Source organism: Culicoides brevitarsis, chromosome 3, assembly GCF_036172545.1.
Source record: "Culicoides brevitarsis isolate CSIRO-B50_1 chromosome 3, AGI_CSIRO_Cbre_v1, whole genome shotgun sequence".
In the NCBI taxonomy this organism is placed as follows: domain Eukaryota; kingdom Metazoa; phylum Arthropoda; class Insecta; order Diptera; family Ceratopogonidae; genus Culicoides; species Culicoides brevitarsis.
Window position 1 is genome coordinate 1558692 of NC_087087.1, and position 262342 is coordinate 1821033.

At 27.0% G+C, this 262342-nt stretch overlaps 25 protein-coding genes across 31 annotated transcripts; 8 read left to right on the plus strand and 17 right to left on the minus strand.

The window, feature by feature from the left end:
• The first annotated feature begins 8845 nt into the window (after positions 1-8845).
• Positions 8846-33502, plus strand: LOC134834745 (progestin and adipoQ receptor family member 4). Of its 3 annotated transcripts, none has more exons than XM_063849501.1 (8): positions 8846-9105; positions 18220-18687; positions 19582-19716; positions 24724-24939; positions 25074-25177; positions 26656-26793; positions 33024-33164; positions 33220-33502. In XM_063849501.1, the coding sequence occupies exons 2-8, from the start codon at positions 18429-18431 to the stop codon at positions 33307-33309; spliced, it is 1083 nt and encodes a 360-aa protein (XP_063705571.1). In that variant the 5' UTR covers positions 8846-9105; positions 18220-18428; the 3' UTR covers positions 33310-33502. The 3 variants fall into 3 exon arrangements, with proteins under 3 accessions (XP_063705571.1, XP_063705573.1, XP_063705572.1); XM_063849503.1 differs by having other exon boundaries at positions 8846-9068; XM_063849502.1 differs by lacking the exon at positions 8846-9105 and adding an exon at positions 9134-9272.
• Positions 33503-39103: 5601 nt separating this feature from the next.
• On the minus strand, positions 39104-40527 carry LOC134834220 (alpha-2-macroglobulin receptor-associated protein). Its single transcript, XM_063848805.1, has 2 exons — positions 40287-40527; positions 39104-40230 (listed from the first exon to the last, which is right to left on the minus strand). Exons 1-2 carry the CDS (start codon positions 40503-40505, stop codon positions 39301-39303), a joined length of 1149 nt encoding a protein of 382 aa, XP_063704875.1. The 5' UTR covers positions 40506-40527; the 3' UTR covers positions 39104-39300.
• Positions 40528-41145: 618 nt separating this feature from the next.
• On the plus strand, positions 41146-43365 carry LOC134834255 (uncharacterized). The gene is made up of 2 exons (XM_063848845.1): positions 41146-41573; positions 41631-43365. Exons 1-2 carry the CDS (start codon positions 41283-41285, stop codon positions 43257-43259), a joined length of 1920 nt encoding a protein of 639 aa, XP_063704915.1. The 5' UTR covers positions 41146-41282; the 3' UTR covers positions 43260-43365.
• Positions 43366-44217: 852 nt separating this feature from the next.
• Positions 44218-45183, minus strand: LOC134833321 (proteasome subunit beta type-4). Its single transcript, XM_063847606.1, has one exon. The coding sequence runs from the start codon at positions 45106-45108 to the stop codon at positions 44332-44334; it is 777 nt and encodes a 258-aa protein (XP_063703676.1). The 5' UTR covers positions 45109-45183; the 3' UTR covers positions 44218-44331.
• A 600-nt stretch (positions 45184-45783) lies between these two features.
• On the plus strand, positions 45784-48043 carry LOC134834323 (phenylalanine--tRNA ligase beta subunit). Its single transcript, XM_063848946.1, has 3 exons — positions 45784-45949; positions 46018-47109; positions 47408-48043. Exons 1-3 carry the CDS (start codon positions 45892-45894, stop codon positions 48028-48030), a joined length of 1773 nt encoding a protein of 590 aa, XP_063705016.1. The 5' UTR covers positions 45784-45891; the 3' UTR covers positions 48031-48043.
• Positions 48044-48980: 937 nt separating this feature from the next.
• On the minus strand, positions 48981-49957 carry LOC134833131 (nucleoplasmin-like protein). Its single transcript, XM_063847353.1, has 2 exons — positions 49807-49957; positions 48981-49699 (listed from the first exon to the last, which is right to left on the minus strand). Exons 1-2 carry the CDS (start codon positions 49826-49828, stop codon positions 49221-49223), a joined length of 501 nt encoding a protein of 166 aa, XP_063703423.1. The 5' UTR covers positions 49829-49957; the 3' UTR covers positions 48981-49220.
• Positions 49958-54664: 4707 nt separating this feature from the next.
• Positions 54665-66786, plus strand: LOC134833950 (DNA-binding protein RFX2). Its single transcript, XM_063848459.1, has 6 exons — positions 54665-55006; positions 55786-56005; positions 63488-63584; positions 63647-64946; positions 65824-66213; positions 66476-66786. Exons 1-6 carry the CDS (start codon positions 54665-54667, stop codon positions 66614-66616), a joined length of 2490 nt encoding a protein of 829 aa, XP_063704529.1. The 3' UTR covers positions 66617-66786.
• Positions 66787-68327: 1541 nt separating this feature from the next.
• LOC134834679 (uncharacterized) lies at positions 68328-69646 on the minus strand. 2 transcript variants are annotated; one of them, XM_063849426.1, is made up of 2 exons: positions 68612-69646; positions 68328-68376 (listed from the first exon to the last, which is right to left on the minus strand). In XM_063849426.1, exon 1 carries the CDS (start codon positions 69581-69583, stop codon positions 68618-68620), a length of 966 nt encoding a protein of 321 aa, XP_063705496.1. In that variant the 5' UTR covers positions 69584-69646; the 3' UTR covers positions 68328-68376; positions 68612-68617. The 2 variants fall into 2 exon arrangements, with proteins under 2 accessions (XP_063705496.1, XP_063705495.1); XM_063849425.1 differs by having other exon boundaries at positions 68328-68403.
• A 643-nt stretch (positions 69647-70289) lies between these two features.
• On the plus strand, positions 70290-72268 carry LOC134834395 (uncharacterized protein C18orf19 homolog A). Its single transcript, XM_063849043.1, has 3 exons — positions 70290-70831; positions 70906-71051; positions 71805-72268. The coding sequence occupies exons 1-3, from the start codon at positions 70431-70433 to the stop codon at positions 72200-72202; spliced, it is 945 nt and encodes a 314-aa protein (XP_063705113.1). The 5' UTR covers positions 70290-70430; the 3' UTR covers positions 72203-72268.
• A 2504-nt stretch (positions 72269-74772) lies between these two features.
• LOC134834396 (peptide deformylase, mitochondrial-like) lies at positions 74773-75637 on the plus strand. Its single transcript, XM_063849044.1, has 2 exons — positions 74773-74938; positions 74996-75637. Exons 1-2 carry the CDS (start codon positions 74851-74853, stop codon positions 75550-75552), a joined length of 645 nt encoding a protein of 214 aa, XP_063705114.1. The 5' UTR covers positions 74773-74850; the 3' UTR covers positions 75553-75637.
• Positions 75638-80380: 4743 nt separating this feature from the next.
• Positions 80381-133628, minus strand: LOC134833530 (tachykinin-like peptides receptor 99D). Its single transcript, XM_063847868.1, has 10 exons — positions 133330-133628; positions 132961-133121; positions 131347-131521; positions 101034-101249; positions 99299-99449; positions 95125-95171; positions 94879-95028; positions 90773-90909; positions 90592-90657; positions 80381-80643 (listed from the first exon to the last, which is right to left on the minus strand). Exons 1-10 carry the CDS (start codon positions 133554-133556, stop codon positions 80381-80383), a joined length of 1593 nt encoding a protein of 530 aa, XP_063703938.1. The 5' UTR covers positions 133557-133628.
• Positions 88618-220013, minus strand: LOC134835870 (general transcriptional corepressor trfA-like). 2 transcript variants are annotated; one of them, XM_063850859.1, is made up of 3 exons: positions 219848-220013; positions 218189-219787; positions 88618-88633 (listed from the first exon to the last, which is right to left on the minus strand). In XM_063850859.1, exons 1-2 carry the CDS (start codon positions 219881-219883, stop codon positions 218216-218218), a joined length of 1608 nt encoding a protein of 535 aa, XP_063706929.1. In that variant the 5' UTR covers positions 219884-220013; the 3' UTR covers positions 88618-88633; positions 218189-218215. The 2 variants fall into 2 exon arrangements, with proteins under 2 accessions (XP_063706929.1, XP_063706928.1); XM_063850858.1 differs by lacking the exon at positions 88618-88633 and having other exon boundaries at positions 218141-219787.
• On the minus strand, positions 113031-114080 carry LOC134833244 (uncharacterized). The gene has a single exon (XM_063847504.1). It carries the CDS (start codon positions 114078-114080, stop codon positions 113031-113033), a length of 1050 nt encoding a protein of 349 aa, XP_063703574.1.
• LOC134833245 (crustapain-like) lies at positions 115996-117075 on the minus strand. Its single transcript, XM_063847505.1, has one exon. It carries the CDS (start codon positions 117073-117075, stop codon positions 115996-115998), a length of 1080 nt encoding a protein of 359 aa, XP_063703575.1.
• Positions 118108-119145, minus strand: LOC134833251 (uncharacterized). Its single transcript, XM_063847512.1, has one exon. The coding sequence runs from the start codon at positions 119143-119145 to the stop codon at positions 118108-118110; it is 1038 nt and encodes a 345-aa protein (XP_063703582.1).
• Positions 170066-172400, minus strand: LOC134833487 (cell cycle control protein 50A). Its single transcript, XM_063847807.1, has 3 exons — positions 172248-172400; positions 171303-172115; positions 170066-170658 (listed from the first exon to the last, which is right to left on the minus strand). The coding sequence occupies exons 1-3, from the start codon at positions 172309-172311 to the stop codon at positions 170447-170449; spliced, it is 1089 nt and encodes a 362-aa protein (XP_063703877.1). The 5' UTR covers positions 172312-172400; the 3' UTR covers positions 170066-170446.
• Positions 173381-178764, minus strand: LOC134834025 (sodium/potassium/calcium exchanger 4-like). Of its 2 annotated transcripts, XM_063848539.1 has the most exons (9): positions 178368-178764; positions 175981-176184; positions 175782-175918; positions 174570-175146; positions 174429-174511; positions 174228-174362; positions 174043-174169; positions 173704-173979; positions 173382-173513 (listed from the first exon to the last, which is right to left on the minus strand). In XM_063848539.1, the coding sequence occupies exons 1-9, from the start codon at positions 178477-178479 to the stop codon at positions 173458-173460; spliced, it is 1707 nt and encodes a 568-aa protein (XP_063704609.1). In that variant the 5' UTR covers positions 178480-178764; the 3' UTR covers positions 173382-173457. The 2 variants fall into 2 exon arrangements, with proteins under 2 accessions (XP_063704608.1, XP_063704609.1); XM_063848538.1 differs by having other exon boundaries at positions 173381-173979.
• Positions 180087-192671, minus strand: LOC134834537 (3-hydroxy-3-methylglutaryl-coenzyme A reductase). Its single transcript, XM_063849255.1, has 5 exons — positions 192277-192671; positions 188092-188474; positions 184189-184276; positions 180982-183141; positions 180087-180623 (listed from the first exon to the last, which is right to left on the minus strand). Exons 2-5 carry the CDS (start codon positions 188387-188389, stop codon positions 180431-180433), a joined length of 2739 nt encoding a protein of 912 aa, XP_063705325.1. The 5' UTR covers positions 188390-188474; positions 192277-192671; the 3' UTR covers positions 180087-180430.
• On the minus strand, positions 193476-196670 carry LOC134833225 (uncharacterized). The gene is made up of 3 exons (XM_063847473.1): positions 196528-196670; positions 194750-196276; positions 193476-193946 (listed from the first exon to the last, which is right to left on the minus strand). Exons 1-3 carry the CDS (start codon positions 196568-196570, stop codon positions 193675-193677), a joined length of 1842 nt encoding a protein of 613 aa, XP_063703543.1. The 5' UTR covers positions 196571-196670; the 3' UTR covers positions 193476-193674.
• Positions 198214-198603, minus strand: LOC134833532 (uncharacterized). The gene has a single exon (XM_063847871.1). It carries the CDS (start codon positions 198601-198603, stop codon positions 198214-198216), a length of 390 nt encoding a protein of 129 aa, XP_063703941.1.
• Positions 198687-206432, minus strand: LOC134835869 (sex determination protein fruitless-like). Of its 2 annotated transcripts, XR_010162234.1 has the most exons (4): positions 206050-206432; positions 203278-204042; positions 199666-200688; positions 198687-199020 (listed from the first exon to the last, which is right to left on the minus strand). XR_010162234.1 is itself a non-coding variant. In XM_063850857.1 (3 exons), the coding sequence occupies exons 1-3, from the start codon at positions 206249-206251 to the stop codon at positions 199775-199777; spliced, it is 1881 nt and encodes a 626-aa protein (XP_063706927.1). In that variant the 5' UTR covers positions 206252-206432; the 3' UTR covers positions 199600-199774. The 2 variants fall into 2 exon arrangements, 1 of the variants encoding a protein (XP_063706927.1); XM_063850857.1 differs by lacking the exon at positions 198687-199020 and having other exon boundaries at positions 199600-200688.
• Positions 206520-207335, plus strand: LOC134834228 (probable prefoldin subunit 5). Its single transcript, XM_063848813.1, has 2 exons — positions 206520-206711; positions 206773-207335. Exons 1-2 carry the CDS (start codon positions 206610-206612, stop codon positions 207175-207177), a joined length of 507 nt encoding a protein of 168 aa, XP_063704883.1. The 5' UTR covers positions 206520-206609; the 3' UTR covers positions 207178-207335.
• On the minus strand, positions 208021-209014 carry LOC134833949 (glutaredoxin 3). Its single transcript, XM_063848458.1, has 2 exons — positions 208834-209014; positions 208021-208770 (listed from the first exon to the last, which is right to left on the minus strand). The coding sequence occupies exons 1-2, from the start codon at positions 208881-208883 to the stop codon at positions 208185-208187; spliced, it is 636 nt and encodes a 211-aa protein (XP_063704528.1). The 5' UTR covers positions 208884-209014; the 3' UTR covers positions 208021-208184.
• Positions 211545-215645, plus strand: LOC134835866 (alanine--tRNA ligase, mitochondrial). Its single transcript, XM_063850855.1, has 3 exons — positions 211545-211822; positions 211881-214442; positions 215436-215645. Exons 1-3 carry the CDS (start codon positions 211649-211651, stop codon positions 215643-215645), a joined length of 2946 nt encoding a protein of 981 aa, XP_063706925.1. The 5' UTR covers positions 211545-211648.
• Positions 215675-216678, minus strand: LOC134835873 (sepiapterin reductase-like). Its single transcript, XM_063850863.1, has 2 exons — positions 216543-216678; positions 215675-216485 (listed from the first exon to the last, which is right to left on the minus strand). The coding sequence occupies exons 1-2, from the start codon at positions 216601-216603 to the stop codon at positions 215746-215748; spliced, it is 801 nt and encodes a 266-aa protein (XP_063706933.1). The 5' UTR covers positions 216604-216678; the 3' UTR covers positions 215675-215745.
• Positions 220014-262342: the final 42329 nt, after the last annotated feature.

Sequence of the window (262342 nt, forward strand, 5' to 3'; positions counted from 1 at the left end):
AACAAGAAATGCATAAAAATCAATTTATATCGACTTTCGAAGAAAAAAAAGAGGTTCGTTGTCTTCACAATTAATTTATTGCCTTCTACAATTCCTTCGAGAGCAACTATCTTCGTCTATCTCGAATTGAATACAAAACAAAAATTTTTTTGCGGAGGAGTTTCTTGAGGACGTATGATATGCTTTTAAAGCCTCTACAGAAAAAAAAATAAATTCAATAAGAAGTGTTAATAATAATAAATGTAGCAAGTTGTTCAAAATCATGGTCTGTTTATGTTTTTTTTTTGTATTCGGTACACAATGATAAATCAGTTTCTTCTCCGCTTTTAAAGTTGAGTGCATTGTCTGTGAAAATAGATACAATGAATTCTTATTGAAGACGTCGGTTTCCGTATTCGCATTTTTGAAAGAGAAAATAAATTGCGAAATAAGAAAATAAACATTGTCAAGGTCGAGTTCGACGATTCAGATGGAAATGAACTGTTAAAGATAGCGGAATTCTTGCGTGAAGATTAAATTTCAATGGAAAAGTACAGAACGGGTATTTATGGATAATGTCATTAAATAAAGGTAACGGTTGTAAGATTAGAAGGAGTTAAGATGATATAAAATTATTTGATATGGGAATTAATTTAATGAACAAATTTTAAATTTTTTTAAATGTTCAATTTATTGTTTTTTATCAAAATTTTGACACAAAAAAAATTATTTAAAAATTAAAGAAAAATAATAATTTAAAAAAAATAAAAAATTAAAAAAAAAAAAAAAAAAAAAAAAAAAAAAAAAAAAAAAAAAAAAAAAAAAAAAAAAAAAAAAAAAAAAAAAAAAAAAAAAAAAAAAAAAAAAAAAAAAAAAAAAAAAAAAAAAAAAAAAAAAAAAAAAAAAAAAAAAAAATTAAAAAAAAAAAAAAAAAAAATTTTAAAAAAAAAATAAATTAAAAAATTAATTTAAATATTTAAAAGCAGTTCAGTATGTCATTTTTGAATACATGCAAATTTTGAAACGCAATAACTCAAATTCTGTTTTATGAAATAAAATAGTTTTTTTTATAAAGTGTCTTAAATATCTATCGGAAGGTTTTTATTCTGAAAAAAATTGAAAAAGTATGTGAAAACACGTAAAAAATCGAAAAATTTACATGTAATGTTCATTGCATACTTTCGTATATTTCACTTTATGAACTAAATTTGAAAAAAAAATATTTTTTTTTATCAAAAAGTAATTTTAGTATTTTGTGAATGAAAGTATTGTTCTTTTTAAAGTGTTTTAATTAAATAAAAGTGAAAAAAGTACTTTAAAACTTAAAGAAAATCGAAAAATTGATATGTAATATTCATTGCATACCTTCGTAAATTCAGAAATTGTAAAAAATGAAAACTTTTTATAAAAAGTAATTTTAAGGAAAAAATTAATTTGAAATGTGAAGAAATCAATTAAACTTTTAAGTTTACTTGAAATTTATCTATTGAAGGATTTTTAAAAAAAAAATCTTAAAATAACTTTTAATAGACAAATTTCAACTTAAATCAAAAGTGAGAGTAATTTTTACAAGTAGGCAGCGAGACATTTAATTGCGAAACAAGAAAACTTTTCAACAAGAATATTTTGTAACAATATTTTATAATAACAATTCTCGTGGGAGTTTCATTGTAAGTAATCGCGCTTGATAACGACACTCGATGCTCATTAACTCATAAAATCGAACTTTCTTTCGTTTCAATTGTTTCTCGCTAAAGTCTGTCTGTGGGTAACGCGAGTGGGCATCAATCGATCTCTTCGATTGATTTTCTGGGCTCAATTGCATCAATTTCTCATGCATCACGACTACTCGATCAAATAAATAAATAAATTTCGTTTAAGTGAAAAAAAAGGTGTGAGATATTGCTCGCAGACATCAGATAATCTCGCACGTACGAGCCTCATATGAGACTGCGCGCCGGAGAAAAATAGAAAAACAAAATAAAGATATAAGTTGATCTCGTCGTAATAATCGTAAAAATCTTGCACAGGAAGCGATTTCTATTAAAAAACTGCCTATTTAATGATTCGCAGCAGCAAACCACGAATTCTGTAAAGATATTTTTATTAACCATGCGTTGTTAGAGACACGACATGCTGCTGTGAAAGTAATATCTATCGGATCATTACCGCTGCAAGTTCCCTATGGGCGAAAAAAGGGTGAAATTGACCCCTTAAGAGGATAATTTGATCTCTTAAGGTGTCAAATTAACTCTTAAGGGGTTAATTTACCTCTTAAGGGGTTAATTTCACCTCTTTTTCGCCCATAGGGTACATCTGCGTATTTACGGGAAAATTTGCATTTTTGCTCGATGATTATCGAATACGCGCTAAAAGAGATATTACAAGCGGAATGCAATTTGATCATCATCATTATTATTATCGTTATTATGTTGGCTTTACAGCAAAACGGCATATTAACACATTCAGTTGCATAAAGCCAAAAAGGTGAAAGATCAAACAATTTCGATAAATAAACATCAATTGCGCAGATTTTTCGGTCATTTATCACTTTTCGTGTCAATTCTTCGCTAAAATTTCATTTTCAGAGTCAGATTTTAGCAGGAAGTCTCGAATAAATCTCCCGCTTGTCATCCATTCGCAATAAATAATTAAAATATTCGAACAAACAGCAAACATGTGTTCAGATAGCGTCTAAAATAGTAAATTTCCAGGTCACGTTTTACTTTTTCGACAAAAATGGACATGCATTCTCAGACGGTGTTTGTTGTATTCACGACATAAATTATCAATTTTGCTGTTTAGAATTCATGTTTGCTCGTTTTGATGAATTAATAAATAAAATAATTTAATAAGGAAGAATGTTGCAAAAATTCAATCAAGAACGTAATTAAAGTTGTTAACATTCAATTTAAAGCACATTAGAAGCAGAGATTAATGGGTTAAGATGACAGCAGAAAAAATAGTGATAAATAAATTTTAATTAAGGAAGGAAGGGGATATGCAACATAATAATGGCAAGATAATCGATTTAATTCTTAAATTTTTAGCGCACACGTAAAATATTGCAAATGCAAATCAAAGCATGAAGGTTTCTTGCACAAAAAAGTTAAATAAAATTTTGTAATTAACGGTTAAATTGCAGTTAGAGAATTAAGTTTACGGTAAATTAGTGAATAAAGTTGCTTAAAAATTTTTATTTTTCTTTTTAATAAATAATTTAAAAAAAAATTTAAATAATTTTTTTTTTTATTTTTTAAAATTTAAAAAAAATTAAATAATTATTTTTTTTTATTAATATTAAAAAAATAAAAAAATTAATTAATAATTTAATTAATAATTTTTTTTTTAATTTTCGAAAAAGAAATTTTTTTAAAAATTTGTTTTCATTAAAAATTAAAAAAATTTAAATACTTTTTTTTTAAAAATTTTAAAAAAAAATTTAAATTTATTTTTTTTTTTAAAATAAATTGAATAATTTAAATAATTTTTTTTCATTATTTCAACATTTTAAAAAATTTTAAATTTCTTTGAAGAATTAATTTTTTTATTTTTTTTTTAAAATTTTTTAAATTTTTTTTTTTTTATTAAAAATTATCAAAAACTATAAAATTAAAAAAATTCAATAAATTTTTTTTTTTAGTTAAACATTTAAAAAAAATTAAATTTTTTTGAAAAATCGAATTTTTTTTTAAATTTTTTTTTCATTAATTTTTTTTTTTTCATTAAAAATTATCAATTTAGATTTAAAATTTGTAAATGTCAAAAAATGACAGTACTGAAATTTGTAAATCGCTATTTCGCTAATTCAATTAATATACTTTAAAACACTTTTCCTTATTATTTAATCCCCAAATCTCATAAAATCCATAATTTTTCTTTTTAAGGAAAGATTTGAACCAACTTTGAACAATATGGAACGATGTCGATTAACGCTGCAACCCGAAAGAAAGACAAAAAAGCGACATAAAAATGCTTTAACGAAGCATGATTGTGCAAATCATCGAGGTATTGTTAAATTTTTGTCGCTTTTTATGGCATATTTTTTTTAAATATGATCTTTTCTTCTTTCTTGCTTGTTATTTTTGCGTTTTTATTGCAGGTTATGTGACATCTACGCTGTCTAGAAGGATGTCACTTACCCTTTCAAACAACCACGGAACGAAATTCGCGACTTTTTAGAAGAAAAAAATCTGAAAGGGTCAAAAAATCGCAAGATGCAATAAAAAAAGTACAATACCGTCATAAAATTCAACCATAATAGGTCCTTTCAGCGACATCAACACTCGTTTTTGTCTTCAAACATGCTGAAAGTGATAGTAGTTGCATTGTCTTCGTCGCAGAGAACATTTAATGACATAAAATTTGTATGTGACTCAACATTGTTCGCTGTTAACCGCAAGAAAAAAAAAATTATCGGGCATGGTCACGCATGAAAAGTGAGAAAAATAACGGAGTTTGCATTAAAATTCATAAAAAGTGCATAAAATTGCGTGTGTTAAAACTCTCAAAATCGATTAAGCTTGAAACGAACAACGAAAAATAATCAATTTCTGGCAGAATTTTGATTTGATCAACGAAAACCACGCTCGGTTGTAAATAAAATTTATGTTCGATGCATGAAGAATACCGAAATAATGCAAATTCTTGCGTTTCGTACACGAAAATGTTCAAATTAACACAAAAGATGCATTCAATGTGTGCCAAAAATTTGTTATTTATGTTAGAAATGAACAAAAACGTCATAAATCATGAGATTTTTCATGTTTTTCAAGTTCAATTTTCTAAATTTTCCCTTTTTTCTTTGTAGAAAGACGAAAAACTTTGATGCTAAATGGAAATCAGTGCAATTGAACGATAATTTCATTCAAAAGCAACCCAATAAAGTACAAACAAGCAAAATCGATTGCATATTTTTCGTTTGTTTATGGATTGCCGACTTCCATGTGGTTGGAAACAGCTGAAGAAACTGGAAATTTACACAAAATTTCGTAAGCAGAATAATAATGAATGGCAAAAATTGTGCTCTTGTCTCTCTTTTTGTCTCATTTTCGTCTAAAAGCAAAATTTTGATCGAATTTGGCAAGTTGGAGTGTTAGAGAGTGAGAGACAAAGAAAGGATTTGACTTGAAAATTTTACAGGAAATGCTTTTTAAGGAAAAATCCTTATACGGATTAAAGCAAAATACGACAAACGATCGAATTGAAGTCAAATTTGGACAAAATTCATGTGAAAACGGAAATTTCTTGATAAGCGTGATAAGGAATGATTGTCAAGGTCGTTATAAAATACCCGTTTTGCATCAAAAATTATGTTTTCTCACTAAAATCTCGAGTTTCAACCTTTTTTGATTGAAATCTTTAAGAAATTTGAGCTCAAAAAATTTTTTTCTGACACAAAATTGCGTGAAACGACAACTTTTGATGAAAAATTGCACAATTTCGTATTTTAGGCTCATCAGATACAAGCGCATGTTACTCCAACGTTCCTCGGATGTCGCATTCTCGATGCTTTTCTAACGGATTGCGATGCGGAAGTGATCAAAAAGTCGACTAACCTGCTAAAAGTTGTGTGACTGCCTTCTTCGGATTCCAGACGACGTCTCTTCTCGCGATATGAGTCTCGGGAACGAGATCTTGTTTGATGGCGACGTTTCGTGCGCGGCATATTGCTCTAAAAAAATACAAAAAAATTATTATTCAAGTCTCGGACAAACAAAAAATATAAAAACACAAACTCCGATGGGATTCTCGTGACGAAAATTCGTTCAAAAAGCATTTTTTGAGGTAAATTTCCTGATTTTTCGTTAAATTTCGTGGTTTTTTATCGATTTGACTTGAAAGCTGTCGATATTTTTATGAAAATTTGCGTAAAAATTCTCACGAAACATTCCAGCATTGCAAAACAGCATTTTGTTACAGACTTACAAGCCAAAGCAGCGAGTGAGGAGACACAAACAAAGCACTTTTTCGAACGTTTTTGGGCACGAGAGCTCGAGGAGGGCTTCGTTACTTACTTCTATGGCCTGGAACGGGTAAACACGACACCAGATATTACTAAAAATGTTGACAAATCGCTTCAAATATCCAACACTTATATTGTTGTCTTCCAACATCGGGGCACTAAAAATGTACGAGACCTCTATCGATGCTCCGTACGTCGTTCCCAACTGAAAATCTAAATTTTTCCGTAATGCACAATTTTGGCGGTGTCACACATCCCAATTCACAATCAAAAACTTCAAAAATTGTTGAATGAAATGTGCTTTCGGATCAGCGGTAACTACAAAAAATCACTTTTTTCGTGAATTTCCTCTTGAAATTCTTAAAAATTTAACGATTTGTCTTCAAAACTTCAAAAAACTTTGAATTTCCGTCAAATTGTTTTTGAATTCAGCTCCAATCAGATGCAATATTGAAGCGAAGGATTTCACAACAACAAAATTTTTGATTGGCGTCTTGTTTTTCTCACTTTTATCTATGAAATAAAGTGTTCCGGGAGGCGTTTTTGCGTTATTTTGATGGAAAATTCAGTAAAAAATAGATTTATGCGATTTGAAAGGTTGTTCAACGCGTTTTCTTTGTGAAAAATTGAAGAAAAATATCCGAGCGATACGAAATTTAGTCAACGGTTTGAAGCACTGACAGAAGGCGAGACGAATGAAATTGATAACTGTCAAGTATTTGGTATTTGAGTAATTTTTCGAGGATTTTCGATAAGATTTTATGAAATTTGAAGGATATGAATTTTAAAAAGGCTCAAAATTTATTCAGAAAGCATTTTAGGTAATTTTTATAAATTTTTTTTAAATTTTTAATTTTTTTAAAACTTAAATTTTTTCATTTTAGACAAATACTGTAACGGAAAAAGATGAAATTTGAGGCTTTTTTCGACAATTTTAATGAAAAATAGCAAAAAAAATTTAATTGGCAGTAATTGAAAAGAATAAAATTCGCCTAAAATGTTTGTTTGAAGTTGATTTGCGAAAGTTTGAGTCGAATTTTCATCGAAAAATTCTTACAAAAATAAAAAATCGATTATTCGTGATAAAATTTGAGATTTTTTTTGAACAATTTTTAAGAAAATTTAACAATACTAAATATGTCAAAATTTTTAAAAAATCAAAATTCTTTAAAAATTATCTTAAAAAGCAATTCAAGTAAGATTTTAGAAAAATTTTCTTCCTTTTTTAACTAATTTTTTTATTTAAAAACTTTTTATTTTATAAAAAAGCTTTTCAAACATTGAATTTGTGGGATTTAAAAAAAAATATGAAAAATTAATGAATTTTTTTAAATTTAAACATGTTGAAGGCATAACAAAAATTTTTAAAAATTACTTCGTTGGGTAAGCTTTTGAAATTTTCTCTAAAAAATTGAACTAAAAATTTTTGAAAAATTATTAAAAAATAAAGATAGATTTAAAATATTATTGTAGGTTCCAATTTAAAAAAAAAAAAATAATAAAAAAAATTTTTTTTTCATGAAAAACTAAAATTTTCTCTTTGGTCAAAAATAAAATGTTCAAATAATTTAATTTTAATTAAAAACTTTTATTGAGAAAAAAAAAAATGAAACTGAAAATTAAAAAAGGATTTCAATAAGTTCAAAATCAAAAATTTTTTGAAAAATTAAAAAATGAAAAAAAAAATTTCTCGAACAGAAAGTTTTCAAATAAATTTTTATTTTCAAAAAGTTTCAATATAAAAATATGAGAAAAAATTTTTTTATAACAAAATTTCCTCTTTTTGAACAAATTTTAAAAATTAAATTAGATTTCATATAAAATTGAACGATCACATTTATAAAATTTTCGATTTTTTATTAATTTTTTTAAATTTTACAAATAATTTGAGTAAAATAATTTAAATAAATTATTTTTTCAAAAATTAAATTTTTTTACGTTTGAATTTATTTAATTTTACGTTTGAATTTATTTAATTTTAATTAAAAAAAAAATTAAAAAATTTATAAAAAAAAATTATTTTCTTCAAAATTTTATCTTTAATTTTTTTTTTATAATAAATCTTCACTTCTTCCTTCTTAAATCCATTTTACTAATTCAAATCCGCAACATTAATTATATCATTAAGTTTCTTTTTTTGTAACTTTCACATGCAATTACTTTCATTACCATTAAGCTATTTTTTTCGCATTTTTCAGAGAAAAAAAAAATTCCCCGTGTTCCCAACGATGACCTATTTCCATGAAGGCATTTTTCCTCCTTCTCCGGTTGTTCTTGATTGCATTTGAAAATTACCCACTTGTAAAAATGTAATATATGCGGCATTGGCGGCAAAAAAGGAATTGACAACAATGTACTACACAGCAGCAAAAAAAAAGTCGCTCGTGCTCCAAATATTACGAGAAAACCGACGACAACGAACAAGAGGGAAGAGAAAAATTCTAACATAACATCGGAAAAGTCGGATATTGCATTTACGATGTGAGTTACCCAAATGCGAGGCAAGGGAAGGAAGCAAAAAAAAAACCGATTTTGGTTGTGCGACGCAATGCGCATGTCTCATGGTTCGCGTTGAAGGCCGTTTATAGGCAACACATGTGTTTCTGTTTAACACGAATGAAGGCTACACGTTGAAAGGACACGATTTTTCCGGAAAATTCGGTAAGTTTTTGAGATTTTTTAAAAATTTTCAACAGAAATTTATTAAAAACATTTTTTTTTTAGATAAAAATTTCAATTTTGATGAAAAAAAAATTTTTTTTTCATGAAACCGGAGTTAAAGGCGAAAAAAATGAAATGTCACCCTGTAACCTTCCCCTTCCATACATCTGCAATCAATGAAAAGTCTCCGAATGAGTGGTTGTGTGAAAAATTTTCCCTCAGTTTCACCGTATCGTTAAAGGAGTGTGGACTCCAAAAACCTAAAACTCTCTTAACTTGTGATACCGTGTCACTGAAAACACAAATTTTTTGTGGGAAAATTATTATTTGGACTGCAAAAATTGAAAAACCCCGCGATTCAGAGGCTCTCGTGCGTTCAGAGTCTCGCGAAAGAAAAAAAAATAAAAAAAATACCAAAAGTGAAACAAAATAGTGACATAATTGAAGGCAAAAGGCATTTCAAGTGCGATACTTTGCACACGAGTGTTTCTGTGTGATCGGTATTTAATAATAAATTTCCAACTTTTTGCAACTTTTGCAATTTTCATCATTTTCATCATCATCGTCATCATCAAAGCGCAAAAATAAACTGAAACTCCTCGAACAACGAGTGTTTATTTTTATTTGAATTAAGCACATTTTGACATTTTCATTACATCGCTCGCACGTAGGCAGAGAGGTGAAGGAAGAAAATTTCAAACAATAATTTTTACCAAGTATTTTGTTGTTTTTGTGCGACGACGACGGCATAGTTATGTAAATAAAGTCGCTTTTTTCGGCAGATTTTTATGATGTTTGCTCAAGCAACTAAATAGCGAGTAGTTGGAGGATTTTCGACAAAACGAGGGTTTTACAATATTTATAAGTATGATAAATAGGTTCGCTGACTCAAGGATTACTTTTCGTGATTTTATTGCCAAATCACTTTAGAAGCAAAAAAAATTATTTGGAAATAAATCACGACAAGTTGAATGTCCTTTTTTGGAAATTGTGAAGGTAAAGCGGAAGTTCAGTAGATTTTAGATAATTTTTGGATAAATTAACGGATAATTTGAAGCTCATTTGGGACATTGAGTAATAATTTGAGTAATTTGGTAAGGAAATGATAAAATCAATTATTTGCTCGAAAATTTGTTTTTTCTGAAAGAAAAAATTTTCAAATAATTTTTTTTATTGAGGAAAATTTTTTTTATATCGGAATTTTCTATGAAAAATTGAACTGAAAATTTTTAGAAAAAATTTCTTAAAAATATATGAAAAATTGTTAAAAAATTAAAATACATTTCAAATTACGTTTCAATTTAAAAATTAAAAAAAATTAAAAAAAGTATTTTATGAAAAAACGAAAATTTTTTCTTTTGCCGAGTAAGAAAATGTTCAAATAATTTAATTTTATTTTTTAAAAAAACTTCAATTAAGAAAAAAAATATAAACTTGAAAATTTATTGAAAAATGAAAGTAGATTTCAAATATAATTCTAAGTTTAATTTCGGGATTTTTTTAAAAAATAAAAATGAAAAAAATTTATTTTCTCGAACAGAAAATGTTCAAATAAATTCCAAATTTCAAAAAAATTCAATTGAGGAAAACACTTTAACAAATTTTTTTTTTTTTTTGAAAAAATTGAGAAATATGAGAAATTGTTAAAAAAATTAAGATAAATTTTTATATTTTAATAATATTTAGAAAAATATTCAAATAGCTTAAATTATTTTGTCAAGCTGAACTGTAAAAACTTGAAAAATTTAATTGAAGTTAAAAATCAAGAATTTTTTAAAAAATTAAAAAAAAAATAATAAATAAGACCAAAAAAATTATTTTCTCCAACAGAAAATTTTCAAATAAATTTTAATTTTCAAAAAGCATCAATATGAAAATAATAAGAAAAAAAATTTTATATCGAAATTTTTTCAATTTTTAATTTTTTAAAAATCTTCTTAAACAAAAATAATCAAATATTAAAAATTTAAATTGCTTTCAAATAAAACTAAAAGTTTAAATTCATAAAATTTCAATTTTTCATTGAATTTTTTAAATTCAATTTTTAATTTTTAAATTTTACAAATATTTAAAAATTATTTTTTTTTAAATTTTTTTTTAATTTTCAATTTTTATTTATATTTTTTAAAAATTATTTTAGTTTATAATTATTAAAATTTTATAAAAAAATCAAAAATTTTATTAACTTTAAATTTTTCATTTCATTTAAAATTTATTTTAATTTTTTGAGCAATTTGTCACTTTATATAAAAATTTTCGCTATAAAACTTTCATCACATTGCAATTCCAGAACTTTCATGAGCCATAAAATATTTATCGACAGAAGCTTCGGTTTCGTTCTCGCACCATTAAACTTGTTAACAACTTAATTACTTTGCCACATTTCAAAACGTGCAATCAAGGCGAAACTTTTCCCACAGATTTTTATCGAGAAGTCTCATGAGAAAAGCCATTTGCAGCTTGTTGAAGCCTCGATTACTGTAATCTTGCCCGCCGCTCCAAAGAAAAAATAAATAAATTTCCGATGCAATGCGAAGCCACGCCACGTTCCATCAGTTAATCATCATTTATTCATCCAACTACACAATCCTGCTTATTTATTTAGCGAGATTAAAACATATCGACGTCGAAGGCATTGTTTTAATATTTTAAAGTTTTCTTTCGCCTCTGAATTGCTACTTTTAGTTTGAAATTGATGTAGATATGCATCGTAGATATAAATACGCCCATTAGACTCGTTCATGTCGATATGCGATGAAATGTCGAGCGATGGATGTGGTTCGTAAAGTTTTGCGGCGGCGGCACAAAGTTGCTGTTTTGCGTCGAACCCCGTTTTAAATATTTGATGGAAAGTGTTGTGTCAATATATAATAATAATATGCGAGAATAAACTTGCCCATCATCTTCATCAGGGATGGATTCCATTTTTTGGGGCTCAAAACCCTTTTAAAAGTTGAAAAATTAAAATTTATGCTTGGTTTGAATTAATTGAAATAATTTGAAAATTTTTTCAGAACCCATTTTGACGAATTTTTCTTCAAATGCCCTGAAAATCATCATCGACGCACGTTTTCATCGTGAAATAGTGATTTGTGGTCCAAATGTTGCTTCTTGTTGAATGCCTTGCTTCGTCTGAAAAGAAAACAGAAGATGGATGATTAATGATTTCCCGAAAATTGTTCTGTTCATTGTTCATGATTTTCTCTAATTTACCGCAAAATAGACAAAAACTCGTCTATAAATCTCGTACGCGGAAATTGCGTCGCTCAACGAATGCGAAACACGTGTAAAGTGTCTTAGGTGTTCTCACGTTCATAAATGGACACTTTTTTTTATTGTTACACCGAAACATGTGTCGTCGTTGTTGTTTTTTTTACGCTCGTGGCTCGTTTATCTCGCAGCTTATTATTATGTACAAAATAATCCCGCTAAAACACTTTGTTCGAACCAGAGAGAGAGATTTGGAAGGGAAAGCCGCTTTTCACATTGCAAAGCAAGGCGAGCGATGAATTATTCAATCGTTTTTAAAAACTCGACGTAAATGTGAAAAAGTTTTAAGCTTTTTTATCGCTTTTTGCTTTTATGCGGTTTTAAGGAAATATATTCTTTTATGTTAGTTTTTTTTTAACTTCAAATCGATTTTCATTGAACTTGAAACTTGGAAATTTGAATTTTTCACTTCGAGTTTTTAATTTTTATCTTTCTCTAATGATATTTTTTATTTAAATTTATTCATTTTATGAAAGAAAAAATAGTTTTGTTAAAAATTAATTTTTTGAAAATTTTATGTCAGCTTTTCATTCAAGCTTTTCTAAATTTTGAAAAAAAAATTTTCGAACAAATTTTTTTTTTTAATTTTTCATAAATATTTTCACTCAAAAGTTAATTTTCTTTTTGACATTTGATTTCAATTTTTCACTTGATTTTTTTTTTAATTTTTAATGAAAATTTTTTTCTGAAAAACTTTAACTTTTTTATTTGATTTCACATTTTTCATTGAAGTTTTATAGACTTTGATTTTAATAATTATTTTAAATTTTTATTTATTTTTTCTGAAATTTGATAAAAAAAAATTTTTTGATTAATTTTTTCACATTTTTTTTATTATTATTTTTGAAAATTTTTTAAACTTTTCGTTTGAATTTTAATTAAAACAAAATTTCTTGAATAATTTTTTAAAATTTTTTATGTCAATTTTCCATGAAGTTCTCAATTTTTTAACAGTTTATTTCAATTTTTTTTATTTTTTTTTTTAATTTTCGATTAATTCTTTTTAATTATTTATTAAATTTCTCACTTAATTTTTTTTTTCAAATTCAAATTAATTGATTTGAATAATTTTTTTTTTTTGAGGAACTTTTTAACATTTTTTTGAAAATTTTCACACAAAAAGTTAGTTTTTTGGCTTTTTCTGAAAATTTTTATTTTTTTCAATGAATTAAATATTTAATTTAAATTTTTAAATAAAATTTTCCTCTAAATATTTTTTTTTGAGTAATTTTTTCACATTTTTTTCATGTAAAATTTCACTTTTTAACTTCAATTTTTTCATTTTAATTTTCACTTTAAAATTTCTCCGAAAAATCTTTCGTCTCGTCATTTTAATACCTTTCCAAATGATATCCTTTCGTGTTAGATAAAGTCAAGTGTTTTTACAAGCCTTATCGCTGAAGAAAATTGCCCATATCTAACCCTTTTTTGAAAGCCGAAAGAAAACAAATAAATATCTTATCATCAATCGCCTCTCGACTTTTCATCAAAAAATAAACAAACTTGTTCGACAATGACGAATCTTCTCGATTTCATCCGTCTGTGTTGTTATATTTTTAGTATGTCATAAATTTCCGAATGCTCCCATCTACTTTACTTACAATTTTATGTTTATTTAGGCGACTAGGCGACACACAATTCCGAATGCGAGAGACTCTCATCCTTGCTAATCTCGTTATTATTTATTATTGTGCAAAATATTCATGTTGAACATCGTGCCGAACAAAAGAAGTGACAAATTTTTATTATTTATCGATCGTGTGTGTGCAAGTTTTAAGCCATTGTTGAGATTTTCCTCCTTCCAATATTTTTTTTTTCTTCCAAAAAAATCTTTTCTTTCTTTTTCAATAAAACCCACAAAAAGCGTGCCGTAATCGATTGTGATAAATGAGGGCTTTCCATAACACAAACAAACAAACAAAAAAAGCATTCATGGTCTCATACTCCAAAACTTTGTTGTCATCGATTGTTTGACCATGATGCAAAAAAAAATCCTGATATTGCATTTTTTTGTGTTCGAACAATGCAAAATTTCATTTTAAAAATAAAAGAGAGAGAAAAAAAAAGTTTTATGTCTTCACCTAGATTGATATTTCATTGTCGGGTACGTGTGTTGGTGCTACGTGTTTGTGTCTGCTTTGCCAAGGTTATTGGGTCTGGGGTATTTTTTTAGCGTTATTTTATCGTCTTTATTGGATTATTTTTGATTCTTTTGTGCGGTAAATCTGTGTCGTGTTGAAGAAGACATCTACCAAATTGATCTGAACTTGGCTTAAATTTTAATTAGATTATCGTTCAAAGGAAGAGCTCAGCATGAATTTAGGTTACAAGTTGATGGATTTTTCATGAAAAAGAAATTTTACGATGATATCCTGAAAAAATAAAAAAAAAATGAAAAAATTAATAAATTTGTTAAAATTAAATAAAAATAAAAAAATCCATCAAAAAATTAAAAGGAAAATTAATTTAAAATTTTAATTATTCAATTAATAAAAAAATAATTTTTATTTTTTTTAATTTAATTTAATTTTTTTATTTATTATTTTAATAGTAATAAAAATTATTTTTAATAAACGCAAGAAAAAGATGAATTTTATTTTTTATTAATTTTTATTTTCTTTTTTTTTTATAAAAAATAAAATAAAAATTATTTATTTCATTAAAATTTAAAGAATTAAATTAAATTAATTAAAATAATTATATTATTTAAATAAATAAAATTAAAATCCGATAAAATAAAAATTTTTTGTAAAAAGGAAATTTTACGATGATATCCTGAAAAAAATTATAAAAAAAAATTTAAAAATTAACAAATTTCTTAAAATTGAACAATATTAAAAAATTTATTCAAATAAAAAAAAATAATTAAATTAAAAAAATTAACTTAATTTAATTTGATTAATTTTTTTATAATTTTTCATTTTTATTTTAAAAATGAAATTAAATTAAAAATTAATTAAAAAAAATTAAAATTATTCTAAAAATTTAAAAATTATTTATTTCAATTTTAATTAAAATAATTAATTAAATTATTTAAATAAATTAAATTAAAAACCGATAAACATAAATTTCATTTAAAAAAAAATGTTTCGACATTGAACTTGAAATCCGACACAAAAACAAACATTTAATTAAAATTTCTTGTTTGCACATCTGAGCCGACGTTCAAATTTCAAACTTTATGAATTTTTGTCATCTTGTTTTGCTAAAAGCCGAGTAGAAAAAATCCCCAAAATTAAAATTTATGCAGAAAAAGTTGTCCTTTTCCGGTCATTTATCATCGAGAGAGAAAACTTTTATTGCGAATTCCATAAAATATTTCTGACAGACAATATCTACATCTTAATTTCCCTGTCTATCCTTTTACTCTGCCTCGTGTCTTTTTTTTAAAAGCTTTCATGCAGTCAGAAATGAAATAAAGCGACATAAGCTAATATTGATTCGATTTAATTTGATTCAATGAAATTTTTTCTTTTCTTCTTGGAAGTTTCGTTTTTTTTTTCATGTTTTGACGTAAAATCTGTGCCTCTAAATTATTCACGTGGTAATGAACTGTCGTCCCTAATTAAAGCATTGGACAGTTATTTGCATTTTTCATCCCGTGATGGATTAGCTGATGACGCAAATTCGTCGTTTTTTTTCCTACTTTTAATCTGTGGGATGAAATTTTCATGATTTTTTGACATTTATTTGACGTTGGCTCGTTCCGAATGGATTTCCAACGAAAAACGAGATTCAAGTGTCACAAATGCTCGAAGCATCCACACAAAAAAAAGAGAGAAACACACGACAAGTGAAATCCGCCGACTTTTCTTTCATTGCTCGAAGCTCAGTGAAGCGTGCGTGGGAGTCGGCACGAAATAAATGGAATTGTCGCAAGTTGTGTGGCTTATGTTTGACAAACAGCTTTTATCTCTTTTATGGCATTGCACGATGATGGTAGATTGATGTCTCACTTTTTTTGTTGTGTTTGTTCATGGCGCTGCGATAAGAGACGAAAAAAAGAAAATGAAAATAAATGAAAAGCTTTTTTATTAAAGTAATTAAAATTCGTTGAAAATGATAAAAAGTGAATAAAAAAGTAATTTTTTAGGAAAATGAAATTTCAGACAAATCATTTCTCATTAATCATGCTTATATAGATCTTCAGACGAGGATGAAAAAAAAAACAAGACAAAAAATTTTATGGAGTGAATTTTAAACGAAAAATTCTCATCAAAACCACTTATCAAAACAATCATTCATGGGAATGTTTTCCGCTTCCGTAATTTCTTTTTATCTTGGATTTTAATGATTTTTTTTAATATTTAATGTTTCAATTCAACATTCAATGAGAGTTTAATGTCTTTCAATTTTAATTTTTTTTTCAATTTCAAAAGCTAAAAATCCTTCAGTTTTTAAATTTTTCAGTTTTAAGAGCTGAAAGTCTTTCAGTTTTTAAAATTTTTAGTTTTAAGAGCTGAAAGTCTTTCAGTTTTTAAAATTTTCAGTTTTGAGAGTTTTTAAAATTTTCAGTTCTGAGAGATAAAAATCCTTCAGTTTTAAAATCTTTCAGTTTTAAGAGTTCAAAAATTTTCAGTTTTATTTTTTTTTTAAATTTTGAGACTTAAAAACTTTTAGTTTTAAGAATTAAAAACCTCAAAGTTTCAAAGAGAGTTCAAAATTGAGAAAATTAATTTTTCACTTTTTAATAATACAAAAAGATAAATTGACAATTTATGACAAACTAAAATATTTTCACTAAAATTGTTACAAAATGGAATTTGTTCAATAAGTCCCAAAATATCATTCCTTATCATCTTGTTCACAAAGAAGATTATTATTATTTATTATTATTATTCTACTTTCAAGTCCCAAATACCGACAATACTTAAATACCAGTTGAGCAAAACGAAGAGACCACGACAAATTTTCCGCATATTTTGCATAATTGAAGAGAAAGAATACCTGCTCATCCTCCTCTCACACAGCTTGTTCCCTCTTTTAACAACAAACAAGAACATTAAAAAACGACAAAATTTTCCTATTTTATTATTACAAGATATTGAAGGTACTCAGCCAACAAAGAATTTATCGTTCCTTTTTTTTTCTTCTCTTCTTGTGAAAAAATGTTATCATTAACAAACAAAAATATTTAAGGGAAGTGCGAGTCAAATCAATATAAACAGCAAAAGTTGATGTTTATCTTGGAAAATCATGTTATTCGAGTTCAGTGAGTTAGAAATTCGTGTAAGACACGTAAAAAAAGCTGTTGGGAGATGGAAAAAAAGGGAAAAATAAGAAGGAAATTGAATCAAGATTTACATGTCGAGCAACTTTTATTAGCTGGAAGTTGAATTTCTTTGGACTGAAGTTTATCGGAAGATTTTTTTTTATTTAAAAGTTCAAAAGTTTGTTCAAGATCAGAACTTTTGACATTAAATTTTTAATAAAAAATTTCATAAAAAATCCAAAAAAGTTGATTTTTTATGAAAATTTCTTCTTCAAAAAATATTTAAAGGCAAAAATTTTAATTTTTTGGATCAGTAAACCACTTTTTCGGGTCAAAAATTTCCCTTTGATCATTTTTTGCTCCCAATTTAAAATGAAATTGAACTTTTTGAACTCACTCCATGCCTTCTTGAACTCAATTTCATCTCACGTACCCTTGTTTGACTCAAAATCCTTCATTTTTGCGATAAAAATGATAAAAATTGTCTCCGACAAGTTCATTCCCCATTACTCCGACAACAATGACTCAATAGAAGAAGCGACAAAAGAGAACGAAAACACGAAGAAGATGATGATAAGACACCATAATTAACATATTGACCGTTATATGACGATGTCTCCTTATTTTTTTTTTCTAAAAAAAATCATCTTCTACTCTACTTTTTTCTATTAGCTAAATATTACGTCACTTTCTCTTTTATGATTTTATTATTTCTCAATTCTCTTCGCTTCTCGCGCGCGCCAGAAAATCGACAAACACGTAAAAAAAATTAGTTTATGGGTCAACATCTGACTTTTGCCACACATTGAACAATAATAATAGAAAGAATGAAAACAAGTTTTCGTGAATCACAAATTGATTCTCTCTTTCTCGTCTCGTGCGCTAGTTTATCACATGTGTCTCTCTACACGTCCGTCTCTCACACGTTAAAATATAAAAAAAAATGTTACCCACGTCAGTAACTTATGAGAAACGGAATGCATCACATTCCCGCAAAAATATAAAATATTTTCGGTGTTCGCGAAAAATTTATTGAAAAAATAAATATTATGTAAATTTCTCGAAGAAACGATGATGATGAAGTACAATTTTTCCTAAAAAGAGAAAAAAAATTATTTTTTGTGAAATTTAGGTAGAAGCAAAGTGATACTAAAAATAAGAAAACCAAAAAAAAAATAGACTAGACAAATAAAATAAAATAAATAAATAATAATTGTATATGTTAAACAGTTAAAAATAGTTCACGATTTCCGTCTATAAAGCATACAAGTGAAAAAAAAGTAAAAAAAAAAAATTGTTCACGAAAAAAATCAAATAAAATCGTCATTTTCGGGGAAGACAATGTTAAATAACCCGACAAACGATCACAAAATGACTGAAACGATTCTCAGTGAGTCTGGCGTGGAGAATTCTACGAGTGAACGCAAAAATAGCAGCAACGGGAGCAGCAGCTGCAACAGCATAAACGGCGACGCAGCGCAACACGATTATCCATCGGCGACGAGTGAGACGACGAAAAAAACATGCGGGATCACGGGAAAGCCGATTTTGAATCAATTAAACAAATATTTGACACCTCCGCCGGGAGTTCATCTGAAAGGTAATAAATAAATTTTCGTTAATTAATTAAAAAATAAATAAAGCCGTTCCAATTTTTTTTTGTTTTTGTCCCATGCCTCAAAAAAGAAAAAAAAAAGTCGAAAATTTTCAAATTTCAAGAAAAAAAATTAATTCTTAAATAATGAATTAAATAAATATTCAATAAAAAAAATAAAAATTAAAAAAAATAATTTTTATTAATTTTTCGTTTCAAGCAAAATCGAAAGATTTAAATTTTTAAAAATAATTAAAAATAAAAATAATTAATTAATTAAAATTAATAAATTAAATAAAATATTTAATAAAATAATCTAAATTAATTTTTTTTCAAGCAAAAACGAAAAAAAAAAATTTTTTCATAATTTTTTTGCACAAAAAATTTTATTAATTAAATAAATTAAATTTTTATTAATAATTATTGCTTCCGAAAAAAAATTAAAAAATTAAAATAATTAAAATTAAAAAATTTTTATATTTAATGGTTTTTTTTGAAAAACGATAAAAATTTTAAAAATTAAAATTATATAAGATATTTAACTTTTTTTTTTCAAAAATTTATGAAAAAATAATTAATAAAATAATTAATTTATTAAATATTAAATAAAAAATTAAATTAAAATTTATTTTAATAAAATAATTTAAATTAATTTTTTTCAAGCAAAAACGAAAAAAAATTAATTTTTTTCATATTTTTTTTCGCACAAAATAATTTATCATTTAAATAAAAATAAATCATTATTTTTTAAAATTTAAAATAAATAAAATTAATTAATTTTATTAAAAATAATTAATTTTAATTTTAAAGTCTTGAGATAAAAAGTTCGAAAAAAAAAAATTTGTAGCGGCTTAATTAAAAAAAATAAATAAATTAATAAATATTTTTTTTTTTTTGTAGATTGGCATGACATGCCCCGCCATTTGCAATTCAATCCGTATGTTTTGAAGGGTTACAGGCCGCTCCAAGATATCCGAGGATGTTTTAACAGCCTATTTTATATGCATAACGAAACGGTTAACATTTTAACGCATGGTAAGTTATTCCAAACATTTTCATCGTGGTCATTTTATTACGCAACGAATTTCATTTCGACACAGAACAAACACACCTGAGCACTAAATAATACATTTTTAATTAAAAAGTAGCTCGACTCGGCAAAAAAGAAAAAAAAAGAGTACGAGTCACGTACGAATTCCTCGAGGTATCATATGTTCCGTCGAATTTATTAAATGAAGAAACAAAACAAAACACAAAATGAACAGTTGGCGAAAGAAAATTCACCTGAAATCCAAAGTTAAGGCGCTTATGACGCTTGATGTGAGAAAATCTCCTTTAAATGGAATCTTTCTGCGGAAAAAATATTTATAAAGTTTCTTGTTTGAAATAAGTTTCTTTTTATGAAGAAATGTAACTTTTTTTTATCGCAATAAGAGCAAGAAAAAAAGTTAAATTTTATCAGCAAGAACTTACGTAAACACAGCATGTGAGAAAGATGCATTTTTGGCTTTAAGGCATTTCATTTTGTGTTTGCAAAGGAAGTTTTTGATCACAGCTTGAACTATTTGGAATGACTTCCTTGAAATATTAATATTTCTCTAAATGTTCAAGTACTGAAATTGTTTTCTTGACATGTTATTCTGTGACAATCCTTTCCAAACTATGCCAAAGTTGAATTTAAAACAGATGCTTAAAAAAAAATATTTTTTTTTGAATTAGCGAAAAGCGATTTTCAAATTTTTAACGGTCAAATTTTGAATTGACATTTATGAATTTTTTAAAGAAATTAATTTTAAAAAAATTAAAAATTTTTAAGGTTAAAGAATTTTATGAAATTCTTATATTCAAAATTTGACGTTCAAAAAAATTTAAAAATTAAATTGAAAATTTTTTTTTTTAAAAATAAAGAAAAAAAAATGAGAAATTAAAAAAAAATAAATAAAAATAATTCAAGAAGAATTTTTAAATTAAGAAAACAATAAAAATTTTTAAAATTAAAGAGGCAAAAGTTCTTCAAAAATTTGACGTCAAAAAATTTTAAAAATAAAATTGAAAATTTTTTAAAAGAAAATTAAGAAAAAAAATAAAAAAATTATTTAAAAAAACAAAAAATTAAAAATAAAAAAAATTAAATAATAATAATTCATGAAGAATTTTAAAATTTTTTAAATTTTTGAAAAAAAAAACAAAAATATGAAGAAATTTGAATATATTTCAACAAAAAAATAAAAAATTTCTTCAAAAATTTTATTTTCATAATTTAACAAAAAAAAAAAAATCATTAAATGTCAATTCAAAATTCGATCGTAAAAGTTTCAAAATAATTTTGTTATAAAACTGAACTTAAAAAAAAAGATTATGAAGTCATAAAAAGTCACCTGATAATTTTGTCACATTTTACTCTTCCCCAATATTTAAATCCCGCAACAACAAAGTCTCGTGTGCGAACGACATAACCTAAAAATGTAAAAAAAAACTTTTTATTTGATTAAAACATGGCTCCGGAACGAGAGAAAGAAAGAGACTTTGACCAACGAAAAAAAAAAATTACGTCAGTGCAAAATTTTCTGTTGTGTAGGCGAAAAAATATATATTCAAATATTTGAACAAAGCACAATGATGTGCCTTCAGCGTGTTTTTTGTACCCATATGAGGTGGTTTTCCTGCCTCGAACATACGAGCATCTCGCATGCGGTACATCATTCCATAATTATTTACATACTGACACCATTGTGTGTATGGGATTAATTAAACGTGAGTGTCCTTGTGTGCTGTTGTTATTATTATTGTAGTAATTAAATCGTTGTTTTTATTGCGTTATCACATCTGGCACAGAAACATCTCTCGTCCCGCGTGTATCTTGCTCTCTTGCTCCGTGTTAAAAGAAAACACAGATTATGTCATAATGAGGATGAAAACTTCTCTTCTGACGAGCAATGGAGACGTCTGGTTTTTAACTTTTTTTATGAATTTGAAAAGAAATGCAGCGAGATGAGGATATTTGTGAAGAAATTTTTGCTTGGTTTGGATTAAATAGAATTTTTATGGAAAATTACCTGAAATACAGAAATATTTTTAAATTTTTCATCATATTGAACTTCTCATTGAACTTTGTTAAATTTTCATTGAACTTTAAAATTTTTTTTTTTATTTTTAATTTTTTTTAAATTTTTGAAGGAAATAATAAAAAAAAATTAAATTTAAAAAAAATTGAGAAAAAAAATTAAAATAAATATTTAAATAAATAAAATTAAAATTTTAATAATTAAAAATTGTTAAATTTTTTTTGAGCTTTGAACAAAAAAAAAATTATTTTTAATTTTTTTTAAATATATTTTTTTAAAATTTTTGAAGGGAATAATGAAAAAAAAAATAAAACTTTTAAAAAAGTTTGACAAAAATAATTTTAAAAAATATAATAATAATTAAATTAAATAAAAAATAAATTTAAAATATTTTTCTAAAAAAAATTTAAAAATTTTTTTTTTTAAAAAAAATTAAAAATTAAAAAAAAAATGAAATTTCAATTAAAATTAAATTAATTATTTTTTTTTCTTTATAAAAAAAAAAAATAATTAAAATAAAAAAAATCTTACCCATATTTGCCTCTAATTCAAAAATATTCATCTAACATTTTTTCATTTTGGTTGATTTACGAGAACACTCGAGTCGAGTCCTTTTGTCAAAAACTTTCAATGCCGCACAATTTCTTTTGTGTCGCTAAAATCACGACAACACTCTCGGCGCTCTTTGTTTATTCTCTCTCCTTTTGTCGAATGAAGTGCGGCGGCGGCAGCGGGAAAGCAAAAAGCAGCAAAAGCGCAATGAATTACGGTTTCTGCCTCATAAATTCCGTATTTGTTCAATTTTCGCTGGATGAACGATCAAAAGAGAGACGATGACGGTCCCCGGATTTTCCATCATTTTCATCAAAATATAATCAACGGAATGTAAATAGAGTCAATTACAGCCAACAATAAAAACTGAAATGTTTTAAATCCACACAGTCGAAGGAATTTCATTATAATTCACGAAATTCCTCTCGAAATAATATTCAATTTTATTTCAATCCTTCCGACTGTTTCTCTTGATGTCGACATAAGACACGAATATTTATGCAAAATTTACTCCGCTTCGAGAATAATATTTATTTTTACTTTTTACGACATAAAAATAAGCTGCGAGACGAAGAGAAAGAGATAGATCACCTGCTTGCCTGCCTGCAATGCTCTCGATAAAAGTGTTTTGTCGTAATAATGTAAATTGATTTTTTTTGTTCCGCAAACGCCTTGACGTTGTTCAAACACTCCTTTTGAATTTTTCGGAAGGCATTTATTGATTGGATGACGATGATGTTGTTACATCATGATTCTTGGCAATTTTAAACAATTTTTCAGCAGTTTTGTGTCTTGTCATGAAGTATTTTTGTTTGTTTTTTCGTCAAATTGGCCCGAAATTAGCGGAAACAGGAAACATCGATCTACTGTGTGTTTGGGTGTTTCGTCCTTTTTTGCATTTATTACAGCTGAAAATAGCGTCGCGTGTTTGAATAAATTGATAATGTGCCTGAAATAGAGTGAAAATGATGTTATTAGAGGAAATGTCAGTGATAAAAAAGGATTTGAGTTCTTACTGAAGAGATTTGAAGAAGGTATGAGCTCCGAAAATGAGCTGAAAAATGAACTTCAGAAGTCTTTTAATTTCAAAATTTTTGTGGAAAAAATATATTAAGAAGTCGTAAAACGTATTATTTAGTGCTCTTCATGTCTTAAAAATTAACTTCGAAAGTCAAAAAGTTTCTAAAATTGAAGTTTCGTGATAGATTTTGAAAAATTTAAAAAAAAATAATTAAAAAAAAAATTTAAGTTAAAAACATTTAAAAAAAAAGATCTTTTTCAAATTTTTAATAAAATGAAATTTTTTCAGAATTACAATTTCAGAAAATAAAAAAAAATATTTTTTGAAAGATCGTGATTTTTAAAAAAAAATTTTTTTGAATTTCTTAAACATTTTATTTTATTCTTTTTAAAATCAATTAAAATTTTTTAAATAAATTTAATTTTAAATTTTTAAATAAAAATTAAAAAAATTAGTTTAAAAATTTTAAATTAAATTATTTTAAAAATTAAAAAAAATTTAATTAAAAATTTTTTAAAATTAAAAAAAAAAAAAATTTAAAAAAAAATTAAATTAAGAAGTCGCAAAAAGTGATATATAGTGCTCTAAATATCTAAAATATTTTAAAAATTTTAAATTTAAATTTAAAATTAAAAAAAAATAATTTTAAAACTAAAAAAATAAAATTTTGCGATGAATTTTAAGAAAATTATTTACTTTACATTTCACAAAAAATAAAAAAATCTCAAAAGTCAAAAATTATTCTTCAAAGACTTAAAATTAAATTTTTATTTTAGAAATTTTAATTGTATTTATAGTCATCAATTTACTAAAATTGAACTTTTATGAAAAATCTTGAGAAAAAAAATAATTCAGATATTGCTGAAGTCAAAATTTGAGTTTCAGAGCTCGTTTAATTTCTTAAATTAATTTTTTTTGAGAAAAATTTCAACTTTAAAAGTTTTTAAAAAGATAAATTTGGGCTTCAGAGTCAAAACTTGAATTTTGGATCTCTTCAAGAAGCAAAAATTGAATTTTTACAAATGTTAAAAAATTTTTTATTCAACTTCACCGAATCGAAAATGTTCTTTAAATTCAAAAAAATTTTCAATATCTGTCACAAAACATCAAATTTTCTTTTGAAAAAGCACAAAAATGACCTTTTCCATTGAAATGAACGAAAATAAATCGGATGTCCTTAATTCCGGATATCTTTAGCATTAATATTAATCACGATAATACTCACCCGATTGTTCAAATGTTCAAACTGAATGAATGTCATCGCCGTTCGCAAAATGATTATTCATATTTTTTTTTTGCACTCCTCTTTTGTGCGAAAAAGTAATTCGTTTCCGTCATTAAAAGAAATTACTTTTGACCATTTTTTTTTTTCATTTTTCTCCATTTTCTTTATCTGTTTTGCAGGCATACCCATTGTCTATATCCTCGCTACGGTGCCGGCTATATTGCCATGGGAAAATGAATATCGCTTTTTGTCATGGTGTCATTTAGTCGGTTCTGTGGCACCTTGGTGCGGCAGCTTCGTCTATCACTTGTTCATGAATTTGGAGCACGGCGAATACACGTATTACCGCTTACTGCAATTAGACATGCTCGGCATTTGGATCAGTCAGAGTTTCGGTAGGTATCTAATAATTTGCTCGATATTAATATCGAAACGATAAAAAATTTATGTTTTTGTAATAAAATCTGTTTTTCTCCTTTTTTTCATGCCATACACTCAAAATCCAATTTTGTGACAAAAAAACTTGTAGGTGCCCTGCCAATGGTTACAGCAACGGTTTTTTGTCTGAACGGGCTGCTAAAGTGGTTCATAATAACAGCATATTGTCTCCTTTGCGTGTGGGGATTGTATAAGGTACGTATCTGAAAACATCATTTGAATGAACCCTGAACTTTGCGAAACTGTAAATCATCTCGTTTTTATGTTTGGCATGGAAACCTGATCTCTCGTTGTCATCAAAACTTTTCTTTTTTCACATATGATTTTATTGTTTGCGATGCATTATGACGCTCGCATGAACATGAAACCTGATGCCTATTAAATATGTAATGGAGTTTGTTGCAAAGTTTCCTCCTTTGTTCCTTTGTGCGTTTTTTTCAAATAAATGAATCCTGAAAAAAAATGAGAAAAAATATTTAAAAAAAAATATTATTTAAAAAAATTATTAAAAAAAATATTAAAAAATATTAATAAATAATTAAATTGAATAATTTAAATTTTTAATTTTCAAAAAAAAATTTTTTTTTTTAATTTTCAAAAATAATTTTTAAAAAAAATTTTTTTTTTATTTGGCGAAAAAAAAAAATTTTTAATTTTTTGAAAAAAAATTTTTTAATGTTTTTTTTAAATCTTCAAAAAATAAGAAAAAAAAAATTTTTAAACTTTTTTTAATAAATAAAATATTAAAAGAATTTAAAGAATTTAAAAAAAAATATTTTCAAATAAAATAATTTAAAAAAAAATTTTTATAAAAAAAAAAATTAAAAAAAATTTTTCAATTTAATTTTTTATTTTTAATTAAATTTTTCAAAAAATTTTGCTTCAAATTAAGAAAAATATTTTTTAAAAAATAATTTTTTAAAAAAATATTTCAAAAACAAAAAAAAAATTAAAAAAAAAAAAATTAAAAATTATTTACATCTAAAAAATCTTAAAAATTTTCAAAAAAAAAAATAAAAAAAAAATTAAAAATTTAAATTAAAAAAAAAAATTTTTTAATTTTTAAAAATTTGAAATTAAAAAAAAAAAAAAATTTTTCAATTTCTTTTTCAAAAAAAAAAAAATTAAAAAAAAAATTTAATTTTCTAAAAATTTCAAAAAAATTATTAAAATAAAAACAATATAAATCAAATTTTTTAAAAAAAAATTTATTTAAAATTTTTCAATATAAATTTTAAAAAAATTAGCTTAAAAACTTTCAATAAAATTATTTTAAATTTGAATAAAAAAATAATTTCAAATTCTCGAATGAAATTGAAATTTTTAAAAATTTAAATTCAAACAAACGTAATTTCATTAAAAATCACACAAAATAAAAAGTAGAAAATAAATAAAATTGTTCATCATCCCACACACACCTGCAGAAAAGCAAAGCAAAAAAAACCTGTGATAAACTTTGCGTTTAATTACTCCTTCTCTCTGTGCCATAAACGTTCACAATCGTTGTTGGCGGCAGCGGCATCATGTCATCATATCTCATTTCCCATCATCCCATAGAATCATTATAATAATTAAAAAGTTTATTTTCTGGTATTTTGTTCGCTCGTTTTCTTGTTTCCTTCCTTCTTCAAGCAAATTTTTTTTGACGTTCTTTTTGTTTCGTTTCGTTTCAGGCTCTTACTGCTGGCTCGCCATGGCAACGAAGACTTTGTTTCGCATTACCATTTACTATGAGGATATTTTTAGCGCTGCTACGTGTCACGCGACTCGGCGGAGGAAGTCCAACGTCATTTACTCACGTTGTCTTGCAGGTAATGTGCTCGATTTATTGAAAAAACGAACAAAAAAATGTACATTTATTGACTAAATATTGAGCATGAAATGCGATTTGAAAATACTTACGGAACAGTGATAACGGAAATTGATGTTTTTTATTGACATTTGGAGTGATGCTCGATTTTATTCAATTTTTTTCGAGAAATTTTGAAAAAAAAAAAAATGTTTAAAAGTGATTTTGTCAGTTTTCATTGAATTTTAAGTTGAATTTAAAGCTTTCAGTTCAAAGAGTTGAAGAAAATAAATTTTTATGAGAAAAAAAAATCAATTTTAATTAATTAAAAAAAATAATTTTAATTAGAAAAATTAGATTCGAAACATTAATTTTTAAAAAATTTTATAAGAAAAAAAATTAATTTTTTAAAAAAGTAAAAAAATCAATCTTAATATGAAAAAATATTTTTTTTTTTTGAAAAAATTTTTTAAAAAATTTTTTAAAGAATTTTTAGTAAAATTAATTTTTAAAAAATTTTATAAGAAAAAAAAATTAATTTTTAAAAAAATAAAAAAATCAATTTTAATATGAAAAAAAAATTTTTTTAAATTTTTTTTTTAATTTTTAAGAAAAAAAAAATTATTTTAATTAAAAAAAATTTTTAAAAAATTTTATAAAAAAAAAATTAATTTTTATAAAAATATTTTATTTAATTTAAAAAAAATAATTAATTAAATTGTTGAAATTAATTTTTTAAAAATTTTATAAATTTTAAAAAAATAAATTTTTTATAAAAATATGAAAATTAAATTCAAATTTAATGTTTTGAACTCGATTTTAGCTTCTTCTTTAAGAAAATTATTAAAAATTCATCAAAAAATCGAAAGCAATTTATCTCCTTTGTCACGAAAAACCTCACTTGATTGATTGTCATTTCATTGTTTTATGACACAAAACACCTTTATCCCCTCTCAAGTCATCATAAAAGCATTAATTGCTCCAATCTCTGTTATCCAGACAACTTTTCGTCAAAAACCGCAGCACTTACATTGTTATCCCTCGACATGGGGCGAGAATGACGCGCAATGACACACGAACAGCGAGAAGATAATATAATTCAATGTTTTGAAAATATTCCGTGTTTGTGTCTGCATAAACCATGAATCTTTTATAATCCCCCTCCTTTTATCCGCTGTTCGTCGTGCAAGCTGCCAAACACACACACACAGACAGCCTTTAATAGGATAACAATTTAATTGAGTTCATAAAGTAATATAATTTAATAATATAATGAAACTACTCTGCCGTTATTATTATTTCAAAAAGCGAAACGGATTATACACAAATTATAAATCAGTCAAGGATTCGTCGAGAAAACGATATTTCGGAACAATTTTTGTTTGTCAAATTCATTAAAGGTCAAATTTCTTCTTTTTTTTTCGAGTAATTGAAAAAGTCATCAATTATTTTTTTACTTTTTCGTAAAAAAAAAATCACCCTCGGGCTCAATTTCACCTTTTTTTGGTTTCACCTCTCTTAATTACACTTTAGTCAATGGATGCGATGGAAAGAAGGACGACACGGTCTTTTATTGGTAAACAAAGTTGTTTGTCTTGTCTTTGTAAATATATTCACTTTCTGTGTCAATCGAGCAGTTATGGATGGTAACAGTGATCGTTTTGCTGAAATTTTAATAAAACAAGAAATTGAATGACAGATGGGCAGTAAAAGATCAGAGATGTAGCTCAATTGAAATTTTAAAGAAGGAAATTTTCAAATTTTGATTTTTTATTCTAATTTCGATAATTTTTAAAAAATAAAAAAAAATAATTTTAAAAATTTAAAAAAAAATAAATGAACTCCTCAAGAAAATTTTTAAATTTTTTTAAATCTTTTGAAGAAATTTAAAAAAAAATTGAAAAATGTTAAAAAAATTAAGAGAATATTTAAAAAAAACCTTAAAATTCCTCAAACAAGTTTTTGAAGAAATTTTTAAAATTCATGAAAAATTTTTTTTGGAAAAAAATCAAGAAAAAAAAAATTTTTTTAAAATTTAAAGAAAATTTAAAAAAATGTAAAAAAAATTATAAAAATTTTTTAAAAATTTACTTAAAAAAATCTTTTTGAAAAATTTAAAGAGAAGAAAATTTTGAAAAAAAAAAAATTTTTTAAATGTTTTTTTTTTAAATTTTTGAAATTGCGAAAAAAATTGGAAAATTATATTTAAAAAAATTAAGAAAATTTTTCAAATTCAAATTAAAAAAAACTTGAAGAAAATTAAAAAAATTATGTTTTAAATTTTTTTTAAGGTTTTAAAGAAAATTTTAAAATAAATTGAAAAAAGCTTTTGAAGAAATTCGTAAAAAAATTTTAAAAAAATCAAAATATAAAAAAATTATGAAACTCTTGAAGAAAATTGAAAATATTTTAAAAATTTTCCTTATTTTTACACGTCTCTGAAAATTCGACCCTTTTTTCCTTTTAAAACACGCCAAATAAAAAATATGAACAATTGAACGACACGAAGAAAGCACGAGAAAAACGTAGAAAAAAAACGAAGTGTAAATATTTGATGATATTAATGAAGCCTCGTTTGCTCAAAGTATAAGAAAGGACAACAAACAAGTCATTGTGTGTGCACGAAATAATTGCTCATGTTCACGTAATACTTTTTGACACCACATTTTTCTGCGAATGCTAATTTCGTACCTGCCTGCCAACATGCAAAAAGGCAGTAAATCCGATTTTATTCCTTTTTTTCTTTGTGCATTGCTGCTGACGTCTTTCTGCCATCCCACACAGAAAAGCAAAAAATCGTATCTGCAGAAAAAATCTCAAGAGAAAAAAACTCGTGCAAGGCATCCATGCATGCAAAAAGGGACTCCATTCCAAAGATTGTCAACAACAACGACGACAAAAGACGCATTTCAGACCCTTTTCAATTAGTGCGAGATTTGTTCCTCGGAGAAATCAACAATAAAAGGGAAAAAAGGCGAATCAATTACCTCCGGTCCGTTTTGAATCCATTTCCACAGAAGAGCGACGAACAATTGAAATAAATATTTATTATTGATTTTTCGTTTTGCAATCGGTTCCATTAATAACCAATGAGCGGTAACAACTTACGATTTTTCCGTCGTAACCATGCTGCTGTTGCTGCTCTATTATTATATCGTTGGCGCAAACTTTTTTTTTTTTGATGGACAACCATCAAAAACTTTTTCTCGGGGAAGAGACAAAAAAAAAAGTTTTTCGTGTCAATAAAAGGCGTCTCATTAAAAATTAATAAAAATTTCACTTTTTAACGTGTCTGTTGCTGCAAGACAAGGAAAAAGTTTTAATATCGCTATCGATTACGGGAGATGGGAAGAAAAAAGGTAATCACGTTACACAACCCCGAATCAAATGATTATTATTATTACGAGCGACAGTGACAGTTTAAAGGACATGCAAAGCAAATTTGATACTTTAAGTGAACTGTGTGTTGCCTCGTAATTGATGTCTACATGAAAACAGTAATTTATTGGTAAATTGACGCCGATGAGTGTATGACGTGATAACGACTTGACTTCATGTAGCAACAAAAAAAGCAATTAAAATTGAGGTTGAATTGGCGAAGGAGGGAATTTTTTGATGTTTTTTTTCAACTTTTCAACTTTTTTCTTAATTTTTTTTTATTTAATTTAATTTTTTTAATTTATATTAATAAATTTTTTTTTAAATTTAACAAAAAAAATTTTTTTTTTGTAAATTTATAAAAAAAAATTAAAAATGTATTAAAATATACCTACATACAAAATATTTTTTTTCATATGCCTTATAATTAATTTTTCATTAATATTTTTTTTTATATTAATTAATTAATAATTTTAAAAAAAATATCTAAAATTATTATTTTTTTAATTTAATTTTTTTTACTCTTGAAAGCCAAAAAAGAGTAAAAGAATTAAAATTAAAGTTAAAAAAATTCATTTTAAAAAAATTAAAGGAAAAATTTAAAAACAAATAAATTTTAAAAAAATAAAATTAAATAAAGTAAAATAAAAATATTTAATCAGGGTCGAAAAAACTTTCGACTTTTACTTTTGACTTTTTACTTTTCAAGGCTTAATCTTGGACTTGAGCATAAGAAGTTTAAAAAAGTTGGCTTTTTCTTTTGTAAAAGTCACTAAGTCAATTTACTTTTGACTTGTTCTTTGTATTAAGTAAACTTTTTCAAAAAAAAACTTTTTTTTTTAAAAGTAAAAGTTTAATTTAACTTTTGTTTTGAAAATATTGCGTTTTCGATGTACAGGAGCAAAAAATTGATCAAAAAAAAATTTAAGTCAAAATCCTCTTATTATGAGGGCTCACGTATCGATTTTTGAAAATTGAGCTACATCGCCGTTCTCCGTCTCAAATTGAAGGTTTTGTCTTTAGAAACAACTTTTGTTTTGGACTTTTTCCAAATTTTGCGTTTTCGATGTACAGGAGCCTTTTAAAGATGTTAGCAAAAAAAAATTGATCAAAAAAAATTTCAGCCAAAATCCTCTTATTATGAGGGCTCACGTATCGATTTTTGAAAATTGAGCTACATCGCCGTTCTCCGTCTCAAATTGAAGGTTTTGTCTTTAGAAACAACTTTTGTTTTGGACTTTTTCCAAATTTTGCGTTTCCGATGTACAGGAGCCTTTTAAAGATGTTAGCAAAAAAAAAAAATTAAGAAAAAAAAATTTAAGTCAAAATCCTCTTATTATGAGGGCTCACGTATCGATTTTTGAAAATTGAGCTACATCGCCGTTCTCCGTCTCAAATTGAAGGTTTTGTCTTTAGAAACAACTTTTGTTTTGGACTTTTTCCAAATTTTGCGTTTTCGATGTACAGGAGCCTTTTAAAGATGTTAGCAAAAAAAAAATTGATCAAAAAAAATTTAAGTCAAAATCCTCTTATTATGAGGGCTCACGTATCGATTTTTGAAAATTGAGCTACATCGCCGTTCTCCGTCTCAAATTGAAGGTTTTGTCTTTAGAAACAACTTTTGTTTTGGACTTTTTCCAAATTTTGCGTTTTCGATGTACAGGAGCCTTTTAAAGATGTTAGCAAAAAAAAAATTGATCAAAAAAAATTTCAGCCAAAATCCTCTTATTATGAGGGCTCACGTATCGATTTTTGAAAATTGAGCTACATCGCCGTTCTCCGTCTCAAATTGAAGGTTTTGTCTTTAGAAACAACTTTTGTTTTGGACTTTTTCCAAATTTTGCGTTTTCGATGTACAGGAGCCTTTTAAAGATGTTAGCAAAAAAATTGATCAAAAAAAAATTTCAGCCAAAATCCTCTTATTATGAGGGCTCACGTATCGATTTTTGAAAATTGAGCTACATCGCCGTTCTCCGTCTCAAATTGAAGGTTTTGTCTTTAGAAACAACTTTTGTTTTGGACTTTTTCCAAATTTTGCGTTTTCGATGTACAGGAGCCTTTTAAAGATGTTAGCAAAAAAAAAATTGATCAAAAAAAATTTCAGCCAAAATCCTCTTATTATGAGGGCTCACGTATCGATTTTTGAAAATTGAGCTACATCGCCGTTCTCCGTCTCAAATTGAAGGTTTTGTCTTTAGAAACAACTTTTGTTTTGGACTTTTTCCAAATTTTGCGTTTTCGAGGTACAGGAGCCTTTTAAAGATGTTAGCAAAAAAAAATTTAAGTCAAAATCCTCTTATTATGAAGGAAATTAATTTTCACTTCCAGCTATAAATTTTATCAAATTTAGGTTGAAAATTAATTTTGGATGGTTCATAACGATATTTTATATTCATTAGAAAAAGCGTTATAGGCCTCATAATCCTAAAATTAAAAATTTTCATTACAAAAAATTAAAAAAATTGAAACATTTCAAGCTCATTCAAAGTAAATGATGACTCTGCGTCATTGATTGCCCACACACAACACAAAAAGTTGATATGTTCATTAAAAATTGATGAGATTTTCCCTCAGCTACGAACTTTTCCACAATAATAATTGAACACACGACATATCAATGCAACGATGTTATATAATCCGCTTCTCGCTACAAAGTGCAAATGATTAGATTGCATGCATTTAATAGCGATACGACTCCTTCTCGATCCGAATCTGTTTAATTATCAGCAATTTTCCACATTTTTTTTCCGTGATTCTGACGATAAATGATGAGCCAACAACTCGAGTAGAAAAAAATCACGATAACAACTTTCGAGTAATTAACACGAAGAATTACTAATGGAGACGCCTTGCTTTTTTTTTTTAATTTTTCAGGACTCTGTGTCGTTAGTTGGAGGCGTGATCGGCGCAATGCATATTCCTGAAAAATGGTTTCCGGGCGCCGTCGACATGTGGCTTAACTCTCACAATATCATGCATATCCTCGTTGTGATGGCTGTCTATTCGATGCATCAGGTAAGCAATTTTTTTAATTCCGAAAATTGGCTTGACAATTTTTTTTTAATAAAAGGCAACAGTTTTGGATATCGAATGGATGGTAAATGGCAAATGCGGCGATACTATAGCAATGAATGTCACGGATACGCATACCGAGCTATGACTACTTTCCGGATCAGTTAACGAGTTAATCGACAGTACATGGCGTTATTTGCTTTCGGCATAAAAAGCTCTTTTGTTGCAATATTTATCCAGAAAAAAAAAATATAAAAAAATACAAAAATATATATTTGAGTAGCGACTTCTCTATAATTATTAATTAATATTGTATTGATAACAAATAAACAAAAAAAAATATTAATTAATACAAACGGACGAGAAAACAAAAAAACATTTGAGTGTGACTTTCTTTTTTATACGTTTTCGTTCAACGTAATGTGTCGAAAATATATAAATAAAGTAAATATTTAACCAATATACATAAAAAACAAACATAAATAAATAAAAATACGAAAAAAAGACGAACGTGTCATGAATGATGGATGTGAAAAATTCGTGGATGTGAAAAAAGTGCGTGAAAGTGATTAAAAAAAATGCGAAAAAAAATCATGGCAGCAGATAATCTCGTCTCACAGATTTGATTTTGGCCTATAGACATTTTTGCGAGTAATTCGACGAGTGAAAAAAATGGAAACTGCCTCGTAATCGTCATTCATTGTGTAAGTAAGAAGTAAACTATTAATAATAATTTAAAAAAAAATAAAAATATCATCAATGTCGGATAATTATTTACTATTAAAAAGTTAAATATTAAACAAAGGAATGTGATTGAACAATTAATAATATTTATTATTAAATATATATATTAAATTATTATTATGATAATATTGAAAATATAAAAAATATTAGCAACTTATTAGAAAGTTACCGAAAAAAAATAATAAATAAATTAGAAAAGTTAATAAAAAAAAATAAATAATAAAAATTTTTGACACAAAAAATTAAAATGTGTCAATTAACAAGTAAATGTTACAAATTAAAGTGAACGTGAAAATATATAAAATTTTATAAAATATTTTTTGATAAAATTTTAATATTTAAAAAAAATAAAATTTATCTTATTTTTTAATTTAAATTAATTTATTTTATATTTTTTTAAATAAATTTATAAAATAAAATATAAATAAATTAAAATAAAATAAATTTATTAAATTTAATTTATTTTTTAAATTTAATTTATTTTTTTTTGTTTTTTGATAAATTTATAAAATGAAATATAAATAAATTAAAATAAAATAAATTTATTAAATTGAAATTCTTTTTTTTAATTTATTTTATTATATTTTTTAGTTTTTTAAAATTAAAAAATAAATTTATTAAATTGAAATTATTTTTTAAATTTATTTTATTTTTTTTAAATAAATTTACCTTAAAATAAAATAAAAATAAAATAAGTTTTTTTAAATTAAAGCTATTAATTAAATTTATTTTTTTAAATTAATTATTTTTTTAATTTATTATAAAATAAAATAAAAAAATAAATTTTTTAAATTGAAATTTTTTTTAAATTAATTTTTTTATGAATTTATAAAGTAAAATATAAATAAATTTTTAAAAAAATATTTGTTTTTTATTAATATTAATTTTTAGTTAATTTATATTTTTTATACATTTTCACGCTCACTTAATTTTTTTTTATAATTTTCTGAACGAGAACAAAAAACTATGTGCTTTATAGAGAAAACAACCTTCTCTTTCATTCTTCCTTTAAATGTCTCCCTTTTTGTTTTTTTGTAAAGCTGTAACGCACAGCTCTAAAATGCGTCTAAAAAGTTTTACTTGTTTGCACCTTTTTGAATGTCTCTAACAAAGAAAAAAAACAATAAAAGTAATAAATCAGGGACAACGCTTTTTACTTTAAAAACAAAAAACAAGAAAAATATAAAGCACGTGGGGACCAAAAATAGCAAAAAACAAAAAAAATAATAAAAAAAAGCAGAGAGGCACTAAAAAAACTTTCCCCTGAAAATTAAAACTTTTTTCATCTTTTTAATTGACTTCTCAACTATGACATGTGCTTTATGTGTAAAAAAAAAATAAGAAAGGCACCAAAGAGTGCCAATTTGTTTGTTTTTCTACTTGGAGAAAAAAGTACAATGACACGAAATGACGAAAAGTTCAAAGAGAAACAAGAGTTGTTCCAATGTTATTGTGATAAAATACACAAAAAAATATGCTAAAAGCATTTTGATAATGATAAATTACGGAAAAATTCAGTATTTGGCAACCCGGTTAAAAAGTGAGGTTATGTAAATCACGCGGTTTGGATCACGTTGATCGATCGGTCCATTGTTTTTTTCTTTCTTGTTTTATTTATTGATATCATATATGATATATAATGTAATAAATGATTGATTGATTAAAAAAAAAAGAAATTTCTAAGCAATATGTGGGTTTAAAAAACTTTTTTAAAAAAATATAGCTTTTTCTCTTCAACTTTGTAATGTAGCAAAAAATAAATAATTTAAATAGCGAACGAATCGAATAATAATTAACATACAAAAAAACAGTAGGAAACTGAATAAATTCTATATTTTTGTTAAGAATGACGAATTAGCTCGAAAAGTTATATTTTTACAAAATAACTTAAAACATAAAAAAAATCTATAACTATTTTCTTCTACTTCTACTACTACTACTACTACAAAACTATCTATTCTACATAAAAAAACTACGGAATGAAAGTAAGGTTATAAAAAAAAATAATAAACTTTAGCACACAATATTTATTTAAATAAAAAAAATAATAATCATTAATTAATTATGATAGAAATAATAAAAAATATACTTTGTGATACTTAGAATTTCAAAATAAAAAAAATTATGAGTAGACTTTAAATAAATAAAAATAATACAAAAAGTAGATTTAACATTATGTAGAAAGAAAATTGTAAAAAAAATCATAAATTACTTAAAAATGATGAGAAAATGTATTTTGAGTGCATTTTTTCCAAGCATGGAAAAAAATTCAAAGTGAAACGAAGGCAATCTGTACCTATACTACATATTTTAAACTACAAAGAAAGTAAACATTTTAAAACTTTAGATACCTTAAATACAACTCACAGTCTTCTCTCTAAAAAAAATATTTAAAAAAATGTGAAAAAAGAGATTTCCAATAAAAATAATTAAAACTAAACTTTTAGTCTTCAGGATTTCCTCAAATATTTTAACATTATTAAAAATGTATAAAAAAAGTTCAATTAAAATACACGAGGAATTCTTTTAAAAAATATATAAAAAAAAAGTTATATTAAATATTATAAATTGCTGATCCTTGAAAAAAAAATTAAAAATTATTTAAAAATATATATTATCAAAAAATATATATAATCCTATATGAAAAAAAAAATATTTTAAAATTTTTGAAATTAGAAGTGAATACGTTGAACGAAACTCATCCCCGAAAATGCTTGCAAACATAACTTAACACACCGACCGATTTATCACCTGAAATATTTTAAAAATATACATTAAAAAATAAATAAATAAAAATTAAAAAAAAAATAAGAAAAGGCGTCCGAAGAAAGAAAAGATACTTAACAATAAAAACTATTTAAAACAAAAATAATCAACATTATTATAAAATTTTTGTTTTTACAAGAAAAGAACAATTAATAGCTTAATTAAATAAAAAATATTATTATCATTAAATACAAAACAAAAAACACAAAAAAATAATAAATAAAATATTGATCATTAAAATAATAAATTGTGATGCAAATAAAGGATAAGTTAAAAGATAATAAAAAGTTTTTTTTTTGGAATTTATTTATATTAAGTCGAAAAATGGTAAGTTTTTAGTTTAAATTTACTTTTCTTTCTCAATTTTAATTTTTTTTACTGCATTTCCAAATCTTGCTACAAATGAATAAAAATTTGTCAGAGGGCTCTAATTTATCATTTTTAATCATTTTATAACTCAAAACTGCCAAAAAATAGAAACTGAAAAAAAAAATTTTCTTTGACATAGTTTTGTTTTGAAAACTAAATCAAGAGAAAAAAAACTGTGTAATTTTTGTCAAATCTTGCTCCAAATGGATAAAAATTTGTCAGAGGGCTCTAATATCATTTTTTCATTTTATAACTGCCAAAAAATTGAAACTGAAAAAAAAAATTTTCTTTGACATAGTTTTGTTATCAAGAGAAAAACTGTGTCAAAAACTATGTCAAAAACTGTGTCAAGGCAATTTTTGTCAAATCTTGCTCCAAATGGATAAAAATTTGTCAGAGGGCTCTAATTTATCATTTTTAATCATTTTATAACTCAAAACTGCAAAAAAATTGAAACTGAAAAAAAAATTTGAAAACTAAATCAAGAGAAACATTTTATAACTCAAAACTGCAAAAAAATTGAAACTGAAAAAAAAAAAATTTTCTTTGAAAGTTTTGATTTGAAACTAAATCAAGAGAAAAACTATCTTGCTCCAAATGGATAAAAATTTGTCAGAGGGCTCTAATTTATCATTTTTAATCATTTTATAACTCAAAACTGCAAAAAAATTGAAACTGAAAAAAAAAAACTAGCTTTGTCAAAAACTGTGTCAAAGCAATTTTTGTCAAATCTTGCTCCAAATGGATAAAAATTTGTCAGAGGGCTCTAATTTATCATTTTTAATCATTTTATAACTCAAAACTGCAAAAAAATTGAAACTGAAAAAAAAATTTTCTTTGACATAGTTTTGATTTGAAAACTAAATCAAGAGCAAAACTGTGTCAAAAACTGTGTCAAAAACTGTGTCAAATCTTGCTCCAAATGGATAAAAATTTGTCAGAGGGCTCTAATTTATCATTTTTAATCATTTTATAACTCAAAACTGCAAAAAAATTGAAACTGAAAAAAAAAATTTTCTTTGACATAGTTTTGTTTTAAAAACTAAATCAAGAGCAAAAAAACTGTGTCAAAAACTGTGTCAAGGCAATTTTTGTCAAATCTTGCTCCAAATGGATAAAAATTTGTCAGAGGGCTCTAATTTATCATTTTTAATCATTTTATAACTCAAAACTGCAAAAAAATTGAAACTGAAAAAAAAATTTTTCTTTGACATAGTTTTGATTTGAAAACTAAATCAAGAGAAAAACTGTGTCAAAAACTGTGTCAAAAACTGTGTCAAGGCAATTTTTGTCAAATCTTGCTCCAAATGGATAAAAATTTGTCAGAGGGCTCTAATTTATCATTTTTTAATCATTTTATAACTCAAAACTGCAAAAAAATTGAAACTGAAAAAAAAAAATTTTCTTTGACATAGTTTTGATTTGAAAACTAAATCAAGAGAAAAACTATGTCAAAAACTGTGTCAAAAACTGTGTCAAGGCAATTTTTGTCAAATCTTGCTCCAAATGGATAAAAATTTGTCAGAGGGCTCTAATTTATCATTTTTAATCATTTTATAACTCAAAACTGCAAAAAAATTGAAACTGAAAAAAAAAATTTTCTTTGACATAGTTTTGATTTGAAAACTAAATCAAGAGAAAACTATGTCAAAAACTGTGTCAAAGCAATTTTTGTCAAATCTTGCTCCAAATGGATAAAAATTTATCAGAGGGCTCTAATTTATCATTTTTAAACATTTTATAACTCAAAACTGCCAAAAAATTGAAACTGAAAAAAAAATTTTCTTTTGACATAGTTTTGATTTGAAAACTAAATCAAGAGAAAAACTATGTCAAAAACTGTGTCAAAAACTGTGTCAAGGCAATTTTTGTCAAATCTTGCTCCAAATGGATAAAAATTTGTCAGAGGGCTCTAATTTATCATTTTTAATCATTTTATAACTCAAATCTGCCAAAAAATTGAAACTGAAAAAAAAAATTTTATTCAAAACTGTAAAAATTTGGTTAAAATTATATAATTTTTTTTTTTATGGAAATATAAAATTTATTTAATTTTTATTCTTTATGTTAGTACGCTTGAGACTCTAATTATTGCCATAAATGCTTAAAAAAATTGTTAACAATTATAAAAATCTAGTTTTATCTATTAAATTTATCTACAAACGACGACGAATTAATTAATACGACACTTTAGGAATATCATTAGTTGCCTTTTTCAGGAAGACTTTTAAATTTTTTTTTAAATTTTTTTAAATTTTTTCTACAATTCCGTATGTTGAAACACTTTTTTCTCTACCTCAGCTGCAATTTTCTCGACTTTGCGTGTTTGTTTCTTGATAGTTTCCTCCAAATGGTTCAGCTGATCTACTTTATCGCCGGATTTGGCAACTTTTTGTTTTTCTTGTACGAGTGCATGTTCAGCGTGCATATGTCTCAATTTCAAAAGTCTCGATTCGTAATGCAACAATTCAATTTTCAACGATGCGAGTTCGTCAGCAGTAAAATTACTTGCCAATGCCACGCGCCATAATCCTTGAATTTTGGGTTCGACGAAATCTTCGCTGTTGGGTCCTTTGCTGGCGACACGTTCTAAACGATCGTAACCGTCCTTTAATTCGCGATGTTTCTCCCGTAATTGGTTGACTTTGTGCGAATGATCTTTCTTCGGGGTTTTTTCAATTTCATTTGTTTCGAGATTAAAGTTGATTTCGTTGAATGTTTCGTGCTCGTCGTCGTTCACCATGTTTTCGGGATGCGGGTCTGAAGCTGCTGGCGGATGTCCGTCGCCAACTTTATCCAAAAGTTCGTAATATAAATCGATTTTTTGCTGATGATGTTCGAATTCTTCCTTCAAAGCGGCCAATTCTTGCGGCGAAAATCCCGAAACTTCCGCTTTTTCCCATAATTTGTTCAGTTTTTTGTCTTTGAACAAACTTTTGTTCTTGTATTTGTCGTCAACGGGTCCCGAAAAGGCTTTGTGATGCTTTACCTTTTCGGGATCTTGCGTTTCGTCGAAATGTTCGAGCAAATCGTAAGTCGACATGATGCCAACTAACTTTTTCCTTAATTCTGCTTCCTTTAATCCGTCTTTGTCTTTGTGTTGCGAGTTTAATTGTTTCCAAGCGAGCTCTTCTTTGTCCTGAATCTTTAATTCGGTGAAGAGAGATCGCAATTTTGGCTCCGTTAAACGCTAGAAATTGAAGAAATTAACAATTTTTGAGACAATTCGAGAAATTAAAGACTTACATGTTGCGCTTTTGACCAAACAAGATTCAATTTTGCCATTCGGAAGGGAGTTCGAAGAGTTCTGAAGTTTGGTTCTTCAATATCTCGCACGAATTTGTCGTCTCTCTCCTCAGAAGAGTCCCGTTTATTGGCATCTTTGGAATATTTCTTGTGCGGTTTGTCCCCGATTGTGCTCGAGATGCAAAAAAGCATCAAAATTACGAATAAAAAGGGCTTCATTTTCGGCAAAATCAGCAAATTTTTGATTCGAGAAATAAAAAACAAAATAAATGTCAAATTTAGGAAGATACAACTATCAAAAATGTTTTCGATTTCAATTTTTATAAATAAATATATTTTTTTTTTTTTAATTTTTAATGTTAATGTTAATGTTAATGTTAATTTTTATTTTTCTTTTTATTTTTATTTTTATTTTTATTTTTATTTTTATTTTTATTTTTATTTTTATTTTTATTTTTATTTTTATTTTTATTTTTATTTTTATTTCAATTTTTATTTTTATTTTTATTTTTAATTTTATTTTTATTTTTATTTTTATTTTTATTTTTATTTTTACTTTTATTTTTATTTTCATTTTTATTTATTTTTATTTTAATTTTAATTTTAAAATTTAAAAAAATAATTACTTAAATTTAAATTAAATTTTCAATTTTTTTTTAAATTACTTGAAAAATTATAAAAATAGACCAAAAGCTGTCATTTTTTATGAAAAAAAGTTAAAAAAAAAATTTGGAGCGGCCTAAAAGCAAAAGTAAAAATTCAATGCTTTCAGTCACAAAAAAAGTTTTTCAACCCTGATTTTTTGGGATGAGAAACTTGTGTCTATCGAACGAAGCTACTCATTCGACGGTTAATGGAGAAAAAAGCAACAAAGAAAAATCTCATCAAAATCTCATTAAAAACTAACAAAAAAGTACAAATTCACCTAAAAATTGCTCAAAACTTGTTACAAAAATCCGTCCTTTGTTAAGTTTTAATTTTATTTTCTTTGTTACGATGAGTGATTTGCTCAATTTCAACGATTCCTCGCCCTCGGAGTCAATAATTCAACAAAATATCAATTCCTCGCCCCGCAAAAGTCTCGATAACAACCCATTTGATCGTGTTTGCAAGCAAGTCGAGAACTTTTCCGCCGATCCCTTCGAATTTGTGGCAGCTCAAAGCAAGAATTTCAAACCTGTGATTTCGTGCATTCGTACGGGAAACCTTTTGGGACTCGGCGACGAGAGTTTCGACAAGGAGAATAACAATAATGAGGGAAATATTTCGCCCGCAAAGAGTGCCGAGGTAATTTTTGATGATTTTTTAACAAAATTTTAGATTTTTAATAATATTTTTTTTTAGAAGAAAATTTCTCGTCGCTCAACTACAGATTCGGGCAAAAAACGCGACAGTTTGTTGAAATTGAGCATCGTAAATGCATCAAAGTCGGCTTTGACACACAACGATGTCGTCGCGGAGAATCAAATTGGCGAAAAGTGGATGAACATGGATATGCCGGATGACTCCTTCAACGATCTGATGAAGCAAGAATGTGTTCTCGTGGATGCTGTCGACTCGGATATGTCCCTGAATGACTTTGAAAGTGAACTTAACATTCCAATGTTGAAGGAATTGGCGTCGAAAAAGGACGAAGAGACATCCGAAACGTCAAAAAGTGACGAAAAATCGCCCGTAAATGAGACTCACACGAGTATCATTGATCGAGCGATCGCCAAATTGAACGAAATTAAGCTCGCAAAGTCCCGTCAAACGAATTTGGATGACACAATGACAAAATTAAAGGAGATGGTATCAAAAGTTGACACAAATGGCAATGGAGAGGCGTCTCAATTGGTCGAACAGTTGTGTGCGGCCCTCAACAAATCAGGAAATAGCAATAAAAATACTCTTGAACCGCCTCCCGTGATGGTTCGACAAGGCACATTCGACATTGACAAGGAAGAAAATGACGAATCGACTGAAATGCCTCTCGCGGGAAGTGATTCGCCGCAGCTACAAAGCGTAATTGACAAATTGAGTGAAGTTTTGGGCAACGTGAATGTCATTCAGAGTCCCGACAATCCTCAAGCGGCAAATCCTGTCGTTGTTGTTGTCGTAAATAATCCCGATGTCGGATACGGAGGCATGTCAGATACAGTAACTCTCGCTCAGCATCACAATTTTAACACGCCACAGCCTAAAATGCGCACGAGACGAAGTCAAAGCTTCAGTAGCGCTTGTCGCCCGAATACCGTCGCTCCGAGTGCAATGCGACGAGAGTCAATTGCTGTCGCGACGCCTCAGAGAAACAACATTAACGTCACAAGACGAAGTTTTTCCTTCAATTCTCCAGCTGCGGCGAAACCAGTTGTTGCGAAACGAACGTCAATTGTTCCCTCGACTACTTTTAATCAAAAAAGTGCCTTAACTACGATGAAAAAACCCGCCGTTCCCCCATCTACGGCTCCAAATCGCATGAGTTTCATGGATAAATTGAAGCCCAAAATTGGAATTCAACAAAAAAAGCCGACAACGATCACAACGAGAAACGGTCCGATGAAAGTCGTGTACAATCCGCGTGATAAATCGCCCAATTCTTCGGTTAATTCGACAATCAAATCCTTATCGAGTACGTTAAATCGCTCCGTTCAACCTCCGATTGCGCAATCGACGCCCATGTCTCGTTTCGCGACACCGCAAAAACCTTCGCGATTGTCCATCGTTACGCCAAATCGCCCAACGACAGCAGCTTCGACCTTAACTGTCCCCAAAAACCCGGCGGGAACGAATATTCGACGTCGCAGTTCATTCAACGACAAGGAAAAGCCCGTTTTGAATGCGAAACCGAAATTAACTGTAACTCGCCCAAGTACGGGAGGGCTTTTAACACAGCGAAAGTTTCCTTCGGGAGTGTCAACAGCCTCTTCGGCGACAGGAACGACGAGAACAAGCACATCACGGGCTCCAATGACACTGAAAATGAGAAAATAAACGAAGAAAATGATGACAAGTACTTATTAGCTTTTGACGAAATGGAGTTTGACTGCCATATTTTTACAGGATGCCGCTTCTAGCCATAAAAAATAAATGTTTTTAATTAAAATTATTAAAATTTGTGTCTTGATTTGCATTTTTTGTTATACAAGTTGAAGAAATTTTGAAAATTTTTGGAAGAAAAGTCATTCGAATAGTTACAAACGAACTAAAAAGCATAAAATAAGCCTTTTTTATAAGGAAATTTTTTAAAATAATATTTAAAGTTTGATTAAAATTTTAATTTTCAACTTAAATTTAAAAAAAAATGTGAAAATGAAAATTTTTATAAAATCATAATTTTTTAAAAAATTTCTTTCATTAAGCCTTTTTGATTTTTTATTGATTTTCGTTATAATTCTTCATTTTCGATTCGAAACTTTAGCAATGTAAATTTTTACAAATTAAAAAATATTTTATAAGATCAGAAATAATTTTAAATTTGACATAAAAACGAACTAAAAAGTATAAAATAAGCCTTTTTTGAAGGAAATTTTTAAAAATATTATTTAAAAAAATTGTAAAAATGAATTTTTTTTTACAAAAATCACAATTTAAAAAAAATCCATTAAAGTCTTGTTTTATACATTTTAGTTCGTTTTTGTGTCAAATTTAAATTTTTTTCTGATCTTATGAAATATTTTTTAATTTGCAAAAATTTGCATTGTTAAAATTTCGAAACCAAATGAAGAATTATCACGAAAATCAATGAAAAACGAACTAAAAAGTGTATAACAAGTCCTTTAAAGAAAAATTTTATAAAAAAAAAACATTTGAAATTCCAAAATAATTTAAAATTTCATTAAAAATTCAAGATTTTTAAACTAATTTTGTAAAAAAAATAATTTTTAGAATTTTAATTCACATTTTATATCCTTAAAATATTAATTTTTTAAGAAAATTCTTTAAAAAAAAATTTTTTATACTTTTTAGTTCGATTTTTTTTGTAAACTTAATTTTCAATAACAACTTTTACATTTTTCTTAAGTTTTTTTTTATTTTAATATTCAAAGTTACAAAAAAAATATTTTTAGAATCCACGAATCATGTGAGCAACTTGCCAATTTTGATCGACAGCCATCTCAGTGTTCACATTTACGCCTTCCGCAGTGCAAATAGCCTGTGAGAATTTCGGAAAAGCGACACAATCCCGATAATAAAGGACTTCCATGCACTTTTTAACAACTTCCTCTGCTTTTGCTTGCGTTATATTCGCATTTGGTTGCTCGACAACTTCACGGAACAACGGAATAGAAAGATGATTGCCGAATCCTGTCCCAATGCAGTTGCTCGTGTACGCTTTTCCGCGAACATTTACGTGTCCCAAAAAGGGTTCGTTACTTTCCATGCCGCCGACAATGACATCAAGCCACAATGGTTGCATTTTGCAACGACGATTGTAAAAAACGCGAGTTAAATACGTGAAAAGTGACTTCGGCTTCAGTTTGTTGTTGTCCCCGTAACTCTCGTCATTGATGATGAGTTGATCGATGTGTCGTTTAATGAATTGGAAGTCAGCGTAATCGCCTCCGACTCCGATGATGCATTGATCGTTGATTTTGAAGACACGATCGACATTTTGGAAACGAGCCATTTTTCCGTAGGAGACTAAACGATCTGCCGCGATGATGACTCCGTTGTTGTATTTGATGCCGATTACCGAAGTTCCCGTTGTAATCATTCCGCCGTCATGTTTGCGTTCAGGTTCTGCGTGCGGCGTAACAGTTTGACCCGGAAATTGATAAAATTGCCCCGGCGCAGGCCCGTTAGACCAAAATGGACCTCCAACTGATTGAAAATTTGCCATAATTGCAGAGATTTTTAGCGAAAAAGTCTTGAATGATTCGGTTTTAAAAACTGCTGGCTCATCTGACGTTTGACGTTTAATGACATTTCATTAGGCCGATACAACTAATGTTTTTAATTTCATTCTTTTTAACAAATTTTGAAAAAAATAAAATTTACGAATTTTCACATTTTTCAATTTTTGATCAATTTCAAGCTTAAAAATTATCAAATGGGCTTTCAAAATAAAAATTACGTATTTTTACGTATTTTTTACGTAATTTTTACGTATTTTTTATTTTTCAAATTTTAAGCTTATGAACCTTCAGAAAGGCATCCAAAGCACTTTTGTATGATTTTTGATCAATTTCAAGCTTAAGAATCATCAAATGGGCTTTCAAAATGAAAATTACGTATTTTTTACGTATTTTTTATTTTTCAAATTTTAAGCTTATGAACCTTCAGAAAGACATTCAAAGCACTTTTGTATGATTTTTGATCAATTTCAAGCTTAAAAATTATCAAATGGGCTTTCAAAATGAAAATTACGTATTTTTTACGTATTTTTTATTTTTCAATTTTTAAGCTTATGAACCTTCAGAAAGACTTTCAAAGCAAATTTCTGTAAAAAGTAAAAGTCGAAATTTTTTTTAACCCTGCACTTGACACTTGACAGCTCCGTTCGATTGTCAAACGTGTTCGAATCAAAAATCGGTCTTTTGACACGACTCGCCGTAAAATCATCGAACTTTTCCCATTTTTCAAATTTTTTATAGGAAAAAATCCTTGACTTGAGTGAAAAAAGATGCCGGTCATTGGCGTAAAACGAGACGAGCTCTTCAAGGCACTCGGCAAGACTTACAGTAAGTAAAAATCGATTTAATTTCTTATCTCCATGGTTTTGCTGACGCAATTTTTCTTCAATTTCCAGCTGAACAAGAGTTTGAAAAGTTCTGTTTTGACTTTGGCATCGAATTGGATGATGTGACATCGGAACGACAAATGTTGAGTAAAGAACAAGGAGATTCAGCTGCTTTGAAAGATGCTTCCGACGAGGTTATTTACAGAATTGAGCTGCCAGCGAATCGTTCGGATCTTTTAAGTTTAGAGGGACTCGCATCTGCCTTGCTTGTCTTTCAAGGAAAAGAACAACCGCCAACTTTCAAAGCGATTCCTGCCAAAAATGGAAAAAATGAAAAACTCACAGTCAAAGCAGCTACATCGCAAATTCGTCCCTTTGTTGTTGCGGCAATTTTACGCGATATTACCTTCACGAAGGAATCGTACGAGCGCTTTATCGACTTGCAAGACAAATTACATCAAAATATTTGTCGAAAACGGGCTTTGGTAGCGATTGGAACGCATGATCTTGACACAATTAAAGGTCCTTTTGTCTATGACGCGAAACCTCCGACGGAAATAAAGTTCAAACCGTTGAATCAAGAGAAAGAATACACCGCAGCGGAGTTAATGGAGCTCTATAGCACTCATGCACAGCTAAAAGCTTACTTACCCATCATCAAAGATTCGCCCGTTTATCCCGTAATTTACGACGCAAACGGAGTTGTGCTCTCGTTGCCTCCAATTATCAACGGAGATCATTCAAAAATCACGCTGAACACGAAAAATGTCTTTATTGAGTGCACAGCGACGGATTTGACACGCGCGAAATGCGTTTTAGACACAGTTGTTGCTCTTTTTTCGTCGCATTGCAAGGAAAAATTTGTCGCGGAGATTGTCGAAGTTGTTTCTGCCGATGGAAAAGTGACAAAATATCCCGAACTCGCGTACAGAACGGAAACAATAACAGCAAAACAAGCAAATGAGTACATTGGTATCGATGAAAAACCCGAAAAAATCGTCGAATACTTGAACAAACTCTATTTGAAGTCGAAATTGAAGCCAAATGGCGTCATTGATGTCGAAGTTGGACCCACACGACACGATATCTTGCATGCTTGCGATATTTTTGAAGATATTGCCATTGCTTACGGGTATAATAACATCCCAAAACGACCTCCAGGTAAAAAAAAAAATTTTTTTTATTTTTTTAAAATTTGAAAATTTTTCAAAAAAATTAAAAAAATTCCAATAAATTAAAAATTTCAATATCAAAAAATTAAAAATTCTTCAAAAAATTAAAAATTTTTGAAAAAATTAAAAATTGTTCAAAAAATTAAAAAATTTTCCATTAAATTAAAAATTCAATTTTTAATTAAAATTAAAAATTCTTCAAAAAATTAAAAATTAAAAATTCTTCAAAAAATTAAAAATTTTTAAAAAAATTAAAAATTTTTTTTTTTTTAAATTTCAATTTTTAGGCATTTTTCAAGTAGCTCGTCAATATCCAATCAACAAACTTACCGACCAATTACGAGAAAACGTTGCTCAAGCAGGTTTCACCGAAGCTCTGACCTTCACATTGTGCTCTCGTGACGACATCGGTGCCAAATTGAATCACAAAATTGAGGAAATCGCAGCTGTTCACATTTCCAACCCAAAAACGCTCGAATTTCAAGTTTGTCGTACGACGTTGCTTCCGGGGCTGCTAAAAACGCTCGCAGCAAACAAAAATATCCCCTTGCCCGTGAAACTTTTCGAAATTTCCGATATTGTAGCGGCTGATGAGGAAAGAGAAACAGGCGCTTATAACGAACGGCGATTGTGTGCCGTGAATTGCGCGAAATCAGCAGGTTTTGAAGTCGTTCATGGATTGTTGGATCGTGTCATGCAATTGTTGCAAGTGCCTTGGACAAAAGATGGAACGGGATATTATTTGAAGGCGTTTGATGACCCGACGTATTTTCCCGGAAGATGTGCGAAAATCATGTTCAAGGGAGATTGTATCGGGGTAATTGGCGTTTTGCATCCCACAGTTTTGCATGCTTTTGAGCTGAAGACTCCGTGTGCTGCGATGGAAATTAATCTCGAACCGTTTGTGTAAAAAAAAAGTTTAAGGGAAAAAAATAAATTCTTACATGATTTCTTGATACACATTTAAAAAAAAAGTTTTCATCAATTTTAGTTCTAAAAATTTGAAAATTTAAAAAAAAAATTAGATTTTTCATTAAAAAATTTGATTTTGTTTTTTCAATTATTTTAGGTTTGCTGAATAATTTTTTTTTATTTGAAAAAAAATTAAAAAAATTGAAAATTTAAAAAAATTAATTAATATTCATCATTTCAAAAAAGTTTTCAATTTTTAGAACAAAATTTAAAACAATTTTAATTTTCGAACGAAAATTTAAGTTCAAAAGACTTATGACTTAAGTTTTTGTTAAAAATAAACTCTTTTTTTATAATTTTTAAAAAATTTTGTTTTTGAGATAAATTTTAGTGTAAAATGAATCTCAAGATTAAATCATTTCCTTTCAGTTATACATTTCTTTTTTTGTCTAAAAATATATTTTAAATTTTTTTCTAAAATGGAAAAAAATATTTTTTTTATTTTTTATTTATTTTTTTATTTTTTTTTTTTTTTTTTTTTTAAATTTTTAAAAAATTATTTTCTTTCTGAATATTTAAATTTTTAAGGTTTTCATTAAAAATAAGGTTTTTAAAATTTTTCAAAAAATTTTCGAACATGAGACTTTTTTTTTCTTCAACGTAAAATTTTCGTAAAAGTTTTGAAGGTTTTTATTGAAAATTCATTTTTTATAATATTCCATATAATTTTAGATCATACTTCTACTCACAGTTTGCAAAGATATTTTTTCAAAAATTTTTAATTTTTAATTTATTTTTTTTTTTAATTTTTTCGAGTTAAATTTTGTTCTATAAAGTAAAATTTTTGACTCGAAACTTGAATTTAAAAAATTTTTGAAATTAAAAAAAAATTTTGAAATAAAAAAAAAATTTTTTCATGAAAAATTGAAATTTTTTTAAAATTTGGAGGAAAAAAACTTTTTTTTTTTGCTTCAATTTAATTTAATTTTATTATTTGTCTTGTCAATAAATGTTAGATTCAAAAATCTATCTCTCTTAACTTAAGGAACCTGACCTATTGTATTAAATTTTTGTTTAAGTAAACATTTTTTGTTTTGTTTTGTGGTAATTTACAAGTTTGGTAAAAATTATTTCTCATTTTCATACAAAACTTAACCTAATTGGGGGAGGGCGGCGTGCAAGAAGAATTTACTTTTTGTCTCCTTTGCCCTTCTTCTTCGACAACTTCATTTTCTTCTTGGGATTCTCGTCGCCATTGTCTTCCGCATGAATCTCGTTCTCACTGTCTTCCTCGTCGTCGTCGGCAAATTCTTCCATATCGACCATTTGCTCTTCCTCGTCTTGTTGCAAATGTTGTCCCAAAATGTGCACGGGACCCTTGCCGTGTGTCAAGCGGAATGTCACGGGAGCATCGAAAAACTCCAGCTCGCCCAAATTCACTTGACGCTCTTCGCCAACTTTCAAAACGCAAACCGGAACTTTTACCATTTCCGACATCGACATCGTTTCAACTTCGACAACGCATTGCTCCGTGCCGGCATCGGGTCCCAAAAGAGCCCGTTTCAAGATGAGTTTGGAGGAAACTTCGCCCGCATGCTCGTCTTCGTCATCGGCAGTTTTGTGTCCGGTCCATTGATGTTCGGCTTTTTCGCCTTTCAATGTGAAACCTAAACCCGGGAGGGAAAAAAAGCAACATGTGAGACATGTGGATTTCATGTTTTCGGATTTTCGCAAAAATTCAAGGTAATTTGAGGAAATTTCATGAGATACGTACCATAGAAGAATTCATCGACCATTTTTGATGAGATTTTTGGGGGATTTCAAGGTAATTAATGCGGAAAATTAAGAAAAATAGCCGGAGCAAATAGTGTCACGCTGGTTTAAATTGAAGTTATCAATTTCATTCGTCTCAAAAGAAAATGATAAATTGCCTCATGCTAATTCTCATTTCCGGCGCTGAACCGGAAGTTGAACGCCCTCAACGGAAATCGACGACGAAGACGAGAACTAAAATTTTTATTGAATTAACGTGAAGGCGATTTACATTATGGCGTCATCCATTAATGGCATCCCTATATTCACGATTTAAAAAATTTTCCTTTTGAATTATTTAAAATATTTTTTGATGTATTTCAGACTTTTTTTTTCAAATTTTTTATAAAATTGAGTTTTTTTTTTCAAATTTTTCACGAGCTTTCATTGAAATTTGAACTGATACTAAAAATTTCCTTTTCAGTGAGGGGGGAGGGGTCAAAAAATGCCCTTTTTTGCCGACGCCATTAATGGATGACGCCTTATTTCGATCGATAACACTGTTTACATTTTTCAAATCTCCCGAAAATTGCTTCAAATCCTCTGTAATTCTATCAGGAGCTGCAATTTTCGTGTGACAGGACCAAAATTCAGCACAACTCACGAGCTGGAGCGGCAAAAATGGCTTAAATATTGCGGAGATTTGGCGAAATTGTGTGCGCATGACATCGGTTCGCATATACATTAGTTGCAAAAGAGTGTCGCGAGACGAAAGAGAAACAATGGAAGTTACCTTAGCAACAAACACCTAACAATACAAATACAAATCGACAAAAAAATCGGGAAAATTTTTGTAAAACAAACGCTCGCGCGAGTCATGAAGTCAGTGTTCAGTCTGAAATTTAAGACAATTGTTACGATAGTTTTATTTTATTTGATTCTTACGTGGTAGCGCGTTTCAGTTTTCGGTGTCCTGTCACTTCATTTCCTCAATTTTCGTCCCGTGTCCGTGTCTCTCTGTGTGTTTGTTGTAAATTACTCGTCGTAATAAATCCGAATCCGTGCAATTTTCGAAGGAAGCGACAACAAAGGAAAGCAGTAGGCGTGCAATTTGACATCAAAACTCGACAAAAGCGGAGAGAAAATGACAAAACCGTCAAAGTAACACAAAAAAAAAACAAGGTAAGGACCTTTTTAGCATTTGAAAAACCGAGTGATGGATGGTTCAGGTTCAGTGAACGCGAACGTTGCCATGACCAGATGATGCAGGGAGCGATAAATTATGAATAGAAAACTGACCAGGTGTATTCTGTTCTCGCTTGTCGTCATGCTTCACTGACATTTTTCAACTGTTGAAGGATTTTTTCTTCAAATTTCCTTCTTTCAACAAGTTTTTCAAGGAAATTTCGAGAAAAAATGACCTTTGAGAAAGAAATACGGAAGAAAAGTGATTGAAAATTAAGAATTTTAAAGAAATTATTGACAAAATTTGAACTTTTGAACAACCTGCAACCCTCTTGTCTATTTCTGGGTCCATTAACAAACGTTTTTTTTTTGTTTTTTTTATGGGCAATAACGTTTGTTTCCCATTCATGTAAATTATGGAAAGAGTGAGGTATGGAATTAAGAAGGATAATGCCGTTTTGTTCAGTTTTGGACTTGAAAGTGAATTTTTAATGAAATTTTTGAGTTTTTGAGCATTTATAAAGATTTTTTTTCTAAAACATGAGCTCTCAATGATTTTTTTTTAAATTTTTTAAAAGAAGAAGAGACAAAAAATTCATAATTTTTGAATTTGAAGTTACAAAAGTCTCAAAAAAAATGAATTTTAAGATTTTTTGATAAAATAATATTTTAAGAGTCTTTTTTGAACCTATTTTAGGTAATAAAAGACTTCAAATATTCAAAAACTTTTAAAATTATGATTTTTACGAATTTTCTGTATTCAATGTAATTAAGTCTTCATATAAAATTACAAAAAAAAATAAAATTTATTCATAAAAATGAAATTTATTTTCAAAAATTAAAAAAAAAAATTTATCGATTTTTTAGAGTTTCAATCTAATTAATTTTTTTTATTAATTTTAATTTTTTTTAATTTATTTTTTTTTATTTATTTTTAATTTTTATTTTTAACTTATTTAAATTTTAAATTAATTTTTTTTTTATTTATTTAAATTCTTTTTTAATTTATTTTTAATTATTTTTTTAAATTTATTTAATTTATTTAAATTTTAAATTAATTTTTTTTTTTACTTATTTTATTTTTTTTTAAATTTATTAAAATTTTTAATTTATTTATTTTTTAATTTTCAATATTTTTTTTTTCGAGCTCAGTTTTAAATTCTTTTGTTTTTTAAACTGAAAAAAAAAATATTTTTAATTAAATTTTCATTCAAATTCTTTATAATTTATTATTCAAAAAATTAAAAATTTAAGACAAAAAATTCAAATTTTTAATTTTTTCAAACCAAAAACCTTCGAAAAAATTTTTAAAATCCTTCAAAATGATCAAAAACTCTAAAATTTCATCAAAAACCTTCACAAACAGGATATTCGTACCCTTTCGACTACACCGTTCATGCATTATAATAACTCACCATATTCTTTCCTCCTTTTTTACATGCATTTAAAATGTTAATTTTAACAAAATATTGGAAAGCATGTTGCATAACCAAACAATACGGTGCACCGTTAGTTGTAAGCTGTCCTCATTTCCTGCTTTTTTTTGCTTTCAGTCTACCGCGTAAAGTCCTTTAACGAACATCCATCCGTGTCTCTCGATATCTCCCTGTTGCTGAAAAAGTTTGGAAAAAGTTTTAAATTTCAAAGTTCTGACGCAAAAAGAACACCAAAAGTAAAGAAAATCTTGTTATTCGTCATTTGTTACAAACAAAAAAGGCAAAAAAAAAACAAAAATAATAATAATGAAGAGAATCCTCGACGTCGTCGTCGCGTTTCATCGACGCACAGCAAGTTGTGTCTGTTCATAGAGTTTGATCAATAAAATATCAAAGAACATAAAAAAATGAAAAAAAAAAACGTAAATATGAAAAGTTCATACGAGTAATAATATTATAATGATGCCGCATTTTCATAACGTGAAGTTGAACGAATTAACGGGATTTACTTAAATTTTTTGATTTTTATGAAGTTTGTGGTTTATTATTTTATTAAAAGTGAAAATTTATCAACAAATATATTTTTTAAAGTTCTTATAGTAAATTTTCAATTAAAAAGTTCAAGAAATTAAATGTAAAAAAATCTTTTCAAGAAAATTTTCAAGAAGATCAATGTCAATAAAGTATCAAAAGCGTTAAAAAATAATTTAATAAAATTTATTTTTTTTAATCTTTTTTTATTTTTTTTTTAATTTTAATTTTAATTAAATTCAATTTTTAATTTAAATTTAACTTTTATTAAAAAAAAAGACATTTTGTAAAAAAAATTTTAAAGTTCAAGTCAAGTTTTAAGAAAAAAGATTAAAGTTATCAATAAAATTTTACTTTGAGAATCAACTTATGGCAAAATTTAAAATTTTGTGAGAAATTTTTTACAAAAAAAGTACTTGAAATTAAATTAAATTAAATTATGAAATTAAAAAAAAAATTGAAGAAATTACAAAAATTTTGGTTTTCATTCAGTGTATTATTTCTGATCATTTTTTGACTAAAAGTAGCATAAAAAGTGAATTAAATGCTAAATAAAATTAACTTCAATGAAAAAACTGAAAAAAGACTGTATCAAAAAAAAATTGTAAAAAAAAAAAAAAAACAATTTTCAATACAAAAATATTGCTTTTCTTAATAAATTTTCTCATAAATAATAAAAAATCAAACAAATTTCACACAAAACTGATCTTCAGTTAAAGAAAAGTGACAAATTATTCCCTCTCCAATTGTTACATTCAAATCGCTCAAGCAGGTTGAAAAACATTTGGGGCTAATTTGATCAACGAAAATATTTTCCGCATCAATGGTTTTCCATATTTTTCTATTTTATTATTATTATTTTCCTAAAGTTCTTATTGTCACATGAAAGAACTTTTTACGAACACACACGAAACAAAAATGTCGACAACCGGCAATCTCTTCATTGTTACCAAGCAGCCAATTTTACCTATCAAAGGCAAAAAAGGATTACTTGGGCCCCTAATTTTATTTATTTTATTATTATTTTCGCGTCATGACAACGCTCCATCACTCCGATCTTCTTGGGCTTCGATGCTAATAAATTTTTTGTTTATTAATATTTCCCCTTTAATTTTTTTTCTTCAATTTGTATTATTTTTATTGTAATTTTATTTTAATTTTTACATTAAAAATTTGTTTTTTTGTCAATATTTTTATTTTTAAAATAAAATTTAATTAATTTTGTTTTTTGGATATTTTTTTATTTTTTTTTAATTTTTCTTCAAATATTTTTTGCATTAAATATTTTTTATAAAATTTTTAAATTAAAATTTTATTTTTAATTTTTTTTTTCTATTTTTTAAAGTAAATTTTAAACAATTAAATTCTTTTTTAATTTTTTTGATTTTTTATAAAATTTTATTTTTTCAATCAATTTTTTAAAATAATTTTCTTTAATTTTTTTCCTTTATTAATTTTTTAAATTAAAACTTTTTAAAAAAATTCATTTTTTTTTTAAGAATTTTAAAATAATTTAATTGTTTTCTCTTTTTAGGATTTATGAACTAACCACCAAATAAAAAAAATGTTCCAATTAATAATGTGTGTCTTATATTAATTATTTACTCAACTATCACAAAAGATGAAATATTTACCGAAGAAAAAAAAATTAGTGTAAAAAAATCTGTGTCTATCTAACTTTTTATCCTGTCGAACAAAGAGAGACTTTCTTACGATTTTTTTTCTTGGATGATTCAAAACAAAATAACGACGACGAAAATTGCAACAAAGCTCCAGATGGCAACGCGCCTTGCAACACAAAGGACAAATTTTGTCACAGTAACGCCCGTGTCGGCAGCTACGGCGAACGAAAACAATCATCAGCAGCAGCAACAACAGCAAACGACAACAACAACGACAACGACCTTGATTCCAGCGTCGCAGTCTACCGGCATCTCTGACACAATAATTAGTAGTCCGGGCAATAGTACTGCTGGGGCAACAGTTGCTACGACAAAAAATTCAGTCGACATTGATACAGCCACAGGTGCTCTTACGTTGCAGCAAGTGATACGACAAGTGTGTACCAAGGTAAAAATTTTCATCAATTTTTATCCAAAAAGTTAAATTTTCAATTTTTTCCATTAAAAAAAATTAATTTTCCCTAAAAATTTAATTTTAATTTTTTTTTTCATAAAATTTTTTCCCTAAAATTTTTTTTTCTAAAAATAATTAAAATTCTTTTATAACAAAATATTTCTTCATTTTCAACATTTATAAAAAACATTTTTATTTATAATTTCTTTTCAAAAAAATATAAATTGATAACATTCAAATTTTTTATTAATTCATTTTTTTTAATTTGTAAGAAAAATTATTTTTATATAATTATTTAAAAAAATAATTTTTTTTTCTCAAAATATTGTTTAAAAGAAAATAATATTTTATTTTGAATAAAAAAAAAATTGTAATGTTTTTTTTCATTATTTCATTATTTTTTATTATTTTTTTTTTTTATTTTAAAATTGTATTTAAAAAAAAAATTAAAAAATTTTTAAATTTTAATATTTTTTCTACAAAATTTAATTTTTCGTAATTTTATTCAAACTAAAATTAAAAATATTTTTATCAAAAAAAAAAAAAAAATTTATTAAATTTTTCAAAAAAAAATTCTTCTTCAAAAAAAATTTTTTTTACTAATTAACTAAATTGTTTTAAAATGTTTGTCAATTTTTTTATATTTTTATCCAAAAAAAATTTTATTACATTTAAAAAAAAATTATTCTTCTTCAAAAAATACTTTAAAAAAAAAATTATAATTTTTTATGAAATAATTTTTAAATAAAATTTTTCATTTTCTTTTTTTTTAGAAAAAAGTCCTTTTACAAGCAGGAAACGACGGACAAATTTCCGTTATCGACGTCGTGCCCATCGAAAATTCCGACTCTAACGATGCAACTCCAATTACGGTTTCATTGGCGACAGCTCCCGATCACGCATCAGAATCGTCGCAACAAGTAACAGCGCAAGTAGCTGTCGTTCAAGCTGATAGTCCAACAGATACGGGCCCTCATTACATCACAGTTACAGGTAAGTTTCAACCGAAAAATTGAAGATTCTTGCATGCATCAACCCGAAATTTTCATTTTTTATTTTTCTGTCTCTCTTTGTGTTACTCACACATCATCATCATCATTATTAATTTTTTTCATTTCTAACCACTTTTCACTAAATTATTCACGAAAATTGAAATTAAAACAGCAGAAGGCGCTGTTCGTTCATACGCTCCCTTAACCAATGTTGGTGAGTTTCCTTTTTTTCATTTATGGTTTTGCGTTTGCTGTGAATTTCTTTAGTTAATTTGAGTTTTTATTTAAAATTATTTTTTTTTAATTTTATTTTGTGTGTTCTGAGAGTAAATTTTTCTCGTTAATGGTTCAATTATGAGCTTTTATGAATTATTTTCGTAAATTTTTAATGGAATTCATGAAAAAAGTTAAATTTTTAGTTGAAAAAGTTTCAAATTAGAACTGAGTCTAATTAGAATTCAATTTTTCTTATAAGATTCGTTCAGATATTTATCTTTTAAGATAAAAATTTTACCAAAATGTGGCTTTTTGAGTTTTTAAACTTCCATTTTTGAACAAAAATTTGCTTCAAAAGTTCAAAGAATTTAATATTTGATGAAAAATGTCACAAGATTTTCATTTTTTCTTAAAATTTCGCAATATTTTATCATTGTCAATAGTTTAACTATTATTTAGATGAAAAATTAAAGAAAAAATTTTTGAAAATTATTAAATTAAATTTAAATTTTATGAAAATTATTAAATATAATTAAATAAAAAATTTAAATAAAATCATTTTCTTTTAAATTTAAATTAAATTAATTTTTTTTTTAAATTTAAATTAAATTGATTTATTTAAAAAATTAAATTTAAAACTAAAATTAAATAAAATTTTTAAAAAAATTATTTTGCTGTATAAAATTTTAAATTTTAAAAAAAATAAAAAAAAAATAATTTTATCTTTAATTTTTGATAAAATAAACAAAATTTCCAATTCTTCATTAAAAATTTGCCTCAAATATCAATAAAAATCATCAATTTTGTCCTTTAAACATCACATTAACTCATAATTACACCCTCACTTTTCCTTTGAAGTCTATTTTTCGCATTCAAACGATCAAAAATAGAACTTTTTCTTGTAATTATCAAACTTTAATGACTTTCTCCAATTTTTCATTACCAAACTTTACGCGAAAAAAAATCTAATCAAAAGTTTATATCGCGCGCTACTTGATTTTTTGATGTTCTCATTAAAATGATACCAGCGGATTAGTATTTTTCCCGTAAACATGCACTCGAACTAATCATCATCATTATTATTATGTTTGATATTATTAATATTGTGTAAGAAAAATTATTCGAGCGGAAAAATTACGCACGTCGTTCACGAACCCCTTTTAATTCCCGTTCTCTATCATTCGATAATTATATCGAGAGTCTCTTCTCGTAATGCGAACAATAAGGTGAAACTTAAAATTTCATGCATCAGCGTGTGATCTGTAATTTATCTATTAACAATGGATGATGCGATGCGAATTTTTTAGGGAGATAGTTTTAAAATTGATACATGATGACGAGAGCTCTTCAGTCTATTTAGATCAAAACACTGATTTTTTTTTGTTTCGATGAGTTTTGATTAGGGGTTGAAAGAATATGTTTCATTCTTTGTTGAAAAATACGAAAAAATCCTTTTACAGAAAGTTTTTATCTTTTACGAAAAGGATTTTATGAGAATTTGTCGATTTAAGACCTCATTAGAGGTCATTTAGAGGTCAAAAGATAAAAGCGTAAAAAATTCAAATTTAACAAACCAAATTTGATGAAAAAAGGTTCGTTGAAAAGATTTTGAAGTAAACTTTCAGAAAAAAAAATTTTTAGAAAGACTTTGGATGTAAAATTTTGATTTTGAGGTCTTAAAATTTGAAATTTTGTCAAATTTTGGACCTCAATATCGAAATTTTCCATCCAAAAATGTATAAAAGTTATATTTTTCTGAAAATTTACTTCAAAATCTTTCCAACGAACCTTTTTTCATCAAATTTTGTTAACAAAATTTCGATTTTTGATGATTTTTGTATCTTACGACCTCTAAATGACCCCTAATGAGGTCTTAAATCGACAAATTATCATAAAATCGTTCATATAAAAGATAAAAACTTTCTGTAAAAGACTTTTTTTCATATTTTTCAACAAAAAAAAAATCATCATCCCTAACATAGATAGACCGCACGTGCAAACAGGTATGAATAACATAGTAGAAGATTAAAATGTAACAATGGTAAGGGCTTGACGGCACACAACAAACAACTCGAGAGGGTAAATTTCCGTTGAATCCCTTGAATGAACGTCGTTTGATCCTGCGCCACATATTTGCTTCGGGAAACCTCAAAAGATGCCTTATCATGACTTGCGATCTCCTTCACGAAAAAAAAATCTCTGAATGGGAAACCGAACATCTTTCCATCCAAATCACAACAAACAAACGTTTAAATGCGAGAAAAACATCGGAAAAACAAGTGTTTTTTTTTTCTAAACGGGAAATAATCTGATATTTTTGTACGATTTCATCTCTCGTATTTATTTGATCTCGCGCCTGCCAATTTCAATTTGTTGAACGGGGATGCTCTTCATTACTTTGTTGTTATTATTATTTATTACGAGCATTCAACTCTCGAACGCAAGGTAGAAAAAATTGTTTATTTACGCACCGATAATTGCCCGGATTTTGTGTGAGGGAGAAACGAGTGAACCTGTCGATTTGAGGCACGATACACGAAAGCGACAACGGAAAAAACAGAGTCACCCTATGCCAGTAAACAACCTTATTAAAAATCGTTGAAAATCTAAACAATGGAGATCTTGTTATTATGACAACTATTCGGATGAATTGAATTGATAACAACAGGAAAATATAATGTTGTGAAAAGTTCGAGTTTCGCATCCTGAGAATTCGTAAAAAAATTTTTTTTTTCATTTTAATACATTTTTGAAATATTTTTAATGAATTTTGTTCATGAAACGTCAAATTTCATAAGAAAAATTTATAATTTTTTGATGATTTTTTAAACAAATATTTTTAACTTTTGATACTCAAAAATTGCTTCTGAAACATTTTCTTGTAAAAAATTTATATAATTTTATTATTTTATATTATATTTAATTTTTTTTACAAAATTTTTCATTTTTTTACATTTAAAAATTATTTTAAACAAAAAAAAACTTTAAATTTAAAAAAAAAATAAATTTAAAAAAATTTAAATTAAAAAAAAAATAAATTAAAAAAAAATAAATTTAAAAAAAATAAATTTAAAAAAAAATAAATTTAAAAAAAATAATTAAAAAAAATAAATTTAAAAAAAATTAAATTAAAAAAAAATTAAATTAAAAAAAAAAATTAAATTTAAAAGAAAATTGAAAATGTTGTTAATTTTTTATTTGATATTCATTCAAGTTAAAAATATTCTTAAAAAAAAAAAATATTAAAAAATTAATAAAATAAAATTTGACGTTAAATGAATCGAATTCAATCAAAAATGCCTAAAATTGAAAAAAAAAATTTTGCAAAATTACTCTCCTTTGCGAAACATAAATTTTCTACAAAAACATATTTTTTTGTCTCATCAGATACAGTCAGGAGACAATGAATGATAAGAAGAGTAGGCAGAACGAAATTAAGTTGATACCTTATTGTTAATGTCAATTTGATTAAATTACAGATGTAAACATGAAACACCCCTAATTTGCACGGAAGAAAACTAAATATGATAGTAGTTGAAGGTTTTCGCTCGGGGTTGTTTTTGCCGTCAGGCAGTTTGTCTCATTTCAATTATGATTTGTGCAAACGTAACTTTAATTAATTAGATAATTAACTTTTTTTCTGCAATTTTTTTGTGATAGAAATTTTTATGTAATTACTTTTTTCTGCTTTTTGAGCTAATTTGTGACGGAAAAAAGAGCAATTTTATGCTTTTTTGCATGTCTCGTTTGTTGAAAAAAATTTTCCTTTTGAGACAAAAAAAGGTTCAAATTAAAATGAAAAATTTTAAAGATAATTTTTTTCTTTGAAAAAATTATTTTTTTTTAGTTGTTTGAGGTATTCAAAGCGAATTCAAAGAAAGTAAATAACAATTTTTTGTGAAATTTTCGAGAAAAAATAATTTCTGCTTATCAAAATTTTACCAAAAAATTATTTAAATAATAAAAAAAAATTTGATTTTTTTATACAAAAATTGCTTTTATGGGCCATAATAGATAAAAAAATTTTTTCTTCATAAAATATAATTTTTTTTCTATTTTATGTTCTAAACTTGACTTTTTGTTGTCAAATTTAATCAATAATGATAAATTATGAGGTCTTAAAGTTCATCTTCTTTAATTGAAAATTTTTTTCTAAATAAATTTTGAAGATTTATAATTCAATTTTTTAAAATTATTTTATTAAGAAAAAAAAAATTTATACTTTTTTAGCTCATAAGAGCAATTTTTGTATAAAAAAAATCAAAAATTTTTTTATTATTTAATTAAAAAAAAAAATTTGAAAGTCAAAAATTTTTTTTCTCAAAAAATTTACTTTAAACTTTAAAAATCTTTAATTTTTGTAAAATTTTGGTCGTTTTAGAAAAAAAAAATTATAAAATATTCATTTTTAATGAAAGTTAAAAATCAAAAGTTACTTAAATATTTTAAAATTTTAATTTTTACGGGTTTCTCGTCTATTTTTTCATCAAAACTAATTTTTTTCATTTCATTGATTCATTTTTTAAAAATAAAATTCAATGGAAATTCGAATCAATTCTCATGAAATTTCAACTTTAATCAACATTTTTCATCCCATTCAATCCAAACAGTAAATGTTCAGTACTCACATTTCATTTTTCCGTTTTATCCTTCTTTCTCATATTTCTCCTGACACAATTCTTGCTTTTTTTTTTGGTGTAACTTCATTTCCTCCGAAATAAACCCAATTTTCACAAATTTTTTTTAAAGTAACCGTTTTCCCGTTAAAACCAAAAACGCAATAATTGCCTCCATAACTGCTCTTTAACACATCCGACGTCGTCCTGCGTGTTCCGTAGCGAGAGTATTAAATTCATCGGAGCCAATCAAAAGTTACCGTTACTTGTCTGTAGATTCGTTGAAGTCTTCATTACATCTCTCGCACATGGAACGGAGCGCAAACGGAGGAAAAGTTATGAAAAACGATACCCTTGTTCCGTTCGCACACACGAGCGACGTTACTACAGTAAATAATTGAAGCGAGATATGATCTCATAAATCATAAAATATTTGTTAGAGGCGTGGTCGAGTGTCGTTGTGCATGAGACGGGGATGTTTTTCCTCTCGTTTCGACGCGTTGCTTGTTGATCTTCTTCAATTTCTAAAAATAAAATGAATTTTTGTGTAATTTGATAAACAGTCGGAATCGGTATCAGGTGTAATGTTTCTGTCCTTTTTGCTCTCGTTTCGTGCAGCGTTCTAAAAAAACAACAAAAAAAAATGTGATGTTAGAAATTTAGGTAATGTGGTCCATATCTCTCAACTTACACACGACACGACACACAGAATTGTATTCCTCCCACATCTATTAGTTTTTCCCTGTAAAGTTACTGCCAACTGCATGTGTGTGTGTCCGTCAGCATCTACGTATCGCTAAGATAATTTTTGATATCCGATTCAGTTGAATTTAAAACGTCGCGTCGCCCGCGTTGCCAAGAAATCACGTAACAACACAAAATTTCACTTTTCATTGCCATATGTCCTCCTCTTCTGTGTGTACGAGCCTTTTTTTGTCAAGAGATCTCCAAGAAACGCATATACTTGAAATCACCTTGAGTAACAGTGAAAGTTGATTCCGTCTTACTGCGAAGTCGTACAAATTGTAAAATTCAATAAAATATCTCTCGAGAAACGGAAGAAGATCAATTTTCACTTAATTCTTTCTTTGGATTTTTATGCATCTTCAGGAATTAATTTTCTGAAACAAAAAAAAATAAATAATAAATTTAAGAGTGTTTGAAAAAATTTAAAAATAAAAAAAATATTCTGTGAAAAAAAAAATAAAATTTTATTAAAAAAATTAAAAAATTACAAAAAATCAGTACAAATGAATATGATGTATAGAAGAATGAATAATCATAGCAGTAACATGTATTGCGGGGGTAATTATTATATTTAATGAATTTTATATCCGATTATTCATTAATTTGAGAGATTCGTATCGGAAATCGTATTAAAGTGAATTACAACAGAAAAAAGTGAAATAAAAATTATTTAGAATAATATTCGTCGCAAAAAAAATTGAATTTTCTATTAAATTTTTTATTTGACTTCAAAAAAAATAATAATAATGAAAAATTGCTTTTTAATGAAAAAAGTTTTTATTAAAAAATTAATATTAATTTTAAATATTTTCTGTTTTTTTATTACTTTAATTTTTATGCAAATTTTCAATAAATTCATATTTAATGAAAAAAAAAAAATAGTGCAATAACTTGAATAACTTAAATTGCAAAAATCTTTAATTTTCAATAAAAATTAATTTTTTACATGCAAAAAAAAAAAATGAAAAATTAATAAAAATTACTTTTTGATAAAAAAAAATTATGATGAAATAATAATAAAATATTTAATTTTTCATGTTATTTAAAATAATTATTTTTTTTTTAATTTTTTTTTTATTTCTTTAATTTTTTTTATTATTACTTGAATTTTTATTGAATTGTTTAATAAAGTATATTTTTACATTTTCAATTTTTTTTATTAATTATTAATGTTTTTAATTGTAAATTTAAAAATTTTTTTTTCAAAAAAAAAAAAAAAAATTTCATTGTTTATTAAAAAAGTAATATGTATTTCAGAATATTTTTTTTTGTCTAAACTTTAATTTTTTCTTTAATGAATTGAACAAAACAACAAAAAATATAAACTGAATTTTTTTGATTTCAATTAAAAAATATTTTTTAAATTTAAACAAATTTTTATTAAAATTTTATTTTTTTTAATGAATTTCTATTAAAAAATATTATTTTTATATTTCAACTATATAAATATAAAAATGGAGTGAAAATATGAAGAAAATTTGAAACCGTCGGAAATGGATATTGAATGATTAAAAGTTTAATTAGAAATAGAATAAAATAATGAATGAATTCAAAAAATAAATTTAAATTAAATGATAAATAAAATTTCAGACAAAAAAAATATTTATATCATAAAAAAAAAACTTTTACACAAAAAAAAAAGAAAATTTTTCAAATAATATTAAAATTTAATGAAGTAATTTAATTTAACGAGCATGGTTTGATTTTTATTATTTTTTTTTCTATTTTATTTCTTGCTATAATTTTTTTTATTTTTATTTAAAGCGATTTTAATTTTTTTTCTCACATTTTTATAATTTTTTTCATACAATTTTTTTTTTAAATGATCAAAAAAAAAGCATGCAAAAATGAATTTCTCTCAATAGAACAAACAAATTAATGAAAATTTTCTTACCTCTTTTCAGTATCATCTCCGCAAGACACCGTCGGCAGTCAAGGCACATATCATCTTCAATATGTCGACTCTGAGCTTTATACCTCAAGTCAAGGGCAAACTCAAATGTAATTTTTTTTTTCAAGTTTTAACATTTTTCTTCAATTTAATTTTTTAAAAATATTTTTAGGGCATATCCCGTTTACGTAAGCGACTATTCATCATCTGGTCAGCAATATTACACGACAACAGCAAATACGGGAAATTATTCAACAGGAAATGTCGCTGCCAACAATGGCTCTTCAACGGGGGGCGCCAATCAACAATATATCGTTCCTGTCGACGAAACGCTTCTCACATCGAGTTCTCGTGATTCGCCGCAAACCATTTCGTCGGATGTGCATTCGTACAACATTCAAACGGGCCAGCATCAGAGTCATGCGAGCACAAGTGAAACTGAATCTCCGCCGAATTTGTCGCATGCAACGAGAGTTTCGCCCGCAACTGTCTCCTGGCTGATGGAAAATTACGAAACAGCCGAAGGAGTGAGTCTCCCGCGATCGACACTCTACAATCATTACATGCGACATTGCAACGAACACAAATTAGATGCCGTCAATGCTGCGAGTTTCGGGAAATTGATTCGTTCGGTGTTCACGGGATTGCGAACTCGTCGTTTGGGAACGCGGGGCAACAGCAAATATCATTATTACGGAATTCGCATCAAACCGGGCAGCGCTTTGGTGAATGTTTTGGAAGATAAACCGTCGACGACGCCGAATCACGTGCAGCATCAGCAACAACAACAATCGCATCCCCGCGGAACGAAACGAGGCATCAAACTCGAGAGTTACGAGGCTTGTTCGCAATTTTTGGGAGATGGTGCAGGCGCTATTCCTCCCTTTCCGACGATAAATGTCTCGCTTGCGCAGTTACCGGACGACATTGGGCTCGAAGATGTCGAAACACTGAAACAATGTTATCGCGAGCATTGCGAAGCGTTCCTTGACGCCGTCTTAAATTTGGAATTCGGGACTGTTGAACAACTTTGGCGCGAATTTTGGAGACTGCAAGACAACAATAACGGCGACGAATGCGAAGAAGAAAAATATTTGAGTCGCGCGAAACTTTACACACTTTGTCAGATGAAAGGCGTGCAAGATTTCATTAAACACATTGACTTACATTTTTACCAAAATATGGTTGACGTGCTCATTCCGGATGTTTTGAGGGCAATTCCTGCCCCGCTTACTCAAGCAATTCGTAATTTTGCGAAAAATTTGGAGTTGTGGTTGTCTTCGGCGATGAGCGGATGTCCTGATGAGATTTATAAGATAAAGTTACACAGCGTTTCGGTATTTAGTCAAACTTTGAGACGATATACGTCGTTAAATCATCTTGCACAAGCAGCAAGAGCCGTTTTACAGAACAATGCGCAACTTGCTCAGATGCTGAATGACTTGAATCGTGTGGATTTTCACAATATTCAGGTAAGAAATTTGATTTTTGATGAAAAGTTTGAAGAAATTTAGACAAATTAATTTGTTATTTGACAAATTTTTATTTGAATTCAACAAATTACTTTGATGAATTGACAAATTTATTTAAAAAAATTACAAGAAATTTGAAAAAAAAAGATAAATTTGTTTAAAAATTGAAAAAATTATATAAAATGTTGACAAAATTCTTTAAAAATTTGATAAATTTCTTTGAAATATTGACAAATTTCTTTGAACATTTGAAAAATTTCTTTGAACATTTGAAAAATTTCTTTGAAATTTTTATCAAATTATTCTAAAAGTTATCAATCAATTTTTATTAAAAATTAACAAACATCTTTAAAAGTTTGACAAATTTTTATAAATTGAAGAAATTTTAACAAATTCATTTGAAATTTGACAAATTTTTTATATAAATTCAACAAATTACTTTAAAGTTTTAACAAATTTATTTAAAAATTTTTCAAAATGTTTGAAGAATTTGACAAATTTGTTTTAAAATTGATAAACTTGAAATAGTGACAAATTTCTTTGAACTTTTGAAAAATTTCTTTGAACATTCAACAAATTGACAAATTTCTTTGAATATTTGTCAAATTTCTTTGTCATTTGATAAATGTAAACAAATTTATTAAAAAAATTTTGAACTTCTTGAAAATTATCAAAATTTTCAAATTTCAAGTTTCATTCAAAATTTTTTTAATCTTTAAAACATTCTTCTGAAAATTATCAAATTTCTTTAAAAAATTAAAAAATATGACAAATTTTTTTCAAAATTTATAATTTTTTTTTAAATGTTTGTCAAACTTCTTCAAATTAAAAAAATTTCTTTCAAAATATTATTCAATACCTTTCAAAATCTCAACAGGAACAAGCTTCATGGGTTTGTCAATGCGATACTGCCATCGTTCAACAATTGGAAAATGACTTCAAGACAGCCCTCCAGCAGCAAAATACGCTCGAACAATGGGCTGCATGGTTGCGTTACGTCGTCGATACTGCACTCGAAGATCATCGCGGCAAACCCTCTTTTCCAAAAGCTGCCCGTCAATTTTTGCTCAAATGGAGTTTTTACAGCTCGATGGTGATTCGTGACTTGACATTACGTTCCGCTGCGACTTTCGGAAGTTTTCATCTCATTCGGTTGTTGTACGATGAATACATGTTCTTCATTGTCGAACATAAAGTAGCTGAAGCGACGCATACGACACCGATTTCTGTCATGGGATGTGCGAATGGCGGAGGACCCAATGGATTGGTAAGAAATTTTGAAACTTTGAATTTGGTAAGATTGGAAAGATTTTTCATTTAAACTTTAAAAAATTAAAAATTTCAACTTTTCTTATGAAAAATTTGTTAAAAAATAACTTTTTCAACATTTTTTGACAAATTTCAATTCGAAATTTGTAAATGTCAATTCAAATTTTGACCGTTAAAAATTTGAAATTCGCTTTTTTGCTAATTCAAACTTCGAAAAACTCAAAATTTACATAAAAAAATTAATATTTTTGTCATTTCAGAGCAACAATCATTTGAATAACGATCACGATGTGACGAGTCAAAGTGACTCTTTCGACGCTACGCCTTATCACACAAATGCAGGTTTTGAGATCAAGATGGAGCCGTGTGCTAATAACGTCAAACGAAACCGTAATAGTTAGGAATTTCGTACTGAATTCTTCATTTTTTAGCTGAAAAACACTCACAACTAGTCCCGTACTCATAAATGTCTTAGATATAAAAAATATTATATATATATGAATATATATTTAAAAACAGAGGAGAAACTTTTAACATATAAGAATATTTATTATAATTATTAATATTTACCTAAAACTAAAACTTAACTGTCCATGATTCATATCCTAAGTACTTTAAAAATTTTAAAATAATTTTTAACTTTAATTTCCTGCGATGTTGAATTGAATTTGACAACTTGAATTGAACGAAAAAACGAATCAAATCAAAAAAATCATAATTTTTAGACATAAAACGTAAAATTATACAAATTGAATATGAAAAACAAAGAAAGCTGATTCGTGGATCAATACTAAGTTAGATGTTAGAATAATAAATAAATTAAGTTTTAAGGATATTCATTAAAAATTTGAATAAATTTAAAGAAATATTAATGCAGGAATGACACAGAAGCACTTAAAAAACATAAGAATTAATTATTTTTATTACCAAAAAATGAGAGAGAAATAGAGCAAAGAACAGAACAGAATTTGCACAAAAAGCTAAAAATATTTATTTTTGTCTAAGAATATTAGTTTGTAAGAATTTTGTGAGAAATTCGCGAGAAAAACGAGAGCAACAAGCTCGCAATCAATGAGCTTTCATATGAAAAAAAAAATTAATTAAAAAAAAGAGATTTTAATTGTGTGTGAAAAAAATGTTAGTAATAAATTAAAACAAAGAAAACAAGTGTAATATTAAAAAAAAAAAAGAAAAAATAGGTTTTATGAAAGAAAATTACGAAATTCATTCCTTCAGATGTAAAAGTTGTTACGGAAGGGATTGTCATTTTATTTAATTTTTTTACAATTTAAAAAAAATATTTAAAAATTTTGAATTATTTAAAAATTATTATTAAAATTATTTATTTAAAAAATTATTTAAAAATTAATTTAAAAATTTTTTAAATATAAAATTTTTTTATTTAATAAAATTTTTAAATTTTACAATTTTTTATTTAAAAATAATTTTTTTTAATTAAATTTTTAAATTAAATTTTATTATTTTTTATGAATTTGAGAATTTTTTTAAAAAATATATATTAAAGATCAAAGTCAAAATTTTCGAAAGAAAAAATGTCAATTTTAAAAAATATTTTAGTCAACAATTTCGAAAATATTTTGACATCTTACAATATTCCATCCATTAAAATAATTTTTTTATTAAAAATTTTCTTAAAAATTTTTTTTAATAAATTTCAAGCAATCTCTTCATCGTAACAACTAAAAATCTAAGTCCAACCTCTTTTTAAGTACTTTAATTTTAAGCAGAGAGTCCCTAAACTAATCAAAAAAGTATATTTATATTTATTTACGTAAGGCATAGACTAAAGAAACATATTTTTATTAAACATTTAACATTAATTCTAGTCAACGGAAGACTAAATAAACAAAAAAATAAATATTTATATTCTTACCTATTTAACTTGCTATACTAAAATAACATATTTATTATATATATTTATTAAGTTAAGTGCGTTTTTAGCTTACCTTGCACAAGAATTCGTGAAAACTTTTCCTATTTTTTTTTTCTAACGCACGAAACGTAATTTTTGTATTAAAAAAAATAAAGAATTTATAAAAACGAAGATGAAAAAGACAACAAAAAATGTTTGAGAAATAAAAAATAAGTAAATTGAATGGAAAATTAACGAATTTTAATTTAATTTAATTAATTTTAAGAACTAATTTGATTCGTAAAGTAATGTTAACTTTAAAAAAGGCGACAAATTTAATTATTTTTGATAAAATTTATTTTTTTTAAAGAACTTTTAAACAAAAATTAACATTTTATCAATAAAATTTTAGATAAAATATAAATTTTTGTTGAAAATTTCTTTAAAAAAAATTTTAAAATTTGAGATTTTATCAAAATTTAAACATTTGTCGCCTTTTGAAAGCTAAAATTACTTTACGAACCCAAAATCACGACGAAACAAATTTAATTTTCGTCACTCCGCAGTAAACTTTCACGTCGTTGTCGATGTCATAAGGCTCAAAATCCGCACAAAAGACTAATTTCGCTCCAACTTTTAATTTGCTCACGATTTTATGCGATGGCTCGAGAAAAATTGCGGATTTTTGATTGTCTAACATGAAAAAAATCATCATTGTGCCGAGAACCATCTCGAAATGCGACACTGTGAAGTATTTTGCGTTATTTGCGGGATCCTCGTAATTCCATTGGAGATTTTCTTGTTGTGCATCGGAAAGAGCTTTCAATAAAAGTTCGACATATCCCCCGGATTTGACAGCAACATCGACAGGAGGTTTGATATTAAAGCGATGAACTTGCGAACTTGCCTCGGAAGACACTTGGGAGAGTTTCGGCGAAGAAGAAATCTCTTCGTCGTCGAATTTGGGCCTTTTTGCTGTAATTTTCTCGACAAAAGTGAACAAATCTTCGTCTGAACTGCAATCTTCGATAACATTTTCCGTCTCTTTGGATGTTGAAGGCGTCTCATCGAACAATTTTCGCTTCTTGAGCAGATTTTCAGATGATTTTGCTTCAGATTTCTTGAATTGCAACGCACTTTTGCTCCCGCCCGAGGTAAGATAATCCGATTTTGACTTTGTTCGTGGGAGAGTTTTGTTGAATTTTGTCATTTCAGTCTCCGATTCTTCCGAATCTGATGAAATTTGATCGTTTTTGGGCTTAATATTTGAGAAATCCGTGACATGTTTGACTGACAAGGCTTTTCTTGCGGAAATTGTTGGTCTTGGAGTTTTGCGGATTGTTGTTTGGTTGATTTTAGGCACTGTTGTGTTGAAATCCTTCAAAGAATCATCAGAATCTGTGCTAAAATCTTCTATTTCGGGCTTGTCTTTGACATTTGACAACGATTTCAGCTTTTCTTCCAACTTGTTTTGCTTATTTCGTGATGTGTTCATATTTTTTAAGACAATTTTCACAGAAAATTAACGAAAAATATGAATTTTGTGTGATTTACGCGCCGCATGAATAATGAGACGAATGAAATTGATAACTTTTGTTATTAGGTCGTTACAAAAATTGAAACAAAAAATAATTTTTCATGTTAAGTATAAAAATTTAAATTTTTGAAAAATTTTTATAAAAATAATTTTGAAAATATCGATTTTTTCCTTAAAATTATTTTTAATAATTTTTTTCTTAAAAATTTAATTACTTTTATTTTAATTTTAATTCCTTGATAGAAATTTTTAAATTGAGAAAGAAAAATTAATTAAAAAAAATTTTTTAAATTTAATTTTTTTGAATTTTTTTTTTTGAAAATAATTTTTTTGAGAGAAATTTTCAAATTGAGTAAAAAAATTAATTTAAAAAAAAAATTCAAATTTAATTTTTTTGAAATTCAAATTGAGTAACAAAATTCAAAATTTAAATTTTTATAAAAAATTTTTCAAAAAATTTAATTTTGATTTGAAAAATTTTTTTATTATTAAATTTATAATTTTTTATTAGATTTGCTTTAAATAAAAATTAAATTAATTTAGTTTTTCAAAATGTTCAAAATCTTAACAAAATTGACTTTTTTTCAAAATTTATGAAATTTTAAACATTTTTGGCAATTGTATCGTCCTAAATGAATATTTTGAATGTCATCCGCACAGCTGATACGTGTTTGTCATATAACATGAGTCCCAAAAATTGCATAATTTTTATTTATTAGTGCTGCAAATCAAATACAAAGTAACCAAAAGTGCTTCGCTACGCGTGTTAGTAGTAATAATCGCACATTTCACACAAACAAACATTATGAATTTAAGCTCAAAATGTCGTCAAATGTTAAAGTTAGTCAGTAATGCCTCCAAATTTCGACACAATCATCTTCCTCAGCGATTTTGCGGCACACTTTCGACGAGATTACGATTTTATGATGCCCTGAAGCCAAACAAATGCTTGTCAAGCGTGCCGGAGACGCATTTCCGGCAACTTTTGTGCTTATCATCAAGTAGGTCAGCATCTTCGAACTCATCATCCAATACTCCAACTTCACAGAAAGATGAGGAAAAAGTCAAGCCGGGAGATGAATTCGAGAATTTGGGATTAATTGCGCGATTTAAAAAGATGTACAAGGAGTATTGGTATGTTTTGGTGCCTGTTCATCTCGCGACATCCGCAGTTTGGCTCGGAACCTTCTATTACGTATCGAAAAGGTAAAAACTTTCTCTTTTGCTGCGTTTTTTGTGTACGTGGGATGTACTGAAGGTGCGTTTTGTTTACTTTTTAGCGGGATGGATATCGTCGCTATCATGCAAAGTTGGAATTTCAGTGACACGCTCATTAAGCCGTTTCGAGATTCGAGTATGGGACATGTTGCTGTTGCTTATTTGTTGTACAAAATTGCTACTCCAGCCAGATATACCGTTACTTTAGGTAAAGATTTTTAAAGGAATTTTCATTTTTGATTGAAAAGAAATTAAAAAAAAATTAAAATTTTCAAAAAATTTTTAATTCTTATCGCATTTCATGAAATTTTCAATTTTTATCATTTTTCAAAAAAAAAAAAAATTCTTACCGTATTTCATGAAATTTTTAATTCTTACCGCATTTTTCAAAAAAAAAAAAAATTCTTACCGCATTTCAAAAAATTTTTAATTCTTACCGCATTTCATGAAATTTTCAATTTTAATCATTTAAAAAAAAATTCTTACCGTATTTCATGAAATTTTGAATTTTTAAAAAAAATTATTTTTCAAAAAAAATTTTTTTTTTCAATTTTTAAATAATTTATTTTATTCATACCGCATTTTAAAAATTTTTTCATTTTTTATCATTTTTAATTCTTATCGCATTTCAAGAAATTTTTCATTTTTTATCATTTTTTAAGAAATTTTTAATTTTAACCGCATTTAAAAAAAAATTTCAAAATTTTTTCTTTCAAAATTAATTTTTTTTTTTTAATTTTTAAAGAATTTTTTCTATCATATCGCGTTTGAAAAATTTAAAAATTTCTTGAAAAATCATAAAAATTCAAAAATTCACGAAAAATTAATAAAAAAAAAATATTTTTTGTAATTATTAATTTAAATTTTTTTAATTTTTAAAATTTTTTTTTTTTAGAAAATTAAAAAAAAATAAAATTTAAAAAAAAACAATTTTTTCATAAATTTTTTCTTCCATTTTTAGGAGCAACAACAGTCGCTATCAAGCATCTCGTACGTCTCGGATACATCAAACCTGTCCCATCACGCGCCGAAATGTACCAAATTTATCAGGACAAGAAGGAAAGTGTTCAAACGCGCGTTGCCGAAAAACAACAAGAACTCATCGAGAAACGAGACGCATTAAAAGAAGAGTTAATCGAAAAACGTGACGCAATGAAGGAAGAACTCATGGTAAAACGCGATGCTATGAAAGAAGAACTCGAAACATTCAAAGAAGACTTTCGAGACAGCATGAAAACTGTCGGCACAGTTTCAAATCCGCAACCTCCGACAATTCCCGAAGGAGAAACAGAAACCTCAGACGCGACGAAAAAATCAGAAACAACCAAAAAATCTGACAAGGAGACAAAAAAACTTTGAAAGGGGCAATTTATCGATTTGTGAATCGATTCGAACGAAAATGTTTAATATATAAAAAGAGATGAATTTATTAACGTTCGGTTTTTACTCGTTTTGGACTTTCGAGACTAATTTTTGGAGCTTCTCTCTTAACGCTCGACAAATTTCGTTTTTTGATCTTGATTGATCCGAGAGTTTCGAATTGTCGTAACTTTCCATTTCCAGTTGCGAGAGAAATTTTTCGCTTTTTTGGGTATTCCTGAGCTACACAATCAATATTTTCGTCTTCAACTTTGAAACTTGTCTTACAATAACTGCCGAGTTTGATTTTACTTCCAACTAAATCCCGTAAATCGACACTTTTGGGACATTGAACGATCCAAACTTCCTCATTGTCGTCAATTTGAATGTTACAACGCTTCAGTTTAGCTTTTTCCAAGTTGAGATCTTCCATTTTTATGATGATTTCAGGCACAATTCGAGTTAACAACGTCTGTAATGATATGAAAGAACTATTTTTTAGGTATAAAAATTTTTTAAAAAAATTAAAATTTAATTTTTTGATATTTTTTATACCCGAACAGGGATCAACGCATGGATTTTGACATGTTTCGACGGAAATGCAAGATGTCGTTTGCGGGATACATGGAGATGGGGGACATGAAGACTCGTAACGGGCAATATCAGCAGGCGCAATTGATGGTAAAGGGCGTCTTTTGGATTTTATCGGATGAATTTGGGATCCACGAATGCCCAATTGGGATGTTTCTGATGATTTTTGATCTTTTGAGCTGCAATTTGCGCCTTTTTTGAGTTTTTCTGATGATTTTTGACTTTTGCATGGGTCGGATTTCATGCTGCGAGAGGAATTATCTCCTTTGGAAGGCTTTGAACGGAGTTTTTCGGAGGATTTTTTGCTTTTCATTGCACATGGGTCCATTTTTGGGATGCGAGAACGTGGTTGTTTCTCACAAGAAGGCATATTTCGAGGTTTTTTCGATGAATCTTCGTACTTCATGGGGTATAAATCGTCTCTTGACTTTGAAATTTTGGGTTTTCGTGAACGAAGATCGTCAGAAATTTCTTTCTTTGGCTTTCTTCCGCAAGGATCTTCATTAAAATCATCTTTTGACTTCTTAGTTTTCATTTTTCTTCCGCATGGGTCTTCAAAAGGTTCATTTTTTGACTTTCTTCCGCATGGATCTTCATAAAAATCATCTTTTGACTTTTTATTTCTTAATTTTCTTCCACACGGGTCCTCTGAAGGTTCATTTTTTGGCTTTTTTCCGCAAGGATCGTCATAAAAATCATCTTTTGACTTCTTGGTTTTCATTTTTCTTCCGCATGGGTCTTCAAAAGCTTCCTTTTTCACATTTCTCGAACATGGATCTTCATAATTTTTAATTTTTTTCATCTTTCTTCCACACGGATCTTCGTAACTTTCATTTTTATCTCTTCTTCCGCATGGATTTTCGTACATTTCATCTCTCGACTTCATATTTTTCGCATTTTTTCCACACGAATCTTCAAAATCATCATTTCTTGATCTCATAACTTTCGGTTTTCTTCGACAAGGATCCTCAAAACTCTCGTTTTTTACTTGCACGAACTTCCTGCACACGGATCACGTGGTTTCTTCTCCAAAAACGGATATTTTTTCAACCAATCTGCTTTAAAAGTCCCCGAATCTTCGTACATTTCACGTGATTTGTCTCGATTTGACTTTGGGCATTCACATCGTTCGTCGTATCGCGTTCCCTTTGACATATTTGACTTATTTTGTTGTCTCATGCTCATTTCCGTGCATGGATACATGTCTTTTGGTCCCGATTTTTTCGTTTTTTGTGGCTTTTCTCGCGATCCAAACATCGAATTATCCATGCACGACTCCATGCGACGCGTTTTTCGATGTTTTTTCGAGAAATCGAGACTTGCTTCTGACACGGATTCAGATAAGGGACAGGAACTTGCCGCTTTTTTCACAACTGTACAAACTTTGCTCTTGTTTTTCTCGAGGGACACGAGAATTTCGGTAACGCTATCGACGTTGATGACAACTTCATTCGATTTTCCGAGCATTTCTTGCAGATTAATTCTTTGCTGCGCACCGCAACGAACGGAATTCTTCGCATTTTGGGGCATTATTACGATGATGACTTCAGAATTTGATTCAAATACGAGAATTTTGAAATTTGGCATGAGAAAATTTGTTGAAATGATGAAAATTTGACATGGATTACTTCGATTGGTGAAATTTTCTTAACAAAATTTGATGAAAATGATGAATTTTTGCAGATTGAAGTCTTTTAAAGAAGAAACAGGAACAAAATTGATGAAAATCGTGCCTCGAGGAGTCTTGTAGAAGCATTGAAGGTCGAAACATGTCAAAAATCTACAAAAAAAAGTAAATTATTAAATTTAATTTAAAATTCTTACCTAATTTTGATGAATTTTCAGGTTTTCAAGTCGAATTTCAACCAAAAGTCCTCGAATTTGATGAAAATCTTTGAAATTTAGTCTCCGATCGAAGCATGAGAAGATGAAAACAACAATTTATCACTTTCAACCAACTCAATAATTGAATTAGCGTGAAGGAAAATTGCTTTAACAGCTGTCTCTGTTTACATCATCAACATTTTCGCCGGAAAATTTTAATTTTTCTTCCAAAAATGCCTTTTCGTGGCTTGACAAACAAAATAAAGCAAGCATTTCAGCCACGAACGATCCTCCCTCCGTATTCACATGCAGTACAAATTGGTAAATTTTTATTTTTCAACGTGATTTTTTTTTATTTCGCAATTTTTTTCATTGTAGGAGATCCAATTGTTCGCACAAAATGTGAAAAAATCCCTCCCGAAACGATAAAAACGCCCGAAGTTCAAACACTTATCAAGCACATGATTTCCGTAATGCGTCAATTTAACGCCGTTGGTCTCGCCTGCAATCAAATCGGGATGCCATACCAAATTTTCACGATGGAATTCACAGAAGCCCATGCGAAAAAATTCAAACCCGAAGTCTTCAAGAGACGCGAAATGAAAATTTTGCCTCTTACGGTAATCGTCAATCCCGTTCTTAATGTCACGAATTACGACAAAATCAAAGATGTCGAGTCTTGTTTGTCCGTTCGAGGATATTCAGCTGAAGTTGTGAGACATAAAGCAGTTTCCGTCGAAGGTTATGATGAACATGGCGATGCAAAAAAATGGGATTTTGAGGGATGGAATGCGAGAATTGCGCAACACGAGATCGATCATTTGAATGGAATTCCATTTACAGATCGGATGGACCCGAAAACTTTCAGTTGTACGTTATGGCAAACGGTGAACGAGAAACGGGGGAGGATTGAAATGCCTTTTTATGCGAAATGAGAATAAAAGTTTATGAGAAATTTATTGAAAAGTTGAAGTTTTGAGTCTAAATTTTTGAAAATTTTCTTTAAAATTGAATTTTTAACACAAAAATTTTGAATTTTTTTCTTAAAAATTTAAAAAAAGTATGAAAATTAAAGATTTTCGATGGAAAAAATTCTATAAGTTAAAAATTTTTGATAAATTTGTTAAAATTTCACTTTTAAATTTTGAAAATATTTTAAAATATTCTTCAAAAGTATGAAAATTTTCTTTGAAAATTTAATTTTTAAACAGAAATGTTAATACATAATTTTCTCTAAAAAGATTTAACTTTAGAATTTAACAAAAAAAAAAAAAAAAAAAAAAAAAAAAAATTTCAAAATTTTCACTTTTGGACAAAAAAATTACAAAAAATGAACTTTTAAGTTTAAAATTTTTAAAAATTTCTTTAAAAATTGAAGATTGAATTTTTTGACAAAAATGTAAAAAAATTTGATGAACTTTGTTGGTTTTCATTGAAAAATATTTTGAAAATTTTCTTGAAGTTTTTTTTTTGTAAAAATTTTTTAAAATTACAAAAAAAAATTTTTTGTTAAAATGGCAAAATGTGAAAAAAATTCTTAAAAATTGAATTTTTGAGTTAAAAAATAAAAAAAAATCTTTAAAAAATTTTTTTAAACAAAAATATGAAAAATTACAATTAAATTGCCTAAAATCGATTGAATATCGCGTGAAATGTGTTTGAACTTGACACATCGACCATAATTTATTACCATGAATTGCACAAATTGCATCGTGCACTCAGAATAAAATGCTTTCAAATTTATCTTTCGGTTTTTATGACACCATTTATATCAAAATTAGTCATAATTTTTCTTTAATAGCCTTTAATGGGCATTATTTGGTTCATAATTTTCGAAAAAATTATATTTCAAAGTACGCAGAATACATTTTTTTACTGAAAAACGTGGGAAAAATAAAACCAAAGAAAATAATTTCCGCATTTCTTGAACAATCCATCAAAAATGCAACCGAGACTTCGCGTAAAAGAACATTTTAAAAGAAGAAATATGGAAAAAGTTTGAAATTTCTCTTCATGAATGGCATATTTTTCAATTAAAAATCGTTTTTTGCTCCTACATGGTTGATGGGATGATACCTTCGATCCTTGTTTAAATTTTTTTATCGACTTGAGCGTCTTTGTTTCTTTTTTTTTCTCTAAAAAAAGCTTTTTCTCTTGCAAAAAAAAACGTTTTTATGAACTTATGATCATCATCATCATTGTAATAATAATAAAAAGTTCCGAGTAACTTGGTAATAAATAGCAGTAAAAATGCAATATGAGGAAACGGAAGATAAAAGAAGTTAGTTAGCAAAGTAGAAAATAAACTTTGATTAGAAAATAAAATGAAAAATTCAATTTAAAGGTGCTTCTCTTGTGCTTGGGGACGTTACACACACACACGGCTGCTATCTATCAAGCTATCAAAGAATAGGCGAGCAAACAAACATTATTAATGATAAAGTTGCTCCTCGTGCTGAATTTTATTTACTCACAGATGTTTTTTTTTCGTTGTTGCATCGTTGCTTCAAAGGCAGCAAAAATTATTTTCACGTTAAACAGGAAATTTAATTTAGAATAAAACTATTTTGATTACACGCTTTAGTTGCTTCGATGATGCAGAATATGTTTCCACGAAAGCGGAGGAGGAGTTGCTTTGAGTTTGAAATGCAGCGAGAGAAATTCGACGATGAGACAAACCGATATTAATTAATATTTGACAAGCGCCCAACTATTTATTTATTTAAATGACGTGCGCAATTGCAATAAATTGTCATGTCTTTTGAGTCATGTTTCACCCGCAGATACGAAAAAACGAAATGTGAAAGTCATCTTTGATGAAAAAATTTTTTTTTGCTTCATCGCATTTTAATAAAAATTTTAATTTTTTCCAAAAATTTATTTTTATTTTTGAAAAATTTTAATTTTTTAAAAAATAATTTAAATAAACTTTAAATTTTACTTTTTTTTTAATTTTTTTGAATCAATTTTAGTTATAATTTTTTTTCTTCTAAATTTTATTTTTTAAAAATTATTTTATATTTCATTATTAAAAATTTTTAATTTTTTTATTTAAAAAGATATTCTTTATAAATTTTTATTTTAGGTACTCAATTTTTTTTAAATTAGTTTTTTAAACTTTATTTTTAATTTTTCAAACTTTAAATTCATATTTTGCTATTTTGAAATTAAAATTTTTTTAAATTATAATTTTTAAATTTTTTTAAAATTAAAATTTCTTTAAAATTTTGTTTAAGTTCATGGACAAAAATTATTTTTTTAATTTTTTTAAAATGATTTTTTTTAAATTTTAAAAAAATTTTAATTTATTTTTAATATTTTTTTAAAATTATGTTTAATTAATTTTATTTTTTTTTAAATTCACAGATAGACATCAAAACGGATAAAAATTCATTTTCTTCAAAATCTTTCGAAATGCACTAAAAAAAGAGAATGGAATGAATAATGATGCGTTGTTGCTGTGCATTTTAATTAAAATCCGAACATGATAATATCTCGCATCTTCATCATCTTCGATGTACTTTTTCCAACTCACAAGGAAAGCATTTCCTACCTTAGCAAAATGCCTTCTCGTTCTCGTAAAATGCCATTACACGATTCAATGCGCAACTATGGGGGGATATTTTACAACAAAATTCCACAAAATTAACAGCTTTTCTCGCAATTTCTCTCTGCCCGACTTGAGAAATGATGAAATACTTACAAGTTCATGTTTTAAATTTTTTTTCAAGCATTTATGGAAAAATGTACAACACTTTAGAATGAAATGCATTTCGCATTTCTAATTAAATTATAATGACGTTTTTGCACATTTTCACAGGAACACAGGAGGTTTGATGAAGAGCAAAATGTCACGCCTCCGAGAAAAAATTTTCACACGTATTCGGCGGTTTGAGGAAAGTGAATGGCAGCTAAATGAATGTGTTTGTCCTTTAATTAGTCAGTTGAGAGATTTTCAAGTTACAATGTTAGTGTCGCTCTTTTGTGCTTTCATGAGAAGGAGACTCATTTGCAGTTCTTGAAAAAAAAAATCTTAATTAAAAAGCAGATTTCATGAAATTCCGTTTTGAGACATATAGAAATTATAACAAGAGCTCTTCTGAATTCGAGTTTCATAAAAAAAATTTCATGTTTGAAAAAAATGAGCTATGCAAATGTATTTTAAATCCTTCAACTTCTCAAAGCAGACAACATTTTCACATCAAGTGGCTCGTTTGTTGCTTGAAGCCTTTTTGACCTACAAAAAAAACATGAAATTATGGAAAATATTCACAAACTTTACCTGATAATTAATTTAAAAATGTCGAAAGAACTGAAAAATTAAATAAAATGAAATGTAAATTAAATAAAAGCAAAAATATTAAAAAATAAAAAAAAATATAAAAATAAAAAAAATAATATAAAAAAAAAAAATAAAAAATAATATAAAAAATTTTAAAAAAATAAAAAAAATTAAAAAATATAATAAAAATATAATAAAAAGAATTAATATAAAAAAAAAAAAATAGAAAAAAAAATTAAAAAATAATATAAAATGTAAAAAAATATGAAAAATATTAAAATAAAAAAATTAAAAATATTAAAAAAAATAAAAAAATATAAAAAATTATACCTAAAAAAAATAGAAAAAAATATGTCAAATGATTAAAAATATAAAAATTATGTAAAAATTCTGAAATATAAAAAAATTAAAAATAAAAAACATAAAAAAAAATTAAAAAACAAATTTCATGAAATTTTCTTATTCTATAAAAATTATATTTAGCAAAGAAAATAAAATAATAAAATAAATAAATTCTAATCCAATTAACTCAAACCAAGTATTTAAACATTAATTTAAAGAAAAAAAATTAATTGAAAAAAAAAGAAAAAAATCACTTACCTTCAAAAAAGAGACACTTTTCGTTAAAACAAATGAAATTCCATCAATTTTGCACAAAAATATTTCTGATATATTTTATTTTACTTCTTCTTATCGCTTAAATAAATCATTAAAAGTCATCATTTATCTTACGTGACTATTTTTCTTCTTAATTTTTTTTTCTCCTTATTTTTATTTAATTTTTTTTCTATGCTTAGAATTAACTTCTTTTTAAATTCTTCTCTTCTTTATTTACAGAAATTTTCTTTATTTTTATTTTTTTTAGGTAACAGAAGGATGGAATGACATAAAAATGTTGTTTTTTGGTTATTTGAAAACTTTAAAGGAGAGAAAATAGTTTTTTTTTTCTAAACAACTCATACTTGGCACAAAGTACAAGAAAAGTTTATCTTTCTCTATTAGATGCAAGTACTTGCGAATAAAAGTTTTGAACAAGATGAAAACATATTTCTTCATGCCTCGAAATCTCGATAGCAAAACAAGAGATCAACACTGCTTGATGAATGTACGAACGGAATTGACTTCAAAATCTGTGGTAGAAAGCGATTTTCTTGCTCGCCCAGCAAGAAAGGCGCCTTCTATCGTCACAAAATTCAAAAATTTTCAACTTAAAGCCACGTTCTCAGAAATTTTTTTGTGTCTCCATCGGAGCCGAGAAACGTCTCAGCATCATTTGTCGCGTCGTTGCCGTTATTTAGCGATGCCGAGAGGAATTTCCGGTCATCCGTGAAGTGATTTGATCCCGTCGATGACTTATAACTATGACTTTTGTTCATGTGCGAAAGTTGCGAATTTTTCGTTCCGGCGGCGGCATTTAAGCTGCTGTAACGTCGTGCCTTCTTCGCGCAATCACAATACGTTGGTGCTTCGGTGTTCCCATGTCAGGAGAGAGCACGCGGCGCCTGTTGTCGCGATGTCGTTGTCCATCGTTGTGTCACGTTCCCGCTTCGACTGTCAATTATCTCGTTGCCCGCACCCACATTGGCGACATTTGCGCCGACATTCGTCGCATTTCTGTCACTATTGAAGGAATTCAGCGAATGCATGTTTTGTTGCGACGACAAATACGAGGAATTTGTCGCGGGACTATGTTGCGCCGTATGACATGCTGACGTCGTTAAATGCATCGGGATTCGCACAGAACCTGAAATGAGAGAAAAATAAATGAAAAATTGAAAAACAATTTGTTTAAATGGTCGAGAAATTGATTTTCACAACGCGAAATATCAGTTTCATCTGCTGCTCACTCCATTAACAACACAAAAAAAAAATATTAAAAAAAATATTTAAAAAAATATTAAAAAAAAAATTAAAAAAAAAAAATATTTAAAAAAATATTAAAAAAAAATAGGTAAAAAAAATATTAAAAAAACTAAAAAAAAAATATTAAAAAAATATGAAAAAAAAAAATTTAAAAAATATTTAAAATAAAAAATAATAAAAATATTTAAAAAAATTATTTAAAATTATTTAAATTTAAAAATTATTTAAAAAATTATTATAAAAAATGTAAAAAAAAATGAATAAAAAAAAATCAAAAATACATGTTTAAAAATATTAAAAAAAAATTTACAAAAATAAAAAAAAATAAAAAATGTTAAAAAAATAAAAAAAAATAAAATTTAAAAAAATAAAAAAAAAAAAATAAAAAAAAAAAAAAAAAAATAAAAAAAAATTAAAAAAAATATTAAAAAAATTAAAAAAAAAATTTTAAAAAAAAATTTAAAAAAAAATATTTTAAGATAATTTTTCTCCATGAAACATATGCCCGGAGACGCATCGTTCTCGAGTTATAAAGTCACAACAGATCTTGTACAGCAAACTCAATATAAATTTTGTAAAAATGCGTAATTTCATTTATATTCATTTCGATCGACATTTATCGATGCTCGTGTGCACTCCGCAAAAATAAAATAAATGAACTGTAGGATTATGAGTTTAATAAGTGCAAATATAAAATCACGAGCAGAATCGTGTTTGCCATCGAATTATTTTCGCCCCAAAATCCGCCGGTTTTTACATTATTTACGGAGTTTATTGCAAAAAAAAAGTGACGGCAAAGGAGGAGTGAACTTGAGTAATAATAATGGAAGAACGAAGCACGATGCATGAGACCGCATTTGTGGCAAAACCTTTTAAAAAGTTGAAAATGTGAGAAAAATGGTGTCGTTATCGTACGAAAAGCAAAAACAAAAAAAAAGTTGAAAGAATGGAAAAAGACGTGATATGGAGTTCGGTTGAGGCAAAGAACAAAAGGAGCAATGAACGAAGGGAATTGAAACCGCGAGCGACGCGTCGTACGTGGCTTGGAAAAGAAACCATTAAGAAGATTTTTGGAATTAAAGTCACTTAAAGAGACCTGAATTGAAGGAAAAGAGTAAGAAATATGTTGAAATTTTCAAAATTTTTGATTTTTATGAAATTTTTTTATTCGATCTCGAAAAAAAATTTTTATGTCAATTTTTAAATTTTTTTAGCAGAAAATTTTAAAATTTAATTTTAATGAAGTTGAAGTTAATTTTCTTAAAATTTTGATATTGAAAATTTTAAGATTTTAGCCTTAATGAAGACTTTTTCAATTTTCTTAAAAATTTCGATCTCGAAAAAAATTTTTTTTAACAATTTCCTTAAAAAGTTCAGTTAAAGTTGATTTTCTTAAAACTTTGAAGAGAAAAATAATTTTAGGGTTAATGAAGCTTTTTAAATGAAGCTTAAAAATTTATTTATTTTTTAAAAAAAACTTCGATCTTAAATAATTTTTTTTGTTTTTTTTTTTTAAATTCGATCTTTTTTTAAATTTCTGCTGTAATTAAGGCTTTTGACAATTATCTCAAAAAATTTCGATCTCGATGAAAAATTTTTAAATTTTATTTTTGACAAAAATTTTAATTTCAAAGAAATTTTTGATTGTAAAAAAGACTTTAATTAATTTTTAACTCGATCTCAAAGGAATTTTTTAATCAAAAATAAAATTTTGTTATTTTTTCATTAATTTCGATCTCGAAAAATTTTCGAATTCAATTAAGAGTATCTGTTTCATCAAAATTTCAATGAGAAATCAATTTAAATTTGTTTTAACAAGTACAAATCTTCACAAATCCTCTTCAAAAGTCCTCCAAACAAAAAGCTACCACGAAGAAAAAAACATCTTTCAATAATAAATTGCAATCAATTGTGGCTTTATCAATAAATTTGTCGTCTGTTGAGAAACTTTTTAACACGCCACACAATAAATTCCCTGTTTTTCCCTTTCTCTCCTCCATCTCCAAACATAAATTAATTTCGTGCAATGAATGAGACAAATTGAGTTGATGATAGTTTGATAATTGAGTTAAAAAGTTTCCAGGTGAAATATCTACTGATATTTGTAAATTTCATTATTATTTTGTGTTTTTTGTCTCCCACAGGTCGAAATTTTTAGCAGAAGTTGGCAATGACGAACGTGTCTAATTTATTTGTTTATCAATAGAAAAATGGAAATCTCGGAGAGAGAAGAAAACTTTTAAATTACATTCGATTTTTGTATTCGGGACGACTAACAAAAGTTTATGAGTCGTGCCTTATCTGCGCCGCATATTCAACCTTTTGACGAGTCAGCGAAAAAAAATTATATTGTTTTATTTTTCTTTTGTTTCAGACAAAAAAAAAATAATAATAATAACACGAGAGCAGCAACAAAAACAACGTGAGATGCAGAAAGAGAAAAAGAGAGAGTCACGACTTTTTGTCTTGCGTCGAAACTCGAAATTATGATGGAAAAACGTATAAAACGGGCAATAAGGTGAGCTTTGATGTTCTTTAGATGATAAAAATGCCATTGTGCAATTTTTCACTCGTTCTCTCGTTTTAGGGAGAAGCATTTGCAAAAGACGACAGAGAAAAATGTCGAAGAAGCTGAGTGCATTTTTGTCATTTTTACAACGAGAATCGTTCTTGCTCATTATTTAAAACGTGTACTTGTAAGAGATGGAATTGAAAGAAATCCGAGCAATTTATGTAAATAAAAAAATGAATCTTGGGTAAGAAATTTTTCATTTTTATGATACTTGAGCGCATTTTTTGTCAAAATTAAATTAAAATTATTAAAATAATTAAAATAATTAAAATTATTAAAATTTTTTAAAATTATTAAAATTAAATTTTTTTAAAATTAATAAAATTAAGAAAATTATTAAAATTATTAAAGTTTTTTAAAATTATTAAAATTTTAAAATTAAAAAAATTATTAAAAATTAAAATTAAAATTATTAAAAATTAAAAAAAGTTTTTTAAAATTATAAAATTATTTAAATTATTTAAAATTTAAAATTTAAAATTACAAAAATTTAAAAATTATTATTAAAATTATTAAAATTATTAAAATTAAAATTTAATAAAAAAAATTATTAAAATTATTAAAATTAAAATTTAAAATTAAAATTAAAATTTAAAATTATTAAAATTAAATTTAAAAATTATAAAAAAATTAAAATTACAAAAATTATAAAAATTATTAAAATTATTAAAATTATTAAAATTATTAAAATTAAAATTAATATTAATATTAAGACATAAATTCCTCTCAAAATCGCTTCATTTTCCAAATTTTTTTCTATAAAATATATGAAAAGTAATTCACATTTTTTCTACATTTATTCATTTCTCTTTCCAATTTGTCATAAAAATTGCCAAGTTGGCTGATCCTTGGGATAAAATTTCCACAGAAATGAACTTTAATCTGTTTATTTTCATTCAAAAAGAAATATTAATTAAGTTTGCGCCTCACACAAACACATTTCTTGTCTTTTATTCTACATATATGAAAATGATTAAAATCATAATTCTGACAAAGATAAATTTTAATTTTTTTTCTCTTTTTTTACAGCGAAAAATTCTCTTTAAAAATTGTGGAAACGGAAACAGCTCGGAAACAGAAAAAAAATTAAATCGTAATTTATGTGTCAACATGTGTGACTTTGAATAATGAACCCCAAGCGACTCAGGCAACCCCATCTCGAGACGAAGCAAAATAATGGGAGGATTAGATGTTTTTTCCTCAAATCATTCACTTGCTTGCACTCGAAAATGACATTGAGACGCATTGTCGTTGCGTAATCCGATTTATTTAATAAGATTTTTTTTTATGTTTATTTTAGAATTTTTCATCAAGAAACGTGTGAAGGAGGAAATTTAAAGCAAAAAATGGATCCCAAAACAGCTGTTTAAGCTTAAAAATTATTCCAATTAATTCAAACCAAGCATTTTAAAAGAATCGATTTTTTTCTTCAAAAAGGGAAAAAAATTAAAATCGACACTGAACAAACAGACAAAGAGAGGAAAATAATACGGAAAGTTTGTCTAACATGCCAAGGAACATCCGACAAAATTTATCCTAAATAAATAAATAAAATGGTCGATTCGAATGTCAAAAAGTAGCGAGAAAACGACCGACAAGTTAATGAGAGACACACACCAATTTTTGTCTCGTAATCATAGTTAAACTCCCTTAATTTTCATGAATTAAATTAAAGTGTGTTGGCACAAAAAGCCACCCCGTGATGTTTATTACAATGGAAAAGTTTTCGGGTGTTTATTGTTTATGTTTAGGTCAAATGCAGAAATTATATTATTATTTTGTGCTTTTTTTGTTTTGAGGGTTGTTGCCGTTTGCCTTTTCAACTCTCGCTCTGTGTACTTTTTCAACTAGTTTCCACACACTTTCCCCGACAAACTGCTCGGAAAATAATTTCTAAATTATGTGTGTGTGGGCTTGCATGCTTCTGTGTGTGCTTTGTGTCAATGAGACATAAAACCAAATTTATTAGGCGAATGCGAACATAACTTTTGTGGTATGCTGTGAACTACATAAAATTTATTTCACGCATTTAAAGTGATAATTTGACCAAATTAAAGGATTTACAGGAGAAAATTACGGAAATGAATTTTAACTTTGCTACTAAATAAGGGGTTTATTGACCAAAAAGTTAAAATTTTCAATCTAAATTAGAGTTATTTGAAAAACTATGAAAATTCAAGGGTTTTGAATAAAAAAAACTAAAGTACCGTAAAGTAGATAATTTTAAAAGGAAAAAATTTAAATTCAAATGGAACAGAAAATAATTTTTTATTTTTCAAAAATTTTTAAAAAGATAAATTAAATTTTTAATATTATTTTTTTACAATTTTTATAAAATTTTTAATTTTTTTCAATACTCGAATGATAATTTTAACATAAAAATTCAGAATTTATTTATAAATTTTTTATTGAAATTTTTTTAAATCGTTTTTTTTAATATTTTACTTTATTAAACGTTTAAGACAAAAAAAAAATATTTTTTTTCATTTTTTTTTTTATTACCAAATTTATTTTTATTTTATTTTATTTTCCTTTTTTAATAATTTTATTTTGTTTAAGAAAAAAAAAATATAAGAAAATGTTTAAATAATGTTCAATAAAATTTTTAGTTAAAAATTTTCAAAATTAAAATTTTTAAAAAAAAATGTTAACAAAACAAGTTTTAACTTCTATTTTCGTAAGGATAAAAAATTTTAAAATTCTCTCAAAATCATATAAATTACGGTAATTTAAATATTATATTACAATAAAACGTCAGAATTCACAAACAATTTTCATTAATTATCAAATTACAAAAAGAAACCATTAAAATATAATTTTATAATAATAAATTTTTGTGTATTTACATCAAAATTGAAACCTTGCATTACTGCCAACAGCAAACATGTGCAGCAGTAATTACAACAAATGAAAAAATGTAAGCTTTTGCAATCCGCTAAATAATTTCCGAAACAATTGTCTCGAGCATGATAAAATTGCGAGCTCGAATGCATTTTTCATGTTTTTCGCATTAAAACATGAATTTATGCAAAAATTTGTCTCGTCGTATTTATTCAGCAAAAACTAAATTTCAAGAGAATGCAACATTTTTGGGGAAAAACGCAACGTAACGAACTTAAGCAGCTCTTTTCATGTGGTAAAATGTTGTTTTGTTTAGGAATTAATTTTCAGTCAGTCTTGTTTGCCGTAGAAGAGCAACTTTCGGAGTAAGTACACATAAATTTACGATCAAACGACGTTTTTGTTTTTCTTTTGTGTGTCGAAACAGGTGAGAATTCGGGCGAAAAGTTGAACAAAGGACGAATTTTAGCTGCATTTATGCAAATCAGAAATGAATTTAATTTCTCGTGAATTGAATTAAAATAATTGAATTTCTGTAAAGCTTGCTGTGAGCATTAAATATTATTTAGTAAGAGAAAGAAAGTCTTAGGGGACTTTCGAAATTTGATTGAAAAACTTTTGAGTCATATTTTTTGCAAACAACTCTTTCACTGCCTATCATAACATAACGAGATATCGATCCATTCCGTTTCAATCCATAAAGATAAAGAAAACAAAGGAAAATAAACTTTTTTTCCTTTTTGATGACATTTCATCATCATTTGGTTCGTTATGGCAAAGGAAAAAAAAATTTTTTTCATATCAATGTCAATTTCACATCGATTTTGCTTGCAATCGATGCGAAAAATGACGTCATAACAACAGCATGAAATCCATTTGTGAGACATGCTTCCAACTAATATTCAGAAAAAATGCATGCATAAGAGATTAGACGACGATGATGAGCAAAATGTTTTATCACCTGCTCATAAAACTTGAAAAATTTCATGGCAAAATAAATGAAACATGATGCAGAACAGATGCAGGAGCAAAGCTATGTTGAAAATGCGGTCGAAAAAAACATTAATCATTCAATGACGAGAGTATTGTGATGGAAAAGGGGGATTTGAAGTTTAAAAAAAATGACACAGTGGGCGAAAAATACATTTTTCAGGTAAGTTTTTGAATTTTTAAATTTTTCTCAATTTTTTTTTTTTGAACTTGAAATTTTAAACATTTTTTGAAAAACCTAAAAAAATTGTAAAATTTTTCATTTTATAAAAACAAAATTTTATTTTTTGGTCGAAAAAATGAAACTTTGCCCATTGTGCGCAACAATTGCTTTACCGAACGACAAAAAAAAAATTTTTTATTTTTCTCAAATTTTTTTTTGACTTGAAATTTAAAAAATTTTTGAAAAAGCTAAAAAATTTTAAAATTTTTTAATTAATAAAAAAAAAATTCAATTTTTTGATCAAAAAAGAAAATTTTCGCCCATTGTGCGTAACAATTATTTTATCGAATGACAAAAGAAAAAAAAATTTTGAAATTTTTTTCAAATTTTTTTTGAACTTGAAATTTTAAACATTTTTTGAAAAACCTAAAAAAATTGTAAAATTTTTCATTTTATAAAAACAAAATTTTATTTTTTGGTCGAAAAAATGAAATTTTCGCCCATTGTGCGCAACAATTGCTTTATCGAACGACAAAAGACAACCAATTAATGTCCGATAATGAATCGAAATCTGTTTGCTTTTGTGTCTCCAAATCCAGACAATCGTTAAATTTTATAAATTTAAAGATAAATACAGACACAAAAAAAAACTTTTCAATGTCCCTTGAAACAAAATGAGAGAAAATCTGTCCTTTGTTTCGTTTATTCTTTGCTTCCCACGTATTTCATTTATTTTCCAAGCTTTTTAAGATAAAACAAATCGCTATAGCTATACGTGATATTGATAAGTCGACACAGATAAAGTTATTTGATATACTGTTTATTTGAAAATAAACGTCCAAAGCAAATCCAATTACATTTAGTCCGATCTCATTAATATCAGATATCCCTTTTTTGTAGCTGTTGCACGAACAAGACTTTAAAACGAAAAACGAGAGAAGATAAATTTTATGATGTCATTTACAATTGATGTCATAGCTCGGGTAATCTAATACTTTTTGCGCAAAGTTCAAGTTCAGCCATGATTGATGGCAATCGTCAAGGAGTTGAGTGACCAAAAAATCCGAGGGATTTCGAAAACCTTGAGCAAAAATTCCCTCGATGAAAAAAAAATCTTGTTTTTACAAATTTTTTTGGCGACAAGGCAACAAAAGTTATTTTTCTTTTTGCTGCGAAACCAAAGAAATTTGCAAACAAGATTTTTTTCAATTTATTCCATTGTCATTTTTTTTTGCAGTTCCCAATGGAGTTCTATTTATTTATTTTTTTTTTCGGTAAAACTTTTAAATCTCTTTTTCATACACACTCACATGAGTTGTTATTGTCACAAGTTGATGACAAACAGGCTTCGTTCGATTTGTTGCATAAATAATTGTCATTGTGCGGTACATGAAGAAAAAGAATATGAAGAAGAGAGGGTTAGAAAACAACAACAACGAAAAAAAAAACACACAAAAAAGTTTGCTTTTTCAATCAATTGTTCGTAATCATTTGTTAAAAGTTTTGTTTGTTTTGACACGTGCTTATAAAGTTTATCATTTTGCTCGGCGATAAGTGATGCTTTTATTGATTTTTGATCCCAATCAAAATTAATCACGTATCATTTGAATATTTCACAGAAACAAAAAGCAAGAGATACAGTTGATTGTTGATACATTAGAACATCAACAAAGCACGTAGATGCCAAAAAGTTTTTTGATATTTGTTGATTTTAGGCGTAAAAAAGTATCGTTTTTATTCGTATTTAGGAGAATTTAGTCAAGAGTGCTTCAAAATTGTGTGGGTAGCAAAATTTTGCATTTATATGTGGTTATGTTAAAATATCAGGTAAGAGTTTAAAATTTTTTTTTAATATATTTTTTTTTTCTTTTTTTTTTAGGAATTCATGAATAGGAAAATTCAGGTAAGTTTTCAACTCTAATATCTAATTTATTTTTTATAGGTAAGTTTTATTGAGCCCATGATGAGAATATTGAGAAAATCCGAATTTCAAGTGAAAATTTTGGTTTATTGGCTTTGTCTCGCTTCAAATTGCAAGTAAGTATCGTTCAAATGCTATTATCTTCAGTATTTTTATTATTTTTTTTTCTTTTCTTTTCTTTTCAGAATTTCTTTTTTAAATTTTTCTACCTTGTTCATGCTTTATTAAAAATTCCTGCTGTTCCTGCTTTCGGAACTAAATACCGTCACAGAACATCTTCTAAACTAAATTATCAACACAAAAATGACAAAAAAAAAATTCAGTGTTATGATAAATTTTTACATGACATTTACTTCTAATTCAACATGTTTCTTTAAATGGAAACATTTCACAAAGTCAAACATGTTTTCCCAAAAAGAAGACATTTTCCATCTAATTATCATAATTTTTGAAAAATATGTCACAAATTTTGTTGTTTGGTATCGTTCCAACATTCTATTTTAAAAACAACACTTCTATTTTTCATACAAACACATTTTCCTGTTACATTTTTATCCTTAAATTTTTCCGTTTATTTACATTTTTTTAAAATATTTTGTTTAAAGGGAAGTCAAATGCAATTCCGAATGCAATTTGAATACTACAGTTCCCAAGGAGATACTTCCGCTCACTAACTTTAATTTAACTCGGTTAACATTTTTAACTAAAAAAATACATGAAAAATTTTAATTACTTCATTTTTTTTACAACTGCCTGAAAAAAGTTCATTATTTTAAAGCATTCATTTGTCAGTTTTTTTTTTGCATTTAAAGACGAAGTAAAGATAATGACATAAAAGGGACATGATGATGACTTGTTCTCGTATAAATAATTTATCATGCATGTCGAAGACGAGACGTTTATTTGGACAAACATGGAGACGTCTGGTTTGTGTTTAAAAATGGAATGCATGTGATAACATCTCCGTTTCAACACATTTATTTTATTATTATTTGAGCAGAGACAACAACTATTAACTTTATTATTTATTAATGTTTGTAAACTCTGTCTGTTCCTCCCTCCGGCTCGAGCGTTGCTTATGTAACGGGAAAAGTGTAACTGAGTCAGCATGTTAATTCAATGTAAACTGAGCTACATTAGTAATTAAACATCGTATCTGACGCTTCTTCGTCATAATCATAAAATATTATTTTACATAAAATATTGTGTTACTTTTTCATTAAATTACCGGAGGAAGAAGTCTCACAGAGTTGTTTTCGCAACTTTTTCTCAACACAAAAAAAAAACTTTTTGAAATCTGATAAAATTAAGAAAAAAAAAAAACAAAAAAAGTTTGACTTACCATGAGACTTTCTCGCCGAGCCCTTCGGTGAGCCTGAACAAGTATACAAAAAGGAACGTTCTGTATCTGCGTGTGATGACAAATTGTATTTTTATTTTCTTTTGTCATATTTTTTTTTGTCGTCACGTCAAAAAATAAAAATACTCTACCAAAACACGACAAAAAAAAAGATAAATCTTACCGTTTCGTATGATCCGATGATCCGGCGAACCGCTGCACGAGTATCTCGATGTGACAACTTCGCGTCGCGTCAATGTCTCGTGCGGGATATGTATGAAGGGACACCAAAAGAAAAACTGCTTGAATCCACGTCGAAATCTGTTGTCAAGTTGAAATGAGAAGAAATAAAACTCGTGTTAATTCCATTGGGCATTTTAGTGAAAAGAAACAGCTTCTTTTTTGTCGTAGATTTCCTCTAAAGACAAACATTCGTTTTTTATTGTGCCGAGATTTTGACGAAAACATTTCTTTAAAATTAATGTTGTTCGGTCACAATTGACAGAACGATTCATTTTATAAAATAAAAAATCTTGTCTGACGATAATCCTTTCTTGTCCTTGGTTATTTATCTCGAAAAAAAACTTCCCTCATGATTTATTATCATTATAAAGCTAAGCTGAGCTGCTTTTTTTTCGACTTTCTCATTCATTTAAAACAAAATATATATTTTTATAATGAAAAATGTAGTGCAGTGCATTGCGGATATAAATATTTTAAAATCCTCACTCATTTCCTCTTTCTTTTATTTTTTTTTTACTATTATTCTCTTAACATAAAACAAACAAGGAAACGTCACTTTTTATTTTACATTAAATCTTGTTTTTATTTCATAGAATTCTCTATGGTTTTAAAGTTTGATGAATTTCAACTCTTGAAATGAACATTTTAATTTTTGAAATACATTTTTTTTACTTTTTAAATTAAACATTTAGGCTCTTGAAATAAATTTAAATTAAAAAATTTTAAAAATTATTTAAAAAATTTATTTATTTTTTATTCATTAAAATTAAATAATTTTTTTTTTAATAATTTTTTTTAAATAATAATTAAAAATAAAATTAAAATAAATAATTAAAAAATTATAAAAAAAAATATTTTTAAAATTCATTAAACAATTTTTTCAAATTTACATATTACAAAAAAATTAAAAACATATTTAAAAAAAATTAAAACTTATTAAAAAAATTTTCAGTTTATTGAAAATTTATTAAAATATTTTTAAAATTTTATAAAAAACTTATTTTAAAAAATTTATAAATTAGGTAAAAAAAAAATTAAAAATTATTAAAATTTTTTTTTAAAATTTTAAGTATCATTTTAAGCATTTTATCCTTCACATAAAATTCAAGCTCATTCCATTTCGATGCATTGATAGTTTTGTGAAATCATTACATCGATAACGATCGCCAAACTAACGAAAAATGGAGCAATTACCATCATTATATTTAGTTATTGGTTCGTGAAAAATGCTGAAATACGATTCCCTTCTATTTACGAGAAGTACAATATACTATTTTTTTTTAATAATAAAATCGACGAAGCTCTCGGGAATTTGTTACAAGTAGGCACTACGTTACAGCTTTCATTGAAATGGAAAATTAAACTTTGATAATGAAAAATTTTTACTGATGGACCATTTATTGGTCGACTCGTGCTCGCGAAATATTTTATTATTAATTTGTATTAAATGTCAAGGGAAAAATTGATTGGTTTTTTTTTCGAGTTTTTGGCTTGATATAATTTCGAGTGTTTTTGGACAAAGCCTTATTAATCCCGCTTTTGAGACGATTTTAATTAGTTTTTAAGAGTTGCCGTCGTAACGGAAACGCGCGTCAAGGAGGGAGAAAAGTGTGATCAGTTACATAGGGAGAGAAAACATAAACAAAGGAGTCAGAATTTAATAAAATAAATTGTTTTCCTTGTCTATTTCAGTTAAATTGCGGTAAACACGAGCTCGAGTTGTTTGTCTTATACTCTTGTGCTTGTTTGTTTTTTTAAACAAAGCCGAGTTTATGGCAAAAAAAAGAAAGATAAATGGCGTTGTTGCATGAGCTATGGTATTCACAAGGCGAAGGGAAAATCAAATACCATGCACATTTTATTTATTAAAAGGCAAACAATAACACCCTTTCAACCCGATGATGCTTTGTACAACATTTTCCTTGACGCTCGCAACCTTTTGCTAAAACTTCCAGATATCGAGTCGATTTTTATTATTATTGAGGATATTATTTGTTTGCTGTCTACTAATGTTTCTGAGGTACTTTTGCTCGGTTTGTGGATTTGTTCGAACAACTATCCGTGTTTTGCTCAAGCAAAATTTATTACGATAGTTTAGTCTTTATTTGTTCTTTTGCCACATGCAACACAATAGATATGGCTTTGTATCTGGAGGGAAAATCAGGAAAATGTTTATTTTTAATAAATAACAAAATAGGATACAATTATTTACTTCCAGAGTAGGCAGCAAGTTGGGCATGTAATTTATAACTCTTACTTCTTCATTCGTTGAAGGAATGAATGAAACGAAATATTAGAAAAAGTTTATCTTGAAAATACTTTTTTTAGCGTGTGAAAATTTATTTTTTCTTGTAAATGATTTATTATTTTCAGGACTCGAATGCAGTTTTTTAAAAATATTTGATCAATATTGGGCGTTTCAAAATTGATTTATTTGAAAATTTTTTATAGTTTGCTCATCTTTTGGTCTGTAAAAATTAATTTTTGATTTTAAGTTTTTTTTAAATTTAATTTATTTTTTAAATTTAATTTTTTTTTTAAATTTAATTTTTTTTTTAAATTTATTTTTTTTTTAAATTTAATTTTTTTTAAATTTATTTATTAAATTTACTTTAATTTATTTATTTTTTTAAATTTATTATTTTTTTAATTTTTATTTTTTTTTTAAATATTATTTTTTTGTATTTTTTTTTAATTTTATATTTTTTAAAATTAATTTTTATCATTTATTTTTTATTATTTTTTCTTCACAGAATTAAAGGATAACCCCCAAAAACTTCCATGACTGAAATTCCGTAAATAAATCTGCTAATTGTTATTTAACGCTAATTTCCTGAAATAAGCATCATTTCTATTGAATCATTTACGAGTGAATGTCTTGGTAAATAACTTATCTCATCGCAAAATCAACAAAATCCATTTACATAGCTAAATTCACAGAAATATCTCTTCTGGTTATTAACTGATTACACAAATGAGAACATAAACAATTATTTCCTGCTAACATTCTCATAGAAGTGCAATTTTCGTAGAAGAAGAAGAAACAATGGCATTAATTTAATTATCAGTCAATGCTAATAATATCATTGGATGGAAGTTGAACTTTGTGAAGGACCGGCAAACTTTCGTTTATTGGAAGGTAAGATATTGAATTTTGAGGAAAACTTAAATATTTTAGATATTTGTCGAGAAATTAAATTTTAATTTATTTTAATAATTTTAATGAAAATTTTCACTTTTAAAAATTAAATAAATAATTTAATTTAATTAATTTAAAAATAATTTTAAAAAATTTCCTATTTAAAATTTTTCTATTTTTTTTAGTTTTTATATTTTTTTAATTCTTTTTTATTTGTTTTTATTTTTTTTTATTTTATTTTTAATTATTTTTTTTTAGATTTTTAAAAATTAAAAAATTAATTTAATTTAATTATTTAATTAATATAAAAATTATTTTAAAATTGTATTTTTATAAATGTTAAAAATAAATGTATTTTTATTTTTTTTAATTCTTTTTTATTTATTTTTATTTTATTTTTAATTATTTTATTTTATTTTTTTTTATAAATGTTAAATTAATACGACAAAATTTTAACTGATTAGAAAAGTTCATTAAATTAAAACTTTTCGTTACAAACTAAAACTTTGTGAGAAAATCATTCAAAAAGACACCCATTCAAAGTTAAATTAATGAATAAATACGACCTTAACACAATTTGCAATTACTTAACTCAAAAAGACAATTGAAATCGAGCGAGAAACTTTGTCTAATTAATTTAAATCTTATTAAACATAAGAGATTGATACGTTCCTCGAATACGCAAAACAAATATTTGACGAATGAGAAAGACAGATATGTCAATATATGTGAATGGAGACGCCTTGTTACCAATTGACAAAAGGACCTTTTATGTTGTTTTCACTCAATCATCGACACACAAGTCAAACAAACACGCAGCAATTAAGCTAATAATGCCACTTACTGAAATTTATTTGTCCAAATGTCACGAGAGAGAAAGCGGATGGAGATATTTCGAAAGAACTCACCTTGAATTCATCCAACAATAAATAATGGGATTGTACATCGAATTGCTCATCGCAAGCCAATAAATCGCTAAGTAAATTTCCTGTATGTAGTCGGAATTCGTGATATCCGGATAGTATGAAGTCACAATGAAGTAAATTTGGAACGGTAACCTACAAAAAAAATGATTGTTTAGTCATTTGATGATTTTTTTTTCATTAATTTGATTAATGAAATTAGAGTAGTTATCAATCAAGCAAAGTACTTACCAACAAACCCCGAAAATAGCGACGACAACCATCATCATTTTGACGACCTGCAAGCAGAAAATCATTAAAGTGCTAATTAACGTTTTGATTCTGCTCGAAAAACATCCGAGATTGCACCGCAAAAGGCACAACTTTCGCTCATTTCATTTAACGAGATACCTAATTATTAGGAGAAACTTTTACATCTCACACACACAAAAACTTTATGATGGAATTTTATTATAGATTATTATACCATTTTATGTTGTTTTTAGTTACATGGCACTCTTAAGCCATTACCGAACTATTAGAGGTGTTTACGAGAGTGTCTACAACGAAAACATTCCAAAAAGTGGAAACTTTTTTTTTTTTTTTGAAAAAAAATTTCTCATATGCTAAAGTCGATGTATGGGGTGCAATGTGACGGTATTTAATTATTTTAAGTGTGTTCAACTTTTGTCGTCATGTGAAAACAAGCGGCACAAGAGACGACACACGAACAGCAACAAAAAAAAGGGAGAGAGAACGAAAAAACAAAGGATAAAAATTAAATTGTTTATTTTTCAGGCCGCAACAAACGAAACGAGAAAGGTGTGTCGCATTGTATGGATTTAATTATTATGATTATATATTTAGCGACTTTGTAAAAGTGGGAAATTTTTTGACATGATGAAAAATCTGCACATAGGAGGTAAGATTTTTTTTCGTAAAATTTAATTTAATTAGAGTTTTGACATAATTTTTATTTAATTTCGTAGAAAAATTACTTTAATTAAATTTTTTTCATTCAAAATAAATTTTATCTATTTAAATTTTAATTTAAATAATTTTTCTATATTTTAATTTTTTTTTTGTATAAAATTTTAATATAGGCAATTTTTATAGTTTGATTTGAAGAAATTGTCAATAGATGGCGCTGTATGATTAAATATTGATATTTTCAACGATAGATGTCACTTTAAAGGTAAGTTTTTATGTCAAATATGTTAAAATTAATCATAAAATTTCATAAATGTTTATTTCATACTTTCTAAAGTTATTGAATTTTATAGAAAAATGACTAAAATTATTTTTTTTTTTCATTTAAATATAATTTTAATAATTTAATTTAATTTTTCAATATTTTCATTTTTATTTAAAAAAAATTTGGTTAAAGAAATGGTCGAAAGATGGCGCTTTATGTCAAATATTGATATTTGCATCGATAGATGTCACTCTTCAATTAATTTTCTTTTAATTTGTAAAAATTAATAATTGAATTTTAATTAAAGATTTAATTTGAGAAAATTTACTTTGCTTTCTGTGAAATTATTTACTTAAAAAATAGCTTTAAATTATTTTTTTTACAAATATAAAAAATTATAAAAAAAAAAATTAAATTTAACTTTATTTAAATTTTAAAAAGTTTGATTTTTAAAAAATTATCAATAGATGGCGCTTTATAATCAAATATTGATATTTTCAACGATAGATGTCACTTTTCAAGTAAGTTTATTTTCATATTCGTAAAAAATAATCATAAAATTTCATTTAAAGAATTATTTAAGAAAATTTAAAAAAAAAATTAAATCTTAAATTTTTACATCTGAAGTTCCCTTTAAAAGTTTATGAAATTCTAAATATGCCTCATTAAATTTTTGTTTCATTTTTTGCTGCCAATTCAATTGTAATATTTTAATGTGATGTACTTTATATTTTAATTTTCTCCCATTTTTCATATTTTCCTTGTCTCTCTCGAAATAATTAAAAAACAAAAATATTCTCCAGCATCATGAAATAACAATAAAAACAAAAAGAATAGTAAAAATGTAATAATAAAAACAAATAACAACGAAAAAAACAAACAAAAATACCAACAACACGACACGCGATAAGACGAGCTACGCGCTTCCCATTCATTAAAAGGAAAAAATGTGGAAATATGGATTTACTGTAAATTATGTTGTTGTTTCCATTTTTTTTGTCTGCCTGTCGACAGGCAACAAATGATACACACATACACAAATAATAATAATTTCTGTCTTGAACAAATATTTGGATGGGAATTTCAGGCATCATATGCAACAACGCTCGACGAAAAAAAAAGAACGTGAATAATTATTTAAAATAAATTTCATGGATCTTTGTGAGTTTTCGTATGCACTTGAATGTTTTTCTGGTTTCACATCATCTGTCAGAACAACAAATAACTTTTCGAGTCACATTTAAAAGTTTTATTGCATAAATGCACGATTAACGTCGCTTTTGGCGAATCTGTCTATGAAATAATTGACTTAATTAAGATAGTTTAAAATTTTCATGGAAAAAGCGACTTATTGTGATGCAATTAAATGTTAAAAAACGAAATAACGAAGTTTGTGCCAACAAAACGAAACAACAAATTTAAATGGGATGAAACAATTAGGAAAAATGTTTAAAGCTTTAATTTTACCGAAAAAATGATTTTAAATGATTTTTTTAACTTTTAAGGTATTTTAGAGTCATATTTAGAAATTTTCGTTAAATTTAAATTTAAAAAATATTTGAATTAGCAAAAAGGCGATTCTCAAATTTTTATATTTTTTTCAATTTTGGGCTAAAAATAAAAATTTTAAAATTATGAAAAAAATTAGATTCAAAAATTAAAACTTTTCGTTAAATTTTCTTAAAAAAAAATTGAATTAGCAAAAAGGCGATTCTCAAATTTTTATATTTTGTTTCAATTTCGGGCTTAAAATAAAATTTAAAATTATGAAAAATTAGATTAAAAAAAAAAAAATTTTTAAACATTTTCAATCTTTTTGAAAAAATTCATAAATTCATGACATTCATAAAATTTTCATAACTTAGCTAAAAATAAAAAAAAACATATTTTTTTTTTATATAGAAAAAAAAAATTTTTCGACATTGCACATTCCTTACTTGACACAATTTTTTTTTTGTGACAAATTGTTTATCCTCTTTGTTTGTAAATTTTACGAGTTGACTCGAGTTATGAAAACAATCAAAACTTTTCCTTCTCTGTCTCCTCATCTCCGTGTTTATTCTTCAACTTAATTAAAAAAGTAGAAAAAAATCTGAATGTCAAAGCAGTTGCAACTCCCGTTTGCTAATCGTTTTCTCCCCGGGTCATGCTTTGACATGACTTTAAATTTCATTAAGAGAAACTTTTTTTTTCTACCAAAATAAGCCGAAAACAAAACTTTTTTGACATGTTGCTGATATGGAGCCATGCCCGAAATTATTCCGAAAAAAAAAATATCACGTAGAAAAGTTTCCTGATTTCGTCCTTTGTCTGAACAAAAGTCTGTGATAATGACGACGACGACAGAAACCGTCGTCACGTATGACACCAACAACGCAAGAAAGATGAACAAACACAATAAATTGTGACATAAGCAAGGCGCGCGCGATGAAGGACAAAAAGTCAATCGTGTTTGGATGACAATGGATATCTATTAAAAGTCGATAAGTCAAGCGGAAAAGTTGTCAGAAATAATTTGGAGGCAACTTTGTGCTCACGAGTGACTTTTTTAAGCCTTTGTTTGGAATGACAATGAGAATGACGTGTTGAAGCTTGGTTAAGCACAAACAAAAGTTAATTTAAAACTATCGCAGCAACGACGAACAATGGTTTCTTTCATATTTTTTTGCAAACAACAAAGAGTACAACATGCACTTCCTTTAATTACTATCCGCCATATATATGAAAAATTCATATTTTTTTCCAACTCTGGGGAAATTGAGGCAATTCAGGATGTCAACGGATCATGGTGAGTAAATTTTTGAATTTTTTATACATTTTTTTTTTTTAGTTTTTATTACTTTTCAGTTCAAAACTGCGGAATTAAGCTTCAAATCTATTCTAATTAATTCAAACCAAGCATAAAAAATTTAAATAACGAGGTTTCAAAATTTTAAATTTTTCAATTTTTTTTTTCTTTTGAGGTTTGCTTTTATTTTTTTATCCATTTCATACAAATTCAAATTTTTTTTCAAAAAAAAAAAATTTTAAATTCAATTTTTTTTTTCATAATTTTAAAATTTTATTTTAAAAGTCCAAAATTGAAAAAATATAAAAATTTGAGAATCGCCTTTTTGCTAATTCAAATAACTTTTTTCAATTTTATCGAAAAAAAAATTATTGTAAAAAATTTTTTTTTCATCCAATTCACACAAATTTAAGTTTAAAAAATATTTTTTTCAAGATACTCACACGTCGCTTACTCTTGATATTCTCCAATTGCCGTTGCGTGCACTCGCCGATACTCTGAGAGCCCCAAAGCTCGATGCCAACACGCGCATATGTGAATGTCATCGATCCGATTGGCAGGAAATACGTAAGAAACATAAAGACGACGTTGTATCTGTAACAAAAAATGAGAAAAAAATTAGAGTTAATGCAAACATTTTCGCTCCAAACGATCAAAAAACAATCAAAAGTAATTGCATTTTTGCGATTCAAACCAACATTTATCCCCTTCGTGTACTTTTTTTCCCATTGTTTTTAGCGCAATTTCTCGCGTTAACTAAAGAACGTGAATAAATGTTACCTCAAGAGAAGATAAAAAGTATGAACGGAGGCGGATAGATGGTAATATACATCAACTTTTTTTTCTCTCCTTTCATTTTGATCGCCTCATAAAAGTAATCATTATTATTATTTTTATTCAACTCACTTTTTTTCCTCTTATTCAAGACAGAAAATGCGCCTCAAGCCATAACAACGTTGTTCAATATTGCCGAAAAAATCGCTACTTTCTATTTAAATATAGGCAAAAAAAAAATGAAGCTCGAAAAAAATAAAAAAAAATATTTAAAAAAAATATAAAAAAATAAATAAAAAAAAAAAAAATAAAAAAAAAAAAAAAAATAGTTTTAAAAAATTAAAAAAAATAATTAAATAAAATTTTGGGTCGAAAATTTTAAAAAAATTTAAAAATAAAAGCTCGAAAAAATTAATTTTTTTAAATAAAAAAAAAAAGAAGAAAAATATACAAAAAAAAATATTTAAAAAAAACAAATAAAAAAATTAATTAAATTTTTTTTTAATTTTAGAGCAAATACAATATAAATTTTGTAATAAGAGGATTTGAGCGAGAATTTTTGAAAATTTTTTTTTTCGCCTATAACATCGGGGACGTCAAAACTAACATATTTCTCCATGAAACATATGCTCGGAAACGTATATTTTCGCCAAAAAAGCGATGGCGTCAAAATTTTGAGGCGAACACAATAAAAAACTTTTAATAAAAATATGAACTCTTGTAAAATTGTGAATTTCATGCCATATTTTTGTGATGTTATTAACTCCTAATGTCATTCCATAATCTTTTTTAACAAGCCTTTTATATTCTATCAATATTTTAATAATAATTTTGTATCAAAATTTATTTATATTTTTTCTCTCTTGCAGGAAACCTTTTTACACTTTCACGTCATCATCGGCTTATTCGGGAGAAATTTTCATATTTTCTCGACATTTTAAGACAAGCAGAAGGAGAAACATGAACGAACAAGATAAGACATGGGTTGGAAATGCTCGAAATGTTGTTTGACTGGACATGTGTTAAAAATTGAGTGACGTTTCGAAAAAAAATTTCCTTCATGGAAAACACAAACGAAGCTTATGTGAGAGAAAATTGGTATCGAATTACGACGAAATTTGAGTTTTTGTTATCATTTGGATCACCTTTCACATCAACAACAATCAGCTTGACGATAACGCGTCTCAACATCATCACGTTTTTCTGCGAAGTTGAAACACGATAAGGCAATTTTCCTGTCGGTAAGTACTTTTTTCGCAAAAATTCTTAAATGAAATTCAGAAATTTATTGAGCGTTTAGTCTGTGCGATGCGATAAACTAACGAATTTTATGATTTTTAGGAATTTTCGTCGTAAGAAGCAAATTTTTGCCTGTAAAAGCAGAAAATGGAGAAAAATACTCACGCATATTCCATCATCGAGTGATTCGTTGGTCCATCAGGCCATTCGGCGTAACAAATGACACGCACTTCGCCGTCATCCAGCATGTGATCGTACGTCGTGAAGAACAGCAACATCGGGCACGACAAAATAATGCCAACAATCCAAATTCCTGCTGCGATGCACAACGTCGTACGTTTCCCCATGCGAGGTCGCAAAGGATTTATTATCGCAATATACCTGAAAGCAAAAAAAAATTGGCATGAAAGCATAAAATAACTATTAAGAACCTGTGCAGGCAGTTTGTATGTTAATTGACCCATAATGAAGGTCATTTGTCGTTCTTTGGCGGATAGAAATGCGAAGAAATTCAAACCATGAGGTGTCAAAAAAATATTTTTCCCGTAAATTGAAAAGTTTAAACACAAAAAGTGACATATTTCATACGCAAATTTTTGGTTGACAGAATTTTTACAAGTGAATGTGACAAGAATTCAACAACAGAATTTCCTTGAAAATGAAGAGAAAAGAAATTTTTGTTTAAGAGTAAGTGAGTGAATGAATAAGAGTAAACTACTTTTTCCTCACAATTTCTCCTTTTTATATTAGTGTTTTACATGAAACTTGACATACTGTTCATAAAATTTTAAAGTTTAGTTTTTCGAAGAATTTTGAAAAAGTAAAAGTCTGTCTGTAATAATTTTTATTTTAATCAAAAATATTTATTTTTATTTAAAAAAATAATTATTTTTATTAATTAAAGATTTTTATTTTTATTTAAATAATATTAATTATAAATTAAATTAAAATTTACAAGTTAATAAAAAAAATTATTTTCATTTTAAAAATTTATTAATTAAAAAACACTATTAATTACAAATTTTAATTTTTAATAAAAAATAATTATTTATTTATTTTTTTTAATAGAATAAAAATTATTTTTATTAATTAAAAAAATATTTTTAATAAAAAAAAATTTATTAATTAAAATAATTATTTTTAGAAAAAAATTTCATTAAAAAAAAAATTTATTTTTATGAAAAAAATATTAATTCTAATTAATTAATATTTTTAAATTTTTATTTATTATTTTTTTATTTTTATCAAAAATATGTTTTTTAAATAATAAATTATTTTAATTAAAAAAAAAATTATTAATCAAAAATTAAATTAAAATTTACAAATTAATTAAGTTTTTATTTTCATTAAGAAATTTCATTAATTAAAAATTTATGTTTTTATTAAAAATTATTTTTTTTATTTAAAAATTAATTATATTTATTAACAAAAATTTTTTTATAAATTTTTATTTTATTTTATTAATTAGGTACACATAAAAATAAAAATTAAAGAAATATTTAAACTTTTTTCTTTAAAAAGTAAATTTACGATTTAAAAAAAATCTAAAATGTTTTTTTTATTTTTTTTTTTATTAATTTTTAACTTTTCTGTTTCTTTTTAGATAAAAATCTCAACCAAATCTGAGTTGGTCTCGTTAATATTTTACGTGAAAATTCATTTTAAGACGAAAATCACACAAATTCTGTGTTAAATGAGGCAAAAAGCACTGTAAATCTTCATGAATTCGTAAATTATGCGCTCAAAGGTCTCCCATTCCCATCGACGCCAAGTCCCACACTTCTTTTATGAAGTTTTCAAATTAACATATCATAAGTGTAAAAGTAATATCTTATAAAATTCTTAGTTTCTTGTGTGTTTTGTTCGCATTTCAAAGCATAATAGACGAAAGGAGAGATGTAAAAGTTTATGAATACACATTCATTCGTTGTCGTCGTCGACATTCATTCAAATGGGAAAATGCTGCGAGACACATGATCAAGAAATGTTTTTTGAAAAACTTTGCAGCAAAAAAAAAAAAAAAGAGAAAACTTTCTGCCAAAAAGTGTGTTCTTATGTAAATTGAATAAATGTGTTTTTAACGGATTAAGCTCAGCTCTTTATTTGTGCTTGATGTTACTTAACACGAGAGACGTCATTTTGAAAGAAAAACACGGAATCGAAATTTAATCGACACCATACGTTTTCTCTCGAATTCCAAATGATAAAGTTTTTTCGTGAATTATCACACATCGCGCGAGGCGACGAATGACGAAAAATGGCACATTAACCATCATCATCATCATCATGGCACGCAGCACTAAATGAGTAATTTGCTTGTTCTTGAAACGACAAGCAGACGAGAACGAAGCGCGCGCGACAACACACATCAACTGTCACAACTCAATTATGTGCGAGAATGCTAAGTGCGATTTACGATGCAATTGGGAGTTTTTTGAATAGCGCGGCGATGACAACAACAACAACAACACGCAATGATGACGAGTAATGTATGTTAGCGGTAATAAAATAAAGGAGATTCTTGTCGGTGCAAAAGCTTCGGGAAATAGAATGAGGATTTCAAGAGTTGTCGTGAAATGAACAATTTTTTGTATTTTATATATTTTGTGAGTAGTTTTCATTTTTTTTAAATATTTCGAGTTATTTTTTTTTACAAAATTTTTAACTTTTTCTTTAAATTTTAATTTTTCTATGGATTTTTTTTTTTTTTTTATTTTTTCATGCAAATTTAATTTATTTTCTTTTAAATTTTGATAATTTAAAAAAAAAAATTAAAAAATTATATAAAAAGTAGACAACTTCTCTTAAATATTTGAAAATTTTTTATAAATAATTTAATTTTTATTTTTTTTATTAAAAAAATCTTTTTAGTTTAATTTAATTTTTTTTAATTTAATTTTTTTATGTTTTTGCAAAAAAAAAATAAATTTAATTATTATCTTCCAATATAATTTTTTTTAGGTATAAAAAAAATTTCTTAAAAGAAATCTAAAACTGCTAAAAAATTGAAACTGAAAAAAAAAATTTTCTTTGACATAGTTTTGGTTTTGAAAACTAAATCAAGAGAAAAACTATGTCAAAAACTGTGTCAAAGCAATTTTTGTCAAATCTTGCTCCAAATGGATAAAAATTTATCAGAGGGCTCTAATTTATCATTTTTAATCATTTTCTAACTCAAAACTGCCAAAAAATTGAAACTGAAAAAAAAATTTTCTTTGACATAGTTTTGTTTTGAAAACTAAATCAAGAGAAAAACTATGTCAAAAACTGTGTCAAGAGCAATTTTTGTCAAATCTTGCTCCAAATGGATAAAAATTTGTCAGAGGGCTCTAATTTATCATTTTTAATCATTTTCTAACTCAAAACTGCCAAAAAATTGAAACTGAAAAAAAAAAATTTTCTTTGACATAATTTTGTTTTGAAAACTAAATCAAGAGCAAAAAAACTATGTCAAAAAATGTGTCAAAAACTGTGTCAAAGCAATTTTTGTCAAATCTTGCTCCAAATGGATAAAAATTTGTCAGAGGGCTCTAATTTATCATTTTTAATCATTTTTTAACTTAAAACTGCCAAAAAATTGAAACTAAAAAATTTTTTTTTCTTTGACATAGTTTTGTTTTGAAAACTAAATCAAGAGAAAAACTATGTCAAAAACTGTGTCAAAGCAATTTTTGTCAAATCTTGCTCCAAATGGATAAAAATTTGTCAGAGGGCTCTAATTTATCATTTTTAATCATTTTATAACTCAAAACTGCCAAAAAATTGAAACTGAAAAAAAATTTTTTTTCTTTGACATAGTTTTGTTTTGAAAACTAAATCAAGAGAAAAACTATGTCAAAAACTGTGTCAACTGTGTCAAAGCAATTTTTGTCAAATCTTGCTCCAAATGGATAAAAATTTGTCAGAGGGCTCTAATTTATCATTTTTAATCATTTTATAACTCAAAACTGCAAAAAAATTGAAACTGAAAAAATTTTTTTTCTTTGACATAGTTTTGATTTGAAAACTAAATCAAGAGAAAAACTTTCAAAAACTGTGTCAAAAACTGTGTCAAAGCCATTTTTGTCAAATCTTGCTCCAAATGGATAAAAATTTGTCAGAGGGCTCTAATTTATCATTTTTAATCATTTTGCAACTCAAAACTGCCAAAAAATTGAAACTGAAAAAAAAATTCTAATTTTTTTTTAAATTTTTCTTTCGTTTTTTCAATTTTTTTTTAACTTTATTTATTACCATTTTTTATTTTTTTTTTTGATTTTATTTTCAGTTTGATTTTTTATAAATTTTTATTTTTTTTTTTAAATAATATTGAACTCGAAAAAAGTTTTTTTTTATTTTAGATTTTTTTTAATGATTTTTAATTTTATTTTTTGATAATTTTTTAAAATGTTTTTTAAATTATTTTTTTATAATTATTGTTTTTATTTTTTTTTAATTTTTTGTTTCATTTTCAGATTTCAACTGTTATCTCATGAAGGACAAACAGCAAAAAAGGTAAATTTTAGCTTATTTTTCAAAAACTCTTTTGTTGAATGAAAAAAAAAAAATTGAAAATTTAAACAATTTATAAAATTTTTGTTTGCCCACACATTTTTTTCTCTTTTTGATGGGCGTAAATTAAAAACTTTTCAATAAAAATATGTCAAAATGACACTTCATTTCCTTTTTTTTAGAGAGAAACACAATCGAGTTTGTAACAATTTTTGGACCAGATTGAGGTTGACATGCAGGCTTTTTTTTTTATTTCACTCACTTTTGTTAGCAAACTGTCAGCAAAAAAAAAATACAGTGAAAAACCTGCCCATCAACAATTTCAATCATCGTCTCGCATTTTTTTTCTCCATTAAAATTTTGCATTCATGTAGCATCCGCGAAACAAGAATGCGAGAGAGAACGACTACTCGACACATGTATTTATTAAAATAAAAGTAATTGAATTAAAGCCTAAGGTCGTAAATTTCATTTTCCATTCAAGTCATGCCGCGCTCTCTCTCACTTGACCTGCATTGCGTTTCTGTGTGCATTTCAAGTGAATTAAGAGTTGAGTGCTGAAAAAAATCTACCTGCCGAGCATTTTTTGCCATTATGTCTCGATATTCGAAAAAATTAGCGGAATTCGCGCTCAGTTCGTGAAAAAAATACAGAAAAAATAAACTAAAGAGTTGCAATGACGAAATTTACGTTCACTTCGCTGCTCGTAATAATAATTAGCGGATTATTTGTGGGCGAAACAAAGTTGGAGGTAGTTGAATTTCTTTTTATCAATTACAAGTAATTAAGATTTTTTTATTTTAATTTGTTGCAAATTGCAATTCCCGAAGAAGGAAAATCGAATTAAGAGTTCATTAAAACATTTTCCGCACTAATTTAATTTTTTTTTCTTTTTTTCTTCAAGTCTTGCAGCAACGAGGATTGGCGAACATCAGCAAAACGTTACAAAATATCCGACGAGTGTGGAAACGATTTTTTCTGTACTTTTTCGTGTGAAGCTCTTAATTTTACTTTTTCGGATGCCAATTTTCGTGAGTGTTTTTTTTTTAAGTTTTAAATCACGAAGAAAAAAATTTTAATTGGATTTTCAGCCAATAAATCGAATGACCCAATTAATTATAGCACAGAAGTGCCAAATTCGACGGAACAATCCAATTTGCGGAAGATGAACCAACAATCGACGACAAAAGCTCCGTGTCCCTGTTTGAAAGCGAAGAAAAAATCCACAACTTCAACGACGACATCGACAACTTCGACGACAACGACGGAGAAACCTTGTCCATGCAAAAAGGCGCGGAAGAAAACAACAACGACGACAACTCCCAAGCCAACAACTACGACAACCTCATCGACGATGCCAACAACGCAGGAATTGACAATTCGTCGAAGCTCGATTTATGAAACGGATTTGGAGACGACGACGGAGGAAGAGGAATATAATTGTACAACAACTGATGAAACGACAACGGAAGTAATGACGACGACAATTTCGTGATTTTTTTAATGATGAAATTAATAAAAGAGATATGAGAAATGTCGTAAAATGAAGAAATTTATCGTATTTTAACTGGCTTTCGATTTTTGTGATTTTTTGATTTTTTTTCTCAATTTTTGCTCTTTGAAATTTCATTTTGATTTTTTTTTTTTGAAAATATTCTAAAAATTTTTAAGACTAATTTCCAAGATTTTTTATTATTTTATATAATTTTTAGTTTTGTTTCAAAATTTTTTTATTAAAAAATTATTATTTTTTTTTTTAAATTTTAAATAAATTTAATTTAATTTTTTTCTATTTTTTTTTAATTTTTTTTATTTTTTAAATAATTTTTTATATTTAAAAAAAATTACAAAATATCTTCGATTTTTTGATTAAAAAACTTAAAAAATTATTAAAATCGAAAAATTAAATTATTTTTTTAACTAAAATTTTATACTTATTGTCATAAAATGAAGAAATTATCGTTTTTAAGCTTTTTTCGATTTTTATTTTTTTTTTCATTTTTTTTCAAATTTTACTCCTAAAAAATTAATTTTTTGAAAATATTTATATTTTAAAAAATATTTATCTTAATTGTACGTATTTAAAATTTACTTTAATTTAATTTTTAAAAAAGTACTTTTTCTGTAAAATTTTTTTTTAAATATAAAAAATTAAAAAAAAATAATTAAATTTTTAATACTTTTTTAATTTTATTTTTTTTCTATTTTTTTTATAAAATTTAAAAAAAAAAATTTCATAAGTGAACTTTAAATTTATTTTTTTCAAAAATATTTTTTTTTAAATTTTTTGAAAACTTTTTGATTTGATGTAATGAAAATTAAAAAAAAATCATTGAAATCGAAAAAAAAATTTATATTATTTTTTTTTTGCGTAAGTTTTATAATTTTTTAAAAATTTACATACCTCACAATCCTCTTAAAATTCATAAACTTGAGACATTTTAATTTTTTGTTTGCCCATAAACTTCTCTTAATTTGCCACTCGTAACTTTTCTTTCCTTCACTTTATCACGAATTTTCCAAACAAAAAAAAAGTAAATGAAGGACAAGTTTAATTGATTTCGACACAATGACACTTCTATCAATTGAATCTTGTTTTCCGTCTTTTTTTTTGTTTGCTTTTGCACGATTGATGGAACAGCAGAAAAAAAATAAAAGTACATTTATCTTCAACTAACTATCAATTAAAAGTTTTTTTTTCTTCGTTTTTTCTCGCGTATTTTGATGGGAAGGAGGATTAAATTAATATTATAGAAAATATTGACACAATCACACTTTTTCACTCGAGACCGATAAAAAAACTGTTATGACTATAATTCAGAGTCTCTCTCTCACTTATTTTATTTATTATTTATTTGTTGCTCGTTCGTGCCTGCTTATTTTTTTATTCGACATCGATTTAAATGCAATCAAGAAGAAATGATTGTTCTTTAAAGTGAGGCGAAGTTTTTTTGTTCCTTTAAAATAATTTTTTTTTTTGTTATTTTTTTGAAAATAAATATTTTTTTTTCTTTCAAAAGGAGAAAAAAAATAAAAAGATAAAATGATGAAAAATTAACGAGGCGTCTCCATGTTGATCGGCTTACATATAAAAACATAAGCGAATTGTTTACACAGTTATTCGTTTATAAATAATGTGATTGACAAGCCTACGTAATGTTGTTCGCTACACGCCGCAATAAATTTTTAAGCTTCCCACGAGTGGCGAATTTCTTTACATAATTTATTGAGATGTAATTTTTCGTGTAATAAAATGCAAAACAATAAAATCTCGTGTCGTCTTGAGTGTCGTTGAGCGTTGTTAACGAACAACTTAACGTTTTATCGAAAATATTTACTTTAATTTTTGAATAATATTTTTTTAGAACATTTAACACTTGTTCAAATATTTTTTTTTATCAAAACAAAATGATGCAATGAAATTAAAAATTTTCATCAAAATTAAAAGTTCAAAGAACTTATTTTAAAAAAATTTAAAATTAAAAAAAAAAATTAAAATTTCAGAAAATTTTAAAATTAAAGAAAAAATTAAAATTTCAAAAAATGTTAAAATAAAAAAAAAATAAAATAATTAAATGAGAAATTTCAAAATGAAAAAAAAAAAAATAAAATAAATTATTTTTTTGATAAAAAAAGAACTTATTTGCAAAAATTTTAAAATTAAAAAAAATTAAATAAATTATTTTTTTGATGAATAATTAATTAATATTTATTAAATATCATTTTTTTAATATTTAATGAATATTAAAAAATTATTAAATTTATTTTTGGAAACAATTATTCAAGATCAGGTCTGATAACCATGTTTGTGAAGAAACCTCCCATGTTCTTGTTGGTTCGTGGATCACGTCTCATATCAAGTTTGATATGACCTTGATCGCCAAACCACGTATTCCATGAGTTACGAACGAGCCAATAGGGAATCCATTGTCTGCGATTCTCTTCGTATTGCATTCCATAACCGATCAAGTTAACAGCGTGCGTACATTTAGCATTGTTTGGATTCGAGACTGTCAAAACTCCCTTGAATCCATTCAAACCGTGCCATTCTCCGGCATCAACGCAGATCGCAAGAACGCCATAAACGTTCAAAGCATTCTTAATTGACTCATCATCGTCGGCAATGTAATGATTGCACTTGCCCTTGTTTCCGCGTCCCTTCATCTTGATTTGTCTGTGATGTGACTTGCGAGGATATCTGTTGTTGCATCTTCCATACTTCTTGTTGTACGGATATTCATCTTCGCTGGCAACATCATTGTCTCGAATCCAATCCATGGCAGTTGCCATCCATCCTCCTTGACAACCATCGCGATCGTATACGCAATCGACCAAATGTTGCTCCGACAAATCGTAAACAGTTCTTTGGGGAGACTTCATACAATCTGCGTATTCAACGGCAGCAAGAGTCGAGAAAGCCCAACACGATCCGCATGGATTTTGATCTTTAATGGGTCCAATGCATCCGCTTGTACGAAGATCGAGAGATTGGGGAGCACGTTGACGCAAAGTTACACGCTCTTCATCCTTGACCTTCTTCGCATCCTCGGGAACGATGATACCGGTGAAACGTTCCATGAACTTCTCTTTGGTCAAATCCGAAAATGGACCAATTTCCTTTCTGTAATGAACATCTCCGCGTTCGTAAGCTTTGTTGTGCTCTTCGAATTCGTGCAAATTCGTTACGAAGGCTTCCTTGCGTTTCTTTTCTTTGCCGGGCGACAAGAAAAGTTTGCCATGCTGAAGCTTGAAGTTGACCCATGCTTCTTCATCGTGTTCCGAGAATTCGGCTGCGCAGCAGCTGATTGCCAAAAGCAAGATGATGAACTTCATTTTTAGGCGAAGTTGAGACTGAAGTGAAGAGTTGTCGAAAAAGTAAGCTATTTATACTTCAATTTTTGGATAATAGTTTTTGCGCAAAACAAGAACATTTGTCTAAATATGTCAGGTTTTCATCAAAGCTTAAGTAAATACACGTTTTGAAGATGTTGTTTTTTTCATTGACGCAAATCGAAATTTGTTTTTATTGCATAATTTAAGGCGTTTTTTTACTTTTAGAAAATTTTTTGATTCATTTTTCGAAAAATTTAATTTAAAAAAATTATATTAAATTAAGAAAAACAAATAAAAATAAATTAATGAATTTTTTAGAGGATTTTCAAATTATAAAACTATTTTAGATTTTCGCAAAATTTTTCTATTGGGTTTTAGAATTTTTAAGATTTTTCTTATAATTTATAAAAAATTAAAAATTAATTTTAACTTAATTAAGTTGACTTTTGACTTTAAAGTCGAAAGTAAAAGCCAATTAAGCTAATTTACTTTTTCTTAAGTAAAAGTTTAAGTCAACATGTAAAACTTTATTATTCAAAAAGTTTCAATTTTTGAATAAAAAAATGTTTGAAATTCAAAAAAATTTGGATTTATTGGAAAAATAAAGTTTTTAATGTTGACTTAAACTTTTACTTAAGTAAAAGTAAATAAACTTAAGAAGCTGATTTTATTACGATCCCAATGCACATTCACTTACAAATTAACCCAATGAGAAAATTTTAAATAAACGTCATACTGTTTCCCTCCAATTCATAAAATATAATTCAACTTCAACAAGTTCTTATTAAAAAAATATATAAAAAAAAAACTTTTGTGTTTCTTATCAATTTAGTTGAAAAGTCAGAAAAAAGTCTTAAAACAATAAAAAAAATTTGTTTCGTTTTTCGTATCTTGTATTTTTGCAAGTTTAACCAACTGAACAAAAAATTATTCAAGATCGGGTCTCAAAACATGGTTTGTGAAGAGTCCTCCCAAATTTCTATGGGTATTCGGATCACGTCTCATATCGATTTTAATGTATCCCAAATCGCCAAACCATGTATCCCATGAGTTACGAACGAGCCAATATGGAATCCATTCTCTGCGATTTTCTTCATATTGCATGCCATAGCCAACCAAGTTAACAGCGTGATTTGGGATTGCGTGATTTGGATATTGGATTGTCAAAACTCCCTTGAAACCATACAAACCACTCCATTCGCTTGCATCAACAGCAACAGCAAGAACTCCGTAAATGTTCAAAGCATTCTTAATTGATTCGTCATCGTTAGCGATGTAATGATTGCATGGACCTTTGTTGTCACGCCCTTTCATCTTGATAAGTTTGTGATTATGCTTGCGTGGATAATGGTTATTGCATCCTCCGTATCTTCCTGTGTATGGATATTCTTCTTCAGTAGCAACATCATTATCACGAATCCAATTCATGGCAATTTCAGCTGTTCCTCCATTACAACCACTGCGTTTGTATACACAATCGACTAAATGTTGCTCCGATAAGTCGACTTGTTTTCCGTATCTATGCCATTCAGCCCATTCGACAGCAGCAATAGCAGCGAAAGCCCAACACGATCCGCATGGGTTTTGATCTCTGATGGGACCAACGCCATCGTATACTGTCAAATTGAGACTTTGAGGGGGAGTTTGACGCAAAGTAATGCGATCTTCATCCTTGATCTTCTTAACATCATCCGAAACAACCAAACCCGTGAAACGTTCCATGAACTTTTCTTTAGTCAAATCCGAGAATGGACCAATTTCCTTTCTGTAATGAACATCTCCTCGTTCATAAGCTTTGTTATGCTCTTCGAATTCGTTGAAATTCTGCACAAATGCTTCCTTGCGTTTCTTTTCTTTGCCGGGTGACAAGAAAAGTTTGCCATGATCGAGCTTAAATTTGACCCATGCTTCTTCTTCACGTTCAGAGAATGCCGCAGCAGTGCTGACAATTGCCACAAATAAGATGATGAACTTCATATTTAGGCGAAGTTGAGACTAAAGTGAACGTTTGTTGGAAAAGTAAGCTATTTATATCTCATTTTTCATGAAGTTTTATTGAAAAAATAAGAAACATTTGTCTAAATATGTCAATTTTGCATCAAACACACTTTCGAATATGATGTTCGTTTCATTGACGTCAATTCAAAAAGAGTTTTCAATGCATAATATAGGGCTTTTTAATTTTTGAATTTTTTTTTTAATTTTTTAAATTTTGATATAAAATCTAATTGAAACCTTGAAACACAGAATTGAAACTTTTTACAATAAATAAGTATACATTTTTTAATATTTTCTTAAGACTTCTTCAGAATGCTAAAAAAAAAAATATTTCAGCAATCAAAGTTTTTTTTGAAATTTAAAAAAAAAATTTCATATTTCAATTTTTTTGTTATTTTACATACGATATCTTACATTCAAATGATTTTTTTGACTTTTTTAAGAAATTTCATTTTTTGAAACTTTTTGATAAAATTTTATAAAGCTCAAGTTCAAATTTATCATATTTCTTTCCTTAACTCATTTTTTCTTAAAAATATTCATGAAAGTTAAAATTTATCTTCTAAACGATCCAAAGTCACATTTACTTTCCAATAATAACTTTATTGAAAAATTTTAAAAATTTTGCCTTAAATTAAAAAATAAAGGCAAATTATTTTAAAGTTTTTTTTTTAAATAACTATAAAAATCTAATTGAAAGCAAAACTTATTTATCATATAAATCATTACAGTTGTAATAAAGTTGTTTAAAGTTAAAATGAAAATTCGAGTCAAAATTTATTTATTAGCTTTTGCTAATATATCGTTTATTTTTGAAAGTTCATGCAACTTCACAAGAAATTATTCAAGATCTGGGCGAATAACCCTGTTAGTGAAGAAACCTCCCATATTCTTCTTGGTATGAGGATCACGACGGGCATCGATCTTGATGTAACCTTTTTCGCCAAACCATGTATCCCATGAGTTACGGACGATCCAATAAGGCTTCGAGGGATCAGAGAAGTTGTAACCAACCAAGTTGACAGCGTGTGTGCATTCGGCGTTATTGTAATTGTTCTTTGTCAAGATTCCTGTGAAACCTTGAAGACCATCCCAATCTCCGGCATCAACGCAAATAGCGAGAACTCCATAAGTGTTCACGGCGGCTCTGATATCATCGTCATGATCCGAGATATAGACTGCGCAACGTCCCTTCTTATCTTTATGTCCCTTCATCTTGATGTGCTTGTGCTTGGGCTTCTTAACGTAGTTCTTATTGCATTTACCATACTTCTTGTTGTACGGATATTCTTCTTCAATAGCAACTTCATTATCACGAATCCATTCCATGGCAGTTGACATCCATCCTCCTTCGCATCCATCACGATCGTATACGCAATCGACCAAATGTTGTTCAGACAAATCGGTCAAAACGTTGCCAGATTTTTTACAATCTGTGTACTCAACAGCAGCGAGTGTAGAGAAAGCCCAGCATGATCCGCAAGGATTTTGATTCTTGATGGGTCCAACGCAAATGTCTGTACGAAGATCAACAACGGCAGGAGTGTGGGTACGCATAGCGACGTGTTCGCGTTTATGATGATGATGTTCCTTGACGTCATCAAAACGTACACCTGTGAAGCGTTTCATGAACTCTTGAGGTCTCAAATCCGAATATGGGCCAATTTGCTTGGGGTATGCAATCTCTCCGCGTTCAAAAGCCGCGTTGTGAACCTTGTAGCTCTTGTAGTTGTCAGCAAAAGCTTCCTTGCGCTTCTTTTCTTTGCCGGGTGACAAGAAGAGTTTTCCATGTTGAACCTTGAAGTCAACCCATGCGTCTTCGATTTCCGGATCTACTTCAGAAGCGGCGGCGAGAGCAGCGAAGGCAAAAAATAAGATGATGAACTTCATTGTTAGGCGAAGTTGAGACCTGATGTGAAGAATTCTCGGAAAAGTAAGTTATTTATACCTCATTTTTTGATGAAATTTTGCGAAAAACAGAAACAATTGTTCAAATATGTCAACTTGTCATTAAAACTAACATAAAACAAACACACGTTTCGAATTTGTTGTTGTTCTTTTTTTAGGTTAACTAATTTTTATTGCATAATATAGGGCTTTTTGATTTTTAGATAACTCTACAAAATCTTGTAATTTTTGACTTTTGAACAATCTTAATGCACTTTCAAAAACATTTGTCCAAATAGTATTTTAAATCAAACGTCATCTTTTTTCCCTCCAATTTAAGGAAAATTTAAACAATTTATAATTTACAATGAAAACAACTAAATCTTTTTATTAGTTTTTGCTGTTGTTTTGTTTTTACAAACAACTTTACAAGAAATTATTCAAGATCTGGGCGGATAACTTTGTCAGTGAAGAAACCTCCCATATTCTTCTTGGTTCTAGAATCACGGCGGGCATCGATCTTGATGTAACCTTTTTCAGCGAACCATGTATCCCATGAGTTTCTGACGATCCAATAAGGCTTAGCGGGATCTGACCAATTGTAACCAACCAAGTTAACAGCGTGAGTGCATTTAGCGTTATTGTAATCTCTCATTGTGAAGATTCCTGAGAAACCTTGAAGACCATCCCAATCTCCGGCATCAACGCAAATAGCGAGAACTCCATAAGTGTTCACGGCGTTCTTGATAGATTCATCATCATCAGCAATGTAGATAGCGCAACGTCCCTTGTTTCCACGCCCCTTCATCTTGATGTGCTTGTGCTTGGGCTTCTTGACGTAATTGTTATTGCAACGCCCATACTTCTTGTTGTATGGATATTCTTCTTCAGTAGCAACTTCATTATCACGAATCCATTCCATGGCAGTTGACATCCATCCTCCTTCGCATCCATCACGATCGTATACGCAATCGACCAAATGTTGTTCAGACAAATCAGTCAAGACTTGATTAGATTTGACACAATCTGTGTATTCAACAGCAGCAAGAGTAGAGAAAGCCCAACATGATCCGCATGGATTTTGATTCTTGATAGGTCCAACGCATTTGTGTGTGCGAAGATCAACTGAAACAGGAGCACGTTGACGCATTGTGACACGTTCATGATCATGCACAGCTTTGACATTGTCAAAACGAACACCTGTGAAGCGTTTTTGGAATTCTTGAGGCTTCAAATCAGAATATGGACCAATTTGTTTTTTGTAACTGATCTCTCCACGTTCGAAGGCTTCGTTGTGCTTCTTGTAGCTTTTGAAGTTGTGAGCAAAAGCTTCCTTGCGTTCCTTTTCCTTGCCGGGCGACAAGAAAAGTTTTCCATGCTCTACTTTGAAGTCAACCCATGCATCTTCGATTTCATCATCTACCTCAGATGCAGCGGCGAGAGCAGCGAGTGTCAAAAAGACGATAAAGAACTTCATGTTTTATTGTCAATTACTTCGACAACAACTTATGAGTGAAGATTGATGTAAAAATCGTCGCTTTTATACAAAAATATTCACGGAAGTAGAAGAAAATTCGATGTAATATGTTTACACAATTGTATTGACATGTAAGTTCAAATTTACAAATATTTTTAGAAAAAAGGGTATTTTTTTTAATTGACGTCAATACCAAAGTTTGTCAATATTGAAAAGTTTTAGCGCGTGTATTCGAAATATGTTTTAAAATTAAGGTTTCATGAAATCGTTGAACCGCATGAAATTCAATTATAAAAAAAAGGAAAAAATTAATTTTAAAGATTTCAAAGAGAAAGATGTTAAAATATTATTAAAAGATTCAAACTCACTAAATATGTTGATAACAAAAAAAAATTTTTTTTTCGTGAAATGATGAAATCAAAACTTTATTTTCAAACAAGTTTACCAATGATTTCCATGTTTTTTGGGATGTTTTCCTCTTCCGCCATTGCGTTTAACACGTGCTCTAATGACGGTATCAGTAAAAAGTCCTCCGCGGTTCTTTCCGCGCGAATCACGTCTTCCATCAAGGTAAATGTATCCGTTATGCCCGAAGTTTGTGCCCCATTGATTCTTGACAATCCAATAAGGAACTTCGTTACCCGAAGGATCTCTACCAATGTCATATCCAACCAAGTTGACAGCATGTTCACATTTCAAATTGTATGTATCGCGTTTCGTCAAAATTTGACTGAATCCATCTTCGAGGAAGTTCCAATCTTGAACATCAACGCAAACTGCGAGAATACCATAAGTAGCAAGAGCTTTCTTGATCTCTTCGTCATCATCTGCGATGTATTCGTGCGCTTTTCCATAAACATTTGCATCCATTTGCACGGGACTATTTGTACGTATGGGATCATATGGGCATCCTCTGAATTTCCTTGTATACGGATACTCTCCTTCAAGTGCAACGTTCACTTGTGCCATCCAATCCATAACTTCTGACATCCATCCGCCTGCACAACCATCTCGCCCGTATGCGCAGTCAACTAAATGTTGTTCCGACAAATCGACAGTATCTCCATTCAATTGCCAATAAGCGTATTCAACAGCAGCGAGAGTCGAGAAAGCCCAACATGAACCGCATGGATTCTGATCTTTAATTGGAGCATTGCCTTTATTTGGGCGCAAATCGAGTGTTCTTGGAGGAAATCCACGCAATGTTACACGAGGCGTGTTTTCGTTCACTTCAGGACGCATAACTCCCGTGAAACGTTTCTTGAACGAATCAAATGTCAAATCAGCATGACGAGTTATGGAAAGTTTGTATTTAGCTTCTCCTCGTTCAAATGCCTTGTTATGTTCGTGAATCCGATCATAGTTGTTGACAAATGCTTCTTTACGCTTCTTTTCCTTGCCCGGAGACAAAAACATCTTTCCATGTTCAACTTTGAAGTCGATCCATGCTTGTTCATGCTCCTTCGTGAATTCAGCAGCAGCAAAAGCAGCCAATAACAAAAGAGCGACAAAGACCTTCATCGTTTCTTCTTCTTCTTCTTACGCTGAAGAGAGAATTGAAAATGATGAAATAACAAAACTGATTTCTGCTCTTATTGAAAATCTTGCATAACAATTTTGCAAAAATATTGACCAAAAGATCAAAAAACTTGATTGACATTACACTTGAACTAACATTCGCTAAATCGTCTATTTGAAAAAACATGTCAAAGGTGATTTTTTCGCAACAACCTTCGAGAGAACAGAGGTAAAAACAAGTTGATGTTTAAACAATTGGCGATCGTTTATGTCAAAAATTGTTGTTGTCATGAAGATTTTGACGAAAATATTTGCTTAAGTTGAGTCGATGATCAATATTTTTCATCCATTGACACACTTGAGTCAATATTCTTCGAACGTTCAAAACAAATGAAAGCTTCTCGAAACTTCTTCAGAAAAATAATGTTGATATGACATGAAAAAGTAAATTTTTTGAAAAAACTCATAAAATATGAAAATCATACAAAATCCAAAATTTCGCTCGATTCAGTTGTAATTTTGGTTGCGAATGTCAAAACTTAGCAAATGAAGGCTTAAATTAATGCTGAGGGTGAAAATGCTTTCAAAATTTCTACTCTGAACTGAAACATTGAAAATTAATGAACTGATGATTTAAAAAAAAAATTGCCCTATGATCAATTTGACTTAGATTTTTACGCTAAACGTCACAAAAATTAAGAAAAACCTCACTCTGAAAGAATAAGCGAACGAAGAAACATGTAATTTTATTCTTCTAGGTAAAATTTAAGAAAGAGAATCATTTGTGACTTTGAGAATCATCAATTAAAACATTAATTTTTGTTATCAGGCCATCTTGGATCCAGTGTGGCATCCATATCATCCCCCATTTTGTTTTGTCCAATTAAAAAAAAATTGTTAAAAGATAGATTTTTATTCATTGTTGGATTAAAAAAAAGTATTTTTTGTAACTAAAACACTTAAGTCAATATTATCCAAGCAAATTTGCGAAAAAAGTAAGTAAATATTTAAATATTTCTCACTTTTTTTTACATTTTATTCAATGTTAGCTGCCCAAATGTAGTCAGTTTTGAATCCTGCCTTATTTTTCTTCGTTACAGGATCACGATCCATCAACATGCGAATGTAACCTTTTTCGCCGAACCACGTATTCCATGAATTTCTGACAATCCAATAAGGAATCCAACGTTGTTGTCTTTGATCGTATTCCATGTCATAACCTACCAAGTTGACCGCATGTGTGCATTTCGCGCTATTGTAATTATTCATCGTGTAAATTCCCTGTTTATAACCTGACCAACCTCCAGCATCGACGCAAATCGCAAGAACGCCATAAGTGTTCAAAGCATTTTTAATCGCAATATCATCATCGGCAATCTTAAAGTTACTTTTGTCTTTTTTCATGGCAACGGGACGTTTACGAGCGCATTGTCTATTACATTGTCCGAAACGTTTTTGATAAGGATACTCATCTTCCGTCGCAATTGAGTTGGTTTGAACGAAATTCATCGCATCTGCCATCCATCCGCCTTGACATCCATCACGTTTGTACACGCAATCGACGAGATGTTGTTCCGACAAGTCGACAACTTTTCCCGTCTTTCGCCAATAAGCGTATTCTAAAGAAGCGCAAGTCGAAAATGCCCAACATGAACCGCATGGATTTTGATCTTTGATGGGACCAACGCCGGCATGTGTTCGCAAATCCATTTTCTGAGGCGGAGTTTGACGTAAAGACACTTCATGTTCGCGATCTTTGCCTTTTCCTTTGTTGTGTTCGGGCACAACGACGCCTGTGAAGCGCTTCATAAACGTCTCTTTTGACAGATCTGTGTATTGGTTGACATCCATTTCGTACAGCGATTCTCCTTTTTCGTACGCCTCATTGTGCGCTTTGATTTCGTCGTAATTCTTTAAGAAGTTGTCTTTGCGTTGCTTTTCTTTGCCGGGCGACAAAAAGAGTTTGCCGTAGTCGAGTTTGAAGTTTAACCAAACTTCTTCTTGCTCTTTGGTATAGTCGGCGACAGCAGCGGCGATTCCCGTAAGAGCTAATAAAGTAACGAATAGCTTCATTTTTGTTGATTTCTCGTTCTATGAGGAAGAACTTGAGACTTGAAGTGACAATTGTTCCCATTTCGTCTTGTTTTTATACAAATAAAATTACACGCGAACACGGAAATTGACAAAAATATTTACAAAACAGCCGAAAATATTACAAAGCATCTGTTTCAACAATGTAAATAGGAGAGAAACAAGTCTTATGTAAGTAATAATAATTAAAATTAATAATGACAATTTTTCTTAATTTTGAAATTTTCATTTCATAAGAAAATTTTTAATTAATTTTCGTATAAAAAATCATTCAAAAATCAAAATTTTGATGGAAAATTTATAAAAAAATCATAAAAAATCGAGTTAAAACAAAAAATTGTTGCCACGCAAAAACATTTCATCACGTTTTTGACGTTTTAGATGAAAAAATTAAGCAAATGTTTACAAAGGTGAAAAAAATTAGAACGTCAATTAATCTTCACGCGCAATTTTTTTTATTGACGCAACTCATAAAACTGGCACAAAGCTCAATATTTTAAATATGAAGATATCAAAAATTGAATAATTTTTAATTTTTTTTTGTGAAACTTCTATTCAAAAGTTAAAAAAAAAAATTAAAAATTGAAAAATAAAAAATACGTAATTTTTATTTTGAGAGCCCATTTGATGATTTTTAAGCTTGAAAGTAATCAAAAGTCATACAAAAGTGCTTTGGATGCCTTTCTGAAGGTTCATAAGCTTAAAAATTGAAAAATAAAAAATACGTAATTTTCATCTAGAGAGCCCATTTGATAATTTTTAGGCTTGATATTAATAAAAAATCATACAAAAGTGCTTTGGATGCCTTTCTGATGGTACTCAAACTTAAAAATTGAAAAATAAAAAATACGTATACGTAAAAAACGTAAAAATTTTTATTTTGAAAGCCCATGATTTTTTTGTCATACAAAATTTTTGGATGCTCTGAAATTGAAAAATAAAAAAACGTAATTCTTGAAAGTAATCAAAAGTCATACAAAAGTGCTTTGGATGCCTTTCTGAAGGTTCATAAGCTTAAAAATTGAAAAATAAAAAATACGTAAAAAATACGTAAATTTTATTTTGAGAGCCCATTTGATGATTTTTAAGCTTGAAAGTAATCAAAAGTCATACAAAAGTGCTTTGGATGCCTTTCTGAAGGTTCATAAGCTTAAAAATTGAAAAATAAAAACGTAATTTTTATTTTGAGAAAATGATTTTTAAGCTTGAAAGTAATCAAAAGTCATACAAAAATGAAAAATAAAAAATACGTAAAAAATACGTAAATTTTATTTTGAGAGCCCATTTTATTATTTTTAAGCTTTAAAGTAATCAAAAGTCATACAAAAGTGCTTTGGATGCCTTTCTGAAGTCATCAAAAAAATTTGAGAGCCCATTTGTGTGTGTTTCAAATGCAAGCAAAAGTCATAATGTGAGAATTTTTATTTTGAAGCCCATTTGATGATTTTTAAGCTTGAAAGTAATCAAAAGTCATTTCATTAAAAATTGAAAAATAAAAAATTTTACGTAAAAAAATTTTATTTTGAAAGCCCATTTGAAATTTTTAAGCTTGAAAGTAATCAAAAGCAAAAAGTCATTTGGATTTCATGAATTAAAGCTTATTTCGTAAAAAAAAAAGAAAAAAAATTCTATGAAATCGCAAAAATCATATTTACAGTTAATTAAAACTTCATTATTCCGCTCTCGGTTAGTTTTTTCTCATTAGACGAATAATTCAATTTTACAGTAGAAAGCAAAAAAATTCAAACCAATTAAACTTTTTTTTTGGTTTGTTCTTTTTTTTTATTTTACTTTAATTATTAAACATTTACATCAATTCAAAAAAAATGCATTTCTAATCTTTTTTGTGGAAATTTTCTGGCAAACGAACTCCCGTAAATCGTTTCATGAACTCCTTGTTCGACAAATCCGAATACGGGCCAATGGATTTTCTGAAATGGTTTTCGCCGCGTTCATAAGCCTTGTTGTGCTCCTTGATATTGCGAACATTTTCCATAAAGTTGGCTTTACGTTTCTCCTCTTTGCCGGGAGACAAGAAGAGCTTGTTGTGTTTCAGTTTGAAATTCAACCATTCTTCCTCTTCCTCATCGGTGTAGCACGAAGCGACAGCTACGAGAGTCAAGAAAATGATGAGAAATTTCATCTTGATCTTGTTTTTTGTTAAAAACAAAAAAAAAATAACGTTTTCTTCTTCTTCTTTTGTGTGTGTTTCAAATGTTACTGCTGATGAGAGGAGCAATTTGCGCGTCTTTTATACGAATTGAAGTCGACGATATTTTTTTCGAGTTTTTTCTCATTAAAGACAACGACAATTGTGTCAACAATAAATGAAGTCAGCGAAGGAAAAACCCATTTTTGGTGAGAAGTTTTTGGGAATTCCTTGAAAAAAACATCTAGATGTAATTTTTTAAAACAAAAATAAGAAAAAAAAAATTTAAAAATGTAAAAATTTTGAGTGAAAAATTTGTTAATTTTGAAAAAAAGGAAACTTGAGAAATTTTTGGAAGAAAAAAAAACATGGAACGAAGCATCTCATCTGTCGTTTCATTCGATACTAACATACGATCGAATATTCTAGAATATTTTAGACAAGAACACGTCAACGTTAAACTCGCAAAAAACTGAACACTTGAGTCAATATGAAGTTTCGAGACTTTTGATATTTTTTTTAGAGGTAAGTGAAAAAGTAGAACAAATTGAAAGAAAGCGAAAAATTTTTAATTCAAAGAAAATGAAAAAAAAAATTATTTATTTAATTTTTCAAGCTTAAAACATAAAAACAAAATGAATTAAAAATTATTTCATTTTTTACAAAAATATTTTTTTTAAATTAAATTTTAAAAAACATAAAAACAAAATTTTTTAAAAGTTTTAAAAGCAAAATTTTTTTTTAATTAATTTTTATTATTTTTATTTAATTATTTTTTTTTGTTAAAATCTAAATATTTAAATTTAATAAAAAAAAAAATCAAAAAGTAAATTAAAAATTGAAAAAAAAATAATTTTTAAATTTTATTGTATTTTTTTATTAAAGCAAATTTAAAATTAAAAACGTTTAATTTTTGAATTGATTAAATTTAAAAAAAATTTTTTTTATTTATTTTTAATTTTTTTATTGAAAATATTTAATTTTTTATATTTTTTATTTTATTTTATTTTTTATTTTATTTTTTTTTATCGACAAAATTTTATCAATAATTAAAGTTCATTTTCATTTTCGGGCATTTTCACGCCCGTAAATTGCTTCATGAACTCCTCTCGTGTCAAATCTGAGTACGGAGACAGACTTTTTTGATACGAAAATTCGCCTTTTTCGTATTTTGCATTGTGTTCCTGAATTTCTCGATAATTCTCCAAGAAATTTTGTTTGCGTTGCTTCTCTTCTTCCGGAGACTCGTAAACTTTGTCATATTTTGCCTTCCAATTGTTCCAAATTTCGTTTTGCTCTTCCGTAAACTCGCTCATTGCAACAGTGACGCAGATCAAAAATACACAAATGATAATTTTCATTTGGATAAAAAATGCTTTTTTGTTTAAAACTCAATTGTTACTGACAATAAATCGAGGTATTGAACGAAATTTATACGATTTGTAGGCAAATAAACGAACTTTTGTCAGCAGATGTGAGAATTTCGATCTAAATGAGACTTTTTAAAGTGAATCATTGGATTTTCTGGATATGTTTGCATTTTAATGCAAAAAGAATTCGATCGTCGATGACTCATGAACACTTGGATCAACATTTTAAATAACGCGTTTTTCCCCATGCGTCAATTAATTTTTTAAAAAATAATTTTTTGTGACACAGTTGAATGACATTTTAAGAATGTTGATGTAAAATGTTCATTTTGAAGCTCTAAATGTGCATTTTTTTATTAAAAAAATTCAATTTTGTTAAAAATTTATTTTTTTTTATAGAATTCGAGGCTTAATGAGGAAGCGCGTGTAAAATATTGACAAATTAAATTCCGAAAAAAATCCATATTAGTCAAATATTGATCGCCTCGTTACAATAACACGACAAACCAAACAGAAAAATATTGTCTCCAGGTGATCAACCGAATTTTTTTTTTTTCGTTATTTGTTTTGTCGATTGAAAAAAGTCTTCCGCATCGCAAGATCATGAAAAGCAATAACAGCCAATGTCCATCATACCATAAATCAATTTGTTGGTTGGATGCACAGCAAAATGTTTTTAATATAAAATTGAAAAATATAGAAAAATAAAGCTGGCAACAGGCAATTGTTGATACGATAAAAACAAAAATAAAATTTTCTTCCCTTTTCTCGGAATTTTTGATTGTCATTTTGTGTTAGTTGGCGCCTTGTTAAAAAGATAAAACAAAAAAATAAGAAAAATTGTCGTCCCTTTTTTAGATGCTTTTTGTTAAAGTTCGAATTTTATCTTCAATTTATGCATTCATTCAATTTTTTTCGATTTCGAAAAAAAAATTGATTTCGAAAAAAAAAATTAATTTCGAAAAAAAAATTATAATTTCGAAAAAACAATTCTTCAAATTTTCGAATATAACTTCGAAAAATTTCAAACTTCGAAAAAAAGTTTTTCAAATCTTTCGAAAATTTGAAAAAAGTAAAAAAAAATTTTATTTAAATTTTTTTCGTTTTAAAAATTTAAAAATTTTTTAAAAAATAAATTCTTTTCTGAAAATATTAAATTAAAAAAGAAAAATTTTTAATTTTCAAAAAAACAAAAATTTAAAGAATTTTTTTACATTTTAAAATTTTTAAATTTTCGAAAACAATTTTTTTTAAATTAATTTTTTTCTTTTCTATTTTTATAGATAATTCCGTCAAAAAAGGACCATAATTGAGTAATAAAAAGCCCGGAATGACAAATCACTGAAGGTCACAATAAAATAACAACATTGCCGTTAATCATTCCCAAATTTGACGCACTTTATCACAAATGAACACTTTTTGACGTTAATATTGCATAACATTCCTCGCCTCTTTGTGTGGATCGACTGTAGAATTATTAGAATAATATTCCGCACGTTTCGCAGACGACTACGATGACGACGCGTTCACGGAAAATTTAATTTATTACCTGTATCATAACACCCAACTAAGCATGATTAATTTGTGCAGTCGTAAAAATTCGTGTAGAAGCTATATAAGTGGCAACACGATGAAAAATCTGCTTTTAGTTTTCCTTTATTTACCATTTGTCGTGCATCGTAACACGAGCGAAGAAAGAAAATAAACGCTTTTCGTGATAACAAGAAAACCTGCGTTTTTGCTAAATGGTGCGATGATAAAGATTGCGGAATATTTAGTGCTTTTATTGGTAGTTTTTGCCGCACAATCAAAGGTTGTTCCTTTTATTATTTCTTTTTCTGCGAAATTTCTTCGTATTTTTCGTTAATTACCATTGTTTTGCAAACACAAAACGAAAAAAAACAACAAAGCGAAAGGAAAACTTTGAAAATCTGACTAAATATTGTGTTTTTCATAGTTTGCCGTATAGTTCGGCAATTAAATCAAATATTTCATGAGGAAAAGTTTTAATTTTTTGTGAAATTTAAGGAAATTATCGTTTCACGGAAAAACATAGACCGAGTGAATAAAGTTTAAAAGTACAAAAACTTTTGTAATTAAGCATAACTTTTGAAAAAAAATGCATTTCGTGATGAAAATACTCTTCGAGCGTTAATTTTCGAAGAATTTATTTAAATTTTTTATAATAAAAAAATAATTAATTTTTTTTATAATAAAAAAATTAATTAATTTTTTAAAATTTATCTAAAAAATTAAAATTTTTAAGTTATAACTTTTATAAAAAATTATTTTTTTCTTTTAAAAAATTTAAAATTTAAAAAAAATTAAATATTTAAGATTTTTGTAATTTTTTTTTTATTTTTTAAATTAAATTTTAATTTTTTTATTTTAAATTTTTATTTGTAATTTTTTTAAAATTTAAATTTTTTAGTTAAAACTTTTATAAAAATTAATTTTTTCTTTCAAAAAATTTAATTTTTTTTCAAAATTTTAAAAATTGAGGATTTTTGTAATTTTTTTTCAAAAAATGCGCTTAAAAGACAATTTTTTTACTTCTTTAAAAAAATTTACATTTTTTATGAACCATTTTACACGAAAAAAATCCATTTCAATCCATTCAAGTGTCATTTTTACAATTTTTATGCGGGCAACAAAGAAAACGTCTCTCGTCGTCAGTATCAAAGTTAAACAAAACTACAAAAAAAAAAGTGTCATTATCTCCATTAATGTCTCTCCGGAACGAAATTTCATGTCGACACACAAACTTCTTTAAGATGATTACCAGATATTATCTCTGAAGGTGAAGCGAAAAAAAAAAATAGTACGAAGAGAGATTATCACTGCAAGTCATTAATTTGTATTTATATGAGGATGAATATTAAGAATTTGTACCTTCGGGGCAGTGCAAAATAGCGAAAAATTCAGAAAAAAGACAAACAAAAGTCGAAAAATGTTTAATGATAATCGGAATTTTTCGCGTGGAAAGATTTTTTTTGTTGATTCCCAGTTGGATCGTGAAATTAATTAAAATAATTTTTCTTTATTTTCACGGTTGAGTAAAAATTAATTTTTTTATCTGAATGATTTTGCGTTTTCATTATAAAAATATTTTTTTTTTCAATTTTTTATTAATTTTTCTATTTCAGAAAATTTTTTTAAATAATTTTTTATCTATTTTTTAATTTTAAAAAAAATAATTTTAATTTAAATTAATTTAATTTTAAAAAAAAAATAAAATTATTTATTTTTCAATTTTTTAAATTAAAATTCAATTTAAAAATGATTTTAATTAAAAAAAAAAAAAAAAAATTTAAATAAAATTATTAAAAAAAATTAAAAAATATATTTAAAAAAAAATTATTTTAAATTTTTTTAATTATTAAAAAAATAATTAAAAACAAATGATTTTTTTTTTAATTTAATAAATAAATTTTTAACTCAACTAATTATTAAATTTTTTTTTTTCAGTTAAGCAATGGACAAACGAATTTGTATCAAAAGGAACCTGCGATAATTCAAGCTGGATCACGCCCTATCGAGAGATTGCTTTATTTGGAAGACGACGGCGTTCATTATCAATGTGTGCAAAAATGTTATCCAATTGCCAAACCTCCGCCTCCGCAAGATCCTGTCACGGAAAAACCTTTGCCGCCCATTGTCGAGCCTCCTCCGCCTGAAGCTCCTCCCGTTAGAGCTCTGAAACTTCCGACGCCTGTTTTGCAAATTCAACCAACGAAGTTGCCTCAAGTTGTCCCGATCACTTATTGTCAATTGATGTGTTTGCGTTATCCCTATTCGGAGCAATGTGCGCGTTGCAAAAGACCTGTCATGATAAAAAAGCCCGAATTGATTGAAATTCCAACAACAACAACGACAACGATTGCTCCTCCTGCAGTTCAAGTCAACGAAGCGCCTCCCGTTCGCGTTCAACCGCCGCCGCAAGTAATTTTCAACACGATGCGTTGCTGTTATCTCAATCATTGCACGGTTTTGCCGCTTCAACCAACATGCCCGAGCATTTGTTACGAGCCATGTGACGCAATGTGCACCGGAAGATGTCAAACGAACCCAACTTGCCCGAACAAATGCGCCGAAGTCTCGGAGAAATTACGCGAATACAAAATTAAATTCATGATTTGGTTGCACGCGAAACTGGATGCCATCAAATTAACGCATCGCCAAATGGTAGAAGAGTGCATTATGAGAACGCGATCCCATTACGTCGCTTCCGTGAAAGCTCTTCAGTCGCAAATTAAGGCGGCACATCCGTTACTGTTCACCGAGCAAAATTCCGTTGCGGGAAATCCGTCGCTGCGACGCGCTCATGGCATTCAAATCAACATCCTCGGGCAGCAAAATGTCGGCGGCGGACAGGGAGGTTCGAGCGAAGGGAGTCCCGCGTTTCATGTGAATCAAAATATTGGGATAAGTAACAATGATCCGGGAGACGAAGCAGAAGTGCCCACAGATGCGCCAACAGGAACGGAATCAACAACGACGGCGACGTAAAAACGGAGGAAAAGAAGAAAACACTCATTAAAATTTCATCAGCAGAGTCATGAAAAATTAGACGGCACGTCAAAGATATGCAATAATAATTAAATTTCAACCACAAACGGAATTACCGTAGCTCTTCTTTTGTACTTCATCAAATAATCATTACTTTACTACACGTTGGATGACTTGAAACGGAATAAAAAAGAGATTGAAAAGAAATTTCGTGATACGAGGATTTTTTGAAATTAGCGCATTTTGAACAAATTTCATGATTTTTCACTTTTTAAAATTTTCATCAATTTTTTTGTAAGTTAAAAATTTCAAAATTATTTAATTCTAAATATTTTTTAAATTATTTTTCTTTTAATTTTTTTTTCTCTCAAAAAAATTAATTTTTTTTTAAATTTTATTCAATTAATTAAGATTTGAAAACATTTAACAATATTAAAAATTTTATTTTTTTTTCTTATTTTTAAAAATTAAAATTAAAAAAAATAATTATTTAAAAATTTTGAAATAATTATTTTTAAAATAAAAAAAAAATAAAATTTAAAATTGTTGATATTGTGAAATGTTTTCAAATCTAAATTAAATTAAATTTTCAAAATTTCAATTTCTTTTTCAAATCACTAATTTACTAAAAATATTTACATTTTTTCTTATTTTACAAATTTTCAAAATAGGTATATTTAATTGTTTCTCAATTTTTAGATTTTTTTTAAATTAAATTTTTTTTTTCAAAATTTCAAATAATTTTTTTTTCAAATTTCAAATGAAATATTCAATTATTTTATTATTAATTAATTAATTAATTTTTTGTTCTGAAAATTTTTCTAAATTTTAATATTAAATATTATAGCAATTTTTTAAAATTTTATTTTTGAGATGTTTCAATTTTTTCTCAAATTTTTTATTAAAACTTCAAATTATGAGAATTTTGTATTTTTTGTTTTTTTTTACAAAATTTTTAAATATTTTAATTTTTTTAATTTTACGATTTTTTTATATTTTATTTTTTAAAAATATTTTGAAAAAAATGTTTTTTTTTTCAAATTTAAAATTTTTAATTTTTTTAACTCTTTTGTAAGTTTTCAATATTTTTTCTTGATTTGAAATTTTGAATAATTTTCGAGCTTTTTTTTCTTAAATTGTATAACTATTTTTTTTAAATTTTAATAATTTAATTTGAAAAAATTTAAAAAAAAAATTTTATTATTTTTCAAATTTTCAAAAAAATATTTTAATTAATTATTTATTCATTTTTCGAATTTTTAAGAATTTTTTTTTAATTTTTTTTTTCTAACCAAAAATTAATTTTTTTTTGTTCTGAAAATTTTTATAATTTTTTCTAAATTTTTAATATTTTTTTTTTATATTTTTTTAATTTTTTCACAGACAACATTTTCACAAAAAACTTTTATTTTTTCACAAAATCCGTCAAAAAAAGCAACAACGAACAATAAAAAAAAAGACAGTAAGTGAATTGAATCATGAGCGTTATAATAATATCATAAATAATGACGAAAGCACACAAAAAAAGAGAAAAGAAATTTAAATAATTTGTGAGTGAGAGTGTTTTTCAATTTTCTTCCGTAACTTCTTTCGCAACTTCCGCGCAAATCTCAAATTCCAATCGTTGCTGTTTACGTTGGAAATTAAGTAAAGAAAATCTGCGTTGTTACCGAGATATTTGCTTACGAGCCGCTCAAATTCCCCCCAAACTCCCAACAGATCTAATCAAAAATTGACTACAAACGTATTAGTGAAGCACTTCTTTAAAGCGAAAAAAAAAACATAAAAAATAGAAAGAAACCGAAGCGATGTGATGATGGATTATGTAAATTCAATTTTCACAACATTTCGAATCCCTCGACTTTGGTTCCGCAAATAAACCGAGAGACGATAGCAACACGCCAAGCACTTAGCTGACAATATTTTAGCATAAGATTCGTTAGATAAACAAATTGAAACAAAAAAAAAGTAGCGGACTTGCTTTTAAATATCTTCTTTTTTGTCGTTTTTTGACAAATGATCGTGAAACTTCTCACCCTTCAAACAAAAAAAAAAAAAAATCGGAAAAAAGTCGAATCAAAAAATTTATTAAATTTTGATAAATTTATCGTTATCCCCCAATGTTTGACAGGTCAGTGAAGCGACTTTTTTACTGTTATTTTTTTTTCTGGCTTAATAAACGGATATTCTTCACGGCATGACAGAAATATCTCGAATAGCAGGTAGTATCGTGATTTGATTAATTGTCCCATTTACAGTACGCTGACGAGGGTGACTGCTTTTTATTAGTTTGTTGGTACCTTTTCTTTTTATTACTTCAAGTGTACAGCTCGAGATGACGTCAAAAAAACGACCGAAATTTTATTATGGTATCGAATCATCTTCATTATCTTCGAATTTTCTCGAGTGATTTTCTTTTCTTGTTGTTTTTTCGAGTGTCGGTAATTATGCTTTGTTACGTTCGCCGCTATTTTAAAGGCAATTAAAGACATTTTTTATGATTAATGGAAGATGAAAAATCTAATAAATTTTTTATTGAAGTGCAGTTGATGAACTGAAACGGGAATTTATGAAGTGTTGAGAATCGAAGTTGTGTAATTGAGGCGCATTTTCCAATTTTTTTTTCTATTCCTGAAATTTTTATTTTTTTTTTCATATATTTTTTGAACTTTTAAAATTTAAAGTTCTTGTAGCTAAATACATATTTAAAAATTTTACAAAAGTTTATTTTTTAAAAAATTTTTTATAGATTTAAAAAAAATTTAAGCTTTTATTCAAAAAAAAATAATTTTTTCTATTTCTGAATTTTTTTGTTAATTTTTTTTTGAAATTTTAAATTTAGTTCATAAATAAATATTTAAAAATTTTATTTTTTTGTTATTTTTTATATTTTTAATTTTTTTAAATTCAATTTTCAAAAATAATGTTTTTAATTAAATTAGGTAATTAATTTATATATTTTAATAAATTTATTTATTAATTTTCGACTAAAAAAGTTGTTTGACAATTTTTTAAAAAAAAATATTTAAATTTTTTAATCAATTAAATTTTTATTTAAAAACTTTCTTTAAAATTTAAGTTAAAAAAATATTTTTAATTTTTTGTTTTTGATTAATTTTTGAGTATAAAAGTTGTTTAAAAATTGGTTTAAAAAATATTAAAAAAAAAAATCAAAAAATTTTTTAATCAATTAATTTTTTATTTAAAAATCATTTTAAGATTTTTTGAAAATTTAAGTTTAAAAAAAATACTTTTTTTATTTTCAATAAAATAATACTTTTTAAAAGTTTATATTTCAAAAAAAAAAATTTTTTATTAATTTTCGATGTTGTTTGAGAATTAATTTGAAAAAAAATCATTAAAATTTTAATGAATTAATTAATTTTAATTTAAAAGTAATTTATAATTAATAAATAAATTTTTTTAATAAATTTTTTTAATCAAAAAAATTTAAGAGTCGATTTTTTTTTTGATTTATCATATTCGAATAAAAAAATTCTTAAAACCATTTCATTTTTTTTTATTTTTCATAATTTTCATAAAATTTTTATTTTATTTTATTTTTTTTTCAGATAAAAAGTTCTTTTTTATTCCAAATGATAAAAATGCAGTAAAAAAAGGTATTACACAATGGAAAACGAGAGACAATGGTCGAGTGCACGGATCGTCTGTCACAAAGAGAAACACAACGATTTATGTTCAATTGCAGCCTTTTGTCATCGCAAAACTTGTCAAGTTGTCTGCAAATAAAATCTGATGATAAAAAAATTTGATCTTTTTCATGTTCGCTACTCTCTCCTTTGTGCTCGACAATCAATATAGGAACAAAAATAAACTCGAAACACGTAAAAAAAAAGTTGTAACAAGAATATAAATCACTGAACTGATCGGATTCAAAATGAATTCTGACAACTGATTGAAAGAGTGATTGAATCGCACACAAAAAAGGGTTGATTTACGACGTTGTTGAATATATTTTGCCTGGATTTTCACGGAAATGCCGTTAAGTGAACCCAATTATAAAACGGACAACCATTTATTACAGCAATTAATGCCAATTATCGTTGACATATGTAACCTGCCTGCACATTTTATTTTATTTTTTTATATTTTTTTTTAAATTAAAAAAAAAATAATGAAAAAAAAGGTACTCACCGATCTATACTGATTGCCATTAAGGTAAATACACTTGCTGCTATGCTAAGTATCGCTACAAATTGTGATATTTTACAGTAAAGTGTTCCAAAGGGCCAGTCGGAGTTTAACATGTACACGTAATTGAAAGTTACGTTGAGTGTGGATACCATGGCATCCGCTATCGACAGATTAACTGCAAAAAAAAAGAGCAACACAAAAAACTGTTAAAGGACTTTCTGCGAATGAAACCAAAGGAATGCAAATAAAAAGTCATATCCTCTTTTTTACAAATACACACACAGTTGGTGCGAATTACAATCCCTGCCATGCCATGATGACCATTATCAACGTGTGAATGCTTACATGCGTTTTTTCCGTTTCAATGGAAATTCGAGCCAATTTGTGTTTATTCCTGTATGTGTGAATGGTCATCATCGCATTAAATAACGAAGATGGCGAAAAAAAAGTGTAAATGGAGATTTTCGCCAGCAGGTTCAATTCAAAACAAATGCTGATTAATTTTCATGGTTGGCTGCTTTTTATCGTAACGCTGCGTGTGTTACCCACAAAAATGCGATTTTTTCTGATTTTGATGTCCATTTATTGAAAAATTTTATTTTTTAAAAGCATTTTTGATCGAATTACGTGTCAAATTGATCCCCTATCGGAAAAATTTGGAACTATTGAAATGTCAGCTGATCTTTCCCGCCATATTTAATGAGAAGTTTGTTTTGTTCAAAAGCACATGGAAGGTAAGAAATTGCTTAAATTTAAGCTTTAAATGTGATTTTTAATTATTTTTTTTGTTTAAAAAGGATTTTAGATAAGCATCGTATTCAGGAAATAATCAAGATTTGATGAGAAAAGCACGTTTAATGGAAAATCTGAAGCAAATAAAGTTTTACAAAGAAGGAAGTGCACGAAAAATGCAAGATGAGAAGAAAATTAAGTTTTTGATGCAGAATTACCGAGGTAAGTACCCAAAAATCAAAGAAACTTACTAATTTGAAGCTCTTTACGACTTTTTGTGGGTTGTCGAGAGCTTCGTTTCTCCCCAAGGTTGACAAGGAATGCAGAAGTAGCTGAAGCAGCGACGTCAGGATTTCCGTAAGTTCTTAAATCTTTAGTTCATAAGAGAAAAATTTCCCGCACTTTTCGTATTTTAGGTTAGTTTTAAGTTTTTTTCAGCTAAAATTAAGTTTTTTGAGCAATTGTCGCTCAACAGGGAAAGATTTTTGTTTTGACATAACCTCAAAAATTAAATTTTAGGGAAAGCTTCAATTTTTTCTGTAACGGGATTTGTGATCCTCAATAGTTTGTAAGGGATTCTGCTATAGAGCACAATTTTTTTTGGTTAGAAAAGTTGTGAGGGAATGAAAAGTGCGTTTTAGCTCAGATCAAGTAAGGTTCTTTCGAAGAAAGATCAATTCTCTCATAAAAAAAGTTAATATTTGGAGAAATATCCCCTAATATTGACATAATTTCGTTAAAAGTTACTTTTCGTTACTTTTCCATTTTCTTGAATTTGAGGGAAACACGCTAACGTTACACAAAAAGCATTTCTTATCAGTATTTTGACAGTAACTGCTTGAGAAAAAGAAATAAAATGAAGAAGAAAGGAAATTTACATACCTATAAAATAATTTGTGACAGTCCGCATTCGCTTATGCGCTAAAACAATCCATATTACGACAAGATTTCCGACAGTTGCGACAACTACCATGCCAGTGAAGAGGATACTCCATAAAATTTGGCGCCATATTGGCAATACAAAGGAAATGTTGTTAAGTTCACTATCGTCATATCATTATGTTGCGAGAAAAAAAAGCATTACGACATAAAAAACGAGAAAAAAGGGAAAAAATGTTAATAAATTCTCGTTCGACAGATTGAATCGCTTACAAATCGTCAAATTTTTTTCGTTTGAGATTTTTTGACGCGATTTGTAATGACATGAAAACTCGCAAATCACACACAGAAAAATTGATTAACCTCTCTTACCTGCTATTTTGTGTGGTAACATCAATTTGTTCCGTTGTCGTGTTATAGTAGTCCATGCTGTAATTATTTGTGGTAACAATGCCATCGTTGACGTAGTCATAAGCCAGCAACGGATCGTACAGATGGTTGGCGAAAGCCGCCGTTGCAAGGGAAATGCGTGATTGTTCGGCACCATTTGGATTATTATTCACGAAGAGCGTTTGATAATTTTTGCTACTACTACTCATTGTTTAATTTATCGTGTGTTTGCATTTATAAAAAAAAAATTATCTATGATGCCTGCGGCAATTTTCTGTGTGTTTGTGTGTTACCGCGTAATTTAACTATCTAGTTTTATTTTTGTTTTGTTTGAAGTAAATTATTATGTTGTTTTTACAACAAATTGCCTGATATGCGAACAATTTGCCATAATTATTTCTATCCAGTGGGTAGATTTTAATTTAATTCTCATATTTATCATCAAATTGTGTTCAATGGTTCGAAATCCTGAAATGAAATGGTAAATTAGAGGTTATTTTTTTCTAATGAACATCGAGTTTTATTGTTGCGAGAAAATTTTAAAACAGAAACGTGTCGTAATTTACACTTTTAATTTATTTTAGTTCAATTTTGAATTTATTTGAATAATTCAAACACTTTTTCATGAATTAATTTTATTGGTTTTTCAACCAAATTGTCCTTTTCTCGTTAAAAAAAAAATATTTATCTTTTTCAATAAAATTTAAAAAAAAAATTAAAAATTAAATTTTTTAATAATTTTCATTAAAAATTTTTTAATATAACTTTAATATTACTTTTAACAAACTAAAAATATTTTTATTTTTAAACCAAATTTTTCAAAAAATTAAAATTTTTGAACAACATTTCTTCTAAAGAAAGTTAAAATTTTTAATAAATTTGACTAAATTTGTTTTTGTATAATTCAAAGAATTCGTTTGACAAAATTTAATAAAAAAAAAAATTTTTTTTCAAAAATAAAAAGATTTTTTATCAAAAAAAATTTTTTTTCCAAAAATAAAAAGTTTTATTTTTCAAAAAAATTAATAAACTTTAACAAATTGTTATCTAAAAGAAGTTTTTACTGAAAAAATTAAAACCTGTAATTTATTTTTTTAATTTTTCCCGAAAATGAAAAAAATTATTTATTTTTTTTTTCAAGATTTTTAAAAATATTTCATTTAAATAGATATTTGCGAATCAAATGAATTCAATAATAATTAATTTCAGTTACAAATCAATTCAAAATCAGATAAATTTCGATATAAATCTAATATCGCATTTCAAATTGACTTCTTAAAAATCTGTTTTCGACCATCAATTGACTTTGAACCAATAAATCATCAAGAAATATCGAGGGAAAAGTCGAAATTCAATTGTATTGATTGCCGTTACTCTCTCTTGTTATCTAATTCAATTTTGGTTCGCATGCAAAAACACTCGAGATACACAAACGAAAGATCCGAAGCGTGGGAAGGAAGTCCAAACCGCACCAAAATCAACAATCACAAAACAACGTTTCTTTCGCTCTATCTCTTTTTTGATTGCAAATTATCGGTTGATCTGATCCTTAATTGTATTGTCTATCTGCCGCTCACTTTTTGTTGTAGACAATCAATTTCGTTCCTCGAGACGGAATGAAATTGATACACATTGTAAACCTTTTTTTGTAATTAGTTGATACAACAATGCGAAAGGTGTGAGTTTCGTTTCATGGGGGGTCGTAACGTAATTGAGCAACTCGAATTCGGAAAAAGAGACCAATTTCATGTGAACCTTTTATCAACAACAAACAAATAAGTACGTAACATTGATTCGCTTTTAAATTGTGCACAAAGAAACGACTTTCTTCTCCGTTTTTCCATCGTTCGTTCTCGTGCAGAGAATTTCAAAATCTATTTTCAAAAGCCATTAGTATTTCCATCCATCAAACCATAACAAATAATAAAGGATTACAAAGGCTCGTACCGCACACCATTTAAGGCACTGCCACAAACACATATATTTCTTGCTCTGCCAACAAACGACGATGACGACGAAGGCACAATATTCCGTATATCACTCGAAAACAGGATTACAAAAGACTTATGATTTGTTATGCATTGCAAAATTATTATTTATTATCGACAAATGGAGCATATGCAGTGCTGTACAAAAAAATTCTTAAAAAAAAAATTCAAAAAAATAAAAAAAATAATTCTGAAAGATGTTACTAATTAATTCAAACCAAGCAAAATTACAAAAAAATCGATTTTCATGAAAACTCATAAAAAAATTCCGTCACTGCATGTATCTTTCGAAGGATATACGGCAATTATCACAGCTCTCGGAGCTCTATTTCTATGAAGATATTGCATCTCAAAGCTATTACAGGGAATTTAATTACGTTTCAAATAACATTAATTGAGAATGTTATCGATCCGCTTCGAGTCATCGTATTAGGTTCTAATAAATATTCACAAGGAGACTCGAATAATGGTAATAAATTTTAAAACTTTTGTCTCTCTTGTTTGTCTCGTGTCGTTCGTCTCTCCGGATGTGGCACGTGTGCCCTTAATTGCTTCCTGATGACACGATTTCACACGCAGTAACAACAGTTTCTTGCAAGTTTTTGTTGCTACTTAATGCAATTTCAAGGTAACCGTACGTTTTTAAAGGAGATTTTTACATCAGCAAGAAAAATATGATGATAATGGAAAAAGTGCATTAGAGCAGTAATAGGCATTCTCCAATTATGAGCATTACTATCGTGTCTCGTATTCGTTATGGGAGCATTACTTTGGCAGAGAATGATGTTATGGTTATAAAAAAAGCTTTTTAAGCGATTTTTCGTTGAATGTCTTTATATTTTTTATTTTCAAAAATTTTTTATTTTTTAATAAATTAAAAATTACAAAAAAAAAATATTTTTTTCAAAATTTTTCTTTTTTGGGAGATTTTTTTATTATTCTCCATTTTTGAGTTAAAATTTTAATTTAACAAAAAAATTTTTTTTTTTTCAAAATTTTTCTATTTTGGGAGATTTTTTTTTATTAATCTCCATTTTTTGAATAAAAATTCAAAATTACAAAAAAAAATTTTTTTTTCAAAATTTTCTATTTTGGAAGATTTTCTTTATTGTTCTCGTAAAATTTGAGTAAAAATTTAAAATTACAAAAAAAAAATTTTTTTTTTCAAATTTTTTTATTTTGGGAGATTTTTTTCCAAAATTTTCCATTTTTGATTTAAAATTACAAAATAAAAAAATAATTTTTTTTATTAATTATTTTATCATGTGTCAAAGTCTTCATTAAACAAAAAAAAACGAAAATATTAAATTATATAATTGAATTTTTTTCGAAATATTAAAATTAATCTTTAATTAAAATAAAATTAAAATAAAAACTTTAATAGAATTGTGCTAAAAATGCATTTTTAATAATTTTCTTACTTTTGAGGTAAAAAAAAGACAAGAAATCGCAAGAAATCGATCAATATGAAGAAAAGATGTTGAAAAAGTAGAACAAATATTATAAAATAAATGAAAACAACTTTTCCCACAGATAAAACTTTCGAAGCCATCGGCGAAATCGACTTCATTCAACATCATTTACTACAGATTTTAAAGACAAAACAACAACTTTTGATGGAGAAACTTTTCCCAACGAATTATGAACGGAAATAATTTCATCTTAAATTGTCGTCGGCGGCGTCTCTTGAAAAAAAAAGTTAATGGCAATTTCATAAATTAGTGCACAATCTTTTGTTGTTAGCCTTTTTCTGCGCTCTCTTTGTGTTTCAATCAAGGCAACTTCCTATTTCATAATTTTCGCACAAAGAATCTCTGTCTCGAACGAATCTTTTGTCCATCAATTCTCTTGAAAATTGTCTGAATGAGCAAACATTTTAACAAAATTAAAGAATTGATGTCGTCTACGTTTGAAATCTCAAACCGCAAATTCTTTAATGCAAGCAAAAAAAAAATGAGAGCAAACGAGAGTACGAACGGAAATAGTATGGAAATGGATTTAAATGCAAAAACACTCGTAACCAACAAGAAATTGTAGCAAAAGCGGAGTAGTTGCACTTTCTTGCCATAAATAACAGCCGATTAAAATGATAATCGTTCTTTCTTGCTCGACAGTCGTTCGGTGTCGTTGCATTTGGCATGTCGTGCTCACAGATTCAATTAACTCAAACAAAACCAGATAACCAAACAGTTGACGTTAATTATTGAGGTTGATGGGAATGGTGTAATTTTCGGAATATTTGTCACAAAAACAACTATGCACTTGATGTTTTATCTGTAGTTGCCACGCATTTCACCTGCTTTGTCAACATTTTGGATTTACTTAATGGATTTTGGGGCGGGAAGGTTGTCACATGATTATAAAAATTAACGTAGAAAGGGAAATTTGACGATTTTGTTGATATTTGGTCAGTTTGTTGTTTTTTGAGAAACTATTTAATTTTCAAATTGGTAGATTTTTGTGATTTTTTATGCTTTTTAGATTCATGTAACATCTGACAAATTTGAATTATCACCCCAATACAAATTTTAATTTTTTGAAATAATATGAAATACAAATTTTTACCCCAATGCACATTTTAAGCTGTTGTCTTAATGTAAATTAACCCAATTTACGTTTGAAATTTTTGTCCCAACACAAATTTTCAGTTTAAGCCCCAATGCGAATTTTAATTTTTTTCCCCAATGCGAGTTTTAAGTTTTTGACCCAATGCGAAATTTAAAATTTTGGCTCAATGCGAGTATCAAATTTTTTGACCCAATGTGAATTTTTGCCCCCATGTGAATTTTAAATTTTTGCTCCAATGCGAAATATAAATTTTTGACCCAATGCGAATTTTATTGTTAAATCATATATAAAAGCAACTTTTTTGAATGAAAAGTTGAAAATTTTTTAAATTTGTTGATATTTCGTCTCAAGTTCGATCAATTATTTCATTTGAAATGACTTTGAAAGTAATTTTTTTCACAACAAAAAAAATTAAAAGTAAAAGTCACAAAATTCCTCGAAAGTTTCAATTTCTCCTTCCATCACGTCACATTCCGTTCCTTGAACTTTTCTTCTTTTTTTTTGCACGTCTTTCACGTGAGAAGCGTCTCCGACATGTAAATCGCTTTTTTTTCAGCTCTCAAACAAACTTGTCAATTATGCTGCGTGTTCTGCAGCAACAAACGCGTAGAGTCAATCAAATTAGTTTTTGGTTCATTAATCAAAGGCACGAACATGCTACTGCCACAGCCAAACATATTTCCCAAAAACTTTTTTTTTCGTCGACATTCAACACAGACGATGATAATTACATTTCAACAGACAGAAAAACCGAAAACGGCAAAATCATCACGATGAGTCCGACACGATTCATTGGATCTCTCGTCATCGTAAATTTCGTCATTAAAGCAAGCTCGCGGCTCGATTTTAAGCGAAAACACTCACACACACGAAGCGAATGTGTGACAGGTGATTACTTTTTGATGCAATCTTTCGTTCCGTTTCTGCGAAAAAAGCGAAATTATTTTGCTTCGTCATATTTTCCGGGTTATTGCCGGTTGTATGGATTATTTTCCCATTTTTTTTTTTATATTTTTGATTGAAATTTTTTGTCTGTTTGTAGCAAAAATGTAATAATAATTTCGTAAAAAGGTTTTTTTTTCGCTTTCTCTCGATATATTTTTGATTGTTGTTTCGGATCAGATTTAACGTGATATGAGAACGAAACACTACGAATGTGAAAAATAATAATAAAAATTAAAACCCACTCTCCTTGATTATTTTTCGCATTTTTTTTTTTCAGTTGTTGCGAGTGCGAAAATAAATCGCATTTTTTCGGTTAACAATAAAAATTGAAATAAATATTAATCAAAATTTTTTTTTATTATTGACGAATTCTTCGAAAAATATTCGATTGACGGCTTTCATTGATAAAAAGTAGCTTTTTGTTAAAATAAATAAATTCACAAAAAAAAATAATAATTCAAAAAAAAATAAAATAAAAAAATTAAAATAAAATAAATAAAAATAATTATTTTAATAAAAAAATTAAAACAAAATCAATAAAAATAATTATTTAATATATTAAGATATGAAGAAGTTTTTTAAAACTTATATTGACGAAAAAATTAAACTTTTAATTTACAAAAAAAATAAATAAAAAATTTCTAAATCTAAATCCAATTAATCCAAACCAAGCACAAAAAACTTAAAGTTAAAAATTTTCATAAAATAATTTACTCAAAATTAATTTTAAAATCATTTTAAAAAAATTTTTAAAATCAATATAAATATTAGAAAAAAAGAGAAAATTTTAAAAAAAATTTAATTATAATTTTTTTAAGTTTTTTTTTTAATTTTTGCTTTATCAAAATAATTAAATAAAATAAAAATTAAAAAAAAATAAATTAAAAATTTAAAATAAATTAAAAAAAAATAAATAAAATGAAAATTAATTAAATAAATTTAAAAATCTTATCCAATTAATCCAAACCAAGCCAAAAACTTAAGAAAGTTAAAATTTTTCATAAAAAAAATTAATTTTGCCTCAAAAAAATGTAAATCCGTAACTGTAACAACGCAAAAAAGAAAAGAAAATGAAGCATATCTAATTAGTGCTCATTAAAAAAAATTCAAAGGTCACAAAATGTTGTTACCCAATTATGATTTTTTTCTTCATATCGTCGCATGTTGGCACTTGAGACAGTTTTTCGGTCTGTTTCCGACAATTTTTCGAGCCAACACATTGTAAAAAGTCGTTCGCGCGGAAAATTCTCAACTCACAATGACTGAAAAAAAGGTCAAACTTAAATGAAAAATTAAAATTTTGTTTGATGTTTCTTTTTTCGGTAAGAGGTCAATTTTCAACATGTGTCGTCGTCGTCGTTCGCAACAATTCAATATACGGCTTAAGGATGACTTTTATATTTTCCGTTAAGCAAATTACTCCCTCGTAAAAGTTGCAAAATATCGGATAATAATTTTTATCGCTTCGTCGTGTGGGTTGTGTCAAGCAATAAGGAAGCAATTTCCCTGTTCAGTGTTTGTTTAACCATCAACGACGATGATGATATTTATCTACAATATTTATAATCTAAGCTCTACTGAACAAGGCTTTCTCGATGATATCGAAATAGAGAAATCGAGAAAAAAAAGTCGTTTCATATTCATAAGAAGCAAAAAGTAGGAGGAAAGGTAAACTTTTCCTCTTCTTTGTAACGAAGGCAAATATGAAATGTCTTCCCTTTGATTGCTTTTGAGCCGAGTTTCTCTAACCAGAGTTAACTTTTTGATATTTAACCTCATAACTTTTACAGACTTTGTCGAATGTGTGATATCTTCTTTGATATTTAGTTGCAAAATTGTCACCTCAATTTACCAAAGTAACAAATTTTTGGAAAATATCAAAAGGAATTTTATCAATAATTTCCATAACTATCACACATTTCCCAATTTTGGTCCAATTTACTCCGCAAAATTTCTTTTGACACATTTCGGAATCCAGGTAGGTAGAGAGTAGGTATTTTCACTCGAATGAACATTTTCCCTTTTTTTTTGTCGTTGTCTGTGTATTGAATTACGTTTGCTGGACATGCCACAAATATTTCTCTATGCTGTTTTCCTCTTGCCCACGGAGCGTTTTTGTCCGTTTATTTCATTATTACACAGATTTATCCCAAAGCTCGAGATATCATCTAAATTTAGGTACGATGGCGCGGCATGAATTAGAGACAATTTCGTACAAAAGTAGCTTAAAATGTGACAAGGGTGCTTGAGAGTGAAATAAATCTCAAATGATTTTTGTTTAGATTTATTTTTTGTTTGTGTGAGAATTTCGGAGAAATGTTTTGAAAGCGTTTTTTAAGTCCGTATTGAAGAAATGAAAATTTTGACAACTAAAAGTATGATTAATTGAATTATTTACTGTTTGAAAAAATCGATTAATTAAATTTTTGGAATGAAATATTAAAGTTATCTCATCGAATTTAAAATTTGAAGAGAAAAAATTAATAAAAAATCAAAATATTTTCATTTTTTTTTTTTAATAATTTTAAACTTTTTAAGATTTTTTTAAAAATAATTTCATTAATTTTAATATTTGTATAAATTTTTTTAAAAATTTTGAATAAAAATTATTTTTAAATTTTTTAGAATTAAAAAAAAATAAATATAAAATTTTCTTTAATTTTTTTTTTATCAAAAATTCTTAAAAGTCAAAATACAAAAAAAAGCTAAAAAAATATTTTTTATTCAATTTATTTTTATTAATAAATTAAAAAATTTTTTTAATTAAATTTATTTAAAATTATTGAAATTTTTAAGAATTATTTTTAAAAAAATTTTTGAGTCGAAAATTGTTCGAAATTTTTTTTTATTAAAAATTTTGACAGCTGTCATTTCACAGACATACCCAAAAATCCAAAAAACGATAATTTTTTGTAAAAAGCAAAACATTAAAAAAAAAACTTTCGTAACCAATTACCGAATCATCGATATTTCTCACAGAATAAAGTGATAAATTGAATTATATGAGACGTGCTCTCATAATAAATAATAATAAAATAACATTTTTGTGTTATTTTTAATAATAAAACTTATCGTAGCCATCAACAGCTTCTTTAGCAAGAATAACAACAACAAAAACCGCGTCACGCTATTATGATTCTTCACTTCCTCCGTTTTTCTTGCTTTTCTTCTGCGACGACGGCGGAAAAATGGTAGATTGGCATTGAAAATGATGATGGAATAAAATGACAGGATCAGATAAAAATTCCTTTCCAACAAAATAAAATAAAAATTCTTATGAGCATCCAATCTGCTCGACAACAACTTCGAGGAAGGAAGACACGAATTCTCAAACCGAAAAAATGTCTATTAAAAAAAAAGAGTGAATGACTGCGTCAAATGTTAAGTGTCGATAAGACGAGAACATCTCAGAATGGAACATAAAAAGGTAGACATTTTTATTGTTATGTCGTGTAAGAGTGGAAAATATTTATAGAAGGACAAAAATACCATGAGGGAGTGACAAATAGGTCAAATTTGAGCATTTTGACATCTTGGAATAACAATTCGGGCGAAAATCGATATGCTTCTTGATAAATTAGAGCCCTTTTGACAAATTTTTATCCATTTGGAGCAAGATTTGACAAAAATTGCTTTGACACAGTTTTTGACACAGTTTTTCTCTTGATTTAGTTTTCAAAACAAAACTATGTCAAAGGAAAAATTTTTTTTCAGTTTCAATTTTTTGGCAGTTTTGAGTTATAAAATGATTAAAAATGATAAATTAGAGCCCTCTGACAAATTTTTATCCATTTGGAGCAAGATTTGACAAAAATTGCTTTGACACAGTTTTTGACATAGTTTTTCTCTTGATTTAGTTTTCAAATCAAAACTATGTCAAAGAAAAAATTTTTTTTCAGTTTCAATTTTTTGGCAGTTTTGAGTTATAAAATGATTAAAAATGATAAATTAGAGCCCTCTGACAAATTTTTATCCATTTGGAGCAAGATTTGACAAAAATTGCTTTGACACAGTTTTTCTCTTGATTTAGTTTTCAAAACAAAACTATGTCAAAGAAAAAATTTTTTTTCAGTTTCAATTTTTTGGCAGTTTTGAGTTATAAAATGATTAAAAATGATAACTTAAAGCCCTCTGACAAATTTTTATCCATTTATAGCAAGATTTGACAAAAATTGCAGTTTTTGACACAGTTTTTGACATAGTTTTTCTCTTGATTTAGTTTTAAAATCAAAACTATGTCAAAGAAAAATTTTTTTTCAGTTTCAATTTTTTGGCAGTTTTGAGTTATAAAATGATTAAAAATGATAAATTAGAGCCCTCTGACAAATTTTTATCCATTTGGAGCAAGATTTGACAAAAACTTTGACACAGTTTTTGACATAGTTTTTCTCTTGATTTAGTTTTCAAAACAAAACTATGTCAAAGAAAAATTTTTTTTCAGTTCAATTTTTTTGGCAGTTTTGAGTAATAAAATGATTAAAAATGATAAATTAGAGTGACAAATTTTTATCCATTTGGAGCTGTGACAAAAATTGCTTTGACAAACATTCCGAATTTCAACTTTTTTGACGTTTTTCAAAAGAATTAAAGAACGTCAAATGTCATTTTTTCCCCCAAAAACAAAAATATTTTGACTTTAATGAACAAAACTGTCAAAATTTCACTTTCAATTTCTTCTTTTGTGAAAAAAATTGACCTTATCTCATGAATTTTCTTCTTCATTCAAAACAAAATCAATCATTTTTCCTCCCTTTCTTCGTACCTTTTTCTCCGACAAATCGTATGATAATAAAAATTTTATTTACTTCCCTCGTAACGCCGACTTTGTTACATCAATGTCACTCTTCTCATGGCAAAGTCGTTCCTTATTGATTGGAATTATCAAACATTTCTGTAAAGTTAGTCAGACGTGCATTATCCATTTGAATAACTCTCTACCCGAGACAAGAAATAAAGATGTTTTCACTTAATTCCGATCCATAAATTTTCCGTTAAAGCATTCCATCCAAAACTTACTGCAATAAATAATAATGTTTGTAATTTTTTTTCGGCGAAATCGCCCATTGGGCTGAAAATACGAGCGAAACGCTTAAAAACAAACAAAAAAAGGATAAATTTGTCAATTTTATTAAATAATTGATAAATTGCTCTCTATCGTGATGATACAAATTTGTAAAAATAATCCGAGCTCCCGAAAAATTGCTATATAAATTATGGTACACAAACAAGGATAGCAATCGGAAAGCAATAAATCACAAATAAAATTGATATTTATCGATGTGCGAGCCAGCGAGACGGAATTTTAGTGCAAAAAAAACACGACTTTGATGAGCAATTTTTATTTGTTTTCACTCCGGAAATGGAAGTTGCATCAAAATTCTGTCACAAAAGAATTCTTTCGTTAAAAAAAAATAAATGAATTTAAAAAAAAAAATATTGAAAAAAAGAATATTTAAAAAAAAAATTAAAAATTGTAAAAAAATAGAAAAAAAAACATTTTTTAAGTTTTAAAATTCTTTTAAATTTTTTTCGCGAATAACATCGGGCACGTCATTACTAACATTTTTCTCCATGAAACATATGCTCTGAGACGTATAGTTTTCGAGATCATCTCTCATCAAAAAATTTTACATGGCAAAATCAATATAAAAAAATAAATAAAATAAAAATAAATAAAAAAAATGAAAAATAAATAAAATAAATAAAAAAAAAATAAAAAATAAATAAAATAAAAATAAATGAAAAAAAAATATAAAAATAAATAATTAAAATAAAAAAAATAAAACAAAATTGTAAAAAAATAGAATTTTAGGAGAACTTTCATTCACTAAAGACGAATTTCAAGATTTTCTTTTTGGTTTGTAACACGTTAACTCAAAGTTACGTTTGAAGAATTAATGTGCGGTTTGTTGTAATTTATTTTAATGAACTTCAAGAAGGTTTATAAATTAAATTTTTTGAAAAATTTACATGAAATCCTTTAAAAAATTGTAAATTTCGTATGTAATGTAAATTGCATACCTCCAAGGAGCAAAAAAATTATTTCACAAAAAAATGCAAAAAGCAACTGTGAAGAAAATTTATTATCTTCTTCACTTGTCTTGTCTCCTTGTACGACAATTCCTTGTCTGACACAAAAAAAAACAAGTAAAACTAAAAGAAAAGAGATATTTTATATTATTAATAACACAGATGAAGAACACAGTAAAGCATATGAAAAAAAAAATTCTCACATACATGAGAGAGATAATCCCGAGTCTTGTCGAGAAATGTGTTTAAAAGCTTAAAAGTGAAATAAATCCGTTCTTTATTATTATTAAATTTTATGGCGACGACGAACGAAGAACTGATTGAAGAGGTTTGATTATCATTATTATCCAACTTTCAAGGCGGAAGAACGGGAATTATTTAACATTTCATTAAAAAAAAAAGTTTCCTCGTTAATTTATAACACATTCGAGGCGTTTACGTGAGAGAGAATGAAAAATTTTGAACCATTTTTCATATTCTTCGCTGCTTGTTTACATTAATAATTTTTTGTTTGTGTGAGAAACCGCCGTTTGTGGTACCAAACACCCTTGAGAGATTAATTTTCTTTTAAAATCTTTTATTTTTATTGTTTTTAAGCGGAAGAGAGGGTTGTTCGGGATATAAATATGGAAAAAAAATGCGGGTATGCGTCAAGACGATAGCGGAAAGGAGATTTCCGGGCGATAATAAGAAGGATTTTCTTATAAAAAACGCTGTAAGTCGCTTTGTTACAGTATTCACGTTGAAAAAAAAAAATGAAATATTTCCGAGAAATCATCTTTGTGATTGGAATTTTCATCAAAACTCATTCAATTGAAGCCCGAAATTGTGACGTCAATGATTTTTCCCATATTATGGGTTCATATATTTTAATAGACGGCATTTGCGTCTTACCAAAACTCGAAGAAAATCTCCTCAAAGCTCTTTTACGAGAATATTTCTTCTCAAGTTTGGTAATTCATCACGCGCAACTCTCAGAAATCGATGAAAATGCATTCCAATCAACGTTAGATCTTGAAAATATTTCCTTTTACAACAATTCGCTCAAGGAAATTCCTTCCAAAACATTTAACGAGCTCAAAATGCTCCGTAAACTAAACTTGGGCAAGAATTTCTTGACCAAAATCGACGTTTCATGGTTCAGCGACATGGAAAATTTGCAAGAATTTCTCGTTCAAGAGAATTTCATCAAAAAAATTTCGTTGAATGTCCTTTGCGAAGCCCAAAAACTGCAAATTTTAATTGTCTCGGTGAATGAAATCAATGAAATTCTCGTTAACGAAGCGAAAAAATGTAAAAAATTGGAAATTTCTGTAGAATTTAATCCAATGCTGTGTTCAAATGTTGACGAATTGGATAATTTGAGGAATGTAAAGGTCAAAACGTTCAAAGGTATCAGCGAGGAAGGAAAAAAACGCATTGTGAATCATTACAAAAATGAATCTTGCTTAAAGGAACGAGATGAAACGAAGAAAATGAGTTCAGGGGAGGAGATAATGTTCGTCACGTGTTTGGTTGTTATATCATTGACGGTTGTTGCGTTGATTTATTTAGCGGTTGACTCATATATGAGAGGATTGTTTGATTAAATTTATAATTTTTGGCTTGTAAAGTATAATTTTCAGGAAATTTTTATTAAAATTTCGTTTAATTTTCATTAAAATTTGATGAAAATCAACTTTTTAAACGCTTCTTGACAAATTTTTCATTTTTTTTTTAATGAAAAAACAACAGAAGATAAGGTTTTTGCTTGTATGATGTCTTTTATCACTTCAGGAAGTGACTCTCTTTCCTTTAACTTTCATTTTAGATAAAAAAAAAAAAAAATCTGACAGAAAAAATTATTTCCGTTCATGAATCTTATAAAAAACGAGTAACAAGCTATTTTGAGCTCAGTTTCTCGCGTTATTTCTTTGAAAATAGAAAAAAAAAAATGAAAAAAATTCATTTAAAATTAATCTTTACTTATTTCCTGTTTGGTTCAATTGAAGCTCAAAAATGTAGAATTGATAATTTTGACAAAACTTTTAAAAAAAATTCTTACTTGGTCAAAATTTTTCTGAAAAATAAAATTTGTACTTTGGAAAATTTAGAAAAAAAATTTATGGAAAAACTCTCAAAAAAAATTTTTCGTGACGAGACTTTTGACGAATTGGAAATTAATGGCGCAAACTTATCCGAAATTAACGAAAATACTTTTCAATCAACAAAAACTTTATCAAGAATCTCTTTTTACGACAATTCGCTGAAAAATTTACCATCAAAAATTTTCAAAGGTCTTAATTTTATTCAAAAATTGGAACTTGGCAAAAATCAATTGACAAAAATTGATCCTCTATGGTTTCAGGATTTAGAAAATTTACGAGAATTGCATTTACAAGAAAATTTCATCAAAGAAATTAATTTTAATGATATTTGTAAGCCATATTTAGACCATGTTGTCGTTTTTATGAATGAAATCAAAGAAATTAACGTTATTGATGTTGATTTTTGCTTAAAAAATCGAAAATTTCAGAATGTTTTTCATATTTATTTTGAATTTAATCCAATTTCATGCTCTGATGTGAATAAATTGAAAAAACTAAAAAACTTATATCTTAAACCAACAAGTTATATAAGTGACGAAGGGAAAAAACGACTGTCTGAAAGATATAAAAATCAAAAATGTCTTAAAAATAATGAAAATTTGAAAGTTAAAACTACAGAAAATCCAAAAATTTCAAGTTCGAGATCTGAAAATAACGAATACCAATCTTGGTTGGTTGTATCTTCAATTATTTTGGTACTGAACATTTGTGCAATGACTTTTTTGGCTGTTGATGCTTACAAAAATGGATTTTTTGAAGATTTGATGTTATAAATTCTATAAAAGTTTAATAAAATTTCAACAAAAAATTTTTTTCTTAATTTTTTGTACAAATTTAATTTTTTTTTCTTGTATTTTGAAATAAAAACTTGGGTCAAAAAGTAAATTATTTGCCGAAAATCATCAATTAAAGGTCCAATTCTGCTTTTTATTTTCCTTAAAAGGAACTCAATACACTCAATTAGTAATTTTTTGTCTTTATCTCTCATAAAAATTGACTCATTTCCGTTTGTCTTTTTTTTTACATAAATTCTTATTGAATAATTTTTTTTCTCTCTCTCAGAGATAATTTTGTTACTTTGTATTTTTATAAAATTTATATTGACTTTGCTCTACAAGATCTGTTGTGACCTTATAACTCGAGAACGATGCGTCTCCGAGCATATGTTTCATGGAGAAAAAATATCTATTCAAGTTAGCGCACAATGTTAGCGAAAAAAAAAATTAAAAAGAATATTAAAAAATTTAAAAAAATTATTAAAAAATAAAAAAATAATAAAAAATTAATAAAAGATAAAAAAAAAAATTATTAAAAAAAAAATTAAAAATAAATTTAAAAAAAAAAATTAAAAAAAATTGTTTTGCTCAATATAAATTTTTTTAGAAGTTAAAAATTTCATAAAATAATTTTTTTTTAATTTTAGTTTTTTTAAATATATTTTTTTTAAATATTTTTTTTAATTTTTTTTTAAATATTTTTTTAATTTTTTTTTAAATATTTTTTTTATATTTTTTTTAAATATTTTTTTTTTTAATTTTTTTATATTTTTTTAAAATTTTTTTTTTATTTTTTTTATTAATTTTTCAACTACCAACCGCCTCCATTCTCAATAAAACATTTTTATATTAATTTCTTTTCGCAAGAAAGAAATGCTGATTCATGAATCCAGAAAATTTAATAAAACACAGCAGCAGCAGCAAAAGGGTTTTCTAAATAAATTAAAAAGGTGCTTTCTCCCTGTCCCGTTTTTTTTTTGTTCAAACTGTGAGACGAAAAAAAAACATTCATGAGAAAAATCGTGTGACAGGAAACATAATAACCGTTTTATCTCTCTGTTCTGTGTTAACCTCGTTCAAAAGTACATATTACGAATGAAGTAAAAAAAAACGTAATGTGGTTATTATTTAGACTTGTAGAAGCTCTCTCATGTCGCACACTTGACACAGCGACACAAAAGTAACCTATTGCACTTGTGGGAATTTGCCATATTTTTATTGCACTTTTTTGTTTTATTAAATTTTATTCCGAAAAACACTCCGAGAGTTCATTATTCATCATTTTTCGTCGATGCAGGTAACATTTCCCGCAAGAGCTCTTTAAAACTTGTCTTTCGCATCGCACATGTTGAAATTTTTTGTTTATTTATTTTTTTTACGCTTACCAAGTGTTTTTTCTATCAACATCCGACTGTAGATGAATTAATTACGGAAGTGAATTCTGGATTTTTTTTTTTTTTTTGTAAAATCGTCTTTCATTAATATTCATGTCTCAATTTTTCTCATTATTTTTCAATAAGCGGAAATGACGTGCGCTGAAATTGGAATTCTATCTGAGCAGCAATAAAATTACATTACAAGAAAAATCAAGATGTTACATAAAAAACGATCCGCTTTCAAAAGAGATGCGGGAGGAAAAATAAAAAAAAATTGTCATTAACACACATCTCGTTTGAATAAAAATTTATGGAGGTACATCTTCTTCTGTGCCAAACGACAATTTATGTCGAGTGAACGAGCAGACCATGAACTCATGAATTTCATGTAAAAAAAAATTGCTCGTTTTTATGAGTTATAATTGTTGGACTGCGCGAAAGGTTTCTTCTTCTTCTCACTTCTCACAATTGGATGGAAATATGAATTATTCAAGCAATTTTTTTTTCGTTGCGCGAGCAAAAAAAAAGGGATTTTTCGTTTAATAATAAAAATTTGAGTTTAATTTTACGATAGTAATAAATCAGGAGTGGAATGAAGGAAATTTTTCGAAAAAGGGTTAAATGTCTATTTATGAACTGAAAAAATCTAATTTTTTGAGTGAAAAAGTTTTTAATAGAAAAATATTGCCAAAATTCTTTTGAAATAAAAATTTTTGTTGAAATTCAGATTTTTTTTTAATTTTAAAGTTCTTCAATTTTTTTTAGCAATTTTTTAATTCTTTTAAATTTTTTTCAAATTCACCAAAAAATTATAGTTTTTTTAAGTGTCAAAAAAAAAATTATTAAAATTCAAAAATTTAAATTTCATTGAAAAAAATTTTAGAAACTTAATTTTTTTTTAATTTAAATTATTTTTTTTTAATTTTAAAATTAAAGTAAAAATTATTTTTTCTTGTAAAAATTAAATTTTATTTTTTTTTTGTGAAAATTTAATTTTTATTTTTTTTCTGAAAATTTAATTTTAATTTTTTTTTTTTTTGAAAAAAAATTAAATTTTATTTTTTTTTTAATTTAAATTAATTTTTTTTGTTAAAATTTAATTTAATTTTTTTAAAATATTTTACATTAAGTTTTTTAATTTTAAATTTAATTTATTTTTTTTTTGTTAAAAATTAAATTTAATTTTTTTTTTTTTGAAAATTAATTTTTTAATTTTTTTTTTTAAATATAAAAATTAAAATTTTATTTAATAAATTCCTAATTAAAAAAAATAAAAATTCCCATCAGCAAAATTCTTTTTTTTTATTCACTTCCATGTCACTGTCAATTAATATTTCAACAGGACTTTTCGCTTAATTATAATACGGGACTTTTATACTGGACAGGTTATTTAATTTTGGATAAAACGTTAATATTAATAGAATTTATAGGAAGTTTCCATAATATTTTTAATGTTTATTACATTACCTTCCGAACAAAGTTACTTCCTATTAAATTTATGTCTAACAAATTTCATTATTTTGCATTATTTCGCTTTTTTACGACAAAAAAAAACTTTTGACGTCAAGCATTTTCGTTTGAATTTTTAAAGAACTTGTTGTAAAGTGCTTCAATGTGTGAAAAAATCAACAACCGCACATCCGTTCAACAACACAAAAAAAAATTGTATCAAAAAGGAGCGAAAATAAACAGCCAACAGGTGTGTTAGTTTATCTCGCTCGAGCAGAAAATACATTCAAAACAAGGCACGAGAATGGCACGAAAAAAAGCCATTGAGACCATTAAAAGGTTTAATTGACCAAGTTTCGAGCAAATTGCGAGTAAATAACGAAAAAAATTGTTCTTTTGTGCAAAGAAAAAAAAAATTGAGAACGAAAAATGAACTCGTTCAATTACACAAATGATATTTATTTCATTTAAAAGTTATTTTTACAGAAAAAAAAGTTTTAGTTTTCTATAATATACATGAATAAATGATGCGATTTCATTAGATGTAAAGAAAAAAATTGTCTGAAAAATATATCGAGCAAGAGAAAAGTTAAAATAATTATAAAAGTTTTCGCAAAAGTTTATGAAAAATTCAAAAGTATTGTTTCCCTCGCTCTATTTTTCTCTCTTTTCGCTTTAAAAAATATTTTTTTTGTGCAAGTATCATGTTGCACACCTTTTGTGTGTTCCGTTCACCGTCAAAATCAATTTGTCAGAGGAAGCATCCCGCATGCAACAAGCTACTTTCCTCGACAATAACAACAAACTTTGCACTACTTGAGACTTTGAAGTGCAGAAATGCAGTGCTTATTAATAAATTTTCGAAAAATTATTCAAAAAAATTATTTTATTTGATTTTTGACGTCTCATGAATATTTTATGGGCAAAAAAAATTAATGTACTGATCCTTTGTTTAATATTGTTACAATCAGGCAATATTTTACAATTTACAAGTTTTATTCGGTTTTAAGAATAAAGAAGAAATATCTGTCCCAAGAGTATTTTTTGTGCGCGCACGATTGAAATTTATATTTTTTACAACTTTTTTAGCTTTAACTTTCGTTTTTTCGTGTAACATGATATATATATTGAAAAAACATTTGCACAAAAAAATAATGAAATTTATCTAAATTAAAATAATTATACAAAATAATTATCAAATTTTGTTTTGAAATTTTTATTAAAAGAATATAATGATGATAATTAAGAATTAGTATTAAATTTTTTATATTGCCGAAAATGTGAGATTAATTATCTTTAATAGCATAATCTGTTTTCAGCGAGTGTATTAACGTTCAGACATTAAAAATTTATAAAATTGACATTTTAATGGGGATAACAGGAAGATTAATTGATAAAATATTTTTTCTTTTTACTTATTATGAATAAAACATAATATAATACGCGATAAGGGCATATTAATAAATATGATCATATTAAAAAAATATTTTAATGAATATGAATTTTTAATTGTTAAAGTGAAAAATTAAAAATATTTTTGATTTTCCAATTAAGGAAATTTCTTTTACTTTTCTTTGTATTATTTAGTTTATTTATTTTTTTTTTGTGAGAAATAAAAAACACAAAAAATTGACTTTAATATCTTTAAGTAAAATTTATGTTCTATTATAAAACATTAAAAAATTAATAAAAAAATTAATTTTTTTTTTTTTACAATATGACATTTTAAAATCTATTTTATTTTTTTAATGAACATTTTTAAAAATAAAATTTTAACTTAAAAATATTAAAATAAAATAAAAAAAAATATTATTTAAGGAAAAAAAATTGTTAAAAGTGAATTAAATATTAAAAATTATTTAAAATATTAAATATTATGAGAATTTTATATTTTTTTCAATCAATTTTTAAAATTTTTATTTTCATATTATTTTATAAAAATTTTAACAAAAAATTAAAAATTGTATTTAAGCATGGATTTTTTCATTAAAAAATTTTTCATAAAAAATTACTGAAAACAATTTATAAAAATAAAATTGACAACTAAATAAAAAGAAATTTAAGAAAAAAAAAGAAATTTATTTAAAAAAAAGAAAAAGAATTTATTTCAATCAGAAATATTTGTAGAATGTAATTTGCATTCTTCTCTAATGTTCTGCGATATAAAATATTTTTTTCTATTAAAATCACAGTTGCATTATTAATGTCGATAATATTAATATTGATTTTATCAACTTTTAAATAATTCTCTATTATTTCGTTCAACATTTTTTTTTGTCTACACTATGTATGAAAATATTTAAATTTAAAAAAAATGTTTTAAATATCAATAAATTTTTAAAATATATCATAAAATATTTTTGATGAAAAAAAATTATTATTTAATATTTTTAATTAATTTTTAAATAATATTTATTTGTTCCAATTAAAAAAAATATTTTTAAAAAAATTTAACAAAATTTAATAATCACTCATTTCGAATTGTAACATAATATTTTATCAACAAACAACACTAAATTCCTTTCAAATCATGGTAAATTACTGCAATTTTCAATCAACACACAACTTGGTTTAAAATTTTCTCCGCATAAGCTCCTTTCGCATGTATATTAACATATAAAATGTAAAATATTCAAGAGACACCTCATTAAATGAATAACATACACTTATTTTCCATGTTACATCGCCACAAATATTTTCTAATCTAACACTTGCTGAATGTGTAACCGCACTCTTCTATTACATTTGTGGTTCCTCGTTTTCGATTCGCAGCATTAATTTGTGTGCCGTACGCAAAATTATATATTTTATCCTTCCGAATAATAAAAAATTGTATGTTAAACACATCGCATTATCATCATTATTTTGTCACCGCCATCGTCATGTCATGTTTAATTGAGGAGCCAGTAGTTGTCATTAAAATTTGATATTTTCCGTACACAATTATTATTTTGTTTGAATTTAATTACGGGTGTTTAGCGACAAAATATGTAATAACTTTTTTTTTTGTTTTGATAATTATTTTTTAATTATCCTTTAATTATATTTCCAACTTTTTCCTGTGTGAAAAACTAATTTTTACTTGATTCGCAATGAAAAACCGTTAGACACTCGCGAGCCGACAGCCAAAACTAAACTAAACTCGAATCCTCCGCCAAAAGTACGACTGTTACACAAAACAAACAATAATAAAATTTGTTCCATGTTAATGTTTGACGATGTACTCTTTGGTACGTGTTCATTCCGTGCATTCCATCGGGCTTTTGCGCATGCCTCAACGGCAATTTCGAACTTGCATTTTTATGAATGAAATCACTTGCCGCCAATAAAATGTTCAAACACGTGAGTCTCTGTGTTTTTTCGCATGAAAAATAAAAATAAACATTTTATTAGCAAACAACGTCAACGAGAAGATAAAACGAAAGTATTTATTTAAAAATTCAATCAAGGTCGTTTTAAATTTTTTTGCTTTGAAGATTTTTTTTATTTAGAAAATATTCAATTTAAAGTCTGCATATTTTAGTGAAGGAGAAAAAAAACGAACGAACGACGAATGACCCAAAAATTTAGCATTATTTAAAGAAGTTTAAAAAGCAATTCAATGGAGTGGCATTTTTTCAACGCCCTGAAATTGTTCGAGATTTTAAAGAATGTATTTTTCTCAACAACTTTTCTTTCTTTCGTTCGTCTATTCTTTTTTTTCCATCATTTTTTACCGCATTTCGGAGAAAAATGTGGTTATGTGCTTTAGAGATGTTCGAAGAAAAGAAAAATTCAAGGTTGTGAAAAAAATTGAAGAAAAATATTGAAAAAAATTAAAATTTATTAAAAATTTTAAAATTTAAAAAAAAAAATTTTTTTAAAATATTTTTCTAATTTAAAAAAAAAATTTTTTGAAATTTTTTAAATTTTAAAACCTAAAAAAAAAAAAAATAAATTTTGTGAAAAAAAAATTCTTTGAAAATTAATTTTTTTAAAAATATTTTGAAATTGAAATTTTGAAATTTTTGGAAAGTTCAAAAATTATGAATATTCATAAAATTTAAATTAAAAAAAAAATAATTTTTTGATAAGTAAAAAAAAGAAATTTTATTGAGAGTTTCAAAATTTTAAAAAAAATAAAACTTAAAATTTAAAAAAAAATTGATAAAACACAACCAAATTTATTTTTTTTTAAATCAAAAATTAAACAAATTTTTTTAAAAAAAAAAAATTATGAAATTATTATTTAAAATAAATAATTTTTAAGAATTAAAAAATAATTCGAAAATTTTTTAGAAAAATTAAAAATTTTTAAAATTAAATTTTCTAAATTAAATTCTGAAAAAAAAAATACCTCGAAAATAAAAACTTAAAAATTAAATTTTGTCAGCTACGAAAATAAAATTTAATTTTTTTCTGTATATAAAAAATTCCTTGAAAATTAAAATTAAAAAAATTGTTAAAGTCAAAAATTAGTGAAATTTTTGGAAAGTTGAAAAATTATAAAAAAAATTATTATTATCAAAAAAATTTAAAGTTCATAAAAAGTTTTAAAATTTCAAAAGAATATGTGAAAAAAAAAATTCATGAAAAAATTCGAGAAAATGCGCCTTCGTAAAAAATTCCCTTTCTCAACTAAAAAAAAACTTTTTCATCCTATTTTTCTCGTTTCTTTTTTTTAAAGATTTCTTTATTGTTATTTTCTTTCTCTTTTTTTTTCCATACGCCGAGAAATGTGTTGTGCAAGGCAGCAGCATGCATTCCGATTACAATAAGTTCCAGTGAATACACAACTAAATTCTCTCGTACTCTATTAAATCATCCTTTACTCGATTACAAACGGACTCTTTATTCTCCTTTCTTCTTCTGCTTTTTTCTATGGAAACGTGAACGAACGAAACTAAAATATTTCGACAAATAATGGGATTTAGGAGTGGAATTAGTTTCATTTCGAGCAGATTATTTACAAAGAAATTGTTTTTTTCTTTTTTTTTACGAGTTTCATTTTTTTAAAGTCATTTTTTCGGGTATTTTTATCGCGAATTAACTATCCATTTATATTCAATTTGACTCCATAAAACATGCACTTTTATTATTTTTCGGGGGAAAATTTATCGATTCGATTACCTGAAACCTTCGTTTTATTCAATTTCGATGTAATTTACAACAAGCACATATCTCACACATGTTTTTGTTGTGCGTTCGGATAATGTCTGTGTTTGGACTTGAATTAAATTTTATTATCTCCAAACCTTTTTTTTTCGTTTCTCCTTTTATCTCGCTTATTTAGGGGTAATTTTACGAGCCCCGACTCGAATCTCTTCGTATAAAAAGGCAATAAAACGAAATTTAAACCTTTTTTTGTTGCGCTGCGGCGTGTTTGTTGTTTACCTTTCTTGTTTTTTTTTTTTGCTTCGAACATATGTTTGCCTTAACGATGCTGGCTGTCTGGTTGCAAAAACAGCAAAAAAAAACTTCCTATAAATACTTTTTTCAATTGCCAGCATATTTTCCATAATTCAGAGAAAAATGGTACGAGACAAGGTTTTCATAAATTATATTTTGACATATTTCTCTTCTTTATATTTTTTTTCTTCTTGCTTTTTTTGAGGCACTACCGAGAAATGTGTTCGAAACTTTTTTTTTGTTGTCGCTTGATGAACAAAGTCGTTAAAGGTTGACATTTTTCGGATACAAAAGATGACATTCAAGAATTTTGCATGCCCATGATGCTCATGGAAATCGAATGGGGAAGTAAAGGAGACAACTTCGACCTGAATTTGAAGGCGTTATGGAAAGTTTTTGGACTGCAAAAGTGTTTCGAGATGATCTTTTCATGTCTTAAGATAACGAAAGTGTAGGTTTTTGTATGAATGTCTTAAGTCATTTTAAGTTGTGTTAAGTTAAAAAATCATTAAATTTTGAACGGTGATCTAACTCAATTTTCAAAAATGGGTACATGAGCCCTCATAATAAAAGGATTTTGGCTGAAATTTTTTTGCTAACATCTTTAAAAAGCTCCTGTACATCGAAAACGCAAAATTTGGAAAAAGTCCAAAACAAAAGTTGTTTCTAAAGACAAAACCTTCAATTTGAGACGGAGAACGGTGATCTAACTCAATTTTCAAATAAGAGGACTTTGGCTGAAATTTTTTTTGATCAATTTTTTTGCTAACATCTTTAAAAGGCTCCTGTACATCGAAAACGCAAAATTTGGAAAAAGTCCAAAACAAAAGTTGTTTCTAAAGATCTAACTCAATTTTCAAAAATGTGTACATGAGCCCTCATAATATAAGAGGATTTTGGCTGAAATTTTTTTTGATCAATTTTTTTGCTAACATCTTTAAAAAAATTTGGAAAAAGTCCAAAACAAAAGTTGTTTCTAAAGACAAAACCTTCAATTTGAGACGGAGAACGGTGATCTAACTCAATTTTCAAAAATGGGTACATGAGCCCTCATAATAAGAGGACTTTGGCTGAAATTTTTTTTGATCAATTTTTTTGCTAACATCTTTAAAAAGCTCCTGTACATCGAAAACGCAAAATTTGGAAAAAGTCCAAAACAAAAGTTGTTTCTAAAGACAAAACCTTCAATTTGAGACGGAGAACGGTGATCTAACTCAATTTTCAAAAATGGGTACATGAGCCCTCATAATAAGAGGACTTTGGCTGAAATTTTTTTTGATCAATTTTTTTGCTAACATCTTTAAAAAGCTCCTGTACATCGGAAACGCAAAATTTGGAAAAAGTCCAAAACAAAAGTTGTTTCTAAAGACAAAACCTTCAATTTGAGACGGAGAACGGTGATCTAACTCAATTTTCAAAAATGGGTACATGAGCCCTCATAATAAGAGGATTTTGGCTGAAATTTTTTTTGATCAATTTTTTTGCTAACATCTTTAAAAAGCTCCTGTACATCGGAAACGCAAAATTTGGAAAAAGTCCAAAACAAAAGTTGTTTCTAAAGACAAAACCTTCAATTTGAGACGGAGAACGGTGATCTAACTCAATTTTCAAAAATGGGTACATGAGCCCTCATAATAAGAGGATTTTGGCTGAAATTTTTTTTGATCAATTTTTTTGCTAACATCTTTAAAAAGCTCCTGTACATCGGAAACGCAAAATTTGGAAAAAGTCCAAAACAAAAGTTGTTTCTAAAGACAAAACCTTCAATTTGAGACGGAGAACGGTGATCTAACTCAATTTTCAAAAATGGGTACATGAGCCCTCATAATAAGAGGACTTTGGCTGAAATTTTTTTTGATCAATTTTTTTGCTAACATCTTTAAAAGGCTCCTGTACATCGGAAACGCAAAATTTGGAAAAAGTCCAAAACAAAAGTTGTTTCTAAAGACAAAACCTTCAATTTGAGACGGAGAACGGTGATCTAACTCAATTTTCAAAAATGGGTACATGAGCCCTCATAATAAGAGGACTTTGGCTGAAATTTTTTTTGATCAATTTTTTTGCTAACATCTTTAAAAAGCTCCTGTACATCGAAAACGCAAAATTTGGAAAAAGTCCAAAACAAAAGTTGTTTCTAAAGACAAAACCTTCAATTTGAGACGGAGAACGGTGATCTAACTCAATTTTCAAAAATGGGTACATGAGCCCTCATAATAAGAGGATTTTGGCTGAAAATTTTTTTTGATCAATTTTTTTGCTAACATCTTTAAAAAGCTCCTGTACATCGAAAACGCAAAATTTGGAAAAAGTCCAAAACAAAAGTTGTTTCTAAAGACAAAACCTTCAATTTGAGACGGAGAACGGTGATCTAACTCAATTTTCAAAAATGGGTACATGAGCCCTCATAATAAGAGGATTTTGGCTGAAATTTTTTTTGATCAATTTTTTTGCTAACATCTTTAAAAAGCTCCTGTACATCGAAAACGCAAAATTTGGAAAAAGTCCAAAACAAAAGTTGTTTCTAAAGACAAAACCTTCAATTTGAGACGGAGAACGGTGATCTAACTCAATTTTCAAAAATGGGTACATGAGCCCTCATAATAAGAGGATTTTGGCCGAATTTTTTTTTTTCATCCAAAATAAATTTTTCAACCTAAATTTGGTAAATTTTATAGTTGGAAGTCTTTTTTCACAAAATTTTTTGATAAAATTTGCTTCATAACGCATTTTCGAATAAAAACTAAAAAGCGTTATGAGGCCTATAACGCTTTTTCTAATTACATACTAAAATTCGTTTGTATCTTAAATTGACTTAATACGACTTAAGCTAACTTAAGCTAACTTAAGCTACTTAAGTTCATACAAAAAATGTTAATCGTTTGTAATTTTAAGAAAAAAAAATTCAAACGAAAAACCAGTCGTCTCCATTATATCACGACCTTTTTCTTAAAATGAACAAAAATTTATAAAATTAATAAAAATTGAACTAAAAATGACCTTTACGAAGAAAAATATTACAACTGTAAGAATTGATGAGGTAATATCGAGACATATTGAAAGAGTGCAATTGACCTAAAAATTCATATATTTGCATCAAAAATGAATTTCTAAGAAAGAAATCCTTTTGAAATAACTAAATTTACATGAACCGAAAAGCAAAAGACGACTCAAAAATGCAATTGAATCGTCATTTTAAATATTTTATTGACTCTCTTATAAAATTTACTGCCTCGAGTAACTTTAAATATCGATCCCTTTGAGTACAAGACACTATTTCCATGTAAATCTCTCGTCCTTTTTTTTGCAATGTTTATCAAATTGATTTTTTTTTTGTATTTTTCTTCACTTTTATTGCATTACGTTATCTTATTAGATTATGCTTCAATTTTTACAATTGCTCGAATGTTTCTATTTTCTCTCTGTTGTTGACTTTTATTTTTTTCAATAATCATGAAAAAAGGACCATGAGGCGAGTTTAAAATCGAATTCAACCCAAAGATGCACGTAAATTGAATTTTTCATTGTTTTCGTGATGGATGCAGTTCATCGGGCGGTAAAAAGGCAAAAAAGCAAAAAAATGCAGTCATTCATCAATAAAACTGATTGACTGATTGGCTTATCGATACGGATTTCAATTTATTTGATGTGAGTATTTCTTGCCTCGGAGGCTTTTTTGCTCTGCTAACGAGAAGGGGAGAGAGAATGAGAGAAATGTAGGACGAGACACAACTGGTCAATGTTATTTTCATTTAATTTTATTTTGTTTTCTTTTTTCCGTATGTTGCGTTACGATATTCGGAAAATAAAAGTTGTAGTAACAGTTTTTGTCTTGTCTTAATGCCAAATTCAACATGAGTTGAACGAGGAAAGGATAAAAGACAAACAACACGTGCCATGTAGATTTTATACAAAGGAGAGTTTCCAATCATTATTTTTTTCATTCTCGAAAACTTTTTTTTTAATTTTTTTTTTTATAATTTGGTCTATTTTTAATTAATTAATTAAAAAATTAATTAAAAATAATTTAATAAAATTTAAATTAAATTAAAATTTTAATTAAATTTCGAAAAAATTATCATTATTTAATAAAAATAATTTTTAATAAAATCAATTAAAATTTTAATAAAATTTAAATAAATAATTATTAATTAGTTAATTAAAAATTAATCAATTGATTTAATTTAATATTTTTAAAAATTTTATGAAATATTTTTTATTTATTTATTTTTTGAAATTTTTAAAATAAATTAATTTAAATTTTAAAAACAATTTATTTAATTAAATTAATTTTAATTTATTAAAATTTAATAATTATTTTTTTTATTAAATTTATTTAATTTAAAAAAATATTTTTTTTAATTTAAATTTGAAAAATTTTTATTTTAATAAATTAATAAATGTTTAATAAATTAATTATTAAAAATTAATAAATAATTAAAAAAATAAAAAAATTTTTAAAATTAAAAATTTGTTATAAAAAAAATCTAAGATAGTCTAAAATCCATTTAAAATTAATTTTTTTTAAAATGAGAAATATTTTTAAAAATTTGATAGAATAAAAACTTTCGAAAATTTCAATAAATTTTTTTTTAATAAAAAAAAATAATAATTCAACTGAATTGAGTAAAATAATAAAATTTCAAGAAAATTCGTTTTCTCGAGCTTCACATTAAATTCGAAACCCTTCTATAAAAATTACAAGAAATTTCGTTGACCAGAATGTTGATGTTCCGTTTCTTCACCTTTTCCTTTATATTCTCCCGAAATATATGTCCAACTTTTCCAATATTTATGTAAAAGAGGGAAATTACATGCTTTTTTGCTCAATATTAAAAGTTGCTGAAAACGTGCCTCAAAAAAGTAAACACAAGTCGAAAAAGCAACAGTAGGCCACTTTGTTCTGACAATAATCAAAAGATTATGCCGAAAATAAAAAAAAAAGCACAACAAACAATGACGACTTAAACGAAGGAGGCGGAGAAAGTAATAATATTCCTTTCAACATCAACTCATCATCGTGTCGTTATTACGTGAACTGATTTTTCAATTACACAATATGCCTTCTCGGTCAAGTTGGAGGTCAAGAAGAAATCGATTGCATCAAAAGAGAGAGAGAGATGCTCTTAAAACGCTCATAAGATATTCCTTTGATCGTCATCCTTTAATGATATTAAAGCTTAGCCGTAAAACGTATGGAAATACCGAATATGGAGCACTTAACAAGAACAAATGTCCAAAATCTTCCATTTTCATTAAAATTCGTTTCATATGTAGGTCGTTGGGGCAATTCAAAGGCATCAGCATTTCCGAGGAGCATTTCCATATAAAAGGATTGCCCATCCGGGAGATGTATCTGTTTATTATGAGTTTCCGTCTCATTCTTTTTCTCTGCTTTTTTCTATTTCTACGTTCGTAGACACAGGAAATTAACAGGACAAACGTGTAACTTAAGCTTTCTTATGAACGTAAGATCTTAAGTCGTAATTTTCATGAATTTTTAGATATTTTTACTGAAATTCGTACGTTTTGTAACAAAATTTCGAGCTTTTTGAGCTCTTTTATGATTTTTTGTACGAAATTCAGTAAAAATATCTAAAAATTCATGAAAATTACGACTTAAGAAATGACTTAAGATCCTTACGTTCATATAGAAAAGTTACACGTTTGATCCTTGAAACAATCCAGAGTAAAGAAGAAAAATTGAAGTCGTTTACATTTGGTCTAATACTGAATAATGTGTTGGATAGTTATATGTGGATGCCATCTCTTTGTCTTTCTTTCTCTTTTTTCTCCATATTATTAGCTTACGTGGGTGAGTTGAAACGTCATGTGTGCTGTTCAAGTGTAAATGATTAATATTCCTTTCATTTATTTCATGCGAAAAGAGAAAGAGAGAGATTCAGGGAAAATAGTTAGACAAAGAAAATATGAGGCAATTATGCTAAAATTACTGATTTATGAAACACTTGTACACAAGTTTTGAATAGAGATAATGTAATTAACTTTCTTTTCATTGTCAAGTATCTATTTATATCGCTAAAAGGGTCGAGTATTGAATTACACTCGTTTTAGCATGAAAATGCGATTTGATAGTCTCGTCTGGCATTAAGTGTGTGTCAAATTCTTCATTTTTGGCATCGAAATCGAGTGACAAGTTACTTATGGTTCAGAAAAGATAAACAAGAGATTATAAATGGGCGCGTTTTTGTCTTTTGATCCTTTATGCGGATTAAAAATATTTTTTTTTACTTTGAACTTTTGACTTATTTTTAGAATAAGCTTCGTTTTCTATTTTATTAATTTTATTTAAATTTATTTTTATTTTATTCTTCAATTTTGATTATATTTTCAAATTCATAATTAATTAATTTCGAAATTTTTGAAAATTTTTTTTCGAACTTCGAAAATTTGTTTTAAATTCTTCTTTCGAGTTTCGAAAATTTGTTCAAAATTTTTTTTGAACTTCGAAAATTTGTTTTAAATTCTTCTTCGAATTTCGAAAATTTGTTTTAAATTTTTTCTTCGAACTTCGAAAATTTGTTTAAAATTCTTTTTTCGAACTTCGAAAATTTGTTTTAAAATTTTTTTTCGAACTTCGAAAATTTGTTTTAAATTTTTTTTTCGAACTTCGAAAATTTGTTTTAAATTCTTCTTTCGAGTTTCGAAAATTTGTTTAAAATTTTTTTTAAACTTCGAAAATTTGTTTTAAATTCTTCTTTCGAGTTTCGAAAATTTGTTTTAAATTCTTTCTTCGAGTTTCGAAAATTTGTTTAAAATTCTTTTTTCGAACTTCGAAAATTTGTTTTAAATTTTTTCTTCGAATTTCGAAAGTTTGTTTTAAATTTTTTCTTGGAATTTCGAAATTTTGTTTTAAATTCTTCTTTCGAATTTCGAAAATTTGTTTTAAATTTTTTCTTCGAACTTCGAAAATTTGTTTAAATTCTTTCTTCGAATTTCGAAAATTTGTTTTAAATTTTTTTTCGAATATCGAAAGTGTCTTTTAATTTTTTTTAAACAAACATGAAATTATTATCAATTTTCCATTAAAATGTCTCGTCGCGTGTTTTCAAGTCCTCTTTATCACAGTCACTCCCTGTTGCGTCGTCGTCTGTTGATATCCAATCGATTGCTGTTGAATGTCGAGTGGCATCATATTGCCATCTAACGAGCTACTTATAGAACAATAAATGTGAGAGAAAATAAAAACATTTTTAATTTCGAGATAATTTATGAACATATGAGGACGATATATTTTACCAATACTATAAAAATGACAATAAATTTAAAATACCACAAATTACGAAAACAATTAACGAAAAAAATTAAAATAATTATTGTGTTCATGTGAGAAATCAACAAAATTAATTGTATTATCATGATTATAAGCTGTTATTATAAATTAAATAAAAAAAAGTTTAAAATTGGCTCAGTTTATCACGTCTAGACCGATTTTAATATTAAAAAAAGGAAGCGCCGTGTACTTTTCTAATGAAATTTTATTTGACCTCATTTTTCAGTTAGACAAACAAACATTTAGCACGCACAAAGGCGTTTCTCGCCCCCAAAAAAGTATCCTCTAAAAATATCTCGTTTCAAGAAATGGCGAGAGAACCACACTAAAAAATAGCTTTGCGCTCAATGATTAATGAATTGCTTTCTTTTTGGCCTTACATGTGCATGTTTTCACTTTTTTCGCATATGTGCGAGTGTTACATATTCATTTCACTTATTTTATTATATTTTCTTCAACTATTTCAACCATTTTTCGTTCTTTCGGTTTTTTTTCCTTTTTTTTTGCGGAAAAATACACACCGCCAACAATGATGATAAAAATACCCATAAAAATAGAATTTTTTATGCCGCGTACATCAGGCAAATATAAAATTATTATTTTTTGATAACACATGAATAAATTGCCATTTTGTCGAGCTTTAACAATGAAAGAAGCAATGAAACGATATTTAAAGGAGAAAATTTTTCATTTTTTGCTTTGTATAATTTTTTTTGTTAGAATATAAAGTAAGACGTGGCAAAAGTTAAATCAATCGTGTCAAGTTTTTTTTAAAAATGCATTTGAAGTAAAATATTTAAAAAAAATCGATGAAGATTTTAAAATTAAAAAAAAATAAATAAATAATATAAAATTTCATTAATTTAAAAAAAAAATTAAAAGTAATAAATTTAAGAAATATTTTAAAATTAAAAATTTTTTTTTATTTATTTTTTAGAAAAATTTAAAATTTTAAAAGAAGATTCAATATTAAAAAAAAAACTAAAATTAAAAAATAATGAAAATAAAATAATAAAAACAATAACGAATATTGCTTTAAAATTAATTATAAAAATTAAATAAAATAAAAAATAAATAAATATTTAAAAAAAAAAATATTTTAAAAATTTAGAAAAAAAAATTTTTTTGAAGAATTTTTACAAAAATAAAATCTCAATTTTTCAAAAATTAATTTAAAAAATAAAATGATATGAAAAATAAATAAACATTTTAAAAATTAAATATAAAAATTTCTTAAAAATAAATAAAATAAAAAAAATTTAATTTAAAAAAACATTAAAAATACAAATTTAAAAAACATTTTATGAATTAAAAAAAAATATTTCAAAATTATTTTTTTATAATTAAAAAATATTAAGAAGAATTAATATGAGAAAAAAATTAAAATGTTAAAACAAAAATACGAAAATTGCTCAAAAATTAATTAAAAAAAAATAAATAAACAATTTAAGAGGTAAAAAAATAATTAAAAATTAAATTAAATTTAAATAATTAAAAATTATTATTTTTTCAGAAAAAAAATTTTTGAAGAATTTAAAAAAAAAAATTAAATCTCAATTTCTCAAAAATCAATTAAAAAAAAAAATTAAAAATCAATTAAAATAAAATTTTAATAAATGCGTTTAAATTAAATTTAACTTGAATGATAACTTTTCTACTTTAACTTTTATCCAATCGGTTACTGAAAAATTTATTAAAAAATAAAATAGAAGAAATCGTGGAATAAAAACTCTTTTGATTAGTTTTCGTGATTTATTCAACAGAAACATTTTTTATTTAATAATTCAATAAGAGATATCACTTTTTTCATGCTGACGTCTCATTAAATAAAAAAAACACTAAAAAAAAAAATAAATTAATTGCGTACAAAAAAAAATTCTCGAATAAATCATCACATTCAGTTGTTGTTATCTCACGCAATCCTTCTTGTTCTACAAATTTCTTGACCTTTTTCTTTTAATTTTTATTAAATTTTTTTCTGCACTTAACACCGTTTAATCTCATAAAAATTTTATACGTTCAGCGACAAAAAAATATAAATATTATTAAGATAATTACAGTTAATTTCCGGTTTGTCGTACAGCTTCATATTTATTTCATTACTCCTCCTGCGTATTTTTTTCTTTTGTTTTTCATTTTGTGTCATTATCATACGTTGTCGTCGCCGACCGAGGGTTTCCTATAAAATAAAACACAAAAAACCAACACACAGAGGAAAATTCTTCGTACGAAAATTTATTTGTTTTGCCATCCGGTGTTAAGCAGGAGAAATAAAAAAAAAGTAAGTTGAACCGTGCCAAAGGTGATAAATTTTTACTTGTTTCATTATTACCATTTACACTTGCGGGGTTTTTTCGGTTTTTGTTCCGCATTTATGTTAAGTCATTGTGCGCTGCGTTCGACCTTTCGACAAATCTAATAACTGAACTGACATAATTTTTCGTGTTTCGTTGCAGGAAGCGGTTTTTGTCTTCGCCATATTTTAATATTCGCGTAACAGGAACTCGACATGTCGATAAATTTCACATCATCAACTACAACGTCGCTTGTCTGAAAGGGAAAAAAGAACAGATTTTATACTTTTTTTTCTTTAAATTCAATAAAAAAAAAGTTTGTAACGAATTTCTTTAATCCGACGTGCATTTCAACTCTTGCTTCTCTCTTCGTCGTGGAAAAAATGATGCATGCCGGAAAGAAAGCAGAAGAAAAAAACTACTTCTGTTCCATTTTTCGTTAAATATTCACAAGATAACTTTTTTTTGTGTTGATTCAGCAACAACACACTGAACTCCAACGATGCAAAAAAACACACAAAGAGAGCTTTATGAAAACATTAACTCAAACTCATTCAAAATTACCGAGAAACATGCAAAAGTTGGAAAGAAGAATCATTTTTCGAGACTTTTCTTCGGTTCACAACATGTTACAATAACAATAAAGATAATTGTAAGTATATGAAACATTAAATTTTTGCAAACACGACTCTATTCTTTTTTTCAATTTCTTTTTTTTCAGAAAATAGAAAAAAAGAATAAAAATTATGAATATGCACATTTCCTGCTCTTTCATTATTTTTATTGTAATATTGCTAAATATGGAGTAAGAGAGGCAGAAGCTTTTAAGTTAACTCGTAAGGTTGCTCATTATCGTATTAAAAAGGAAAACTAATGCGATAAATGGAAAAGGTTGGGAAAAAGGCGGCGTGGCGAGATTTTAACAAGAATTTATGATTAAAATAGAATTTTTGACATTTTTTAATTAATTTTTTTTTTTTGTAGAAATGAATTTCGTAATTTTACGAGTGAAGTTTTTTCAAACAAAAAAAGGGTTGAGGTATCGATTTCAATTGAAAATTGTGAAAAACTGAGCGTTTCGCAATTGAAATGTTATATAAAAAATTTAAAAAAAATTAAAAGATTCAAAAAATTTAAAAAAATAAAAGTTTAAAAAAAAAATTTTTAAAAAAATTTAAAATATTAAAAAAATTAAAAAAAAAATTTAAAAAACAATTAAATAAAAAAATAAAAATTATTTAAATTGGTTTCTCAAAATTTAATAATTTAAAATTAATTTTTAATTTTTAAATTAAGAAAAAAAATTAAAAAATTAATTAAAAAAAATTTCAATTTATTATTTCAAAATAAAATTTTCAAAAATTCGAAAAAATAAAAATATAATACCTATTAAAACTATATTTTAAATATTAATATTAAAATATCAAAATAATTTTTTTTATGTGAGTTTTTTTTAAATCGAAAACAAATTTTTCAAAATTTTAAAAAATTTTAAAAATTTCAAAAAATTAAAAGATTTAAAAAGTTAATAAAAAAATCTTTTTAAAAAATTAAATTAATAAATAAAAAAGTTAAATTATTAAAAACTCAAAAATTTTACGAAAACAATTCTCAAGAAAAATTATTTTTCTTTTGTTTTCATTCAAAAATGACTACATCTAATTAAATTATTTTATTTTAGTTTTTTTTTTCTTAAAATAACAAATAAGCTTAAAAAATTGAATTTTATGATAAAAAAAAATTAATTTTGTTATTAAAAAATTACCTTTTTCAGAAGTTCGAGGTAAAAATAAGTTTTTTTAAATTTTAAAAAGTTTTAAGAAAGTCTGAAATAAGGAAAAAAAATGAGAAAATGTATTTTGTAAGTAAAAGTTGAAAATTCTGAATTTTTTCCTTATTAAAAATATTAAAAAATGCTTTAAAAATTAAAGTTCGTTTTGAAAAATTTGACTTTAATTCGAAGAAAAAATTTTTCTCTTGCACCTTTGTTTGTCACTGTCGATTTTTGTCCGATTTCAAACCCAAAATTGATAAAAATGACAAATTTTGCCTTCCTTCACAGAAAATTTCCTCACTTTTGTTCCTTAATTTACCTTTCCTCGAAAAGCTACCGACATCAATGAAGAGTCCTTTTGTGTGTCACTCAACGTAAATTCCTCACTGAACTCATTTTAATACTGAACAAACAATGTCCCAATATCCATATCAGTAAATCTCAGTGACTTTCGTGTACATTGTGTCAACATAAATCAAACAAATCGCCCCAATAAAGATGCCATCATCAACATTTTCATACTGACCAATCAAGTAAATTCAAAAAAAAAAATCCAAAGTTGCTTCTAAGCCTTTCCCCCCTAAATAAACATTTTTATGGGCGATGGTGTTGATAAATGTCATTTGATAAGAGAGCCCACAGAACTTTCGTTACTAATGACCTTTTTCGCCTCTTTTGCTCCGTTTCTCTCGCACATTTATTTATTATCCTATCAATAAAATGACCGCAGTGATACAATAAATTTTATAAACAGGTCGATTATTACTCCTCGTGCCATTCACAATAATTTTCGGATTTCCACGAATTCGAATTTTGAATCGAATTTGCCAAGCAAAAATTGTGTGTTTGTGCATTTCTGTCTTCAATTAATTAGCAGAACAATGTTCAACAACACAATCATGCCCCTTCATTCGCAGAAACGGCATCTCTTCACATGACTTAATCAATACTAATTATCTCATCAATTTATTAAATATTTAAGATCAATACCACAGATGTAATAATAATCAACTGTTGCCTCCGCCTGTCAGATAAACATGTGCGATTTATGTTTTGGACACACATACAAGAGTTAACGCAACCAAATTTGTGCTGAAATGTGTTTTTTGGAGCTGAAATAAGGAAAAAAAATAAGAGAGGTAATGTATTTTGTGAAATTTACTTAACCGCATTTTTATAAAAAAAAATACATTAGGTATAGATTTTTTCTTTATTTTTTTAATATTTTCAAAAATTTCGATTAGTTTCAAATTTAAAAAAATAAAAAAAAAAAATTATAAAAATATTTAAATAATTTTTTAATTTAAATTTATAATTAATTTTTAAATAAATTATTTTAAAATTAGGTACATTAATTTTTAATTTAAATTTATTTAATTAAAAAATTATTTTAATATTTTTTTTATTTTTTCAAATTATGGCGAAATTTAAATAAAAAAATAATTTTTAATTTAAATTTTATAAAAAAAAATATTTTAAAAATTTCTAAATACTTAAATAATTAATTATTTTTTTTTTTAATTATAAAAATTTAAAATTTTGCATTTTTTTCGAATTTATTAAAATTTAAATAAATAATAAATTAAATTGAATTTTTAATTAAATAATTATTTAATTTAATTTTAATTTTTAAAATTATTTTTTTTATCATTTTTGACGAATTTTTTAATTAACAATTCATTAAAACAAATTATTTTTTTTAAATTTTATTAATTTAAAAATTAATTAATTAATTTTAATTAAATTCTTCGAAAATATAATAAAAAATATTAAAATAGTTTTATTAATTTAAATTGAATTTTTCTGAATTTTCAGAATCCAACCGTATTTTTCACAGTTGATTGAAAAAGCGCCAAAACCAAATAGAATTAATACATTTTTTTCTTCGTTTTGCCTTTGAACCCAAATGAATGAATGATGAGGACGACACATAAAGAAAAAAATAACGAGAGAATAAGTTCAAGAGAAACGAAGTAATCTATTTTTAATGCCCATTGATGACTAAATAAAAGCTTGACGCCTATAATTTTAATTCTGCTTCGTATTTTTTCTCATTTCCACGAACGAAGGATAGATTCATATGAAGTAGGTAAGTAAGTATGAATGTTTAATTAATCCTGATCTCGATCTCTTTTAATTATTATTATTAATAGGACATTTAATGGTGTCTCTGTTCCCACACTCGCTTTTCAAGTTTGCCGAAAATAAATTGGATTGCAAAGATTTTTTTGTCTAATGCGTGTTTGGAGAGTTTTTTTTTCGTCTTCGTTTTGTTTATAAATTCGATCGTTGGATATTTCGTGCTTTTAATTGATTTTAGGAGAAGCATGACTTGATTGTTTGATGGTTCAAGCAACACTGAAGGAGACTGTTGAACATTGTTTGATGAGATTTCCAATGGGAGACGGTTCATTTGTGGAAGTTGGGGCATGCGTAAGAAAGATTTTCGAAAAAAAATATTTTTAACGGATTTCGAAGATTGAACTTTAATTTTATTTTTAATTTTTTACTTTTTTTTTAATCATTTAAAGCACTTTAATTTCTTTGAAAACTTAAAAAAATTATTTTTTCAATTTTTTTTTTTAATTTTTACTTCAATTTTATGAAAATTTTTCAGTCACTTTTTCACTTAAAATTTCCTTAAATCACAATTTTTATTTAAATTTATCAAAAAAATTTCAAATTTTTAACTTTTTTAATTAAATTTCTTCTTTTAAACACTCAAAAAGCCTTCAAATTGCTCTGAAAATCCCAAAAAATCCATTTAAACATGAAGAATATTTATTTCTTGCTTAATTCATTGTAAAACATCTAACAAATAGTAAATACATTTTCATTCATAAACGAGTAATGACGTGCTTTTGTGTGTTCATGTGCTCCATAAGTAAGCTACGTTTATGATTAGAAGGTCACTTAATTCACTTTGGTAACTTTGAAACATTTTTGTCTCAAGCTTTTTCTTATGATTATCGATATTTAGTGCTTTTAAAGTGTAGGAAAGTGCAGAAATCTACATTAATAGTGATAGAAGTACGGGGCCTATAAATTAAAAAATAAAAAACTTATCAAAGAATCACTTAAAATTTTTTCGCCTCTAATACTCGTTGTCATATTTTTCATTTTTTTTTTTTTTTTAAGTGTAGGGCGTGCGAGGAGTAACGTTGATCATCATTTCGCTGCTTTTGCTACACTTGATATGTGTAAAGAGCAATACGAAGCCCAGCAGGAGACAAATGCATCCGACGACGATATAAGCAACGCCTAAAAAGGGATTTTTGCCGCCAAGGAGAGATGTTGTTGACAGGATGAATTTTTTCTCGCCATCGAATTCTGTGACAGAATATGCTGAATTGAAAGAAAAAAGTTTGAATTTTAATAATTTTTACATTTGAATTTATTTTTAAAAGATTTCTTTAAAAAAAAAATTTTTTTTTTACCAAAAAGCGTATTTTGAGTTTTTGACCCAATGCAAATTTTTTTTAAGTTTCAATCCAATGCATATTTTTAAAAATTTTTCCTTTGCAGTATTTAATACTCTCACAATTAATATTCTAAATTCGCTTAAAATTAAATTTTTAACCTTTTTCGCCCAAGAAACATTAAAATTTTTTAACCCAATGCACATTTTGAATTTTTGACCTAATGCAAATTTTAAATTTTCTCCCAATAAACAATTAAAATTCTCTTGAAATTCATAATTTATCGTTTTTGCCTATAAAAAATTTTTAGTTTTTGCCCTAATGCAAATTTTAATCTTTTTTCCCAATGCACATTTTAAAAATTTTCACCCAATGAATATTTAAAATTTTCTTAAAATCAAAATTTTTGAAAATTTCTCTTAAATTGTCTCCCATTGAACATACAAAATTTTGCCCTATAGCAAATCTTATCTTTTTACTAAAATTAATCCCAATGCAAATTTTAAAATTTTCGCCCCAATACACATTTTGAAAAATTTTAATTTGATTTTTAAAAATATTTTTACTTACAATAATCGACAATCAGTGTATAATTTCCTTTTATCAACCCATCGCTATATCCTTTCGCCGAATGATCAATTTTTCTGTACAATTTTCTGAAACTTGGCAACGCAGCTGTTCTCATCCAAACAATCAAATCTTCGTTTTCGAATCCATTATTGCTCGGATTCTTCTCATCCAGCTGCCACAAATTCTTTTTCCAATTCAAAGGTTTTGCATAATTTTTCAACGCTTCCTTCAAATCGCCCGGCGGATTCTTAAACTTGATATTTCGATCCGAGGGCCATGCAATTCCCGTTCTAACTGTCGGAACATCATTCCCGTCAATTGTCTTCAACGTCAGCTCGTCACTGAATAACGAATTGGCAATTGCTCCGCATGGCGCGATCGGAACTCCGTTCGAGTCTTTGTCAAAAGGCGCACAATCTGTCGACGGAGCGTTATCAAGTCGTCCCAAAAGTTGATCGTCATCTCGGGATTTCACGTAACGACGATGATTCTGATAATAATTCGTCAATCCGTAATACATGAAGACCTTGCCACGCATATCTTCGTCGATTTCAAGGGGAATGTTACAAATACATGGCGGATGATCCGTTTTATTGCGAATGAAATCTGCACACGTTTGATTCGAAAAATCACCGCCTTCACGCACACATTTCGTGTAATCGACTATGTATTCCTTGACACTTTCGGAAAAGTACAAAAGTCCAATGCCAACGGGAATGAAAGCGATTCCGATGACGAAGAATGTCGGCAAAACAGTGCCCGCACTCAAAATTGGCTGCCACGCAGGTAAACGTTGTTGTTTGAAAGCAGAATCTAAAAAAAAAGTGGAAAATTAATTAAAATTTAATGCGAAACATGAACGAAGGTCGTTCTTCACGAAAAAGAAAAAAAAATCAATAACAAGTGTGAAAAAGTACAAGAAGGAGATTTATTTTTGGAAATTACCTGAAGGTCTTTTCGATTTTTGCGTGACATCCGCACTCGAGGGCTCACCCGTCTCTCCGGGCATCCTGAAAAGGTCTTTTGGCAATCAAATTGGCAAGAAATCCAAAGAAAAATTGAATTTTTCGAGCTGGATGAATCACTTTCTTGTTTTGATAAGTCGTCAACTGAAATTGCCTTCCTGCTGATTCAAGTAATGCGCCAAATGGCAAAAAAATGAACTACACTTATTTGAATTTTAAAGTCGTTGGAGATTTTTTTTTATGAATTTCCTCTAAAATTTTTAAATTGTTATTTTTTTTTATTTAAAATTCTAAAAAAAAAATAACTTAAAAAAATTATTTTTTTTAGATTATTTTTTATATTTTTTATTTAAAATTTTTACTAAAAAAATTTTTTAAATCAACTTTTTTAGAATTTTACTTTAAAAAAAATTGTTTTTAGAATGTTTACTTAAAAAAATTTTTTTTTAAATTAATTTTTTTAAAACTTTACTTAAAATTTTTTTTTAAATTAATTCTTTAAGAATTTTTACTTACAATTTTTTTTCAAATTATTTTTTTTACAATTTTCACTTTAAATTTTTTTTCAAATTATTTTTTTTTTATTTTTACTTTAAAATTTTTTTTAAATTAATTTTTTTATTTTTACTTAATTTTTTTTTTAAATAATTTTTTTAGAATTTTTACTTATAATTTTTTTGAAATTATTTTTTTTAGAATTTTTTTTAAATTATTTTTTTTAGAATTTTTACTTTAATTTTTTTTTAATTAATTTTTTTAGAATTTTTACTTTAATTTTTTTTTTTTTATTTTTTTACTTAAAAAATTTTTTAAATTAATTTTTTTTTAAATTTTTACTTTAAATTTTTTTTTTTAATTATTTTTTTTTAGAATATTTTTATAAAAAAAAATGTAAATTTCAAAAAAATTTTGAGGAGACAAAAAAAATCCAAATTTTAATTTCTTCATAACTTTGCATGTCTTTAATTTAACATCAATTCTTCAAACAAATCAAAATATAATTTAACTGTCTATCAAATTTAACAAAAGAAAGTGAATTGAAGCCTATTTGTAGCAAAGTAATGCAAAAATATCAATCAAAATGCACGTTTTTCAGATTTTTTTTTACAATTATCACTATTTTATTGCTTAAATTTGTAACAATTTTCTTTTTTAAGGAACATTATGATGGATGAGATGAAAAATGTCATTCAAATCGGACAAACCGAATGAGGAGTTATGAAAATTAACAATTGTATGAGAGATGCTGTGAAAAGAGATGAAAAGTAAAATTAAAAAAAATTTTGAAGAGAAAAGTCAAAAAAATAGAAATAAGAAGAAAAGACAGACAGACATGAGTATTTTTTTCGAGAGAGATGAAAATTTTTATCATTAACAAGTGCCTTCAATTTTACCCCCGACAAAGGAAAAAAGCATCCCCATGTTCATAAGTATACCTATTGTGACGAAAATTATGTAAACGCAGAGCAATGAGCCGCCAATTGTGCGAGTTAACCGATAACCTGAGCACGAGATGATCAAATAAAGTGACAAGATCGCCAACAGGAGAATCATTATCGTAAATTCCATGCCATTGTTGTAGATATTGACGAGAGGCGTAACGCCGGATGCAAAATCAACCATTGAACGAAGGAACCATGGAAATCCGAGCGAGAAAAGTATATTGAGAGAACTTGAACCTAAAGAATTGGAAATTCCCAAAGCTCCATCGCCTAAAATTCGAAAAATATTGAGGTTAGTTTGATGAAATTTGATCTAAAAGTTTATAAACAAACCTTTTCGCGCCATAATTATCGCTGAAAAAGCTTCAGGTAAACAACCGCCCGCAGCAAGAAACGTTAATCCCATGACAGCTTCAGGAATTGCAAAAGTATATCCAATTACGGTAACCATCCAAACAACCTTTGAACGAAAAAATATTAATTTTTGTGAAAATTTCATTTTTAGGTTAGAATTTTACCATGTACGAATTTACCGCCAAAACAAACATACACATGATAAACGTCAATGGATACAATTTTCTGTAAGTTTTTGGATTTGGGATCAAACAAGTGCAAATTATTCGTATTGGCCAAGTATAAAACCACCAAATTTTCTAAAAAAACATAAATTGTTGTCAGTTATTTAATTCAGAATTCAGAAAAAACGTTTAAAAACGTACCATTAATACGCTCGAATCTTCGGGAAGCTTCCATAAGGACATTGGTTCGTCAATTTCGTCTTCGATGATGTGAGGAGCAATTACTAAAAGATATTTTTTCATCAAAATGGATTCAAATTTGAGGATTTTAAGATTTCTTACTCGGCATATGCCCGTGAAAAGGAACATCAGTCGACTCAGGCGTCGTATTTTCAAGTTTTTCTTCCGTCGTTACATACGAATTGTTCACATATCCATTAGTACCATTTGCTACATGATGCTTGCCATTCGGGATATTGCCATTTTCAACATCTTTCGTGCCATTGTCAAGATCGTAAACTTTCTTCTTCTTGAAACAGAACAAATTCCGTTCGAGAAACGGTCTTACGTATTTGGAAATTCGCACATTTTGGAACATGATACAAAAGTACAGAATGTACAAGATAACGAACGTCATCGATTCATACCACCAAATCACGCCATCAAAGGCAAAAGCAACCAAAAGTGACACGTTAATGGAGAAGAGCAACGAATCGCGTGATAAGGGCCACCAATCGATGGGAATTGGTTTGTTAGCAGCAAGAGCAGCGCATGCAGCTGTTCCGAGCGTATTGAATAACATACTGCCAATGATCGCTCCAATACCCAGATCAGAATCTGTCACAAAAGTACTTATTGTGTTGGTAAAGAACTCGGGCATGGTAGTTGCTGTTGCCATGAAAGTTGCTGCAGCAACGTCCTAAAAGGAAAAAAAATTAAAAAAATATTTAAAAAAAATATAAAATAATATAAAATAATTTTTTTTAAAAAAAAATTATAAAAAAAAATTTAAAAAAAAATAATTAAAAAAAATATTTAAAAAAAATATTTAAATAAAAAAATATATTTCAAAAAATATATTAAAAAATTATTTAAAAAAGTATATTAAAAAAATATATTAAAAAAAATATATTAAAAAAATTATTAAAAAAAAAATATTTAAAAAAATTATCTTAAAAAAATATTTAAAAAAATATTTTAAAAAAATTATTTAAAAAAAATATTTTATATTATTAAAAAAAATAATTAAAAAAAATGTTTAAAAATGTGAAAATCAACCTTAAAAAAATTAACAGAAAAAAGTTTTATAAAAAATTAACTTTGTTAAAAAAAATAAGGTTGATAAAATAATTCAAAAAAGATTTCTCGTACTTCAACAAAAAAGTACTTAGTACTTAGTAACTAAAAAAAATGTTAAAAAATAATTCTTTATAAAAATTTATCTTAAAAAATTATTGAAAAAATAATTAAAAAATTGTTAAAAATATTATTAAAAAATATTTATACAAAAAATTAATAAAAAAAATGAAAATTGACAAAAAATTAATCGCTTACAGTTGATAAATGCAAATCCTCGCAAATACATTCGACGGAAGGAATGAAATAATGTCCACAAACGATAGCTAATACTGACAAGAAGTAAATAGCAGCAACAATATGAAATATCACAGCTCCCTTTAAAAGCATATCCTCTAAAAAAATCAAAAAATTTAATTAAAAAAATTTTTTTTTCATAAAAAAATCAAAAACTCACCCGGAAAAATCGTTCCCGGAAAGTCACTTATTGCCGAAGGAGGCACACAATCATCCACGGGAATCAGCTCGTCACCCTCTACATGATAAATTGTCCTGTACAATCCCAAATAGGGTAAAATCCCGTTTGTACTGCTGTTCGCCGTATTTCGTATCACGATATTGTGGTAACTGTGAAGTAAGCGCTCTCTATTTCTTTGGGTATCTGCGAAAAAAAAACAAAAAATAAAAATCTTGAGGCATTTCTTGTGTAATTGTAATTTTAAAGCAATTACGGAAAATTCCGCGCTATCTAAAGCTTAGTTAAGCTCTTCCTTCAACGACGTATTAAATCACATCCAATTGATAAAATAAAGCCGCGTCTCAAGTGTCGAGTAATTAACTATCAAATTATCATATAAAATTAAAATCGGAAGTCTTTGACGCAAAGTCATCAAAAAATATTCGGGTAATTTCACTTTTCCCATCAATTATCTCGAGATGGTTCGATGACAAGTTTGTTTGTTCCAATAGTTGAGTGAGGACGATGATAAAATACGCACTCGATGAGACACCAATAGATAATAAAAAAGTAAATTACAAAGTCTACCGATGGAGACGACAGGTAATTTTTACGAAAAAAAAACTCCCTTTACGACGTAATTGAAAACGTAGCTAATGACGAAAGATGTTTGCAGGCAATAAAATAAAAAAATAATTGCATCGAATGTGATTTGTTTGTGTAAATATTTAAAAATGATAAAAAAAATGGTTGAAGACAAAAAAAAAACAAAGTTACTCAGAATGAAGTTTCCTTGAAAAGATCATAAAAATTGATAAAGACGTTTCTCGAAGAATCATTTGAATTATTATTTAATCATTGAATTATTAAAAATTCTTAAAAGTGATAATAATACTCAAAAATTTCAAATGAAAAGATACAAAATTTTTTGGATCGCTTAACAACAATCCTTTTATAAAAAGTCTTAAAATCAATCAACCAATTACGGAAGCAATAAAAACTATACTCTAATGAGAGTTTTTATTTTAGCAACTGAAAGAAAAATTTTACTTAAAAAATTGATTTTACTTTCTATTAATTTAAACTTCCATAAAAGCCTTAAAATGTAAAATTCTGCTTCATTAAAAAAAAATAAAAATAAAACAAAAACAATTAAAATAAATATTTAAAAATAAATTTAAAATAAAATAAAAAATAATAAGTAAAAAAATAAAAATACTTGGAAAAAATGATTTTGGAGTTCGAAATATTTTTATTTTATTTTTTTTTTATTTATTTTTTTTTTATTTATTTTTTTTTATTTTTTTATTTATTTTTTTTATTTATTTTTTTATTTTTTTTTTTTTTTTTATTTAAATATTTTTATTTATTTAAATTTTAATTTATTTTTAAATGTTTTTTTTTATTTTTAAATATTTTTATTTTCAATTTGTTAGTCGATTTTGTGAAAAATTTAATAGAATATTACATTTTAAGACTTTTAAAGAATTTCAAAGCTCAAAAAATAAAACTTAAAGAAAATTCCTCTGAACAATGCAATATCAACCCACAAAAAGCCCTTTTTAGATTGGTCATGATATAAACATCATCATCATCATCAATGCAATATCATTCTATTAATAAAAAAAATTTTTTACTGTCCAGATAATTCAAATTTGTATACATTTTAATCAATCAGATAACGTAACCTTTGCAAAAAATTAAAAATCACAAATTCGCAATTAAAAAAAACCAAACAAAACAAAAAATTAACTCATCAATCTTGATGATCGCCATAATTTCCGTTCGATAATTTGCCAAAAAAAAAGCAGCTGTCACCAACTTAGATAACCTGATGTCTCCGTCAAAGGCTCGAGATAATTTGTAATTTATTTGAAGTGCACTAAAAATCAGCAACATTGTGATACAAAGATTGCGTTCGAACTTCAGAACCTCAGATAATTAACAGTCAAATAAATGATATTGATATCAGACAAATAAAAAAATTAATTTGGATGATTATCCGAAATAATCTTAAAAATAATAAAAAAAAAACTTTGAACTTTTTGTGAGACGAGCGAAATTCCCTTGACGCGTTTTTATCGGAAGTTGTCATAAAATTTATAAAAAAAAAATTTTAATTAATTTTTATTTAATTAATTTAATTTTTTTTATTTAATTAATTTTTATTTTATTATTTTAATTAATTTTAATTAATTAATTTTAATTAATTAATTTTAAAATAATTTTTTAAATAATTTTTTAATTAATTAATTTTAATTAAATTAATTTTAATTAATTAATTATTAATTAATTTAATTTAATTTTTTTAATTAATTTAATTAAATTAAAATTTTTTTTTTAATTTAATTTTTTTATTTAAAAAAAATATTTTTTTAATGACTCACCATTATTATTTTTATCACATGCAACGTTTAAAACTAAATTACTCGAAATAATCACACAACTTATAATTAAAAAATTAAGGAATTTTTTGTTAAGGAAATGTCTTGTCGTCATTTTTTTCACTTTTTTGTGTTTTTATGCGGAATGAAGTTAATATTTTTTATCACTCTGGATCAATTTCAGGTACGGAATCGATTGTTTGTTATTTTTTTATTTATTACGATAATACTTCTTTGGTCATAACGTTGGTTTAATCGACAATTAACCGCAACTTATTACATTTTTTCTCGATTTTCAATTCACAATACTTTCAATTTTACTCGTTTTTTGTGTGCTTATTACCTTCTCAGTGTTCAGAATGCGACTAATAATTTTTTATGTTTTTATATCATGTTTGTATTGATGTTCGACGAAGACTGATTTATCTATTGCCTGAGTACATGCTTATAAACTTATCAAGTTTTAAATTATCTTTCAGACCGAAGACGTGCGCGCATCGTACGTACAATGCACAAAAAAACGAGACAACAACACAAAGCGCTGTTAACTTACCTGAATGTGAAAAATGGTGCAAAATTGAATTTGAATTATCATGACCCATCCATCATTTGTTGATGCTTTGAGCTTCCATAGAGAAAAAAAATCACAGGGAGAGAATTAATGAGAAATTCTGCATTATCACGTGTTGGATGGAGTACATTTATTCCAATTTGTTCATTATTACATGAATTGTGAGCTACTGACTTCTTGGTATTGTTTGTTTTTGTTTATAAAAAAAATAAATTAATTTTTTTCGTTTGAAAGGGAGAAGAGAGTAAAATGCGTTATGAGGGTTCGGAATGAAATATTGAACGAAATATTTTTTTTTAAATTGAGTTTGAAGAAATCGTTAGAAAATCAATGCTTATGAAATTTTCTTTGAATTTTTCGAATTTTTTTTTATTTTTTTTTTAATTTTTTGTTAATTTATTTATCAACAAAAAATTATTTTTGATTCATTTATATATTTTTTTAAAATTAAAAATTTTAAAAAGTTTAAAAATTAATTTAAAAAAAAATTAAAAAAAATTAATTAATTTTAAAAAATTATTTTTTTTTTAAATTTCATGAAACTTTTAAAAAAATTTTTAAAAATCAATTTCGAATTAATAAAAAAATTAATTTTAAAAAAATTAAAAAAAAAATATAAGTTTACGTAATAAAGCTAAAATTTTAATTTTTTGAATTATTTTTATATTTTTTGAAAAATTTTTTTCAAAATGTCAAAATATTATTCGCTTTGTAAAATTTCTCTTGAAAATTTCCAAAAAAATTTTTTGTTGTATTCTATTCATCAAATTTATTAAAAAATTGTATTTTTATAAAAATTCATGTAAGTGCTGAGGCTTTCGTGAAATTAATTTTTCGATCAATTTTTTATTTATTTTTAATTTTTTTTAAATTTTTTGTCAAAAATGAGAAAATTTTTTTTTTTTTTTAAATTTTTATAAAGCGAATTATTTGAGTAAATTTTGAACCATATTTAACACCTTTAACAAAAAAAAAATTCAAAGAATTTACAACTTTTTAATAAAAAAGAGAAAAATTAAAAATTTCGACCTGAAAAAGTAAAATAAAACAACATTTTTTTTTCTATTTTTATTAATTTTTAACTTTATTTATAATAATAATTTTTAATGATTTTTTTTTCATTTTGAACTTTTGAATTACCTAATAAAATGTATTTTTTTTCTCTACATCTAATTATTATCTTTCATCTGGCTTCAATTTGTTTCAAATCATATATATATTTTTTTAATATTTATTTTTTTTTATAACGAAGAGTATTTCATTTTAAATTTAACTTTTTGATGTAATAAATGTTTAACAACCAAAAAAAAAAATAATTCTTAATTTTTACAACGAATAAATATTAAAATGAAAAAAAGAAAGAAATATTTTTTTTTACAAATTTTACAACTACCACAAATTATAGCGTTTTTTTGCACATTATTTTTTTGTTTTAGTCTCTAATCAGATTTTGGATCTGCTTATTTTTACGCACTAACACTGAGGTAGAAGATCATCAAGATGTCGAAACGTTGGGCGTTGCGGGCGTCACATTTACCGTTGGCATACTTGAACTTGTTGTCGTTGATGATGATGACGATGTTTGATGATGTTGTTGAGCAACCTTTTGGAAGAGTTCTGACGCTTGCGACGGCGTCAATGATTGTCCCGAGATGCCGGGAGCTCCGCTGTTAACGGCAATTGATGATCTGTCAAAAGAAAATTTTTGAGGTTAGAATTTTTTTTTAGGTTATATTTATTTTTTTTTTTAGGTTAGAATTTTTTTAGGTTAGATTTTTTTTTTTTTATCAAATTTATATTTCAGGTTAGAATTTTTTTTAGGTTAGATTTTTTGTCAAATTTATTTTTTTCGGTCAAAAATTATTTTTTTTAAGGTTAGAATTTTTTTAGGTTAGATTTTTTATCAAATTTATTTTTTAGGTTAGATTTTTTTTGGGTTAAAATTTTTTTAGGTTAAAATTTTTTTAGGTTAGAATTTTTGTTTTTGGTAAAAAATTATTTTAAGGTTAGATTTTTTTGTAGGTTAAAAATAATATTTTCCCTTACCGATTGTGACGCATATGACTCTTAACGAGATCACTGTTGACGAGGGCAGCCATTAAACTAAGTTCTCCCGCCATAACTGTCGCGCAAATGACCCGAGCAAGTTGTCTCGCGTTCTCTGCTGGATGTGTTGGATGCGCGCCACGAATTCCAAGCAGATCTAAACACGCGCTTTGTCCGGGCAAAACTGTTCCTCCGCCAACTGTGCCAACTTCCAACGAAGGCATCGTGCATGTTATGTACAAATCTTCGCCGTCATCCCCGAATGGCTCCATATGCGTGCTACAATTACTACTTGTGACATTTTGCGCGGGATCTTGTCCTGTCGCAATAAAAATGGCGGTTACCATATTCGCAGCATGTGCGTTATTTCCTCCGATACTCCCAGCCATCGCAGATCCCGACATATTTTTCAATTTGTTACATTGAACGAGCGTTTTTGCATTTGTCTTTAAAATGCTTCGTAATTTGTCAGCAGGAACAATTGCTTCACAAACAACACGTTTTCCGCGTCCCTTGATCCAATTAATGGCAGCAGGTTTCTTATCTGAGCAAAAATTCCCGCTCAAACTGATGATTTCCATGTCAGGAAAAGCACGTGCGATAATTCGAAGTGCCGTTTCCGCACCCTTTGACACCATATTCATGCCCATTGCGTCGCCCGTTAACGCCCGGAAGCGAATATAAAGTTGCGGACCATCCATTCCGATCATAATTTCTTGCAATCTGGCAAAACGTGAAGTCGAATCGAACGCCGTTTTGATTCTTTCGTAATTATCGTGCGATTCGATCCATCGTTTGCACTGCGCGGCACGCAAAATACTCGGAAACTTCACGCATGGAGCTCGAGTCATGCCGATATCTTCCACGAATGATTTTACGCCACGCACGGAAATGGCTTTGCATCCGCGATTTGTACTTGCGACAAGAGCTCCTTCTGTCGTCGCCATGGGAACGTAAAATTTCTCGCCGTCTATCATCAAGGGGCCTGCATATCCGACGGGAACTTGCACGTAGCCCAAGACATTTTCGCAACAGGCGTTCATGACACGCGAATAATCGTAATGTTTGTATGGGAGACACGACATGACATCCGGTTTGATGGAAGCTTCTTCACAAAAAACACTTCGACGGATTTTTACGCCGCGTTCGGGATCTCCGAGAACAGATTCGACCTTGTAAAGGGGGCAATAACCTCTTCCTGCCTTGATAACTTGAATAACTTCTTCGTCTGTGAGGGATTCGGGACCACTTTCGCTGTTTAAAATTTCCAAACATTCCTCCAAGGGACGAGGTTCTTTGTGTTCAATCTCCGCAAGAGGTTCAAGTTCTTCCAAAGCGGTAATTTTTTCGGTTTGAACAGCTTTTTCAACCATTTCTTCTCCCTCTTCCAATGTAAAAATGACTTTTTTGACAGATTCCTGTCTTTCCAATGGCGCAATTTGAGTAGTTGATACCGAAACTGTTACCTGCTCGTGTCTAACTTCTTCATTCAAGCCAGCTGTGAGTCTCGCCAAATCTTCTCTGCCCTCGAAAAAGATGAATTTGACCAATAATGCGATCAAAAGTATCAAAATGACAATTTGCTCCGCACTAATTGTCAAAAGTCCCATAATATAATCCGATAATTCAGTCGGCTCCGTTTTATTATTCAACGTGATGTGCTCCTGATGCGTCAAAGTAACGTCCGACGCCTCAACATCCTTGTCCGAAAACGTAAAACGACTATGGATATGCACAAACGTCAAGCCCGTTGACATTATAATCTTCACACTTTGCACAACGGGATTCGGTTTTTGCTCTTCCTCGATCAGCAATGTCTTAATTTTCATGTTTTGGGCGATATTCGAACTTTTTGTTGTGAGATCCAAGATGAGGGATAAGCTGGCGGGATAAAAAGTCATGAAAACGATGTAATTGACAATGACACCCATGACGGCGTAACCACAGAGAAGTTCGAGACGATGAACGCCCGAGAGAGTTCCCATGCCAATTACTAAAGTTTCGACAACGGTATCTAATGTTAGTGCGGGACCCAAGATTTCCATTCCTTTGGCGATGTTGCTTGTTACTTCGCTTTGACTTGAACCACTGAGCGCTAATTGAGCTAATAAGCCCGCCTTGGATAAGTCGATGAGTAGTAGGAAGAAGAAGACGGCATCTCTGTAAGTAGAAAAAAAAATTTTGTTAATTTTTAATTTCAAAAATTAAATAAAAAAAATTAAAAAAATTATAAAAAAAATTTCTAAAGAAAGTCAGTTTTTTATAAATTTAATTAATTTTTTTTAAAATGAATTTAATTTTTTATTTAAATTTTAAATTAATTAAAATGGATAATTAATTAATAATAAAAAAATTAATTTTTAAAAAATTAAATGTTTGACAATAAAAAATAAATAAAATTTTAAAATAAAAAAAATGTAAAAAAATAATGAAAATTTTGAATTAAAGATATTTTTTTATTTATTTATTTTTTTTTTTTTGAAATAATTTTTTTTTTTTAATTTAAAAAATATTAAAATAAAAATTAAAATTCAAACATATATAATTATGAGATTTTAAATAAAATAATTAAAAAATATTTATATTTTTTTTTATTTTATTTTATATTGTATAAATTTTTTAACTCTTCATTACAATTTTCACAAATAAAAAAAAAAACAAATTAAAGAAAAAAATACATATTAATATTTTTTAATTAATTTTTGTATAAATATGTATCAATTTAATAAAAAATAATTATTTTTCAAAACAAAAAATTAGTAAATAAAAATATTTTTAATTTAAAATTATTATTATTTTTTTAAATTTCTTTTTTTTTATTTTTTTTTAATTTTTCATTTATTTTTTAATTTTTTTTTTTAAAATATTTTTTTATTTTTAATTTATTATAAATTTTAATTTAAATTTAAAAAAAATTAAATATTTTACATAAAATTATTTATTTATTTTAAAATTAGGTATTTTAAATTTTTCTTTTTTTTACAAATTTCATAATTATTTTTTAATTAATTTTTTTAATATTTTTTTCTTTTTATTTATTAAACATTTATTTTTTTAATTTTGTTAATTTCATATTTTTGAATTAAATTTTTTAAAAAATAAAAATTATTTTTTTTAATTGTTTAATTCTTAATTTGCATTTTTCTAAATTTTTCTTATTTTTCAGCATTAAAATTTTAAAAAATACATTTTTTAACAAAAACTTACTTCAAATCCGATACTTCGCTCCCCAAAAAGTTGACAACACTCGTGGTAAAAATGAAGCTCGAGAATACGGTGAATAATCCAGCGATTCCTGCAAGTAAACAAAATACGAAAAATAAGTAAATCGAATTCTAATTTTAGATTAATTGCTCAATAACTCTCAAATTATTTGTTTAAAAATAACGGAAAATCCATGTTTTGGGGCAATTTAGTGCAAATAATAACCATTAAGCACATTAAATTGCGCGAAAATATTAAGTCATAAACATTTCTGGAACGAATCAAATTTTACCACAAATCATTTTTTATTTTCAGTTAAAATTTAATCAAAATAATTTCTAATGAAAAAAAAAGAAGATCAAGGTTCGTTTCAATGTTATTTTTTTTTTGCGCGCAATGATGTCTCAAGGACTTACTTGAAACTTTCTTTTATTCTAAAAAAATATTAAAAAAATTATTTTTTGTCTCGAACTCGATGAAACCCTAAAATCATCACGCGCGGCGATAAACAAAACATTAAAAAGCCAAATATTTATTTTATCAAAGTAGATTACGAAAAAAACGCGGAAAATCGGCAATTTTCTAATTTATTTTGCTTTGTCAGTACAATTAAGATGAAAAACAGATTAGTTGCTGATGACGATGAACGCGCGCGAAAAACAAAAAGTTAATGCACTTGCGTTCTCTTTTTGCCTGAATGTCAATGTAAAAGTCAAAGGAGACGCCTGGTTACCGAAAAAAAAAATCATATCCGCTTAAAAAACCCAAAAATAGTCTACGAACGTGATTTTGAGCACTTTTGTATCTTCAAAACTGGTTTAAATGAATGAATTCTCTGTGATTCAATCGCACACCTGAGATTATTTCGATGAATAAAACATCCAAAAAATGATGAAATTTGCATAATTTACCGTTCATTACCATCTTCTTATCGCAGCAGTGCGTGAATCTACTCAAAAATCAAGTTTTATTTAGTTTTTTTGATCAAATCCGCCCATCGAACATTTAAAAAATCTCACACACGTGCTAATAAATGCCATGCACAAGAATGGAAGTTGTAGCGTGCAAACGTTAAGTAAAATGACCTGAGATTACCAAATATTACTAAATATCTCAAGTGAGATGTTAAACCGGTTATCGATCACATGCTTTAGTTTTTATTTTATTTTGGAGTTTCTCTTTTTTTTGTAAATACATTTTTTATGAGTTTACGTCAACTCCTTGAAAAATTCTTCAGAAACTGGATAAATTCAGTTTTAATATTTTTTATTTAAAAAAATCCCCGAATTAATTTTAAATTATTCATTAACAAAAAAAAATGTTTGAATTAGCAATATGGCGATTTTCAAATTTTCATGAATTCTAATTAATTTTTATAAAATCTTATTTAAAATAAAATATAAATTTTTCATTATTAAAATTTTTTAATTTTTTTTTATGAATTAGCAAAAAAGCGATTTACATTTTTTTTTTAATTCTAAAAAAAATTTCATAAAAATTTAAATAAAAAGGGAAAAAATATAAATTTTTCAATAAATAAAAAAAATAATTTCTGAATTAGCAAAAATGCGATTTTCAAATTTTGATGAATTTTAAGAATTTTTTAAAATAAATTTTAAAAGTTTTAAATCAAGAAAAAAAAATAATTTTTAATGAAGAAGTTAAATAAAAAATAAAAATTCACATACATTTTTTTTATTTCTGAATTAATAATAATTAAGAGATTTTTTAAAAATTTTTATCTGAAATTTTTTTGACTTAATTAATTTTTTTAAGAAATAAATTTTAATTACTTAATTTTCATTAATTTCTTTTAAAAAAAAAAGTTTAAATTGCTCAAAATTTGTAAATTTGTAAAAATTTGTCAAAAAATGTTAAAAATTTGAAAATCGCATTTTGCTAATTCAAACTCATAAAAATTCAAAATTTTGTAACATGAGAATTTTTTCGCATGTTTCAAAAACTTAAATTTTGTTGCTAACCAGAATTTATAATTTATTTCTTTTTTGCCAAAAAAAAAAACAAAACCAGTTATTGTCAATCTCATGTTTCGCTGATTAACAATTCTGTTAATATTTAATTTGCCCAAAAAACAGACAAATTGGCGACAGAATCATCATCTTCCTTGTTCACAAAAAAAATAATTTTTCATACGAAACCAGAATATTTCCTTATTACTTCGCATTCAAGAGACTTCTTCAGGTAACAAAGACGTCTTCTGATCGCGAGCTGTTTACCTTAGTTATTTTAATTTATTCTAATTAAATGGAGTTGTAATATGCTTGAAAAAATGTACCCATGTGTAAAGTGTTAGTCTAACACAAATTCACAACATTTTTTTTTTAATTTTAATTTTTTGAGTCAATATTAAGACAAAAATCCGACAAGGTTAACCAGAATTGTATAAATAAATGCATGTTGCTGCTATTTGCTGTGCGACACGCTTTTTTACAGGTATTTCGTTTATTTTATGCTTTATACGATTGTCTTTTGTAAATATCTACTGCAATTATTAAGACTTACATTATGAGCATAAAACGATGAAATCAAAAGTGACGAGACGAGACGTTCGTAAGATTATTGAAATTTTTGCTTTTAATACAAATTTTAAGGAAAAAAAATTACGTAAAAAAATTGAAAAAATTTTACGTTTTTTTTTTACGAAAAAAAATTTCTTAAAAATTAATATTAAATTTTTTACGGAAAAAAAATTTTTTGAATTAAATTTTTAAATTTTAATTCTTCAAATTTTTTTTCTCTAAAGAAGAAAAAAAAATTCAAATAAAACTTTTTAAAATCATTTCAAAATTTTAATCGGATTTTTTTCAAAGTTTTTATTTTAAAGAAAAAAATTTTTTTAATTTCAAAAATCAAAGAAAATTTTTAAATTTTAAAAATTCAAAAATTTAACCGTTAAAAGTTCCTTTTTTTATTTTAAACTCAAAAATAATTTTTTTTAAAAAATTTCGTAAAAAATTTTGGACATAAAAAAAAAAAAAAAAAATTAAAATGAAAAAAAAAAATTAAAATGAAAAAAAAAAAAAATTTAAAAAAAAAATAAAATTATGAAAAAATTAAAAATACATTTGACCTATGTATCATTTTTTTTTGTAAAAATTTGTTTTTTTGTAAAATATTTTTTTGTTTGTAAAATATTTTTTTTTTAAATTAATATTTTAATCAAAAAAATTTAACTAAAAAATTTGAAAATTTTTAACCAATTTTTTTTGTTACAAATAATTGTCCATTAATTAAATCTCTATTCATCAGAACCCACATAACTCCTTTTGAAAACGCAAAAATTAGTATTCATCTCACGCCTATTCGGTTTCTCTCGACAGTAAATTGCCATGCGAAACATGAAGACGAGCGACAATAATTGCAAGGTATGTCTTTCATACATTTTTTTCATATTTTAAACAAATTACACATAATAATTATTAATTATTTGCTTCAGATTGACGCAAGTCCCTTTTTAGCTCTTTAAATTCCTCAAGAGAAGAATAAAATTGTAAATTACCCAAAGAATGGATTTCCCCGCGCGTGTCAGAATTTCTTATGTTGAGGAGTTATTCACATTTTTTTTACGTAATATTTCACACTTGAGTTCATTTTGAGCCAATATTTACCAAAGACTAACAAAAAATTTTTTTTTTTGTATTTAAAAAGAGCTGAAATGAAATCCATCGTTTGACACGTAATAAAAAAATATTGATTGGATTTTTAATGTTTTTTTCCTTGCGTGGCGTGCATAAACAACGCGAAATTGTTTAGTCTCTCATTTTTGGTGACGTCTTTTCATTTGTTTGAAATTTTTTCAAGGTTGTCAAAGCATCTCTTGACCTTATAACATTTTCAAAAAAAATAACTCCATTCATGAAAAAATTTCGTAAATTAGCATCTCACCTAAAATACATTTTGATCCGAGTTTTTGTATGTTTTTAAATTGGTACAGCGAGTACAGCACAGCTGAACATCTAACAATTGTCATTAAAATTAGATCTGCGGCCTCAAATCCATTCAATTTGTTGTGTCCGTAATGTTGTTGTTGCTGCTGTTGCGCATTGTAATGTAATTGATCCGGGCCCGTTGCGCCTTTCTCTACCGTCAACATGCACGCGGTCAATGTCAATAATGCTAAAATTACTTCCCAAGGATGCGAGGCGCAAAATTCGCCGTGCGCTCGAAATAATTTTCCAATCATTGTGATTTATTTATTTTTTTCTCTGCTTTTTTATTGTTTGACGAGAGTTCACTCTGTGTATGATAAGTCACTATCAAGGTTCAATCTGGAAAGAGAAAGAGAGAGAAAGAGGGAAGTTAGATAAAAATTGAATATAATTTGTGTGTCGAGACGCGGTGCGATGATGATTTGTTATTGTTTATGTTTTTTTTTTGTTATGCGGCGGCGTGATGATTGTAGAATTATTACCGTTCATGACATTTACAAAGCTCTGAAAAGGCCTTGAACGAACTTTCTTGATTCTAATCACACGTGTTTTTTTGCGAAAATTTTGTTCTTTTGAATTTTTTTTAATTTAACCTCGAATTTAAGTGCTCAATTTATGAATTGAAGTTTGAAGAAATTTTATAATTTTTAATAAAAAATGACTTTTTGAAACATTTTTACCAAATTTATTTTTAAAGAGGAATGTCATAAAAGTTTTTTAAATGAAATTTCAAGAAATGTCAAACTTAGACAGTTGAAACTTGATTTTGTCAAAATTTGACATTTTTATGCAAATTCAATTTCAATTTTTCAAATTCAATTTTTTTTCATTGAAATTTTAAAAGAAAAGTTTTTATTCATAAAAGAAGTTTTATTCAAAATTTTGACAGTTGAGATTCATAAAACTGAAATTTTAATTAAAAATTACTTTTTCTTGAATATTTTGATAATTTTGTAAAAAAATTTATTACATTTTTTTCGAAATTCATAAAATTTGAAGAAATGTCAATTCAAAATTTTGACAGTTAAAATTTTTAAAAAATTAATTTTTTGAAAAAATTTTATTTTTATTTCAAAAGAAATCAAGAAATGTTTTTTTAAAAAAATTAATTTTTATCAAAATTTGAATTTTTAATGTAAAAACATTTTTTTGAATAAAAAAATTAAAAAAAAAAAAAATTTGACAGTTGAAATTTAAAAAAATTTAAAAAAAAATCTAAAAATTTAAGACTTTTGAAATTTTTTTTTAGAAATTTTTTTCAATTTTTATCTCAAGATTTATTTTTTTTTTATCAAAATTTGAACTTTGTTTTATAAAAAAAAAAAAAAAAAATTAAAAAAAAATAAAAAAAAAAAAAAAATTAAAAAAAATTAAAAAAAAAATGTTAAAAAAATTTCAAAAAATATTTTTAAAAAATTCATAAAATTTGAAAAAATATCAATTCAAAAAAATTGACAGTTCAAATTCAAATAAATTAATTTTTTGTTTCTTTTAACAAAAGAACAAGTTTTTTAAGCAGAAAAAAATTATTAAGTTGCTCACACCTGCTTCAGCAACATTGTTCTTATTCATTGTTTTGCAATTTTTTGTTTCATTATCAAGAACACAACTTAATTTTATGGCTTGTCGTTCTCGCCGCATACAAAATGTGCTCAACAATATCAAGGTACGTTCATGAATGAGTTCTCGTTTCAAATTTAAAGTCTTGTCTATTCAAGTTTTTTTTTCTCTCTAAATCATAAGTTAGGCACGAAACTGCACACGAAACGTCGTATGTTGCTTCGCTTAGTTATTGGACTACTGACCTTCACCTAAAAGTCTCATTAATGCGATTTCTGAACACAACGAGTTAGTATCTGACGTTCTTGTTCGTTTATTTTTTTAATAATTTTTTTTTTCAGCAAGAAACCCTTTGTTTGACGTCTTTACGCACTTTTGAACAATGACGTATTTTTCTCGTGTTGAACTTTAAACGGCGCAAAGAAAACCGGCTCCCTTAAATTAAACAAGGAAATACCGAAAATGCTGCTTTTGTGACCGAAATCCGCGTTGAACGGCATTCAACAGTTAGCGAAGAATTAAATTCCGAGGTCGTCGCGCGACGATTGTCAATTTTAATGCAAATATTTGTCACTTCACAAAAATTTAAATTTTAAGATGATTTTTTTTCCAACTGAAAAAATAATAATTTTTACTGCAATATTTGATCGCTTCGTTAATTTTTGTTTCACGGGGCAAGCAACTTTTTTAAACAAATAATTACTAAAAATTAAAAAAAAAAATAAAATAGGAAGTGAATTTGAAAGCTGTTATGTAGTTACGAATTTACATTCAATTCTGTGAAGTAAATTTTTGTTGATTTTTTTGTTTGTTTTGCCGTTAACGTCATTTACGAAGCTCTAATATGACGATGATCAGTTCTCGCTAAAAAAAATTTGTTTTGTGTTGAAAAATGTGATAAATATTAAAAGTTTCTTTAAAAATTAACTTAGGATCATTTTTTGCCATTTTTGTGCCTCAAAAGAATATTTTTCATAAAATTTTTTACGAAAAGTTAAATTTTTGGAACAAAATTGATAAAAAAAAATTAAATGCTCTTTTATAAAATATTTAAAAATATAAAATTATTAATAAATTTATGAGAATTCACTTATAAAATTAAATTAAATAATTTAAAAAAAAATTAAATTAATTAATTTTTTAAAAAATCTAAATTAAATTATTTTTTAAAAAAATTAAATTAAAAAATTTAAAAAAAATTAAATTAATTAAATTAAATAATTTAAAAAAAATAAATTAAATAATTTTTTGAAAACACAAAATTTTTAATTTTCATGCTATGAGATTATTACAATTTTATTTTTTTAAAAAATTATTTAATTTATTTGTTTTAAAATTATTTATTTTTTTAATACAATATAATTTATTTTTTAAATTTTTTATCTTTTAATTATTTAATTTATTTTTTAAATTAATTAATCATTTTTTTTAATTATTTAATTTAATTTTTATTACATTATTTTATTTAATTTTAATTTAAAAATTATTTTTTTTTAATTAGGTATATAAAAATTATTATATTTTTCAAAAAATTATTTTAAAATACATTTTTTTTTTTTATTTTTCAAAATTTTTTAAAATTTTCAAAAAAATGAAAAATTCTTCCAAAAATCAATTTTTAAATTAAATTTTATTAAAAAATGACACATTTTGATTCAAAAATCTTTTTTTTTTCTTGTTAAAAATATTTTTGTTCTGAAATCATCAAATTTAAAATCCAAAATTAATTTTTTTCATTCAATTTCTTATTAAAATAATTTCTCATGAGACTATTTTTGTCTTTTACGTCAAAATTTTTCCAATTTTCAAACAAATTCAGTCGTCAAGGAAACACTTTTCCGCCAATTTCATCAGAATTGCATCACAAAGTCACCCGAATGATAAGAAAAATACTTAATTTCCCTTCAAACTCTTCATGCATCGCCGCTCAAAAAAATTTCTGCCGTTCGCGTAACACTTTTCTACATAACCAAAAGTCTGATTTGAAAAAATTCGCATGTTTTCTACTAACCCATAAATAAAAAAAGTAGCATACGTGTTTTGTTTCTTTTATCATGAGGTCTCTCTCATTAGGCGATGCAAGCAACATAAACTGACAATCGCTCACTTTATTTTTTTTTTCAGTTATATGACGTAACATCTCAAGCCAAATGCAGAAAAACAATGAAAATTGCAAATTGTTCACCGAATTTTTGGTTTCATGCACTCCTCCACACACACGATCCGCATAAAATGCGTCGAACGAGAAGAAATTGTAATGAATTGGAGAAAGTTTTTATTTTTTTTTTACATCAGCCGTCACAACATACTTTTGCTCGTACTCGACTTTTGATTACGTATTAAAACTGAAATTGAGTCGAAAAACGACGACAAAAACAGGAGTTGGCATTGAAGAAGCTGGCAAGGAAAAGTGTGTCTTTGACTTGTGTTGACTCTCGATTTTCGTTTTTTTCGTCTTCTCGTCGCAAAGTGTGTTAAAAATTGGAGAAGAAACGTAGCAACGCGTAGACTCGTAGCATTAACAGCAACAAAAAACCAGATTTTGAGCTGAAAAGTAGGTCATTTGTATTCGTTTTCTCACCTTAATTCGTTTTTTCGTGATTTTTTTGTAGTTAACAAATTATTTTGGAGTAAATCATTGTATGCATTGGAATTTCCAGAGTAATTCACTTTTTTTTTATTTTCACTGTTATTGCGAGAAAATTCGGGAAAAACTATTTTTTAATAATTTCAATGAAAAATCAAACTAAAAAAAAATTTTAATAAATTTTTTTGTATTTTATTCATTGACGATTTCACTTTTTTTCTTGATTTTTTATAGTTTTTCCAACATTTTTTGAGTTTTTCCTCGCGTTTCGTGCGTTTTCATTGCAATATTTTTCTTTTCACTGTCAAACTTTGTTTTGGTTCGATTCTTATGTCAAATTTGAATTTTTGCGCACGTTGAAGAATTTTCGTGGAAATTTATTTTTTTTAATTTTTTTTTTAAATATTTAAATTATTTTTTTTATGAATGGAAATTATTTCGTGGGAAGGAAGCGAATTTTTTTAATTTATTTGAAACGACAAGCGCGCCGGCTGAAAATCAACTAACATTGCCGTATGATTTTTATTCGGTTTTGTTGAGCGATGATGGTATGGAGGGGATCGAATTGCCTCTTGTTGATTCAAAATCTCGAGCGAACTGTCAAAATTTTGTAAAGATAAATTTTTAAAAGGTTTTGCAGTTAAAATTTGAGTTTAGAGGATTTTCAAAAAAAAAAAAAAATTCAAAATTTTTATGAAAAAATCTTTTTAATTGAAAATTTTATTATTTTTTATAAAAAATAATAAAAAAAATCATTTTTATTAAAATTTTGAATTTTTTTTTTCGAAATTAAAAATTTTTAGAATAATTAGAAAAATTAAAAAAATTTACGATTAAATATCTAATTTAAATTTAAAACTTAAAAAAAAAATTAATTTTGAAAAGACAAAATTAAAATTATTTAAAAAATTTTTTTAATAAAATTTTTAATGAAAAATATTTTTTTTTATGAATTTCAACATAAAAAAACTAATTTTCATAAAAAATGTTTTGAATTATCAATTAAAAGTTTTATTTAAAAAAATAAAATAAAATAAATTAAATTAAATAAAAAATAAAATTTAAATCAAAAATTAATTAAAAAAATTAAGTTTCACCTTTTAAATTTTTTACTTTAAAAATAATTTTATTTTTTCATAAAAAACAAAAAATTATATTTTTTTTATATTTTTATTTATTTATTTCTTTCGTTCTTATCTAACTATTTTTTGTAATTTTTAAAATTCTATAACAGATTCATTCAACAAATTGGACGGAATTGTGCTGTTAAAACTTACATCTAAAAAATTTTTTTTTTTGTAAAATTTGTCTTAAAAAAACGAGAATTGGGAATGGTTTGAGAAATTTTTAAGAGATTCATGGCATAAAAATGGACGGAATTGCTTTTTTTTTCTAATTAACTGCCACAAAAATCGTCAATAACGCGCAAATTGTAACGCCTAAACTATAAATTGTCGTAATTGTTGCTTCGCTCTTGTAAATCATCCAGTTGAAGATGATGTTTGTGCTGTCGTCAGATTTCCATGGATTTGATCCCTCGTCAAAGTGTAACGGGCATTGATCGCGTTCACGCTCGTATTCGACAAGATCCAACGCAACGACGGCGCCTTCTGTGTAATTCCAGGAAGTGACGTCTTGCTTTATGTGACAATAGGCACCAACAGCTAAAAATAAAAAGAACAAAAGGGGTTTTTTGGTTAAAAATAAGTTGTTTTTTTAAGTTTTTGTGAATGAATGGAGATTCCAAAGTTTGAAGTTTTTTTTTATTGAAGCTCGAACTTCGATCGGAAAATTTTAATTTTAAAAAAAATGTAAAAATTTATTCGAATTTTTTTTCTTAAAAATTATTTTTTATGAATTTTATAAAAGTTTAATATTGAAAAATTTATGAAAGTTAAAAAATTTTTCCTCTAAAGATCTTAAACTAATTTTTCAGTTTTATTTAGTTTTTAATAAATTTAATTAGTTTTGGTCTAAACTTTAATTTTTCGTCAATTTTTTCATAAAATATTGTCAAAAATAAAAACTGATTGAAAACTAACAAAAAAAATTGAAAATTTTTCATAGAGCTAACTTTTCAGTTTTGAGAATTTTTGTATGAAAATTGATTTTCTGATAATATTTTTATGGAATTTTATTCAATATATCAAAACTAACTTTAAAATCTAAATTTTTTCTTTTAATTATCAAGAGCTAACTTTTCAACTTTTTAATTTTTAAAAATTTAACAAAATTTAACATTTTTTGTTTGAAATTTAAATGTTTTATGAAATTTTTTTCAATATTTCAAAACTAACTTCAAAAGCTAAAATTTTACTTTTAATAATCAAGAGCTAACTTTTCAGCTCTTTAATTTTTTAACAAAATCTAAAAAAAATTTTCATCATTTAAATGAATCTCGAAGCTCGTACATCATAAAACCCCAAAATTTTGGAATAACTATTGACAAAAATGAATGAAAACTAACCTTGTGACATCAGAACGCGATTAAGATCTGCACGTTGATACACCCAACAGCGATATTTCGAGAGCGGATCAAGCTCGTCATACGTAATGAGGTAAGATTTGAGATTTTCCTGCCAAAACCCGATGCATTTCATCTTGTAATCCGGATCGCTGTAAATATCCACAGGACGTCCCAAATGATCAACAGACAAGCAATAATTCTCATCGATCCACATTTCCTTCTGATCCGTATCACAAACCGACATATCCGAGATATTTTGTTTGCATCGAATATCCGGACGGGGACTTAACGTGACACCTCCAAGAATTCTCGTTTTGAACGGCGCTTCGCCTCGTTGCGTAAAATTGTATTTCCCTGCGACGGGACATCTCACAGGCACGGGATTTTTCGCCAAAAACAAGTCGTAACGCCATTGCTCCTTATTTGGGAACTGAACCCACGAACAAACGGTGCTAAAATCATCGAAAATGACAGCTAAGCCCTTGCGATAACGGATGACATTGTGATGGCGCGGCACAAAATCGAAGCAAACGTAGTCCTTTTGACACCCATCGACCGTGAGACGAGCCATCATGATGCGGGAATCACGTTGTTCGCGACAAACGTAAATATTTCGACGATAACGCGCCCGATCGGGATAATAAGTTTCGATGATGTGCGTTTCGTTGATGAAAACATCGGCATCTATGTTCGCCGTATTGATCCAATCGCCGCTGAAGTTCTGCGGTAAACGACATCCGGGTTCAACAACTTCTGCTTTGACGGGAGTGATGCGTAAACGTTCGGGAGACTTTTCAACAGTATTCAAAGTGTTGCATTCCGCTGTGATCGAAACGCCCAAATAGAGATCATCATCTCGATTTTTCAAGAAACAACGGAATTTTTCATCGCGACGAGATTCTTTCGTATTGGCAACAGCGAAATAATGATTTTTACCCACAAGCCAATCGCCTAAACAGCTGTACTCGACTAATCCGTTGAAAGTACCCGACATGCCTTGACATTCCTTGTACGTGATGTTGAATTTTTGGTTTTGGATCAAAAATTGCGTGCCTGCCGTTTGACAAGATTGAATTACGGCATCCGGATTGTTGCATTCTCCCGTGAATCGGAAGCGATTTTGATACGCAAACTGCCAGACGCCTTCGAGCGACGATCGACAATTCACGGGAACGAAATTTTCGTTGAACAGCGTGATTAAATGTTGGTCAGGGCGGATGCCGCGACAAACTTTATCGAAATTTGGCTCCTCATTTTCGCTCAAACGCGTACATGGGCCTTCACTTTTCTCCCAAATGTTGATTGTTCGAACGTGAGCTTTGATGCACGTGAAACACCCTTTTGTGTCTTTGAAGATAAACGTATAGTCGCTGGCATCGCGATCCGATAACACACATCGTCCTTTATTGCCGTTACGCTCGAACGACGTTGCATCGACTGTTGTTGTCGTCGCTTGACCATTTTCCCATGAAAACCATGTTCCTCGAACGATTTCCGGGATCTGGCAAATGGCGTTTGTGCTTGCAACTAAAAAAAAGTTGAAAATTAATTAAAAATTTGTATTGAGAAATCGCCTTGATTACCTTGAAATCCATAATTATCAAAAAAAAATTTTTTTTTCATAAAATCTCATTGAAAAATCGAAGTTGATGTCAAATTAAGTCCTTTTCAGACGAAATTCAATTAAAAATCAATCAAATTGTCGCGATAAGAAGGATTTCAAAGCAAGTTGGGGTGTGGCAACATATTTATTCTTAAAAAATCACAAATGTACTTACGAAATGCAAAAAATGTGACAATTGATATCGAAGAAGGCAACATTGTGGAATGTTTATCGCATCGGAATGGGATTTAAAAACTAAAATTAATGAAATTTAACAAAAAAAACGCGAATCCGATGAGTTCGATGCGACTTTTGTTATTGAATGGTTTGACAGTTGACGTTTCTTCTGTACGAGAACGTACAATGACGTACCTCTGTAGTGTTATTGAACAAATTTTTCATATTGGGGATTGGAGGTTGAATGTTCATTGGGAAGAAATTTTTTGGTTTTTAGATTTTTTGATGATTTTTCACTTGAAATTTTTTTTTATGAAGCAAAATTAATTGATAAATTGTCTTAATTTGGTTCAAAAGTAAAATTTTTCAACTTTTAATTAAACATTTCAAAGAAAATTCATAAAAATTTGTTCCGTTATTAATGGCGCGAAATACATTTGGATCTCTAAAATAACAAAAAAGAAAATTTTAAGAGATTTATCACACAAATAGAGTAAAAATAAGAAAAAAAAATAAAATATTAAACTTCAATTGTTTTTATAAGTTTTTTTTAGACTTCTAAAGTAAAATTTCAACAAAAAATTGATCTCATAAATGGCGGGAAAATTTTGTTGATCTCTAAAGTAACAAAAAAATCAAAATTTTAAAGAAATTTATCATTTTAAATTAAAATTTTTCAAAATTGAGCAAAAATTTTTATCTTCAATAAAAGTTTAAAAAAAATTTATAAATAAATTTTTTTATGTGTTTTGAATAATAAAGCCAGTTCTATGTTTTAATTTTTGTTTGTTTTAAATTAATTAATTTTATTTTTTTTTACCTCTAAAGTAAAATTTCAATAAAAAATTGATCTCATAAATGGCGGGATTTTTTTTATTATTTTTTTAAATAAAATTTTAAGAGATTTTTTACTCAAATAGAATAAAAATAATCAAAATTTTAAAAAATAATTAAACTTTAATATATTTTGAATTAAAATTTTTCAACCTCTAAAGAAAAATTCGTACAAGAAATCGATCTCAAAAATGGCGGGAAAATTTTTTTCTTATCTAATTTTAAATTTTTATCTTCAATAAGTAAGTTTAAAGGGCAAAAATTTAAAAGAATTTAAAGAATATTAAATTTTAATGAATTTTGAAGTAAAATTTTTTAAACCTCGATAGTAAAATTTTAACAAAAAAATGATCTCATTAATGGCGGGAAAAATTTTTTGTTGATCTATAGTTGAATTTTTAATTAAACTTTATCTTAATCTCTTAAAATGGGAAAAAATGAAAAGAATAAAAAGAATATAAAACTATAAGTTTTTCAAAATTAAATTTAAAGACAATTTCAAACAAAAAATGATCTTTTGAAAAATGGCGCGAAACTTTTATACTTAACCTCAAAAATCTTTTAAATTAAAGAAAAAACAAAAATTTTATTAAAAATTAAAAAAAATTATTTAAAAAAAAATATTAAAAATTAAAACTAAACTACAAAATTGTCATATTTTTCGATGAATTTTCAAGAGTATATTGAGCAACTTTCTTATTTCCTAAAATTTTTATTTGTTCATTTTTCGACTTTTCTAAAGTTTTTTTTCTTCTACAAACTAACTAAGGCACTAAAAATGCTTTGGTTCCTAAAATTTTCTTTTTTGAGTAATTTTCGATAAAATTTATAATTTTTCATCTAAAAAAAATCAATTTCCATTATTGTTGTTATGATTGCTGAAATTCTTCAAATGTTCGATGATCCTTTGTTGTTCCTCTTTGATGCGATTCTCGTGCTCTTCCCGAATCCGTTTCTCGTGTTCTTGCTGATGCTGTTGTTGTTGCATGGAATGCAGAGCCGCAAGTTGGTTCATTTTGTTCAGCTTGTATTCCTTCTTGAGATGCGCGCGAATTTCCGTGTGACAATGTTCCGCATTCGTTACGATAATGTCGTCGTTATCCGTCGTTGTGACGCGTGCCTTGCAGTTGTATTTCCGCGAGAGATTGCATTGCCAATATTTTTTGTCCTTTCGCACGTATTGAATTCCGAAATTTTCGCCATTGTGAACGAGCAAAGGTTTTCCGCGTTGACTCAACATGAATTGCAATTTGCCTTGAAACCATTTTTCACCTGGAGCGACTGTTTTTCAATGAAATTAATTAAAATTTATCAAGAAAAAGAAAATTTGAGGACAATACAAACAAATTTCATGCACCTTCGATACAATACAAACCCTTTTATGCGTGAATTTTACATTAAAAATTGAATTTTTTACCTTTTTGTTTTTTTTTTCTTTATTTTTTAGCCTTAAATACAGATTTTTCTTCCATAAAATCATTTTTTGCATGCAAATGAGGCCCAAAATTAATAAATAACTAAATCTAAATAGTTAACACTTACTTAAATACTTTTGCCGGAAAGAAAATAAGTCGAGCTCTTGCGGTAAAAGCTCATCGAGGAACAAAATATGAACGAAAAAAGTAATAAATTAACATTTAACAAGATTTTTTTTTGACTTTTAGGAAGATGAAATGAGAAAAAATGTTTTATTTTAAACTTGAATTAGCGAAAAAGCGATTTTCAAATTTTTAACGGTCAAAATTTGAATTGACATTTTTTTTAATTTTTTAAAATTACAAATTTTTAAGCAAGAAAAAGTAAAAATATTTTTAAAAAATTTAATTTTTTTCATAATTTGATAAAAGCTTTAATTTCTTTCATAATTTTATAAAAAAAAAAATTTTTTTATATTTTTCATATTTTTTTTTTTTTAAATATATTTTTGCATAATTTGATAAAAAAATTATTTTTTTTATAATTTAATTAAAAATTCGTAAATGTCAATTTAAAATTAAACCGTTGAAAATTTTGAAATCGCTTTCAAACTGAAAATTTTTTCAACAGGACACTTGAATAAGCGAAAAGCGATTTTCAAATTTTCAATTGTTAAAATTTGAATTGACTTAAATTTTTAAAATTTTTATAAAAATAAGAGTTTTAATACAAATTTTAAACATTTCAAAGAAGAAAAAGTCAAAATTTCTTTAAAAAATGTAATTTTTCCATAATTTAATAAAAAAATTCGTAAATGTCAATTCAAAATTTGATCGTTGAAAATTTGAAAATCGCTTGTTCGCTAATTCAAGTTAAATATTGAAACATTTTTCCTCATTGCTTCAACCTAATTTTGTGAAAAAAAATCGTTTTTCACAAAATTTTTGTCAAAAATCAACAAATTATCAACAACAAGCAAGCTTTTTGCCATAAAACTACATTCCGTGCTCCATTTTGTAATTATTCGCCATTTGTTGTTGTTGCTGCTGCTGCGAATTTGTCATCTCCATTTGCATCTGTTGCATATTCTCTTGTTCATGTCCTGCATGCCCGTCACTCATCGTCGTTTGACTGTCTTCGTTGTGACTTTGCAACGCGTTTTGCGGCATAAGGCTTTGGTGATTGTTATTTGGCGACGGCGAATCGTGCTGCGTCGCATTTTGCATCGTTTGCATCAAGGGCTGCGACAAAGGAGGCGCCATCCTCGCTCCGTTATTGACGACAGGCGTAATTTGCAAACTCGGGGGCGGATGAATGTTCGTCAGCAAGTGATGCGGATGCATTTGTTGATGAATGGCGGGATGCATGGGCGGCGGATTTAACATCGGAGGCATTCCTTGAGACGATGGCGGATGCGAAGAATGTGTCATGTGCGGATGTTGATGATTCGGAGGCATGCCAGGCACAGCGGAAATCGGTAAATGATGACTTTGCGGCATATTTGGCGGCGGAAATTGCGAATTGGGCGGCGGCGGAGGCCCATGATGTGCCATTGAGGTAGAAATTCGTGATGCAAGAGACGACGATTGAATTGCCGAAGGCGGCGGAGGAAGAGAAACGGCAACAGCAGATGATGATATCACAATTGGTTGCGGCGGCGGTTGATTTGGATCGGTATTTTCGCTGCCCGGGCCATTTTTCATGTGTGGCGAGTGATTATGAACGCCCGTCGCTGAGATAACACGTCCTTGATGCGTGATGCAACGTGCTCGACACATCGTGATGCGATACGATTTGCAAAGCCAGTAAGTTTTCATGCCTTGTTGCGTCGCCACGGTGTTGTTTCGATTGAAAATGCAATTGCCGTGCAAGAGAGACGTCGACGAGAGCATCGTAATGTTGTTGATGCCTAAATAAGTTCAAAATTAGCGCAAGACACGAAGTTTGCGGCGACTTTAAAGGGGTTTCAAGAGTTAAAAAGACCTTTTTACGGGTTGAAAAGAAGAGAAAATCAAGAAAAAGCAAGAATTGTTAAATTTTTTGTTAGTATTTCCGTGTGTTAGTCCCAAAAAAACTCCAACTTTCGTTGATAAGACCCACAAAATACGAAATATCGACAAAATTTATTATATTTTAAATATTTTCTTTATTTATTATTTATTCCGTCTTTAACTGTAAGATAAGAATTTTTATGTTCAATCGTTACTTGGTAATAATTATCTTTGCGCGCACTGCTCTCACACACAAATTTCGACAAAAATAAGAAAAAATCAGATCACGACATATTATCACTCAACTAGTTGTTTATGTGATTTTTCGTATGGAAACGAAGCTGATCTATCGTCATGCCGTTTTTCAATTTTTGAATTTTTATTTTACGTCAGAAGTTGTTAGTTTTTTGTCAAAATTTTATAAAGTTCATAAACTATCAAAAAAATTAAAAATTTTGATATAAAACTTTAAAAAAATAAAATTTAGGCCAAAATTTAAATTTTTTTAGCTCTAATTTTAAATTTTTAGAACAAAATATTTAGCAAAAAAATAAATTTTGATAAAAAATTATCCGAAATATCTTTCTAAATTAAGAAAAAATTTTAAAAAAAAAATTTGAATATGAAAAAAATGAATTTAGGCCTTTTTATCGCTTTTCAGCTCTCATATTTTTGTTCAGTTAAAATGTTAGTTTTATATCAAAAATTAATTAAAGTTTATAAAAGTTCAAAAAAACTTAAAAATTTTAAAAGTTATTTTCATTAAATGCATTTTAGGCCATAATTTTTAAAAAAATTAACTCTTTTTCTTTTATTTTTAACCAAAATTCAGCAGAAATTAAATTTTTAGTTGAAAAATCTCATAATTTCAATAAAACGTTAAATTAACTTGAATCTAAAACGTTTCAATGATACGTTATTTGTATTTAGAAATCTCCAAGTTTATCATATTTCGAGTTTAACCTCTTGAACTGGATCATTCATCCACTTATTTGTAGAAAATATCAGTTCGCTTGTGTGACGAAACGAGACGCGCGTATGATAATAAAATTTATTTATTTTTTTTTTCTATTTCAACATCATCATCATCATCCTCGTGTTCGTATCTGAGAGACAATATATCAGAGAAGGTTCTGACTTTGTTTTTAAAATTACTTATTTATGAACAGTTTTAATGATAACTGATAACGAGCAAATATTCACATAAATATATTGAAATTGTAAGCAGGGAGATGAAATGTGAACTATAAAAAAATTTTTTTTTTCGTAAGATAGTGTCGAGTGTCGTGTTGTGTGCGATAGAGATTGATGAGATTGAAGCAGAAAGGGTATTAACCATAGAAATAAAGTTTAAAATTAATCAGCTAGAGCCCTTAGATACAGATTTTTAACCCGATTTGTGTTAGTTTGATTATTATTTTTAGACGAGAGACAGATCCCAAATGAAAGACAAGACAAGCCAAAAGCTACCAAGCTTGAAAGATGCTTTTTTTCGTTATCGTTGTATGAGAAAAATATTTTTTTTTTTTTTTTGAAAAATACGGAAATTTTTTATTTTTATGAAAAAAAAAAAAATTTTTTTTTTTGAAAATTTTCAAATTTAAGATAATTTTTAAAAAAATTGTTTAAAAAAATTATAAAAATTTTTACTTTTGATTATAAAATAATTTTAAAAAAATAATTTTATGCAAAAATTCAACTTTTATTTTTTTCATTTTTATGCAAAAAATACTTTTCTAATTAAATTTTTTTTTCTTAATTTTCTATGAAGGCAAAAAATTGATAAAATTTTTTATTTAGGAAAAAAAATTATTTTCACATTAAAAAAATAAATTTTTTGTTTTTGGAGAAAAAAAATTAATTTAGGATTAAATTTTTTTTATAGAACAATTTTTGTGAATTTTTAACAAAATAAATATTTATTTAAAATAAAAAATTTTGAAAATGAAAAATTAATTAAAGTTAGTAATAAAAAATTTAAGAAAAATTTTATCTAAATTCAATACAATTTAATTTTTTTTAATTTTTAAAATTATTTTTTTTTATAAATTTTCTAAAATAATTTCTTTGAAAAATCAAAATTAATTAAAAATTTTAAAACTAATTTTTGTTACAAAAAAAAAATTATTAAAAATTAAAATTTTCGAAGATGAAAATTTTATAAAATTTATTTTTGTTAAAAAATTTTTTTAATTAAAAGAAATTTTTTAAATTCAGTAAAAAAGTTTAATAAATAATAATTTAATAAATAATTTATTTTAAAAGGTTTTCCTAATTTTTTAATTAAATTTAATTTAAAAAAATATTTTTTTTCTTCAAAAAATTAAAAAAAATTAATTAAGACTTTCATTTAAAAAAAACTTTGCATAATTTAAATGAAAATTTTTAAAATTTTAGCTTTTGATAAAACTTTAAATTTTTTTCTCATACAACGATAGTCAAAAAACATTCAAAGAACATTCAAGAAACCCCTTTTAGTTCAAAAAAATCAAAATTAATTCACTTACCCGGCGGAATTTCCATATGATGCCCTTTGTTATTGCCAAAATCGTGCATATCGTTTGCATATTCCTTGCTCGGCGTGTATCCGCTACTGCTGCTTGCGCCACTTGTTGCATTATTGTACTGCTCATAGTATTGTTGACGCGGCGCGGGACTTGCTGCACTCTCGGGATTCTCTCGTTTCACGTTATTCAAGTCAAATCGCCCTCCTTCGCTCATACTTATCTGCGGAATTGGCGGCATAAACACATCATCTCCCATATTATCCATCGAATCGTTCATCTCAGGCCCATTACTATTTTCCGTCACATCGCTACTTCCCACAGATCGTTTGGCAATTTTTGCTGCTTTGGCATAATACGCATCCGCTGCTGCGTTATTTGCGCCGTAATCGCGTTTTTGACTGGAGCCCGGCGTTTCGAGTTTCACACTTTGGTTGTTGTTGTTGTTATTTGTCGCGATGTACGACGACGGAGGTTGCGGCGACGACAAATTGCTGTCGCACGAGCTGATATTCTTGTTTGGCAAGTGTTGCGGCTGCGATTGTGACGCCGACATATGGGCAAGCGGCGAACGACGATGATGAGATAACGAATGCATCGCGGGACTTTTTGACGACGACGACGAAGGGGTTGTCAGACCCTTGATTTGGAGCGTTTCGGCAATTTTCATGAAAGTTGGCAATTCGATGTGCTTGACATTCACTTCGCCTTGATACATGAACTGCAAAAGTTCAGACATCACGGAGTAACTGACATCTTTCAGGATGACTGCGATTTGGAGGAGAAACGAAGAGAAAAATGTTTGTAATGAAAAAATTTTTGTATATAAAAAAAAATAAAATAATAATCATAAAAATAAATTAGTGATGCCATTTTATAATATGGTTATTATTATATTTATTGTGCTCGAACAGCTCTGCGTTGGCATAAAATAAAACCTTTTCACAGCAAAAACTTGAAACTTGCACAGTGCGATAAAAATAATTTTTTTTGAACAAAATTTTGTTTAGCAATGAATAAGCTTCGAGCTAAATATTTTTTAAAATTAAAAAAAAATAAAAAAAAATTTTAAGAAATAAAATTTTTTTTTTAAAAAAAATTCTGTTAAATTTTTAATTTTTTTTCAAGAAATCAAAAAAAACTTTTTCAAAAAATAAAAATGAATTAAAATAATTAAAAATATAAAAAAAATATTTTTGCTCTTTTTGTTCTTTTAAAAAAAATATTAATAGAAATTAAAAAATAAATTAAATAAAAACATATAAAAATTCAAAAAATCTTATTTTTTTAAGGCAAATTATTTTAAAATATTTTTCTTTTCATCATTAAAATTATTTTTGGATTTTTAAGTTTCAAAAATAAAAATTCTTAAAAAATTTTTGAAAATCAAAAAAAAAAATTTGAAAATCTAATAAAAATTATTTTAGATAATATCGAACTTTTAAAGTTTTTTTTACATTTATAAAAATTATGAATGGAATTTAAAAAAAATAGAAATTAAATAAAAACTCATGAAATTCAAAAAAAAAAAGAAAAAATTGAATAAAATTTTAATAAAAATTTAAAAATTTTTTTTCAAATTTTTTTTTTCAAATTTTTAAAAAAATATTATAAAAAAAATTTTTAAAAAAATTGAAAAAATTAAAAAAATGAAAAATATAAAAATAGTTATTTAAGATGATTTTCGTTTGTTTTAAAAATTTTTAAAAGAATTTAAAATTATTTTTAGAAATTAAATTAAAAACTTATGAAATTAATTTTTTTTTATTTCATACTTTCATACTTTATTCATACTTTAAATTATTTTTAAATTTTAAATTTTTTACAAATTTTAAAAAGAAAAAAAAAATAAAATCGATAAAAATTTAAAAATCAATTTTCATAAATCGTAATTTTTAAATAAATTTTTAAAAATTAAAATTAAAAAATTTTTTAAAAAAAAAAATTAAAAAAATAAAAAAATTTAATTTTTTATTTAAAAAAAATAATTTTCTAAAAACTCATATTTTGTAAAAAAAATATTCATAAAAAAATTTAAAAAAAAATATTTTATCTTTGAAGAATTTTTGAAAAATTTAGTCGCACCGTGCCTCGTTAAATCGAGGAAAAAATAATAAAAATATAGTATAATAATGTTAAAAACATTCCTTTATATATAAAATAAAATATTATTATTATTAAACGTTATTCGTACACACTCTCGACAAATAATAACAACACTCTGTCCCGTACAGAACTTTATGGTAATGGTTATTATTATTACCAAAGTTATTATTTTTTATTATTATTTTTATCGTATACACGTCTCTTTTCTCTCTGTTTCTCTCTCTTTAGCGCGATGCACAAAAAATAATATAAATAAAAATTGTTGACTGTAATAATAATATTATTTTATATACAGAGCGTTGCTGTTCGAAATGGGCTCTAAAAATGACAACTCTTCTCCCAACATTTTTTTTTTTCTTCGAATTTGGTTCAAAAAAATTGATTGACAGAATTTTTTTTTTGAGCTGATAAGAAAAATTTCTTTTTTTTTTGATAAATGTTCAAATAAAGACACGAGAACAGATAGAACGAGAACGTCTTCGCAGGAAAGTATTATCTCTCCTTATGATAATTTTTGTGTGAGGGACCATATTTCGACCTTTGGTCTTGTATTTTATCTCTGTTTAGACGTCGTAACTTCACGATATCACTTCACACACGATTTTTTTTATCTATCAGCGTTGAAAACTTCGATAAAGCGTAAATCTCGATTTTTTTGGTATCACTTACTTATCGGATGCTTGCACGGGTTCTGTTGAAACATCTCCTGGAAGTATGGCGAACAGATGGCAAGGACGATTTTGTGTGCCTGGATGAGGCGATTTTCGACGGCAATTGTGACATCGACGAGATCTCCGCGATCGAGGAGATTCTGAAAGCCGCTCGCGAGGTTCTCCTGAAAGTTGTTCCAGCACAAGGCGAATTCTTCCATTTTTCTCGGATTTTTAACGGTGTCGCGAACAGAAAATTACGAGACGACACAACGGATGCACATGAAATTGTGCTGCGCGATGGATTTGACAAACACTTTTTTTACTTTTAATTTCGAGACAATGTTTTGCGTGAAGGAAATTTGCTCTGTTGTGACAAAAACACATCCACTCCGTACCGCACTTGATGATGGAATGACATAAAATCCCACAAAACATTCGAAAAACGAGACATTTCGTCGCCCAAGGCACATTTTTCGACGAAATTCGCTGTCATTGGGTTTTGAAGTGAAAAATTCATCAAAACACATGCACTTTTTTCTCCAATTTTAGTCGAAAAGTCCTCCAAAAACCGCAAAAATGGCATCGAATTCCGCAAAACCGCAAGGCGAATACCAACAAATCGACTTGATGAAGTTGAATTTGGCCCAACTCAACCAATTAAAGAACCAATTGAATCAGGTAAAAATCTCCTCCATCCCTCCCATGCAAAAATCCTCACAGAAAATCTTTTTTCCCGCAGGAATTAGTTCTCTTCAACGATTCGCTGACAACTTTGAAAGTCGCCAAGAGCAAATATGCCGGCTCGAAGGAAGCTTTGGAGCAATTCAAGCCAAGTTGGAACGATAATGTCACCCTTGTACCGCTTACGGGATCCATGTATGTGCCCGGAAAGTTTAAAGACATCAATAATGTGCTCGTTGACATCGGCACGGGCTATTACATCGAAATGAATCTCGATACGGCGAAAGATTACTTCAAGCGACGTGTCGAATTCGTCACCGAACAAATGGATAAAATCGAAAAATTGGGTTTGGAAAAGTCGCGGATACGGGATGCCATACAGGAAGTCATGACGATAAAGGTTCAGCAGCAAATGGCAGCCCAACAAGCAGCGGCGGGAACTGCGGGAGCGCAAAAAGCCTAAAAATAAAGAAAGAACAATTTTTTTCATCATCACTCGAGTTTCAAAAAAAGAAGTTGCATTTGTTGAAAATTTTTTATAATTTAACTCATCAAAAAACTTATTTTTCAGCAGAAGAAATAATAAAATACGCACCAATTCATAACAGCTTTGAACATTAATTGGATTTTTTCATTAATTTTTTTTTTACAAAAATTTAAAAAATTTTGAATTTTTGATGTTAAAATCTCAGGTAGGAAAATTAAGGGAAAAGTTTTGAATTTTTTTTCTTATTGAATTATTTTTATTTACCAAAATTCTTTTTTTTCGAATTTATTTTTTATTTTTGAAAAATTAAAATTTTTTTAAAAATTTGAAAAAATTAAAAAATTTTAAAAAATTAAATAAATTAAAAAATTTTAAAAAAATTTAAAAAAAAAATTAAAAATATTTGAAAAATTTTAAAATTTTTCGAATCATTTTTTTTCAAATTCATTAAAAATTATTTTTTTTTTTTCAAATTCAATAAAAATTATCAAATTCATTAAAAATTAATTTTTTCTCAAATTCAATAAAAATTATTAAAAATTTTCAAATTCATTAAAAATTATTTTTTTCCCGAATTCATTAAAAATTATTTTTTTCTCAAATTCATTAAAAATTTTTTTTTTCTCAAATTCAATAAAAATTATTAAAAATTATCAAATTCATTAAAAATTAATTTTTTTTCAAATTCATTAAAAAAAAAAAATTTTTTTTCTCAAATCCAATAATTTTTCAAATAATTTTTTCTCAAATTAAAAATTAATAAAAAAATTATTAAAAATTAATTTTAAACTAAAATTCATTTAATTTTTTTTTTAAAAATAATTTTATTTTTTTTTTCTACAATTGAAAGCTTAAAAAAAATTTTTTTAACTTTTTTTACAACCAATAATTTTTTTTATTGAAAATTTTATTTAATTTAACTAAAAATCATGAAAAATTATTTTCAGCAGAATAAAAACAAGCGATTTCCCATCATCCAAAATTTAACCATTGAGCGTTTGAGTGAGTTCTCCATTAGCCAACAACTCTTTGATAATATCTAATCCTCCAATTAGTTCTCCATTCACATAAACTTGGGGATAAGTAGGCCAATCGCTGTACGTTTTGAGTCCTTGTCGCACCGCTTCATCCGTCAAAATGTCAAAAGTCTCGTAAGCAACTTTTGTGTCGTTAATTATCGCAATTAGCTGCTTCGAAAATCCGCAACGAGGCATATTGCGATCGCCTTTCATGAAAATCATCACTTTTGCCTTATTAATGAGCATTTTGAGACGTTCCTCGAGCTTGTCTTTCGTTTCTTCGGCGACGCCAACGAGGTTTTTGCATTTTGTCGTGAGCCCCACGATATCGATGCCGTCAATTCGATCAACTGCTTTGCCATTTTGGAAGAAAATTACCGTGGGCACCGCTTCAACTTGATGTTTCAACGAGATATCGGAAAGTTCTTCAGCGGGAACTTCAACAAACTTCATGGAAGGCAGTTGCGCGGAAAGTGTCGTCATTGCATCTTTGATTTGGGCACATTGTTCAGCCCAATCGGCGGAGAAGAGAACACAAACATTCGGATTTCTGTAAAAAATTCAAGAATTTCTTTAAAAAAAAGTTCCGAGATAACCAAAAATATTTCATTACCCGATGGATTTGTTGTATTCATCAGCAGTTGAGACCTTTTCGACGCCCATTTCGATGAAAAACTCACAAAAAATTGATTTTTACAACAATAATTGCCTGTTAAAACGATAAATTATTCGATTTTTCCGGAAAAATCGTCTTTCTCGACTTTCAATCTGCTAAAACTTGAATTGCTTGAAGGCGAATTTGTTGAATTAGCAAGTTTGGCGATTTATTTCTTTAGAAAAATTTAAAAAGTTTGGAAAATTTTGAATTTTTGCAATTTCATACATATTCTAATCAAAACCATGTAAAAGAATTTTTTTTTCAGTTTCAATTTTTTTGCAGTTTTGAGTTGTAAAATGATTAAAAATGATAAATTAGAGCCTTCTGACAAATTTTTATCCATTTGGAGCAAAATTTGACAAAAATTGCTTTGACACAGTTTTTGACATAGTTTTTCTCTTGATTTAGTTTTCAAATCAAAACTGTGTCAAAGAAAAAATTTTTTTTCAGTTTCAATTTTTTGGCAGTTTTGAGTTATAAAATGATTAAAAATGATAAATTAGAGCCCTTTGACAAATTTTTATCCATTTAGAGCAAGATTTGACAAAAATTGCTTTGACACAGTTTTTGACATAGTTTTTGACACAGTTTTTCTCTTGATTTAGTTTTCAAATCAAAACTGTGTCAAAGAAAAAAATTTTTTTCAGTTTCAATTTTTTGGCAGTTTTGAGTTATAAAATGATTAAAAATGATAAATTAGAGCCCTTTGACAAATTTTTATCCATTTAGAGCAAGATTTGAAAAAAATGGCTTTGACACAGTTTTTGACATAGTTTTTGACACAGTTTTGCTCTTGATTTAGTTTTCAAATCAAAACTGTGTCAAAGAAAAATTTTTTTTTTCAGTTTCAATTTTTTGGCAGTTTTGAGTTATAAAAAGCCCTCTGACAAATTTTTATCATTTAGAGCAAAGATGTCAAAGAAAAAATTTTTTTTTCAGTTTCAATTTTTTGGCAGTTTTGAGTTATAAAATGATTAAAAATGATAAATTAGAGCCCTCTGACAAATTTTTATCCATTTAGAGCAAGATTTGACAAAAATTGCTTTGACACAGTTTTTGACATAGTTTTTGACACAGTTTTTCTCTTGATTTAGTTTTCAAATCAAAACTGTGTCAAAGAAAAAATTTTTTTTTTCAGTTTCAATTTTTTGGCAGTTTTGAGTTATAAAATGATTAAAAATGATAAATTAGAGCCCTCTGACAAATTTTTATCCATTTGGAGCAAAATTTGACAAAAATTGCTTTGACACAGTTTTTGACATAGTTTTTGACACAGTTTTTCTCTTGATTTAGTTTTCAAATCAAAACTGTGTCAAAGAAAAAATTTTTTTTCAGTTTCAATTTTTTGGCAGTTTTGAGTTATAAAATGATTAAAAATGATAAATTAGAGCCCTCTGACAAATTTTTATCCATTTAGAGCAAGATTTGTCAAAAATTGCTTTGACACAGTTTTTGACACAGTTTTTCTCTTGATTTAGTTTTCAAATCAAAACTGTGTCAAAGAAAAAATTTTTTTCAGTTTCAATTTTTTGGCAGTTTTGAGTTGTAAAATGATTAAAAATGATAAATTAGAGCCTTCTGACAAATTTTTATCCATTTGGAGCAAAATTTGACAAAAATTGCTTTGACACAGTTTTTGACATAGTTTTTGACACAGTTTTTCTCTTGATTTAGTTTTCAAATCAAAACTGTGTCAAAGAAAAAAATTTTTTTCAGTTTCAATTTTTTGGCAGTTTTGAGTTATAAAATGATTAAAAATGATAAATTAGAGCCCTCTGACAAATTTTTATCCATTTGGAGCAAAATTTGACAAAAATTGCTTTGACACAGTTTTTGACATAGTTTTTGACACAGTTTTTCTCTTGATTTAGTTTTCAAATCAAAACTGTGTCAAAGAAAAAAATTTTTTTCAGTTTCAATTTTTTGGCAGTTTTGAGTTGTAAAATGATTAAAAATGATAAATTAGAGCCTTCTGACAAATTTTTATCCATTTGGAGCAAAATTTGACAAAAATTGCTTTGACACAGTTTTTGACATAGTTTTTGACACAGTTTTTCTCTTGATTTAGTTTTCAAATCAAAACTGTGTCAAAGAAAAAATTTTTTTTCAGTTTCAATTTTTTGGCAGTTTTGAGTTATAAAATGATTAAAAATGATAAATACGAGCCCTTTGACAAATTTTTATCCATTTGGAGCAAGATTTTCCAAAAATGGCTTTGACACAGTTTTGAAAAAAAAAATCAAAACCATTTCAAAGGAAATTTTTTTCAATTTAAAAAATTTGAAATTCGATTTTCTAAATATTTTTTTTTAGAGCAAGATTTGAAAAAAAGGAAAGTTTTTGACACAGTTTTTCTTGATTTAGTTTTCAAATCAAAACTGTGTGAAAAAATTCAGTTTTAATTTTCAGTTTTGAGTTATAAAATGATTAAAAATTAAATTAGAGCCCCACAAATTTTTATTGATTTTCCATTTGAAATTCGATTTTCTAAATATTTTTTTTTCAAATTCATCAAAAATTATTTTTTTCTAAAATTCATTAAAAATTATTTTTTTCTTAAATTCATTAAATTTTTTTTTTGTCTCAAATTCATTAAAAATTTCTTGAAGGGCAAATTAGTTGAATTAGCAAGTTGGCGATTTGCAAGCAATCAAAACATCAAAACAAACATTGATAAGACGTGATTTCATCGAAATCCTCATTTTTCGTCATGTAAAGGACCCAAAAAAATCATCTTCGCGTCAATTTTTCGTCGATAAAGCAGAGAAAAATGCAAATCAACGCGGCACGATGCTCGTCAAAACACATCTTGCCGGCTCGTCTCATCCGGGAGCAATTCCTGAACTTTTTTGTGAAGGAGAAAAATCATTCTTTCGTGCGATCGAGTCCTGTAGTGCCATTCTGTGATAAATCTCTCGCCTTTGTGAATGCCGGAATGAATCAAGTAAGTTCAAAACCTTCAAAAATATAAAAATTTAATTTTTTTTAAAAAATAATTTTAGTTCAAAAACGTGTTTTTGGATCGACAACAACCTCCGTATCCTCGCGTTGCCAATACCCAAAAGTGCGTTCGTGTCGGCGGGAAACATAATGACTTAGAAATCATTGGAAGCGACGGATATCATCACACGTTCTTCGAAATGCTCGGAAATTGGTCGTTTAACGATTATTTCAAGAAGGAAGCTTGCACAATGGCTTTAGAATTGTTGACGGGTCCTTATAAAATCAACCCGAATCGACTTTATGTGACTTATTTCAAGGGCGATGCCGAATTGGGACTCGAACCTGACTTGGAAACTTTTGAAATTTGGCGCAGTTTGGGTTTCGCGAAGGAACGCATCTTGCCATTCGATAAAAAAGACAATTTTTGGGAGATGGGCGATGTTGGACCATGCGGGCCTTGCACTGAAATCCATTTTGATCATCTCGGCACGTCATTAAGAGCGGATTTTGTCAACTCTGGCCTTGCTGATTTGACTGAATTATGGAATTTGGTGTTTATTCAGTACAACAGAAACAGCGATGGGAGCATTTCGTCGTTGCCGCACAAAAATATCGACACAGGAATGGGTTTTGAGCGTCTCGTTGCCGTTTTGCAGGAGAAATCGAGCAATTATGACACGGATTTGTTCCTTCCCTTATTCGATGGGATCCAAAAAGCATGTCCTCGAGCATCGCCATATGCGGGTACTTTCACAAATGACCTTGACAAAGATTACAGAATCCTCGCAGATCACGGAAGGATGGTGACAGCATGCATCGCAGACGGGATGTTCCCCGATAATAACTACAAATTACGTCGAGTGTTGCGAAAAATGATCCTTGTTGGCGAAAAAAGCTTCGGAAATGATCGTTTAGTGTTCGAAATAATCCCTCGAGTGGTCGAAAGTTTAGGAGAAACCTTCCCCGAGATGCAAAATTTCAATCAAATTCTCAAAGTAGTCGATCACGAATTCGAAATTTACAAAAATTTGAGGAAAGATGTGAGTAAAGGCATTAAAACTGTACCTCTGAAGATGGTTGATCTCATTGAGAATGACTTATTGGACTACCCGGGCATCATTTTTGCCTATAAAAATCTCATGTTGGAGCGGGAAAAGTGGAAAAGGGACGAAAAATCACAAAAACTCATCGTTCCTAACGAATATGCCTTTAAATTATGCGACACTTACGGTTTGGATGTTGACGCTATCGGTCGTTTATGTGAAATGGAGCAACTTTTATGGAATCGCGCTGAATTTCGATCGACTTCGAAGCGATTAAATGCGAAATTAAAAAAATTCGGAGGAAATGTCGAACAAAAAATACTTGAAAAGGAAAAAATTGAAGAAATTTCATCAAAATTTAATATTCGAAGGACCAACGACATTTATAAATATAACTCGCAATGGGATGAGGCAAAGAAAAAGTACGTGACACAACGAATAACAGCAAAAATCATCGCCGCTGTGACAAAAGACAATAAAATTTGGCAATTAGTGACTGACAAATCCAATTTTTATCACGAATCCGGGGGACAAGTGTCTGACAAAGGACTTTTTCTGCAAGAAAATGTAAAGTTTTCCGTGAAAAATGTCTTTTTCGAGAACGGATTTGTTATTCACGAAGGAAGTTTCGACACAGAAGGCAGTTTTTCCGTCGGATCTGACGTTGAAATGATCGTAAATGATGATTTTCGTACCGGAACGACGTCCCATCACACAGCTACTCATTTACTTAATGGCATTGCACGTGCTGAATTTGCTCTTCCATGTTGCCAAAAGTCGTCGCTCGTGCTTTCGGACCAACTCAAACTTGAATTATCCATTTATGGCCCTCGATTGACACGAGAACAATATCAAAGGCTCGAAAATGGCGTTCGTGATGCGATAAAAAGCGGATTTGCGGTCCGAATTGACGTAATTGACGAACAAAAGTTACTTTCGATGTCGGATGTTGTCACAGTGCCGGGCGAAATTTATCCAGATACGGGTTTGAGACTCGTGCAAGTCGGAAATTCCGTTTCGAAAGAACTTTGTTGCGGGACTCATGCACAAAATACCGCGCATTTGGGGGATTTTTGTTTGACGAATGTCAAATTAACGGGAAGGGCGAGTTATATTTTCACCGCAGTCGTTGGAGATGCCGCCAAAGAAGCGCATCGATTGGGAGAAGAACTTTTGGCGCAAGCAAAGGACATTCAACGAACCATGAACAAGGATAACGTTTCGATGATCGAACGTGACATCATGGATTTGCAAGAAACGCTGAGGGCGTCGGAAGAAGCGAAACAATTTGTGCCGTATTGCGTGAAAAACGAGATTTTGTCGATTTTAGGCGAAGTAGAGGCGAAATGTCGTGCCGTGAGTAAGGAGCAACTTCGAGAATTTGTCGAAATTGAGATGAAAAGTTTGCTTGAGGCGAAACCGAAGGAAGAACATCCGTTTTTGGTGCATTATTTGGCAAGTGCGTTGCTTATGGAGTCCGTTCCGTTGCACAGAGTGACGAAATATGTCACAGATCGACCCATTATTGTTATTTCTTATACGGGAACGACTGTTAAAGCGCGTTGTTGTGTGCCAGAGGTAAGATTTTTTTTTATTAAATTTTTAATTTTTTAACGCTTTTCATATAAATTTTTAAAAAAATAAAAAAAAAAATAATTTTTTTTAAATAAAAAAATTTAAAAAAAAATTTTAAAAATTCGAAAAAAATTTAATTTTTAAAGAAAATTAAAAAAAAAAATTTTTAAAAAAAAAAAAAAAAAAAAAAATATTAAAAAAAAATATAAAAAATTATTTTTTTTTGTATCAAAATTCAGAAAAAAATAAAGAATGAAAAAAATTTAAAGAAGCTAAAAAAATAAAAAAAAAAAAATTTTTTTAAAAAAAAAAAAAATTAAAAAAAAAAATTTTTTAAAAAACAAATTTAAAAAAAAAAAAATTCAAAAAAAATTAAAAAAAAAAAAATTTTTCATTTAAATCAGAAAACTTTTTAAAAAAAATAAAAATTATGAAAATTAAAAAAAAAAAATATAAAAAAAATTTTTTTTTGTATCAATTTTTTTAAAATTTCGAAAAAAATTTAAAGAAAAAAAAATTAAAAAAAAAAAAATTAAAAAAAAAAAAGAAAAATTTAAAAAATTAAAATTTTTTGAAAAGTTAAAAAAAAATTTTAAAACTAATTTTTTTCAAATTTGAAATGCATTTTTAAAAAATCATGAAAATTAACGAATATAAAAATTTCAAAAATTTGAAAAAATTTAAAATCTTAAAAAATATTTTAAAAAAATAATTTTAAAAAACTTTAATATTTTTTTTTAAAAATCAAATGAAACATAAAACCAAAAAAAAAATAAAAATCATGAAACTTTTTATAAAAAAAATTTAAGAAAAATAATTTTTTTATAAAAAAAATCAAATTCAAGAAAAAAATTAAAAAAATTAATTTCTAAAATCAAAGAGGTAAAAAAATTCATGAAAATTATGACAAAACGAATAATTTGAAAAGCATTCAAGCCCTTAATTTACGAATTTTTACCTCATTTTTAATTTTTTTTAATTTTTTTTCTTCCACAGGAGTTTCAAAGCACGGATTTCAATGCAGAAAAATGGTTATTACAAGTTGCTCATGTCTTTGAATCCCAAATCGAGACAACAAAAGGCTCAAAAATCGTTTGTAACATGAAAGACAAACGCATCAACGTCAACTTGTTCGCTTATAAACTCGAAAAAGCACTCGGCAACGCAAACGCCTTCGCAGAATTTTACTTTTTGAAAAAATCTTAGTTCATGCATCCATCCACAAGACTCTAAAATAGTGAATATTAATTTTTTATTTGATTAAAAATGATAATAAAAGAAAATGTTGAACAAAAAACCCAAAAAATTACTCATCAAAGTAGTCGATATGAGCTCCAGACTCGTATTTGCCGCTTTCCAAGATGCCAAGAAGGCGTTTTGTGGTTTGTTCTGTCGTTAAAACGCCTCCTGATTTCATTCCTTCTTTGTACCATTCACGAATTCCTTCAGAAAGGGTCTTTTCAGCGACAAAAGTCAACATGTCGGTATCAACGGGACCCGGAGCATAGTTCAAAATTTGCAAATTCGTGTCGGCGCGTTCCTCAGCTGCCAAATTGCGGAAAAACATTTCTCGTGCTGCCTTATTGGGACCATAAAAAGCCATTCCTTCGAACGCATCGACGCCACATTTGCTCGTTATATTGACGACATATCGTCGAATCGCGGAAAAAACCTCCAAAAAGAGATTATTTAACAAAATGACGGAAAAAACGTTGCACGTGAAATTTTCCTGCCATTCTTTGACGTCATTGCAATTTTTAGCGCGTTTCGAGACATCGCCCGTCGTTCCAACGTTGTGAACGACAAAAGCTTGTTCGAAACTCGTTGCGGCGTCAGTTGATAACGAACTTGAGAGCACATCACGTAATTCCTTCTCCGTTGGAGCCGATAAATCAATGGGGAATGTCAAAATTTGCACATCTGGATTCGATGAAAGGATTTTTTGCTTTGTATTTTCTAAACCGCTTGAACTACGAGCAAGTAAAACCATGCGGGAGCCTTTTTGAAATTTTTTTCCGCATTCGATAGCGATAGTTGCTCCAATTCCTACAAGAAAAATGACACGTGTAAAATTTTTTCCATGAAAAATTAAAATTTTCTTACCTTTTGACGCTCCTGTGAGCAAAAAAAATGTTTTTTTACTGAAATCTAAGGGAGTTGCCATTATTTTTCGACTTCCGAATCCGATTTTTCCGTAATTTGCTCCTCTTCTGTTGCTTTTTCGAGTTGATCGTGCTTGATAATTGGCACAATTTCGCCCGCTGTGAGTGGTTGCTCGGGTTTTATGAATCGCAAGATGTCGTTCGTCGTTTGATTCGCACTTTCGACACTCGTTTCCAAGTTAAGTTGAGAATCTGATAACAATCCTGTGTGATTCGAGTCTCCGAGTAACTCTCGCATGCACTGATCTCGTTTCTCGCGAAGTTGTTGCAATGCTTTTGGGTTTTGGAGTTTGTTTAAGCGACGTTGAAGAATGGCTAAATATTCTGCTGAGTCGGAAAGTGGCTCGAATTCGCGTTTTCCTTCGAAATTATCCTCGAAAAACAAGTCGACAGTGCCTGAAACGGAGTTTTGCTCTTTCCACGCGTCGTCTGTAGCTCCGTTCTTGTTCAATTGCTCGATACTTTCACTGCTAAACATCGCACAGCCTCCTTTTTCTTTGTAGTTGTGACGTTTTTTTTGCTTTAATGGAGATAACAAGACTTTGTTTTGCTACAAAAAAATTAAGGTCGTTACAATTATTAATTTTGTTTGCGGTTTCTTATTCATTAAAACCATAAAAAAATAAAATTAAATTTTTTTAACAAAATTTTTACTTTTTTAAAGAAATTTTATGTTAAAATTAAAAGTTTTTAAAGCAATAATGAATTTTTTTAAAATTATGTTATATGAAAATTTTAGATTCAAAGTTCATTTTTAATTAAAAATTGCATAAAAAATGTTTTTTTAAAATTTTTTTTAAATTTTTTAAAAAATTTTTATTTTTTAAAAATTTTAATAAAAAAAAATTGTTTTCAAAAAAGTTAAGAAAATCGAAAATTTAAATTTTTTTATAGAATTTTTATTTTTTTCAAGCAATTTGGTCTGAAATTTGAAGTTAAAAAATTTAAATATGAAAAATTTTTCATTGAAAATATAAAAATTTTTAGATCAAAGTCATTTTTGACAAAAATGAACGAAAAATTGAATATTTTTTGAAAATAAATATTTTGAATTTCAATTCAAAATTTAAATTAAAAAAATTATTTTTTTCTCAAAAAAGTTCAAAAAATTAAAATTTATTTTTTTACAAAATTTTTAATTCAATATTTTTTAAGCAAAAATTAAATTTTTTATGATTAATTTTTATTTTTCATTGAAAATATGAAAATTTTTGACTCAAAGTTTAATTAAATTTCAATTAAATAAATTTATAAAAATTATCCAAAAATAAATATTTTTTTACTATTTTTGTTATTTTTTAAATTTTTGGAAAATTTATTTTAATTTTTACTAAAGCTCAATTAAAAATTTAATAAGAAAAATTTTCTCAAAAAAGTTCAAAAAATCGAAAATTTTATATTTTTTTAAATATTTTCTTACCTTCTGATATTCGAAAAAAAAAATCAATTCAAAAAGTAGGAAACATTTTCATAAATTTCACTGTCCTTACCCATCGCGCATGAACGTTCATCAAATTTTCAACGCAAGAGAATGCTTGTAAACTTATTTTTTCTTTTTAATTTCTTCTCTTTTTTCAAAAAAAAAACTTAAAATCTAAGGGTACGAAAAAAAATTTAGAATTGAAATTCTCCCGAATCATCATTGAGTGTCGATTGCCAATGAATGCGTTGGCGCGCTTCAGTCTCATCCAAATTAAATTCATCGCGGAACAGCATAACGACCCATTCGGGCAACAAATAATCCGCTATCAGGGCGTCGTGCGACCAATTTTTGATGTTTACCTCGTTGGGCGGAAAATTTTCGTGCAACGTATCTGACATGCGATCAATCACATCGGTATCGACTATCCCAAAGATTGCCGTGTACAAGGCAGAACGTGTGGGACGAGGTTTAGCTTTGACCGTTTTGATCATTTCGACGAAAGTTTCGCGATAAATTTCGAATTTTTCCTTAATTTGATCCAATGTGAAGTGCGGAAAGACGAGTTTTTGTTCGAATTGGGGCCCACGTTGCTTTTGAATTTGTTCCTTGAAGAATTCCGTGACTTTTTCCATCTCGACACGTTCAGCGTTGATGCGTTCCATGCGTTTTTCGTGTTCGGCGATGCGTTCTGCCTGCGCAATTTCACGTTCGCGATCTTTTTTCGCCTTTCTGCTTGCGACATCGCTTCCTTCGGCGTATTTATGAATGGATGTTTGCACCGTCGAGCTGCTCGATGAACTTGCTTTGCTTGTTTTGGTCCGTGGTTTTGCTGTACGAGTCGTTTTCTGCTTTGGCGGATCCATTTCCCCATATTTTCTTTCCAACGATTCGAGACTCAAGTCTTTTTTGACGGCAGCTACATCGCCAGTTGCTTCATTTTCGCTGTCAGACCCGAAGAGATCATTTTTTTTCGAAATTGAAACGTTGTCTAAGGTTTCCGCGAGCGATTCTGAATCAGATTGGGAGTCATCTTTCTTCTTAATTTTCTTTGTGGAACCAAAAACGGGCGAATTAATGCCTCGTTTGGCGGCATTTTTCTTGCTACTTGGCGTATAATGCAGCAAATTCTCACGCGAACCGCTTAAGGGCTCGGGATGGTATTCGGCATGTTCGTTGCTGGCATCCGCGGATGACGACACGGAAGGAACATATTCAGGTACGGCACTTTTTTGACGATCGCTCGTCGGTTTGTACTCCGATTCGCTGTCTGAGAGTTTTTTTGGGCGACGGAGACTTCGTAATTTGGGCAGCGGATGCAGTTGAGGCGTGTCGATGTGCCGGCGTTGCTGTTTCGAAGGCGTTTTTTCTTCGTTGTTGTTGTTGTGATTGACACTTAATACTTTTTTGACTTTGCTACCGTCACAGGGAACTTCCTCGATGTCTATGGACATGTAACAGCTGTAACTTTCTTCCTTTTTGACTTCCATCACTTTCAATAATTCACTCGAAACTGCCTTTAATTTGACAATTACCTTCAAATTGTCGACAAAAAACTCCGTTTCGCCCTCTTCCTCTTCGATATTTTTCATCGCGAAGCCTTTGATGCTTTGAGTGTTTTCCTTTAAGTACACATACCGCAAATGATGGTCGATTTGATCCCATTTGAGCACATCCACGAAATTTGTGGTCTTTAATTCAACATCCCGGAAACGAATTACTTTCTCCTTTACCGTAAACGATTGAATGACCCATTTGTTGCTGAACTAAAAAACAAAAAAAAAAGTAAAAATAAAATCAAAACAAAACAAAGTGTGCGAACTTACTCGACGAACTTTGAAAAGTACGTTTGTTTTTGGCATAATGCTTGAATCTCGATGTTCCTGCACACATTTATCGAAAGATTTTTCCGTTTCGGCAATTTTTTCGTCAGTTTTTCATTGATTTCCAGCAGAATTTGAGGGACTTGTTTTCGTGGCAGATTTTTTGCGCCCGTTTACTTTTGAGGTTATGTTCGTTTGTTGACATTCTTTGTTTTGGTTCTTTTTGAATTTTTTTGACGGTTGGAAAAATTTATCGTTAAAGTTGAGAAATTATTTTTTTGCTTGAAATTGATCAAAAATCATGGAAAAGTGCTTTGGATGTCTTTCTGAAGGTTCATAAACTTAAAAATTGAAAAATAAAAAATACGTAAAAATTACGTAAAAAATACGTAAAAATACGTAATTTTCATTTTGAAAGCCCATTTGATAATTTTTAAGCTTGAAACTGTTCAAAAATCATACAAAAGTGCTTTGGATGTCTTTCTGAAGGTTCATAAGCTTAAAAATTGAAAAATAAAAAATACGTAAAAATACGTAAAAATACGTAATTTTCATTTTGAAAGCCCATTTGATAATTTTTAAGCTTGAAACTGTTCAAAAATCATACAAAAGTGCTTTGGATGTCTTTCTGAAGGTTCATAAGCTTAAAAATTGAAAAATAAAAAATACGTAAAAATTACGTAAAAATACGTAATTTTCATTTTGAAAGCCCATTTGATAATTTTTAAGCTTGAAATTGATCAAAAATCATACAAAAGTGCTTTGAATGTCTTTCTGAAGGTTCATAAGCTTAAAATTTGAAAAATAAAAAATACGTAATTTTCATTTTGAAAGCCCATTTGATAATTTTTTTTGTTCAAAAATCATACAAAAGTGCCCTTAAAAATTGAAAAATAAAAAATACGATAATTTTTTTTAAGCTTGAAATTACGTAAAAATTACGTAAAAATACGTAATTTTCATTTTCATTTGATAATTTTTAAGCTTGAAACTGTTCAAAAATCATACAAAAGTGCTTTGGATGTCTTTCTGAAGGTTCATAAGCTTAAAATTTGAAAAATAAAAAATACGTAAAAATTACGTAAAAAATACGTAAAAATACGTAATTTTCATTTTGAAAGCCCATTTGATAATTCTTAAGCTTGAAATTGATCAAAAATTCAAGCAATCCACAAAATTTTTTTCCACAGCACGAAAAATAAAATTTATGATAAAGTTTTCACCTTTTGACGTCACTTCCCGTTATTTTTACATATCACGACCAACATGAGAGAAATTTGAACCAACAACACACGAACAAACTTGGATTACAATAACGGGTTGAATGAAATAAAAATACAGGACATGACTTTTGTGTTTTTCCTGTGTTCTGTTCAGTCGTTTTTTTCTCGTGTGTGTGCGTTTTTAATACCGGATTTAATTTGAAAATCTCTTTGTTTCCATACGACGCGCCGTCACATTCACAGGTGAAGAACGTGGCAATAAAAATATAGTTGTAGTATATTATAACACGCCATCCAGCATCAGCCAGTTTCAATTGGGGGGAAAATTTTAAAACCTTTAATCTGACAAAAATATCAGTTTGTTGCTGTGCCTGCTGTTTTTTTTTCGTATTTTTATCGTTTTTTTTTGTTGGTAGAAATGCAAGATAGCTAACAAATGCTCCTCGTCTATCTGTTTCGTGTCGCATTGTTGGGGCGTGTGCGTTATCTTAACATGACCTCCATATAATTGAGTTGGATGAGGAAGCACAAAAAATAATTGGAAATGCTGTTTTTTGTGTCTTTCCATATCGTTTTTGTTATTTCACGTGTTAGTTTGTGCAATAAAAAAAAAAAAAAAAATTAAATTAAATTAAAAAAAATATTTTTAAAAAAATAAATAAATTAAAAAAAAATAAAAATTTTTAAATAAAAAAAAAATAAATTATTTTTTTTAACTAAATAATAAAAAGTTAAATTTCCATCAAAAATCTTAAATTTTTTTAAATTAAATTTTTGAACTTACCCAATTTTTCCTTTTAAATTGAAATTTTCTTCACACAAGAAATTGCATTCAAGCTGAAAAATAAGAAAATTTTCTTGACGGAAGATTTATTTTATAATTTCAATTGAAAGCTCTTATTAAATCGAACAGATAAACTCACACACAAACAAACATAATTTCGAATAAATTTCATACAAATTTTCTCGTCTCTCTCTCCTCATAAAAAAGCATCAACATAAAAAGAGATTTTCATCTCGATTTCCATGTCAGAGTCGTTTATACGGAGCTCAATCTTTTTATTGTTGTTAGATTGGATTGTATTGCATGCATGATTGCGTCTTTCTTCTACTTTTCCTTCCTTACCTATACGAAAAAAAAAATCCGTAAAAAGGTAAAAAAAAAATACAAATAACAGAAAAACTCGAAGTGAATGAATGGTTCGACATCAAAATCGACATCTCTAATAGGTAGACAATTTATTTTCCTTTTTTTTCTTTCAGATTTCTTGTGCCTCTCTCTTGTTTGAATCCATTTCCATTGAATGACTAACAGCAAAACTTTACCTGATGACGACGACGGCAAAGGCAATATATAAACTGTTACTTTATTATGGAATTATGTGTGAGATATTGGCTCAATTTTTATTTATATTATACATTTTTTCTTTTCGTTTCTCCGAATATTATTATCGATGTTGTACAAGACATTTATTTCTTTCGTTTCAGATCAGCAAAAAAACTAAGGGGAAATTTTTTGACGAAAAAATATTGAGATTACATTTGTTACACGTTTTTTCGGGTAATAAACTGATTTATGGCGTGTTTGTGCATCAATTTGATAAATTATGGGTAAGTTTGAATTAGCAAGATGGCGATTTTCAAATTTTGGAACTGTCATTTTTAAATTGACATTTTAAAATTTTTTATTAAAAATGGAGACGCCTTGTAAGTTTTTTTTTAATTTTATTTTTTTTTCTTATTTCATAAAAAAGACAGCAACGCATCATTAAACTTCATAAAAAGGTGAAAAATTGATTTATTGAGTTTCCCTTGTTAAAGACATTTTCATTCATTTTTCTGACATTTTTTTGCAGGACTTCAAATTTATGTCAATGTTGTCAATTATTGACAGACAATTGAACTTTCGAGTAAAAATTTCGACCTATTTCGATATTTATTTAAAAGCATCCGGGTGACTTCGATTTCCTGCGATACAAGTTGAAACAAAAGCTCGCATGAATGAATAATGCGAAACTTTAAACAATAAAATTTAAATGAGATGACAACGGGCAGAGGAGAACAATATCACATAAAATGGGCATTGTTTGCATCATCATTCGTGGTGTCATCGTTTCATGTATGCAAATGGGAAGGAGAGTGATGGAGTGCTAATGATAAGAGAAGAGTGCATAAGGAATGATAATATTAATGGAGTTTAGCTGGATGTTCAGTAAATTATGAGCAAAATTCGGTAAGAAATTTAAATTAAAAATTTTATTTAAGTTTTTTTTTATTTAAAAAAATTAAAAAAAAAAAAAAAAAAAAAAAATTAAAATTAAAAAAAAAAAATAAATTAAAATTAAAAAAAAAAAAAAAAATTAAAATTTAAAAATTAAAAAAAAATTAAAAAAAAAATTAAAAGAATTAAAATTAAAAGAAAATATTAAAAAATTAATTAAAGTTAAAAAAAAATAAAAAGCTTAAATTAAAACAAAAAATATTTTAAGGATAAAAAAAATTTAAATTATTTTTTTTTTTAATTTTTTTTTGTTAAATTTCTGTATATATTTCAGGTTTTCAAAAAAAAATTAACTAACATAAAAAATTATGAGCAAAATTCGGTAAGAAATTTTAATTTTTTAAAATTTTTTTTTTCAGGTAAATATTTTTTTTTATTTTTCCAATTAATCCAAACCAAGCAATGTTTTATATAAAATCCAAACCAAGCAAAAAAAAAATCTAAAAAATTTCCCGATAGTAACACGCCTCATAAAAGTATTTTGATAAAGTAAACATCTACCGCAAAAACGCCTCTATCGATCTACGAAGCAAAAAAGAAAAATAGAGAAGAATATAAAGCACGTTTCATTGTTTATTCTTCATCATTAAACATAATTGCATTTTTCAAAAAGAATCTCGTCTACTACTACACTTTATCATCGCATACCAAAGAGGCATGAAGTGAAAAGCGTCTATCTTATCTTTCAACTAACTTGTTTTTGTGAACGAAGAAGACGAAACGCTGTCCGAGACAGAGATTACTCCTCATTATTTTAGGTTGGCTGAATATTCGTTCAATTTCTTAAAGCATTTTCGTCTATTTACTGACGGAACCAATTTTTCTTCATTTTTCGGTTAGAATTTGTGGGTGTGAGATGAAATTCTTTTCATTTTTCCATCATTTGCAAAATTTTTTTTCTTTAAGTGTCATTTCAAATTTTGTCCGTTACTGAATATGAGTTCATGGAGTAGTTTCCTTGACTCCGAGCCAAGAACCGAAAGTAAAGAAAAAAAAAACTTCCGTGATTTATTTCCTACAGTAAACAATTTTTATGTGCTTGCGGAACATTATTCTCTATTTTTATTATATCAAAAATTGAAATAAACTGCACCATAACGACATTCATTCTCCTTATTCGTTCTTCGTCTTCTTCCTTTTTCGATAAATCGACAAATACATATTTACAAGAAAACAGAAAGAAGAAGTCTTCCTTTGATACGAGATTGAAAACATATGTTTGAACCGTATTACATTTTTCTTCCTTTTCAATTCGATTTTTTTTTCTCCTGCTGCCGTTATCTCCAACTTTTAATCTCTTTTTTGCGACTTTTATTGAACGGAGCACTTTTCTATTCAATTCAACATCATTCAGTACAAAAATGTACAAAAAAAAGGTATGAAAGGCTCCTTTTTAAATCGATTCATGTTTGTCGAAGACGTTTTCTGCATACACAAAGCGGATTTTTTCAATAAATTTTCCGAGATTAAAAGTGCAGTAAGTTTCTTCAAAGAAGCGACAAAGGCAAATGCATTCTTTTTATGCAAAGAAACGAAGAAAAACTGTCAATTTATTACTTTTCCAATTTATTTGCAAACTTAAAAAAAAAAGTAGAGACGATAAAAATGCAAATAATCAAATTATCGAGTTAATTAAAAGTTCAATAAATAAATTGATTCAATTAACAATTTTTTTTTCAAGATGTTTGTTTCGTCAAGCGAATTCTTCGAGAAAGCAGCGAAATTGTTACTGTGCAAATTTACATAAAGATTTATTTAAATTTATTTGTTTTTGCAACAAGAACTTTTAAAAGAAACAGAAGTTTTTTTTATTTTATGCAAGAAGGATTTATTTTTCAGCAACTTGAGAGAAAATTCAAGCACTTAAAAAACAAGCAAAGTAACAGAGAAACAATATTTCAAGTTATTTGAATAAAAAAAAAGTGAACAGCACTCTCTTGAAAAATGCATGTTTTGAAAAAATGTTTTCCATTTACTTGATTGGGTTCGTCTCAATTGACTTCGAGATCCAAATTGATTAAACAAATTTTTGCCTGCCACACGCATCGCGTTACTTGAATACAAATTCGTCGTGTCGTGTGACATTTTCATAATAACGGATAAATCGGCAGCAAAATCAACCAAATCATGTTCCCCATCAATGAATTTCGGTTAAAAATCTGTGGCTATCGACACAATGCTATCGGAAAATTGTGTTTATAAGGAAGTTGTGTATTGAATACGAATTTTACCGATAAAATGGAACGTGTCTCGAATGGCAAATAATTGTTCGAGAAACGAAAAAAAAATCTAAAAGGTAAGTAAAAAAAAGATTTTCTCTCGAAAAATGAATGAAATGAAAAGGAAAGTGTAAAAAAGGCGATTTTCTCATATTGCCTTGGAAAAAATATGAGGGAAATCAATCATCAAAAGACACATCAAAGACACACCTCGGAAAAATTACATTTCAATTTGGCACAATAACAACTCACAAATTACCTAATTTGTTTGATTTGCCTCAATTTATGTTTCTTCCTTCTTTCAGCAGTAATCGACATCTACATGCGTGTTTTTTGTTCATTTGTACATCATCAGCAGCAACAGCAGAATTTTACACATGTAAGTAACGTCATTATTTGTAAGTGAGCGGAAAAAATTGGGAAATGTATCGAAGGGAGGAAAGGCAAACGTAACAAAATGTCTTCTTTGGTGCGTGTTAATGGATAATTTTTCGTATCAGAAACGATTAGGCATTTATTTTGATTATTTGAGAGAAGTTCTGAATTGATAAACGGACAAGACGTTCTTGAATTGACCCCAAGCGGAAAAAATTGGAACTAAAATTGTAAACAATGAAACGTGGTTTGTGTCGAATGTGAAAAAAATCATTATTTCGGGAAGAATTAAGTGAAAAAATTATTAAAAAGTGTTAAAAGTAGTTGATTTTTGAATTTGAAATAAGAAAAAGTGAAAAATTTTTAAAATAAAATTGAATAATAAGTGAAATCTGAAAACTAAAATAAATTTTAAAAGAAATCCGCCATCTTGGATTTCAGAAAAAAAATTTTTTGGTAAGTTTTTAATTTGAATTTTAATAATTTTTAATATTTAGCTCATCAAGACAAGATTTAAACGTCGAGGAGATTTAATATTGACTTCACAATTCGCATTTGAAGGATATTCAAAGCAGATAAAAACCAATAATCGACAAAATTAATCAAAATTTGGTAAGTTTTGAGCGATTTCTTGAAAAATTTTGACTTAACAGAATTTTTCTGATAAAAATTGTAAAAATTGTTCGACTTCGATGCAGAAAATCATGATAAAATCCGTTATTTACTTTTTCCTGTGTCGAAGCTCGCTTTCATTCACAACAATGTCGACGACCATTTCATTGAGAACTAAATGCTATCAGTTTGTTTGTTTCCTTTTTCCTCCCATTCTCGCTTTCTCTCCCGCCAACTCAGACCGTGTGTATCTGTCTCGAGTACATGATTTATTACTTTTTTCTTTTAGCATAATTTAATATTCTTCCGTTTCTTGTTATTTCGCCGTTATTGTTATTTTTTTTTGCGGCGATATTTTTGCCAGATTTTCCCATTGTTCCAATATTTCAGACAAATTTGGGGCGTCTTTTGTTTAAAAAATATAAAAATTCTGTCAATCTCTTTAAAAACGACGAACAATAGACGAGATTTATTTGTCTTCAGTTCTTCGCGATGCACACAAAAAACACACATGATAGTTGCACGTTATTTGCTGTTGACACATGTGTGTTTGTGTTATCAAAATTCCATTCCATTAGACACGTCACAAAATACCTTATTTTAAATTTATTGCTCACAAATTTCCCCTTTCGACACGGAGGAATCGCGTTTTCTCGTTGCATATAAGGCAGCAAAATCTCTTCGTCGACATTTTATTGTGATGGTAAGTGCTATTTAGGGGCTTTTGGGAATGTTTTAAATTAACATTTTGTGCTTGGATGGAAGCGGAATGCAATTTGTTGAGGAACATTAGTTGAGATTTACAGTAAATTTTGTATTTTTTGTCTGAAATTGAAGAAAAATTTATTTATTTTTACTAATTTTTGTTTATTTTCTTTCATTTTAGGACTTTTTGGATCTCTTGGAGGCTCAAGATGCGAGATTTAACTAAAACTGATCTTCTGAAAGATCAAAAATGGATCTCTTTAGATCTCATCAAATCGTTTATTATCGAAAACAGTCTAAAATAATGTCAAACAAACAATTTTCACCCGAAACTCGATGTTGTTTAAAATTTTTACTCATCATTGCCGTGATTGTTTCAATTCCAATGTGACATTCAATTTCATGTGTCGCCGACAACAACGATAAACACGAGATGAGTATTTAAATTAAACAAACAAACCGAAACGAGTGCAGAGAGGAGGATCGCACGTGGCAACAATTCCCTCGAAATCTCATTTAATTTCTGTCGTACTTTATTAATGTCGTTCAGGCACGCATCATTTACTGTCAACCAACAAACCTCCCGAAAAAAAAAATAATAACAGTAAAAACGGTTATCATTACTGCTAAAACGCTGTTCCGCTGAGCGAAAAAACAACAAAAGCAACGGCGACGACGACGACGATGATGGTCCCTGCGTGTGTTACTGCAGACAAAAATAATTCACTCCAATTGCATAGATATTGCTTTTGCGTGCGGTTTGCTACACTCCATGCCCGCGACCAACTAAATAAATAAATGTATATTAAAATACCTTTGGAGTGAAATTTGCAACCGGAGAATTACAAGTGCCCTGTGAACTCGAACAGAGATGGATCAAACGAAAATTGGGCTTCAAATTATTCCAATTAATTCAAACCAAGCATACATTTTTTTTCAGGATTTCGAAAAACTTGGATCGGTTACTGCTTTCGGCGTGTGTAAACTACCAAGTTGATGATAAATCAAAGTACATTCATTTGGGACTTAAACTGTTTTTTAAACAAATATCCCGTGCGCTATTGTTAAAATTTTACAAAAACATCGAATTTCGGGATGTGTTTTGCATGCAAACTCGTTACATCGTGTCGATTGCGCCTCATATGTACGCACGGATGATTTAAGAGCATTAATTGTTGAATTTATTTACAGGCAGACAGATGCAAAAGCAGTTTGCAACTACACTGTTTATGATATTTCATTAAATTCTGTAGTTAGCCGATAATAATAGAGAACTTTTTGGGAGCCTTATCGAGCGGGATTCTCGTTATTTATGTGTGTTTGCAGCGAAAATAATGTGCTTTTGTTTATTATTTGTTAAAATAATATTTATAAATAATGGTGAGCAGCTATTCATTTCACTTTCAGCTCGGCATTGTTGTTTATCTTTTTCGAGAGTTCAGGCGGGTGAGAAACAGTAAATAACGATAGATGTTGGAGTAAATTATGGTTTTGAGAGGGAAATTTGCGTTTTCAAGTGTCTTTTGAGGAGTGTCTGGAATGAATTTTAATGAAAAATTGACTTTCGAGGACTTTAGTCAGACACATTTATACTTTTTGAATCAAAAAATGTCAAAACTTTTTCTTAAATTGATTTTTCAAGTCTCAATGAAACGAAATTTAGATTAAAAATGACCTTTTTTGAACAAAATTTTTCAATAGAAGCCTCAAATTACTTAAAAAAATTTTTTAAATCTTTTTAACATGAAACCTCAAACAAATTTTCCAATCACATCGCCAAATTGCACTTCCACAAAAACATTTTTTAACAAAATCCAATAATTTACATTAAATTTTCATGCATTTTTGTGTCTGTGAAACGCAAAACCATAAAATAAATTCAATTATTGATATGATTTTTTACTTTTTTTTTGCTGCTATTTGTATTTCATTTGCACTCGAACAAAAATATTCAGAGTCAAAATAATGACGAGTGAATTTTATTGAAATTTATGAAATGAGCACTTTTTGTTCTGTATTTCAAGTATGGAATGTTGCTGCATGATTGCCATTAAAATTAAATTAAATTTATTTTTAATTTGAATGATGTGTGTGTGTGTTTTATGGAATGTAGATTACATTTTTCGAATGTTTAAAGAGTCTTTGGGGATAAAAATGATGAAATTTGAACAGAAAATGCAATTTTTCTTTATTTAAGGGAAATTTTCATGTTTCAAGAGAAAAAAATTTTTACATCAAAATTTTTTTGATGAATTTTTGATCAAAATCTTAAATTTTATGTCCTAAAATCCCAACTTTAACACAAAAACAGCTGAACGTTTTTTGTTGACATAGCTGATAAATTTATGTTTGACTTTTATCTCACTCATGGTTGATCGCCCAAACGACAGTGCAAAAAATGTCCCCATATTAATTCCTGACCAACCAATTCGACACGACTTTAAACAAGAACAAATTAATTTTTTATCGCACATCATTAAAAATTCATTTGTTTGATTTTCCAACTTTTCATATTTTATTTTTATGCTTTTTCGCCCACAGACACACACAGAGAGAAAAGAGAACGGGAGAGAGAATGAGAAAAAATATTTCCCTGGAAAATTGAAAGTTTTAATGGTCGATTGCAACTTTTCTCCTGTGCACACATGGAAGTCGTGTCTGCTTGCAATCCAGCCAGAATGTTGCGGTTACACACACAATAGCTTCTCGTTATAAGGGTAATTTATTTTATATAGTCCATTCATATTCCATATTATTCCGACAGGTCATTGAATAGGCAATAATTTATTTAGTAAAATTTCTGTGCGGAGGCAAAATGAAAAATTTTCATATCGCGAAAGATGGAAATTTAACGAAATTTTTTTTTTTTTTTTTTTTTAATAAGGTTGTTTTGAGTTCAAATAAATTAAAAAAAAAAATAAAGTAAAAATAAATTACCTAAATTTTTAAAATTAAAAAAAAAATCAAATTTTTAAAAAAGAAATTTTTTTTTATCATTTTTTACAATTTTAATTTCGAAAGTTATTTTATTTCTAACGAAAAAAGTTTTCTTTTTTTTTAATGAAAAAATTATTTTAGGTTGTATTTTAAGTTCAAATCAATTTTAAAAAAATTTAATTAAAAATAAATTACCTAAATTTTTAAAATTAAAAAAAAAATCAAATTTTCATAAAAGAATTTTTTTTATTAATTTTTACAATTTTTTTTTCGAAAGTTAAAAATCTAACGAAAAAACTTTTCCTTTTTTTTCAGTGAAAAAAATTTTTAGGTTGTATTTGAAGTTTAAATAAATTAAAAAAATTAATTTAAATTAAAAAAAAATAAATTTTTAAAATAAAAAAATTACATTTTTAAATTAAAAAAAAAATCAACAATTCATGTTTGAGAAAGTTAAAAATGGCAAGAGTTTCTTTATAATTTTTATTTTTCTTCTGAAATAATAATTTTTTTCAATTTTCAAAAAAATTAAGTAAAATCAATTATTTTTTTATCATGAAATTTTTAAATATTTTAATAAAAAAAAGTTAAAATTTTCACAAAATAATTTTTTTCATGTTCTATTTTTTTTAAATTTTTTTAATAGATTTTTTAAAATTTAATTTATATTTTTTTTTTATTTTAAATTATTAATTTTAAGTGAAATTTCAATCCAAAAATCTTTATTTTTAGATTTTGCGAAACACAAAACCTTCACATTTCAGAATGAAAAATTCTATCCAGGAAATATTTTGCAACAAGGCTTCCAGCATCACAAGATATTAAAATTTCAAAATTATTATTAAAGTCAAATACAGAACTTTTGTTACGTATCCTGTACATTTATAGGCACACGTCAACAAAATGACGTTCGAGTGCACTTTAAATTAAATTGCGATAAATTTCTATTGATTTATCATATCCAGCGGCGAGATTTGTGATGAATATGGATCGAATGTCGTTTTAATTGCCTTTTATGAGGAAAAATCATCCATTTTCCGAACCAAATTCAAATTTGCTGCTTGGAAACGGCGCGCCATGATGTCAATTTTCGCACTCATCATCATTATTTACGAGCTCTTGTCATGTTTTTGTCTCCGCTGTGCCTCAATTTACAAGTAAATAAAGTAAAATTATGCGAAAATCATTATTTTATGATCATCATCCGCGTTCCGTGGCACGGACATTCATAAGAAACGTCAAGAAAAAGAAGGAAAACGGAAGAAGGGGAGGAAGTATTTATAGCAAAACGAAGAAATTCAAGAGAAATATTTTTTTCTTTTTATAAAAGAAGCGCTAAAGTAATAATAATTATGAGCGGTTGAAAGTGAATGATAAACAAGACAAGAGGGGGATCTCGTAACGACACAACGGAGGAAAAAAACGAGAGATTTGTATGAAAAGTTTATCTGACAGTGAAATATTTACTCGATAAATATAACTTTTAACTGCGTTATTTACTTTGTTTTGTTTTTTCTTGCAGGAATTTATGACGCCTACAGGTGTCAGGCGTTTTTGGTCAATTTCTTGAGTGCCATTGGAGACATCGTTATCTCAAAGTCACACAAAAAAATAATAATAGTAATCAAAAAATGGTAAGAAATTTCATCATTTGTCATCATTTAATGTGAGGGACTGTAAAATAAACAACTTTAATGAGCGTTACGAGTTTTTTCTTTGACTCGTTAATGACATTGTTTCAACAGTTTTTTGTTTAAACATCAAAAAAAAAAAAGTTCAATGTCGTCACCCAAATTTAATGTGAAATGCATTTTAATCTTTCACAGTAGTTATTTTGTCACGTTTTGAAGGGTTCTCGACAGATGTGACAATTTTCACTAAAAACTCTTGTTAACTTGATGTTGTCAAAAAAGGTAAATTTTTAATGGAAAGTTAGTGTTAATCACAGAGTATGCTTTTAAAGTAATTAAAATTTTGATTTTTCATGTTGGATTTTACTGTGGTTGAATCTAATTTTGTGGTTTCTTTTCCACAGAAGCCATTTCGTTGCAAGTTGCAACAATATTGAAATCGCACACATTTCACACAAAAACTTTTTTAATTAAACTTTAAACAATTAATTTTTATGAGCATTATTTGTTCGTGTTTCATTCCAAAATTCAAAACTATAGCCATAGAATTGTTTTTGTGTGTTAGAAAATTTTCATTCAACATTCAAGTTGAACATAATAATCAACTAAGTAGATTTCGTTCTGTATGAAAATGTTAAAAATAATGGCATTTGCATTAATTAAACTAAAATTGATTAAAAAGTTGAGTTTTTTAAAAGAAAAAGTCATAAAAATTATTGAAAAATTAACGGATTGTTTTTTTTATAAAATTTATATTGATTTTACTCTACAAAAATTGAAACTAAGCACTTGTGGCAAAAACTATGCGTTTCCGAGCATATGTTTCATGGAGAAAAGTGATTCTTATGACTCAAGGAATGTTAAGCACGAAAAAAAAAATTTTTTTTTAAATTTTTTTTTTTAAATTTTTAAAATTTTTTTTAATTTTTTTTAAATTTTTCTTTTAAAAAAAATTTTTTTTATTTTTTTTTTATAAAATTTTTTTATTTTATTTTTTTTAAATTTTTTTTTAAAATTTTTTTTTTTTTTTAATTTTAAAAAATTCATTTTTTATTTAATTTTTTAATTGAATTTTTTTTTTAATTTTTTTAGAAGTTGAAAATCATTTTTAAAATTTTTTTTTAATATTTTTTTTAATTTTTTAAAATGTTTTTTTAATTTTTTTAAAATTTTTTTTTTAATTTTTTTAAAATTTAAAATTTTTTTTTAATATAAATTTGTTTTAGAAGTTGAAAACTTCATTCTTTATTATTTAATTGTTTTTTTTTTATTAAATTAATCATTTTTGTTTTTTATATTTTTTGATTTTTTTTTTATAATTTTTTTTATTTTTTTTTTTGAAGAAAAAGTTATATAATTTTTAAAATTATTTTAACTGAAAATTTTTTTGAATTGACATTTGTCATATTTTAAAATTTTCATCAAAAATTTATCTTTTTCTCGACATTTTTCATAAACTAAAGCAATTTTCTCTCTCAACATTGCACTTAATCCAAGTGCAAGCCGTCACGAATCCCCTTGTAATGCAATTGCTTTCAATTGAAATGACTTATGAGTTGAAAGAGCATTGTTATATGTATGAGTTATATCGGAAAACTTTTGCCTCGCCATCTTCGTCGTGTGCATCGTGAACCCACAAATACACAGAAAAAAAAAATATATTTTTGCCACGACGACAATTGCAAAGTAGAAGGGTAAACTTTTTTACCACGATGCCATTAACTTAAGCACAGAAGTTTTTTTATGTGCAACAATACAGCAAAAAAAACTGAAATCCAAGGATAAACAAACTTTTGCGAGCACAAGAATCCGTGAACAAACAGATGATAAAAAGCCGCAAAAGATCATACTTGAGACGCGTCACTTGTTTAATGACATCTTATGTCTTCGGGTCGATAAATCCATTTGCTCCACAGATTAAATCAAATTATCGGAGAATATCAATAAAATACATGCCATAAGGGACAATTCCTTTATCAAGAGAGCGTGCAGGAGAATAAGACATCAACTCGACATGATATCAGTAGGAAAACTTTTGTAATAAATCTATTTGTTGCAGAATATGGACAGAGGCGGAATTAGAGGTAAGTTTTAAGGCTCTTTTAATGTTCATTTTTTCAGTTAATCCAAACCAAGCAAAAAAAAAATTTCAATTAATCCAAACCAAGCAAAAAAAATATTTCAATTAATCCAAACCAAGCATAAAAATTTAAAAAAATCTGGGAGACTTGAACCTGTAAATCCATCTCTGAACATGAAAAACTTTCTAAAAGGAAGAAAAATGAGCACACAAGCAATTATCTTCGCATGAGATATGTTTAATGGAGGATGGAAAACTTCTCGGGATTGCATAAAACTTTTTTTTGTTCTCGTTTAATTGTTGTCTAAATGAATTATTTTATTGTCTAAGAGCTATTGGAGTTTCTTTTCATGCGTTTTTCGTTCATAACGACAGAATTTCTCTCATTTGCCGTTAACTTTTCTTATTGGAAATCGCCACAAACGTTTGTCCATTGATGTTTCTGCACACAACTTTGAAGGTAATAATCGAAATAATGATTTTCTTGACACGTTTTGCGTCGAACAACAAAAGCTGCGTAACACTTGTAGTACATATTCGGCAAATTTTGTACAGGGAACAGTTTATCTGTATGAGTTAAGCACAATGGAGGTTTACAGGTTGGATAATCAACTGTTGGAGAAGGATTTTCTTCTGTAGTTGATGATGGAGTTTCTTCGGTAGTTGAAGATGGAGTTTCTTCGGTAGTTGAAGATGGAGTTTCTTCCGTAGTTGAAGAAGGAGCTTCTTCTGTCGTTGAAGAAGGAGCTTCTTCTGTCGTTGAAGAAGGAGCTTCTTCCGTTGTTGAAGAAGGAGCTTCTTCTGTCGTTGAAGAAGGAGCTTCTTCCGTCGTTGAGCTTGTCGCTTCAGTAGTTGATGTTGGTTCTTCAGTTGTCGTTGATGGCTCTAATGGTTCACAAGCATCAATCCATTGATTTCTCTTCACGCAATCTTGAGTGTAAAAGTTGAAAAAGTAGAAAAGCGGGCATTTTTTCATCTTTGGTTTGAAAACACCTTCACATTCGTAATAATAGTTGGGAACATCTCTCACGGGATAACGTTTCTTCGAACCCAATAAGCAACGAGGTTTTTCGCAACTGACTTTTTCCAAAGGCTCTTCAGTTGTTACAGGTTCTTCAGTTGTAATCTCTTCAGTAGTTGTTGGTTCTTCAGTTGTCGTTGATGGCTCTAATGGTTCACAAGCATCAATCCATTGATTTCTCTTCACGCAATCTTGAGTGTAAAAGTTGAAAAAGTAGAAAAGCGGGCATTTTTTCATCTTTGGTTTGAAAACACCTTCACATTCGTAATAATAGTTGGGAACATCTCTCACGGGATAACGTTTCTTCGAACCCAATAAGCAACGAGGTTTTTCGCAACTGACTTTTTCCAAAGGCTCTTCAGTTGTTACAGGCTCTTCCGTTGTAATCTCTTCAGTAGTTGTTGGTTCTTCAGTTGTTGGCGTTAATGGTTCACAAGCATCAACCCATTCAGATCCTCTTACACATTTTTGTTTGTAATAGTTGAAGTACATAGTAATGGGACATCTTTTCATAACTGGGTTAAATACTCCTTCACATTCGTAATAAAATTTGGGAGCATCTCTCACAGGATGGCGTTTCTTTGATCCCAATAAGCAACGAGGTTTTTCACAACTGACTTTTTCTAATGGTTCTTCGGTAGTTGTTGGAATTTCAGGTTCTTCAGTTGGTTCGGGGTTACAAACGTCAGTGAATTCCTCTTCAACGACACAATCTTGCTTGAAATAGTCAAAGTACAAGTCGTCGTGACACGTGCGAATAACAGGCCATAACATGGCGATACATTTGTAGTATTGTTTCGGTTGATCTTGCACGGGATACAAAATGTCAGGTGTGTAGCAAAGAGGCTTCTCGCAGGTAATATCTTCGGGTACTTCAATTGAATCCGATGCAGAAACGGAAGCAATGAATGCTAATAATCCAATTATGAAGATTTGCTTCATTTTTCGAGTCTTTTTTTGTTCACTAACTTTGATATAATGGCGATCGAGCGACTGAACGAGAGAATTTATAGCAATTGGTTATCTTGAAATTCGCGCGATCGTTTTTAATGAATGGTAGATGATGATAAGATTGGTTGTATCGATAGAATCTTATGTAACGAATCTAAGAATAGATTAAAGATTATCGAACTAAAGTTTTACATAAGGGTTGTAAAAATAGTTCGTATTTCGTATTTTTTTTTTGTTATTTTTATCTCATTTTTATAAATTGAAAAAAAAAAATATTATTGTAAATTCTTGTTAATTTTTTCTTTAAAAAATTAAAAAATATTATTGTTATTTTTTTTAATTAATTAAAAAAAATCTTAAAAAAATTTTAAAAAATTTATTTTTATTATTTTTTTATCTTTTTAAAAATTTTGATATTTTTGTAAATATTTTCTTTATATTTTATTTGGATATTTTTTTTTTTTTTTTTAAAAAAAAATTAAAGAATTTTTATTTGGATATTTTTGTTAAATATTTCTTTAAAAAATATCTAAAATAATATTAAAAATTAATTATTTTTTATTATTAGATTATTTTTTAATATTAATTTATTTTTGATTATTTAATTAAAAAAAAAAAAAATAATTTGCATATTTTTGTTAAATATTTAAAAAAAAATTTTTTAATCTCATTTGGATATTTTTAAAATTCTTTAAAAAATAATTTAATATTAAAATTTTTTGAAAAAAAAAAAATTTTTTTAATAAATAAAATGGAAAATCCAAATTTATATTAAAAAAATAAAAAAAAAAAAATGATTGGCAAAAAAATAAAAAAAAAAATTAATAGAATAAAGAAGATCCGATATCGCATGGTAACAAAATCTAACCTTGAGCTTGTAAACAAATTGTAAATGATTAGATTAATAATTTTTATTGCCAAGATAAAACTCAGACTAAATTATTAATCATACTTTGATCCTAATTTTTGTAAACAACTCAACAATTTTTTAAATATTTTTTTTTTTAAAATCCTTTCAAGGCTTTAATTTTTAAATTTTCTTTCATAACTCTCGAAATTTCTTATTATCACGCAGTAGAGTTAAATTAATAAGTCACAATTCGATTTTATTAATCAACAAATTTTTGCGATACAATTTTGCGATATGATTCATTCATAATTTTTTTTTATTATCATCAAAAATAATAAAAAACGTACATCCGCAAAAGATTTTACTCGAATTATATTTTTATATTTATCTAATCTCTCTTATAGGTATGGTCTGTTATTTCCTCTTTATATTCTCGGAATTGGTTAGATTACGAAGGAAAAAGACATTAACTATACGAATTTAGAGCAACAAAAAATATTCATATCTCCGACCGAAAAATGAACAAAAACCCAATCAAAATTTCCATTTTCGCAATTATTATTCCGTTTCATTGCCTCGTTTTTGAATGGACAACATCCAGGCATTGAATTGAGTCAATTATGATGACTGTCTCTCCGCTTCTCTCTCTCGTTTTTCACACACATTTGATGTCATCCCATGGCGTATAACATGAAATCGAGAACAATGTAAGGCAATTTATTTCGAGATATGAACTAAAACTGGATTATTCTGTTGAACATTTCAGCTTTACAATAATCTAATCATGCATGTTACGAGACAGGTGTACTCAGAATTAAATTTTTCAGGAGTTAAAAAATAAAAATGAGTCACAAAAATTCTTGAATTGCGGTAAGAATTGCACTTTTTCCTCTAAATTTGCTTGATTAACCAAGCATTTAATTTTCGTAAATCTAAAAATTCCTGTCTAGACGTTTCTCGAAACCACCCACGAACTCGCTTGACAGAATAATGAAACAAAAACTATTAGAGTGCGAGTACATCTGTTCTACATTCGTTTTTAGGGCGAAGCATTGTTTCGTTTTAAGAATGATGATGTTACAGAATTATTCTTTTTGGAAGTTCATAAATAATAAATAAAAGCACGTTTTATATTAATTTTTTGTTGTTGTCTTTAGGAATATGCGACCTACACAAATAAACTTACAACTCGGAGGCGATTTGTGTTCATTGTGAGAGAGGACAACGAACGTGAGCTCACATAAATTTAGTAGGTTGGCTGTTTTAATGTCAAATTTTGGATTTTTTGTTATTTTTGATTAAAATTTACTATTAATATTGATTTTTAGGGAAAAATTGTCCTTAAAATATGCAATCAATCAATCGTGATCGATTTTTAATGATGTATTTTTGAACAGGTGTGAGGATTAAAATGGATTAAATTTATTTGTAGAAGCTTGAAAGAACATTCAAGAACACGTAAAAGGCAAAAAGTAAAATTTTTTTCATATTTTGTTAATTTTTTTTAAATTTAATTTTTAATAATTCTTCATAATTTTTAATTTCTTACTTTCGAGTGAAATTATTGATTTTGCGAGGTTCAAAAATTTAACTTATAAAATATTTTTTCAAAATTTTTTATGTATCAGTTCAGAATTTTAATTTCGAGAGCATTTTAAGTCTCAACATTAATTTAAGCCTTTATTTGCTTAATTTTGACATTCGAAACTGACTTGTCAATTTTTACGATTTTTTTCCATGTTTTGAAAAAAAAATTTTTTTTTTTTAGATTTTTTAACTTTCCTATGGTTAAAATTAAAATTTAAATAAAATATTTTTTTTTTTCGAATTAAAAATGAAAATTTTAATTTAAAGTTAAAAAATCTAAAAAAAAAAATTTTTTTTCAAAACATGAAAAAAAATCGTAATTTTTTATTTTATTTTATTTTATTGATAAATATTTTTAGTTTTTTTCTTAATTTTAAATTTTTTTGTTTGAATTAAAATTACATAAAAAAATTAAATTAAAAATAAAATTAGATTAAAATTAATTGGCTATAAATTAATTTATTTTTTTTTTAATAAATAAATTTTCGTATTGAATTTTTTTTTTATTAAATTTTATTTTAATTTTTTTTAAAATATTCTTCTCGTTTTAAAAAAGATTTTTTTGATTATGTAAAATTAATTTTTTTTAAATTTAATTTTTTAATATTTTCATTAACTTTTTTGAAAAAGATTTTTATTCATTTCAAACTCAAAAAAATATTTATAAAAGAAAATCAAAATTTTAAATTTCATATTATTTGTGCTAAAAATATATTTAAAGTAACAAATTTGATAAAATTTAATTTTAAAAAATATTTTTATTACAAAAAATCAAATAATTTCTCATAAAAAAGTAAAAATCTACCAAAAATTCTTCTCAAAACAACTTTTCTCACTAAAACTCCAAAGTCATTGTTCACCCTACGTCTCTAACTCTTAATTAACATGATAATATCTCGTGCTCGCTTTCGTTTCGTTCATTATTTGTTCCTCTTCTAACACGAATTCCAAACAATTTCTTATTTAATTTACTCGTTTTCGACTATTAATCTTCAAGTTTTTTTGGAAGATCATCAATTTTCATTGCCTCAACTCACACAAAATGCACGAAAGTCGAAAAAACAAGTGCATCGAAGATAAAAACGCGTCTAAACAATGAATGATTAGCATGTTAGTTCTGCCTAATTATATTTCATTAACATTGACTTCATAATTAACTTGCCTCCCTCTAACATTTTTTCTTTCAGGGTTTTTGAATAAACAAACACGGAACAAACAAAGAAAGAAGTTTGAACGCACTGACCAGAAAAAAACGCTAAAAATATTTCACGCAGATGGTTTTTTATGATACGCAAGGCAAAAGGATGTTCTGGTCTGCCAAGTAAATATATTTTATAATGGAAAAAGGAACTCTGCATGTCCTTTATACGATTTTTTTGGATTATCAAAGGTTCGGTTTGAAAGAGAACGTTGGAGAATATCGAAGGATGAAAGTAAATTAGAAAACGATTGAAACGAGAAAATATTTTTTTTGCCTTTTAGCATGATAAGAGGGAATTTCTATTAAATTACCTGCCATTTTCAAGTGTTTCCGACATAAACATCGTTGACCACTGTGCAGAGTGTAATTTTTATTTATATTCACATCCTATACAAATTCCGCTCATATCTTGAATAAACACTGCACATTTCTATTCATTTGCTCGACAGGCAGGCAGTTAAGCCAGGGTTGAATGGAAAAAAATTTGCAGCATTTTTCTTTATTTAGTCAGGTTCTTTTTTTTTCGAAACATGTCCTAAAACAACATTGACTCATAATTTCCTCTCTTTTGTGCGAGTCTTTGTAACTTTTATGCGAAAAATTACTTTTTTGCACTTTATTTTTGTGGCGATGGTGTCTAAAGTCAACATCATTAACAGCTCGTCATTGTGCGGCAGAATTTTGTGCAAAATCGAAAGAAAACACGACGATTAATTATTTAAAAGCTGTGAATTGTGCACCTGAGTTTGGTGAAAAAATTGATCGCTCCGCGTGAAGTTTGTTCCATATTTCGACGGCGCAGCGTGATTTCATGAGTCGAAACATCAACAACTTTATATATGGAGATTTCGTGCTGTGAAAACGATAAATAGATGAAAATTTTGTCTGAAATTGAGAAAAAAAGAGAAACTAAATTAAAATTAAATTAAAATTAAATTAAAATTAAATTAAAATTAAATAAAATTAAATTAAAATTAAATTAAAATTAAATTAAAATTAAATTAAAATTAAATTAAAATTAAATTAAAATTAAATTAAAATTAAATTAAAATTAAATTAAAATTAAATAAAAATTAAATAAAAATTAAATAAAAAATATTGAATTCATTCTTAAATTTTTAGAAATTTTTTTATTTTACTTATTAAAATAAAAAAATTATTAAAATTTTATTTTACTTCCAATTTTTAAAATTAAAACAGAAAAAAAAATTTAAGTTAGTTCAAAGTTAATTAAAAAAATAAAATTTTTCTTTTTTGAATTTATTTTTAAATTTTTAGAATAAATTTTTATAAAATTAGAAAAAAAAGAAAAATTAGAAAATTAAAAAAACATTAAAAAATTAGAAAAAAATTAGAAAAAATTTTTTGATTAAAATTATTTAGACATAAAATTTTAAATTTTTTTAAAATTAATTTTTTCTAAATTTATTTTAATTTTTTTTTTATTTTTTTTTAAATATTTTTTTTCGATTTTTATTATTTTAATTTTATCTTTCATTTATTTTTTAATTTTTTTTGTAAAATATATTCTCATAAAATCAATTTTTCGACTTCGCAACGTGATTTTCGACAAAAATCAACAACTTCATGAACGCCTTCCATGCCACAAAAGCTAAAAACGAAAAAGAAAAAATTGTTTCAGAAAATTCATTAATTCTCGCATGTCGCTCTTTGCAAACACAGACAACAATAATATTTCCTTTACTTTGCCTTGCCTCGGCTTGTTCTTGCCACATAATGCGAAGTCACGTACTGTTTTAATAATTATGTCAGGTAATAAGTATAATGGGGGATGAAACGCACCTCCGCACGATATGTTCTTCTTATTTACAGTTCACTTGCGAGATGAAGTCTGAAAAAAAGGTACATTTACAGGTAGCCGAGGGTGAGAACGATAAAGTACGAAACAAGTGTTGAAATTAACGAGAACGTTTTTTTTCTGTTTAGGACAAAAAAGATAAATTTCTCACAGAATTTGTCGTATGGAAAAAAAATTTCGGGTAAAAAATCTTTTAAAGACAATAAAATTTAATTTTATGCAATTCTCTTTCTTTTTTAGGACCTTTTGTTTCAGAGCGTGAGAAAGTCGAAGGATCCAAGGATGGAAGATGAATCATCTCGTAACTACCGTTTTTTGTCTAATTATACACGGTCACGATAGTAAAAGATTAGATTTTAGCATATTCATGCAAAATGATTCAATTCCAATTTGGACACGTACGAAATTCGGTACGAGGGAGAGAAACAAGAGCATTAAATGGTCATTCGTTCACTATTTTTTCGGAGAGATGTTTGTTTTTCGTTTCCTGCTTGTATTATTTTATTTATTATTACGATAAATTGATCGTTTCGGTAATGAGTCACGTTCGTCGGGAAACGAAAAAGGATGTTTTTAGGTCTATTAAGACTTTATGAAATCGAAATTTAGCATTTTTTGTTGAATTTTTCGTATTTTGACTTGCAAGAATGCTTCAGATAGGCAAAATTTGTGATTTTTATTAATATTTTATATTTTTCAAAATTATTTTTATATCTTTCAAAATTATTTTTTTATCTTTCAAAATTATTTTTAATATTTTTCAAAATTATTCTTAATATTTTTTTAAAAATATCTTTTAAAATTATTTTTTATATTTTTTCAAAATTATTTTTAATATTTTTTCAAAATTATTTTTAATATTTTTTAAAATTATTTTTAATATTTTTTAAAATTATTTTTAATATTTTTCAAAATTATTTTTAATATCTTTCAAAATTATTTTTTGAAATTTTAAAAAAATTAAGTAATTTATTTTATTGGTTAAAAAAATGAAAATTTTTACAAAAAAAATCGATTTTGAGTCTTCAAATTCCTTTAAAGAAACAAAAAATATTAAATTCACATCGAAAAATCTTCTTTCGCCGACATTCTTTTACTTTGTTGCCGTCTTTGAACTCCTTTTACTGTCAATTCTCATAAATATCTCTGTCGATATTTGTTCAAAGGCACAAAAGAAAAACATCGTTTATCATAAATACTTGAAAAAACATCCTCCAAATAACACTCGCTGCTTCAATAAAGACTTCAGACACTCCAAAAAATCGAGAGATAAAAAACCTGTTATTTCAAAGGATGACAATCAATTATTTTATCCACAAAAACATTTCTATATCCCGTAACACATAATAAGCCCTTTTCTAATAATATAACGTTAAATAAAAAATAACACTTGAAAAGGTACAAAAAAAAAACTTCTTCCCTCTTTTTTTTTCTTACGTCTTTTTTTTTTGTATCAAAGAAGTGTGTTTCTTATTTGAGATATGTACGCATAAAAAAATGTTATTCGTTTAAAATTAGAGTCCTATTAAAGAGAGAACACAATACGACGACTTTATCAGCAGTACACCAAAAATACCTTTTATTCCTGTTCTATCGATTTATCGTTGCGACTGAATACACAAGAAAAAAACTCGTAAATTTCCTTTCTCATAGTTATCATCGTTTGGTGCGTTTTTGTATGAGCATCCCTTAACTTTGATACGAAACGCAGGTATAAGAGTCAAGTCATAAAGATGTTACAATCAATATATGGGCTAATAATAACTCAATCTACTTTTTATGTTTTGTCTGTTTTTATTGAGTTTTATAAAGTTTTTACCTTTGACACACTTTTTTATTTTCAGAACGAAATAGGAGAAGATGTCAAATTATTTCGAAAAAAATCATAATTTCGAAAAAAAATTAATTTCGAAAGATTTTTTAGAAAATTTAAAATTTTCGAAAATATTTTTTTTTTATATTTTTAAATTAATTACAATAAATTTTCGAAATTCATTTATTTTATTTCTTAATATTTCTATGTAATTAAAATAATATTTAATTTTCGAAATTAAGTTCGAAAAAAAAATTCCAAAAGTTTGAAAAAAAATTTAGATTTTTTTTAATTATTAAATCTAAGTTCAATTAAATTTTAAAACTTTTGAATAAATTATAAAAAATTTTCAAAATTAAAAAAATTAAAATTTTCGAAATAAAGTTCGAAAAAAAAATTAAAATGTTCGAAATTAAGTTCGAAAAAATCTAAAATTTTCGAAAATTTCAAATAAAGTTGAAAAAGCTCTTCAAAAAATCATTTTTTTTTTAAATTTTTATTCACATATTTTTTAATATTTCAAAAATAACTTCAAAAATTTGTAAAAATGTTTTAAAGAAATTTCGAAGAAAAAAAATTTTTTAAATAAATTTTCGAAAATAAAACTTCATAAATTCATAAATCCTCAAAAAAAAAATCAAAACTTTATAAAAAAATTATTTTCTTTCATTAAATAGTTCAACTTTAATAACATTTTTTTTCTTTTTTTAGATCAAACTATCCTCTTTCTCTCTCTATGTTCTTTTATTTGGTGAACAATATCTAACAAGGACCACCTGCTGATAAACTCATAAAGAAATATAAATCAATTCGTATCATCATCGACGATGCATGTAAAGAATGAGACGTGTAAGTATTTCTTTGTTTGTAACTTTTTGATGTCTCACTTTTTGCCTTCTCTTCGAGGATTCGATACGGTTTTGTACTTGACTACTTGACTTTTTGCACAAAACCTGAAATAACGCAGGATAATTATTAGTTAAGTAAATTTATCTCAATTATTTCATTTTTTTGTGTAAAAAGCTGAGTGTGAGGTTCATGTCAAAATTCAGATAAATTTTTTTTTAAAGAGGAAGAAAAAATGGAACAATAACACACAAAAAAAGTACATGCCCGATCATTATGACTTGATATTATATCGTTAAGGCGATCGATGCGGTAGGTCCGTGATTCTTTAATTGACTCGTTCGGTGCTTCAATTATGTTTCCTTTATTGTTGAAGTTTATCGGTGTTTTATGTTTTATTTTGGTTCTCATCTGCATGAGATGCGCGCGATAAAGGGTTCTATTCAAATATTTTTGTTGTTGTTAAGTAACTCGACCGCCCACAAAATCACCTGAAAATCGACTTTATCGAAGCTGATAACGTTAAACTGACATTTAATTGAGCAATTGGCGTCGCGATAAGATAAGAAAAGTTTTGTTTTGCTCGTTTTTCGAAAAAAAATAATTTCGAAAAAAATTTAATTTCGAAAAATTTTTGAAAAAAATTTAATTTCGAAAAATTTTTCATTAAATTTCAAATTTTCGAAAATATTTTTTTTTCTTATTTTAAATTACAATAATTTTTCGAAATTAATTTATTTTATAATTTTATAATAAATCGAAAATTCAGTGAATTATGTGAAGCAACATGTCGTAAAATTTGTAAATTACGGATCTAAGTACGTTACAGGCACATTTCAAGGCAATTAAATTAATTTTTAAATTTATATAACGAGTGTTTAAAAATAAAAATTTCTCTGACAATCCCGCGATGCATTTTTTTTAATATAAACAACGAAGACGTGAAGATGGATGGTTTGTGTCTGTTGAGTTTTTTCTCGTATAACAATCATTAAATATCGTGTTTTATGTCAGTTTTTTGTCAACAAAAAAAAAGATTCCCCTAAGTACGATTTTCCGTATGGATGAACAGATTTTTTTTATGAAAAGTTCTGTTCTTGTCTAAATTCTTGACTTCCGATAGTAGTTAAAATCATTAAAGAACGCGTTTTTTACATTTTTTTTAAAGGAATACAAATGAGGGATTATTAATTTTTGAATGATTTACGATAATGATTAACAGACCTCTTAATGTCTTCCATAAAAAAAAGAACACGAAACCATAAGTTTTATGAAAATCTTATTTAAATAATATTAACACATAAAAAATGAATAATAGCACCTTACTTTTTAATAATTTAATGGCCAATGATCAAAAATAATACTTTTTTTCGGGTACTTTTGTATTGACGAACATTTAACTTTTGACTGTAAACTTAAGGAAAAGTATCGTTTTTGAATTATAAAACAAAATTTTATAATTCAAAACGATTCTTGATTTAAACTTCCTTAAGTTTACAGAAAAAAGTTAAATGATCGATTTTTTTTCCTTCAATTTCAGGTTTACAAAAATTTGGCAAAGAAGGTTTTCATGTACTCATGTCGTGATGGCGAACGACAAGTATTCACCCATTTGCAAGGGTCGCCGCATTTTTGCTCTTCTGCAATAAAGAGTTGGGTATATGCACAAGTTTCAATGACAGATTTGCCAACAGCTTTGCATCGATAGTATTGACGCGGATTGAAATGCGCGAACTTAATGTCGTTTTCGAATTCAGCAAGAACGCATCTTGGTTCTTTACATAATCCAGGATCTGTTGGATCTACGCAGAAATCTTCCCAACTATCGGGATGAACGCATTCTTGTAGCTTATAATGGAAAAGCTGTTGAACGTTATCCAACATTGGGCATTTGTGAGTTACACGTTTCCATTCGCCTGAATTTTCACAAACAACGTAGTTTTCAGGTTCAAGACTCGGCCAAATTATTTCACGATTGATTGGAGAACAATCGGGTATGTCCCTGCACGAGACAGGATCGTCGATGGGATCTATAGGATCAATTGTTGGATCTATTGGGTCAAGAGTTGTTGGAGCAGAAGTTGTTGACGGCTTTTGTGTCGTTGATGGAGCAGAAGTTGAAGGAGTTACAATTTCTTCACATCCGCAGTGAATAGGATCCCAATCAACAGGATGAATGCAAACTTGTTCGCCGTAACAGAACCATGTTGAAGGAGCGCAAGGTCTTTCCATGGGAGACCATGATAGATCTTGATTTGGTACGCATTGATAAAATTTGGTTTGATCTTCATGAGGCCATAAAGTGTTTCTTTCGTAATCTGTTTCACATTTTGGATCACATGTACCAATAGGAATTTCTCCCGAATTATCGATCGTTGTAAGACCATCAGTAGTTGTTGGAATAGAAGTTGTCGGAGCAGAAGTTGAAGGATCATTTGTTGATGGATCATTAGTTGATGGATCATTAGTTGATGGAACAGAAGTTGTTGGCGCAGAAGTTGTCGGTTTTTGGGTCGTTGATGGAGCAGAAGTTGAAGGAGTTACAATATTGTCACATCCGCAGTGAATAGGATCCCAATCAACAGGATGAATGCAAACTTGTTCGCCGAAACAGAACCATGTTGATGGAGCGCAAGGCATTTCAATTGGAGACCATGATTGATCTTGATTGGGTTTACATTGCCAAAACTTTGTTTTATCAGGATGAGCCCATAAAGTTGTTCTCTCGTAAAGTGTATCGCATTTTGGATCACAGTTGCCGCCTATAGGAATTTCTCCCGAATTATCGATCGTTGTAAGACCATCAGTAGTTGTTGGAATAGAAGTTGTCGGAGCAGAAGTTGAAGGATCGTTAGTTGATGGATCATTAGTTGATGGATCAGAAGTTGAAGGATCAGAAGTTGTCGGCTTTTGTGTCGTTGATGGAGCAGAAGTTGAAGGAGTTACAATATTGTCACATCCGCAGTGAATAGGATCCCAATCAACAGGATGAATGCAAACTTGTTCGCCGAAACAGAACCATGTTTGATTTCCGCAAGGCATTTCAATTGGAGACCAAGATTGATCTTGATTGGGTTTACATTGCCAAAACTTTGTTTTATCAGGATGAGTCCATAAAGTGTTTCTCTCGTAAAGTGTATCACATTTTGGATCACAGTTGTCGCCTATAGGAATTTCTCCCGAATTATCGATCGTTGTAAGACCATCAGTAGTTGTTGGAATAGAAGTTGTCGGAGCAGAAGTTGAAGGATCGTTAGTTGATGGATCATTAGTTGATGGAACAGAAGTTGTTGGCGCAGAAGTTGTCGGTTTTTGGGTCGTTGATGGAGCAGAAGTTGAAGGAGTTACAATATTGTCACATCCGCAGTGAATAGGATCCCAATCAACAGGATGAATGCAAACTTGTTCGCCGAAACAGAACCATGTTGATGGAGCGCAAGGCATTTCAATTGGAGACCAAGATTGATCTTGATTGGGTTTACATTGCCAAAACTTTGTTTTATCAGGATGAGCCCAATGAGTGCCTCTTTCTAAAAGTGTATCGCATTTTGGATCACAGTTTCCGCCTATAGGAAGTTCACCCGAATTATCGATCGTTGTAAGACCATCAGTAGTTGTTGAAATAGGAGTTGTTGATGGAACAGAAGTTGTCGGCTTTTGTGTCGTTGATGGAGCAGAAGTTGTCGGTTTTGAGGTCGTTTCTTCAGGCGTTGTTTCGACAGGCGTAGTTGGCTTTGGAGTTGTTGGTCTAACAGTCGTTGAAGGCGCTTCCGTTGATCCTCCTCCATTACATCCGCACTTTTCCTCTGTCCAATCTATCGGAAAGATACAAACTTGCAAATCTTTGCAGAACCACGTGGTTGGAGCACAAGGCCTTTCAATTGGAGACCATGACTGATCTTGATTGGGTTTACATTGCCAAAATTTCGTAACATCAGCATGCGCATATAACGTATTTTGCTCATATTGCGTAACACAAGTTGGAATCTCTTCATCGCAAGTTTTCGGCATTACATTTTCTTCATCATTTTGAGCAGGCTTGTGTAAATTACACGAATCAACGTAATATTCGGGCCATACACAAACTTGATGTTCAAAGGAGAATTTTACGCCTGTATTTGCACAATTACGTTCTTCCGCAATCCATTCTCCATTGTTCGTGAGTCTATAAGAGATAAACAAATCAATCCAAATTCGAAATTTTTCGAAATTCGAAATTTTTCGAAATTCGAAATTTTTCGAAATTTGAAATAAGAAAATTCTTTACCTGCATTGCCAATATTTGTAAGGATCATCATGACTCCATAACGTGTTACGATGCACATCTGAATCACATTGCGGGGCAGGGCATCTTGATGCGATCGTTTGATGTACAGCAAGTACAAGTACGAGACTTCCGATTAACTTTAACTCCATGAGGTATTTCACAATCCTAAATGCTTATCCGAATTCTTATGAATCACAGTTCTTTTAAGTGTTTCACTTCTTTCAGACCTTTTGGTTAAAAGTCTTTACGGGAACTGACAAAATGCGAACATCAACCTGCCTTTTATACGCTCGCGATAAAAAAAAATGATAATCCTTATCACGCTCAACCATAAAGCAATACTTTTGGTACTTTTTTTTTGTACAGACAATTGTATCTCTTCCCAAGATCTGGCGTTATCACAGTTTCGGGAATTGCGCTTTTTTTGGGAACCGAAATCTTATCACGTGAATTTTTTAAGACTTATTGAATGACGTGAACCTCAAACGTCATTTTTTTTTTGAAATCTGTTTCGGCGAAATTTGATCTAATCTGGGCTATAAATCGTTTAATTTGTTGACATACATGACACGAGAATCGTCGAAATTCATTCATTATTATCTGTCGTTATGAAAAAATTTATGGTTATCGATTGATTTCCAATTAAAATTTTTTATCAATTGCATTTGGGTTGAAAAAAAAATTTTTTTTTTTTTTAAATCTCAACTTTGATTTCCGAAAGACAATGAGATATCCAAATTTTTGACAAAGGGCACGAAGGTCATTTACCGTAAAAATTCTTCAAAATGTGGTGTCGAATGACATTTTTTTTCGTAAAAAAAATAAACTGCATGGGATTTACAAAACATGTGTTTAGGGAATAGTTAATGGGATGTCAACAGATGTTTTTTTCCGGAATTGTTTAGAAAATGTCATGTAAATTATTTCTTATTTATTACTGTGACATCCCATGACTTTCTTTCGTTCTTTCTGCCAAAATAGACAAAAAATTCCCATAGAATGTCTTTATCACAACATTTCAATTGGAACATATTATTATTGTTATGATCATCATACGTTTAATGTCTTCGGCTTGACAACTTTTTGTCTTTAAATAAAAGTTTTTATATTTAACAGAAGCCTCGTTGCCAGACGAGATAACACTTGCTACTATTCTCTTCTCTTCTATTATTTTATTATTATTGGATTCTGCTTATCTCATTATTTTTCATGCGCCAAGTGTGGCAAAAAGTGTTTCAATTCAATTTTTGTGTCATGTTATGCTTTTATTTATGCAATTTTTTTTATTATTTTATTTGAAAATATTTCTTCAGCAGAAAAAGAAGAAGAAGAGAAAAATTCTTTCGACGAAACAAATTCAATAGACTAGAATAAATGAATCTAAAAGTAACTTTTTCAAACTATTTTTCAATTATATTGTGTTTCGTGTTCCGAGTGAGGGAACGCAGAAAACGGAGTAAAAACAGAAAAACTTTTCCATTGTTTATTGTGTTTCTTACCTATTTGTTCCTATTTACGCCAAGAACTTTTGCCAAAACTTTTTTGTTTGTTCTATAACGAAAAGAAAAACTAAAAGCAACAAATTTATTAATTACACAAGTGAGCTACTGTTAAATGGTGACTCGGTAAATCTTTTGAACAAACGAGAATCACTCACAAAAGTTTTGTGATAGAAAAGTTTTTAGTTTGTAAATTAATTGGGCAATAGATGGCGCTTTATGTTGAAAGTTTATCGTTAGATGTCTCTTTTGGTCATAAAAGTTTATTATTCAATTTTTTTTCTTCAAATTAATTAAAATTAAATTTTTTATTTAACATTTTTTTAATTATTTATTAAAAAAAATCCTGAAAAAATTGATATTTTGCTTGAGAAAAAAAAATTTTTAATTATTTTATTAAAATAAATTTTAATTTGATTTTATTTATTTAAAATTTAATTATTTTAAAAAATAAAAATTCTGAAAAAGAATTAGTTTTTGCTTGAAAAAAAAATAATTTAATTTTTTTTTAAATAAAAATTTTGAAAAAAAATTTAAAAAAAATTATTAAAAAAAATTAATTTAATTTTTTAGTAAAATAATATTTAATTATTTTGAAAAACAAAAATCCTAAAATAAAAAATGAAAATTTTTTTCTATTTTGCTTAAAAAAATTAATTAAAATTATTTTACTAAAATGAATTTTAATTAATTTAAAAAAAAATTTTTTTGAAATAAAAAATTAATTCAAATTATGTTATTAAAAAAATTAATTCAATTATTTATTTAATAATTAATTAATTTATTATCTTCAAATTTAAAAATTTCGAAAAAAAAATTATTTTTCTATCGCTTTGGCTTGAAAAAAAATTAAATAATTAAAATTATGTATAATTAAAAATATTTTTTTTTATTTATTAAGAAAAAATAATTAAATTTTTTAATTAATAATATTTAATTAATTAATTATTTTGAGAAGAAAAATTCTGAAAAAAAAATTCTAAAAAAAAATTTTAAAAATGAAAAAATATTTTTATAAAATTTTATTTTTTTATTAATTCTTTATTTTATTTAAAACTCAATTTATAGTCGAAACATTTTAATGAATTTTTTATTTATTTTTTTTACAGATTTAAATTGACGATGGGCAATTTTTCTTCAAAAATCGTTCGGCTTCGACAACGAATCAATTTTAACATCCGCAAAAAGTTGCATTCCAATCTTCGGGATGAACGCAAACTTGCACTCCCTTACAGAACCACGTCTTTGGCGCACAGGGTCTTTCCATCGGCGACCAAGTTTGATCCTTATTGGGTACACATTGCCAAAATTTCGTTACATCTGAAGAGGGGTACAACGTATTTTGCTCATATATCGTTGCGCAAGAAGCAGCTCCGCCGCAATCGGGAGTAACAACATCAGTTTCAACCAATCTGTGCTTATTGAAAGCGATCGCTTGATGAACAGCAATAACAAGCAAAATACTTGCGATGAGTTTGAAGTCCATGATGAGGTATTTTTAGTACTTTTCGTTTAAAGTTTTGAAAGTAACTGATGAATTACGCAAAGAAATTTGGGCTATTTATTCTATTGATAAATCCTTCAATTAAGCTTTTAAGCTTAATTATTAAGAAAAATACAATTTGGGTACTTTTTTGCAAAGACAATTGTATCTCTTATAAAAATCTGCCTCATCATTTTTTCAGGCATTGTGATTTTCAAAACGCGCCGTTTTTAATCGATTTCCAATTAAAAATTTTATCAACTGCATTTATTGAAAAAATAATAATAATAAATCATGAGAACCATAAAAATAAATCAAATTTCGGAGAAATCTTAATCTAGATTTTTTTGTGCAAAAATATATTTTGATAAAAAAAGACAATGGTCATCGATAATGTCAAATTTTAACCTTCAAACATTCGAGGATAAATTTTTAAAGACTTTTAAAAAAAATGTTGAAAAATATATAAAAAAAAATATTAAAAAAATATTTGAAAAAAATATTAAAAAAAATTATATAAAAAAATATTTAAAAAATTTTTTTTTGAAGTTTTTAAAAATTTCAAATCAATTGCGCGAAAAACTTCGAGCACGTCATAACTAACATTTTTCTCCATGAAACATATGCTCTGAGACGTATAGTTTTCTCAAACACCGATCGAATCCACATTTTTGAATGAAAATACAATATAAAAAAAATAAAAAAAAATAAAAAAAAATAAAAAAAAATAAAAAAAAAATTATTAAAAAATTTAAAAAATATTTTAAAAAATTAAAAAAAAATATTATAAAAAAAATATTAAAAAAAAAAAATAATTTTTAAAATTCAGAAATAGAAAATTTATATTCGTCAAGTTTAAAATATTAAAAAAAATAATATTTAAAAAAAATAGAAAAAAAAACATTTTTCAATATTTCAACTTTAAAATAATTTTTATATTTAAAAAAAAATAAATAAAAAAATGATAAAAATAATAAAAAAAATTCATATAAACTGACCAATAAAAAATTTCCATTAAGGGACACCCAACTTTTATTTTCACAACAATAATAATAAAAAAAAAGTTTCTGTTATAAAATTTATTTTAATACAATTTTATTTAATTAATTTAAAACTTTTATTTTATTTTACTTTTTAGTTTATTTAAAACTTAATTTATGGCAGAAATTGTCCCATTTTCCTTCTCTCAAATATTAACGTCTTAATTAACTTTTCTTTTATAATTTTCTATTTTTTTTCAGACTCCTTCAGAAATAAAAAAAAACTTGAAACGTCTTCACCAATCAACTCAGACAACGGAAAATTATTTATTTACACCCATTGTTATTTTCTGAAAGTTTTTTTTTCTTTTTTTAGCTAACTCGAGATAAACAATGCAGTAGCAATGAGGCGTGCTAAAGTCGCTGCATCATGAAATGAGTTGCAATATCGTAGCAAAAGGAAAATGGGTAAAGTATACAACTAATGACTAATTACTTGGGTCAAAAAGTTTAATTGAATTTACTTTTATTATCGCAGTGTGTTGTGTTTTTCCTCGGTTGTTTATTCTCTCCGTTCAGGGATTATTTATTTACGTTCGTGATACAACTTTAAGAAAAACGAAGGAAAAAAAGTAAAACAAATAACTCAACTCTGTGGAGAGAAGACAAGAAGAGTTCAAAAGCAGGGACGACGGATCGAGAGGATTTTTGGTAATTTTTTAAAATTAAAAGTAATTTTTTTTTTATTTAAAATTTTTATTTTTTACAAAATTTCATCAAAGTTAGAAAATTTTTTGTTTTTTTTTCAGGAAATTTTTTTAAAATTAATTTTAACATCCACAGATTTCCTCTGACCATTCATTGGAAAAAATACAAACTTGCATCGCTTTACAGAACCATGTTGATGGCATGCATGGCATTTCTCGAGGAGACCAAGATAAGTCTGGATTAAGGACACATTGCAAAAATTTCGTTACATCAGTAGAAGAGTATAACGTGTTTCTCCCATATTCCGTGTCGCAAGCAGGAGCTTCGCAAGCTTTTGGCGAAAATTCATCAGTTTCAACCAACCTGTGATTATTGAAGGCGATCGTTTGTTGAACAGCAATTACGAGCAAAATACTTGCGATCAATTTGACGTTCATGATGAGGTATTTTTTTAAATTTTTAAGTGTTTTTCGTTTAAAGTTTTCAAAGTAACTGATGAATTTCGCCCAAAAACCTGCTTTTTTATACATTTGATAAATTTGACCTTAATGATAAATTTGGTGCTTTTTTTTGAAAGACAATCGTATCTTGTTATTAAAAAAAACAATCGTTTTCCAACTAAAAAAATTTATCAATTGCATTGAAATTATTGTTTAATTTCTTAAAATCGATTTAATAATCTATCTATTCCAATTATTCCAAATCAAGCATAAAAATTTCAATTTTCTTTTATTTTATAAATTAACAAAATAGTTTTTTAAAATTAAATTAATTTATTAAAAGTTTAATAATTTAATTAAAAATATTTATTTATTAAAAATAATAATTAATAAAATAATTTTTTTTAAATTTTTTTTACTTATTATTTTTTTTTAATTTTATAAATTTTATCTAAGAAATAATATTTTTAATTATAATAATTAAATTATAAAATAATTATTTGTTTAATTATATTTATTTATTTTTTTAGTTAACTCAAAACAAGCATAAAAAATTATTTTCTTTAATTTTAATTGTTGATTTAAAAAATATTTAATTAAAAAAATAAAAATTAATAAAATATTTTTTTTTAAATTAATTTAATTAATTAATAATTTAATTAAAAATATTAATTTTTATAAATAATAATTAATAAAATAATTTTTTATTTAATAAATTAATATTTTTAATTTAATTAATAATTTAATTTTATTTAATTATTTAATTAAAAATAATTATTTGTTTAATAAATAATTATTTAATAATTTTTATTATTATAATTATTTTTTTTAATAATTATTTATTTTTTAATTTTTGTAGTCAATTCAAATAAAGCATAAGATTTACTTTTTCGAACAGGGCAAAGAAAAAAACTCAAATCCATCTCTGACCTAAATGAAAGGAGAAAAAAAAACGAGAAATAATAAACATGTTGTGCAGTAAACAAAACACCAACAGCATCAGCCAAAACTTTACCATTTCGGATTCCAAACAACAAACATAGAGAAGAAGAAGAAGAAAGAAGTTGGTCGAGTTGGTAGTGAAATAACTTAATTACATTCAATCAGAAAAACTATTCATCAACTAAATAATGTAAGAAATGTGAGTGTGTGGAAGTTTATCTTCTGTATTCTTTCATTTCACTCGGAAAATTTTTGTTTTTATTTTTTTTTTTGTTTCTCAATTACAGAAAAACATTAAGAGATAAAACGCAAAAGAGTGCAAGGATAAGTAATCCAGCTAATGACAAGATTTTTCCGAGTATTCTTTAAATTTAATTAAAAATTGAACAGACCACAACTGAACTGTCGAGGGACTCTGTCGAGTGACATGATTTATATTCCGCGTGTGCCATGCCAAGAGCTTGAGTGATATGATTAACTTTGACATTCTGTAATGAACGAAAAATTAAATTTTATGCATTTCTTTTTTTATTACAGTTTATTTTTAACAACTTTTGACAAGAAGAAGTCTGGAGAAATTAACCACAAAAAAGTCGTTAAAAAAGAGAAGAAGAAGTAATGCCAGACACACGTTTGTTTCGTCAATCGCATCAAAAATAGAATTTTTTTAAACATTTCTTTTAACGAGATCGTTCAAATTCTTTTCTTTTAGGTAATAATCAAACAGAAAGTGAAGGTAGGATAAGGCAATGTTAAAAAGTTTATTATACGTTTCGAAATAATGTTATTTTTTCAATAAAAAAAAATTATTTTTTTTAAATAATTAATAATTTTTAATTTATTTTCATTTTTTTTTAAATTATTATTTTTTTAATTTTCAATTTTTAAAAAATTAATTCGAATTTAATTTTTTTTATTATTTTCAAAACGAAAATTTCATAATTTTTTTTCAAATAATTTTAAAAAGATTATTGTTTAAAACAATTTTTTTTTAATTTCTTCCAAAAGTATCTTGAATTTTTCGCTCTAAAATTATATGAAAAAAATTATTCTATGTTTTATCAAAATTTAAATTAATTAAATTTTAAAAAACTTTAACTTCAAAATTTTATTAAATTTAATTTTAGTTTAAATTATTTTTTAATTTTAATTTTTAAAATTTTGCCTTCTTTTATTTTTTTTTATTTTTATTAATTTTTTTTTTTTGTTTATTTATTTAATTTTTTTTATTTTTTTTTCAATTTTTATTAAAAAATTAATTTTAAATTCAAAACGAAAAATTTATTTTTTTTAACAATTTAAAGAAGAATATAATTAAAAAAAATTCTTAAACAATTAATATTATTTAATAAAAATTTTAACTTGTAAATTATTTTCACAATTATCTTGAAAAAAAAAATAATTAAATTAAATAAAAAATTTAATTAAAAATTTAATTAAATTTTAGAAAACTTTACCTTCAAAATTTTATTAAATTTAAATTTTTTTTAATAAATTTAATTTTATTTTTATTTTTTTCTTCTTAATTTAACTGTTTTTTATTTTAATATTTTTTTAATAAATTATTTTATTTTATTTATTTACTTTTAAAAAATTAATTTTATTTATTTTTAAAATTTTGACTAATTTATTTATTTTTATTTTATTTATTTAATTTTAAACAATTTTTAATAATTTAATTTAATTTTAAATTTCAGGAAAAAATCTCAAACAATTTTTAAATTTGTTCCATCCTTATGTGAAAAAAAAATTCAATCCTGTAGATTTGGTAAGTTTCTAAATATTTCCTTTGATTTTTTTTTCCTACAAATCATTCTTCACTTCAAATCCAGCTAAATTAGGATAAAATTTTTCCTCAAGTCACTTTACATGAGAGAGAGACGAGTTAGTGCTTGCAGACAAATATTTTTTTTGGTTCAAGTGTTTTCATTGGAAATCAGAAGCAAACCAAGACAGGCCACTTATGTACTTGTAAACTCACAAACAAATGCCTTGATGATGTTGATGTTTTTTCGAGGTAAATAAACAAGACATTTGAATAATAATAATAAAAATTCGGTCCTTCATTAGATTATAGAAGAGAATGTTTTTTGTGTGTTTTTAACTTTCTTTCATTTTTTTTTCTTAGATTTGAAAAAAACATTCTCATAGCCCGAAGAACAAAGACAAAAACAGACGTCTCGAGTTACATTCAATTTCACGTCGAGGCGAATTGTGAATAAATGTCGCATCAAATCATCAAAAACGGAATGCCAGATAAGCTCTTATCAGTTTTATTGACGAATTTGCCGAAATTCAATGAATGAGTCACGTGTTAAGTGCCGGGCAAGATATCGATTCTCCCGTTGGGAGGTCAACATTTCCGTAACAAACATAAGGAACAACGGTCCAAGTTGCATTTTAACATCTTGATCACATTTCTGCTCAACTTTTAACGTGCAAAGGTAGACAAACACCAGATTTTCAAATGTGTGTTTCTAAATTGAGGAATAAGATAAATTTTTCTCAGGGGTAAATACATACCTTCATACATGAGAGAGAGACGAAAGTTAGTGCTTGCAGACAAACTTTTTCTTCTTTTTTATTTTTTTTGGACAATAATAACAAAGTTTGCACCGATGTTCGTTGTGCAAAATGTAAAAATAATAATAATATTCAAAAAAAGGAGACGGCACAGAGGAAAAAGACAAATTTCTGCAAATTTATCTGTTGAAATGATATTGGACGAAAGTATTATTGTTACAATGTTGATAAATGTTTGCTGTTTGCTGCTTCTGCAAGAGAAGTTTGAATTCACATTTAGACCGTTCCAAATTTTTTACGATTTTTTGAAGAAATAAAAAAAGTACGATTTTTTTGAGGAGCAAAAATCGTACTTTTTTCCTCAAGTCACTTTTCAACCAAATTTTGATGGGTTTCAAAGCTAAAAGTTAATAAATATGCATTCTAAAGTTGATTTCCATTGATATCTGATCGATTTTTGAAGAAATAAAAAAAGTACGATTTTATCATATGAGGAGCAAAAATCGTACTTTTTTCCTCAAGTCACTTTTCAACCAAATTTTGATGGGTTTCAAAGCTAAAAGTTAATAAATATGCATTCTAAAAATCGATTTTTGAAGAAATAAAAAAAGTACGATTTTATCATATGAGGAGCAAAAATCGATTTTCATTTTGATGGGTTTCAAAGCTAAAAGTTAATAAATATTGATATCTGATCGATTTTTGATGAAATAAAAAAAGTACGATTTTATCATATGAGGAGCAAAAATCGTACTTTTTTCCTCAAGTCACTTTTCAACCAAATTTTGATGGGTTTCAAAGCTAAAAGTTAATAAATATGCATTCTAAAGTTGATTTCCATTGATATCTGATCGATTTTTGAAGAAATAAAAAAAGTACGATTTTATCATATGAGGAGCAAAAATCGTACTTTTTTCCTCAAGTCACTTTTCAACCAAATTTTGATGGATTTCAAAGCTAAAAGTTAATAAATATGCATTCTAAAGTTGATTTCCATTGATATCTGATCGATTTTTGAAGAAATAAAAAAAGTACGATTTTATCATATGAGGAGCAAAAATCGTACTTTTTTCCTCAAGTCACTTTTCAACCAAATTTTGATGGGTTTCAAAGCTAAAAGTTAATAAATATGCATTCTAAAGTTGATTTCCATTGATATCTGATCGATTTTTGAAGAAATAAAAAAAGTACGATTTTATCATATGAGGAGCAAAAATCGTACTTTTTTCCTCAAGTCACTTTTCAACCAAATTTTGATGGGTTTCAAAGCTAAAAGTTAATAAATATGCATTCTAAAGTTGATTTCCATTGATATCTGATCGATTTTTGAAGAAATAAAAAAAGTACGATTTTATCATATGAGGAGCAAAAATCGTACTTTTTTCCTCAAGTCACTTTTCAACCAAATTTTGATGGGTTTCAAAGCTAAAAGTTAATAAATATGCATTCTAAAGTTGATTTCCATTGATATCTGATCGATTTTTGAAGAAATAAAAAAAAGTACGATTTTATCATATGAGGAGCAAAAATCGTACTTTTTTCCTCAAGTCACTTTTCAACCAAATTTTGATGGGTTTCAAAGCTAAAAGTTAATAAATATGCATTCTAAAGTTGATTTCCATTGATATCTGATCGATTTTTGAAGAAATAAAAAAAGTACGATTTTATCATATGAGGAGCAAAAATCGTACTTTTTTCCTCAAGTCACTTTTCAACCAAATTTTGATGGATTTCAAAGCTAAAAGTTAATAAATATGCATTCTAAAGTTGATTTCCATTGATATCTGATCGATTTTTGAAGAAATAAAAAAAGTACGATTTTATCATATGAGGAGCAAAAATCGTACTTTTTTCCTCAAGTCACTTTTCAACCAAATTTTGATGGGTTTCAAAGCTAAAAGTTAATAAATATGCATTCTAAAGTTGATTTCCATTGATATCTGATCGATTTTTGAAGAAATAAAAAAAGTACGATTTTATCATATGAGGAGCAAAAATCGTACTTTTTTCCTCAAGTCACTTTTCAACCAAATTTTGATGGATTTCAAAGCTAAAAGTTAATAAATATGCATTCTAAAGTTGATTTCCATTGATATCTGATCGATTTTTGAAGAAATAAAAAAAGTACGATTTTATCATATGAGGAGCAAAAATCGTACTTTTTTCCTCAAGTCACTTTTCAACCAAATTTTGATGGGTTTCAAAGCTAAAAGTTAATAAATATGCATTCTAAAGTTGATTTCCATTGATATCTGATCGATTTTTGAAGAAATAAAAAAAGTACGATTTTATCATATGAGGAGCAAAAATCGTACTTTTTTCCTCAAGTCACTTTTCAACCAAATTTTGATGGGTTTCAAAGCTAAAAGTTAATAAATATGCATTCTAAAGTTGATTTCCATTGATATCTGATCAATTTTTGAAGAAATAAAAAAAGTACGATTTTATCATATGAGGAGCAAAAATCGTACTTTTTTCCTCAAGTCACTTTTCAACCAAATTTTGATGGGTTTCAAAGCTAAAAGTTAATAAATATGCATTCTAAAGTTGATTTCCATTGATATCTGATCAATTTTTGAAGAAATAAAAAAAGTACGATTTTATCATATGAGGAGCAAAAATCGTACTTTTTTCCTCAAGTCACTTTTCAACCAAATTTTGATGGGTTTCAAAGCTAAAAGTTAATAAATATGCATTCTAAAGTTGATTTCAATTGATATCTGATCGATTTTTGAAGAAATAAAAAAAGTACGATTTTTTCATATGAGGAGCAAAAATCGTACTTTTTTCCTCAAGTCACTTTTCAACCAAATTTTGATGGGTTTCAAAGCTAAAAGTTAATAAATATGCATTCTAAAGTTGATTTCCATTGATATCTGATCAATTTTTGAAGAAATAAAAAAAGTACGATTTTATCATATGAGGAGCAAAAATCGTACTTTTTTCCTCAAGTCACTTTTCAACCAAATTTTGATGGGTTTCAAAGCTAAAAGTTAATAAATATGCATTCTAAAGTTGATTTCCATTGATATCTGATCGATTTTTGAAGAAATAAAAAAAGTACGATTTTATCATATGAGGAGCAAAAATCGTACTTTTTTCCTCAAGTCACTTTTCAACCAAATTTTGATGGGTTTCAAAGCTAAAAGTTAATAAATATGCATTCTAAAGTTGATTTCCATTGATATCTGATCAATTTTTGAAGAAATAAAAAAAGTACGATTTTATCATATGAGGAGCAAAAATCGTACTTTTTTCCTCAAGTCACTTTTCAACCAAATTTTGATGGGTTTCAAAGCTAAAAGTTAATAAATATGCATTCTAAAGTTGATTTCCATTGATATCTGATCGATTTTTGAAGAAATAAAAAAAGTACGATTTTATCATATGAGGAGCAAAAATCGTACTTTTTTCCTCAAGTCACTTTTCAACCAAATTTTGATGGGTTTCAAAGCTAAAAGTTAATAAATATGCATTCTAAAGTTGATTTCCATTGATATCTGATCGATTTTTGAAGAAATAAAAAAAGTACGATTTTATCATATGAGGAGCAAAAATCGTACTTTTTTCCTCAAGTCACTTTTCAACCAAATTTTGATGGGTTTCAAAGCTAAAAGTTAATAAATATGCATTCTAAAGTTGATTTCCATTGATATCTGATCGATTTTTGAAGAAATAAAAAAAGTACGATTTTATCATATGAGGAGCAAAAATCGTACTTTTTTCCTCAAGTCACTTTTCAACCAAATTTTGATGGGTTTCAAAGCTAAAAGTTAATAAATATGCATTCTAAAGTTGATTTCCATTGATATCTGATCGATTTTTGAAGAAATAAAAAAAGTACGATTTTATCATATGAGGAGCAAAAATCGTACTTTTTTCCTCAAGTCACTTTTCAACCAAATTTTGATGGGTTTCAAAGCTAAAAGTTAATAAATATGCATTCTAAAGTTGATTTCCATTGATATCTGATCGATTTTTGAAGAAATAAAAAAAAGTACGATTTTATCATATGAGGAGCAAAAATCGTACTTTTTTCCTCAAGTCACTTTTCAACCAAATTTTGATGGGTTTCAAAGCTAAAAGTTAATAAATATGCATTCTAAAGTTGATTTCCATTGATATCTGATCGATTTTTGAAGAAATAAAAAAAGTACGATTTTATCATATGAGGAGCAAAAATCGTACTTTTTTCCTCAAGTCACTTTTCAACCAAATTTTGATGGGTTTCAAAGCTAAAAGTTAATAAATATGCATTCTAAAGTTGATTTCCATTGATATCTGATCGATTTTTGAAGAAATAAAAAAAGTACGATTTTATCATATGAGGAGCAAAAATCGTACTTTTTTCCTCAAGTCACTTTTCAACCAAATTTTGATGGGTTTCAAAGCTAAAAGTTAATAAATATGCATTCTAAAGTTGATTTCCATTGATATCTGATCGATTTTTGAAGAAATAAAAAAAGTACGATTTTATCATATGAGGAGCAAAAATCGTACTTTTTTCCTCAAGTCACTTTTCAACCAAATTTTGATGGGTTTCAAAGCTAAAAGTTAATAAATATGCATTCTAAAGTTGATTTCCATTGATATCTGATCGATTTTTGAAGAAATAAAAAAAGTACGATTTTATCATATGAGGAGCAAAAATCGTACTTTTTTCCTCAAGTCACTTTTCAACCAAATTTTGATGGGTTTCAAAGCTAAAAGTTAATAAATATGCATTCTAAAGTTGATTTCCATTGATATCTGATCGATTTTTGAAGAAATAAAAAAAGTACGATTTTATCATATGAGGAGCAAAAATCGTACTTTTTTCCTCAAGTCACTTTTCAACCAAATTTTGATGGGTTTCAAAGCTAAAAGTTAATAAATATGCATTCTGAAGTTGATTTCCATTGATATCTTATGCGATTCTTATGAAAAAATCAACCAAAAAAAAAACTAAAGTTGATTTTATTGATATCTGATCGATTTTTGAAGAAATAAAAAAAATTTGTAAAGTCACTTTTCAACCAAATTTTAATGGATTTCAAAGCTAAAAGTTAATAAATATGCATTCTAAAGTTGATTTCCTTTCGATTTTAGAAATTTTGATGGGCAAAGCTAAAAGTTAATAAAAGAAGGGAAATAAAGGAAAAAATTAAACAAAGTCTTATTTCCTGTCACTTTTCAAAAAAGATTTCAAGGAAGTTAATAAATATATAAAAGTTTTCTCATGTGGCAAAAACATCGAAAAAAAGTTTGTAACGGCCTTATTTCCCAAAAAAAAATTAAAATAAGAAAGTTTTCTTTCAGAAACATGCAAAGAAGGGACTTGGAAAGGAAAAAATTAAACAAAGTCCTGACAAAGTAGGAAGACATTATAAAAGTTTTCTTTTCTTTAATTTTTTTAAAAATAAAATAAAATTAAAAACCGCCATGAAAGATGGTAACACTGAAATTCTCTCTCTCTCAACTAATTCTCTCATTCTCATTTTTTTCACAGACACTCGAACAAAAACA

What these genes read in the sequence shown, in the direction of transcription:
- LOC134834745 (XM_063849501.1), top strand. Translation starts at nt 18,429, where the DNA reads ATGTTAAATAACCCGACAAACGATCACAAAATGACTGAAACGATTCTC. An exon ending in TTACTCACGTTGTCTTGCAG is followed by an intron (nt 26,794 to 33,023) that starts GTAATGTGCTCG and finishes TTAATTTTTCAG; the next exon opens with GACTCTGTGTCGTTAGTTGG. An exon ending in CTGTCTATTCGATGCATCAG is followed by an intron (nt 33,165 to 33,219) that starts GTAAGCAATTTT and finishes TTTTAATAAAAG; the next exon opens with GCAACAGTTTTGGATATCGA.
- LOC134835869 (XM_063850857.1), bottom strand. Translation starts at nt 206,251, where the DNA reads ATGGAAGAATTCGCCTTGTGCTGGAACAACTTTCAGGAGAACCTCGCG. An exon ending in CCCGTGCAAGCATCCGATAA is followed by an intron (nt 204,043 to 206,049) that starts GTAAGTGATACC and finishes TCCAAATCGCAG; the next exon opens with TCATCCTGAAAGATGTCAGT. An exon ending in TCATATGGAAATTCCGCCGG is followed by an intron (nt 200,689 to 203,277) that starts GTAAGTGAATTA and finishes GAACTTATTTAG; the next exon opens with GCATCAACAACATTACGATG.
- LOC134834537 (XM_063849255.1), bottom strand. Translation starts at nt 188,389, where the DNA reads ATGATTGGAAAATTATTTCGAGCGCACGGCGAATTTTGCGCCTCGCAT. An exon ending in AGCGAAGTATCGGATTTGAA is followed by an intron (nt 183,142 to 184,188) that starts GTAAGTTTTTGT and finishes TTCTACTTACAG; the next exon opens with AGATGCCGTCTTCTTCTTCC. An exon ending in AGTCATATGCGTCACAATCG is followed by an intron (nt 180,624 to 180,981) that starts GTAAGGGAAAAT and finishes TTCTTTTGACAG; the next exon opens with ATCATCAATTGCCGTTAACA.
- LOC134833949 (XM_063848458.1), bottom strand. Translation starts at nt 208,883, where the DNA reads ATGGGCGTCGAAAAGGTCTCAACTGCTGATGAATACAACAAATCCATC. An exon ending in GAATACAACAAATCCATCGG is followed by an intron (nt 208,771 to 208,833) that starts GTAATGAAATAT and finishes AATTTTTTACAG; the next exon opens with AAATCCGAATGTTTGTGTTC.
- LOC134834025 (XM_063848538.1), bottom strand. Translation starts at nt 178,479, where the DNA reads ATGACGACAAGACATTTCCTTAACAAAAAATTCCTTAATTTTTTAATT. An exon ending in TCCGGGAACGATTTTTCCGG is followed by an intron (nt 175,919 to 175,980) that starts GTGAGTTTTTGA and finishes TGATTTTTTTAG; the next exon opens with AGGATATGCTTTTAAAGGGA. An exon ending in TGGCGGTAAATTCGTACATG is followed by an intron (nt 174,170 to 174,227) that starts GTAAAATTCTAA and finishes TTTCGTTCAAAG; the next exon opens with GTTGTTTGGATGGTTACCGT.
- LOC134833245 (XM_063847505.1), bottom strand. Translation starts at nt 117,075, where the DNA reads ATGAAGGTCTTTGTCGCTCTTTTGTTATTGGCTGCTTTTGCTGCTGCT.
- LOC134834255 (XM_063848845.1), top strand. Translation starts at nt 41,283, where the DNA reads ATGAGTGATTTGCTCAATTTCAACGATTCCTCGCCCTCGGAGTCAATA. An exon ending in CGCCCGCAAAGAGTGCCGAG is followed by an intron (nt 41,574 to 41,630) that starts GTAATTTTTGAT and finishes ATTTTTTTTTAG; the next exon opens with AAGAAAATTTCTCGTCGCTC.
- LOC134834395 (XM_063849043.1), top strand. Translation starts at nt 70,431, where the DNA reads ATGAATTTAAGCTCAAAATGTCGTCAAATGTTAAAGTTAGTCAGTAAT. An exon ending in TTCTATTACGTATCGAAAAG is followed by an intron (nt 70,832 to 70,905) that starts GTAAAAACTTTC and finishes TTTACTTTTTAG; the next exon opens with CGGGATGGATATCGTCGCTA. An exon ending in CAGATATACCGTTACTTTAG is followed by an intron (nt 71,052 to 71,804) that starts GTAAAGATTTTT and finishes TTCCATTTTTAG; the next exon opens with GAGCAACAACAGTCGCTATC.
- LOC134834323 (XM_063848946.1), top strand. Translation starts at nt 45,892, where the DNA reads ATGCCGGTCATTGGCGTAAAACGAGACGAGCTCTTCAAGGCACTCGGC. An exon ending in GGCACTCGGCAAGACTTACA is followed by an intron (nt 45,950 to 46,017) that starts GTAAGTAAAAAT and finishes TTCAATTTCCAG; the next exon opens with CTGAACAAGAGTTTGAAAAG. An exon ending in CATCCCAAAACGACCTCCAG is followed by an intron (nt 47,110 to 47,407) that starts GTAAAAAAAAAA and finishes TTCAATTTTTAG; the next exon opens with GCATTTTTCAAGTAGCTCGT.
- LOC134834679 (XM_063849426.1), bottom strand. Translation starts at nt 69,583, where the DNA reads ATGAACACATCACGAAATAAGCAAAACAAGTTGGAAGAAAAGCTGAAA.
- LOC134835866 (XM_063850855.1), top strand. Translation starts at nt 211,649, where the DNA reads ATGCAAATCAACGCGGCACGATGCTCGTCAAAACACATCTTGCCGGCT. An exon ending in TGAATGCCGGAATGAATCAA is followed by an intron (nt 211,823 to 211,880) that starts GTAAGTTCAAAA and finishes AAATAATTTTAG; the next exon opens with TTCAAAAACGTGTTTTTGGA. An exon ending in CGCGTTGTTGTGTGCCAGAG is followed by an intron (nt 214,443 to 215,435) that starts GTAAGATTTTTT and finishes TTTCTTCCACAG; the next exon opens with GAGTTTCAAAGCACGGATTT.
- LOC134833131 (XM_063847353.1), bottom strand. Translation starts at nt 49,828, where the DNA reads ATGGTCGATGAATTCTTCTATG. An exon ending in GGTCGATGAATTCTTCTATG is followed by an intron (nt 49,700 to 49,806) that starts GTACGTATCTCA and finishes TCCCGGGTTTAG; the next exon opens with GTTTCACATTGAAAGGCGAA.
- LOC134833244 (XM_063847504.1), bottom strand. Translation starts at nt 114,080, where the DNA reads ATGAAGTTCATCATCTTATTTTTTGCCTTCGCTGCTCTCGCCGCCGCT.
- LOC134835873 (XM_063850863.1), bottom strand. Translation starts at nt 216,603, where the DNA reads ATGGCAACTCCCTTAGATTTCAGTAAAAAAACATTTTTTTTGCTCACA. An exon ending in GCTCACAGGAGCGTCAAAAG is followed by an intron (nt 216,486 to 216,542) that starts GTAAGAAAATTT and finishes TTTTTCTTGTAG; the next exon opens with GAATTGGAGCAACTATCGCT.
- LOC134834396 (XM_063849044.1), top strand. Translation starts at nt 74,851, where the DNA reads ATGCCTTTTCGTGGCTTGACAAACAAAATAAAGCAAGCATTTCAGCCA. An exon ending in TTCACATGCAGTACAAATTG is followed by an intron (nt 74,939 to 74,995) that starts GTAAATTTTTAT and finishes TTTTCATTGTAG; the next exon opens with GAGATCCAATTGTTCGCACA.
- LOC134834220 (XM_063848805.1), bottom strand. Translation starts at nt 40,505, where the DNA reads ATGAAGCCCTTTTTATTCGTAATTTTGATGCTTTTTTGCATCTCGAGC. An exon ending in TTTGGTCAAAAGCGCAACAT is followed by an intron (nt 40,231 to 40,286) that starts GTAAGTCTTTAA and finishes TTCAATTTCTAG; the next exon opens with CGTTTAACGGAGCCAAAATT.
- LOC134834228 (XM_063848813.1), top strand. Translation starts at nt 206,610, where the DNA reads ATGGCATCGAATTCCGCAAAACCGCAAGGCGAATACCAACAAATCGAC. An exon ending in TAAAGAACCAATTGAATCAG is followed by an intron (nt 206,712 to 206,772) that starts GTAAAAATCTCC and finishes TTTTTCCCGCAG; the next exon opens with GAATTAGTTCTCTTCAACGA.
- LOC134833530 (XM_063847868.1), bottom strand. Translation starts at nt 133,556, where the DNA reads ATGAGTAGTAGTAGCAAAAATTATCAAACGCTCTTCGTGAATAATAAT. An exon ending in GTTACCACACAAAATAGCAG is followed by an intron (nt 133,122 to 133,329) that starts GTAAGAGAGGTT and finishes ATATGACGATAG; the next exon opens with TGAACTTAACAACATTTCCT. An exon ending in ATATCAAGAGTAAGCGACGT is followed by an intron (nt 95,172 to 99,298) that starts GTGAGTATCTTG and finishes TTCTGCTTGCAG; the next exon opens with GTCGTCAAAATGATGATGGT.
- LOC134833225 (XM_063847473.1), bottom strand. Translation starts at nt 196,570, where the DNA reads ATGTTGCCTTCTTCGATATCAATTGTCACATTTTTTGCATTTC. An exon ending in TGTCACATTTTTTGCATTTC is followed by an intron (nt 196,277 to 196,527) that starts GTAAGTACATTT and finishes ACTTTTTTTTAG; the next exon opens with TTGCAAGCACAAACGCCATT. An exon ending in TCGCGTTCTGATGTCACAAG is followed by an intron (nt 193,947 to 194,749) that starts GTTAGTTTTCAT and finishes TTTTATTTTTAG; the next exon opens with CTGTTGGTGCCTATTGTCAC.
- LOC134833532 (XM_063847871.1), bottom strand. Translation starts at nt 198,603, where the DNA reads ATGTTGAGTCAACGCGGAAAACCTTTGCTCGTTCACAATGGCGAAAAT.
- LOC134833487 (XM_063847807.1), bottom strand. Translation starts at nt 172,311, where the DNA reads ATGCCCGGAGAGACGGGTGAGCCCTCGAGTGCGGATGTCACGCAAAAA. An exon ending in AAAATCGAAAAGACCTTCAG is followed by an intron (nt 172,116 to 172,247) that starts GTAATTTCCAAA and finishes CTTTTTTTTTAG; the next exon opens with ATTCTGCTTTCAAACAACAA. An exon ending in TACACTGATTGTCGATTATT is followed by an intron (nt 170,659 to 171,302) that starts GTAAGTAAAAAT and finishes CTTTCAATTCAG; the next exon opens with CATATTCTGTCACAGAATTC.
- LOC134833950 (XM_063848459.1), top strand. Translation starts at nt 54,665, where the DNA reads ATGATTCAAAACAAAATAACGACGACGAAAATTGCAACAAAGCTCCAG. An exon ending in TGGATTTTCACAATATTCAG is followed by an intron (nt 64,947 to 65,823) that starts GTAAGAAATTTG and finishes AAATCTCAACAG; the next exon opens with GAACAAGCTTCATGGGTTTG. An exon ending in GCGGAGGACCCAATGGATTG is followed by an intron (nt 66,214 to 66,475) that starts GTAAGAAATTTT and finishes TTGTCATTTCAG; the next exon opens with AGCAACAATCATTTGAATAA.
- LOC134835870 (XM_063850859.1), bottom strand. Translation starts at nt 219,883, where the DNA reads ATGCCAAAAACAAACGTACTTTTCAAAGTTCGTCGA. An exon ending in TACTTTTCAAAGTTCGTCGA is followed by an intron (nt 219,788 to 219,847) that starts GTAAGTTCGCAC and finishes TTTGTTTTTTAG; the next exon opens with TTCAGCAACAAATGGGTCAT.
- LOC134833321 (XM_063847606.1), bottom strand. Translation starts at nt 45,108, where the DNA reads ATGGCAAATTTTCAATCAGTTGGAGGTCCATTTTGGTCTAACGGGCCT.
- LOC134833251 (XM_063847512.1), bottom strand. Translation starts at nt 119,145, where the DNA reads ATGAAGCTATTCGTTACTTTATTAGCTCTTACGGGAATCGCCGCTGCT.